Here is a 265,000-nt window from a genome sequence, read left to right as displayed (position 1 = left end):
TAGTACCAATGAGATGATATTGAGTACTGACAACTGCTTTAAGTAGTTTATACTAAGATACTGAAAGCAGATGTCAAATGTAATAGCAATTACTTCCTGTCTGGTCTAAATTTACGTGTTCTTGTCTGAAACTGATCACTAACAGGAAACATGCTCAGTGTAGGTTGTACAAGTTTACATCTGTGTTAAGTAGAGGAGTTTGTCTTAAAGCTGCCTTGTGATTACATAGAAAAATCCCCCCCCCCCCCCCCCCCCCCCCAATAAACAGCATACTATAACATTGGGGGGGTTGTTTTTGTTTGTTTGTTTTTTTGCACATGTACCAGCTGTGTTATCAAGTCCAGTATTGGAGCACATTTTCACATCATCCAATAAAACTATAATAAAACAAAAATGTAAGACTGTAACTCATCCTGTCCTGAATGGCACTGGGTGAAAGCCACCAAACATTCACCCAAAACATTACACAAAACTTTAAAAACTTACAGGAGTATAAAATGAACCCCATCAGTGATGTCTGCTTTTAGAAAATTGAATTCTTTAAATCAGATATAGCTTATTTTGCTATTACAACAGAGTATACAATGAAACACTTGCCATTGTACTGTCCACCCAGGTCATTGTAAAATAAAATAAATGGTCTTCTTTAAGTTTTTTTTCGCCTCTCATCCAAAATGTTCCTTCAGTTTTAGAACAGCTGGTGGAGACTCCAATATAATAAACCCCTGCTGGTGGCTATCCCAGCAAAGGTGGTCGTGAGGGTTGTTAGCCCACTACGGATCATGTCAGTCAAACAGAGTAATATACCTGAATGCAGTTTAATATGTTAATAGTGGGTTTCTCTAATATTGCGAGGCCTTCATCTTTGTGGAGGTGGCATATTTTGTGATTTTATGCTATAAAAATAAAAATGCACAGAACTGAATTATGACAGTACAGGAAGGTAAGTGTAAGAAATGCAACAAAGGTGTGAAAGTTTGTCAATGAAGTCTGAAGTAGCATTGTTATTATTCACCACCAGGGTGCCATCATTTGTAGAAAAGATTTTTTGAAAGTAGTGTTATTTCTAAAATGCTTAAGTTTTAAAATGAAACAATAAAAGGTCAAAATTAGCGTAGCTGCATTGTGTATTGTGTTAATGTTTTAGTGGAATATAAGAAAAAAGAAATAAAAACCTGATATTTAATTTTTGTAAACATTGACTGTTAAATATCCAAATTGAACTCTTGTCAAGCCGTTAAAGACTAATCTGACAGAGTTAATATTTCCAACAGTACAATTTCAAATTTTTTACATATTCTTCTGTAATCTGGAATCTTATGTAGAGGTTGAAAATGTATTATAATTATTATTAGTAGTAGTAGTTTTAGTATTAGTATTAGTGTTATTTGACTGTGAAGGGCAATGAAAAATCATTTATTTTATTAAATTTTGTCACCTAAACTTATTTCTGAAGTTGATCATTTCTTTTGATGAGTTTGAGGTTTAATAGCTGCTGACTGGATCAGCAGAGGCTGAATGGTGAGCATGCATAGATGCTGTAGATGGACTATTTATGTTTTTGTAGTCTCCCATGGTAGGCTGTTCAGCTCTCCTCACGGTGTTTCAACAATATGCTTTGAAGCTAGGTAGAAGCTGTACACCATACAGCCAAAAAACGAGTTTCATTATTCTTACTAAGAAGAAGCTCCAACTACTCTTCTTCTTTCAGCTTGGTCACCACAGCATCCATCTCACCCTATCCACAGCATCCTCTTCTGTCACACCTACCCTCTGCATGAATGTTCTCTGAGGTCTTCCTCTTTTCCTCCTGCATAAGGCTCTATATTTAAGACCCTTTGTCCATTAAAGCCACCATCTCTCCTCTGGCACTGAAACAGACAGAAGATAAGCAAAAAAGTACTATTTGAACACCTAAAATAATAATTTATGTTTTTTTACATTTGTTTTATTTGCAGGTGTGGAAACTCACTGTGATGGCAGACAGGATGGAGTTCAGTGTTATGGAGCTTTGGGAGGAACTGTGGACATCCAGCTGATGAACAGCACCTCAGAAATGTCGAGATACCAGTTGTTAAAGAATTCATTAAAAATACTAGATGTGAGAAATAATGAGGTGATTCCTAATATCACAGAAAGGAGCTCTGCCTTTAATTCCAGTTATAGAACATTTAGGATCAATAACCTGAGAAGAAATGACAGTGGTAATTATACCCTTCAAACCTTTGATTCAGATGGAAGAATATCAGACGTGTGGACTTTACAGTTGTTTATTCAAGGTAATGTTTTCCCTGTTGGAAAATGCTAACATTATAAGTTATAATTTCATCTATAAATTAAATTATAATTTTAATCTATAAAGCATATCTTATAAAATTTTGGATGCCTATATGTTATTCTTTATACTTTAGAATGATCAAGATTCTGATTTAACATATAAACTCATCTGTGTGTTTCTCTCAGCTCCTGTGTCCTCTGTCCTGCTGCTCTCTGAGTGTTTGTCCCAGAGAGAGATGAGGGTGTCCTGCTCATCTGAGGGAGGGGACAGTCCTCAGTACAGCTGGACTCTGGATGGACGCACACTGACAGATGCTCAGCTCCTTTCTGTAAATAATGAGACTAACATCATCACTCTGAAACAGCACGTCTCAGGACATCTGGTCTGCTCAGTCAGGAACAACGTCAGTGATGTCACCAAAGAAAAGAGGATATCTACCTGCGGTGAGTGAGAACACTGTGACAATGACAACTTTAATGATTCTGGTCATTCTGTTTTTCATCAAGTATATGTTTCTACCGATAGGCTTCATTTTCATTAACTGCACCTTAGTCAATGGGACACAGAAATCAGGGTGGGTGCGTGAAGACAATTACACTCTGTGTATTGAACCAACAACACAACCTACACGAGAACAAACAATAGAGTCTACACAAACCAGCATAGTGTCAAAGAAACACTCTACTAACAGCAGTGATGACCCATGGAACATTAGTAAGTGGAAAATAAAAACTCTGTAGATCTATGTGTGTAATTTTCCTCTTCCTTCTTGTCCTTTTCATTAAGAAAATACTGTATGTTTGCCAACTTGTGGTCTTGTTTGTTTTGAACAGGATATTTCCCACTGGTCGGTGTTGTTCTCTCAGCAGCTGTAATTTACTTAGTTGTGGGTGTAGCGCTCATCTGTGCTCAGAGGAAAACGCAAAACTACAGACCAACTAAACCAAAAAGTACAAAACTTATTTTTTCCTCAGTCACTTGCTCGGGTTAGTGTACCTTTTGGATTTTGTTTTGGTGTTAAATATACATCTTCATTTTACATTGTTTAATAACTGTTTTTGCTGTTTTAGGTTGAGTTTATTGATGCATTTGTTATATGTAAATGTAATTTTTGGCTGTTGCTGATCAGCTAACTTTAATACAATAACTACAAAGAAGGAGAAACAGCTCTCTCCAAAGATAAAACTACATTTCACTACTGGAACATTTTTGTGTGAACTTTGATCAGAGTCAGACAAACCATTTCACATCATCTCCAGTCTTTGTGCTAAAACAAAACAGCTGTTTCCACAGCAGACACAACAGTGAACATTTTTATTTCACTCCTATCAAAAAAGCAAAGAAGTTTCACAATTTCTCACATTTCTTGCTAATTTGCAGATGAAGAAGGTGAGCACGAAGTAACATATGCTAATCTAGAGGTCATGAAACAGCAGGAGAAGCGAGTGGAGCAAACAGCAGAGGTGGAGGCAGAGGTGGAGAATGGCCAAGTCCGGTTTTCAAAGCCGCCTCAGCACACTGAACCTACAGAAGACGACTGTTTGTATGCCAGAGTTCATAAAGTCAGGTGAATTAAGAGCTTCTATGCAAACTAACCACTGAAGAGCCACAGAGGGAGGACTTGTTGTCAAGATGTATGAATATCTCTCATTTATTGTGATTTTCAGTGTACAAGCTTTTCAACCACAGCTTTTATGAGTGGAGGTTTTTGTGTTCTTTTTTGTATCCTGTTAAAGATCTGAGATTTCCTCCTGTTATCATTTAAGTGAGTTTTTAACTTGTCTTGTTAGAAAAATAAGGCAACATTGAAAAACTGAATTTTTGGACAAATTTCACTGCAGCAACACAGAAAAAGAGAACATGGTGTTAAAAAAAATTCTTGAGAAACAATGGACAGTTAAAATTTATAGATTAAGCAATATCAAATTACTTCTTATAGACATAATACTATCAATACTGATCATTTTCTGGGAAGTTGTATTTTTAACATCTTGGCATCTTTTTTATACTAACAATTACCTAAGAGCTGCTTTAACACACATATCTGGAGTGCAAATTGTCAGTGTATTGACAATAAAGCAGCTCAGCCTCCTTCCAAACATACATAAACGCTACAGTTATGTTGAGACTGAAGACCAAAGACTAGACAAACACAAAGAAATCATCTGTGTGGAGAGAGAGCGGCTTATCTGCCTGTCATTAGAAGGTATTTGTGACAAATTAACATATTGGATAAAACTAATAAATTAATAACTCATTATTATTAATAGTAAATTAGCCTTTGAAGGTTCTCACTCATCCAGGTCATCGTAGTCTAAGGAGCTTGGAAAGAAAAGTGTCTGGACTTCTTTAAGTTGCTTAAAGACATTTCACCTCTCATCTGAGAAGCTTCTTCAGTTCTAAGGTCAAATGGTGGAGAGTCCCAGATATAAATCCAGTGGGAGTTTCCCCCCAAAGAGGAACAAAGGACCCCCTGATGATCCTCTACCTAATCACATGAGCCAAGGTGTGAAAACATGTGTGGGTCACAATGAGCCAGGGTTTCGGGTGAGCTCATTGTGAAACCTAGCCCCACCCTATCATGTGATTTCCTGAGGTCAGATGGCCCAGGGTGTGAGTGCATTAAGGCGTCTGGGAAGGGATCTCAAAACTGGATTATAGATGGCAGACAATTGGTGTCGTAAACCACCGCCTCTGTTCAAAGATTCTTTCCAAGCTCCCTAGACAAAGATAAATGTATATTTTACCCTTCCCTACCCTGTAGCAATGTATATTTTAACATATTTTTCATAGTGTCCATATATTCACAAACATTAATCATTGTTTATATCTGTTCCAGATATCCCAACCTGTTCCAATATAGATGACTCAGTTTGTTCTTTATTGTATTTTTAATTAGTTAAGCTAACAGTGTTGATGTAATGAAAGATTTGTTAGATGGTAGCTCTTATTTATGGCTTTTCTAAATGGCAGCAGGGAACTTCAGCAGCTTCTAACTTTTTCCTTAACCTCCTAGGACCTGGCGTCCACATATGTGGACATCACATTTTGGGTTATTTAGACATAAATACTCAATTGTACGAGGACATTATACTGCTACTGTTCTATCGAAATTTTAAACGAATATCCTTATATGTGGCTCTCATTTTTCTTAGAAACAAAATTTAGGTGAAAAAAAATCTGGTAATTCTTTGTTTTTACATTCATCAGGTCCCAATCAGCCCAAATATCAAAGAGAAATTAAAAATGCATGCAGTGGAAGAGTTCGAATCTTGGGAGGTTAAATATAAGTTATGGTTTAAAATTTGTACCCCCAAACGCTCAAAGCAGATGGCTGCCCCTGCCCGAGCCTGGTTCTGCTTGAGGTTTCTTCCTGTTAAATAGAAGTTTTTCCTTCCAAATGTCACCAAAGTGCTTGTTCATAGAGGGCTGTCTGATTGTTGAGGTTTTCTCTGTACATTATTGTATCCTCCAATAGGATGTAAAGCTCTTTTAGTTGTCTGTTTTTGGCACTTCATAAATAAAATTGAATTGAACGCTGAAAGGTCATATTTACATGTACAGAAAACTGAAGGGGAAGAAATTAAATAAAGATTCTTCATTTGTTTCAGTAAATATTAACTTTACTTATTTATTAATTGATTATTTGACTGAAGCTGTAACAATATTACTTATAGCAAAAATTTGTAATAAGCCCTTTGACAGATTAAATAGAGTTAGTCATTGATTCTTGTTAAGGCCTGTGATCTGCTCTCATACAAAATAAATGTATACATGTCCATTCCTTCATTGATTGTTGTTCTTCAGTCTGTGGAAAACATCATACATACATCATAGTTTGACTAGAATAAACTAGTTTTCTTGATATAACATTGTGACAACGGTAAAATGATGCCGGGGTTTCACTTCAACTCATACAGAACAATTCATACAACACCAGAAACTTTACACTAATCAAAATTTCTAAATTGTATTTACTTAGTATTCAATTGATAAGAAAATGTTACATACTGAACAGCAGTACTGTTGATGTTGGATCAGTGCAAGCTATCCACTATCTCCTTCCCTGACTAGGGGCATTTCAAGAGGAACAGTGCCATCTGGTGGCTTAAATAAAAATATTTCTCAAATATGGTATCCCAACATTTGTTTGCACATTTTAACAAATTGCTGCATGTATTTCCGATTTCTATTTCCAACACACAAATACACATTTCTGGATACATCTGTAAATACCATCATTTTTTCTATTGTAAAATTTAATAATGATGTAGTAACAATAATAATAATAATAATGTATACTTTATTGATCCCCGTGGGGAAATTCGTCTCTGCATTTAACCCATTCACTCAGTGAAGCAGCAATTTCTTTATCCTGTGTCAAAGTACGACACTGCTATAGGAGCCTGTTACTCAGAAAAACAAGATTAATATAATGATGCTCTTATTAGTCAAGTTTTTATGAATTCTCCTCTGACACTGATCTCTGACAGGACGGACTGCAGGCAGCTGTTGACTGGGTCACAAACACTGAAGAGAGAGGAGACATGAAAGCTGTGGTTGGACTGCTGGTGATGTTGGTAAGTTTCTTATGGTGAGCTGTTGACTTTTTTCATCTTTATTCACACGTTTTGCAGAAATCCGATCAAGTGCAGTCAATAAAAGTTTTACATTATTAGAGCAATATGTAAAGCATCCCGAATACAATAGTACTCAAAAAAAAGAAAAAGTATTTTTCACTATTCTTTTCCATATATTAAAAAATCAAATCAAATATTCTGGAATCATTTAGACTATTTCTGTTTCTGCTTCACAAAACCAAAATCCTGGCTGCACACTTTTTTGTTGTTTGTTTTTACTTGTGTCATGTAACTTTTTTAATTTATTAATTCTAAGATACTTTGGAGCAGTTGTCACATGTGATAATGATCACTTCCTGTCTAGTCTAAATTTACACGTTCTTTTCTGAAGCTCAACACTAACAGGAAACATGCTTAAAGTAGGTTGTACGAGTCTGAATCTGGCTGCTGAGCTGACACAGACATAGGATGCTATGTTTGGGCTGTCTGTTTCTTTTTCTTTTTTCTTTTTTTTTTCTTTTTTTTTTCTGCCTGTCCCATTTGGTTCTTTAGCCATCAGAATTGTTGTCTGAAGACCAACAAGGATACCCAATGGATTTACTTTGCCAAATGGATCATCGTGGCATTGCCGTATTGGTCCATTTGGTCGATCTTTGTTTTTATTATTTATTATATTTTATTTTCAGATGTTACAGACGGGACAGACATGAGTGAGGGATAGGAAAGGGAGAAAGAAAGAGGAAGGAAAAGAAAAACAGAAGGGGAGAGGGACAGTGAGAAAGGGGGGGAGAAAAAAAATAAAAATCTCCTGGATCACCTGTTGAGAGAAGAATAGAAAACAAGCAAAAAAAAAAACAAAAAACAAAAAAACAAAGCAACATACTAAACACAACACCATCGCATTAATCTAGCTAAGTGTAAACAGCAGTAAATACTAAATATTCAATGTTGTTGTGCAGCACGCAGGACAGATGTGCTTCGAAGTAGCAGCCAAGAAAGGTGTAATTTGGGTCTACGAGCAGTGAACACCCGTGTGCATACCTGTGTGGATCAGCGCGCTTGTATTCCAAAGGTTTCTCCATGTAACGATCTGCTAGGGAGTGTGGGGGGGCCACAGCCCCGTCCTCCAGGGTGTGAAGCAGGTATGGAGGAGATCAAAACTCCAGACATCCAGAGGCCCCCAGAACACAAGAGACCACGGAAGACCAACAGAGGGGCAGCCGCGCCACTGTTCCAGTAAGAGCTGAGGAGAGTCCCAGATGAGGGTTCACCCAGCAGCCGCGGAGCAGAAGCCAGGGGGAGTTGCAGTGACGCGCCCATGAGCTCCGCCGGCTGCCAGCTGTGCCTGAGTGACCGAGCCCCAGGCCGAGAGGCCGGGGGCACCCCACCTCCGAAGGGGCCCGAGCGAGCCCCAGCCTCCAGGCCCCGACAAGCGGCCGCCAAGGAGTGAGCCGGTGTGTACCTGGACACCCACCCCCAGACACAAAGAACCACCAACGCACCGACACCTGAGGGAGTCCGCCACCGGCAGGGGAAGTGGTGGTGGGTGGAGATAGGCCTCCAAACCTTGGAGGGCCTGAGGTGTCCCCAGAGAGGTGGCGTCTGATACCCAACCTGACATATTGACACAGACATACAGGCACACACAGACACAAACATCCATTCCCCCCCTCATGCTCTCATATGCACTCACTCCACACTCAACCAACGTGGAGACAGACATAAAGAGACGCTGTACACACGATCACACTCCCCAAGCGTACTCTACAAACCGGGTCTAGGTACCCTTGCCCCTGGAGGGGGGAACTGCACCCAGACCCAGGTGGTGTTACCCTTTTCCCTGCGGTGGGGAGAGGCAGACCGCCCCGACTCCGTAGCAGCAGGGAGGCCCCACACTCCAGACCGCAGTCGGACGGCCAACTCCTCCTAGCCCTCCCGCTCCAGCAGGCCGCAGAGAATGGGGGTGGGAGAAGACTCCAAACCTCCCTCCACCCGCTCATTGTAGTGTTGATGCATGTGTGTTCTAAGGTGCAATTAAAACCCAGGGGGGCATGGAGCTACCTGCCAAGGAGCAGCAGCTAAGCGCATAGTCCCTCCTGATAGCCCTCAATGTCTAAATGTATTTAAAATTGAGAGGTGGGCAACGACGCCAGGGGTGAGGTATACACCCTGATGGTAATTTGGACTCCGTGATTGTGCCCACCCCCAAGATCCTATATGTATGTGTAATGAGAGTGTGAATAATGTGAATGTCTAAGTTGTGGGATAAAATTGAGGCAGAGGCAGCCAGAAGGGGACAGAGGGGGGGGGTACCCTCCTCTGCACCCTGGTGACATACCCCTACTCCAAGACCCTGCATGTGTGGGTGGTTGTGGTGGAGTGGGAAGAGGGAGGCAGCTGGAGATGGGGAGGGAAGGAAGGGAGGGGCAGGTAACCCCTCCCTGGGGCCAGCTCCCCCGCTGACCCCAGTAGGCACTCCCACACTCCGCGACCCGCCAGGGGAAGGGGGCCCAGGCCCATCCAGACCGGGCCCCAGCGCAGCAGCGCCTCCCGGCCCCACAGAGCCCGGGACAGTCCACCCAACCCCACCACAGAGAAAACTGCACCCACCCCACCATCCACTCATCTTCCAGACTACATAAGACAGTAAACGCCCAGGCTGAGATCTTCCTCCACCTCTCCTGTATCTCCCCCTCCTGCAGAGAGAGTTCCTGAAGAGAGGAAAGCTCCTGCAAGATGTGACCATCTCCCCCACCAGTTGAAGAGCCCCCCAGGCGGCTCGACGCACCGGCGGCACCCTGCTCCAGGGCCGGGCCCCCATGCACCCACACGCCCACAACCCCGGCAACACACCAACCAGGACCCAAGCCCCCGAGGCCCGGCCCGGGCCCCAGCCCAGAGACGGAGCGCCCCCAGAACCTCACGCCCATCCCGGACCCACCCAGGGCCAGCCAGGCTACCAGGTCAGTAACCCACGTCCGTCAGCACAGACCCTCCCCTAGCCCCGCTGCACGCAGCCGCGAGGAAACAGTCACCTGAGAGCCAACAGAGCCCCCAACCGGACATGACCGCTACCCCGGGTTGAGCCCCCCAAGGAAGATGCCTCCGGGGAACCCCCCGACGCCCTAAGCCTGTCCCTACCCCCACACCAATCACAACAGTGAAGGCGGGACCAAACTATGACCCCCCACCCCCACTAGATGATGGAGCTGATAAAAGGAGCCCAGAGCAATTGATCTGATGTGGTGGCAGAGGCTGTATCAAGACTAATGTAATCTAATAGATAATTTCTATACTGGTTAGAATTAAGATTCTTTTTATTTTTCCAGTTCATGAGGACTGTTTTCTTGGCTATGCATAGGGCAGTGAAAATCATATGGGCTATATTCTTTTCTGAAGTGACATTATCTAAGCTGCCCAGTAAACACACTAAGGGGGAAGTTGGAATGTTACATTTCAGACACTTTGATAAGTCTTCACATATCTCGCGCCAAAACTTCTGAACTGGTGGAAAAAACCAAAGAGCGTGGATATAATTGTCTGGTGTATTGCCTTGACAGTGTGAGCAGTTGTTGGAAGATGTAAAGCCCATCTTGAACATCCGATGACCTGTATAGTGCACTCTATGTAGTATTTTGTATTGTATTAATTGCAGACTGGGATTTTTAATTAATTTAAAGGTTTTTAAGCAAATCTGAGACCAGAAGTTTTGGTCTAAGCTGACTGATAAATCTGCTTCCCACTTTGCAATAGGAAGGGATATTGATTCATCTAATTTAGAAAGTGTTCTGTATATTTTAGATAATAATTTGGGGGATTTAAGAGTAAGAAAATGTGTCGCACTTAGTGGTGTTTGTAATTCAACTTGACTGAGGTTAAATTTCTTTTTTACTATGGATTTAATTTGTTGATATTCTAAAAATCTTGTCTTGTTGATCCCATATTGTGCAACTAGTCTGTCAAATGGAATAAATTCTGTTCCCTCTAATATATGTTCTAAGTATTTAATTCCTTTACAACTCCATTCTGGGAAATTAATCATATTATTGTTTTGTAATATGTCAGGGTTATTCCAGATAGGTGTACGTTTGCATGGGATTAATGAAGACTCCGTTATTTTTAGAAACTCCCACCATGCTGTCAGAGAAAAGCTGATGTTGATACTTTTAAAGCATTCATGTCTTTTGATGTTTGAGCTAATAAATGGTAGGTCTGAAATCTCTAGATCCTTGCATAGTGCCTGTTCAACATCTAGCCAGGGCTCAACTAAGAAGGTATGTTTTAACCATTCTGAGATGAACTGAAGCCTGTTGGCTAAGAAGTATTGGTGAAAATTAGGCAGATCTAATCCTCCTCTATCCTTGGTTCTTTGTAGCGTTTTTAAGCTGATACGCGGGGGTTTATCTTTCCAAAGGAATTTGGAAATATATGAATCCAGAGATCTGAACCAATATTGTGATGGTTTGTTAGGGATCATCAAAAATAAGTAATTTATTTTTGGCAAGATCATCATTTTTATAGTGGCGACCCTTCCCATGAGTGATATGGGTAAAGATTTCCATCTAGTCAGATCGCCTTCTACTTTCTTTAGAAGTGGGATGTGGTTTAATTTAGTTAAGTCTGAAAGCTTAGGAGAGACATTAATACCTAAATATTTAATATTTCTGGATTGCAGTGGGGCAGAGGAAGAATTATGGAAGGAGCAGTTAATGGGGAGAACTGTAGATTTTGGCCAGTTAATTGAATAATCTGAAACTCTTGAAAACCAGTTTATTAGAGTAATTACCTCAGAGAGGTTGGTTTGTGTGTTTTGCAGAAAAAGCAACACATCATCCGCATAGAGACTGATTTTATGTTCTATGTTCTTACATTTTATGCCCTTAATTGTTGTAGCCTGTCTAAATGCTGCTGCTAGAGGTTCGATAAAAATTGCAAAAAGTGAAGGGGAGAGTGGGCATCCCTGTCTGGTGCCCCTCAGGAGACAGAAGCTGGAGGATGTCTGGTCATTTGTTCTGATACGAGCTGTTGGGGAATTGTATAATATTCTTATCCAGTTTATGAAAGAGTTTCCAAAACCAAATTTGTGTAAAGTTGCGAATAAAAATTTCCAGTTAACTCTGTCAAATGCTTTTTCTGCATCTAGAGATAATATTATGGTTTCGATGTTTTTATCGTATGAGTAGTCTATTAAATTAAGTAATCTACGAGTGTTTGTTGAGGAGTGCTGACCCTTTATGAAACCAGTTTGGTCAGGATGAATTAAGAGGGGGGTCATTTTCTCTAATCTCTTTGAGAGAGCTTTGCAGATTATTTTAAGGTCTACATTTAAAAGAGAAATTGGACGATAGCTTGAGGGAAATAAAGGGTCTTTGCCTGGTTTTAGCAGGAGACTAATGTTGGCAGAATTCATATTTGGTGGTAGTCTGCCATTTTCCTCGATTTCCTGCAACATGCCGTGGAATACTGGTGCCAAAATTGTCTAGAATTCTTTGTAGAATTCTGCAGGGAAGCCGTCTGGACCTGGAGCCTTATTATTGGGCATACTTATTAGGGCTTACTGGAGTTCACTTGGCGTCAGTGGCGAATCCAGTTCCATTGCTTGACTGTCTAGTAATTTTGGAAGAGTTACGTTGTCAAGAAACAGATCAATTTCATTTTTAGATGGGTTTATTTGTGGTGAGTATAAAGTTTCATAGAAATCCCTAAAAATGTTGTTTATTCTTCCAGGATCATATATTGTGTTCCCCGATAAATCTTTAGCAGCACATATAGTTGTTTTTTCTTTATTTATTTTTAGCTGGTTAGCTAGAAATCGACCTGATTTGTTACTGTGTTCAAAATTCTGCAAGTGTAGTCTTTGTATAAGGAATTTTGTTTTTTTATTAATAATTTCATTTAATTCTAGTTTTGTTTTGCATATTTTGTTCAATGTTTCCTGATCTTGGTCGCACGCGTAGGCTTCTTCTAGTGATTTGATGTTTTTTTCTAATTCCTGAGTATTTTTGTTTTCTTCTTTCTTTTTGTGTGATGAGAAAGAAATTATTTTACCTCTCATCACAGCTTTCCCTGCTTCCCACAGAACAGAAGCAGATATTCCGGGAGTGTCATTAAAGTCTAAATATGAAGTCCATTCCTTTTTAAAATATTTAATAAAGTCTTCATCTTTAAGTAGTGATATATTAAACCTCCAGTTTTTTCTTGGCGTAGTGTTATTCTTGTGCATTAGTGTTAAAGATACAGGAGCATGATCGCTGACAGCTATAGGATGAATCTCAGTGTCTGAAATGTCACTCAGCAGTGAGCTGCTGACCAAAAAATAATCCAGACGAGAGTAAGTGTGATGAACATGCGAGAAAAAAGTATATTCCTTACTGGTGGGGTGAAGAGAGCGCCATGCATCGCAAAGACCAAAGTCGCTCATATACTGTTTGATTATATTTGTGGACTGCCAATTACGCTGAGTTCCTGTTGTGTTGAGCCTATCCATGTCTTCATTTAGTCCAAGGTTGAGGTCACCGCCAAGAATGAGTGTGCAATCGAGGTGTTCAGAGAGTGCACTAAAAAATCCGTGGAAGAATGAGGGTTCATCAACATTTGGACCGTATATACTTACAATACATAGTTTTTTGTTCAATATTGATAGTTTAATAATTAGAAATCTACCCTCTGGATCTATAACTGTATCGAGTACTGTAAAATTAACATTTTTATGTATTAAAATTGCTACTCCCCGTTGTCTAGAATTATAACAGGCTGCAAACACGTTAGGAAACTCAGGTGTTTTAAGTTCGTTTAAACCTGTGACAGGTTTATGAGTTTCTTGTAATAAAACAACATCTGCCTGTAGTTTTTTAAGCTGGTTAAATATCTTTAACCTCTTTCCTCTGGTGCCAGCTCCATTTACATTCCATGTGACAAACCTCAGCATGCCCATAATTGTGTGTGTATGTCTAATGATGTACGCTGGGTGTTTCGTTTAGACAGGTGGAGAGAATGTGGAAACATCCCTTGTTTGTAAATAGAAAGAGAAAAAAAAGGTGTGGTGAGAGGCTCCATAAGTCTGACTATGTGTGTGAATATTCACTAATATGAACAAGCGTGGCTTGCTTATGTGTCCTGCAAGTCTGTGCGTGCTGTGAGGCTGTTGTGAATGTGCTGCCGTTGAGCTGATGTGTTTGCGTGATCGTGTTGTGAAAATATGGAGAAATAGAGGGTGTTGTTTGTAGGTGAGTGGGGAAGTAGGTGATCACAGCAGTGAAAGACAAGAGAAAGAAAGAAACCACATGAACTGTGAGCAACAACAACAAATAAGAAACGAAACGGAAACATTCCAATTAAAGCAATGACGGAGGGTGACGGTGTTATATCTGCTATGACATCATATTGATATTACTAGGTTAAACCCATGTTAAAAGAGAAAGTGTGAATGAATAAGAAAAGAGCGTAGCGGGTTCTTATCTGGAGTGCAGTCAATATAACCACGGTGTGGTGCCGGGGTCGCGGTAGAACTGTCCGTCCACGTAGAGCCGGTCCACGGCGATGACAGCACGGGAGCCTTTCTGGATGAAGCTATGTCGAACTGGGAACAGGACCATGCGTCGTTCCAGGATCTCTTTGGGGAACTGGTCGTTCACGCTGAAGTCCGTTCCTTTCAGCTCTCTGCCGCGACTCTTCACCTGTTCCTTCTGTTTGAATTGACCGAATTTGGCCACAATAGGCCGTGGTCTCCCGGTCCGCGACCTCACGCCCCCCAAGCGATGTACTCTATCGAAGTTGATGTTCTTTACGGTGTCCTCCGGCAGCTTCAGGTGGATTTTAATGAAGCTTTTCACCGTTGCCTCTGCGTCCTCTCCGGCAGTTTCTGGAATACCAGAAAACACAAGATTATCTCTCATGCTACGGGCTTGTAGATCGATAACGGACTCTTTTATTTTTTTATTTTCAATGTTTAGCTGGGTCACGTTATCGGTGAGAGATTTGACCGACTCCCGTAGCGTGGCATTTACAGCGGCAAGCGTTTCCACCTGCTGCTGGCTGAATTCCAGGGATTCTCTCAGAGATTTAAATTCCCGGTGTAAAATCTCCACCAGGGACAGCCTCGCATCGAAACTGGACAATCGCTTGTCGATTGACTCCAGGATGTCTGCGATGTCTTTGCCGGCAGGCGATGTTGTACCGGGGGAGTCTGCCGGGCGACATCTCTTCGATGACGGCGTCTCAATTTTGGCCGGGGAAGATGCACTCTGGGCCTTCTTCATTACTAAATCTTGAAAACAGCGGTCGATGTAATCTTGGAGAGCGTCTAAACTCTCCCCGTTGTCCTCCAGGGTGTTAGAGATGATAAAACAGATGTTGTTAGTTATATGACAATTGATTAGTATATTTGGTAATACTGAAGCTTGAAAAACCTTTGATAAACTCTATGCTACCATTTGCTTTTTCTCCGCCAAAATCTCCGGCGTCTGACGTCACCTACAACATGGGTCGCTTACCTTGTCCGTCTACTTACCTCACAGATCAATATTTTCAACAAGGCTGTCTGTTTCTGACTCATGCACATGCTGTGGTATCAAGTTTCTGAATACATTTTGAAATGATCCTTTACACAATAAAGCTAATAAACAGAACTTTACGACTGTAACTTGTCACAGTACTGGGTGTGGAGACCCAGTATTTGTGTTTTTGATTTAAGTTATATTCTTTGAATGATTGTTTTCTGTCTGTATTATATTTATAGTTCCTGGTTTCTAGGTTTTCTGTTCTGTTCCTGTGCCTCCCCTGCGTTCTTGGTATCATGTTTCTAGTAAAAGTTTAGTTCTGTATTTTTGTTTTTCCTATTTGTCTCCGTGTGTTGTATGCTTGAAAAATACGAGTGCTCTTTGTGAGCTTGTTCCCAGTTTGTAAGCAGCACTCTCTGTCATTAAGGGAGAGGATTGCTTAAAGGTCATAATGTGACTGATGCAAGACAGATCCTTTATTTAGCAAAATTGGTGTTAATAGTCAATTGTTATTACGACAAACACACACACACACACACATTAAAAAGACAAACAAAAAAATGTATGAAGAAAAGGGCACTTGGGGCACTGACGAGCAAAGGGGCAGGTGCCACTGACAAAACTGTTGTCCAAAACTGTATCATGGATATTTCTGACTTTATAAAAATCTAAATTACGGCGACTACACACTTCAAACGTATGCGTCCATTCTTGTCCACAGTCTTGTTACCTCCTGTACTGACTATTGTAATTCTCTCTTGCATGGTCTCCCCCAAAAATCCCTCCATAAGCTTCAACTGGTTCAAATCTCTGCTGCCCGCATTATTACCAGAACCCCCTCCTACCAGCACATCACCCCTGTTCTCCAGGAACTTCACTGGCTCCCTGTGAAATTCCAGATTAAATACAAACTTCTACTGCTCACCTTCAGAGCTTTCAGTTGCTCTGATCCCAGGCTGTGGAACTCTCTACCCCCAGATATAAGAAACATTGGTTCTCTCCCCCAGTTTAAAACTCAACTCAAAATCCATCTATTCAAATCTGCATATTCACTGTGAACCTATTGTTTGTTTATCTTACGTTGCGCTTTAGTTTTCTTATTGTTCCTTGTTGTCATTGTTCTATTATGTGTTTTATTCTATTGTCAAGTGTCCTTGGGTGTCTTGAAATGTGCTTTCAAATAAAATCTATCAATATTATTATTATCATCATATGCAGAAGAAATGTGGCCGTGGTTATAAATTTTTACCGTGCAACGATTAGCTCTGTGTTTGACTACTTATAAGGATTGTTTCCTTTTTTCAGCTCAGAAATGTCCAGTCGTGGGATGTTGAAAGCAGAAGAAAAATAAGACCTCCTTAGTTACACCTCAGAGGAAAAAAAAAAAAAAAGATGACTATAACAATGTTCTTATAGGTCAAAGCTTTCAACAGGATACATTGCAGGCTGTTTCTATCTGGGTCACACACACTGAACAGAGACGAGACATGAAAGCTGCGGTGGGACTGCTGGTGCTGCTGGTCGGAGTTTCATATAGTGAGCTTTTTTCATGTATTTCTACTAGCACTTTATTTTAAAAGACACTTAATAAAAGCTTTACATTATGCATTATTATGAGAGATAATTAAAAAGGATTTGAGCACTAAAGTACTAAAAAGCGTTTCCATATTCAGTAACAAATATATAAAGTCTGCACATCTCATACATCCATCTATTGGTGGGGTACATCCTGGACAGGTTGTGCATACGTTTTAGAATCTAATACTCTGGAATTATTTAGACTATTTCTATTTATTTCTGCTATACAAAACCAACTTCCTGTTTGCACACTTTTTTTTGTTTGTTTTCATGGTATGTGTCTCATATCACATTTCGATCCATTTTCATTTTTACTCGTTAAAATGTTTTTCATTTCAACTGTCTTAACATAGAATGAGTGTAAACAACTTGCAAATGGTTATTTCTTGTGCCATGATTTCAGAGTTGAGATGTAAAGCAATCTGTTATTTACTTAAAAATTCATGTTAATTATCCAATGTGAATATAACGCATATTGAATGTGAACAATTTTACTTTTTAAATAATTTGAAGAAGATAAAACAGTGACTTGAATGTAGAACAGGAATCAGTCAGATGATATTAAGTTGGACGAGGAGATTTTAGTATGAATAACTTGATATTGTCTCCTGGCAAGTGCTTTAAGTAGTTAATACTAAGATACTGAAAGCAAATGTAAGATGTGATACTAATCTCTTCCTGCCTGGTCTATATTTACATGTTCTTATCTGGAAATGATCACTAACAGGAAATAGCTGTATGTAGGTTGTACAAGTTTGCATCTGTGTTAAGTAGAGAAGTTTGTCTGAAAGCTGCCTGCTGAGTCAATACATGACCTCTCTGTTCCTCTCGGAATAGAGAGGAACAGGGAACATTTTCACATCATCCTAAATGCACAGAACTGAATTACGACAGTACAAAACTTCAAGTTTAAGAAAGGCAACAATGAAGTCTGAAGCAGTATTGTTATAATACTTAGTCTTGTATAACGCCAAGCACAACAAAATCCATGTGTAAGGCACTGAGTTTTAAGTGTTCCTAGAGTTAATCCACCCAGTGCTCAGGTTGGTCTGCCTAGTCTTTGAGTCCTGGTGGTGTTTTGACCCTCTTTTGTTTCCACTTCTGATCTTTAGCTTTCCGTAAAGAGAAAGAGAAAGGAGGGCACACAGCAAAGCCCTCTATGCTAGAATTCAGGCCACTGCATTAGGCAATCTGGGGATAAACTAACACCTATGACAGCTTTATTTTTTTTTTGCAGGTGTGAAAACTTACTGTGATGGCAGACAGGATGGAGCTCAGTGTTATGGAGCTTTGAGAGGAAGTGTGGATATCCAACTAATGAAAAGCACCTCAGAAATACCTAGATACCAATTATTAAAGAATTCTTTAAAAATATTAGATGTGAAAAATAATCAGGTTAATATGATAGGAAACAGGTCTACCATTATTCCCAGTAATGGAACATTTAGGCTCAATAACCTGAGCAGCAATGACAGTGGTAATTATAGCCTTAAGACCTTTGATTCAGATGGAAAATCATCAGGCCAGCGGACTTTACAGTTGTTTATTCAAGGTATTTTTTTCTCTGTTCATAACAGATGAATAGATATCAATGTAACATTGTAATATGCAAAAAAAAAAAAAGTCAAGACACATGTATTTTGTGCTTTTCATTTGAGACTTAAAAGAAGGTCGAAGATTCTGATTTAACATCTAAACTCATCTGTGTGTTTCTCTCAGCTCCTGTGTCCTCTGTCCTGCTGGTCTCTGAGTGTCTGTCCCAGGGAGAGATGAAGGTGTCCTGCTCCTCTGAGGGAGGGGACAGTCCTCAGTACAGCTGGACTCTGGATGGACGCACACTGACAGATGCTGAGCTTCTTTCTGTAAATAATGAGAGTAACATCATCACTCTGAAACAGCACGTCTCAGGACGTCTTGCCTGCTCAGTCAGAAACAACGTCTCCAAAGAGGAGAGAATATCTACCTGTTGTGAGTGAGAACATTCTGATAATAACATGTATCATCATTTTGGTTGCTTTGTCTTACATAAATAATCTGTTTTTGCTCATAGGCTGCATTTTCATTAACTGCACTTCAGTCAATGGGTCACAGATATCACGGTGGGTGTATAAAGCCAATAACACCCTGTGTATTAAAACAACAACAGATCATACACAAACTGGCATCGTGTCAAAAGAAAACTCCACTAACAGCAGTGATGATCCATGGTACATTAGTAAGTGGAAAATAAAAACCTGTAGTTCAATGTGTGTAATTTTCCTCTTCCTTCTTGTTCTTTTCTATAAAAACATGTTGTGTGTTTGCTGACTCAAACATCTGTGTTTGTGGCTTTCTTTGTTTTGAACAGGATATTTCCCAATGGTTAGTATTGTTCTCTCAGCAGCTGTAATTTACTTAGTTGTGGGTGTAGCACTCATCTGTGCTCAGAGGAAAAAGCAAAACAACAGACCAACAAAACAAAAAGGTACAAAAACTTGATTATCCCTGATCAGCTCACTTTAATACAATAACTGGAAAGAAGGAGAAACAGCTCCCCCCAACAATAAAACTACATTTCACTATTGAAACATTTTTTAAATCTTTTTGTTTGTGTGAACTTTGATCAGAGTCAGACAAATCATTTCACATCGTCTCCAGTCTTTGTGCTAAAACGAAACAGCTGTTTCCACAGCAGACATGACAGTGAATATTTTTATTTCACTCCTATCAAAAAAAAAAGCAAAGAAGTCTCACAATTTCTCACATTTCTTGCTAATTTGCAGATGAAGAAGGTGAGCACGAAGTAACATATGCTAATCTAGGGGTCATGAAACAGCAGGAGAAGCGAGTGGAGCAAACAGGACAGGTGGAAGCAGAGGTGGAGTATGGCCAAGTCCACTTTTCAAAGCCGCTTCAGCACACTGAACCTACAGAAGATGATTGCTTGTATGCCAGAGTTCATAAAGTCAGGTGAATTAAGAGCTTCTATGCAGAATAACCACTGAAGAGCCACAGAGGGAGGACTTGTTGTCAAGATGTGTGAATGTCTCTCATTTATTGTGATTTTCAGTGTATGAGCTTTTCACATCAAAGCTCATGCATATTGATTTTCTTCACTTTCACTGCACTTGTTGTTCATAAGGTGGCTCTCAATTACAAGCACCATGAGTTTATTATTTTATTTTTCATTTGTATTCTGTTAAAGATCTGAGATTTCCTCCTGTCATCATGTCAGCGTGACAAGTTTTTCACTTATCTCGTTAAAAGAATAAGGTAAAATTGAAAAACAGAATTGTTTGACAAATTTCACTGCAGCAACACTTTACAGTGATACAAATTTACATATTGAATAAAAACAATAATTTAATAACTCATTATTGTTAATAAATTATAATAATAATACATGTACTAAGTCAGACCTTCCCAAAGTGTGGGGCCCGCCCCCTAGGGGGGGCGCAGAGCCATCGCAGGGGGTGCTCGGTATGAAAAGGGAAAAAAAAAAAAAAAAACAATGCTTGGACACTGCTAGCACGGGGCTCCTACACAAACGCAAAGCAGGAGATGAAGCATCGCTGAATATGTTTCCAAACCAACCTTATTCTAAGACAAACACTAGAAAATATGGTGAAGCATATCTTCCCTTTGGTTTCACCTGCACAAGTGCCAAGGTAGGTCTCCCCTGCTTAATTGGTCTTTCCTTTGTCGGGAGCACCGTTGGGCTCTTCAAATTATGGACAAACAGTATCCCACATTCTTGATTTTTAGTTCACAAACACTTGTTGTAATGACTAACTACTCCTGACATTTTGGAGATGTTAGCTCTTTATACAGTAAAGTTACAGTGGGATACAAATAACATCAGGCTGACATTGCCACGATTTGTTCCCCCTGTCTAAATCACGGACAAACAGGATCCCACAGCTGTTTATGTTTTTAAACCCATTTTGCACAGAGAGGCATTTTTTTTAAAAATGTATTGATAGCAATTTTGAATATTATTACACAGGAAAAAAACAACTACACGTAAAATAATTACACCGTGACGCCTCTGCCTTTCTAAATAGTGGGACAGTAACTGCGTGTTTATATGTAAGCGTGTAAAAACTGAAGATAGAGACAAAATACTGTTAATCTGACTATCTGCCATTCTGCAATTCATCTCATGTAAACAATAACGTGGTGCATAGCGTGACGTGAAAAAAGCACATACCTTTGACGTTGCCTGATGAACTCTGTATTCCTTGTCCACACATAAACGCAAAAAAGGAGTTTTAAAAAATCTCAGTTTTCGGTGATTCCAAACGCCGTTTATGTGTGGACGAAACAGCTGCGTTTTCCAAAAATACCCGTATAGGTGTGGACGTAGCGTAAAAAAGTTAGCAGTTTATTTTCTTACTACCTGTAATTGATTGCAAATTACTTGTATTTGCTTAATTGCTTACTAAATGGTTGAGGTGTGAAATAAACACTGTACTAAGTATGTTTGGCTTCACCCTTTAGCTTTGTATTTAGAATGTAATTTTTTTAGTGTCCATAGATATTTACAAATTCACAAAATCTGTCCCAAATATCACAACCTGTTCCAGTATAGATGACTCAGTTTGTTCTTTATTGTATTTTTATTTAGTTAAGCTAACAGTGTCAATTTAATTGTGTCTTTTCTTAGTGTCTGCTTCTCACTTTTCCTTTAAATACAAGTTGTGGTTTAAAATTGGTATTCCGGTGTTTATACACCACTTTGTATTTAATGGCCATTTTCATAAATCTCTTGCTCTTAGCATCTATTTGGACCTGTCTTCCTCCTCTCACCCCCAACACTCACAGCAGATTGCTGCTCCACCCCTTAACTTATTTTCTAATTCAGTCTTTTAATCAAAATGTTTCTGCAGGTTTAACAGTATTGCTTATAGCATATAGTTAGTCACTGATTCTTATGAAGACCTGTATGCGAATTGCTCTCTCATAAAAAATAAATGTACATATGTTCATTCCTGTATTGATTGTTTTTCTTAAAGTTCATGATGATATGCAAATTTTGGAAAAAGAATTCTGAATATTCTAAACTTAGCTTTAAAATATAAATATTCTAACTCTCAAAAGCACATGACAAACCAACTGACACACCTGAGTCACTCACTTTCTTTATTCTACTCACGAGCGACTCAATCACACTGACTCTTTTTTACTAATCACTGTGCAACTGCTGTAAATTCACAGTAATTGCCATCTCCTTACAAATGTTTATTAAATTCACCACACCACACGACTGACGGACTGTGTTCAGGTAACCTGTCAGCAACATGTCACAGATGACATATTTAGTGTTTATTTGCTGGTTTGTCGGTAGCAGCTCCTGAAAAGCAAGTCACATATCTGTTCGACCAACGCCAGTTGATCTGCGACGCCAGTTAATCTGGAACACCGGGCCGGACTAAAGCTGCTGCTCTTGGTGGACGTGCATGGTGGAGACGAGGAAGCCCTGAATAAGCAGGTGTAGCACGCCAAATAGCCAAGGGAGTCCAGAGATCATCCTCTGTAACCGGAGGGCTAACTCCTCCTGGTATTCCTTACTAGATACACAGAGGGAGACACAGGAGCAAAGACACGGGGAAATCTAACAACCAAAAGCTAAACATAAGAACCAAGGGACTATTGACTAACCTTTAAACTAACAAGGTGGACTCAAACCATAATTCAAAATGGAAAAAAAAACACAAGAAACTGAAACTGCTGGGCCATAAGACCCATCATCGTAACACAGACTGCACCTCATCCAAGCATACTAGGACTAACACTGCTAACAAATGCCTGATGTTTAAGGGGGAAAATGCCTAATAACTTATCGTGTCTGTTTGTCTCCCAATTCCCATTAGTCTTTGAGCCAGGAATCATATTTCCGTACATCACAAATGAACAGTGGAGGGTAACATAATAAACAAACAGGAGGATTTTTCTTACAAAAACACACTTGTTTGAAATTGAATGATATGACACTGTGATGAGGTCTAGTGCTGAAGATAATACATTTCTTACCAGTGTGACATTCTCAGACCCAAAGTCAGAGCTGAAAACAGGCATCAAAGCTAATAATGGCCAACAATGGAGCAGTGTTATTATTATTTACCACTAGAGGGTGCCATTATATTTGGAAAAGAAATTGTGGTAGTTGTGATATGCCTTCAATGTTCAGCTTTGCAAAATGAAATGATAAAGCTGAAAATCAGCTTATTATTAATTTGATGATTGTAGTGTATTATTGAGCATAATGGTGGGCTGTAGCTCAGGAGGTAGAGCAGGTCATCTACTGATTGGAAGGTTGGGGGTTCGAGTTTTGGCTCCCCCAGTCTGCACGCTTACCCCAAGTTGCAATGCATCTATTGGAGTATGACTGTGTGTGAATGTTAGTTAGAAAGAACTTAAAAGTGCTGGTGTGATCTAGAAAACCTGTTTATAAGAATCAGTCCATTTAACATGTTATAAGACATTATCGTGAATAAAACGATTTTTCCCGCCAGCAACAACACTAGACATTCACCCTCATCTGTGAATTTTTTTTAACAATTTACAGATGAGGGTGTCCTGCTCCTCTGAGGGAGGGGACAGTCCTCAGTACAGCTGGACTCCGGATGGACGAACACTGACAGATGGTGAGCTCCTTTCTGGAAATAATGAGAGTAACGTAATCACTCTGAAACAGCACGTCTCAGGACATCTTGCCTGCTCAGTAAACAGCAACATCAATATGTGTGTCTCCAAAGAGGAGAGGATATCTATCTCCCTGTGACGAGTGAGAACAACAAAAAAAGCTGATAATCAGAGCTTTGATAATTATTGCGACTTAAAAAAAAACTTCAATTATTATTGAAGCGTATGACTTGCAGATACTGTTAAATGACTAGCTGATACAACAATGAATTTTGTTTCTTATCTAACTTGAATCTAACTTCCTTGCTAATAACCATTTAAAAGTCATCTTTAGTTTAGTTTAATTTAGTTGCCTTAATGTGTCATTTTCTTAAGTTAATAAGCCACCGTCACAATCAACCATGGGGTTCAATGAAGTTTGACATTACAGGCTTGTAACTATCAATCAAAGTGAAACCCTGCCTGTGACAGACCTAACATGACCTTTCATTTCTGCGTCACTGAATCGTTCACTCCTGGCTCAAATGTGCTGAAGCTCAGGAGTAATATAATTGAAAAGGAACAGCAACACCACCTGGTGGTTTACACCCCAGAAAATATTAGCCAATAACAACCCTTAATTATACTGGAAAATGACTGTGAGGCACAAAAACTCATTGCTGACAAAGTCAAGATCTGAAATCAAGTTAATTCCAATATTAGATCAAATAGTGGAATAGATCAAATAACAGGGCTGGACCCACTAGGGAAAGAAAAACAGGTTCAGAAGCAAAATTAAATTACAGTAAATGACAATAATTACAGTTAGTTTTACAAAAGCCTTAATAAGAAACCTAAACCAAAAACACTAAAAGCAGCAGCTTAACTTGATATAAAAATCAAACTAAAGGAATTAGCTGGAGGCCACTTGTGAACACTGTTTTCACTGAAGAAAGGCCAGAGGTGCTACAAACACGATACTTCACTGAATGTGGAAAAAAACAGATAAATATAGAAATAAATACTTCTTCTTTAAAAATAATATGGTGCAGGTATTGAACTATATTTCTAGCTCTGTTAAAGTGTAACCAGATATGAGAAATATAATAATATAATAAAATAATACTCCCTAACGTTTTATAGTCTTACTTTGGAAGGGAAAGAAAAATCTCTGGTTAAATATTAGCTACATTATGCTATATTACCTTTGTTTAAACACCCAACTTAAAGCTTTATTAACATTTCTCTCTTTATTTTTGAAGCAATATGTCTCCGTTTATCTAAGTTGGCTTTTGCTGACACTTTGCTCACAGACACATTGGCAACTTCTGCTGAGAAGTAAGCAACATGTCTTCAGATGGGGAAGCGTGAAGTTTCCATCTACTGGTTTACAGAGGTGTTACTGTTGCATATGCATGCTTCTGTATTTAGTGAAACTGTTAAAAACATACAAATATTTAATGAATGCTTGCAGAAGCAAAACAACGCAAAAGTTACATTCACAGCATTATGTTTCTTTAAATGATAAGTTTCCAGTGTTGGGTGACATAATGTCATCTAAAATCACAAACAACAGGACAGAAGAGGATCATTAGATGAAACCTACGAGGTTCAGAAGTGTGAATGTACACATTTTATCACCATGTGTACTTCTGCCATGCTGTTAATGCTTAAATGACAAAATGTTAAAAGCACCATTTTCACAAACAAAACATTAAAAAAATTCCCCAGAGTGATCACACAATCCATGATTACTTGTATGACAACCACTGCAAAGCCCAAATACAATTTAATATGACCAGCTGCTACTGGTAGGTTTACCTTATAGTGTGAGGCCTTTGGTGCTGAAGTCCTTTGAGATGGCATATTTTGTGATTGGGTGCTCTCATTCTTTCCATCTCTCTGTCTGTTTTCCTGATGAACTCCTTCTTTTCCTGCCTTCACCAACATCTACCACGGCCCTGCATGTATGAATATTGGTTGTGAGCTGCTGCTAAAGCTAACCTCTGTCTCAGCTATTTTAAAGTTAACTACAGTGTTTTCATGCTGAACTGGCTGAACATACAGTGACAATGTGCATAAAAGCTGGGATTTGATTTTAATGTTTTCCCCTGTCCCACCTGTTCAGTTCATTTGAGGGGAAGGGCACACTAGTGTACGGACCAGTGTTAAGCCGACTGTGTTACAGTTACAGTTATGAGATTTATCACAGTTATGTTATGTTGGTCTTGTTATTGTTAGTTCATGATGTGGACTCCAGTGTGTTCTTGTCTCCTTGTCTGAGGGTTCCTGCTGAGTGTGGCTAGCAATGAGCCTCCATGACTCCATGTCGGTATTAATGCTAATAATACTGAACACAGACGTTACAAAAAAGTGTGGAAGCTCTATCTTATGTTTTTTTTTTAATCCCACATGATAACTGACTTTGGAAGAAACTATCCTCAGACGTGTGGGTAGAAAGGGGGCAGGTAAAATACACACTACTGTATGCTGCCAATGATATCATTTTATTATGATAAATACATTTTTAATAGATGTATTGATAGTATATGGTTTCAAGATCTATCATTTAAGAGAATGCCAGCTCAGCATGGGTGTCTGAGGAATTTATGCTATGAGTCTCAAACGCTCTTTTACTAGAAATAAGGAATGTTTCTCTCTTTTCCTCTCAGTCAGTCACACATGAATTCTCCCTTTCTTGAAGACTAAAAGAGGCTCAATAAGCAGAGATCACTTGAAAGAATTTAACATGATTTATTGAGAGAGAGAGATAATTAATCTACTTGGTGGTGAGTCTAGATGTTAGTAGTAGTGATGAAGAGAACAGAAAAGCAGCCAGGAACCAGGCAGATTACTGATTACAGATCTTCCTTACTGAACTTATGGATAAGCTTCATAATAAAAGCTGTGTCTATTCCTTTCATGCACTCAGCAAATACAGTTCAGGACGACTTCAATAAAACCCGACAGCAACATTTTCACCTGTTGTCTGAGGCTGATCTATAACAGGACACACTGCAATATGTTCAGAGCAGCACACACATATATATTCAAATTTAAATTTTCTGTCTTTTACGTAATTTTATATTTTCTTTAGGATTTTGCTGCAAATAACAAAAGTGTGAAAACATTTTTTTTACAGTACCTGGGAGAATGAAGAGACACGTTTTTCTTTTTTTAAAAAACAATTTACAGGCTACATGTAGCATTTAAAATTACTGTTTTAAGTATCATAGTTGCCCATTACGAAGTAAGAAGAACAAGTACCATGCACAACAGTGAACTCAGAAGAATTTTTCGCTTCAGAAATGTTATTATGTTCTTCTTGAAAACACATCTCTGTGAAAAAAAAGCCTTAAATGTATTTTTGTCACAGATCTGTATAATCTGTGACTGCACAACAATGTATGGGGGGTTTTTTTTTTCATAGTTTGGATTCAAAGAGGCAAAGTAGCAACAAAACCATTGTTTTTGTTTTTGTAAATGTTGCCACAGTCATTCTTGTGGGACAAAACACTCAAAATTCTAAAAGTTTTGCTTATTTATTTTTGTTTATTTGCAGGTGTGGAAACTCACTGTGATGGCAGACAGGATGGAGCTCGGAGTTATGGAGCTTTGGGAGGAACTGTGGACATCCAGCTGATGGACAGCACTGCAGAAATATCTAGATACCAACTTTTGAAGAATTCATCACCAATACTATTTGTCAGAAATAATGTTATTTCTAAAAACGTAAAACACATATTTATGCTTTTTTCCTGTAATAGAACACTTAGGATCAAACAGGACAGACAGTGGTAATTATACCCTTCAAACCTTTGATTCAGATAGAAAGTCATCAGGCGAGCAGATTTTACAGTTGTTTATTCAAGGTATTTTTTCCTTTTTGAAATAGAAACATTGTTTTGATAACCTTATTAATATAGCACAAAATACACAAGATAAACATATTTTTTGCTTTTCCTGTTCTTCATTAGAGACTCTAAACAATGAAAAAGATTTAAATTTCAGATCTAAACTCATCTGTGTGTGTTTCTCTCAGCTCCTGTGTCCTCTGTCCTGCTGGACTCTGAGTGTCTGTCCCAGGGAGAGAGGAGGGTGTTCTCTCAGCACTGGTATTTTTCATTGTTGTGGGTGCATCAGTCATCTTTGCTCAGTGGAAAAAGCCAAACAACAAACCAACTAAAGAAAAAGGTACAAAACTAAATTTTTGCTAACTCAGTTTGCATATTTTTCTTTTTTGCAGGTTTTTTTTGTTTGTTTGGTTTTTTTGCTGTTGAGCAAAGTTTATTGATCACTGTGTCTCATGTGAGTGATATTTGCAAGTATCACTATTCCTCATAGCTTAAACTAGAAATGTGAGGAAACACGTCTGCCCAAAAGTAACAATATTACACTTCACCAACGGAAACTTTTAAAAGTGAACATTTTTTTTAAATTCTTATCAAGAAATCGAATAAGTACAATCATTCTACGTTTTTGCCACACCTGATTGTTATGCCTTATTGCAAATGAAGAAGATGACCAGAAAGTAACCTACGCTGATGTCAGGGTCAACAACAGGGGAACTGGATGGAACAAACAGCAAAGGCGGAGGCAGAGGTGGAGTACGGCCAAGTCAAGTTTTCAAAGCGACCTCGGCACACTGAACTAAGAGGAGATGACTGTATGTATGCCAAGATACAGAAAGTCAGGTGATATAAGTGGTCAGTGCTTTTACACGGACTGCACCAATAAAGGTTCACAGAGGGAGGAGGTGATATTGTGATCCTAAAGGTCATTTAATTTCTGTCTTTGTGTACAGTTGAATCTCTAACAGAACAAAGGTTATCCAAGTCACCACAGCTTCATCTTCATGTCTTCATGTTCAGCTCAAGAAACAGCTTACAGTAATAGATTTAAGCAACATCAAAGTGCTTGTTATAGACATATTACTCACAATACTGATAATATTCTGGATTTGTTTTCAACATCTTGGCATGTTATTTGTACTTAGTCATGTTATGTTTCCTGATTTTTGAGGGTTTTTTGGGATGTTTAGTTTTTCTCTAGTTTGGGATTCTTGATCATCTTTGTGTTTGTTTTGTGCTTCTGTTCCAAAGGTCTTGATGTTAATTCTGGGTTTTGAGATGAAATTTTTTCTTTGAGCTCCATAGCTTTCTGTCTATCGGGTGATGGTTATGTTCCTGTTATCTGTGTTATCGTTTGTATTTCCATTCTGTGTCTTCAGTCTTGTCTTCGTGTTTATCTCTTGTGTTTCTGTCAAGGTTGCATGTTTTGAGTCTGCCATCAACTTCCTGTTTTACTATAGTGGATTTAGTCTCTTGTTCTTTGAGTGTAGTTCCACTTCCTGTGTCTTACAATCTGTAATGTATGTATATATTGTCTCAGTCCTTGCTTGACCTCATGTCTGGAGTACAAACTTCTCAATGCATTGATTCAGCTCAGTCTTACCACACACATCCAAGGATATGTCTTCATGTTTAGTGAGCTACCCTTATAATCACAGATTGCACCTTTATTGTATGCTGAGCATCGGATGATCCAACACATAATTTGGCAATTTTAGATTTTTACATTGTTTCGAGGTTCAACAAATAAAACTTTCTGTAGGGTTTATTATACACTCATAGCTTCATGTTTGCATTTAGTAGATCTTCCTAAATGTTGATTTTACCAAATGTCTTTTAAATTCTGTCTTTAATTATTAAAAAACTTTCTGTATTTGTCTCATATGGGTCTAATTACAGATGTTGGTCCGTTGCTGTCATGATTAAAACAGCATTTATGTGAAAGTCTTGTGAGAGCTGAGAAATGAACAAAATCTGAAAGTCATTGAAGAGAAAATCTCCATCCCGGTTTCCCTCCAAGGCGTGAGCACCGATAAGCAGAGTTTTGTCCTTTCCTTATAAGATTCCTAATTATTCAAAGTAACGCTCAAGTATGCCGTTCAGCTGGGTTAGTTACAGCGCCGGGAGTAGCTTGGGAGAACAAGGAAACACAGACTGCTTCAGGTTGCCTTCCCAAACCAACTCAAAGGTTTATTTAGTACAAAACAGCTTATATAGAGGAAAAAAAGGTTCGTGTGTCAGCAGGTTCTCAGTTCAAACCGGTACAGACCAAATAAGGAAACGTCTTCCTGCCTTCTGAGCAAAGAAGTATCCTTCGTGTAGTTTATCAGTTCAGCTACAATTTATGATCATCCCAGCAAAATACACTCCTAGACATAGAATACAGAGTTCTTTCATTAGTGAATTCTGAAACAAACCACCTGGCTTTTTAACAAGCTCTTTTCTAAAAGATAAGGAAGGGAGGATGGGAGTAAGGAAGTGGTCTCGTCTCTGTGGTATTTTCGACCTTGGGGTACCAGCCTGTGATTCTTACACATCAATTCTTGGGTCAGAGAGAAAGAGAAAAACAACTAGTAAATGGGCCTTATTGAGTAACTCTTTTCTGTATAATATCACTACAAAACAATATCCTGTAAATGCTACCATGGTATCAAAATATCACAACAGTCATAGCTGTGAAGTTTCACTTCCTGCTTCACAGTGGTGTTACATACATATATTTACATATTCAGCTAAACACCTTCTTAAACATTTAGAAGTATTTTTAAGGAAAACTATTATCTAAACTTGTGCATGCAGGGGCAAAGCAGTGCAAAACATACATGCAAAGCATTATATCACAATAAATCACAAGTGTTGGACAAAACCATAAGAGAGAGAACATAAGAAGGTATAATAAATACAGTTTGACTTCAGAACAGGAAAAAATCATAAGCTAAAGGCCAGTGTGAAAATATGTGCATTGGCACAGTGTTAATGCACATGTTTTCACACCTTGTCAGTGCTTCCTTTAATGAGGAACTGAGGACTTCCTCTGACACTCAGCTAGCTGTTGGCAGCGGTGAACTCCCAAACTGTGTGTTTTACCCAAGCAGTCAGCAGTACCACCCAGGGCAGTGAACTAATGATGCTGTGAGTAATACATCAATGACTATTTCTCTGTGGTCTTCTATTCCCTGGCAGCTTATTCTTAAAAATCCTTTGTCCAATATATCAACTATCCCTCCTCTGCATATGCCTAAACCATCTCAACCCTGCAAAATGCAAAAAATAGATCAATAAAAAAATATAGTAGAACTTTTTAGACAATATTGGAATTTACTTAAGAAACCAATTATTTAGTAAGTTGCCATAAATAAATAATAATACTGAATAAATGTTTATTTTTCTTTAAACAGCTATGTCACTCTCAGACAGTATTATAGACTAGTCACCAGAGCTATCGCCTAGTAGCTATCATAAGATATCACTATGGCAAAGTAGTAAATATCAAATTATTTTTATTTTATTTTTACATTTTATTTATGTATTTCATAATAGGGGTGGGTTTTGATGATCGATTTATTGATTAAAATCAATTCTAGCTTGGATAACGTGATATCGATTCATTAAAATTCTGAATCGATTTTTTAATATAATTTTTTTTGCCCGAAACGCCAGAATCTCAGGTTAAACCTCACAAAATTTCAACAGTCACCAAACAGCTAAAACAGTAACTGAGAGCAGTGAATCTCACCCAACGTCACGGACACGGTCGGGGCTGAAAGCTGACAGCTCGCTGATTCTGATGTTTCGGCGGGTCTGCGCTTTGTTTTTACGCCCTTTTTGCACTGATTCTGAAGCTGCAGGTTTTATCTCTCTACAAACAATATTGACTAAACCAGCAGCAAAAGAAGATCCAAACTACGCTTCACATAAACATCATCATGAATTCCCTCTGACTTTTGCTGTTTTGCTTCCACCACGATAAAATCACACTTCATGCACAGCTCTCTCTCTCTCTCTCTCTCTCTCTCTGTATACTTCAAGAACAGTTTCGCGTCTAAAATCTGTTTTCTGCATTATTTGCTTGCTTGTTGCGCACAAGTCTGCCGTTGTTTACAGCGCTGTCGGCCGCTGTTGTTTTCCTTTTACTTACTTCCGAAAAGAAAACCTAATTTCTGCCTATTTTCAATTGGCTACTGAACAAATTTTAACTTTTTTACAATTATGCAAAATTACAAAACGCTTCGCTGTGTCTCTAGTAAAACCTCAGTAACTTTGCTCTGTTTCACTTCAGCAGCATCAGGTAATGTTCATATGTTGGTCAATGGGTTTCTTTCCTTTTTGATCTACTGCAGAATATTTTTATAAAATCCCAGGCCAGGAAAATCACCTTCATGTTTTTCTGTGTTTTATCCTCAGCTACTTTGACACAAAGGCATCTGCTGTGATGCTTACACCTTTGATAAAGTCTTGCAAGTGTCAGCTTTCTTTTTATAGATATAAAAATATGGAAATGTACTGATCTGAATTGTAATATATCTGACTTTCAAAATTTCCCAGATTCAAATCGAATTGAATCGAATCGTGGATCGAATCGATTCGGGACCTTGTGAATCGGAATCGAATCGATTCTAGAAATCAGTGACGATACCCAGCCCTAACCCTAACCTCTTCTGTCACATTAACCCTCTGCATGTACTCCATCACTAAATCCAGGGGTCTTCCCTCTTCTGCAAAATGCAAAAAAGCAGATGAATCATTACATGGGTTAAAACTTTTTAGACAATGTTGTTATTTATCTAAGACCTCACAGCCCATTGTTCCTTCAGTGGTGCGAGTTTCAGTCATTATGCAAATACACTGTTTATAAAATTGGGGAAACCTGCAGTCAGCTGAGACTAAAGAAGTCACTTGGATGAGTGACAAAATGTTTCTCCCACTGAAAACGTTATGTCCAAATGAACAGAATCAACTTTTGGAGATTTGCTTACCTGGATGATTGAACATGCATTAAGAAGTTTTAACCCACTTTGGCAAGGACTGCCTAAAGCTTGTACGTCAGTATGAGTAAACAGCACATAAGATGGCAGATTACAGGAACCACCTGAAATTCAGCCTCAGATGCAGGGTGAGGCATTTTACCATCGACATCCTAAAATCTCAAGAGGAGCGGACTCGACAGAGACTTACCATGCTTCTAGATGAGAATACTCTTAAAAGGGTGTTTGACTTCACTGAGAAGGCTCATCTAGCACAGCATAAGACGTCTAAGACCAGGCAACAAAGGAAGTTTGACTTACTTGTTGTACATCGGAAACCACAGCAAAATATGGAGAGTGTCTTCAGCGACCAGAAGAGAGAAGGATGCGACACCGAGGATGTGGACAAGTGGGTGAAGAATTTGTCTGACAGACAGCTCACCCAAACAGAGAAATACATCCTTGCTAAAGGGTTGAATTTTGCTGTCACGCTTAGTGACGAAAATACTTATGAGCCCCTGAAACGAGACCCAGGAAGTTGTTACAGGAAGAGAGTGATAGACTGTCTGAAGCAGTTAGAAGAAGAAAATGCTATTGACCAGACCTCATACCACAGGCTATACCCAGGCGAATCTACACCAAGTCTGTATGGTTTACCGAAGATACGTACACAAACAGGTTGCACCTTTAAGACCGATTGTCTGCATGATCAACTTGGTCACCTATAACATCTCCAAGTTTCTGGCTTCGATCCTCAACCCAGTGGTAGGCAGCTCTGAACACCACGTCCAGAACACTTTGGATTTTGGTAAATGGCCTGTATTTGTATAGCGCTTTTCTAGTCCCTAAGGACCTCAAAGCGCTTTACACAACCTGTCATCCACCCATTCACACACACATTCACACACTGGTGATGGCAAGCTACAATGTAGCCACAGCCACCCTGGGGCGCACTGACAGAGGCGAGGCTGCCGGACACTGGCGCCACCGGACCCTCTGACCACCACCAGTAGGCAACGGGTGAAGTGTCTTGCCCAAGGACACAACGACCGAGACTGTCCAAGCCGGGGCTCGAACCGGCAACCTTCCGATTACAAGGCGAACTCCCAATTCTTGAGCCACGATCGCCCCGATTTGTGATTTGTGCAGCTTCTCGCCGCTCAGTAAACACTGACTGTCACACTTTGTGAACTTGTTTTGATCTCATGATCTTCTTTGTTTTAAGGTATATATTTTTATATTTTGTTTTAAGGATTTTGTTGAGAAGGTGAGAGATGTCATTATGGAGACAGATGAAACTATGGTCTTGTACGATGTTACATCTCTCTTCACTTGCATCCCAGTCACAGAAGCGTTGAAAGTAGTTCGTAAGAGATTACAGGATGACCCCAACCTCAGCAACAGGACCACTCTCAGCATCAACCAAGTGTGTTTGCTTTTGGAGCCGTGTCTTCATTCCACCTACTTCACATACAAGGGTCAGTTCTACAGGCAGAAACATGGGTGTGCCATGGGTTCCCCAGTTTGACCCATCGTGGCCAATTTTTACATGGAAGAAGTGGAAAAGAGGGCTTTGTTATCCTACCCTGGAACACCACCAAGTATGTTCAGGTATGTGGATGACACCTGGGTGAAAATCAAATCTCAGGACGTACCACAAATCATGGATCACATTAACTCGATGGACCAACACATCAAATTCATCAGGGATGATATGAAAAGTTGCAGGTTAGCCCTCTTAGACTGTGAGATTTCCATCAGTAATGGGGGACATGTAAAAGCAGATGTGTACCGTAAACCTACGCATACGGATCAGTATTTAAGGTTTGACTCTCATCGTCCACTGGAGCATAAACTGGGTGTCATCAGGACACTAAGACATAGAGTGAACACCATCCACACTGACACAGTGGCCAGGAAAGCAGAAGAACATCACATCAAGGAGGCCCTGAGTAAATGTGGTTAAGGCACCAAAAGAAAGCTCCAGCTGATCCAGGAGAGAAAGACAACCGCTAAGTGATCCCTTATGTGTCAGGAGTATCGGAACAGCTGAGAAGCACTTTTTTCTAAACACTGGATCTCTGTGGCTTTTAAACCCCAAAGCACGCTGCGCCAAAACTTGGTCAACCCCAAGGATTAGAACCCCGACACAAACAGAGCTACTTGAGGCCGCATTTGTAGGCCGATTACGTCACAGCAACGCGATGAAGGCTGTCCAAATTTGTAGACTTCTCCAAATGCAGCCGACAAATGTGTCCTCCTTTTCCCCAAATTTGAAGAATGGTTCGGGTGTATCCTTCGTGGCCCACCATATCCCAGAATTCATACCGTGGCCTAGCCAATTCCAGTTTTAAACAATGGCGGCCGCTACTAAGTTTTTAATATTACTCTTTCTGGATCGCAAAATAAACTTTTAACATATTTTCAGGCGAGAATGTAGCTGTGTAAACTTCAAATATCTGCTCAGTTTATCAAGATATCACATATTTGCAAAAGTGCTCTGACGTTTTCGGAGACGTCTGTTACCCACCAGCTCAATAGCTAGCCGGGAGCTTGAGGGTCACTAGAGCCGCCGAGAACGGCAAACTCCCGGCACATCATTTTCAGATCACCGTGGTCTTTTACTACTCAGGTTAAACATAATATATAAGTCACTTAGACAACCTAAAATGTTATTGTTTGGCTTTTTTCAGTATTTTATTTGTTTGTGAGTAAATCGGTTTGGCTGAGATTAAAGTTATTAGATTAGATTAGATTAGATTAGATTAGATAAAACTTTATTAATCCCCCGGGTGGGTTCCTTCTTTGTTTTCATACAACTAAATAAACGTCAAACCGAAAACTGATTAAACAGAAGTGTGAGATGGTCCAGAATTTACACCAGTGTCCTGTTATATTTAGATAGCAAGGAGCAGACAGCTGAGTTTATTACACTCCACCGAGACAGCAGTGACACAAATCTGAAGGCTAGACTGTCCAATTTCACAGCTGTTTACTTCCGGCCTACCCGACCTTCTGAGGGCCCGGCCCACGTAGACTGCGAAGGCTGGGTCCTCAGGAGGATCCAGCCCATGAATTTGGACACAACCGTAGTGTACGCTGTTACGTGCCAGGAGGATTGCCAGGATTTATACATTGGGGAAACCAAACAACCTCTGGCGAAGCGGATGGCACAGCACAGAACAGCTACCTCGTCAGGCCAGGACTCTGCAGTCTATTTACACCTACAATGATGAGGATGTGCACATCTTTCGCCATCTTACAATGCTGTGATTGCAGCCATTCCTCAACTCTCTGTGAATGGTACTCATGGCCATTGATCAGTGGTCATGAGAATTTGCATAATTATGATGAAGGTGACCTCCCAGCCCATTGTTCCTTCAGTGGTGCTAGTTTCAGTCATTATGCAAATGTACTGTTTATAAGATTGGGGAAACCTGCAGTTGTTGTTGTTGTTATTGTTGTTGTTGTTGTTGGTGGTGGTGGTGGTGTTCTTGTTTAATAACTACCAGCTTATAAAAAGAGCACAACAGCAGATTTGCAGATTAAGGATTTTCATTCTCCTGTTATTAGAGACATCAAGGCCTCATCCAAGTGATCATTCTCCAACATGCAAGTAAAAACCTGGTTACATCTACCATGACACATAAGAGACACACAGAGCTACTGTTAATGTATATATTTTCAGACACTGAACTCTTTGGATATCAGTGGTAATGTGATAATGAGCTGCCACCAATCGGTTTAACATTGTCTGTAATTTACAATTACATAGATACATTTGGTGCAAAAAGGATTTTGATGAAGTTTTATGCTTTGCTAACTGGACCCAGTAAAATAATTTAAATATTTGGTTATGTTCTAGTGAGCTGTGCTCATAGGATTCCCCCTCCCCTCCCCCCCTCTCTCTTTATGTCACACGCACACAAACACACATTCGGACATTTGGCTAAGCTACCAGTTTTAATGATAGATTTCTTAAATGTTTAACTTGTATTTGCATACTTTCTGAGTGGCAGCAGGACACTGAAAGAGAGCCTTCTACTGCTAACCCTTCCTTAAATGTAAGTTATGGTTTTTGTTGGTATTTTCATGTTAAAATTATGAAACAATGAAAGGTTATATTTATAAGTAAACCAGAAGGTGAACCATGACGTCACATGTGTTTCAGTGAATATTAACTTTGTTCAATTGTTATTTTCATCAAGCTTTTATTACAACTTTAACCATGTTAATTGTTATCAGTAATTGTAATAAGCAAAAAGCCTGATCATTGCTGTGAGGGTTTAGAAAGATTTGTGTAACTGTGCTCCTCTTACAGAAGGTAAATGTAAAGATGCTGATTTTCTGTACTGACTGCTGATCTTCATCCAATGAAAAACACCTGTAGACTGGAAAAAACTAGTTTTCTTAAAATCACTTTAGTCGGGATGTTAATTATTCTTATATGGAAAGGAACACAAACCAGGAGCCTGCATGTTACTACTGACCTGCTCTAACCTCGAGTATCTGACTCAGTCAGGTTGTCATCCTGTTATTTCTGACTGCCCACCCGGACACAGCAAGCTCTTCCCTCAAAACACTTTTTTAAAAAGTTTCTTTTTTTTGGGGGGGGGGGGGGGGGGGGGGTGATAATGTGATGAGATTTACAACTGACAATATTAAATCTAAAAAGTATCTGTGAAGCTGCCAGAAACAAAGAAGTCAAATAAGCAACATGTGCATCCAGTAAATTCCGAGGCTGTATAATTCATTACCACTAGAGGGAGACATTGTGTAAAAAACAAACAAAAAACAACCCCGTGATCATTATTGTTCAGGTTTTAAAATCAAATAATAAAACCTCTACCTCTGTTTAGTATAACTGTAATCTGTTTTATTATATAAAACTGTCTTTCTTTATTAAAAGATATGCATACATTCTTAAGATTTGCACTTACATTTGTGCTGTCCACCCCACACACCCTTTTTTCAATTATCTAAGTTTAATCTAATGAGTTTTAAAATACTGAAGTCTTCTAGTATGCAGTGTGTGTAAAGAATCATTACTCATAATGTTGTTGTAACTTCTACCAGTTTGGTAAGGAAAGCTTAAGTGGTTTAGAACGCTGGATTATTATTATCATTGTTATAAGACATGATGTATTATTATTCTGCCACCTAAACATGTTTGTGTGATTGATTGTTTCCATGTTAATCTATAATATGTCTTAGTCAAAACGTCTTTTAGTATAAATGATAAACGTTTCCTTCTCTTCCTCTCAGTCTATCACACATGAATTTTCTTTTTCGTCAGGGCTAAAAGGGGAAGAAAAACTGATACCACTTCCTTTCATCCTCTCAGTGCATGAAAAGGTAACTTCAATACGACCTCACGTAAAGATTTTCACACATTCTCCTCTGAGGCTGATCACTAACAGGACACACTGCAGTCTGTTCAGAGCGGCACACACATATTTGTTTTTGAGAAAAAGGGTTTGGAAGCTGCTGACGATCAACAGAAGCTCAGCAGCTGACATGGAAGCTGTAGTTGGACTGCTACTGATGTGGCTCGGATACTCTCATGGTGAGCTTTTCATGTTGTAATTCATCATACTTCGTTTCTGTGCATAAATAGCATGTTTTGCAATTACAGGATCCAAGACTGTCAATGACAGACGTTTTAAAAAAGAAATTATTAAATAAATTCATTTCTTGACATGTCGAACATAATAACAGTGCTATTTTCTGAAGTCTTTAACTTTACAATAATGCTACATTCTAATATCATTTCAACATTTTAACATGAATGTGCACTCTAACAAATTTTTAGGGTTATTTTACTACAGTAAAATGTATTATACAGACAGTATGCTAACAAAAACTAAAAAATGAAAACATTCTAGCTTTAACATCAATCATTTTCATAAACAACACAATATCATAATTATAGGGTGAGTTAAATATATTTTTAAAATGCTAAAATTGAAAAATTCACTAAAGGATTTTTTTTTAGAAAAACACTGGGCGACTTGCAAAATTCAAAACTCAGACATACATCTGTACTGATATAACTGATTTAAGATGGTTTGTTAAATGTTCTTCTAAAACATTTAAACTTAAATGTCAGGTGGAGCTGTAAGCTGAATCATTACTGTTTTTTTAGTTTTTGCTTTTGTTTACTTATACATTTTCCATGCAGGTGTGGAAACTCACTGTGATGGCAGACAGGATGGAGCTCAGTGTTATGGAGCTTTGGGAGGAACTGTGGACATCCAGCTCATGGACAGCACCTCAGAAATACCTAGATACCAACTGTTCAAGAATTCATTAAAAATACTAGATGTCAGAAATAATACGGTTAATTCTAATACCATGGCACATAGATCTAGCTTTTTCCCCAGTAATGGAACATTTAGGATCAATAACCTGAGTAGGAATGACAGTGGTATTTATAGCCTTAAAATCTTTGGTTCAGATGGAACATCATCAGGCGAGCGGACTTTACAGTTGTTCATTCAAGGTATTTTTTTTCTCTGTTCGGAACAAATTATAGATATAAATTTAACATTGTTTTGATAACCTTAGTGATATAGCACAGAATACACAAGCTACATGTATTTTATGCTTTCCCTGTTAAATTTGAAATCTAAGTCATCTGTGTGTGTTTCTCTCAGCTCCTGTGTCCTCTGTCCTGCTGCTCTCTGAGTGTCTGTCCCAGAGAGAGATAAGGGTGTCCTGCTCCTCTAAGGGAGGGGACAGTCCTCAGTACAGCTGGACTCTGGATGGACGCACACTGACAGATGCTCAGCTCCTGTCTAGAAATAATGAGAGTAACATCATCACTCTGAAACAGCACATCTCAGGACGTCTGGTCTGCTCAGTGAGGAACAACGTCAGTGATGTCTCAGAAGAACAGAAGACCTGTCGTGAGTGACAACATTATGAATGAAAGTCAATAATAACAACTATTTCACTTCAAACATCTTTCTCAAATTATTTGTTTTTTTCTGCCAGGCTTCATTAACTGCACCTCAATCAATGGGACACAGATATTAGGGTGGGTGCATGTGGACAGTAACGGCCTGTGTATTGAACCAACAACAGAACCTACCCCAGTCACACCAACTTCTGTGGGTAAGGAGACTGGCACAGTGTCAATTACACAATTCAACAATGAAACTGTGACTTCCAACAGTGATGACCAATGGTACATTAGTAAGTGAAAACTAACTAGATCCACTGATGTCACTTTCTCTTTCTTTATGTTCCTTTACAAAAAAACATACATTTGATAACTGAAACATCTGTTTTTATGTATTTTACTTTTGAAACAGCCAATTTGCCACTGATCGGTGGTGTTCTCTCAGCACTGGTATTTTTCTTACTTGTGGGTGTGGCGGTGATCTGTGCTCAGAGGAAAAAACAAAACAACAAACCTACAAAACCAAAAGGTACAAAAATTCTTCTGTCACATATAAAATCTGTGGGTATTGTTAACTAATAAGCTTCAACACAAAAGCCGAGTAGACCGCTGTGTACAAAGGTAACAAAATCTGTCGACTATAAACTTAAAGCATTGCCAAAGAACTCATTTTAAAACCCATTTTTGTATCTGACTCATTTTCTCTAGTCTATGAGCTGAAGCTAACCAGGTCTTTCTGCAGCAGATATCACTGTGAAAATATTTTTGAAACTCTTATAACGAAAGCAAAAAAACTTCACAAAAATTAAAAACCTTTAGCTGTTAACCATCTGTAATACTGTGCTTGTAACAATCTTCTTGCTACTCTGCAGAGGATGAATGTGACCAAGATGTAACCTATGCTGATGTCAGGATCATGAAGCAACAGGGGAAGCCAGCGGTGCAAACAACAGAGGCGGAGGTGGAGGTGGAGTACGGCCAAGTCAAGTTTTCGAGGCGATCTCGGCACACTGAACCAACAGGAGATGATTGTATGTATGCAAAGGTCCAAAGATTCCGGTGATTTAGGTTATTGGTGTGTTCACACAGACTGAAGGTCCATGGAGAGAGGAGATGATGTCAAGATGCCAAAAGGTCTTTTATTTAATTCAATTTCCCATCAGAAAAATAAAAACCTTCAGATTTCATACGTATTGATTTTCTTTGCTTTCACTGTGATTCTGTTATATAAAAGAGCATCAGCACACTCAGACTTAGGTGACATCTGGGTTATCATTTCATATGACGCTACACAAGCTGCGGTAGTTTTGTAGCTATTTAACATTTCTAAACATAATTATTCATATTTTTCTATTAGCTTTTATATTTATAGGATGTTGTAATAGTTTTAATCGTAGTTATAATTTATGGATATTTTTTATCTTATTTATTGTCTAAACACTGATAAACTGCATTATTACTATAGTTTTAACAATACATGATGCACTCATTTATCCTAAAACGGCCAATTTCAATCTAGTGCCACAAAAAAAATTCCATTTAATTAAAGTGTGATTATTAAACACATGTGGTTAATGACTTGTGATTTACACAAACCTAATTACTAACAGTGTAGTTTGTAGGTGGAGGTTGTCTTCCTTTGGCTCTTCAGTCCAAAGATAAATTTACAGCGAAGTGTTTCAGGAAGTTCACAGTAAGCAGACGAGAGAGGGGATTTGTTTCCATGATGCAAATACTTCTGCTTTTTTCTCAGAAGTTGGTTTTCATTCTTTCTTCTTTTGTTTTCTGCTCAAACCGTTTGGATAAGATCAAAGTTCAATAACCACTTAGAGCAATAATACAGTGGAGTGGGCTGTGTAGGTTTAATCGTGACACTGGTTGTTAAAAAAAAAAGAATACGTTTTGTTTCAGTGTATCAAGACCAGCAATCTTATAAATACTGTCTCCTAATTGCCTTCAAATGTAAAATTGATTCAGAAATTCAATTTTAAAATGTAAAGACACCTCTACTTTTCATTTTTATACTGTACTTTAAATGTTTGTGTTGATGATTTGTGACTACACTAAAAGGAGTTCAGTGAACTAGCTGTAGTTTGAGGAAGAAAGTTGTTTTACTGCATGTGAGATTCTGAGCTGAAGCCACCCGTTTATCATTTAACAGCATCAACTTATGTTTTCTATATTTAGTTCAATTACACTTCCTACGTGTTTGCGGTTCGAGTTTAAGTTGTACCTGTCAAAAAAAACAGAGATGACATCATCAGTCTCTTCAAACAGTGCATGGTTTTTAATCAAATATAAGGTTCTAACTTGCAGGTTTGAAGAACTGCCGTTATCCATTCAAATGATTTTAAATTAATAAAAGGTCAGCTGAACAAAAATCAGCTGAAGCAGATGTTTTAGCGTTAATCAGGAGGTGGAGTGAGAGTCATGGATGGAAAATTATTTTGGCCTGTGTTAAAACTAAAACTAAGTAATTATGTTTAAGATGAATAGCTGTTAAAAGGAGAATCACCGTTGAAAACAGGATAATGCACATGTTTAGACCAAGTCATTAATCAGAGATTACAGAGATTCAAGATTCAAACGTTTCATTGCTGTTTGAGTCTCAGACAGATGCACGTGCAGAGCACTGCACGGTGAACCTTTTCTTACAGATGCAGAGTAATTCTAAATAGGGTCATTCACAGTCCCGGCATCCTTGGTGTGGGTGTGAACACGGTCAGGCCGACTATCGCGTCTATTTGAAGCACAGGAAGGCCGATAACACATTTGTATAAACCATATTTTAAATGAAATGGCGCCGAATGAGTTTGGTCCTGTTCGGTTTACTGTAATGTTTGCCCATTTCAGTTCCTCTTTTCTGCATTTAGACTGTTTTATAAAAAGAAGAAAATACCTTTCATGGTTGAGTGTTTGCTCCAAAATACTGGTAATATTTTTGTCACCTGACAAATGCAGAAGTTGCAACTGTTGGCACAAAACAGATGAAATACATTTGGTTAGATATGGGGTTAAAGATTGATAACCATGCACTGACTTTATGCTGATTTATACTGCCATAAAATTGGTGTTTATGGTCCATTACAGTTGTAGTTTCCTCAGAGTTTATTTTTTGATCATGTGATCAGTCAGCAAATGCTGCTTTGTACATCAGAGCGCGCCAGTATGAGCAACGTTGTTTTTACCTTTTAATGCGTGTGTGGCATAGGAAATGCAAACGAGTGAACTGTTGCACATTCACTATTGAGAAGCTGAAGCACATACACACCAGGGGATTTTATAATTGTCGTGACATGATCATGTGATGCTGCCTCGCAATGCCAAAGCTGTTAAACTATAAAACCAGACTGGCGCCAGTTCTCTGGTCTTTAGCACTTCAGTTTTTAAATTGATAAAAGCCTTGAACTATAAATACTTTTCAAACAGAATATCATTTATATTTTTAATGCAAGAGAATGAAAACATTTTTACATGTTTTTTTCTTTAGTATTGTACAGTACAGATTTTGTAGTTTAATTGGTACTTTTTTTTCTGTAAGACAAAGTGTGTATGTAAGACTTTGTTTTTCCACAGACAGTTATAGACACATGCACACAGACACTCAGCCATACATACAAACCGCATTCACGCATGCATGCACAAACAGCACAAAACAAACACACACACTATGCCTTAAAGTGGCAACTGCCTAATAAATAATGCAAATTACAAAACCGAAAACCAAAATAGTCCTGTGTCTTTCCTCTCTTTCTGTAACCTTTAATACACCTTGTACAAATTGAAAATTGTTTTCCTTTTTTCACACAATAAAAAAAGAAGAAAAAAGATTGTTAAGGAATGTAAATGTGTTTATTTATTGTTATTTTTTTTGTAATTTAAGGATATACAATTGAGGTCATCTTAGGCTTTATTGTGATGAATTTCATGTCAAGGTCAAGGTCATGTTTATTTATATAGCACCTTTAAAACAACCGGAGTTGACCAAAGTGCTTCACAGGCAGCCAATAATAAAACATAACAAAAAGGAAATGTCAAGGTTTAGATCGAATTAAAGGCCAGAGAGTAGAAATGAGGCTGGAGCAAAGACTCAAATGTAGAAACAGATTCTGCAGTTCTAGTGTGAAATCGTAAGTCACCTTTATTTTTAAGTCTAGTTTATGGAAGTCACATCTGATTGGAAGACCTCTGACAGGAGTGTGAACATAAAAAAAGATCTAACAAATAAAGCGTTGTAGGCTCATTTAGAGTCTTAAAAGTGATGACAGGAAGCCAATGTATTCGTTTTGCGCATTTATAGATAGAACTTCATACTAATGTTATATTTCTTCATCAAGAAGCCTTTTCCTGTAGAAACTGTGTTGTATGAAAAGCAAATTGATCCACATGAATGTGGCTAGAGCAAATTAACAGAAAATACAACTCTAAATCAATAAAACCTCAGTGCTGAGGAGAGGGTTTAAGCTGCAAAGCCAACATAAACTCCACTTGAAACGCACAAAAGCATGCACAAACACACTGAAATTCGGAAGAGCTAAATTAGAAAACAGTGACTTTCTTACACTCTAAACATTTGTGATTACACAACTGCACACACTGCACTGTTGATAAGTCAGTCATTTATTTAGAAATGGAAAAACCTTTAATCGTTAGGTGACTCATACCTACTAAATTTCCACATCTTTTGTTTCTCCTTCCTTTTCTTTAACATTACAGTGAAGAAGTATCAAAATGTGTCAGCATTTCTTGCTTGTACAGCACATCCTTTAACATTTCATATATACAGACATTGGGTTCTAAAAAAAATAGAGAAGTGTAGACATTTTTTAAAATAAAACGAATATATCCAGCTCCATGCCAGAGCTGAATGTCTGTGCCACAGCGACTGTAAATCACGAGTCATGCAGTTGAGCAATCTTCAGCAGTTTTTCAGGATGTGGCTAAACTCTCCTGTCTGAATGTCTAAAACCAGTGACACTTTTAATAATGCTGCCCTTGCTTTGCTGCAGCTAAAATGTAGAGTAAATGCATGTTTTCAGAAAAACAAAAAGAACAATTTAACCACCTTTCGAATTAGATATCTGCTTTCCCCATCTGATTTCCTGTAACTTCAAGTTGTCATAAAAAAGGCGTGTTAGTGTCACGGTACTGCCTTGGAAACAAGAAGAAGGGCTGTCAGTTTTTTTTCTTTTTTATATCTGCATTTGCATTATATTCCTGTTAATGGATACATATACAAGGAAAAGACAACACGAAAGACACTAATCCTCTTTCTTGGGCATGCACTGTTAAAACGCTATCTTGACGTTGATAATGATTAACACAAGCAAGTGGAATAAATGCCCACTCGACTCGATCCATGTGACAAACGTGTGGTGGTGACATTGTAAAATAGAGGTGATCTTCATGTGAATCTTTTTCATTCGTTCTGTGGTGAACTTGTACAACTATTAAAAACATTATTTACACACACAGATACAGTGCCAGTCTTTCACATAGACTTCACCTAGTACTCCTCCGATACTGCGTCTGACAAAATGTTCCTGCTGGGGCTCACGGGGTTGTGGGTGTCACTGTGTGCACACAGTACAGGTGGGGTGGGTGTGGTTGTTGAGGCCTGCTGGGAATGCTGCAACTTCTTCCTGTTGATCTTCCTCTCCTTGGCACGTCTGTTCTGAAACCAGATCTTCACCTGAGACATACATGCATGAGATATCAGCATCAAGAACGTTTCTCAGTTAGGGAGCATTATGGCTTGTTCCCTAAACAACATCAAAAGAAACAGCACATCATTATCGTTTTCATTTCTTCTATAAATCGCTTATTTGCTGCATTAAAAGGAAGTTGAAAACTGCAGCGACTTTGCTTTCTGTGGTAACGTTCCCTTGCCTTGCTTCATCTACTTGAAATTTAGTAATCTCTGACTTTCCCAGAATTACTCTGGGAGCTACAACAATTGCACTCAGCTGTGGTTTTAAGAAGCTGCAAGGGCAGGCAGAAGAAACAACAAGAACAGCATAATGACAGTAAGATTGAGGGTTTCACCATTAACACTACTTATGCGTTTGGCCACATATGTTAACATTACGGTTTGCAGAATTTGTTTTTTTCTCTGGAGCTCGTTTCTCCAGAGGGGATTGTTTGAGAACATTGTGCTCACATGTGCTGCATTAGTAGAAACCCTACACTTAACCATGGGAATAAGTAAAATACAGCACAGTGGTAATAGATGGCCTGCAGATGCAGGGTTTTTTTTCTAATGCACAATAACATCAACAAAATAAATCCAAGCTCCACCTTCCCTGTTATCTCACATAAGAAAAAAAAAGAAACCCACAAATGAGATAATAACCCTGTAACACAAAGTTAATGCCATATTTGAGATCTGTGCATCATCAGTGGTACACTGTTTACAATCAGATATCTGCAGTATATGCAGATTTATGCGGTGAGCATGAAATTCCACAAAAATGCCAAGATCATTTTTGTTATACCCCATGTGTGTTTATACACATGGGGTATAATAAGTATTGAACACATCACCAGTTTTCAAAGCAAAATATATTTCACATGGTATGAAATTCTGACCAGATGTCAGTAACAACCCAACCAGTCTGCACATGCAAAGACAAATTAAACTGCGGATGTCCATAAACTATGTGTAATAATAAGAAGTGACACAGGGAAAAAGTATTGAACACATTTACTGACATTTATTTAATACTTCGCACAAAAGCTTTTGTTGGTGATGACAGCTTCAAGATGCCTCCTGTGTGGAGAAACTAGTCGCACACAAACAGAAATTCAAATCCTGAAGGCTCTGTGGGCCTCTTCTATGAACTCTGGGGTTTAGTTCTTTCTATAGATTTTCAACTGGATTCGGGTCATGTGATTGGCTGGGCTATTTTTAGCAGCTTTATTTTCTGTTTCTGAAACCAGTCAAGAGTTTCCTTGGCTTTGTGTTTGGGATCATTGTCTTTCTGAAACGTCCACCCCTCGTTTCATCATCATCATCCTGGTAGATGGCAGAAGATTTTCATCAAAAAAGTCTTGGTACATTTTTCTATTCATCCTTCCCACCTCTTGGTGGTTGGTGTTTTGGGGTGATATGCATTGCCCTATTGACCTCCTAACATGGCGTGTATTTTGCCATCCAAAGAGTTTATTTCAGTCTTATCTGACCAGACTATATTCCCCCCAGTATTTCACAGGCATGTCTAAATATTGTTCAGCAAACTTTAAACATGCTTCAGCATTTTTGGCAGTTAAGTGGATTTCTTTGAGATAATGATAGAGATAAAGGTTAAACTCCGGTAACTAAAAAAAAAAGTCATTATTTTGTGGTTCTGGCTTTACAAGGTTAAAAAAAATTAGGGCATATTTTTTATACCCCTAACATAAACATGTTAAATTTGCAGTGACCTTCCTTATTATTGTCACTCACAAAAGGGGGTGACAAATATATACTTCTTGGCCTTGGCCTATAGATTTGTTCGGGCAAACCACGGGGGGTTTGCACGAACAAATCCCACATTCTGTTTCCTAACTGAGTTTCAACAGTAACGAAACACACTCTGTCTCATTGCTTCATGGGGTTTTTCTGCTGTGAGTTTAGTTTATCTCATTCGTTCCTCTTAAGGAGGAACCTAAAAAAAGAAAAACAGAACATGTGGTTGGCTACTTTAAAAGTGTTAGGCGTTTGTAATTCTTTGAATGTGAAGAGAGAACGCAAAAGTTACACAGTCTCACTGTCCTAGACAGTTTCTATATATTTTCTACATTGACCGTTTATTTACTCTAATCTTCTCACCTGCCTCTCGGAAAGGCTGAGTGCCATTGACAGCTCTGACTTCCTTCTCATTGTGATATAGCGGTTGAACTGAAACTCTTTCTCAAGCTCCATCCTTTGGTGGTCAGTGTACACCACCCTGTACTTGTCCTTAGTGCGAGTCTTCCCACCTAAATCAGACAAAAAAATTGCTTTTTAGTAAAAAATCAATAAATATTAAGAATAGTAAACATAAGCACAAAAATAAAGACAGTGAATGTAAGTAAATAGAGTCATTTTTTATTCATGTGTATGGCCCACATCTTTTTCAGGAATTAATAATTTTGTGTCAGTGAGTCACGAAATGTGTGTGTCGTGACCAAACAGTCTGGTGCCACGTTCAAGTTCAGGCGCCACTTAAAACCTCATCAATTCTACTAATCGTGCTCACACTATAACGAAGGCAAAGACTCCCCACTGCATTGCATCAGTGCTTCTCCTTATCACCGTGAGTGCTGTCTACACAGCTCTTTACATAGGCAGCTATTCATTGACACGCATGTTCACATACACACTCAAGAAACTAGGAGTCACAGTTATTGATCAGAAAACTAGCTCATGTGACAGCATTGATCCAGCCACACCCACACACACAGATACACACAAGAGGGTTAAGAGAGGGTTAGCCTCTAGAGGAGACTTCGTTTAACTTCTGCAGACTTCCTGCACTTCCAGTGTTATCTATCCAGTTTGTCACCATCTCACACCCACCCAGTGGACAGAGAGGGTGGGGTGTGAGACTTGTGTAGACTTCATGGCCTCCACTGTTAGCTTTGCATTGACATCTCACAGCATGATTGTCCAAAGAGAGGCGAACACCTTGATGAATGTGCGCCTGCTGAAGTTGGGTTTGTTTTTCACTTAAAACAGGTTTGCATGTGTTTCTCATGTGTTACCCATACTTGTACGTTTTTTTTTTTTAGGTTTAGTTAGTCATGCAACCACAGTGACAGCTACAAAGGTAACCCAGGAGGTTGTGTAATCTCCTTCCCCTATAGGATGTGTCTTATCAAGATGCTGCATTTCCTGTTTGTGTCACTTGTTAACATTTAAGACAGCTAATATGTGATCAGTCACGAGAATGAAGAAGAAGAAGAAGAAAAAACAGAGACAAGTGCGTTTGAAGTACTCCAGATAACAGATATTTGTATGCACGAAGCAACTTTAGATGAAGATGTTACAAATGTTCTTTATATCTGTATAATTCACTGAATACATTATGCAGACCAAAATAAGCCTATGATTAAGAATAAGTATGACAAAGTAAAGTCCCACCTGAAGTTGTTTGTTTAACGGGCTCCTGTGGTCTTTTCCTGGGAATGAGGGGATCCTGTCCAGAGATGAAATTGTAAGGGGTGAGCGATCCCCCTCCAGCGGCGGAAGGAACGTTGCTCAGATCCGGGTAGGTGAAGTTGACCTGCGCGGTGTTGGGGCTTGACCCCGGGAAGCTGTAGGGATACTCCTCCCGGGGCGCGTAAAGGGGGTTCCAGGTACTTGCCGACAAATCACCGACTCCCGTGACGTGATGGTGGTAGCTGGGGAAGTCATGCGGAGGCGGAATGTACTGACTGTTCAGTGACAGAGCCTGAGCCGTTTGTCTGATAGAAGCAGAGCTCGGGTACATCCCGGTATCCTCGCTCGACAGGTAGGGTGAATCTCTGGAAGACCTGGAAAAATCAAACCTCCAAGAGCATGTTAGGCCCCCGAGTTTATCTTCAGCAAGCTCTGTTTTCATTTCAGTCTAAGGTTCAGGCTACCTGTGCAGTAAGACTACACACCTTTATAGATTTACTGGCAAGGAGTTCGAAAGTATCATCCTGACGTCACGCTTTACCTGAGACTCACCTGCCTGCTGGTCTTTGCGACGTCAGGGCAATGACCCCGATTTACCAGGTTTGCCCTGATGAATCATTTTGATAAGGCGGTACAATGTGTGGAATGCGTGGGAAGTCCATGTGCCTCCGCGTGCATGTATATAGGGGGCTTAGATTCAGCGCAGAGACTACAGGCCAACACCAATAATAATAATAATAATAATAATAATAATAATAATAATAATAATAATAATACGGACAGAGGTGGAAGGAAACAAATACACAAACAAACAAGCAGGAAAACATACCACTATATGTTTGTTTGTTTTTTTCAAAGCAAGGAAAATTTTAAAATATAAAATTACATATGTTGAAAAATGATCAGGTCAGGATTTCCGGTTACCCATAAAGACCTCGTCTAGCCATGCCGAAGATTTAAAAAAATGCACATTCATTTATTAATTTATATTTTTATTTTGATATAGTTTAGCTTCTTATTTTAAAGCTTAAATGTTGTTTTTCTTCACTGTCAACTTAATCTTCATACACTAAAAAGAACTTAATTATTCAACCCCAATAAACATGCAAGTAAAACATTTGAGTAAGATACAACTTAAATATATAAAATTAAAGGTTTATTTACTCAAATAAGAAATCGTGAGGAAAAACGTGCATTGTATGAACTAAATGTAAACCAATCAAGCATATTACATTTGCATACTGTATTGAAAAAAACATGGAAAATGTATATGTAATTAAATTAGTTAAAGTCCATATTTTAATTCTATACATCACAGGAACATTAGAACATGTAGAAAACATAGCTGTAGAAATGGGCTGCTTCCCTTCAGTGGCAGCTATGGCTCTGACCAGATAATACACTTCAGTATCATCATTATGGCAAATATAAAGAATTTTTTATTCTCTTAAGCTGTTTAATATACATTTGTAGTCCTTCAGACTACATAGGTTTTTCTCCTATTTTGTCTTTTTCTTTTTTAGTTTCTCACAAAACAAAATCGAACATGGTTCTCCTTTGTAACTCTTTGTGTTGTGAGCTTGATTAACCAGAAAAACAAATGATAAAAATCCTGAAAAACCACTCCAGTGCTCTTTATCATTTATAGTCTGCTCTGATGTAAGACCAATAGTGACATAGGTCAAGCAAAAGCAAAGTTGCTTTGCTCCCCGCTATGTCATGGCTCAAAACGTCCATATGAGGGCAGCAAAAAGCTGAATAATAGCAGATAACTTTCCTGGTTTGGAGTCTTTCAAGTTCAGTCATACAACTGACCTGTCGTTAACAAGATGCACACAGTTTATTTGTCATCATCATTCTCACTGTTAGCTTTTTATTCTTTCCATCTTCTGTTGACACTGTGCCTTATGCTATATATTGCACTTATCAAGTCCGTGCATGAGGTCCTCTATATAAAACGATCATAAAAGATTCATGTCACTATCAAGATAATCATTCTCAGCTACAGTGCCTATCAGCTGTTAGCAGGAAGCTGGCTGAAGTTAATGGAAATGGCCTGATCATTAAGGAAATTGCAACATAAACATGAAAACATATCATCCAACGCTTGAAATACATTGATGGCGACCACAATGCAAGCCAGCTTGCCTGAAAATAAATAAATGTGGTAAAAGCACTTATGAGGGTATGTCTTAATGTACAAAGTAAAGTTTGACCTCGATAAACCCTAAACATTTCTATTACTGTATAGTTATAATTCCATATATAGAGATTTAGTTTAAATCTGTTTAACCTTAAGATGCCTGTTTCCTTTTTTAATCTATTCAAAAATCACCGCTCCAAAAAGAGAGCTGGTATAAGGAATGTTTTACCCTTTACAATCAGCATCGTGGTAAGTTATATATTTAGTTTAAATTTAAGCCAACCACACTCCCTAAATGCAAAATAGATAGCAATGCATTGTTGTTTTGTTGTCTGTCCCACTTTGTCTTCTCTTTTTTGACAATGTGTTAGACACCATGCAACTAAATTGCACTAAGATGTGAGTGTAGAGAGAGGGCGCGGATGCAGTTTCTGTCATTTCTCCTCCAGTAATCTCATTCATTCCCATAACTAGTTCTTGGAGTAACAGATCAAACAAATCGTTCCATTTGAACAGTAGCCCTAAACTAAATATCTGTAAATTGATCACAACATTTGGCTAAGACAAGCAGAAACTCTTTTGCACTGGAGAAGCCTGAACCATAGAAGGTTTTCTGTTTTTGGTTTAGTTTATAAACTAGTTGATTAACCATTAACCATTGTTAACAATATTGCTTCACGGAAGGAAACTCTGGGTTTGAATCCAGCACCCAGCTGGGGCCTTTCTTTGTGGTGTTTGTAGGTTTTCCTGTCGTTGCATCATGGGTTCTCTGTGGGTACACAGTTCCACAATCTAAAGTCATGCATCTTATGTTAACTGGTGATTCTAAACCGGCTTTAGGTGTGAATGTGAGCTGTCTGTTTCTGTGTCTTAGCGAGTGATAGCAGCTTCACCAAGTTGTATGTCGTCTTTTGGTGTATATTAGCTGGGATAGGCTCCAGGGCCCCTAAGACGCCAAACTGGATAAGGAGAAGAAAGTGGATGGATGTGTGTTTGCGGCGGGGTGTAGTTTGCAGATCAGCTGCAGTGGGGGTGGGGGGTGGAGTAAAGGGTTCAGGAAATGGCGTTAGGGGAGGTTGACCAACACAGCTAGCCTTCCCTATTTCAGTAGGTTGCTGAGACTTGACAGGAGTTGTTGTGTGTGGTGTGGAGCAACAAAGGCAACTGGAAGGCTGCGCTAATAAAAGCCCTGCAAATAAATATCAGCTGACTTGTAAGGCTGTGTTCTTCGGGTCCTTTTGTTATCGTGTTTTATTATCTCATATGTGATGATGCTGTTATGATGATGTTATATGTTGTATTGCTTCTTCTTGATTTTTGCTATCTCGTCTATCTCGAATGTCTATCTCGAATGTCTTATAACTGTGGTTCATTCTCAGATTTAGTCCCATCACATTGCCGAAATCAAGCTTTAAGGTGCCCCAAAGTCATATATCCTTTATCGGGACAACTTGAAATGGAGGCAGGCGTAGTTCAAACATTTCTGTCAGTCTTCATCTATCAGAGGTCCAGCAGGTTCAGCTCCAGGTCTAGAGTATATATGCTCCCTGCCTCTCCAGGTCTTTGTCTCAACTCTTGTACCTCTATAATGGCCTGTGCTTGACAAACACAGCGGTGTAACTTTTACCTTTTCCTGAAACCCAGCAGGAAAACAAGCGTATAGTGTGTTTGCACTGCTTTGCACTCAAGCTATAACACTAATTCAGATCAGCAGTGAGAGAAACTACTTGTTAGCTGCTGACAGGCTGAAGAGACTCAGTATTGTTGAGGCAGAATATTTTGGAATCCCACTTGTTAAGAGCTGCTCCACTCTGTGGGGGTAAACAAGGACTGCTGCCATATATAGAGCAGTAGACATCCCGTTGTGGACTCTCTCCAGCACTGCTTTGTAAAAAGATGCTAAAATTATACATCTCATGCTGATAAAGAATCGTGTGTTCATGAGTGTTTACATACGTGACTGACGAGCACGTTATTGCTGTATTACTGCCTTTTTATCTTTTGGGTCTACAGTTTTATTGACATTACAAGCAATGAAACGCCTACAAATAGATTCAAGAGTTCAAATAAGTGGATTTAGAGCAGGTTTATTGCAAGTAGGTGCTAATTACATAGGTAGAATTAGAAAGATGTAAAAGGAGGAACTGTCCCTGTGTGGTGTTGCTCCCCTCCTATCTAATAACTGGAGGGGGCTTGCTGGCACTCTAATTAGTGCGAGCAGGTCTTTTAGATTTGCCCTCTCAATTAAAGGAGAACATGTTAGTTTCCAATTTAGCTCCTGTTCCCCTCCCCTCCCCCCATCTGCCCCAACCTGCTTGTTAGATAGAACAGGTCTTTATTCAGCTGCAGTGTTGCGTAGCGAATCTCAGATCATCCTCTCATATCCTGGGAAAGGATTGAATTAGGAAGAAAGCTAGTATTGAGAGCAGACATATTTACATGGTTTTGCTTGTGTTTATAAAAGAGAGGATAAAAGGCCAAGGAAAAAAAAGGGAGAAAGAGGGAGTGGGGATGGTGGGAGTTGTTGAGTTATTTCATGCAGGGGAAAAAGAAAACACGTGAAAAAAATATGATATAAAAAGCGATGTAAAAAAAAAGTTGGTTCACTAAAGCTAAAGTCCCCACTTTTAACCACTTTTATACCTGTTTTTAAGAGTGTGATTATGTAAGGGAAGTTATTTTTCCTGAGAAACTGAGACTTCCATGTTTGTTTCCAAAGCAGGGTGCAATCAGCGCTGCCAAAACCTTTTTTTTTTCTCCTGGCTGGACCACTCACTCACTCTCTCACTCTTTCTCCTCCTTTTTATTGTGTTTGTTGTTTTATGGAGGGGGTTAGATGCGGTCCAGATTGCCGTTGCCAATAGAGACAGTCTCAGTTCACCTCCACTCCATTCATAAACAAATCGCTCCGGCTCAGACCTCTGAGCCTCTACCTTAGAACAACAAGCAGAACTGGATTTGTATTTTGAAGTTTCGTCGCCCTGCTAGAAACTTCTTGCTTTCTGCTTCAGCTCTGTTTCACTGCTCCCTCCCTCCTCTCCCTCGTCCTGCTCTCTCTCAGCTTCAGCAGGGGTGGACACTGGCGCTCTGCTTAGTGTGGATCTGTCAGGGGTGGAGTGTGCACAGTTTGTGTGTGCGTGTGTGTGCATGTTTCTGTTGGGAACTTTTTTTTTCTTAGAACACTCTTTCTGAGTGTGAGAGTGGAGAGAGAGAGAGAGAGAGAGACACCCGCGGTGATGTGATTTGACTAAACAAACAGCCGGGCTCACTGCAGTACCTCCTCCAACGGACTCCTGGGACAGGAGAGATTAACCTCAGAGTGAACATCAGAGGGATCTATACATTTGAAGCAGCAGCCCCTGTAGAGACATCTCACTGGAAGTCTCTCCAATTTCCTTCTGCTGGCCGGCAACCTTCTTGGTCAAAGAGGAAAGATTCTTCTGTGTTTCTGGGGTTCGTCTGAAGGTAAGAAGCATACTTCTCTGTCACCGTCAAGTATTTTAGTATAAGTTCCAGCTGCTCGACAGCTGCTGGCAGAAGTAAAAAAGGGCTGTGCAAAGTGTTGAAAATTCACTTATCCTGTACGGGAAGCCCACTGTGACAGATTGACTTTCACAGCCATCTGACATAGACGCACTTCATCCTGAACACTGGACCCAAGTTTCTTATAGCTTTTTTAAACAAAAAATCTGATTCGATTTGACAAGAGAACAACTGTATGTCTTTGTGATGTTGTTGCTGTCTCTTGGTGGTGTTCGTTACCCACATACTTGTGTGTGTGTGTGTGTGTGTGTGTCTGTGTATACACAACAGCCATTGCAACGCTGCGTGAAAGAGCGTAAGCAACCTGTTCAAACATCAGCAAAGTGATGGCTTGCATCTCTGTACACGGCAACTGTTTGACACTTTGACATTGGACAACTTTAACATTGTTTATTTTCCCACTAACAGAATGCATTTGACAAGGTGTCCCGGGGTCTAGCGTACACACAAACACAGTAGGGTTTATAGTACAAGCTGTTTGTACGCTCTCCACTTTGTGCTTCGCTGCTAAAGGGCTTGTTTGTACAGCCCTCTTCAGTCACCCAGAGTGAACCAGGGGTCCTCTACACCAAACCATTGGTCACTTTCCTCCCTTTTCAATCTTCTCTGCATTGATTCATGGAGAAGCTCATTGAAGAGCAATGGCTGTGAACTGATATCAGCATCTATCACTGTCAACAGCATCCTCTTTGGAGGAATTCCCTTTAAGTGTTAACACATACCACCCTAAATTTATAGTTGTGTTACTCAGTCTCCCTTTTGTAATGTAGATATGTCGTAAAACCAGCAACCTGGTCTCATCTCAAGAATGCCGAGTCCAGCCGGCATAATTAGTTGAATCATCGCTTCCTGTTCATCAGAAGATTTTAGTAGCTGGAACGAGTTATATTATAGCACTGTGAGCCATTTTAATGGCTGTGACACATGTGGCATACATGTCTTTTCAGTATATTCCAACACATGTTTTGCACCTGAAAGCCTTCCCGCCTGACTGTTGTGTATGGTGACTTTGGTATTTGTTGTTGGGTTTGTTAGCTGCACATTCATCTTCTGCATACAGGGGACCTTTTTGACATCTGCTGTAATCAAAATGTTGTTGGCATGTGTTTTGTGGATGCTCTTCTCCTCCTCTACAGACAGGAGTGTCCTTTTGAAGTTTTTGATCTTCTCTGGCGCTGTGGATGTTTCACTCCAGGCACTGTCTGGCATTGTTTTTGTAGATGAACCGCTGGAAGACTGCATGCATGTCATACTTTTACCATCAATGGTGCTAGACTGCATTGCATTCGTTTCATAGCTTTAAAGTCGGCTTCTACTTTCACGGCACCAACTTATAAAACACTTGATCAGCTGTGACAAATCTTTATTGTAAGATTTGCAAAACTTAGTTTAGTTTTGACTCTGACAAGTGGGGATTTTCCTGTCTTGCGTCAGGCTGCTGGTATGTACTCCAGCGGAGTGCTCCTCTCCGGCCCCGATGAAGTGCAGCCCAGCCGGCTCCATTCCCCCTGGCCCGGACCTAATCCGTCGACATCAGCTGTTTCCTGGCTCTCTAGGCCTTCTGCATGCCAGCAGCTTTGAGAAAATGTGCTTCACATTATGACCATGCAGAAAGCATGCCAGGAGTCTGATTTAACTCACATGTGCAGATATGTAACATTTTGAGCTCAACAACAAATTTTGAAAAATACTGATCCCATTCTGTCCTGTTTTCATTTATCCTCTGTGACTTCAACTCAAAGTTGAGCAACCCTCATCTAAAAAAACTTGTTTACAGAGGAAACACTGAGTTAAAATACTTACACACTCTCACATCATGTTGTCGTGACACGGATTGGTTCGTTTTTCAGATTCACAGAACAAACTCTGACTCATCCCCTGGTGGACACTCATTGGCTTACTCATTATCCACCACCAATATTTTTTGAATGAGCTGTTGCTTTTCTTAACACTATCAGTCTAGAGCCTCTTTTTACGTCGCTGGTTCTTTCATGCTGTACTTAGATTTTATACTTGAGTCACACAGCTTTAATGAAAAGCACCAAGTGGTGCTGCAGGAAAGCATCCTGTATGGCTGTCCATCTGGCCTCCCCCTCATTGTTTCCCTCCCACTCACACAGAGCTGTCAGGCAGCTGCATCTCATCTTAAGACAGGAAGTGAGTTTGTTCATTGAGAAAACATTCATTTGATTTATTATATATATACTCTTGTCGCACAATAACAAACTTTTGAAAGGGGATCAGCCTAAAATCGCAAAGAAAGGTGTCATAATCATGGAAAAAAAAAACATTGCACTGTGAATACAGTACAGAAAAATACTAGAAGACTATTAAGAGACTACTTCCTCCATAATGACTTATCTTGTTGTAAACACCCAGTCACGTTCCAGGTTTCCTCAGATCAAGATTTAGTAACATTTTAACTAAGATCTAATAACAGCTGCTGAGTTGTCGCTAAAGGGAAATAACAGCCTGACACAAATGAGCTTGTTGTATCTTTTGATGCATTTCTGAAATAAATATTTTTTATTTATTTATGTAACTAAATGCAGTTTGACATAAGGCCAGTATAGAGCATGGGACTGATGTGCTGCACACAGTTTATACCTATTGCTTATTTCCAACCCTTGTCTTTTGTTGGGCTTTTTGTGCAAAAAGAAAATTTATATCATTCATTTACATAAAACCACAATACACTTTGAATGCAAAACTACACTAAATCCACATATTACAAAAATATAGTGTAAAAAAAGATAAATAAAGCTTAAATAAGTGTAAAACCAAGAAACTGATGAGAAAGGTCCACTACATCTTTCCCTTGTTTTCAGTCTATGTGCTAAGCTAAGCTAATCAGTACCCCCAGAGTTGCATTAATGTTTTCACTGAACTCTTTGCAAAAGATGAAAAATATTTATTTCACAAAATATTGAGCTTTTATTTAAAGTGTAGGACTTTGACTTATAATGTGGTCTTTTTTTATTGATTTTCCTGCCTTTACTCAAGTAAATGACTTGACAGCTGTGTCCAACCTTGTATGAGTGTAACATTAGTAAGGTGTTATTATGAGTTCCTCTCTGGATTTATTGCATAAGGATTAATACAGGCTTACTTTCAACAGGAAGTTTTGGTCTCCATCAGATTCGTTTAAAGCACCAGGCTTTCTCCCTGGAGTTTGTTCTGTCCTCTTTCCAACAAAAACATGTTGGAAATGGTGATGCAGTGCAATGAGAAAGGAGGATAAAGGAAAACAGTCTTTTGTGAGATAAGAATATTTTGCACAGTTAAAAATGAAGGAGCATTTTGTTAAGTTAATCTGCACAGTTTAGCTTCACTGAAAGCAAGACACAAAAATGTGGGAAACTGCACAGCAGTTAAAATTACAGAATTTATGCACAAATAGCACAAGTTATCCACTAAAAAGAAATTCCCTGTGACTGTTATTCTTCCTTCTCCGTCTCCTTGGGTTTTTTTTTTTTTTTTAGGTAAACAGATGGAATTTAAAGTCAGTCAGTCCTAATTGTATTCAGCTGTTTCAATTTCTTTCTTTTTGGGAGGGAGTGCAGGGACTGGAAGTGTGTGTAGGCGTATTTCATTTCTCATGAGGCAGGGGGTCTCATATCGTGCAGCAAAAAAGGAGGGTACCACAATGAACATGGGTGGAGACGTTTTTGGAGGAAAATCTTTGAAGGATGTTGTGTCGCTTATGCTAGCAAATGTATCTGCATGAGCTGCATTATCTGTATACCCTATAAGCAATTTTATTGAGTTGACTGGCAGTGACAAAATCACATCCAGCTGATTTGAAAGAGGAAAACTGACTTCAATGACAGAGGCTGCTTAAGTTTGTAAATCGTAATCCCTTTTTCCTTCATTTTGGTTCCTGAAAAGTCATTAAATTGATCTCAAACGCTAGCCACATCTAAGGCTGTCATTCTACATCCATGGGTTTCACACAGAAGCTCTTTACATCTCCCCCGACTGCCACTACACACAGCATTTACAACTCTGTTTAAAAGGCACTGAACCAAAATCCGCAGTCTCCCAAACATGTGTTGCCTCAGCATGAGTATAGAGTTACTTTGGTTTCTGTGATAAGACCTCACAAGCACTGTGTCCAAATACCGAACAGAAGGAAACCTGTTACAGGAGTACTAGGCAGATTTTTCAGTGCTGATAATGCAAACTTGAGATGGTTTCAGTGCAGCTGTAGCTTTTTAAGTTTCAGCGTACAAGCACTTTTTGTCCAGCAGAGACTTTTCTAATAGTCTAACAGTTTTCTAATAGTGTCCTGCTGCATAATAGTGAAACCTACTTTGAGGTCAGAACAAGTGAGTCACACATCTGAAGAAACCTTTTTAGTCATGACCACAAAAACATAAAGAAAATGCCCTTTATACAAGTTGGCTGGCATGAAAATACATCATGACACCAAAGGCTCTGGAGTGGAAAGACATGTGGGGTATGACATGTGCATTATTGGCAAATGGCAACTGTTAGATCATCAGTGAGTGAGAGGTTAGAGATTAAATTTGTTTAGTTTGTTAAAGATGTTAAAATTAGATAGATGAGATCAACTGGAAGGACACTCAAAAAGTGCAGTTATATCTTTAAAGAAAGTGACCCTGATTCAGACCAACGTTTAAGAGCTGCTCCCTGTGTGCTCTAAGCTTTCTGCCGAGGCTGAGGAGGGTGTGCAAATTTTCCGGGCAGTAAAACTGCTTTATTCACACGTGGACTCAGTAGGAGATTATATGGACTTTAACCTGGGGAATGATAAGGTAAAGTCTTCTCGTGTCATTTTTATGCAGATGATCTGCATTTACATTTCAGTAAAAAGAAATGATATCAGGACATAAAAGCATCGATATGCTTAATTTTTTTTAATATTTCAGTGAAAGTAAAACTAAGGCTATTGTGTTCAGACCCAGTGGTGATTGTGCTGATCCTCTCTTGGACTTGGGCCATATGTAAAACCCACAATAACCAACCTTAAATGTCAAACCTGAGTCTGATCTTAAACTAGATAAGGAGATGAATTCTCTCACAGAGGCTTTTATCCAAGGTGAAATCTTATCAGTTTTACAACTCATTTGAAGAGTTACACTTCCTTAACAACATTTTATTTGCACAGTTGTCAAAATGCTGCTAATCTTTAATCAAATACTTATAAAGAGGAGCGACTTTTCCACTCAGCCTCCTTCCCCTGACTCCCCAGTCGTTTTAGGATTCTTTTAACATTTTTATTTATTTTAAATCAGCACCAAGATATATGGCTGAGCTATTGTCTACACATTTCACATCAAGGTCATTGAGATTTGTGGAGTCTCTAAGATTAAACTGAATACCAGTTGCAACTGTGCTTTTTTTCTCTGGAGTCATCTCTGCCCATATTAGGTTGAGAATTAGCTGTTTGATGTTTTGGTGTAATGTACAAAGTGCTGTATGAATAAAACTGGATTGGATTCAGACATCATTATTCTTAGTGGTCTTCCAATGTCTTGAGGAGTTCAGGGGTGCAGTGCATGAATGAAACACTTCTGGAATAACTGAGTAAACATCATGAGTCGCAGCCAGTATGTTTGATCAACGTGCACTGCAAAGTGCAGATCAGACAACTTGAAGCCTTTCAGTGAAGAGTCTTGGCAAAGAGAGTCTTGATAGAGAGACGGGTCCCCACATTTGAAGGGAATCACTGATTACAGGCCAAAGTATTAACTCTGTGTCATTCTAGTATGCCACTTTTAAGCATGTTATGGTATTTTTTCAAGTGCTTTCTGAGACATGAGGACTCTCCTCCCAGTTAAGAGCAGGTCATCTCACCAGATACCCTGGTGGTCAGTGTCCTCTGTGATCCCTGAAAGAAGAGTCTCGTTTCCTTTTTCGGTAATTTGACCCTGGATCTAATGCCTGTAGCATTACAATATCTTTCTTTTTCTTTTTTTCTTTTTCTTTTTTGCTAGAAGATGATCTCAGAGTTTAAAAATAACATTTTTCCTGCTACTTTGAACTTAAACATTTATTTTTGATAGCATAATGCAACCTCTGTAGACTTTGGTAATCTTTTATTTACAAATGTAGATATAAGATGCACATTTCACTAGAAATTAAGAAAAAAAAATTGTTGTATTTTTGTAGCATTTTAATTTGTGTCTTAAGATTAATTGCACTGCACTGATTTTCTTTTACGTAATCATCAAAGGACATCCTAGCTGCTTGTGTCTAGCTGCTTTTTTCTGCTGGTCCCTGGTTGCCAATAACATTAATTAATGTTACTTTAAATGCAATATATTGTTCCAAGATTATACTACAAATCAAAGAAAAGAACAATTTCCATTGCAGTTGTATTTGTAAATCTAAAAGTATTCAGTTTCACACAATCTCCAAAAGCAGTTCCTGCTAAAAATCAGTTGTATGAGATTGTAGCCGAACCTTTCATAGGGCTTCACTGTGCTATCATTTTTACAGCTCCTGTAATGTACAAAGTGTGCATTAGTAGAGTTATTGGAGTTGATGGACAATGAGGCCGCCTGGGGTGGGAATAGTGCATCATGGGTCTGCTACAGAGAGACCAGAAGGTTTTCCTCAGGGGGGATGATCAGTTCAAGATGAGTGATAAAAATGGAGGTTTATTTTAACAAAGAATCACTGGGTCAGTTTTTTCCCACAGAGCTTGCCAAGTCCTGCTGTTCAGAGATACGTCAGGAAAACGTCGCATCCTTCAAAAAACAAAAACTAAAAAAGACAAATGTGGCATGTGCATTTATTCTGCACTGTAGATAGTCTAATGATACACTGCATGCCCTATAAAAATCTTGATTGTCAGCAATAGTTCACATTCTGAGCTATAATTGTTTTCATTGGAAAGATTGTTTTTTTTGTATGGTGGCTTCCTGGGCACTTCAGCAGAGTAAACATCACAGTCTGTGATGCAAGTCTGCGTGTGTGCGCCTTCTGCTGGCTCACTCCGTTCTTTGATGTGGTTTTACCCATAAGGTATATTCCGTATGTTTGCGTGCTCCCTTTGCTGTTTATCCCACCGTCTGGTCTGGTGATGTGTGCAGTTTTTTTGTGGTGTGTTAATGGTTTGTCATGCTTTGTCACTGGTTTAATTGGTCTATTCTTGCCTGCCGTTGTTTTGTTTCTGTTTCTCTGTTGTTTTTCATATCTGGTGGTGAGTTTACATCTTTCGTCTGTGAAGCTGGTGAATCAAAGAATGTTTTTTTCCTCCTTGTAGAAGTCTTATTGCTGTTAGATTTCTACTGATTGTTGTTTCTGAGCCTATTTGGATTGGTGGTTGTGATGGTCTGCTGTGTCCATGACACACATTTGGTTAACACCCACACAGGACCGCAAAATTTCCCAGAAACAGGAAGTCGGAGCCTTCCAGCTGCACTTTGGGAGGCTTTTCGAAAATCCTTCTCTTTTGTTAGAGATTACACTTTCCCCCCCCTCCCTTTTTTCCAAGTGCAAGCTTACCCCCGCTCGGGAGACGCTCAAGCAAACAGTTTGCTACAAATGTGGTTCTGACAGTCGTTCCCACCTCATCGAGGACTGCTTTATCATTGCCAGATGTTTAACTGAAACATGGAGCTACAGTATATATAGATAATCCCTGGAGTGGGATTACGGGGTGCTGGGGACTGGCGTTTACACACTTAGCTGAATCCTGAGGCTGAGCGTGGGCTGCGTGCATCCCAAGGAGGTTGACTTTAGCATTCTTCCTCATTAGCTGGTGACACTTTGAGTGTAGTAGGATTGTTTATGAAAACTGGGAAGGGTCAATCAGCCACCAAATTCCCAAGCATCTGTGGGAAACCTCATGCAGAGTGATAAGAATTTATCCCCCATTGTGATTACTATGCCATCACTAACACAAATATCACTTGTGGTTTTTTGTTTGTTTTTTTTGTTGTTGTTGTTTTTTCCAGACCTCCAAGATTACTACAGGAATGCAGTATACCATTTCAAAGATTCAAAAGACACCAATAAACATCTGGGTTAGAAAAATGCTTTTGAGATCCTTTAAGATCCTCTACATGTTCTAATTCTCAGATTGAGAAGCCCTTCACTTAGTTTATGGACCTTTCTTACTGTAAATGACTCTTTTGCCTCTGTGGTGCAGACAAAGAGCTGTCCTGTGGTTCAGGGATCAAACTGTTACCAAGTGCTTTATTAACATCTCTGAAAGGTTGCCAAGCATTCTTGGCAGATTCACTAGTGGCCTGACCCTTTTAAGGCTTCATAACACTGTTTGTTCCCATCTCGCACAAAGATCTGACCAAGGCAAAGATGAGCATTAATCTCAGTGTTAAAAGTATCCCTCCTGTGGTAATGTTCACTCTCCTAACTCCTGTGTAAGTGGTCTTCTGACTCCTTTGGGCCATGATCCTTGACAGCACATCCCACTTTGAGGTCAGTGGCTCCACAGTGTAGTGCTTTACACGTTTGCTTAACAAGCAAAAGATAATTGGTTTGAACCTGGAAGAAAGCACAAAAGGGTTCAGGAAGAGGATCCAGCATAAGAACTTTAACCAATCAAACACCCACTGTAGTGACTCCTGTGAGTATGGGGGCAGCTGAAAGTAGCTTTTCCCTCTCAGTGTTCTCTGGTCATGTTGTCCCAATGCCCATCAACCAGTGTTGGAACAACCAAACATTGTTTTTCTGTCCCTTCTCAAGCCTAATGAAAACACCTCGACTCTTGTTAATCTCAGCATGATCTCTGTTGTTTGATTTTTAGATGTGAATTTACATCCTGTAGTAGCCCTTAATGTACCAGTTTGGCTTGTTTTAGCAAACATATCATCAGCAGCCAGTCACAGAGCTATTTGTTTTGTTTTCATACTGCCAAAAGACACATGCCTTTGGCATCTCTGCGTTTGGCTGTTGTCGCTATCGTTGACACTGAGGTTACTAGTACTTGTAGAGTGCTGATGTATGGCTTCCTCGGCGGACCGGACCTTGTCGCATGTTGGCGGGGTCCCCCGGGAATGAGGTGACCCCTCCTCTTCTGCCGTCATCACCAGCAGGGTCCCCAGTGTATCAGCAGCCCTGGGAAAGTTTCAGTTTTTCTGTGGGAACGTGAACTGTACACCCAAATCAGTGACAAAAAGGGGAAAAGGCAGGAGAGGTCTGGCGAGTGTTTCTGTGTGTGTGTGTAAGTTGTATGTATGACAGGACTCTTGTACAGCATGTGTCTGTGTGTACATTATATGCATCCAGTATCCATTATGTGCCACTAAGAATGTTTACGTGCACATGTGAATGAACTACGACACAATAAAAACATAACATCTCTTTCACTCGCTCTTGCTCTCTCTGTCTGTTTCTCCTTCACCCTTTTTTATTGGAAGCAAGAGGCAGGGGAGGAAATGGACCAGTCATGTTTTTGGAGCAACTCAAGAGCTGTGAGCTTTTCGTTTTGGGAGCGGAAGTGCCAGAGGCAGTTAATTTAGAGAGACAACATGTATCTGGTTTGAGTAAATGTCCTTGGGTTAGTCACAGAACTTTTTGTGCTTCACCACCACTATCAAACTAATCAGCTGTGTCGTCTTGTTTAAACCTCAAAACACCACCTTTAGTAACGTTGTGCAGCTCGATGGATACAGCAAAGGAGGTCTTGCCAAAGATATTTAGTTGATGAATGAAGCGTGAAGCCTTTTTGTTCGTGATTAGATGGAGAGATGTAATCTTCAAAACATGTGTTCTATTATGTAATGCAGGAAAATGGCCCAGTTTCTTAAAATAGAGGTGGTGCAATTGGTGTACATTATCTTATAAAAATGTTAAATTGGGGAGCGATTTCTAGAGATACATTTCACAATTTTTCCATTGGCTCACTCCCTCTCTTCCTTCTCCACCCTCGCTCTTCCCAAGAATCAGTCTTCCGCCCTCTCTTTTTCCCACCCTCGTATAGGCCTGTGATCCATCCTTAACTGTTTCCAGACGCCTCTGTGCTGCAGGCCTTAACCCCTATCCTAAACATAACAGCAAACCACCTCTCCCCACTTTCCTTTGGCCTCTCACTGTGCTGTACAATTAGAACTTCAAGGTCTTTGATAACAGTTTCGATGATGGTAAGCATGGGTCAACTTTGACCCCCCCAAGTGCTGAATCCATTGATGCTGACATTGCTTTGCTGTACAACTCGATACCCTATTAGTAATGCCAAACCATAGCAACCTTTCAAAGGTTGCTTTGTCAGCAGCTTTTGTGACTGCCCTCATTTTTACTTTTGTTTTTAGCAAAACCAATTAATGGCTCAGCATGGCTGTGGAATAGCTCGGACGCAGCATTGTTGCCAGCGAGCGCGTTGCAAAGCCGAACACAGTGACCCGTTTGTTAGCGGGCAGAATGCTGGTGAACCGGGAACAAAAAGAGCCAGACATTGTTGCTCTGTCCTGGTGCAGCGAGGCATCAAATACCTGATGAGTTGCATCGGTACCTCAGTTTCTCTGTGAGGGCCAGTCGCTATTAAAGAAAGCAGCCTGATAACAAACTCAATACTTTTTGTTTCTATTTAGTGGGAGAAAAGCATAGTTTGGTATCATTCTCTTTCATTTGACGCCGTTTGTTCTGACACACACGATTTATTTTCTCACTTAACCTGACTTTGTGGAGCCTGCGAGAGCAGAAACCAATCCATCATGATATGAAGCTCATCCTCACATGGACAGATATTAAGTCTGTTCAAGATTTGTCTTCATTGATTTGAATAGAAAACAGAATTTTGCTGTTGTGTTCATTTTCACTTAACTGTTGAGGCAAAATACTTCTGAAAAGGATCACTCTTGTTGTTTGTTTGTTTTTCTTTTTGCAGAACAAAGTGACTTGAAGGCCTCCGTGATGAGGAAGGTGACAGCATCCCCGCTCCACCTAACAGTCACATTTACAGGTGAGGCCTAAATTTTACTTCAGCAACAAAAAGTGAAACTGTGTAAGAAGAAGCAAAAGTCATTTGCAGGGAAGCAAGAAGCTTGAAGCTAAGTTTGGATGGAGTATTTTACAATTAGGGGAAATAGATACTGCAAGACTGGGACTCTTTTATAACAAATCACACTTAATATGATTTGGATATCTAATATAACAATTTAATATAAAAAATGGATATAATTCAATGGGTTATAACTTATATCTTATTAAATTTGCAAAACATGTGGTCAGGATTATGGGGACAGCATGTTTCAGGTTTTATTAAGTAAGTATGAAGTCATTCTGTTCAGAATGTTTAAAGAATACAGCGACTTCTTCTGTGATTCATTAGCTGTGGGATTTCACAACACAACTGATGCATTCACTCACCTCTTTCAATTTAAATGTATTTATCAGTGACAAGGCGTCGTCGCCCTCCCACTAAATTGCTGCAGACAACTCACATCCTTCATCATTTAAAGATAGCGCAGGACTAACACTGTTGATTTAACCTTTCACCTCCTGCTGCAGTCTCTGTGACCTCCATCCTGACCTTTTTTTGTCTTGCTGTGCAAACTGCAGCTCTGCTGTGTTTCTGCACTGAGCTGCGCTGCCTGGAGATCACGCCCGGTGACAAAGAGTTTGTTCTGGCCGAGGGCTCCTCTCTTACCCTTACCTGCAGCGGCTCAGGGGAGACCACGTGGAAGTTTAAGATGGACGACGTGCCGTACTTTCAGCTGGAACCATCTAAACCGGGTCACCAGAGTTACGAGATCGTGCAAAGCGGAGCCACATCCAGCGTTCTGACGTTGTTCAATGTGAGCTGGAAGCACACAGGCGTGTATCAGTGCATTGATCAGCGCACACGAGACACAGAGGAGGTGGCTGTGTTTGTCCCAGGTGGGGCCTGGTTTGCTTACCTTTGGTTTACCTTCCTGATTCAGAGTTTGCAAAGCTAACTGTACAGTACAATTGAACAAAAACTGTCTAAGTTCCATGCTGCATGTAAATAAAGAGCTTCTGAAAACACTGTGATTTTGAAAGCGCTCTGAAGAAGAGTAAGGTGAAAAACCTCCAGGAAGTTCTATGAGGAAGACGCAGTAAATCAATAGAAAAATATTTTTTGTCATAAAAAATGTGTCTGTCTGCAGATCCTGACGTGTGGTTCATAGAGAGCTCTCACGGCATGGTAACAAAGACCAGTGAAGAAAGCACCATCCCCTGTGTGGTCACCAATCCAAAAATCACTGTCACCTTGCACGAGAGGGACACTGACATACCCGTAAGTGGGGTGTATGTTCCTAGTGAGGGCTACAAGGCGCCGGTGGAGGACAGGAATTATGTGTGTCGGGGAAAGCTGAACGAGGAAGTGCGAGAGTCTCAGGCTTTCTATGTCTTCAGCATTGTGGGTAGGTGTTCAGGTTGAAGAGCTTGTTTTAGAAGTAGTTCTTTCCAACTTAATAACTTGATCAGCCTTAGTGCAGACATTATTGTTTAGTTACATTACATTACCACACCCTTTTCACTTCTCCCTTGTGTTTTCTCTTCTCGTCCCAGTCCCAGACGCCATTGACGCCTACATCAATGCCTCGAAGACGGTCCTGAAGCAGGGTGAACCACTGACAGTAAACTGCACAGTGCACGGAGTGGAGCTGGTGAATTTTTCTTGGGATATTCCCAATAGAGGGGTGAGTAGGAGTGGAGCAGAACAAGCGCTATTGTTCCGTTTTCCCTTTGTGATCACTCTAAGGCCTCTGGACCAAGCCCAAATTATATCAAGATGTGGAGACACACCTCATAGTTTTTATTCTGCTGTGAAACTTTACTCACAGCTCACATTAGGCTGGTATTGTAATAACTGGGTCTCTGTAGGTCCTTGTTTGGATAACAGCGAAGCTGAAATGTTTCCGTTTTATCTTTGATGATGAAGTTTTATTTTTATGGCTTTATTAGAACATGTTTTAAAACAAACTCACAGCTTTTCCTAATAAGTCTGACTGCAAAAATAAGAGCTCACTGAAAGTCTGATTTCAATAAATTCATATTAAAACATCACATCTTATTCTTGTACTTGTCTCTAAGCTTGACTTCTATGAGCCACTGACTGATGTCCTGTCCCCCACGAGCATGCGCTCCTGCCTGGTCTTCTCCCAGGCCACGGTGGACCACAGTGGAAAATATGTCTGCCACGTCCATGAGGGCATACAAGACCAGAGAGCCTCTGCCAGCGTCAACATCACTGTGCTTGGTAAGATAAAACCCCCCTTGCACACCCCCAACCTTTCTCCCACCTTCCTCCCACACACACACATAGACACAAAAGTAAAACAAACTGATGCTGTGCAGATTATTATTACCTTTTGCTGACATAGGAAAGACTGCTTATTATGTCAACCTCTGGATGTTACGGTGGGAGAGGAGTTACTTTTAAAGGAAATGAAGATCACTTCTATTTGTTTTTCTTCAAAGTGTGAAATAAACTTTTGACACGGTGTGGATCCCTCGAGTGATACATTGAGAAACAGAGCTGTAAATCAGTGGGTACAGCAACTTTATATTTAGACTCACAGTGTTTATGTAACTGGGGTTTGACTTCAAATGTTAACATACAGAAAGTCAGCATCTTAGCTGCTAAGGTAAGCGGGATTCATCATATGTACTCTTAATGCTCTGTCTCCTGACCGTCACTGCATGCCGTATAGGTCAGTTAATGCTTATTCCACCTGCACTGAGGTGTGTTATATTTATACAAGCTTGAAGCTCCATGTTTAGTAGAGACAGGAGGCCAGGACAGTTTAATGGTGGACACTGGACATCTCAGTGGAAAAGATGCATAGTGTCTGACCACAGAGGTTCAAGAATGTAGAGCAGCAGTACAGAAGCAGCTTAATAAATGGTTTTGTACAGAGAAATGGTCACATCAAAAAGCCTTAGACCAAGAAAAGCAGTCTGAATAGAAACAGGGGAAAGTAGTGCCCAGCTATGTGAAACTAGAAAGTATCTTTTAGGATTTTTCTTTTTATTCTCTGGCCTGCAGAGTTTTGGTTTTGGTTCAGTCTCACTGCTCTCCTGGACAAAATCTTTGGTTGCAAAAATATCAGTGGAGTGGAGAGTAGGTATTCTGCAAAAGTCTTGTGCCACCTCTTATGTCTTTATATTTTGCTTCCTAGGAGACAGACTTGCTTTGAATTTCTTTTAAAGTGGTCTTGAGTAATAGTTTTCCAGGCTTCCTTAAGATGAAAATTAAGATAATTAAGATTTTGATACTGGCTGCTTTTCCAACTCATTTTCTGTCCAATTTTAAATTGTATTTTGAAGCATCATCCTGTTGTTGTTGTTATTGTTGTTGTTGTTGTTGTTTTCTGGTTAAAGCTATGAAAAATTCCAAAGATAAGACAGTTTGACAGACATAAAATAGTATTTTTGCACTGACAAGGTGATTCCCAAAGAGGCTTTAGCCAAAAACTGGGAATACCTAAGCAGGATGTGCAGCATGTCCTTAAAAAAATTGAGGAAATCTGAATAAGAGAAGAATAAAAGAGAAGTCACAGGCCTAAAAAATAACCTAGAGCAGATGAACAGGACCTGAAAGTTATGTCTTTAAGAAATAGGAAAACAATCCAACAAAGACCTGAAGCAGGATCTGAGAGATGCATCTTTGCCTTTATTTGATCCATCTATTGTTCTCTGATGCCTCATCATAATGGTCTCAGTGGTAGAAGCCATTCTTTAGGAAAGGAAATAAGGAAAAGACTCAAGTATGCCAAATTACACACAAACTGGACTGAAAATCAGTGGCAACGGGACTTAAGCAGTAAGAGTCTACAGCCATCTGTAGAATACAGCTGATACTCTGTCATGAAACAAAAAGTGCCAACATCTAAAGAAGAACCTTGAATGTTCATTAAGTAGTCTGAGAGAACTATTCCTGAAGAATACTTGCTGTACCTCTTGGAATGTTTGCACGTGCATCAATAAGTCACTACATGTGTTTTCTATTTTCCTAGGAAAATGTAAAAAAATGAGCTTTGGCAACAGACTTTTTCACAGTACTGTAGTTAACCTTCCTGCCTTCTTGGGACCTTTTTGTGCCACTGCTATGTGTTAAATGGCTGCCATTTCCACTGTTTTCAGTGGAATATAACCAAACTTGCCACAGGATAGTTTTTACCTGTCAATGTTAATATTCCAGTGTGAATTCCTTAAATCAGCCTAAAATGGCTGAGCAGCAGAAATCCCCACACCCATCACCCTGGGGACCATTTTCTGCCCATTGACTTCCATTATAAATGCTATTTTTCAACCCCAAATTATCATCATATGATTTTATTTTTTCTTCTTTTCTTGGATGTCAATGAAGACTCAGGGCCTTGAAGTTTTAATTTTTAAATTGCAAAAAAAATGCAAAAAAATAATGGCAGGTCAAAATGTATGTTGGTGCCAATCTTTGGTCCATCTAAAGGCCTACTTATAATGACAATCACATATTACTTCAACTGGTTTTTTGTGGAAATATTTAGTTTCGTTGTTTGGTTTTTGGGGCTTATAACACAGGGCGCTCATGTAATAACACTGGGATTTGAAGGGTTAAAACAACGAAAATATAATTAAAACTTTACATGAATATTTCAGGGAGAAGTAGTTTTACAAGGTTGGCTAATTTAAAGTGGAATAAAATATGGATATATGGTCTTTTTATGGCGTGGCTGAGAATGGTCCCTAGGGTGATGGGTGTGAGTTTTTTAAAGGATGGCAGGAGGGTTAAGCTAAAGAGAAAAATAATTTACTACATTTAGTGCATTCCATATATACTTTGCTCTTTTTCTTGTTAGAAAACGGCTTTGTGGACATCAAACCGCCTCAGCAACGAAACATTTCCGTCAAGCTACAAGAGAACGTGGAGCTGAGAGTGGCGATGGAGGCGTACCCTCCCCCACAGGTTTACTGGACCAAGGATGGCGCCACCATCAAGGGAGACAAAATCATCAACACGAGACAAGAGCATGAAATAAGGTAGAACATCCAACCAGTATTTAGTTTCACGCACACCACAAAGCACCCAAACACGTCTACGGCCTTGATACATTTAAACAATTAGCACAGGACCTATGATAGGGCGACAGCCTCCACAGGTCAGTCTGCTCCTGTCAGTCATCGCCAGATAAGGGTCTCCACAGAGAGAAACACGATACCCTCTGGAGGGCTGGACGCCATCGTTCATCACACAGGAACCATAAACACCAAATGCTTGTCACAACTTACTGAGTTGTGTCTTTCAAACGGATGTCAAATAAAGCTTAAATTTGAAGGCTATGTTTTCACATTCCTGCCAACACACATTAAATATCTAAGTGAGATATCAACCACAGGGATGATGATAGGTAGCTAGAAAGAAACAACCCATGTTAACGAGTTCCATGAAGTCTCCGGCCGTAATAAATAAGAAAGAGAAACATCAAGATGTTTTTTTTCTAGTAGTTCACAAATAGAGAGAAAAAGTCACCACCTCCATGCTGACAGCTATGTACAACACATGAGACAAAACTGTCATGTCCCCTGATAATGAGGTACATCATAAACTTTATATCTTCTTTTGTGTTGTTTAAAATTTTAACCCGGGGTGCTTCTTAATATTTTCATATCTTACAAAGTCTCTTGAAGACTTTAGAAATGAGTTTGCTCTCATATCTAAAGAACAGTTCATTTAGTGTTCAGCCCCATTTCCACAAAAGCTGGAACACTGTATGAAATGTAAATGCAAACAGAATTCACTGATTTAGAAATTTTATATAACCACATTTTTTCACAACAGAACATGAAAAACATAATTAATATTTAAATTTACAATATTTTTACATAACAGTAAAATTAAAAAAATGATTTTACACATGGATCATTGCATTTTGTTTTTATTTACATTTTAAACAGTGTTGCTGCTTTTTGGTTTAAGAGTGTTGTGTCTCTTATTAAAGTAGGTCTGATTAAATTTGTAACTTTTTGCCAGTCAGCTTTGATTTCTCCAGACAAATAGTCAACATTTTCAGTACTGGAAGAAAAAGTGTATATTTTATTTTTTAAAAATGAATTTTTTGTACCTCAGGTATGTCAGTGTCCTCACCTTGGTGAGGGTGAGGACAGACCAGAAGGGCCTCTACACTGTCCTTGTTACCAATGGAGACGACTCAAAGGAAATGACCTTTGACCTGGAGGTCCAAGGTGAGCCTTTTTTTTAAGCTGAAATGTTCCCACGTGTTTTGTGTGCTGTGGGGTTTTGTGTGGTGTTTTATATTTTTTGACCGACTGTCTGAAAGTGGTGTTTGTGAATGGAAAAAAGCTGAGGACAGATTGTGTTTTTCTCCGAGTCAGCAATGATTAATGGCTGCTGCCACCCTGTGTTTAGTTCCCGCTCAGATTAAAGACCTGACCGACCACAGTCTCCCAGGGAAAAAACACTTGGTGACCTGTGTTGCAGAAGGGGTGCCAGCCCCAACCATACAATGGTACAGCTGTGGCAGCATGCTCAAGTGAGTCCCTACCACCCATTTCTCCATTGAACTGTCACAGAAGGAACACTAGGTGGCTGACCAAAACACGCTTTGCTTTCAGTGCGTCTGTATTTGACTGGAAATATTTCACCCTCCGATCTAATGTTCTTCTGCAGGTGTAGCAACCAGACAGAGGTGTGGAAGCCGCTGACACCAGAGCCAGAGGTGCTGAGCATCCATACGAACGTGAGCTACAATGAGACAAGAAAGGTCAGTCAGGTTCGCAGCCAGCTGACCTTCCAGACACCTCAGCAGGCCGCAGTTCGGTGTGAGACCAGCAATCAAGAGGGGCTCATCAGCAGGCGGGACATCAAACTGGTATTCAGCTGTAGGTGTCATGGGATTATTTATATATATATATATATATATATATATATATATATATATATATATATATATATATATATATATATATATATATATATATATATATATATATATATATATATATATATATTAGGATAGATGAAGGATATTATAGAACATTATACTTTAAGTTTGTCATTTTTTTATTATACAAATATAGACTATGCCACTTTACTATTAAATGGGTAAATGATAATATAGGATTAAATTAAATTGTATTTGGCTTAAACTGCACAAACACTATAGGAAAGTCTGATAAGTTTATAGAGACACAAAGCAAACTTTGTATCCTTTAGTAGACTGTATGTCTTAGACAAAACATAGCTTCATTTATACTTATAAATTAATTTCCAGCATGTGGAGATTCATGTTATTTATATTGTGTTTAATGTTCTGTGTACTCTTGCCTATTGCAGCCCTTTTCTCCCAGGTGGCAGTGTTGGCTGCTGTTTTAGCCTTAGTGGTCATTGTTATCATGTCTTTCATCATCCTCATTGCAATCTGGAGGAAGGTAAGAGAAACTCAAACATTTTTTAGTTTCCATTTTTCAATTTTCCTTTCTTCAAAAGCAATACTGTTTGTTCTCAGAAACCTCGCTATGAGATCAGATGGAAGGTGATAGAATCTGTGAGCCAGGATGGGCATGAGTATATCTACGTGGACCCCATCCACCTGCCCTATGACCTGGCCTGGGAAATGCGCCGTGACCACCTAGTGCTGGGTGAGTCCTCAGTTAAGAGAGATGATGAGCTAAGCTCAGCTAAAAAAAACTAGTCCTGATGGAAATCCTAATATCTTGCATGTGTGCAGTTTAACTTAAATCTGCTCCCGTTCATGCAAATTAGGGAAACCCAACTTAATGAAGATCAGAAATTGCAGTGTTACAAATGATGCTGAAAACAAAGGCAACAACAACATAAAAATATGAATCATATTTTTATGTTGTGAAGCATAATAACAAATTTAAATGGCATAACCAAATTAAATTAGATTAAACTATTAAAAAATAATTTAAAAAAAAAAAAGGGAAAAAAAGAAACAGAACAGAAAATGTCTTTGTAATTTTCTCCCACTACATTAAACCTTTTTAATAGAGGTTTTCCATAAATGGTAAAATATTATGTGTGGTTAAAAAAATATGAAAAAAATTATGTGGCACAAAAAACAGAGTTTTAAATCTATTAAAGCATCAACACACTGAGGATTGAACAAATATTTATTATCTTAGGCATTAAAATTAGCCTAGTCAACTGAGGACACTAATTCGTTGTTAGCTGCAGCTAAATTTTCAGCTTGTCACTTTTTATTTGTCTTAATAGACGCATTTGCTTCCAGACATTTTAAACTGGAGCTTTTGCCCGGTAGCTCTAGTGCTGTGGGTGGTTTGTGTTGTCTGGGCACAGTCGACACTGGAATACTAAACAAACCTTGTTAAACGTCTCTTATCAGCTCCAGTGGCACTTCATTTTTAAAGCCCTATTCACAGAGAGCTTTTAAACCTTCATGTCTAATGTTCATAGTCAGCTGCTCACCTACAAACAGGACACATCTCAACATCGAGAAAAACATCATATGCTCTTAATAAATACTATTTATCTGCAATAATCTTCCCTTCTTCAGAAAATAACATACATTTGCTGACACCAATATTTTAGTTAAAAATGGTCTCCGTTACTTTTGCAGGTCCAATGTGGGCCCCATTCAGACTCTGTCCTTCTGAGCTCCTCTTTGTGTTTCAGGTCGCACTCTTGGATCAGGAGCGTTTGGCAGGGTGGTCGAGGCAACTGCGTATGGTCTCACGCATTCGCAGTCCAGCACAAAGGTGGCAGTGAAAATGCTGAAATGTAAGCCCTACAATATAAAAACAAAGCAGAAAGCCATGTGCGTAATTTGTGTGAACAGTATATGAACCCCCGCATAGCTGTCAGATGTTGTGACACCAGTGCCATATTCCTTTGGGCTCATAGAGAGCAGCAGCCTGCTGAGCTTTAGTTTGCTTGCCAGCCTGATTCAAGTCATAGCTCACAGGTCATTGAGCAGTTTGGCAAAGGCACAGTGTGTCCTGCTCTCAGGGTATCTATTTCCAACTACCCTAAGTTTATGCATCTAATTTTTCCAGCTTTTTCTTCCCTTCTTTTTCCATCTTCTGACATCCAGCTACAGCCAGAAGGAGTGAAACTCAGGCCCTGATGTCAGAATTAAAGATCATGAGTCATCTGGGTCCTCACCTCAACATCGTAAACTTGCTAGGGGCTTGTACCAAACATGGTGAGCATGCATCACAATGACAAACTGTGGAAAACTGCTTTGATACACATGTCTGTCTGCTCATTTTAGCTTTGTTTAATGCAAAAGGTACCGGATAATAGTGGTGAAGATTTGTTTAAGTCAAAGGCGGGAAGTTCAGTGGCATTTGGTGCTGGATTGGCCTATATTTTTTTAACATTAAAGTCACAATACATTTACCATCAAAATAATCAGTACAAAAGGTTACAAGTAAGAAAATGTGACTAATAGAAAATTATTTTTTAAATATAGAAAAGTACAATTTATCATTTTGGAAGTTTGCTTTTCTTGCACAGAAACAAGTTTATTTCACTGGTCAAAGGAATAGAAAAGCATTCTTGGCTTTCTTACACATGATTAAAAACAAAACTACTGGAAACTGAAAGCATAATAAAATGGACAAAATTAGTCAACCAAGTAAAAATAAGGTTTTGAACCAGCCTGTTTGTTAGAAATTTGATGTAACCCATTTACCATAGCATGCTTTTTAAATGGACCTTTCTAAATGGCTCTTTATACTACCTCACCAGACTTCCTAAACCCTTGTCTAACTTCTTAAAACAGTGCTTTGATTTACCCTAAAATGGCATGCAATGCTTCTGAGTGTGACTCTACCATTCATAGCAAAAGGGTTCTCAGAATAATACCCTTGGAAATGTAAAAGTTTGCTACATCTAATAGTGAATATACTCACATCACTACTGACTACTGACTCTACTGACTCTACAACAGAAAAAAGTATCCATTATTCTACTCCCACCCCACTTTTTTTGGGTAACGATGTGAGAACTCCTGCTCTAGATTATATAATTCACATTACATTGCACTTTGGATAATGAGTTAATGAGTGTTGGCATGTCTTGCACTTTAAATAGCTGTGGAATTTCTTTAAAGAATGCTGAATGAAAGAAAACAGCCAAGTGCATTAACTGTAACACATCAGAGCTTACAAGTGGGGTTTTTTTTACATCTAGAACAGCTGGTTTTGCAAAGAGAAGCAGCAAAAGAGAGTCCCTCAGTTAAATATGCTCAAAGCATAGAGTCAGCCACACAGTGAAAAAAGTACTGTATAAAAGCTCTATATTTTTGAAAGTTATAGTTGATTTTATGAGGCATACATAATACATACAAGTATAAAGAACATATTGTATTAATATTGTTATTGTTTTACTTCTTGTTCCCTGATCACAGGCCCTTTGTACCTGGTGACTGAGTACTGTCGCTATGGCGACCTGGTGGACTACCTGCACAGGAACAAGCACACGTTCCTGCAGTACTATGCTGAGAAAAACCAGGACTACAGTTGTCTCATCTCCAGAGGAAGCACCCCTCTCAGCCAGAGGAAAGGGTGAGCGAAGCAGACTGGAGCTTTCAGAGCTGCACAAAGGGCGTTTTTGTATGATGTGGGAGGTTCTTTTTATTAAAACCTCCTCTTATGTACTTTGAAACATTAGGTAAATATACTTTATTGATTCCTAAGGGGATATTTTTCTGTTGTAAAGTTTCAGATGATGAAGGAGCATAAATAAACAAATATGCCTTTAAGGTCAGTTTAGTGCACTTTTCAGACACAATAAATATATATATATCTCCATCCCTCCAGCTATGTGTCTTTCGGAAGTGAGAGTGATGGAGGATACATGGACATGAGCAAAGATGAGCCCTCAGTCTACGTTCCCATGCAAGAGCAGATAGATTCCATCAAATATGCAGATATCCAGCCTTCTCCGTATGAGGCTCTCTACCAACACGGCTTCTACCAGGAACAAGGTTTGATTTGAGCCAGTTTACCACTGTTTTAAAATCACTTTAACCATGATGGATGATGAACTCTGCCACTATAAGCTGTACTTCTGGTTGAAAAGCACAGTGCTTTACATATAATAGACTAATGAATACGTGTTTTCTTAACTGATCAAATGCTGGAGATAATGTACAGACAAATGTGGCAACATATAAAGAGCCTGATCTCTTTTTACCCAGGCAGTCACAGGACAGCCAGAGTTCCCCCATCACAAAAGACAATGTCTTCATTCATGTTCATCACCTTCCTTTTTTTTTTCTCCTGCTGATCCTTTCACCTTGTCACTGTGTTCAGGAGTCAACAGATTAGACCTGGTGATCAGCGACTCTCCCAGTCTCACCTACGAAGATCTTTTAGGATTCAGCTACCAAGTGGCGAAGGGGATGGAGTTCCTTGCCTCTAAGAACGTATGATATTTTATAAAATACTCATCTCAACCTTCTAGATAACTGCCATTTTGTGCCCATTTAAACAAAGATGAAATTAGAAAATTAGTCTTAATTTTCCGATTATGTAGAGAAGAATTGGAAGCTTAGTTTAGCATAAAAAAATTTTGAAACAGAGAAAAGAAACTGGAGAAAGCAGGTAGCCTGACTGTGTCAAAAGAAGACAGAAGAAATAGAGATCAGCTAATCAGCATCCAAATTTGCAGCAATATGTAAAAGGAAAAATTGTGCTTATGTGGCAACCTCATGATGATTACAGCAGGTATATTCGTTTTCCTCCTCCGCAGTGTGTCCATCGTGACCTGGCTGCCAGGAACGTCCTGATCTGTGAGGGCAAGCTGGTGAAGATTTGTGACTTCGGCCTGGCCAGAGACATCATGCATGACTCCAACTACATCTCTAAAGGCAACGTAAGTATTAAAAAAAACCAGTGGTTTATGGAAAAACTTATGGAAAGTTATTCTATTCTGTTCTGACAAGTTTTCACCTGTTTTGGCTTTTTATCCGCGTATAACAGAAATTTAATAGCAGCAAATAAATTCTAGCTGGACTCTTTTAGCCCTCCTGACTGTTGCATGTTTCAAATTAGGAACAGTGGTTCTTTAATAAGATGTGTTTCTTCTTTCATTCAGACGTTCCTTCCCTTGAAGTGGATGGCACCTGAAAGCATTTTCCATAATTTGTATACCACCCTAAGCGATGTGTGGTCATATGGCATTCTGCTTTGGGAGATTTTCACACTGGGTCAGTTCAGGCACACTCACATCAACACACAAAAAGCTTTTAGTCCTACTACTGAAGTGCTGTATTCATATTGTAGAAGAGAATCACCTTATTTGTAAGTGATAATATAGGACACTTTGTTCCAATGTTCCCATTAAATTTTCATGTGTCTGAGCGAACACACAAACTCCCTGAGCGATCCCTTGGACAACTGTGAGCAACAGCAGACGTGTGCACTGTGGTCATGCCAGCATCCAAGTTACATGGTTTATTATTATATTTATTATTTATTATTAAAATAATCAAATTACAGCATTTACATTTTTGTTAGACTACTTTTAATTAACTGCTTTAACCCACTTACAATGAAAATTAAAAAAAATCTTGTTCATGTCCTGTGTAGTATGTTAACACTATTGGAAGTAAAAATAACTTGAACTCCAATTTTGAAAACAAAACTTTTTTTTTCTTTTTGTACAGTGTATAATGACCAATGTTGGGCAATTAATTATATAGTTACTTCTTCAAAAAAGTAACTGAGTTATGCAAACAGAAAAGTTTTTTGCAGCTATTTACTTAAAAATGCAGCCAAGGTGTTTTTTTAAATATACATTTCAAACTATTTACAGAACAATCAGCTCTTCTGCATGAAATTTGATGCCACACAAATTATTTGTGCCACTCCAAAAAATAATTTCTGTCCACTATGAGATAAAGGAGAACAACAGCCTGATACCTGCAGGCCTGACAACAGGAGCTGTATCACTCCTGTAACACCTGTAGCATTCAGTATTCGCCTCATTGTTCTGACACACAACAAAACTATTGACTACACTACACACTAACTACACAAGATTTGCGCTAAACATTGCAAATCTCTCACATCTCAAAACACCTCCGTCACTCCTAAAACTTCCCTCTTCCTAAACATCTAAATACCATGTTGCCATATCATTTTTTGATTTGTCGACATGGTACATTTTTCCACCAATAGGAAAGGGTGGGGTTTTTTGGTGTTGTTTTTGCTCACAGTGCTTTCGAGCGTTTTCCTAATAAAACGCTGTTTTTACCGTTTCTTCCTGCAGTAAATATAAACAATGATAATATTCAGGAAGAAAACCAAACATTGCAGATATTTTTATCATAACTCTGGTTTTACGTGGCCTATCGACACAATTTAAAAACTAGTATAAAGTCCACACTCTAGTATAAAGTCCAAAACTAGTATAAAGTCCACACAACGTGGCTTCACTCCACATCAGCCACGCCGCTTTGCTAGCTAAAACACAGGTGTCGGCACATAAGGACGCTGTCATAGCCTGTCAACGACGTTGATTAGCTGCGTATATACAAGTGTGAATTGCATTATAGGCTGGACTATGGGATAAGGGGGCATCGTTCTAATCCCATACGGGAGCAGCCAGTCACTTACTGACTAACACTGCAAAACAGAATTGTTAGTGTATTAATCTTAATTTCAATTCAGGTTAGAACTCTCCTGGACTCTTTACAAACTTCTCTATCCTAAAGTGTAACCAATAAAGAGACATACAATTTCCATGTGACAGTAAAGGAGAGTATAGGAGGCCATGGCAAATCTTCTGTTCTATGTCTAATTGCAAGTACGTACCAGTTTCTTTGAAGCTTCATATGAGGTCAGTCTTCCAATTAGGCACAGTCAAGCTTTGAAATCAGCATTTCCTTACTCAGAGTATTGTGAGTTTTTTGTTGTTTGTTTTTAAGCATCCTTTCACCATTTTTTTGAAAGTACCATAAAAACAAAGTTGACAGTTTGTAGGATATGCACTTGTAAGCAAGAGTGGTGAAAACATACAATCCACTTTTGTAAGCGAGACACTTACGAAATTCTCTGTATTTCCTTGTCTAAATGTGAAATTAACTGGACTTTATGGGTCAATTTTTCTCACAGATCTGGGTCAGAATAAATACTTTACTTTACTGAAGTTGAAATAATAAGTCAGTGTTCTGCTTCTTGGAAAACCCATTAAATTCACTCAATGTCTCAGTGTCTCATAGGCTGAAACAATGTAATTCTGTGTGCAAGGTTGCATTATGTTGGATACAGATCTCAATTAGATTCCTAGCCTTTGCTTCTGATTTCTAAGTCAGCTTTTGAATGATCTCAAATGTTCTCTGCAGGAGGGACCCCCTACCCTGATTTGCCCATGAATGAATTATTCTACAGTGCTTTGAAGAGAGGCTACCGAATGGCCAAACCCACCCATGCCTCCGATGACGTGTGAGTCTCACTTTCACCGTGACATTTTCTTGCCTTTTCAACAACTTTTGAAAAGAAACACACTTATTTCCTTATTTCATGTTGCTCATGTTGCAGTTATGAGATTATGAAGAAATGCTGGGATGAAAAGTATGAGAAAAGGCCCGAGTTCTCATTTCTGGTCCACAGTGTGGGGAATATGCTGACAGACAGCTATAAAAAGGTACATAATAACACTTCCTAGTAGCTGGATGAGATATTGGCAAGCATTCAAGTACTTTACATTGGTGCAATTTCACAGTAATTTCACTTTAACCTTAAAATTGAACTGTAAAAAATTTGTAAAAAAACAAAAACAACAGTTTTATGGTTATATTTTTATGCTTCTGCTTCAGCCAAACTCAGATGGAAATCTGGTGTTTTTTAAGTTCTTTTTCAGTCACCTTATGACATTAGCAATAATAGTTACTTGTTTTTTATTCTTTAAAATAAAGCAGTTCCACACTAAACCCTAACCCCTTCTTTTATTCAGTATTTGTATTACCTCCCACCAATACAGTGATTTAAATATATTTTTAAACTCTTTTACAGTCATTTACCATTAATACATATTTTATAAGTAACACATATTACATATGTTGCAAGTGTTTTCAGAAAGTGTTGGCAATATAACCTCAAAATGAAATCACAATATTTAAAAATCTTTCTAACAATTTTGATATTTTTGACAAACAGAAAACAGAATAGAAATACTGAATGATTTATTTAGTAATATTTTATTTATTCCAGTAAGTAATAATAAGTAAATGAATGACATTTTCCATGTTTTTATTGCACTCATTATTATAATGAGCTAATGTCACCAATGCCACACTACCTACCTTGAAGTGTGAAGCAAGGTGCCAAAAGCAGGAGCATCATAGCGCAGTAGTTGCACTCCATATGACAGCTCTTCCTGTTAAATGGAGTGCAACTAGTGACTTGGAGACTATTGATGTAGCTCTCTTTTGAATATATTAAATCATCATCAGAGGTTAAAGAAATTACCCCTTCCTGAGTTTAGGTTTGTCACAGTCAATAAAAAACACAAGTAATTTCACTAAAATGCTCATCATCATTCTTCTTACAAGCTCATCAGACTGCTCCTACGCTGTTAAGGTAATCAAACTCTCTCTCCTGACAACAGAGATACAACCAAGCCAACGAAAACTTCACGAAGAGTGACCACCCGGCAGTCGCCCGCACCAAACCTCGGCTGACCTCACCCTTTCCAATCACCAACCCAGCATTTGACACCCCATCTCCTGTCACACTCCAATCTCCACTGGATGCCTACAACCAAAACTCAAGGCCTAGACAAGACTTCAGACAAGAGGCACAGGAAGTCATACCGTCATACAACGAGTACATCATTCCCATTCCGGACCCGAAGCCAGAAGACGCTTTCACTGACGTGCCATCGGAAAGTCCTGGAAGGTACAGAGTCACTGAAAGGATGCTGCAAATGTGTGCCAAGAGCAGGGATTGAAACAAAGATGAATTCGTGTTTGCTTAACCCAAGCAGTTTTTTCATCCAAACACCCACTCATCCAGATGTTGAGCTGAAACAATAGCCGTATTATGGAGAAGTGTTTTTACTGCTTAGATAAACACACACTCAGCATTAATGAGAAAATGAATGTTTGAACCACCAAAGTTTTAGTTTTAGTCACATTTAACTTGAACATAGATTTTTTTTCCCAGTTTGGGAGTGATCCAAACCAGTGATGGAAATGTTTTTGTTTTACATTTGAAGTCTTACCTTGTAACCTTTGTCCAAGATCACTGACACAGATCACTGATTTTTTTTAGATCACATTTGGTAATAAAAACCAAATAAACATCCACCATTTAGCTGGCATATGAAAATAATATATACGGATATAATAAGACAGCTAGCACCTTGGGCTTTTATACCACCAATATATGTTTTGGTGGTTTTTATGAACCTTTTTATGAACAAGTTCATGTTGAAATACTTCATCTAGAACAACACCTCAAAAAGAGCCGTCTGTGTACGACTTTGTGATTAAATGCACTGTGTGAACTTGTGAATGGTTTTTTTCACCTTCAGCTCTGTAGTTGTGGGGGAGGAGACCGACTCCATGTCTCAGGACACTGCTGACACCCTTCCAGAGGAGGACCGGCTGGAAGAGACCAGCGAGAGAGACGCTCTGTTGGGCTCCTCCGGGACACCTGAGGTAGAAGACAGCTTCCTGTAGCCAGATGTAGGAGCCCAGAGGAAACAGATTTCCTTTCTGGGGCTGAAAAGGGAACGTGAATAAACTAAAATGTAGCATAGAGACTGAGATGGAAATCTCTGTATTTTCACTAAGCACACAGAAAGTTTCTTCTTTTGTTTTTTAACTACAAGTAGTTAACTACAAAATTGTCTTCTGTCATTCGGTTGTATTAGGAAATTTGCTACAAATTAATGCGGTACCCTCCTCACAATTTACACTTAGTTTACAACGTGTAGTGAGGCTTATGAGGCCTTATTAAATAAGTGCTTTATCTTTTAGATAACTAATCAACAACTGTTCCCCATATTCACTGTTCAAAAGTAGGCTGCATTTCCTTTTTTTAAAAAGTACGAAATCATTGACACAATATTGTGAGAAAACCTCGAATCCATTTTTCTGTGTAGAATTCGTCCACGTTGCAACAGGCTTAAGTGGCCGATTGAAGCCAACTAGACTTCTATTTAGGTTTCTGAAGACATTTCACCTCTCATCTGAAAGGCTCCTTGGAGGTAGTCCTAAGAGTTGCTCACCCACCCTGTTATCATGTGAGTTCTTAGGATCACCAGACCCAAGGCATGGGTCAAAGTGTGAGTTTCACCCATGTTTCCCTAATGACTCACATGATGAGGACCACCTACAGATGACAATCAGGCGTGAGGTTAAAGACCTGCTAGCCCACATCAGGGTTTTTAGAGCTAAAGAGGCTTTTCAGGTAAGAGGTTAAACATCCTCAAGAACCTGAAAAGAAGTTAATTTGCCTTTAAATGACAAGTTCGACAACATGACAACATTTTGTCCTAAAGCATGATCAGATGTGAAATGGCGATATATAAATGAAAACCTTACCTTGGGTACAGTCAAGAGGACTAATCGTAGTAAATACAAACAGGTTCCACATGCACTGTTTTAATGTGAGATATACTTTATTTTTTAGTTTAATATGCCACAGCGTCTGTGTTTTTATTTGTGTATTTTGAATATTATCTTGTATGTGATGTGTGTGTATGAAAACTTTTGGGAGTTTTTTTTGTCCTGTATGCTTAACTCATAGTTCTGTGCCAGATTTGCACTTTATGTAGAAAATGTGGATATTCATAACAAAAAAATAATTTCAATTATGTGAAAGTTACATCGCAGCAACTGGGGATCTAATGTTAGAGTGATTATGATATGCAGTTTCTGTGACTCTCAAGTGAAAACAATAAATACAGCATATCACTGCCTTAGCACAAGATGGCACAGATGAGTGCCTTTGTATAGACTGATTGTTGTCTCGGGCTGTTGTTGCTTGCATATGAAGGGCTGCTGCTCAAGAAATAGATAGCCATAAATATGTACACATGAAAAAAATCTAAAAAAAAAAAAATACCTGTAGTCTTCTGTTGCTTTGGATAACACTAACTGTGTTTCAACGTAATTCACCACTTAAAGGAAGAACACGTCTTTTTATGTCCTGTAGCCTTTCTTACTCTATGTAAAATGCACAAGATCACTGTTATCACAAGCTATGGTACCAAAGCTCTTCTTAACGTTTACAAATGTATTTTTTATATGTGTCATTTTCTATGTTGTAAATGTGACAATAAAGTGTATAATCGTAGTATTGCTTGGATAACTGGTGTTTTCTTTGGTGTCTCTCACTGTCATTTCTGCTGTTAATGAAACTCAAGCACATTAAAAAAAGGAAAACTTTCTGTAATATTTCTGTGATTTAATTTTCTCACTCTCCATTTTCACAGTTTATTACCGAGCTGCATTTCTAAGCCTGACGCATGTCCAAAGTTCAGCGGAAATGAAGATGATTGGTCTCACCTCTGCGGATGTTTCGATATTATTGTGCCTTTCAGAGGCCAATTGACACTGCCTCATTAATTTGTTGAGCATGATATGCTGACTGCCCCCCCACCCCCAACACGTCGCCTCTCTCTCACACACACACACACACACACATTGTTCCTCCACCCCTCTACCACTTGCTCTCAAGACAACTTTCTGTTTGCTGTGTGACTTGTGGCAAAAAGCCTGTAAACAAGAAAGAAGAAGGAGCGCGGAGACGCACAGAAAGGGAACGAGGAACTCAGCTGTGTCAGCTCTGGATGCTGGAAACTTCTGACTCAGGGAAGTTATTAGATCCAAGCTGAAGACATCTGCAGGTGAAAACACTGGAAAGAAATATGGGCTGCTTCTATAATTCATAATTCTGTGTTTCAAGTTAGAGTGACTCTTTACTTTTAATACATGCACCAATGAAATTCTTTCTCGGGGTATGTCATTCTTTAATTGTTTTTATGATCTCAAGTTTTAATATTTCAATTCTGGTTTTATTACACTGGTAATAATAATGGAAACAGTTTGTTCAGTGTTTTTCTTGATCATTCAGAAAGAAGTAAAAGATGAAATTCAGTGATAGCAACAGTTGCTTCTTTGGGGGGTTTTGTTTTTAAGCTCGCACCCATCACTACAAATCAGGTTTTTTCTTCCTGCGCTAATAAGTAACAATGTTTAAACTCCAGGTCTGAGTTGATCAAGGATGTTGTCCTACCTTATGCTGTGGCTTGTGGCCTCCACTGCTTCAGGTAAGCTCTGAAAAGCAACAATTTCAATTGCTGTGATTTTGCCCCCTTATATCAGATGTTTGCTTTTCATTTTTGTCTTGTTTTTGAAAACTAATGTGGACTTACATGTTAAAACCACAATTTGTTAGATGTGAAAGATGACTGGGTAAAGCACGTAACTGTCACATTCCCCGATAGACTTAAAGAATGAAAAGTACTGTGTGAGTAAAGTTTGTATAACACTAAAAGATTAAGTTAGTGAAATCAAATTAAATGTGCTTACAGAAAATAGCATTCATCTGTTTATGTTTTTAAATGTGAGATGTAAACATGTCAACAACATACTCATCATATTTGGAGTGATGCACTTGTACTCACAGCAGAGAAGAGCTGACAGCCTTCTCAGCTGTTGATTGTCTTCAGTTTTGGGGGTTTAGGGTTGTTCTTGTGATAATATTTAACATCACAAATATAAGTATCACCCGACAGCCATCCAATTGCAATTTCATTTATTTGCATTTTAATAGATAAAAGCATCTCTTGTTTCGCTGAGTTAGGTCTGAATGAATTAGCTTTGCTTTCTGGTTGATTATTGTATAACGTTTATAATGGGTCATATTGAGGTTGCATGAATAGCTCTTTTAAACAGCTGAAGGACTTTGGGGCAAAGGTAGCTGTTTACACTGCTGAGCAGGACATCAGAAATAAAATGCTGGCTTCACATGACATTTAATTTTCAGTGTCTTACATTGTGCTATGTGGCGAATACAAAATGCTGAACGTGGAATCTCAGTTCTGCTTCAAGATTCAACACGCACTGTAAGAAAGGCCGAATGGAAAATTTTATGACCTCTAACTGGAAAGACGTCTCAGCTTCTCCAGTGTCGGTAATTTGGCGTAATGCACTATCCAGTTTTTAAAAACGTCCAGATTCTCACCAAAGTAATCAAAGAAATCAGTGTTCTTTGTTGCAAAAAATATGCTTTATTAACCCCTCAGGGTTTGGCCCATTACACGAAATCCCTTCCTCAGAAATGGCTAATAAATATTTCTCCGCTCTCATGTGTTTAAAATTCTTAAATGTGTCTCTAGTTTTATTTTTGATGTCAAAGGCAAAGGGTCTAAGCAAAAATGACAGCAGTAATATTTGAAGTTTCCCATAGTAACTGTTTTTTTACCCCCACTGTTGAGATATAACAACAATGTGAAAAGCAGAAGTATCAAGTATAGATGGAGCCAAGAGTCTTCAATCTGTTTCCTGAATCATACTCTTAAAATAATTCTGAGTCACAGAGCAGATGAGATAATGAAATGGCGAGAACAAAAATAATATGCAACACAAAAAAAAATAAATAAATAAAAACCCTCAGAGACCATCAGGAACAAATTCAGTTCATTAAATCGTTTTACCCTATTTTTCTATGTCATTTTAATTTGTGCCATTTTCTTATTTTTAGCTGAGTGGAGGCGTCCAGTGATCAAGTTAAACTCCAAGGTGGTTAAGAGCGCTGAGGTGGTGGTCAGAGCTGGAAGACCTCTGGATCTGAGGTGTGAGGGTGAAGCACCTGTAATCTGGCAAACCAGACTACCCAAACACAGACGCTACATATCCAGGGGCAATGGGACTGTCCGTACTTTTAAAGTCGAACGTCCCACCGCAGAATTCACTGGAACGTACAAGTGTTATTACACCAGCGGGTCCCATCGTGACTCCTCGGTGTATGTGTATGTAAAAGGTGAGCTTCTGTTGTTCTGCTGCAAGCTTCCTGAAGTTTGTGCTTAGCTGGATGTTTATTAGTGTTCAGGCTAAGTTTCGCATTAGTTAATTGTTTGAAAATCCTTCTTCCAGATCCAAGTCATGTTTTCTGGACCAGCAGCACATCCCTGCAGGTGGTAGCGAAGGAGGGTGAGAGCTACCTGCTGCCCTGCCTACTGACCAACCCAGAAGCTACAGACATAAGCCTGCGCATGAACAATGGCACTTCTGTGCCACCAGGAATGAACTTTACCATCTTCAGAGACCGTGGCATTCTCATCCACAGCCTTCACCCCAGCTTTAATGCTGACTACATGTGCACGGCCAGGGTCAACGGAGTGGAGATGACTTCTAAGGCCTTTTCCATCAATGTCATTCAGAGTGAGAAAAATAATTTCCCAAAGCTTTTTTTTTTTTTTTTAGAATTCCTCTAAACTGAAACTTGTCTGGGGTGGCTGTAACTCAGGAGGTAGAGCAGGTGGTTCAGTCACTGGCTGCTTCTGTCTCTGGTCTGCATGCCTAAGTATCCTTGGGCAAGATGCTCAACCCAAGTTGCTCTCTGATGCGTTTATAGGATTTGAATATGTGTGAATATTAGATAGAAAGCACTTAGGTGTAGAAAAATGTGCTTTGAGTGCTCAAGTAGGCACTCAAAACACAAATATAAGAATCAGCCCATTACCACTTGTGTCTATTTTGACATTTGGGTATGATTTTTCTCTTTTTCTAGAGCTCCGTTTCCCTCCATACGTCTTCTTGGAGACAGAGGAATATGTACGCATAGTTGGGGAAGAACTCAAGATCCCATGCACAACACACAATCCCAACTTCTACTACAACGTCACCTGGAAATACACAACCAAATCAGTCAGTACAAGATATTTCTACGTTTTACAGTGATACTAATCAAAATTTTAATTTTTTCTTTTTCTTCTTTAAACATCTTTATGTATTTGTCTTCAGGTCCCAAAAATCACTGAGATAGTTCGCTCCAATGGTGAAAATCGCCTGGACATAGAGAGCACACTGACTATCGCTGCTGTGAACCTGGCAGACACAGGAAACATCTCCTGCATCGGTTCTAACGAAGCAGGGGTGAACACTTCGACCACATACCTGCTGGTTGTGGGTAAGCCACAAAAAAACACCCAACAGCTAAAACCTCTTGGAATTTATAAAGAAGAGCCTAAAGTATTCACTTTATAAACTGTTTAATGATTTCAATAAACTAAAATGTTTGTCTCTTCATTGTTTGAGCAGACAAGCCTTACATCAGACTATCACCCCAGCTGTCGCCTAAGCTGGCCCACAAGGGCCTCTCGGTCGAGGTGAACGAGGGAGACGATCTGGAGCTCAGCGTGCTCATCGAAGCATACCCCCACATCACAAAGCACAGATGGGACACGCCGACATCTCTCAACACAGCCACACAGGAGAACAAGCTCATCCGATACAACAACAGGTGGACTAAAATAGCTTCATGGGAAAGAAACGTGCAATACCCCTACTCATCATTCTGGTATCTCAGCAGTACAGTTAGAAAAGTGCGAAAATCAAGTGTACTACAGGAAGAGGAAGTTTTACTAAATTTGAGATTTGCTGTCCTTGCATTCTGTGTAAATCTGACCAGGTCATTATATTTCCTCAGGTCATGAAACTCAAAGAGGGAAGAGTGCTGTTCTCTTTTTATTTCACCAATGATGCATAGGAGCTGTCTGAATTCAAGACACCAAATTAGTCACTTCTGGTTCTGTAGATATTCCTCTTTTTCACCATTTATTTATTTTTGTTTTAGATACCATGCTATTCTGCAGCTGAAAAGAATGAATATACAGGAGCAGGGCCAGTACACCTTCTATGCTCAGAGTGAAATGACCAACGCATCCATCATATTTCAAGTCCAGATGTATCGTACGTGACAGAAACACAAACTAACATCGTTTAATTTTTTTCTTTGTCAACTGGTCGTATATCTCGATCATTCACTGTTGACTAATTATTGTTTTTCCCCCTCATTTCTTCCCACTGGCAGAGAGACCAATTGCTGTCGTGAAATGGGAAAATGTAACCACACTTACTTGCACTTCGCATGGCTATCCTCCTCCCAGAATCCTCTGGTATCAGTGTTTTGGAATCCGACCCACGTAAGTATAACTGCGCATAAAAGACCTCACCCAGTCTCTGACCCTGTGAATGAACACAAACTGTAGTGATTTTAGTGATTTCTCTCTGAGATAAGGTTAAGCACTGACGTTTCTGTCAGTTTATTGCCTTTCTCTATCTGTGCAGGTGCAATGAAAACAATACTGGACTGCAGCTGGCAATCCCTCTCCGAGCTCCTACAGTGGAGGTCCAGAGGGAGGAGTACGGGGCTGTGGAAGTGGAAAGCGTCCTCACTGTGGCGTTTTCCAACAGGAGGATGACGGTTGAGTGTGTGGCTTTCAACCTCGCTGGCGTCAGCAGTGACACTCTTGCTGTGAACGTTAACGGTGAGCACTCGATCATATGTCCATTTTAAGGCTGCTCTCTAAATTTCTAATTTCTCTAGAGTACCATTACTGGATGTGGTTCAGATCTAATCTAATGTTTCTTTCATGGAAAGAAAAAAAATGTTATTTCTCTTCTTTTCTGAGCATGTTTATTAATTATCCTCAATAAATATGCAAGTGCTAGATAAATTCTGTTTAAGGACATCAGCTTGTATGTCACACAGCCAGTCTTAATGAGGTTAACTCACATTGAAATCTCTCTCTATGAACAGACTGGCCCTTTACTTCCCTTCTGATTGGAGCGGCAGCGATTTTGACCATCCTTCTTGTGCTCCTCATTTTCCTGTTTTACAAATACAAGCAGGTAGGTTGAGTCAATTCTTAAAAAATAACATCGCAAAATAAACTGTAAGAAGCATCTCCAACATCCAAATATGACGCCCAAAAACATTTATGAAAGCAGTTACTCCATTCTTTACTGACTTTATTTTTAAGAAACCGAGGTATGAGATCCGCTGGAAGATCATTGAGGCGAGAGATGGGAACAATTACACCTTCATTGACCCCACGCAGCTGCCCTACAATGAAAAGTGGGAGTTCCCTAGAGACAAGCTCAAATTAGGTGTGCAACGTGTTTGTCAAATTGACTAAATTCTCATTATATTACATCAAAATAATAATAATTGAATATTTGATTGTAAATTGCAGACTAGGTTGAAGTCAAAATGCTCCTCTGTGTATTTTCTCTACAAACAGGGAAGATCCTGGGTGCAGGCGCATTTGGAAAAGTTGTTGAGGCCACTGCTTATGGAATGGGAAAGGAAGAAAATGTGATGCGCGTAGCTGTGAAAATGTTAAAAGGTTTGGATCCACTGTTGCACTGTGAGTTTTTTTGAGTTGAGCGTGACAGATCTTTCATGGAAAATAGGACCTAACTGAGAGGTTATTGTCCACATGAGCAAGTCAGACTGACTCTGTGTAAAAGACATTATATTTAGACCTCTGAAAAAAAACCTGTTTCTGCAGCCCGTGCCCATTCAGATGAGAGGGAGGCTCTAATGTCTGAACTGAAGATCTTGAGTCACCTGGGTCACCACCAGAACATCGTCAACCTACTTGGAGCCTGCACCTATGGAGGTCAGAGAACGCAGATGAAACGGAAATACTGCAAAAACTTGTGTTAAAATTAGAAGTCATCCATAACATGGAAAATCCTGTTTAACTAAGCATGCAAGCTCATTTCAACGGTCATCAGGTCCAGTGCTTGTGATCACTGAGTACTGCAGCCTCGGCGACCTCCTGAACTTCCTTCGCCAGAAGGCAGAGACATTTGTGAACTTTGTCATGAATATTCCCGACATCATGGAAAATTCTACCGACTACAAGAACATCTGCAATCAGAAGCAGTTCATTCGAAGGTACATCAGCAAACACACTTAATGAAAGAGGACATGTGAAATGTATCCAAGCACTGATATCTCTGTTTACTTTTAACAGCGATAGCGGGATCTCCAGTGAAACCTCGAGCACCTACTTGGAGATGAGACCCAGCCGCTTAGCAGAGTTGCCAACTGTGGAATCATCTGATGGTAAGCTCGTCATCAGCCTGAGGTTTAAATTGTTGAAAATGATCAGATCAGTGTGCTGATCGCAGGATTTTATTCCTATCTGATTCTTTTCTAGACCTTGTCTGTGAGGAGAGTGGTGACTGGCCGCTGGATATTGATGACCTGCTCAGATTTTCCTTCCAAGTAGCTCAGGGCCTCGACTTTTTGGCCAGGAAAAATGTGAGTTTAACACTCCATTAACAAATTAGAAATTTGACGCTTTCTGGTTTGTGAATAAGAACAGAATGTGATTCACAAATTGTTACAGCACCGCATTTAATTTGAAATAGTACAACACAACAATGCTGAAACTTTGTTGTTTTTTTATATGACAAATTATTTCATGATTTCAATTTCATACCAGAGACAAAAAAAATCATGCATTGGAAAGCAGGATGGATGTGAGGTTAACTGGTCAGAGGGCCCGGTGGCGCCAGTGTCCGGCAGCCTCGCCTCTGTCAGTGCGCCCCAGGGTCGCGCTGGCTACAATGTAGCTTGCCATCACCAGTGTGTGAATGTGTGTGTGAATGGGTGGATGACTGGATATGTAAAGCGCTTTGGGGTCCTTAGGGACTAGTAAAGCGCTATATAAATACAGGCCATTTAACTGACCGCAGGTGTAACATGATTTCATTAAGAAGCTTCCAGGAAAGGCTCAGACTTTTAGAAGTAACAATGTGGAGAGCGTCACCAAACAGTTTAGGATAATGTTTCTCTGTTTAATATTGCAGATGATGTAGATAGTAGATTATCTAAGATACATAATGTCATTATAAAAATCATACAAGGAGCAATGGCTGATCTTTAATCCGTAAGTGACATTCCAATAAAAATAGACAACGAAGAGGAACTGTGGTTTGGCTAATTTAAAAATCTTTATGGGAACAGGGGGAGCTTTAAATGGACATAAAAATGCAAACCCACATTATGCATGTATTGCTGGAGTGTGGCTCCATAGCAAGAATTATGAATATGAGGCATTATCTGATTTAAAAAAAAATGTGACAAAGAATGCATTTGAAATCTTTTATCTCATAAGGTGAGACAACCTGCTGTGACCAGTCCCCTTTCCATGTTTTTAAAGCTGATATCAAAATCATATATTTCTTTCAGTTTTAAAATCTTTTTTATTTCCTTTTTGCTGTTTAAAAAAAAAGGGGTCTTAATGTCTTACAAAAACATTGCTTTCAGCTTTCATTTGTTTTTACACAGCGTCCCTGTGTGTTAAACCACTCCTCTGGGCTTATGATGGGTATTTCCCATCACATATTTAGTCATAGTTTGACGTTGTACATTTCTTAATGGAGATCTTTCGTTCTAAATTAAGCCTTCCACTGATCTTATCGTCTTTCACTGGGCAAAGCTCTACAAGCAGAAACAAACTGTGTGAAATGCGTGTGTGCAGTGTATTCACAGAGATGTGGCTGCGAGGAATGTGCTCCTGACCAGTCGCAGAGAGGCAAAGATCTGTGACTTCGGTCTGGCACGGGACATCATGAATGACTCCAACTATGTGGTGAAAGGCAATGTAAGCATTTGATCTGATAAGAGCTAAATATTGCTTACATGGTATCCACTGCAAATCACTTAATTTGTTTGTGTGTTGTTTTGTGCAAAGGCACGTCTGCCAGTGAAGTGGATGGCTCCCGAGAGCATCTTTGACTGCGTGTACACCGTTCAGAGTGACGTCTGGTCCTATGGCATCCTCTTGTGGGAGATCTTCTCTTTAGGTAAGAATGCGTAAACATGTGATCTGTGCTTGTATTTATTTCATGGGTTGGTGCTGAAAATCACATGTTATTCACTACTAGGCAAAAGCCCCTACCCCAGCATGGCTGTGGACACTAGGTTCTACAAGATGGTGAAGCGTGGCTACCAGATGTCCCAACCAGACTTTGCTCCACCTGAAATGTAAGTTTGACACTTCAGCAGCATGGCTCATTCAGGGATGAGTCACTGCTTCCCCTTTTTCTCAAACACTTTATTTTGTCTGAGGCTCTTATCCTGCTAACCATCACCTGATTATCAGTTGAGTTTTACGGGCGTATCAAGTGACTATCAGCAGAGTTTTTACGACTGATACAATGACAAATAATCCAATTAAAGGCCTTCGTATCAGCTCCTGACACGTAGTTAAGCAATAGTAGGAGTAATACTATGGTTATGCTTACTAACCAGTGAGATCAGCTGATAACATGCGGTGACTTTTGACTAGTAATAGGTTAATTTAATATAACAGACTTATTAATGTAGCTGATTGTGAATAGGCGCTAGCCTCCCAAAGTTCAAACAGTCTGCTTTCTAAATGGTCTTTATGAATGAACAAAGATCCTATTTTTTCCCCTTCCTGCAGTCTCGCGGGCTATCTGACATCTGAAATAACCGACAAATGAGATAACCTCATAATGCACTTCCATTATTCATGAATTTCATTTGCTTTTGGGTTCTCCCTTGACCTCAAACCTAAAACTAAATAAGTCCAAACTCCAAACTTTGCAAGCCATCGAAATTTTAAAAAAAAAAGATTTTATTTTTTTGCGATACAGCCCTAACATCTGTGTGTGCTGATTTGCCATGGCATGTCACACTAGCCAGGAATAAATGTGCTGTGGAAATAGACTGAATCTGAGTCAGGGCCAATTCATTTCTTGTTCTGCTGTGAGTCAGGCCTCAGTTCTGCCTGTTAGCCACATGATCTCAAAGCTAGAGAACCATGTAACTGCTATTTCATGGCAACTAAATGGAACTGGAGGGGCAGGGGTCCTTATAAACAAGTCTGTCTTTTTTTTTTTAACTGCGTCACCGCCTCCATAAGCCTCTCCTTATTCATCTAACTCGGCTTTACACCACACAGTCTGAGGAGTGAAAATAAGAGTGCAAAACCCCTTTAATGTACACCATGAATTGTTTCTCTGAAAGAACTCTTTTTGATTTCAGCTACGGTATCATGAAGATGTGCTGGAATCTGGAGCCGACAGAGCGTCCCACCTTCAGCAAAATCTGTCACATGATTCAAAGGCTACTTGGGGACCAACCTGAGCAGGGACAGGTGAGTTAGTCTGCATGTGCAGTGTGGGAGAAAGCACCCAGGGAGAAAAACATGTGGCGGCCCGGCCAAGATGACCTCGGGAAACCCTGTTTCTTTTAATGCTCCTTAAGAGACAGCAAATTTAGTTGTGAAGTCCAAGACCAATTACACGATTTAGATTCTTTGCGATAATGTCTGTTTGGGTGTTGTTCCAACTGAAGATACTCACAATGCCACTATTTATGTCAGTCTAAAATATAAACTCTGTAATCATGTTTTGTATAACTCTCACCATCTTGATGATACCTCTTCCGCAGTTAATGTACCAGAATGTGCAGGAGCAGGTCACGGAGGGTGAAGGGTGTGACGAGTGCTTCGACAGCCCCTGTGACCAGTCTTGTGACCACCAAGAAGAAGAGCAGCCTCTGATGAAGACCAACAACTACCAGTTTTGTTGAAAGGCCTTACGCTCAAATCAATCAGCAAACCAATCACTCTTCAACAAGGATCAGAAAACTGGCATGATCTCTAGTTTGCAGCTTGTTTCAATTGCCGGAGAGTCGTCTTATCAGCTATTTTTTGCCTGTCGTGCCTGCTCTCCAGACAGACGAGCGGCTGCGGCAAGCATGTGACCTGCCTCTTTTGCATGCGATCCATGACTAGAAATTGCCACGTCTAAAATGAAAGGAGGAAACAATGTCAACAAGTCACACAAGGTATCAAAGGGTAGTTTATTCTAAAGATTGCTCCATGGCAGACTGTTTATTAGCCCTTCTTCTGTTCTCTATTTGAGGTCAAATCTGTCAGTTTTTCCAAGCAAGAATCCGCCTGATTCTTTTGTTTTATACTTGTGAGTGTGCTCTTAATTATCTATTGCACACCATGTTTATTATACTTTTTATTACCGCCAAAGGAGACTCAGAATTATGTGTTCTTCCATCAGGATCACTGTCTTTCATTATTTTGGGGGTACAACAGTCGGAAACACTGAATTAAAACAATGAGAGCCTTTCTTCTCTCCAGACAACTTGTGTTATATTAATTACAATCAAAAAATATAAAGCGCTCAAGTTTTTCCCTTGATTAAAACATGCTTAAGGAGCCAAAGAGGAGGCAGATAATGAGTGCAGTGTTTTCCTCGCTGGGCTTTGGTCACGGCTGTATTTCTTGTGACACACTTGCAGTAGCTGTTAGTGGGTTGCAGCATGTGATTGTTCGACTTCAATCTAATTAGTCAGCGTGATTTTAGAACAAGGAGTACGACTGAGCTGAGCAGGGAAATCGGTAGATGTCTTATGGAGCAAAAGAACAATGTTTGGTGTTTGGGGTTGATGGGGTTAGCAGGGTGCAGCTGAATCTTGTACTTTCCTGTAGCGTTACATGATAAGTTTCATGCACATGTGTATGTAGCAGTCAGCCTACACTGCCAAATGTATGAAGATTATATGATCATATAAATATATATATATATAAGCTATACGAGAGACAGAGACTGCCAATTTCTGTGACTTTGGCTACTTTAAATGTGCTTGTATCTGAATGAAACAGAAGTGAGATGTCGAATAATGTACATATAACACATGAATCAAGAATGATCTTTATTTTCACTTAGAAGAGAAACATGAATATTTCATAGATGTGTTATGTCTCGTTTTTTTCTTTTGTGCAAATGAGACAATCAACAAAAAAGCTGCAAATTAAGTTGTTGCATAACTGCAGAGGCGTTCATTAAAAGATTTATCACCGAAACTCTGTGTTTCAATGTAAAGTTTTATATTATCCAACTGAAATGTTGTATTTCACACCATTTTTTTCCTTTGTTGTTCCTAACTGTGCCGACAGAAACTGTTTCCTTCGTGTTCTTCTCTCCTCGCTTCCTGTTTTTATTGGATAACATCCAGTCCACATTTCCCACAGTGTCTGTCAACAATTGCGCAACTCTAAAATCTTTATAGGGAAGTAATAATCCGGCTTCAGTTTCTATGTCAGTCTGGACTCTTTTCCTTCTCCGTGTGGGTTCAGTTAGAAACCTATTTCATTCTCTATCAGTTTCAGACCCTTTTCAGGAACTATCTTGCTCTACTTTATCAGGTGCTGAAATTTGCTCTATCAAGAAGCTGAGATATTACTGATTTTGAGCAAAGCATGATCATCATCACTATCGTCACTGGGTTGTACTCTTTTTGTCAGCTGCTGTGTGTAAAACTTTAAAAGAATCTACTCTCATATATGTGACGTGCGTTCTTACTGTGGCTTGAAACATATGACAAACTGTAAAGTATCTGTTTTGTCCACTCAAATTGTTCCTACTTTATTTTAAATGAATATAAATGTTTTATCAAGAAGCTGGTTCAGATTTGAATCTTATTTCTCATGAAAAACGTGAAAGTCGTGGAGTAAATAACAATACTTCTGTTTACATTTTAGCTTTTAAGCATTTGCTGGGACTTCATAGATGCTTCTCTTCATGCCTTGATTACAAGAGGAAGTTCATGTGCGTAATGAGGTTCATAATTTGCTGGAAGAAATTGCGGCAATTTTTCTACACAGTCACCCATTTTCTCAGAATTAACTGGACAATTTATTGACAGGGTGTTATTTAAAAAAAAAAACGAAGCAGACTTAATATCTGTTGATTCCAAGTGTCAAATTTGAATTTTATAGTTTTTCATTGTAATTTTAAATGTGATACTCAAAGAGATCTCAGTGTGAAGAACAACATCATTATACTGGAAAAAAAAAATGAAGAGAAAGAGTAAAAGGTTTAGGAGTGTCCAAAGCAACAGGAATGAATGCAATGACCAGCTCAGCAACACCAACAGGCCTGAAAGACCTCAGAGGACAACTCAAGTATATGAAGATCTTCACAACATCTAACTAAAGGAAGTCCTGAGTCAGAAGAAGTCACATTGTTTTCAAGCTCTGCAATTATGAGTGGAAATAGAGGTTTTACACCAACATACAGTATACTTAAAAAAGTTTAAGGTCGAGATATATTTGTTCGTTCATTTTTTAATTGCACTTTCATGAACTTTAACGTCTAATGTGTTAACTGTGCCTGTAGAGTTTGACATGTCACGCTTTTTAATCTTGCAGTTTCTCTGACCTTGGGGTGAACTGACTCTTGGGAATACTGCCAACTGCTTCTTTTTTTTTTCATAATCTTTCTCACTGTAGAATGATGAACTTCAAATTGGTCCCAGATTACAATTATAATCATTCTCTGATGAATAGCAACAGCTGCTCCTTTAACATCATTGCTGAAGTCTAAAGCCTGATGTCCTTAATGGCACTTGAATGTGTCAACCAAGCCAATACTTTTATAGAAGTGCTCACACTAATGCTAATAAGGTGAATCAGGTGCATCTGATCATCAGCACCTTGCTGCTAAAAAATAAATAAATAAATAAATGAATAAAAAATAAATTAAATGAATGTAAATTTTTTAAAAAGACAATAATGGTCAGGTTATACCAGGGGTGTCAAACAGAAGTTCCTGGGGCCAGAATCGGCACGGCAAAGGCTCCGATCTAGCCCCCTGGATAACTTTGGAAAATGTGAGGGAAGGCGTTAATTTTGGACTTCTAACTACATTTATGTATATGTAATATCTTATACAGCTTTGGATATTTATTTAAAAAAAAAAAAACTTCCTCATGGCTTCCTCAAACTTCCTCATATTACATTAAAGTAATTTTGTAATAGATAAAAAAGGAAATCACAAAAAAGTTCATTTTTCCCCCAAAAAATCTACCGAAATGTGTGTTTTTTAATGAATCCATAATAATAATACTAAAAAATGAATTCACATTATCTGTGAATTAACAAAATCTTTCAATTTTATAGTTTCTGGGCATTCTTGAAAATAAGCCAGCACAACTTTTTTCTGTAATTTTATACATTTATTTCTTGCAATTTAACTCCAAAGAGTCATGCAGATGGAGTTCATTTACTTCAGCAGCATTTCTTTATCATGCAGGGGAAAAAAATATATGGTTGAACTTGCACTTCTTATTCTAATGTTAAAGAGGACATGAAACACTACACATATCGAGGCTAACACACATTGTGGAGCGCTGCTCTCAAAAACTGAAATAGTTGTAAGTAAGTAAGTAAGTAAGCTTTATTTATTAAGCGCTTTTCACAGACAGACAATCACAAAGCGCTGTACACAAATATTAAAGTATTAAAATAAACAATAAAATCAATAGACATTATATACAATGTAAAAGATCAAATGTAAATAATGTAAAAAATATAAAATATGTAGATCAACAAAAGGTTTGTTTGAACAGAAGAGTTTTTAACTGTTTTTTAAAAGAATCCACAGAGTCAAGCAAACGTAATTGTAGTGGTAAACTGTTCCACAGCCTTGGTGCAACAGACTGAAAGGCTCTGTCCCCTTTTGTCTTCAGTCGTGTACGGGGAACAACTAAGAGACTCTGAGTCTGTGAGCGGAGATGACGAGCAGCAGTGTATTTTATAAGACGCTTGGATAAGTAATCTGGAGCCTGGCCATTTAGTGCTCTGTATGTTAAAACAAGAATTTTAAAGCGAATTCTAAACTCTATTGGGAGCCAATGTAAAGAATATAAGATGGGAGTGATGTGAACACGCTTAGTAGAGCGAGTTAGTAATCTGGCTGCTGCGTTTTGTATTGTCTGGAGGCGGGAGAGAGATGATTTATCCAAGCTAGTAAACAGGGAATTACAGTAATCTAAGCGTGATGACACAAATGCATGAATGAGTTTTTCCAGTTCAGCTGAGGAAACCATATGTCGCAGTTTAGATATGTTTCTTAAATAATAGAAACAGGAACGAGACAAAGATTTTACATGAGAGTCAAGGCTCAGAGAAGAGTCAAATATTACTCCAAGATTTCGAATATTTGACTTGACAGATGGACAGAAAGATAAGATAAGATAAGATAAGATAAGATAAGATAAGATAAGATAAGATAAGATAAGATAAGATAAGATAAGATAACCTTTATTAGTCCCACACGTGGGAAATTTGTTTTGTCACAGCAGGAAGTGGACAGTGCAAAAGTTATGACGCAAAAATTAGAATACAATAAGAATAAATACAGTACACAGCTGTACAGAATAGAATAAAATAATATACTATATACAGTAGAATAAAATAGAATAAAAATATACAATAAGATAAAAATAGAATACGAATGCTATATACAACTGAGTAAAAATACAACGATGCCAGAAAAGATTATTGCACTTAGTGTTATTGCACATGTGTGGATGTGTGTGTTTGTTCAGTTAAAGTCTTTGTTGTGGAGTCTGACAGCAGTGGGGAGGAAAGACCTGCGAAATCTCTCCGTCCCACACCGTGGGTGCCGCAGTCTCCCACTGAAGGAGCTGCTCAGTGCTGTCACAGTCTGCTGCATGGGGTGGGAGACGTTGTCCAACAGGGATGACAGCTTAGCCGCCGTTCTCCTGTCACTCACCACCTCCACTGGGTCCAGAGGGCATCCTAGAACAGAGCTGGCCCTTCGGATCACCCTGTTCAGTCTCTTCCTGTCTCCAGCAGAGATGCTGCCGCCCCAGCAGACCACACCATAAAAGATAGCAGAAGCCACCACAGAGTCATAGAAGGTCTTCAGGAGTGGGCCCTCCACCCCAAACGACCTGAGTCTCCGCAGCAGGTACAGCCTGCTCTGCCCTTTCCTGTAGAGGGCGTCTGAGTTATGAGTCCAGTCCAGTCTGTTGTTCAGATGAACACCAAGGTACCTGTAGCTGTCCACAGCCTCAATGTCCATACCCTGGATGTTCAGTGGTTGCAGTGGAGAATGCTTGTGCCTGCGGAAGTCTACCACCAGCTCCTTGGTTTTACTGGCATTGATCTGGAGGTAGTTCAGCTGGCACCAGTCCACAAAGTCTTGAGTCAATCCTCTGTACTCCTTGTCGTCCCCATCAGTGATGAGGCCGACTATTGCAGAGTCATCAGAGAACTTCTGCAGGAAGCACTGGGTGGAATTGTGGGAGAAGTCTGCAGTGTAGATGGTGAAGAGGAACGGAGCCAGAACCGTTCCCTGTGAAAGAGGCAAGAACCTGACTGATTTTAGAATGTAGCTCAGGAGGAGCTATGATCATGGTCTCGGTCTTGTTAGTATTTAGAACGAGGTAGTTGCTTGAAAGCCAATCAGAAACCTGGGTTAAGCACTGGACTAGGGTGGACAGCCTATCCAGCTGATGAGGCTTAAAGGACATATGGAGCTGAATGTCATCAGCATAAAAATGATAAGACAGGTTGCTAAAAGATTGAATGATACCAGCTAAAGGAAGCATATAAAAAGTTGTAACACTGTCTGTGACACTGGATTGAAGAAATGTTTAAGTGGTTAAAGTGTAAGATTTGAGAGCATGTGTAGCACCTTCTTATGCCTGTATAAAACATTATGTCACTGGGATGGTCTGTTGGTTGTTGCCGCTAATACATTTAAATGAGTTTATTTTAGCTAATTAGTGACAGAATTGTTGTAATGTTTGGATTAGTACGGAGCATCTATTCAGTTACTGAAGGCAAATCATCTCAAGGTAGAAGACAGAATTTGTTGATGTCCATGGATTCTAGACTTAAGGTAGTTATTCACTACAAAGGATTTTCAAGTAAATTCACAACTTTTATAAACCCCTTCAATTAAAGCTGAATGCTTGCCGTCTAATTGTATACTTAATATTTGATTAAAAATCCAGTGTTGTAAAAAAACAACAGAAACTTGCTTTTTTTCCCTTCACATCTATTCTATTCTAATCATCTAATTATATATTAATTAATCATAATTATATATTAATTCATTAAATTCATTAATCCCCCAAAGTACACCCAACATTGACTGAATTAATAACTTAATTAGTAATTTGCTTACTTGTAAACCTCTCTTCATTTCCTCAAGCAATGAATGATGTCAGAAACTATATCCTGGAGCTGTTTCACTTCTTTTACCTTTGTGGGACTTCAAAAACCATCCTGATGTTTGCAGCCTCTTTCATGTGATGACTTCTTTGTAATTCTGAATGTCAGTGTTGCTTGTGGGTGGCTTTGATGTAGAACTAAGTAAGGAAACTTCACAGACAACAGATTTACAGTAGCAGACATTAAACCGTTACAAAGTTTTAGATTTCCTGTTGTCAAGTCTAAGTTTATCAGTTTATACACATGTTATTTATACACAGTGTTGGGGAGTAACGGAATACATGTACCGCCGTTACGTATTTAAAATACAAAATATGAGTAACTGTATTCCGTTACAGTTACCGTTTAAAAAGGTGGTATTCAGAATACAGTTACTTTGTTGAAATAAATGGATTACACTGCGGTACTTTCCTGTTTCATTTTGTCGCGGGTCAGGACTGTTTGGGTTTTGTTTGACAGCTACGTTCTGTTGTTCCAGGCGGCAGCGTTACGGTTGCCATGGTTACAGGGCGACGCTCTCTCTCCCTCTCTGCGACTGTGTTTCCTGGGTGAGAGAGCGCCTTTTCGTTGTTGTTGTTGTTGTTGTGCTAAGCTAACAGGCAGAATGCTACAAGCATAGCTCTAAAGAATGTAGCATCATGGGCAGTGTAGTCCGTGCTGCAGGGAGAATGGACTGCCATACACGTTATGGGTCTGTGAGCGCGAGGAGGGAGAAAAAGGGGAGTGGAAAGGTTGGAGTTGTCATCGAGGAAAAACGGGAGCTGGAAGCATGTAAATATAATAATAACCACTTCAGCCAAGAAGAGTGCCTGACGAGCCCAGTTGTAAGTAAGCTATTAAGACTCGACTGTACACCGTGTTCGTGTTTTCCTCCGAAAACAATAAGTTCCGTTGGAGCAGCCTTTCAACGCCTCTCTCTGTCTCTCGCAAGAAAAGTTGACTCACACATTTATTTGTGACAGAAGCAGTTTAATTTACAGACTACTTTTGCATATTACCACTATACACGGCTGCTTCGGTGCCACTTGATCAACAGGTGTCCCTACTAACAACTCTGCAGCCCCAATACTTCCATAGAGATTCTGTTCATCCATTGTTCATTTTAACTGCCAGGCAAAGTCTACGTTATCTTTATCAACACCAGAAAAAATGAAAAAAAAAAAAAACACGAATACTTCACATAGACAGATATATTACATATCTTTTATGCAGCTGTTTCTTTAAAGGTTGGCTACTTCACTTGAGTCAACCCAACTCATTCAGTGTGGCACAAATTAAAGCAAAAACTACCAACAAGGGTCTATCACCACATTATCATATATTACAATTAACATTTTATAATCGCTTCCCAAAATAAACATCAGTCCAAAAGGCAGCGGGTGGCAGTTGAGAGGTAAGAGTGTAAAAATGTAAAGCAGGAACGCCAAAGGGTTATAAATATACCAAATAATTCAAAGCTAAATATTTACTTTCATGTTTGAAGTCGTAGCTGAGTGAATAAAACCCTGCTTACATTCTTTCAGTCAGAGGAAAGCACTCATTTACGAGCAGGACTCAAGGTTACTTACATACATTACATATATGTTCTGTTCTTTTTTCAATCTTTATTTCCTGTTGCTAAAAAAACATATATATATACATAGGTTACATTCATTTAGTCAACTGAGAAGGACAGCTTTGACATTTCATTACCATCAATCTGATCTACTTGTTCTCACACTTAAACATCTCTAAAACTGTTTCAACAACTTGATACAAGATCACCATCTTAAAAATACTACTATTGTCAGGGTTAACCCTACAATCACTACAATCACTAGTAGAACTTGCATGTTTCTAAATTTTTGCAGCCATTATACATTCAGTCCACCTCCCTGCCTGCTTGCTCACATATCTCGCTTTCTAAGCCAAATTAGCTTATTCATCCAGAACAACCTCAAACGTCTCTATTACTTCCTCCTGTGCCTGTCCCTCCACCCCACTTCCTTCATCTTCCTCGCCATCCGTTTTTATCTGCGCCACTCCCAGTCGGTACAGAGAATCCCTGATCACGACCTCTCCAGGCTGGCAGGCCTTTACAACTTGACTGATCTGCTGGCTCACGATGTCTCTGCTGGTGAGAAAATCCACCAGACGGTTGTACAGGTAATAATAAGCAGTGTTGTTGAAAACAATAGGTTGTTTCAGCGCACGGCTCACAGAAGGAACGCTAGAAGAACTTTCTGTGGAGTCACTCTTCAGTGTATCTGACTGTTCTTTATCCGGAGCACTCTTGTCATCTTCCTCGCCCTTCTCCATCTCTATCTCAGCTACCAGGCTAACATAGGGCTCGAGGTCTTTGCAGACGACCATAGAATGATGTTCTGGAGCAGCAGGCTTCTGGGTTTCCTGTGGAGGATGAACCAGCCAGCAGGAAGAGGACTTGGTGATGGGGTGGACCTGCTGGTTCTCTGCTCCGGAGGACAGGTCAGCACTGTACAGCTGGTCCTGGAGCTCCGGACATGACACGAGCTAAAGAAGACAAAGGACAGTTTGTCTGAGGAAGGCACCACACAGAGTGTTTACCTCGTAACTTTTGAATGCAAACTACTATAATAACAGCTTATTTCGATCACACTAAACACTGGAATCACACACCACTGGTTTTTCAAAAGGGTCAGAGAAGCAGCCTTGATTTCTGCCCCACATTTGTTTCGCCAGCTGTGGGTACTGCAGGTCAGTGCAAAGGGCCACCTGACGAGCACTGTCACAAACATAGACTGGAGGCCAGTAGCGAGATGACAGCAGCAGATCAACATGGTCACGAGCCGTCTCTCCTTTCACCAAGTACTTAGACGCGCACATGACCTGGGCACAGGCATCACAGAGAAAACAATTATACTTTTTAAAGTGTGTAAAATCACTTTTGTTTGTTACTTCTTTAAAATACTTTGGTGTGTTTGCGCCAAATGACACTTGCAGATGGATGCATGTGATACAAGTTGATCCATTTAATTCATTTGTTTTGACACATCTGGATAACATCTGGCTGCTGTTTTTACCTTGTGGGGGCAGACTTTGGACAGCTTGCCAGCAGTGAGGTGTGCAGGGGGTTGTGTGGCAGTGGAGAGGCCGCTATGAACGACTGCGTATAAGGAGATCAGAGAGGCCAGCAGCTCATTCTAATTCATTCAAATGGAGACAGAAAGCAGGGTTTTATTATTACAAACTCTCACACAAATATGAGAAAATGAACGAATTAACAAAGCAAATTAATGATCAAGAAAACAGATTTTTGAAGATTTTGCTTCATAAGTAGTAAATTCAGTTCCAGTTATTTAGTAGGAAAAAAGTGACACACACACACACACACGTACCTTAGTGGAACCTGGGGCGATGTTTGCCCCACAGCAGTCCAGGACTTTTCTCAACTCGTCCTCAGTGTGATCTTCAATCTTGTCGAGTCTCAGCTGACTGTCGTGAATGAGGCGTACCAAAACTGATGGATCTCCTGAAGCACATGATGAACAATGCTGTCTTAAAAAATGGCTACATCCCTACTCCATCATCTTAAAGCAAGTTAACATATATTTCAGATCCACACTACTCCAACTTTTGCAAATGCTGCCTTCAGTTTTCATTAGAAATCTGTAGGTCTGTATTCAAGTCTGGCGAGACAAAACTGAGACTTTCCGAAATGATGATGCAGACAACCTTGATTTCTTCTCAGTCATATACAGTCACTAGTAACATTATTAGATACATTTTCCTAGTACTGGGTTGCACTTTATTGTCCAAATGGTGACAGATACAACAAAGTGCTGGAAACATTCCTCAGGGATTTTAGTCCATACTGACATGAATGATGTGACTCTCCGGTTCAACCACATCCCAGAGGTGCTCTATCACAATGAGATTTTTTACTGCTAAGGCCATTTGAGTGCAGTGAACTCACTGTCATGTTCAATAAAGATGTTTAAGATGATTTGAGCTTTGTGACATGGTGTATTATACATTAGAAGATGGGTACACTGGATGGATCCATGCTTCCATGTTGTTTATGCCAGATTCTCACCCTAAAATCTAAACGTGGCAGCAAAAGTCCAGACTCCTCAGACCAGTCTTCTGTGGTCTTATTGTAGCCTTGGTTTCCTGTTGTTAACTAACAGGCGTGAAAACCATGTGCTCTCCTACTAAAGTGGCCCATCTGCTCACATTCACTCCTGCATTCACACCTATGGGCAATTTGGATTAACCAATTAACCTATCCCCACTAACTGCATGTCTTTGGACTGTGGGAGGAAGCCGGAGTACCCGGAGGGAACCCACGCAAACACGGGGAGAACCTGCAAACTTCACACAGAAAGACCCCAGCCTGATGGTGGAATTGAACAGCACCTTCTTGCTGTGCGGCAAGATGCTGATGATGATGATGGATTTTTCCTCTTCTTCACATTATTCTCTGTAAACCATCTCTGTGAGATGCTGTTGTTTAGGAAAATTCCAGTACATTAGCAGTTTGCAAATTACCACCCCACGTGGCAACAATGCCCCAGTCAAAGTCATTTAAATCATAATTCTAATGATGTGTTTGATCTTCAGCAGGTTGTCTTGGCCACGTCTACATGCTTAAATGCATCGAGTTGCTGTCAGATGATTGGTTTACACATGTATTAATGACCTGTTGAACCAGTATATCTAATAAAGTGGCCAGTGAGGGTATATTAAGCTCAAATATTATGGCTAGGCTACCTGTGAGATTTCATAGTTTTGCTTTTTCATTGCAATGACTTCTTCTAGCAGTGGATACCGATCTAATACCCGTTACTAAATCACCATATTGGTGCAACAATCCCCTAATCTATGTTCTCCCGCCGCTCCTGTGGTTCTGTAACATTTCCATGTTATCGGCAGTCCGAGTAAAGAAATCCTTGATCTCACTTTTAGTATGTTTTTAATCCTCCGTTTCCTGTTTACAGCATCTTACGCACATACAGTGCACATGAATGGTCATGTGAGATGTGTTTACTAGGGGTGCAACGATACACAAAATTCACGGTTCGGTTCGGTTCGATACTTTGGTGTCACGGTTCGATATTTTTTCGATACAAAAAAATTTTCATGCCTTTTTAATTTGTCATTTATTAAAATTATAAATATATATTTTAACACAAAAGTACAGTTTTTAAATTTAACCCTAACCCTTGTGCGTGTTGTTTTTTAGCTCGTCATATTGCAGCCACAGAAATTCTTTTGTCCATGAAACCATAAAGCTGCACTTTCTTTTTGCCTTATAGTCTGATTTGTCATAACTTCTCCGTTTTGTGGTAAGCTTTTCTTTGGCTGTCACTTCTTCACCCTGACCTGTCTTATTTGGCTCAGCAGAACTAAAATATATATCTGTCTGTGAAGGTTCTCAGTCATCCAGGTCATCGTAGTGAAATATATATCCTGCCGCACTCACATAAGCTCAGCGATTCTCTGCGCGATCAACCTCTCACATGTTTAAGCTGCGGGAGATTTCACTTGTCATGTTTGCATAGTAAGCTAACAATTAATAAGACGATGTCAGAGGAATTGGTGCACAAATTATCATCACTCACAGATCAGTGCTGTCGCTCTCTATACACAGTTCGCGCGATTGCAAAGTGAAAGCAAAAAAACAAGCGCAAATTCAAACACGATTTCAATATGTCACATATTGACAGTGGCTCACCCAATGACATAATTACCCAGCTACATTTCTGAAAGAATGCAAAAGCATTGACATATATTTTTCCTTCCTACAATAGCCCGACAGGCAGGGCAGAGATAGCCCCGGGACATCGGGCTAGCGATATTGCGAGCCCTGTATCTGATTGAGGAATCACTCATCTTTGGAAAAGAGAGTTTATTACAGAGAAATGTCTCTTTCCAAAATAAAAGCTATACTATCCGCTTCTTCTGGGCTATATTCTCAGCAGCATATTAAACATATCAGGTCTCCATAAGGAGAATCCTGTGCTAACAGCTGTCTAAATGACTCGGCTAAAGTTTGTAGCATGCATGCTTGTTGTTTTTGTCTTTGCACTAGGATGATGTCGGTGTAAATGTGCAGTCATATTCGTTGTGTTCCCACTAGTGCTTTCAGGTTAATCTCGTTGAAATAACCTTAACGCCACAACACGGCAAATCTCCGTTAACGAGCTACCCTATACAGAGGGGCTAGACGGCCAACACGTTAACGAGCTAACTGCGCTAACACACTAGCTCCCACCCATGTAATTGAGCATTGCATGGCACATCCAACATACTGTTTTACTTTAGTCCATGACTCGCTTACCTTCAGGGTCATACGTCACATGAAAACCAAAATAATTCCAAACGCCAGATCTGAATGAGGGTGGGGAGGTCCACTTCTGTCTCGCTAGCTTGCCCTGCGCTCTTCCTTCTGACCATCCTGTCTGTGTTGAGTGCTCAGTGAATCTGCGTTCGACTACTCCGCCTAGGCTGCACTCTCGAGCCTAGGCGGAGTAGTCAAATGCAGATTCACTGAGCGCTCAACACAGACAGCATCGTCAGAAGGAAAGTTGATAAAATAAATTACAAATTTTGTATTGTTCTTTTTTTTTCTCCCCTTTGGTTTTCTTTCTTTCTCTCCCCCTCTTTCTTTCATTCTTTCCCCCTGTCCTATCCCACAGTCATGTCTGTCCCGTTTGCAACTGAAAATAAAATAAATTCATAATTATAATAAAGGTCAATCAAATGGACCAATATGATGATCCACTTAAAATAAATCCTCTTGGCATCTTTCTTGGCCTCAAGACAACAATTCTGATGGCTATAGATCCAAACGGGACACAAAAAAAAAAAAATTGAAAAAAAAAAAATTGAAAAAAATTGTATTGTTCGATACATATGCGTACCGAACCGAAAGCACTGTATCGAACGGTTCAATATCGATACGAATATCGTTGCACCCCTAGTGTTTACTACAAAACTGTTTTTTTTAAACACTATTACGCATTTATGTTCTTTTAGCCTTAAAAATCTCCATTATATTTGCTTGAATATAGTACTTATTGCACTAGAATTTAATCACTGGAACATCGGACACCCCTTAATAAAAATGATTTATGCATGTGGAGATTAAAATCAGCAGTAATTTACAGGAAGAACATACCCGAGGACTGCTCAGGGTGTGGCAAGACCTTGTCCTTCTCTGTGTTGATAACAGTGGGGCTCCTCATCAAAGGTGGAATGAAGGGAGCAATTATGGAAGCATCTACCCGTGTGATAGGGATGTCTGTGGGGAAAGCTGCTTGCTCAATAGCCTCACTCTCCATGGTCAGCCAGAAGTCATCCACATGTACCTCATCTGACACTGAAAACTCAGGCCAGGTAAACTGCAGAAAGGTCACAAGAGGACACAACAAAAGAGCACACAGTCAAACACATATCTAAACAAAGCAGCCATTGCCAAAACAAAAGTTATGTGGCATTAATTACAGTTGTTATCACCAAACTCTCACTTCTACATTCTTGAGCTCCAGGACATTGTTTGTGTGTCTCTGTGCAATTTCTATCTTTGGAGCAACGCCGCAAATGCCACAGATCATATCGTTGTAATCTCGGATGGTGAGGCACTCAAAGGCCCAGTAGCCACTCAGGAGAAGCTCTTGAATTTGAGATGATTCATCTGGATTAAGAGAATGGACTGGGGGCCAAAACCAAAGGAGAAAACAGACTGTCAAAGCCATTTTTAAAAATGTAGACCCTTACAAAGTAGAAGCAATAAATGCTGAGTGTAATAGAGGATTTTACCAGGATGACTGGGGACGTGGTCCACTATAGTCTTGGCTGCCTGATAGGGTGACTGGCCTAGTTTGATGCTGGCCCTGATCTTCAGAAAGAGGTCAATGCTCACCAGCAGTCTGTTCCCAATGTTGAACAGACCTGTTAGAATAAAGAAAGATTCATCCACTCGACGCCAGAGAATATGGCTACAGGCTAAACCACACCTTATAAAAAAGCTTCCTCAGTAAGAGCTGTTTATATCCACTCAATGCTTTTGGTATGAATACACAAGGAAAATATTGTTTCTCCATGGTCAGCCAAAAGTCATCAACATCATCAACAACCCCATCTGATACTTTGACCATATTGAGGCAGGTTGAAACGTTAACCTGTCCTTATATTATTAAAGGTTAGTATGGAGTTGAAAGACGATGACAACAGTTTTTGAAAATACTGATAGATTTGCATTCACTGGAGTCTTATATGCTAGGCTTTTAACCAATCAGTGAAATAATTACTGCAACTGGTAAATGCAACATTTTACTGCAGAAGCTGACCTTTAAGGGCACTTTTTGAAGAAGAGCTATCCCAGGGCAGGTACTAATGGAGTTAACATTTGAACAAGCACCAATTTCTTTTTTGAAAAAGGAGCGACTGATGAGTAGCAAGGCTAAAAGTAGTGGACTGCTGTCTTTTCTAACATTTTAAGCAAACAGAATTGCAGCACCCTTCTTAGTTTTACTGTTTTGGTCTCACAGAGCCACCGTTACTCATAATAGCATTGCTGTTTTGGTAACACTGGAATTTCCATCACGACTGAAGACTTTGCCAACTTCTTTTCTGTCCAGTGGATCACAGAAGCACAGTGTACTAAAAACTGGATAAGTCAAATTGGGAGCATGGGCCTATAAATGTACAGATGTTGTCAGAAGTTTACATACAGCATAAATGTCGTGGTATTTTGGGGTATTGTTGATTTTTTAGCTGTTTTTCAGGGTGTAATGATTGTGAAGCATACATCTTTAACAACTTTAGAAAACAAGAACTGGTGCATAGGATTGAATTTATTTTAAATTTTCTCTAATCCACATAGAGTCAAAGGTTTTATGCATTTTAAGCATAAGGTTAGTTCATTCATTTTTAAAAACGTTTAAGCTGGGGCTTTAGGAAGACCATTCCAGAAGTCTAATGTCAGCTTGTTTTATCCTTTCAAAACCAGTTTTGATGTTGTTTGGGATCACCAGCGAGAATTTAATAGGCTTTGGCCTCATCACGTTAAAAAACACAGTAGAACCTCAGCACCACTTATTGAAAGATTTAGATGAGTCTGTGTATGTTTTTGACCCTGTCTGGATTAGAGAAAATCCAGAATAAATTCAGAACCAATACTTCTTTGAAAAAGAACAGTTCAAATAAATAATTAAAATTACCATGGCATTCATGCCTATGATAACTGAATGTAAATTTCTGGTCATTACTACATATGTGCCAGCTTGTGCCTACTGAGAGCTTCTGCAGACAAAAGGTAGCCAGTCTCCTGAAGAATCTTTATTTAATTCAAACAAATCCCATAATTATATGTGCAATATACCTTCAATTGGCTCTGCTTACCTGGATGAAGGTCAGTGAAGCTGTGCAGGGCCAGACACTGAACATTGAGACAAACCTTGAGCTGCAGAGAGACTGTCTGCATTAGAGTTTCAGTGAGCAGCCAGCAGTTCTCCTGTCCTGCAACAGTGCTAAAATGTACAGATACAGATAATGTAAGATACCAGATATTACAATAATAACTTTTTTAGCATTTTTCAAAACACAGAGTTACAAAGTGCTTAACAGTTTGAATAAAAGCCACAGAGTGATGATAACCACACAGAAACAAAATCAACCATATACGGTCAGACACTCATTCCAACATACAAGCAAATAGTTGCAAATTACGGTCAAAGTCAAGGGGGAAAATATTAAGGGAAAGCTAACCTATAAAAATGACTTTTCAGCAGTTAAAACCAGTAACAGTGAAGTTGACCTGATGAGTGTGGAAGGCTAATCCACAGTTTAGGTGCAACAACCTCAACTGCACAATCACCTCTATTTTTAAAACCCTGGTTTAAGGATCGGAGAGGCCGGCTGCAGTGACGAGGTTTCAGAAGCTCTGCTATTTAAGCAGAGGTCAGAATTTTAAAGTGGATTCTCAAATTCACTGAAAGCCAGTGAAGGAATCAGAGAATAGGTGTAATATGTGACTGCTGACTAGTTTTTGTAAGCAGCCTTGCTGCTGTCCTGCTGTAACTGGGGGTTAGATATGGAGGACTGGGAGACACGTGAAAAGTGAACTACAATAATCAAGGTGGGAGAATACTAAAGATATTAAAACTAATCTTGTCATGCATCTTCTTACCTCTGATCACCTTTGAAGAGAGGGTAGTTACACAGGCCACAGTGAGTAGCTGCTGACTCGTAGTACTGAGGCCACCTAGACTGAAGCATGGTCTCTGCCTCGGCGCTGTTTTCCTGCTCCTGATCAGCCACTTGAACAAAGACAACCTGGAAAGTGTTGAGCTCCTGGATGAGGGTTAATGTTTCCTGAAGCTCAGTCTCATTCTCAGGAATCTGCAAAGAGCTGCGCAGCAGCTGCACCGTATTTTGACGCTGGATGTCTTTTTGGGCAGGACTAAGGGGATTGTATGGACACAGCAGAGTCTCAGACTGAAAAGGGGAAATTAAGAAATCAATGGAGACAAATGGATCCGTATTGAAAAATACAAAAATGTTGGTTTTAAAGTAAAAGTAAAGCATTTAATACATTTGTGTTCAGAAGTTGCTAAAGGTTTCTGCAATAATTATAGTGAAGACAAGTAAACGAAAGTGTTACAGCTGTAACAGCACCTTACAGCACCTGCACTTTGGAGAAAAATTGGAGGAAGGAAGGTTTTGTGTACCTTTGTTGCCTTGGCATTCTTCTGGGTCAGCTCGCAGCCACATTTCGGGCACACTGCAGGTTTGTGCCTGTTCTTATAAATATAGTCGCAAGATGGGTTCTTACACCGACCCCTGCCTCGTGCTGTGGACAGTCCCAAATCCTTAAAGAATAAAGAAGTAAATTACCTAAATATCAACAAACAAGCAATATAGAGGGACAAAAGTACAGGTTTGTACACAATTACAGCAAAATAAACTGCAAAGAAGATACTCACAAAACTGGAAACTGTTTGCTGTTTGAAAGGCACAACTGACAGGATATTCACTCTCCTGTCAGTCAGAGAAGACGTGGGCTGGCCTCTGTCAGCTGCGCCCGGAAAATCCTATGCAAATGCATGCAGACAGTTAGAAAGAAGAATTAACTCTGCTGTTTTGCAGTTCTGTGTGAGGTTTTTCTCTGTGTGTGTAACCATATGTATGTGTTAACCTGGTTAGCTGTGGTTGTTGGGACAGCGTGGCCGAGCTGCTTTAAAGTGCTGGGTTTGAGACCTGAGAAACTCTCTGGTGGCACTGTGGTTAAAAAAGAACCAGATCAACTGAGAGCTAAAACCTCAGAAAATACAGTCACATCGAGACACTTCATGATAAAATTGGTCTGCATGTGTCAAGAACAAGTACAGAGCAGACATGTAATAAAACCAGACAGAAGCCACAAATGTGGAAATTGCACAGAATGAAGAATAATTAGAAATACAGTCAAATGATCATTACCATTCGGTGAATTATTGTTGTGTGAATACTGACATTTCTCTTTGTCAGGTGGAACAGTTATGATCTGAAACACAGCACGACCTAAAACACAAACACATATGTTGACGCTGTAAGAGCCCAATTAAGCACATGCACCAAAACATTACTGCTGGCTCTGTTTCATTTCACCTGTGTTGTAGCAGGCAGGAAGGATGGGCCTCACAGGCCTCTTCTGCACAGTGGTACTGCTCTTTTCCTGGCCTTGGATTGAGGCACTTTTAGGATTGTCTTTCACTTGTCTAGAAATAAAAGAGTAAGTATGTCAAGTCAGATACAGTCTAGTGTCAAAACACAGAGGGCAGCAGGCAGCTGTTTTAACAGCACAAAGAGGAAATGAGTATAATTCAACTTCATCCACATTTTCAAAATGGCCCTTTTTTCCACACATTTTTGGCAGTTCTTGTTATTAAGGAAGGTACAGTAAGTTAAAAGAGAAAAAACAAGATAAGTGTGCATTTTTAAAAATAAACAAATCCACTAATGCACATACAGTGCTGTGAAAAAGCATTGAGCCACCTCAAATTTCTTGACATTTGGTAGGAAAATGACAAATACGGGCATACAGATACAAATCTACAAATACAGGTACATGCCATTGATTTTAGTGCCTTTTTATGCTTCAGTTATTCTGATATTATTGTTACATGGCTTAACAAATATTAAAAAAAATTCAAGTACGAGATTAAAATGAGTTAACGAAAAATGTTGATAGTCCTTCAGAAAGCCCTGAGAATTAATACTCAAAATGACTTTGAACATTAAAAGAAAGTATTGAAGAAAAATGTAAATATAAATGACAGACTACAAGAAGCAATCTTGAGACTTTTGCATTGTACTTTTCATACTGCATGCCTTCTGCAGCTAAAGCATAAAAGCCATAATCCAGCGGTCCCCAACCCCCGGGCCTCGGACCGGTACCGGCCCGTGAGTCGTTTGGTACCGGGCCGCAAGAGTTGAGGCTCAGTGTGAAATGTATGGTTTTCAGGGTTTTTATCGTTTTTCAGCGTTATTTTGTTATAGTTTTTATCGTTAACTCGGTTTTCCTGCGTCTTTTCACATGTGTTATGAATAAGTCTTCTTTTTTCGGTACCGGTACTAGTTTTATTTTGTTGTATTTTTCCACGACACCTTAAAGGCCGGCCCGTGAAAATATTGTCGGGCATAAACTGGTCCATGGCGCAAAAAAGGTTGGGGACCGCTGATGTAATCAACTTGCTTCTTTAAAAGAACGAACACACTTAATATCTGATTTAATGGCCTTGTGAACTCTCAGACAGTAATAATCTGCAGAAATGACACGCACCTTGTTTGAGCCGGTTGTTTGGTGCTGCTGCCCTCTTGTGGCAATCCAGCTGAACGAACAGGCTGCTTTCTGGCGCGCCTCACAACTTGTCCTTCTTTGTTGACTCCAGTAGTATTTATTTTGCTGACAGCAGCACCTGCCTTCTGAGTTGTTGGTTGTGTGGTTTGACAGCTTTTATTAGCTTTTTTTTTAGCTTTTTGCCTTGAAGCAGCTTGCTTCTCGTGTGACTTTTTTGCCTATTAAGAAAATGGCAGCCAAAACTAACTGATTAGAATCACAAGTAAATAGTGAATATTTTTTTCTTAGGTTTCATTAACACTTACAGCGGGTATCCATTTACCACCCAAGTGGCTCCCACACTCGGGGCATGTTGGTGGCTTGTGGCGGGTAACGTAGACAAATGAACAGCCAGGATTCAGACACCTCCCTCGACCTCTCCGAGTGTATGTCTTCACAGACTGATGAGAAGAAGAAAATATGTAACTTCAGGTCTTTCAAGTCCTAAAAATTAAATGTGTACTCTTCCAGATACAAGATTTTTCTTTATTTGACTAATATGCATGCTTACCATTTTATATGAAGGTTTGACACTTTGCTCTATGCTTGCTCTAACAGGGACCATCACCACCGGGCCCACAGAGCTCACAGTTGCCAAAGACTTGGGCTCCAGTAGGTTCTAGGGTAAGGCAAGAAGTAAGCAAAATACATGTGCTGTTATTAAAATTAGGTGATTATATAAGTTAATGAATATCAGTCTACAACCTGGCAGAAGATGGAGGACATTTAGGTTGTACCTGGGTGGGTATGATGGCCACCACCTGTGTGGTTTCCCCCTGTGTTTGCTGCACCATCGATGCACTGTAACTACTACTGCCAGCTTTTGCCTCATTTCCTTTCAGTATGACCCGATTTGCCATACAGTCACCAGAGCTCTGTGAGACACTGGAGTCTCCAGAAGCTGTTGCTTTCGGTGAGACAGAGGAGGAGGAAGAGGTGGGTGGAATTCCTTGGAGGGCAGGTGACACTACTGCTGTTTCCCCTGTTATTTCATCAACAACAATGGGGTGTTCAGAGAGTTCAACCTTACCAGCCAACCCTAAAGGTGTCAACCGGGGTTCCTGAATAAGGGAGACTGAGGGCAAGCCATTTTCAGGTGGATTCTCCGTAGACTCAATGCTGAGCTCTGATTGAGAGCTTCCCGGCTGGAGACTTGAAGAGCAGCCTTTGGACAATACAAAGTAACTGGTTCTTGGTAGGATTTTGCGGAAGCCTGGCAGATCTTTGGAGAGACTAACAGATGACTGAGGAAAAAGCACAATCGAGACATTTTTTATGGCCAAAAGAATTCATGATAAAGGAAATAAATGAATCTCACTGGAGGAAGGGCTTTTTAATCAGCTGTCTACCAGTGGCAATGTTTTTAAAAAGACAGGTTGACTTTGTGGAATAATGATTAATTTACTACTAGAGTGTCTACTAGTACAGTATTTATTATAATAAAAATACTTTTTACTGTTAAGTTTTTACTGAACTTTTTTAACTCAGATGAGGGAAAATCTGGATGTTTTGTTCAGAAAACAGGAGTAATTTAAAATCTGAATCAGTTACCATAGTAACAAATTCTGACTCTTCACGTCCAGCTAAACACGGTTACATGGTTTCTTTTGTTGATTCATAGCTGATATTTCAAAGAAGATATCCATCCATCCATCCATTGGCTTCCGCTTATCCTTTTCAGGGTCGCAGGGGGCGCTGGAGCCTATCCCAGCTGTCATAGGGCGAGAGGCAGGGTACACCCTGGACAGGTCGCCAGTCTGTCGCAGGGCTAACACACAAGGACAGACAACCATTCACACTCACATTCACTCGCACATTCACACCTAGTGGCAATTTGGATTATTCAATTAACCTATCCCCACAAGCTGCATGTCTTTGGACGGTGGGAGGAAGCCGGAGTACCCGGAGAGAACCCACGAAGAAGATAATGGAATGCATTTATTTGCTAAAGTTTAGGTATTCAATTCATATTTACCTGGGACTTTGATGTTCCAGGTAAATATGAATTGATGCTGCTGCCCTCTTGTGGCACTCCAGCCAACTAATAAATATTAGTTGACGACTGCCTTAACAAGCTGTTATCCTTGTAAGAGAAAGAGATCTAGCATATCTGTGGACATGCTAGATTTATTCTCAGATCTTCACTGAAAATGTTAACATCACTCACTGTTTAGAAGTTATAAAAAGTGATTGTTTTTCATGATGTGATTGGCTGCAGTGATGGGGCCCTCCTATTATATTTATAAAATCATATTCTACGATCATAGTAAGTCGTCCCTTGGAAATGACTTGTGTTGAATTCTCCCAATTCTTTGAATCTTTGGGCTGAAGGAGGGACAATACTCGGTGTATCAATGCTCAATCAACAATCATTTATTTCCATACAATTCAACAGTCAGAGCATTACAACGTCCGGACGGGAGAGATGCTACCAGAGGGTCAGGCACATGTCTCAAAATGGTGACGGGTTGCTCAGCTTTTTATAGTCTCTAGTGGCCCCCAGCTAGTCGTAAAAGCCAAAACATCACATTTTTTCTCTGTTACAGCGCCTAAGTTATGACCTCGGCAGTTGTTTCTCTGCTTTCTGTACGGTGGGGGTGTGGAATGTGGTCTATCTATCTCCCCTGTCTTTAGACACAGAGTCTCCTGCTTACAACCTTCTCTTCATGATTCAACAATTAAGCATGTCAAGAAAACAGTGTAACACATTCCCAGCAGATCAAGGATACAGAGTGATGCACATTTATCTAATGAACTAATATGTGAATATGTTCTGTTAACTCAAAAGTATAATGAGAACTAAACTACATACAGCTCACACACTCTATATTAAAGGGTATAATGTGATCTACAGCAGTATTCTAATTCAACTACTTTGATTACATATATAAGGTAACATATAATAACAGAATAATCTAATAATTGTATACTTCAAAGGATGACTGCATGTTCACATATAGCAAAAGTAAGGTTATGTACCTGCGTTTATGAAGGCTGCAGACATTTTTCAACGTTCTGACACTATTGTTCACTATGTAGGAATATATACATATTTTGAAAGATAGTCAAACACTATTGAGGAAGGTCTTAAATGTAAATTAAATCTTTTTTCCCATATATTGAACTAAGTATTTTTCTAATTTATTTGTAACAGACTCATATTGCCAGGTGAAAGTGCGCCAGTTTTGAATTCTAGCATAAGTGTTTAAGAAGGTTTAATCTACAGATTAATGGATTTAAATAATATGGTCTTCTCAGCTAATCCGATACGCTGGTTTGTTTACATTTAAAAAAAAAAAAGTTGAGACTGCAGCTTACTGTATCTATGCCCTCCTTCTCCAACTTGGCTTTTTCCAGGTAGTAGCTTTTCTCAGCTACGCTGAGTCGTTTCCAGCTCTCACTGATACGCTTGTTGATCTCAGACTGTGGCATATTAGAGACTCCGAGTTGCATAATCTGGTGAACATCAAAGTAGTATAGCAGATAGGCAGACCTAAGGCAGACAACACATTCCAAGTCTACAATTAGAACATGACATTTTTAAGACATTTTTAATGCCTTTGAAGCTCAGCCAGTGATGAGAGAAGGGTTGAAAACCATTTTATTCATGTTACCTAGGCTTCTTAGGTTTCTCCACACTGTCATCTTGAGGTTTGCTCTTCCTCTTTTTAAAGGATGTCACCTCCATTTGGCTGTAGGCACTCTCCACCTCTTCTGTCACTTTAACAACCTCAAAAAGCTCCACTTTGTCCATGTTTCCAAAGATCTAGGACAAAAATGACACACAGCAGGGGATCCATGTTTGAACTGTCAAGAAGATGGAATTTATTGCAGGGGTGTTGTGTCAAAGCGTACCCATCTCCACTTCACTTCAAAAAGGGAAGCACCAAAAATAGAAGCATTTAGGCTTTATTTAACCAAGTAAAAGTCTCAGGGAGAATAAAGATCTCTTATTCGGCAGTTAACTTGCCAAGAGAGCAGTAAAATAGTTGTAAATAAAAACACAAACGATAAGAACAGACAAAAACACACATTAGACGAGTGAATACAATATCTCGTTCACATGCAGTAAATTCTAAAGCTCAAATTGGAAACAACTTGCAAATTTGTTTTTATGAAATTCCATGTTTGCACATCTTAGCTATTTTATGCCTAATAACACAATAACATGCAACTAAGGCACAAATCATTAGCGGCCACAATGTTTGAACAGTATGACAAGGGTGATTTTACATAGTAACTGCAGTGCTGTTGACATAAAGTTTATTTCACCTCCTTTCCTCGGGTGATGAGAGGCAAGCAGAGGTGCTCATAAAGGCTATAACTAATGAAAAATAATACTAATAAAAGTACTGGAGTGTGACTAAAGGTTATTATTTGAATATATCGCTGCAAAAATGCCATGCACTTTTATCCACATTGCTCAGGGAGAGAGATACTAAACCAAACAAACATGTAAAAACCACCGCTCCTTCCTCGTTTTAAAGGTAGGTTTAATGGCGTGTGTTAATACTGCCCGCACGGTCAGTCAGTTATCCAATGAAATGCCTTCTTATTGAAGTCTTACCTACGACGGCCCAAGGTACTACAAACTACTCTGAACAACGTTTAGAAGTCGCCGAAAATGTCCATGCATTGTGTTATTATGCTAAGTAATGCTACGTGTTGCCTGTTCTTTACATTAGATAAAGAATTTCACGACGCTAGTAAAGGTGTAAAGTAGCCTCGTTGCTAGTCGTCTCATGAAAAAAGATGGCGGTTTGTTGCCATTGTCATTAACCAATCACATGCCAGAATGTATACATTAAACCAATCACGTAAGACGTTTTTGCCACGTGAAAGTGCAGTGTGCGTCCTACGGAGTAGTGCTTGTGGACACAAGCAAGCGCAATTGTTTTCCGGTTAAATGCCTCTAGAGGGGCTACAGTAGAGTAACAGGGTAGAGAGTGGCTTTGAGTGGGATACATAAATCGGACGCATTTAAAAATTAAATATTCCCCATAAATCCCAAAGCCAAAGAAATGCATTTGAAAAGTTTAAATGACGTGCATCCTGACAATGATTTTCATAACTTTGCACGACAGCGATATGGAAGGGAAACTCCAAACTTTTTCTAACCGTACTTTCTCATACGCCTGCCAACAGCACCAAATTTCCATTTGTATAACTAACGTATTGCAAAGCATTGATTTCCAGGCTATACCAATCGAGCGGACAAACAGCTGCAGCACAGACTTATGAGCCGAATGCCGATTAACGCACCGAGCAAAAATGGCGGATGACAAGGTTAGTGAGAGTGTGGTCAGGCTTAAAATGTTTATGTTGTGCGCTTCATCGTATGTTAGCGACTGCTAGAACAATAAAATATATTTTTCTGTTAACAGCGTTTATTTTGGCGTTTATTTTAACAGGGTAGGGATCACTTTTACATGAAATTGTTCGGCTTTAGTATTACCGCTTGTAGCTGTGATAACTTCGACAGAAGTGTGGAGTTTGTTGGAAAAAAACAAATGTGCTCTTCGTAAAACCGCTGGAGACAAGTTTAGGCTGACACCTGTCCTCGGGTAGATTAATTTCGAACTATCATATCATTTCTAATGGGAATTTGATTAACTGCTTTTATTACAGGATCCTCTGAAACAGTTAAGAGATCTAACACAGCTCAAAAATCAGCTGGATGAGATCCAGAGGCGAGTAGAGCACGAAGTATCTGCAGGAATTCCCCAGGTAAGTTATTACAAGTGTCCCAGATAAGTGGTCAGTACCTTGAAGCACGTTCTCCTTGTCTAATCTTGCTGTAGGAATATACAGTCGGTGGCCACTTTATAAGGTATATGATGCTATTACCGAGTTGGATCTTTTCTGTCTCCATTCTTTATGGCACAGATTAAACAAGCTACTGGAAACATTACTGACAGCTTTTTTTTCCCCCCCATCTTGACATGTAAGCATCAGATTTGTTGATCAAATGTCACACCACGTCCCAAAGGTGCTCTATTCCATTGAGATCAGCTGACATTTAAGTGGCATGAACTCATTGTGGCTTTCAAGAAACCAGTTTGACATGATTTGAGCTTTGTGACATCAGGTTTGAGATACTTTGTCTACCTGTAGGTAGATTTTGTCTGTAATAAGTCATCCATTCCCCACATTTTCATCAGAGACACAACAGATAAGTATAGTTCAAAATACCGAAAACAAAACTGACAATAATTTTGAGAACAAACAGCTTGTCGGACTGGGGAAACCTAAATAGGTGAGAACCGAAAGGAGCGTGTATAGAGGCGTGGTCCCGCTTCTGAAATTCCGATACTTAATCTCCAAGACAAGCTCACCTAGCACCAACAATCATGCCACATTCAAAGTCACTTAAAATCACCTTTCTTCCTTACCCTGATGCTTTGTTTGAACTTCAGCGTCTTGTCTTCACGACGTCTATATGGCTAAATGCACTGAGTTGCTGCCATGTGACTGGCTGACTGGATATTTGTGTTCATGAGCAGTTGAGTGGGTATACCTAATAAAGTGACCGGAGAGTGTATATCATTGTAAATGTAAAGCATTTCCGTTAGCAGTTGTATTACAACTGATGAATAAAAGTGAATACTGGTCACTCATTCAGACTAACGGAAGCTAAATTGTGATTGTGGTCTATGCAGAATATATATTTACCCTTAATGAAATATCTTCATTTGTGTATATTGTTTTGCCTTGTAGGGTGGTTCAGTGTTGGGATCGCCATTTTTGAAAGGCTTTTTGGCCGGTTATGTGGTGGCCAGACTACGTTCATCTGCCTTCCTGGGAGTACTGCTGGGAACAGTCACTGGCATGTATGCAGCGCAGAATTATCAAGTGCCCAACATTGAAAGGACCTTTAAGGAGTACATGAACAACTTGAAGAAAGGACCAAAGTAATCTGGGATGACTGTTTGTCTTTCCAGTGACTTTACAGAAGTACTACTCTTGGAGTTCCCGGCTCGTGATAGATCAGGACTTTTGCGTAGACTGAATTATGGATGTAAACATTTAACTCAAATTTTACTGGGGACTGAATTCTTGCTTCTTCTTTTTTTTCTTGCATTTTTGTTGTGAGGGAAGTTACATGCTACTGTTCCACTTGCATCTGTCCAATGTTAACCCTGACCTTGAGCCTTTATATTTCATGACCTGTCTTAGTTTTGGTCCAGCTGTTTACACCTGTCAGATTTTGAAGTAGTCATATAAAAACAATTGAAAATATTTCCTACATCTTTATTGTTCAGCTAAAACATGCTACATAGAGAAATATCTATCTATTGTGCAATTACCATTTAAATGGCTGTAATTTGCTGCTTGTCATTTCAAAGTAACCTTAAGTGGGGGGGTTGATGCACTTTAGCAAAGCTTGAGGTTCAGATTGTTGGAAAATAAGTATTTATTGTGTGTCATCGATTATGATTGTGATTGATAATGTGGGGCCCAGTCCCCCAGCAAGGATTAAGAGGCAGTTGGTGAAAAGAATTAGGTGGGGGTTTCTCCTGGGGCTTATGGTTCTCATCTATGGTTCTCATGCACCACTCATCACTCTCACTAAGGTAGATGGTAAAGTCCCTTTTAACCCTTCCTCGTGTGTTGTAATGATTGAGTTAGCTAAACTGCTCATCTCTCTGATGACTCTTGTTCTCACTGGTGGTACATCAAACTTGTGTGCTTTTCCACGCCTTGCCTTCGTGGCACCCTATGCAGTCCCTGCTATACTTTACGCCCTCAACAACAACCTGGTTGTTCTGATGCAGGCCTACATGGACCCAAGTTCATTCCAGGTACTGTCAAATCTTAAAATTGCCTCCACTGCCCTGCTTTACTCCCTCTGTTTGGGCAAGAGCTTCCGGCCTGCTCAGTGGTTAGGCCTGGGGCTCCTCATGTTTGCAGGCGTGTTCCACAGTTACAGTAACCTGGATTTGGAGGAACCTGAAAAGGGTGAAGCTGAGGAAGTTGAAAGGCTTCATATCACAGCCTGGGGGCTTTTCCTTGTGCTGGTGTACTGCTGTGTTTCAGGGCTGGCAGCAGTTTACACAGAGGGGATACTGAAGAGCCAGCAGCTTCCCCTGAGCCTACAGAACCTCTACCTCTATATATTTGGTGTGGTAATCAATGGACTGTCATCTTTTTCCTCTGCGGCAAGTGACAAAGGCTTTCTGGAAGGCTACTCGTGGGTGGTTTGGGTTATCATTGCAGGACAAGCAGCAAATGGACTCCTGATGTCTGTGGTTCTCAAACATGGCAGTGGGATCACCAGACTGTTTGTCATTTCCTGCTCCATGCTGGTTAATGCTCTGTTGTCTTGGTCCACCTTAGGTTTGCAGCTGACTGCTTTATTCCCAGTACCTGTTGCTATGATTGGATTGGCAGCTTACCTTTACTACAGATAGTGCAGTCTTTAATAAAAGAACCACCAGCACAGTTTGACCCCACAAAAGCTCTCAGTGGAGGCTACCTAAACTTTTGTTTTTTAGGGTTTTTTAATGCCTTATCTTCCATCTGAAACTTGAAACTCTTCTTTTTTTTTTTTTATTTGGATTCAACACGTGTTTGTGACCATATTGCTCATACCTGTTAAGTCATGTTGCCTAATTTGACTTTCCGATTGTGTTACACTGCAGTAAATTCAGATCAGACAGTAAACAAATGTTATATGGAGTGAATTATTTCCGATGACTGCTGCTATTTTTTTTTTTCTCATTTTTTATCACCTTCTCTGCCAAGAACAACATCAGAGATAAAGTGTTATGCAGTGTTTTAATAACCAATAAACTGTCAAAAAATAGTTTTTTTATTTGACATTTATTTCTCATGATTTACAGTCCGCACACTGCTGCGTAAAGACATTCAAGTCACACATTCAGTGTTGACGGGGGATCAGCCATGGGATCACCTTGTGCAGCTAGCATATCCTTCAGTTCTGCTGCTGCTGTTTAAATAAAAAAAACATTTTTTTAAGCATTTAGTTATACAACCACACATCTAGCAAAGGTTACATAATTTCAAACTGACATTTACGGAGTTGCTTATTCTCTGCCTGCAGCTGCTGGTTCTGTGCAGACAAGTAGATGGCATCCTGCACCGCTTCCAGCAGCACACTTCTGTATCTGCCCTCTGAAATCTTTCTCTGCTCTTCGCCTACCTGACGAAACACTCTGAACACCTAGGGAGATAACAGCAGGGGGGCAATGTAGAAAGGATATCATTTAGTAAAGCTTTATACAAGTATTTTTATGAAGCAGCTAACAAAGTCATTTTATATAGAGCATAGTCTTCTCTTTAAAGTCAAAACTGGTATTTGCTTACTATGATCAATATCAAACTGTGGTCTTGTAAGCTGCCTTACAAGCTGTTAACTTCAAAAACTCATCTTCTGAGTATGTGTGGCTTTCTTTCTGTGGATTTCTCTGTAGGAATAACCTACTCTTTTAAATGTCACGATGGTCTGTCTCGCTTGCATTCTTAATTGCCATGTTTATAGCAACACACAGCAACACTAGGCGAAATGCTTAATAATTTTAATGTAAGTCTGAAGTACTAAGAGCAGGAAAAGATGCAAAATATGAACTTTATATACGTGACTCCTCCCTCCTCATACAGCTGAATCAGCAAATATCATCACTCGGGGGGGATGTGTCAGCGCTGCATTATCCATCATCAGAGTATTACGGTCTATGGCAGTGCTTCCAAATATAAATATGTGATGTTTACTGTACATAAATCCTAACGGATACAGGAATATAGTAATCAACCATACAAAGATACATATTTTTAATAAAGTTATACAGTAAATTTAATTGCTGTTAATTTGATTAACTTTCCATAAAACATTTACAGGCAAGTTCATACGCATGTTTACAATAACTTGTCATCACTATGTGTTGTCATGCCCTGTGATGACCTGGCTGCCTGTCCTGAGTGTATCCCCCACCTTTCATCAAAAGTTAGCTAACAGGCGCTAGGATATAGATACTGTCTTTTGAGGGAAATCTTGTATTTGATAGCTCAGCTACTATAAAACTTGTTGCACATTTTTAAATCAAAGAGTTAAATGTCAGCTTGTGTTTTACGCAATTGTAGTTATCGAGAAGAACAATATTTACATGCATAGCTACGACCTCTCTTAAATAATCTGGAAATCCAGACGAATTGATGACAGCTAAAAATTTACACATGGTATTGATTTCCAAGACTGAGTCACAAATTCTGATCGTCCTTATGAAGATAGAAATGTAACTTTGGTGTTTTTAATTTCAGAGGCAGTTCAGGCAGACATGAGTTTGCTGAAAGTAACAAACTGATTAAATGTGAATAAGTCCTGTTATTTGAATCATGGTTATTTCTCCCACCTGCAGGCTCTCCTCCCTGAGACAGTGCAGCTCTGCTCGGTGTCTGTCATATTGATCCTGTAGGTCTTTTTCAGCTTGCTGGGCCTCGGCACGCAAGGCCTCTATCTGCAGTACTAGGACCTGTCTCTCTCTGGTCAGTACCAGCAAGTCCCTCTGAGGACCTTCTTTCTAATACAGGAATGCACAAACCATAAAATTATTCAAGAAAATAACATAATTATACAGTGAATTCCACTGCCTGCCATAAATCCAGCCTTGCATTAATTCAAACTGACTCAGCAACCTCAGTTAAGATGGATCACAAACAGAATAGTGTTAGTGTATCTCATTATCTCACCGGTAGGTTTTCCTGTGCCAAGTCTCTCTCCATCTTCTCCACCTCCTGCTGAATTAATCTCCCATGATCCTCCTTAAGTTGCCTCCTCCGTTCCTCTGCTTTGTTGTATTCCAACTGAGACTAATCATTAAATTGGCAAAACAAATGCCGTTGTGTGGGCTGCCCACTCTTGTGCACATAAATAATTTTTAGATGGTGAAAAGATTATTGATTCAGCCTTGTTACTGCATTATCCAACCACATGCATGGTTTTGGAAAATGCCCAAACCCCTTTTGTTCTTGCACATTTTAACATGTTGTCGGAAAACCAAATCTGGACGTCAGGTTAAAACCTAGAAGTCCAAGAAATTCGCTGTAGACTTGCGTCGATCAGGGCAGGAGTGTTGAACATCTTCCAACATTTCAACTGTTACCAGGAGCCAAATTGAAGTGGAAGCTTAAAACTTTGATGAGTTGGTGTTTCAACCGAAGTGAGCTGAAGGTCAGCATTACTCCAACATCATGCCTATAGAGAGGCTAGATGGAAGCTGGTCGTGCATAAAAGACAAACACCTACTTGCTTGGAGCTCACTGAAAGGACTAAGTTCAGATGTTTCAAAAAAAAGAGTAACACTGCTCATCTCATCCCCAAGGAAAAGCATTTCAGTGGCAGAATCGTGCTATGCATATGCTTCACTGCAGCATATGTGGGACTATATTCCCCATCTACATCATAGGGTATTCAAGTAGTGAAGGGGTCTGAGTATTTTCTAAATGATCTGTAATAAATTAGAGTTTGTAATGCCAGATGATGTGCTTTACTTGTTGACAGGCAGGGGAATTCCCAGTAGCAGCTCCACTCTTGAGTGTCTCCTCCCTGAGAGCCTCCTTCAGCTGCTGGATTCTCGCTACTCTCTCCTGGACCTTTTCTGCATTCTCTTTACCTTCTGGGAATATGAGAAACAAACAGAATACGCCGGCTGTGGTTAGCCATATGGAACCGTGACTTTTGAATCTGAGTATTTTACCTGTAATATGTTCTTCCATTTCCTGCCTCAGCTGGTCCTGTAGACATTTCATTGTATCTGTACCCTGCCTGCTGTTGGGGTGATGATCTCCAGAAAACAGCAGATTGCTATTTGAGGTCTTGCAAGTCTGCCAAGTAATATAAAACATGGAGCTCATTTTATTGTGTTGAAGACACTTTGTGTTCTAGTTTTTGCTACACTTGTGAATAAATGTAATAATTCGGATATAAACCTTTATTTTGACTTTTATCTTTTCTGATTCTTCCCGTCTCTTCTCCCATGATTGATTTTTCACCATCTGTTGTGGTGATCACAGCACAGACTCAAACTCATTATTTGGGAAGCATTATTTTCCATGAGGCTGATTTTATGAATTACCTGCAGGTTTTGCGTGAGCTCGGCCAGCTCGTAGATGCTGTGAACTTCACTGTCCCCCTGTGACATTATCACGCTTCTTAGATCAGTGATGCTGTCACGAATCTTTTGCTCAGTTGCCCTTGGACTCCAGCAACCAGTGGTGGGCTTAGTTGCAAAACCTCTCACTTTCTGGGCCAGATTTAAAGCAGAAGGTGTCTCGTTATCTAGAAGACCTGAAAGAAGGAGGGTTATTTTTGTTTTGTAAATCACACATGCATATTTATTTCTTTGTATGTTGATGTGGTGTAGCTCAGTACCTTGAGGGTTAATGCAGTAAATGAGGACAGTCCTGCTATTTCCTTTTAAGGCATCATTAAGCAAATGAGGCAGGAGGCTCACACTGATATTAGCAGCAGGATTTGGGATTTGGTCCAGGACCTTCAGCAGTGGGTTCACTCTGAAAATATATATCAAATATCACAAAGTGGATATGCTATCCAACCATCCAGTTATTTATATATATATATTTTTTTGCCGTTAATCTGGGTTCAGGTCCCAAAGATGCCCAGACCTCCCTCTCCCCATCCACTTCCTCCACTTCCTTCAGGGGAACACCAATACATTCCCAAGCCAGCTGAGACACATAATGGGCCTGGATCTGGGTCTTCTCCTGGTAGGACATGCCTGAAACACCTCATTCAGAAGGGATCCTAGTCAGAAACCTAAACAACCTTAGCTGGCTCTTTTTGATATGAAGGATTAGCAGCTCTACTCGGAGCTCTTCACCCTGTCTCTAAGATATCAGGACATAATATAATATAGTAATAGCATATAATATCATATCAGAAATTAACCTGGGTATAAAATCAATACATAAAGATATCTAGGCCTTTACAGGTCTTTTAAAATGAGGTAAAAACAACTTGAGCTGAATTACAACACATGACAAATTACATCGTATTATTATTATTTTATCAAAAAACTAAGGCAAAATGCAAAGGAAGTATCTGAAAAACTAAGTACACCATCCACCCATCTTCATGTTGCAGGGGGAGAAGACTTAGCAGAGAAGCCCACACCTCCCTCTCCCCAGCTTATCTGAAAGAACACTGAGCCAACAGAGAGACATCATCTCTCTGGCATGTCCTGGTCTGCCCCGGGGCCTTCCCCTGGTAGGACATGCCTGAAGCATCTCACCTGGGAGGCATCCAGGAGGCCTCTTAGTCAGATACCTGACTAACCTCAGCCAGCTCTCTTTGATGTGGAGGAGTAGCGGCTCTACTCTGAGCCCCTCCCAAATGACTGAACTCTGCACCTTACCTCTAAGGGAGAGAGCAGCCATGCTAAAAGCCAATTCCAAATGACCTGCTGAGATTGAAAAGGCGGTTTGTGTTGTGTTCATGCTCTAGCACACCGACATAAGAAACTATGCTGTAAAATGTAGAATTAATAATTTTTAGCTTGAATAAAGCTTCTACTCATAAAGAGAACTGATATCAAAAAATTACATTTCTGAGGCAAATGCTGTCCTCCCTGTTGATCTGACCTAATTAACAGGACCATATAACTGCAGACATTTTTGACTCATCGCAGCCAGAAAAGTACAGGTTTTACTAATGAGGTGAAGGCTGCAAGATACTTCAGGCAATCACTCTAGTGTACTGCGGCACTCGCATTGGCATACTCCCCTCACATACCCAACACCCTTTTAATCATGCTGGTATAAGCTGTCAGTTCCCTGCTCATTCTTTCACTGCCTGCCTGTGAACACTGCTTTCCCCAAAAGCTATGCTGCTACTTCCTTCCATTGTTACTGAACATATTTCAAAAGGCCATCCCCCACCCCAGCATCTACCTGTAGGCTCTGAGTCAAATTCACTCCCTGTTGAGTTGGATATGTTTTCTTGTAGAGATGAAGATCTGAAGCTGGTTTGCTGAGTGAAATAACATTAGTGTCATATAGATTTTTGTTTGCAATGATGATGGACAGGCTGACAGATGAGGTCAGGCAGGAGTGTCCTTGGACTATAGTGTTTGTAGGCAACATTGTGGTCTTTAGTGAGAGTAGAGAGCACGCTGGATGAGGTAGGGTTAGAAGCAAGACAGAATACATGTGTGTGAATAAGAGGGACACCGGTGGAAAGGTGAAGCTGTAAGGAGCAGAGGTGGTGAAAGCAGATGAGTTAAAAAAAAAAAAAAAAACTTGGTTTGTTTCAACCATCCAAAGAGGTGAAGAAGAGGCAAGTGGAGTGAGCGGAGACAAGGTTCAGGGGTGGTAAAGAAGTGAAAGGGAAGGTTTACAAGATGGTAATGAGACCTGCTGTGATGTATGGTTTGGAGGTGCTGACACTGACATAAAAAAGACAGGAAGCAGAGGTGGAGAGTCTCAGATTTTCAATAGAAGTGACCAGAACGGACAGGATTAGAAATGAGAACATCAGAGGGACAGCTCAGGTTGAGTGGTTTGGAGACAAAGTTAATGAGGCAAGGCTGAGAGGGTTTCAATATGTGCAGAGGAGGGATTCTGCATAAATTGGACAAAGGATGTTGAACATTGAGCTCCCAGATGGGAGGGAAAGAGGAAGACCTTAGATAAGATTACAATCCAAGGGATAGTGTGAGACGGGGGGCAGATGATACACTTTGGCTACCTTAAAGTTGTTTATAGGACAGATATAGAATCACTTTTGACTGGTGTAGATTTGGCCCCAACATCACTCTATTACAAAAACACCTACTCAGAAAGTCACAAGAGGTACATTCCTCAACTACAAGAATCCATCAAGAAAAGCAGTTGTTCCTACAAGAGGATTTTGTTCAGGAATAGCAATATATACTACTTATCTCCTATAATCTATGCCTACAGCCAGAGGTAAAATAAATAAATAAATATAGCACATCTCCCTCCAGATGATGACCACAATCAGAATAATGCTTTATCAGTTTGTGGTAGATCATTTCAAGTTCCACTTGCCCATGTAATAGAGATCTCACTGGCTATGTCACTGACCCTCTGAGGTCAGTCCTACTGGCTCCTCCTGCCAGGCTGAACAGCTGAAATCTGCTGCGGCAGACATCTGACTCCACCTCCTCTGGATGGAGTTTCCACTCAACAGTCACCATGAACAGGGAGCTACATCTGAGAGAAACACAGCATAAACATTTGACAAGTTCATATGGAAATTTATGAAAAAAAAGGGCAAGCTGACTGACACCGTGCAGAACAACTCAATCATAAAAGCCAGAAGTAAATTTTTTATCGCTCAGGCACTTGGATTTATTGCAATTAACCAATTTAATGAATGGATCCAAAGTGATTTTGTAAATGGATTAGAGTTCATAAAAGTTGTGCTTTGTATGACCTACCGGCTGGAAATGGAGCCTGTGTTCGCCTTCAGTGTTTCCCTGCATGTTTCGTACAGGTTATAAGCGTCTTCAGCTGAACGCACACACACCTCACATAATCCTCCTATGAGACTGAGAGAGAAAAGCAGGCATGAGCATATATAATACAGCTTCAGTGTGTATATGTTTTATATGAGGTCTTTGTTTATCATTAAAATGCAAAATTGTGACACACCTTCCAAGCGCTGGATGTGTTACAGGTTGTAGAGTCTGTCTGTTGAGGCTCAAGAGATCCACTGCACTGCCGTCTGGATAAAACTGACATTGAAAAACATTAGCTGTCATCATGTGTTTTATTGCATCTATTATCCTTTGGGGCTCTGCTACTGAATACAAGGACAAACCTGAAGGGATGACACAGAGATGAATAACTCGCCTTTCACTCTTGACTCCATACAGCTGAACAGGTTAGCCACGACCTACAAGCAAATCAAGGGTATGATTGAAAATATAAACACATAAAATCTGCAAATATTAAATGCAGTTTTGTTTAGAGCTCCACCTGTCTGATGACACTGCTGTCAATAAGAGCTCTCGTCGTCTCTGTGGAGGCTCCACATATCAGCAGTGCTGCGTTACACCCACTGGACATGTACTCGGTGAGAGGCTGCAGGAGCTCAGGGTGAAAACTCTGCAGATTTACACTCAAGTCTTTCAGTTTCCAGCCATCAAAATATCAGGTAGTGAAAATATGTGCAGTGGAGCAGAAAAAGGTTAAAATAAGAGGTCAGGAGCTGTTTTGTACCTTTATGCTGTCAACAGTCACGACTTGGTCGAAAGAGAAGGCCTTGGCTGCCTGTTTGAAAGAATGTAAGAAAGCTTGAAAGCAAATTAACAGATACTTTCTGAAGCATGTGTGTGAAGTCAAATGACTTACCTCATTATTTGATGATTTGTAGTAAACACTATGTCCTTCTTCATCAATAACAACAGATTCTTTACTCTCTGTGCATTCAAAACCGAGTTACAGTCATTCTCCAGTGACAGTATAGCAAATATACAGGTATACTGTCACTGTCCCAGCCTTACCTGGTTTTGTTGTAAGTACAACTCCCACTCTCACTGCGTCAGCTCCCTAAAACATTAAAGATCAATGACAGAGACTCCAACAAGAGTGCCTTTAAATTCTGCATTATTCTGATGTAAATATACCCCTGCTTTAAAAAGATGCTATTTATATACTGTGTAGAATATGAATACTCACAGGTGCATCCATGTTAACAGTGGCCATCCTGCGTCTGACAGCCACTGGCGCACCTGGATTTCATTTCAGATGGATGAATTATTAATGATCCAGAGGCTACTTCCACTGGTGAAAGTGAGCAGGGTTCTGTTACCAAGACGGACAGAGCGGTCAGAAATGGGGTCACTGATCAGCAGTACTATCTTTTTAGGCAGGGAAAAATAAAATAGGATTTATGAAGACTCGCTCCATGATCACATATACAGTTTGTACACACTAGAGAAATACAACAGCTGTGACAGTATAATTAAAAACTCATTTGTCTTCTATTGCCCTTTTTATGAGAAGGCACACTTTATACAAGGGTTGTAAGTTAAATAATGGCTATACAATGGTTATACCATGGTTAATTATTAATTGCAAGAACATGCTGCTTGTGTTCTACTGACTTAACCTTGTAGGAAACATAAGGGTGATAGCCATTATTTATTTGAAAAATTGGCCATATATATAATATCCATTGGACCCAGTATTTTGAGTTTATTATATTTCGGTTTAATTCTGCTTCATGGATTGTTTTCTTTTTCTCGTAGTGATGATGATTATTATTAGTTTCTTGTTTCTGTTTATCCGTGCTTAAGGATTTGTTCTCGGTTATATCTCACGTTTAGTTTAGTTCAGGTTCCATGTGTCATTCTCTGTCTGTCTGTCTCTCAGTGTAAAGTCTGCGTGCTTGTTTAGTAATTCATGTTTCCTGTTTTATTGTGAAAGTCTTGTCTTATGTTAGTGTGTGCAGCTTGGTTCCCCCCGTCTCGTTAACCCTGATCTCTCCCAGCTGTGTCTCCCTCCTGTTGGCCATTTCCTGATTACCACCCTGTGTATATTAGCCCTGTGTTTTCCTGTGCTCAGTGTTGTGTCGTACCCTCAGACCCTGCCTGTGTGTTCCTGCTTGGTTTCATGGTTGGTTTGGTTTGGTTTTTGTTTCATGCCAGCAATAAAAGCTGTGGTTTTAGTTACATTTCGTCTCGGAGTCCTGCATTTGGATCCACATTTCCACCTGCCTGCACACAGAGCCCTGACAATAGCAAGAAGGCTCCTGGTCTGGACTCCATCTGGGAGTCCAGACCATGAGTTTCCCCGTGCCTTTGAGGGTTTCTTCCAGGTATTCTGGCTTTCTCCCAAAGACGTTCACTTAATAATTTAAGACTCAATTGGGAGAGCAAAAAAGATCCACAAACTCTTTTAATAAATAGTTAATAAGTTGTCAATAGACTTCTCCTCTACTCTGGATGGATTCAAAAGACTTCCTCACAGCCCTGAAACTTTTTGTTATAGATTATTATTATTATGAAACCTCTAATTAGACCCTTTATAAAAGTTGAAAGTAGAACCCAACAAAGATGGATGCTGTAAATGTGGGCAAAAATAAATAGTGTCAAAAATCAAGTGTGATGTTGCATCCCGCTGCTCGGCTTCACATGCTTCAAGACACAAATTCATTATCAGAGTCTCCCGCTGGGCTGCTGGTGTGTCGCATACAAGTTCTCAGGCAAGTCCTCCACTACACACTTGTCTGTGTTATCCAGGAAGATGATGGCATCCCACTAATGGGGCTACTGCTGGCATAAAGAATATCATTCTGCTCCAGTTTGCGCAAAGCTGAAAAGCCTGGTAATAAATACACTTTGTGGGTTTCACGACTAAACTTAAAGCAAATCTTATCCTTGCTTAAAAAGCAAACTGAAGTGGCTGCTCTTAAAGTGGTAATAAGCCTCAAATGAAACGGATGACTCAGTGAGTCAGCAGAAGATAAAAAGTATCAGATCTAGAGAAGATAATATGTCATGGTTTCAGCGTTTAAATTTACGGCTTCAAATACAACAAAAAATGTTTTAATAAAGGAAAAGAATTCCTGTTAATATTAAAAAAGGAACTGGAACTAAGAGAAACTTTAATCTCAGAGAATCCACATAAAATTTCATTATAATACGTGTTTGCTTTATTTGACAGTTTGAAATGGTTCTTTAAGTACACATTTTTGTTTTTTATTCATATTTTTTAAGGGTTTCCTTGTCGTACAGTGAAGCCAAGCAGAGTTATAAACTCTTAACATCCACTTTTTACAGCTTGAGACCTTTTGGTTGCCAGAAGAATATCTCTGTAATAGACTGGCGCCGTGTCCGGGTATATCCTGCGTCTCACTGCATGCCAGCTGGGACAGGCTCCAGCCAGTGGTTAAGATAGTGGATGGATGGATATGGGAGAACAAATCTGTAGCTAAATGTGGATCTTATGTGTTTTCATGTCCAGCCAGTTTAGACATGGATGAGTATTTTTTGTGTGAGCTGTTCACCAAGTTGGAGCAGGTATGTGCAACTGGCTTAATCCATCAGTTATTTTCCTTTTCTTCACATCTTTTTTTTTTTTTTTAAAAAAAGAGGACTCACTGAGAAAAAACCTAATGTTTTGTACATCTTCACCACTAATGACGAAGAAAATAAATTCACACTTTTGCACCCGTCGTCCCAGATATGCGAGCCTCAAGTGGGCAAATTTGCACTCTTAACATGATCTTGGGTAACTGTCAAAACAGAAGGGACAGAAGCGAGCACCGTGGTTTTCACCTTTGCCTGTTAGATCGTGTTAATTTGATGACTGATAGTGAGAGTGGTGCTTAAAAAAAGATGGGGGCACTCTTTTTTTTTAAGAAAATGTGAGAGAACTCAATTTCTAAAAGAACTAAAAGGATGAGTCGGTGCACTCATGCACATTTCAGGTTCTTTAACGGCAAATGTATTGAGTGTCAAAGTGTCTAATTTTTAAAAAAATGCCACAAAATCCAGGACTGAGTGAGCAGCGTCACTGCATCTAATCAGGTTAAAGTTTATTCAGACCTTATTTTGATTACAGCTTAAGCAATGATTTCTCTTAACTGTAGATAATGTGAAAGATGTAATGCAAGCGGTGTTAATAGGAAAACTTTATTCATCAACCTTATTAAAACAAACATGTCATAAAAGAGTAACTTTATCATATTCACATCCTGTGAAGGATAGGTTAGCCCACAGTTTATGGTATGTATTTATGGTATGTAGATTTATACTAGCTAGATTTCTAGTTGGAAATGCAAATTATTCATTTATTTATATGTAAAATAGCAACATCTCTTTCCAGATTGTTCCTAGTTGCTTTGGGTTTTTTTCCTGACACTACTTTCTAGCAAAATATTAGAACCTATTTAAACTGCCCTCTGTGAGGTTTGGATTATCAGACCAGCACGGGAAGAAATTAGGATGGTTTACATTAATAAATGCAATTTTTCAATGTTCAGAGCATCACAACCAAGCTTCCATTTTCCTGCATTGAGTTTAAGAGAAGGAGATGCGGTAAACCTACCCTTTAAGCATTCATCAGAACCAAACATATTAAACACTCACATAGTTTAATGTACTTATTGTAGATTATACAAATTTACCCCAAAACAAATCTGACGTAAAGGCAATTTTTTTTTCAAAATTAAATGCACTAAGGTGTAACAGGCCTCTATTGATCCGATTACAAGCAGCCACAAAAAAATGGTTAAAATCACGAGATTCCACGCAAAACGAGCTCATCAGGGATAGAAGCGTTAATAATTGAAGTGCGGCATGACGTCTGTCATTTGCAGAGATTGCTGGATGAAATCTTTCTTCAAGATTTGCTTCACTTTTGTTTTTCATCTGGAAAAAGAGATGAAAACAGCAAACAACAAAGTGATCATGATGATGATGCCAGTGAAAAATCTCACAAATGAAAAATCATCAAAAACAAAGAAACTAATCTGAAGCGCTCACCATCCATGTCGTATGTCTTCTGCATCAGCCTGGGTGCAACCATCATGCGACGAGGAAATGCAGCTAAAGTTAACAGGAAAAAAACCCATCTGGTGTCATTCACAACAGCCTCACCAAAACTACACATGTAAGAAAAGATCCTTTAATCCGTGTCCTCTACCTCTCTGGCACTCGGGACGGCCACGCATGGTGGTTCCCTCGATGGGATGGCCCTCGCTATCCACGCACCAGCAGTAGCCGGTGGCGTGCCAGCACTGCATTGGCTTGTAGCGGCCCTGCTCGTCACACTGGGGCTTGTATGAACCAATCTTGCTGGGTCCGGGTGCTGCCTCCACCTGGCATTTGGTCTTGATGGTAGTGGCTGAGCGGAGAATATTCAGACATTCATTTTGGTTTTATTTACCAGTTAAAAATTAAAAAGTCGTTAATAAAGACTGTAAAAAAAAGACATTTTGTTGAGAGTTTAATGGGAATACAGATCTCAGATAGCTTAGCACAGCTCACAAACATGAAACACGCATGAACAACATCCAATAATTTTTCAACATTTTGTATTTCTTTCTTTTTTTATATATAAATCTCTAAAAAAAAATGACTTAAATGCCAAACTAGTGCATACTAGTAAAACAGGAAAATCTGTATTTGCTGTTATAGCAACTATTTGGGTAATAAAACACTTAAAAGTGAAGGAAAGAAAAGTTGAGCTAACCTGACTGAGGTGTGGGGGTTGCAGGCTGCTGCTGGGCCATGTTGAAGATAAGCCAGTAGCGCATCCAGGTCTCAAAGCTCTACAATACAGAAAGTGTTAGATAAGCATGGCTAAAAGGACAGTCGCCATTTTTCATTTCTATTTTAGCTACGTTAGCAATGTGATCACTGCGTGTGACGCTTCACCTTCCACTCGCTATCGTTCATCTGCTGCTTCAGGGTTTGCAGGTTGGCCAGGAAGGTCTCGTTGAACTGAGGCAGCTCGGAGTCCTGTTCAGAGCACGTTCGAGAGCTTACCGTCAGCAACACATCAACACGCAGGTAAGGAATGTGAGGCTAGACAGTGTTTGCAACCTACCTGCATGAGATCCATCAGCTGTTTCTCCACACTGACAATGGCAGTGTTCTGCAGTTTCTGGAGGAAGGGAGCATTCAAGTTGAAATTAATTATTCAACTTTTAAATCCAAGCATTAGCAATTAATTTGAAGCCTTAAATGAATCCCAGCTGCACACAAATATGAACTTTTTCCCAGAAGATGGTGTGCACTTACAGTCAAGGGGGTCTTGGGTGCTGTGGAGTCCTCGGTGAAGTCCATGAGGAGGGGCAGGCTGTTCATGGGCATGGCCATCCTCACTGGAGCCACAGCTGAAAAAAAAAATTAAAAAGAAGAAAAAAAATCAGCGACAACAACAAAAAACTTAAATAAATGCAAGTACAAGAAAAAGTAGCTCTTTTTATGTCTAAATTATTAATGCTCAGCAGAAACAAATTGAAAAGTTGGACTACATAATAAATAGAGAATTAAAAAAGGAATGTGTTTTTGTTTCTTTGTTTAACAGTATCTCTCGAGACGCCTCTGTTTGAAATCTTGTTTTAATGCTATTAACATAAAAATATCACACAGTTAACCTTTTTCTCCCCATGAGTCACAATAAACTTTCCATTTCTCCATCCACCTTCAAACTCAGCTTCTGTAAAGTAAACTCTCACTTCCCTCCTCAGCGTTCCAGCCCGCGTCTGCCTGTCTAATTAAAACTATCACTCAAAATGACACATCCCCTTAGGGCTCTGTGTGGCCATTAAGGTTTTAGCGCTCGACTTTACCGTGAGATGAGCGGGTCAGCTGTTTGTTAATTCTGTCCGAGTTCTTCTGTAGAGTGTGGATCTGCTGCTTTTGGCTAAACACCGTGTAGGCAGTGAAGACCTGGCTGGCCACCAGCAGGCAAGCCAAGGTTGTCAGACCCGCAATTTTCAAGGCACGACTGTTGGAGCCTCTGTGAGAAATAGAAAAGTATGTGTCACTAAAAGGTTGGAGGTAAATCAGGAGGTTTGGTGGAAGAAATGAAGGACATAAAAAACGGTAAAACAAAACATGGGATTCCAATAAAAAAATTCTTGGTATGAAAGTGACGTGAGGGGATTTCTATAAGTGTGTGACATTTTTAAGGCCTGGGTGAGTCATTTGGATTTTGGACAGTCCACACACAAAAATACAATAACAAAAAAAAGGAAAGCCACAGTTTCCTTTAGTCAAACCTGTAGATGATGAAAAATGATCATGATTAGTGTGTAAAATGTTAATTTACCGCACATTACGTGATGTAAAGGAAGGGACAAATCTGTGAAGAAAACAAGGAGGGGGAGGGGGGTTGGCCTTTGTCTCTCCTTTGTTTGCCTTTGAATTTCCTTTAAAATTTATTTTCTTTTGTTCCTTTTTTTAATTTGAATCTTTAAAGATATTTGTTTGGTTTTTCAGTGTGGGGGGCAGGAGTTGAAAATGGGTAGGATATGTTGGGGAGGAGAGATATAACACACAGCTGCGATCCAGCTGTCTGGGAATCAAATCAGTAAACCATAAAAAAACAATTATTTTCCATCATGTAAAGAGCAGCAAATCTGGAAAATATATAATTTAAAAAAAAAATTAGATTAGATAAAAAAGAGTGATCTCAGATCTAATTACTGCTCCTTCTTTTATTTCAGCCAATAGAATGTGAGTATCACTAGTTACTAGGCAGATACATTCTTCTGGCTTCAGCAGGAAGTCATATTCAACTATGATTCAAGTTCAACTTGCAAATTAAACAAAGGTAGATAGGTGTAAAATGATTTTTCTCAAATCCAAACGTATAAGGACAATGTTACTTTTTCATTATTGCTGGAAAACATTAAAAGTGAAAGTCAGAAAGTCATATGTTTACATATCCGCTTTTTAAATTGCGACATTAGTCTGTTCGATGCAATTTATTTTTTTATTTGTTTATCATAAATTCATGTATACCGCCAATATAATCTGTGTCGTAAAGGAAAATATAAAGTTTGTTTATCTATTATTTCCAATCAACAGTCCACACAAAACGTTTATTCATAAATCAGATTCTAATCGATTATTAAGTTGTAATTCTTGTAGACTGTATTTATTTCTAACTTGAATTGTTCCCAAAAAAAAGGCATTTTCTTTTCTCTATTAGCCAATAACAACTGCTGCGTCACCAGTTACTAGGCAGACGCCTTGTCCTGGCTGAAAGGGGAAGTGCGGTTCAGTGAAATTAAGAAGTAAAACGAAATGTTTTAAAAGCATTATTTGTTGTAAACATGAATACATACATAAATAATATTATAATATATAATTATAAAAGATAAAAACGAAATAATTTTACTGCTCTTTTAACTAAAAAGGAATAAGTGCAAATCTGAAACAGATAGGCCTACCTTCAAAGTTAAATGTCATAAAATGTATCTTTGCTATTGCTAAATGAAATTAAAGGAAATGTGATACTGCTGCATGTAAGCAACTAACCTTTGGTGAAAAACTTCAGTTTTTTAAATTTATTCTGCTCTATCTGTGTGAGCCAATTTAAAAAGGTGCACTTTATTGAAAATAATAATAATTTTTAAAGATACAGCACAAACAGCTGCTATGGATAAAGTACACTCTTCTCACCCTCTTGGTGCTGCAAGGGGAAGAAGCGTCTCCTCACTGTCTGCCAGGTTTCCCCTGGCCAGGGGTGCATCGTCTGGAGAGTGGGCCATCTGTGTTAGGAGTTCTTTCCGTTCCTTCAAGCAACAAACTGAACAAAGAGCAACACGTCTAGAGCATAAATTGCCTACAAAATGAGGAAAAGAAAACCAGACGGGTTCCACAGAAAGCCTCTCTATTTAAAAAAAAAAAAGAACAAGAAGTTGTGGGACGGATCACTAGCGCCACTCTGATTGGCTGATTTAATAGCATCATCTGTTGACAGAGGCAGACAGCAGCGACATGAGCGACGGTTTAAGATCTAGAATTTACCATTATTGTTTGATAGTATAGTATTTTCAGTTGCCTCTGCTAATTCTAGCAAGTAAACATTAATTATTTGTAAATATAGATAATGCTGCTAGTAATAATACTACAGTAGTTTATTAGATGACTGAATTACTACATCAGTGAAAATACATACTTTAGGTTTCATTACTAAATACTGCATATTATGACATTTAGGTAGTTGTATTAGTAGATAAAGTACATGTTATATAATTGAAAATAATATAATAATATTCCCATAATTACAAATAAAGGCTAATATTACTATTATAGCTTAAAGAATAAAGAAACAGTGAATCAAATCATAGTAATATGCAGTGTTCTTTTAAAACAAAGTTTTAGACATTACAATTACAACAATGTTAAGGGAAATGTGGTGAGTACATTTGTCTACTTTTTATGTTGGCCTTTTTAGGAATAAGATGAGACTTCTTTGTACACTTTAAGGTGTTTTCCCCAATGAGGAAACGAAAAGAAGAAATATGAATTACTTGTAAATCTGGTGGACTTTAGAGTAAAAGACTTATGTAAGTAAGTAAAAGTTTTTACTTAATAAAAGTTAGTGCTGAATGTGCTATCAAGGGATTTGGTTTGTCTGCTTCACGTCTCCATAAAGTGAAACAAAAAGAAAAACAGTTTGTTTTTCAATCCAAACCAGGAGACTGGGAAGCTTCTAGAAATCTCTGCATAATGGTCATCATCACGTTGAATGCTTTTAATTTACAGCTACCCCTAAAATAATAGTTCATACAAACTCCCACCTGTGGACTGTAATATATTTAAGGACTTATTTAGGACTGCAAAATTTACTACCACACGTTAACATTTTTACAGTCACATGACCTTGGTGCTTATAAGGCTGGGTCAAAATTAGGAGGTCTTTAAGCCAACTAATTATAACCAAAATATTTTTAGGCTTCTTATACCCATAATGATATTTTCAGGGCTGAAAAACATATTTACGCTCTGTTAAAAACTGCATGCACTTCGTGTCACAATTTAATACTCAAGTCTTTATAATTCACTGGAAAAAAATACTTTCAAATGTACATTTTGGTTAAGAAAGAGTTAGTGGAGTGGAAGTAGAGTGGAAGTGAGTGGCTAGTTAAAACAAGCCAGCATCAGAAAGGTGTCCTTTTATAGTAATGCAAAAAAGAAAGTACAGAGTACAGGCCACCTTTGGTAGCACTAACCGTCCGTTGATGTTTGCAGGTGTTAGTTTATGCACAGCTCTCTTGAGGTCCCACCCCAGCAATTCAATCAGATTGAGATCTGAACTTTGATTAGGACATTTCTTTTTTGCCATTCTGTTGTAGATTTGCTGCTGTGCTTGGGATCACTGCGATGTTGCATGACCTAGTTTTGTCCGAGCTTTAGCTGCCGGACAGATGGCCTCTCATTTGACTGGAATACTTCAGTATACAGAGGAGTTTATGGTTGACTCAGTAACTGTAGGTGACCAGGTATTGTGGCTCCAAACCAAGCCCAAATCCTCTTGCCAACTATGCTTGACAGCTGCTATGAGGTGTTTGTGCTAATATGCTACGTTTGCTTTTCACCAAATGTGACTCTGGTGAACCATTTCTACTTTGTCCTTTAGACAGACAAGACCGTTCAAAACAATCTTGTGGTTTGTTCAACTTTCCAAACTTAAGCTGTGGTGACATGTTCATTTTAGAGAGAAGAGGCTTTTGGCTGGCAAAACCTTAAACAAGCCATACTTGTTCAGTCTTTTTCCAATTATACCGTCATGAACATTTAACATGCTAACAGAGGCCTGAAGAGTCTGACATGTAGCTGTTGGCCTTTTGTTGTGTGCAGTATCTGAGCATTGTACTGACTGACCTTTAGGGTGTCTTTGACGGGACTTTCACACCTGGGAAATTTGTAGTATTGTGTTACAAGACACAAACGAATGCTATAAAACCATCAAACCACCAAAACTGCTGTTCTAGAGGTGATCAGACTGTTTTCAAGCAATTAGCTTTTAGCTAGCAGCAACACAAAGTTGCTTACACTCCTTAATTCCTATGGATGGACTTCACAGGACTGCATCCAACCCTGGAAGAAACTTCCCTTTTCACAAGACTCTGTGAGCATTTTGACACTAGGCTCATCTTCTAATCTCAGGGGTGGATCTACAGGGAGGCAAAGGGGGGCAACTGACCCAATGCTGTAGATCCGTGCTCCCCCCACCCCAATTTTCTGTCCCCAACTAATTTTCTCAACCTAATTGTCTTTGTTTTCTTAGAAGAGATCATGCACTTAATAATTTAAAGTGTTTTGTGGATATTTTGTTGACATATTCATATAAATAATTTCCCCCAGGGATCAATAAAGTATTCTGATTCTGATAAGGGATTTTCACAACCTTCACTGAAGAGGTATGTGCCACCCTGCCTAGACCTCTTGCCCCCACCCAAATGTAGAGTTTTCTAGATCCGCCACTGTTTAATCTTGTTTCCATATTCTTATATAATCATAGCATGAGGTAGGCTTTTGCATGACTTTATTAAATGAAAGAGCTGTTTATGTAAAACAAACAAACAAAAACAGCTGGAAGCCAAACAGCAGAGAAAGGAGAGGAAAAAAGATCCAACTACTGAAAAATACAGTGGTGTTTTATTTGCAAATTAAAAAGCACCGACAATATTAGTTACACTGTAAAAATTATTGACAACAATTACAAATCTTTATCATACAGTCCAGGAGATTAGTACCATCGTTGCTGTTATGTGTTATCATTTAATACTTTATATGGAGAGACTCAGTACCTTTGTACAACAGTTGGCAGTGAGAGGACATGAGAGGAAAGAATCTCAGCGACACACCTCTGCACAGTGAGGAGAAAAATAAAATAAAATAAAATAAAAATTTCCACACTCCCCCTCAGTAGAGCACTGACATTTCACACAATGGGCTGATGGAGAGTGTAAACCCAAACACATTCAATAATTTAGGTCTACAGAGGGTTTTCGCATTATTTACATTATAAAGTCACCGTCATGTGCATTGTTATAACATCAGAACATCGTACAAAACTATTGCAAGAAGAGCAGCTTTTTGTTACCTACGTTTGACATCTAGTTGCAGTGGTAACACCTTGACCGACAACCAAAATGTCTGAGCGGTCTCTCTGGGCGAACTGTTGGTTTGCCGGGTGACTTTAAGTGTTTGTTCTGTTTTTAAATAAGCAGAGTCAGCTTTTAATCTCCCAAACGAAACCTTTTCTATCGAGTGACATGAAACAGAACATAAGAAAACATAAACAGCTGTGATTAAAAAACAAAACAAAACAAACAAACAAAAAACAACAACAATGCTGACACCAGATTTTGAGATGCACAATCTTCTGAATCTTGTGGGACCAGAGTGTGGCGTTAACATACAGTAGCTAGCTTATGATCTTCTTCTTCACAGATTGTAGTAGGAACAATTTCGTGAGTGTGCTTTCCAGTAACCTTTTATCTTCAAACAATGTGCTTTCATCACCCGTCCTATGTTCCTGCTGTAGCCAATCAAATGGTTGTAAAACTGGCTACAGAGCATGCTAAGCTGAAAACAGTGTACGCAACTGTACTGTACATCTGGCCCATATGAAACCAATGGCGCTAAAGTGTTTAATTTTGGTACATTCTACAGCAATGCATTGCCATCCGCATTACAGAGACGTTAAAATCAAAGTAAAGGAAAAAAAACACTTTAAAAAAAAGAGCCATGAAAAGTCCATGTGGTAATAGTTTAAGGAAGATTCTTGTCCTGGCACTTGTAACGTGATAACTAGATTCTACCAAGGCCTATCAAATAAGGCTACAACATGCAGCCTAAGTCAAGACTTCAGACGTCCCATTCTCCCTTCATACAAACACGTGCATCAAAGGCATTTGGAACCAATGTCTCTCAGGCGATCGGGATATCATCCATTAAGCCTGCTTTAATGTGCTCCTTACGTGAAAATTCATTGGCGGGGACACAGGTGATGCTCTCCATCACCTGTGTCCCACAACTGAAATTTCAGACTTTATTCCCTTCCTCTGATTTCCAGGAAGAAGTTCAAGTGATGATAAGTTTGATTGAGGAGAACGGCCATGTGATTATCAAACACCGACAATTCCTCGTGTGCGTCCTCTTGAGTCTTCCCCGGTCTCTTCTTCAGTGCACACCGTTAAGGCTTCCATGTTCCTGGTTTGCTCACTGTTGCCCTATTTAGGAAGATCACAGTTGAGTCTTGAGTTGTATGCGGATGTCTCATCCTCAAATCTCAGTCAAAACAAATTGGGATCTTCAACATTTCAGGCCATGAGGCCAGTGAGCCCCAGCAGGGAATATTAGTGGTTCAGTATGAGGAGGTGTGGTTTTCCCCTGTGGTGCTGCTACCTGGTGTGGACCAGCTCTTCTCGGAGCCAGCTTGGTAGAGGCTGTCCCATCCTGTAGAGCAGCTTAGACAGCTCAATGTTATGATCCCTATAGTACTCCCTGAGGAACGCCTGGGACTGGAGAACGCAAAAATAGAGCAAATATTAAACTAAAATATAGCAATTAAAAAAAGATCATACTATAATGTGATAATTCGTCCTACCTCAGGGTCCATATCAGGGTACCTGCGTCCTTTACTCTTTCCTAAACACTTTGTCTTCCCCCCCTCCAGCAGCTGACACCAAAAACCTTTTTTAGGGTCGAACCTGGACGTAAAAAACACAAGAATACACTGAGAAATAAGAAACGACTATTTAGAATTTCAATTCTAATATTGAAAATCTAAAATCTCCCCCCAGTTACTGTGTTTCCGTCATATTTTCTTTGCTCATATGTCCACGTGCTGTTTTCTAGCGCGTGGACATATGAGCATGTTTGACGGCTCCACAAATAATCCCATTCCAATAAGCAACTTAAAGAAGTGTGATGTTCACACTTAGAACTTTCAGCATGTATTTTAGGAGGGTGGGAGAAATCTTTTTTTGAGCTGACAAATCTTCAAATTAACCATGAGACAAACACATTTTTAAAAGCCAAGTGATTTAGATTTTTTTTAATGTAATGATTTTTTAAATGTCTTAATTCTTTACTAGCGGGAGCTGTTGATAGCTAAGGTTTTTTAATAAGCTAATGACTCAAATCCCATCTTTGTATTTACATTTGAAGGCAGGAAAGCTATTAATGCAGCTGCAAGTTCATTTGTAAACTTGGCAGCTGAAAGCAACATGCTGGGATGAAGATACTTACGCTAAGATCTTGTGATAGTTGATAATGTTAGTGAGGCCAAGAAACTTCTGGATTTTGTCCATGACTGAAGCAGGCTCGGTTTTCAGCATCTGTCCATCCAAAACTAACACCTGGGAAACAGTATGTGAACAGGAAGAGGATAGTTGAGTATGCAGAAAGCTATAAGACACTCTCAAATTAATAATGAGCAGAGCTGATAAAGGAGTTTTAAGACTGATACCAGTTTATTTGCTCATTTAAGAATCAAGTTTATCGGCCGATATTTCCTTTCATATGACGCATAAACAGATTTCCATAAAGTTTGATATGCGTAGTTAATTATGAGTCTTTACTAGGATAATATGGCAATGAAATAAAAAACATATCTTATTTAAACTTCACATGAAATTGTGCTTTACGATCTGCCCAACTCTGCTTGGACCAGCTGGTTGTTTGGCGTGTGGAAACGTGTCACGGACAGGAAAGTTGTGTAGTTCCCTCTAGTGAGCAAACTATGAACACGAACACTATAAACATGGTTGAAGAGAGATCCTCCAGCCACTTCTTTATTTTTTAAATTCTAATTTCTCAATAGGACTAACATATTGGCCAATATATTAGTCAAGCTTTAGAAGTATTATTTATTATAAATGATCATATTTTAGACCTGCAAGTCTGAATATAATGATCTGTTAGCCAGAATCCACCAGAGCTGACTCTTATGGACGTTCTTGTTCAGTAATGACGCTCACAGTTAATCCCGACTCATTGTGCAGCTTAGAGATTTTGAGCAACAAGTGTTCACTTTGCTGTTGAGTGTCCCCAAAGAGCAGCTCTCTTTCTTCAAGGTCACCCGCATTTGAAATACTGACTATGAGGAATACCAAAGAGAGAACAAGCCACCCTTACCACAAGTGATTTACCATACCTACATTTATACAACCTGAGTGTTAAATTCATTTAAATTCAACTATTAAATTAGTTGTATACTTTGTAATTAGTTTAGCATTTTTATTCTTTGATTTTATTTCAGTTTAGTTTAAGTGTGTTTGCTTGTTTTAGTTTAAAGTTTTGCCAAATTAATAAATAATAGAAGGACAGAAATATTCAATTCTTCTGTATTCTTATTTTATTTTTGTTAGTGTTCAAAGTCCACAAAACCTTTTCAGGTAGTTATCTTTATTTTTTCATAGTAGTGGTAAAGTTTTTTCACATCTAGCATTGTTTTAGTTTGTTATAATGACTTTGGGTGCATCTGCACATTTCCCCCCCACTAAACAAAGCATCCTCCCCTCGGTACCTGGCTGGAGTGGTAGAAATTAAGCCAGCGCTCCAGATGGATGGCATACCAGCCTGGCACCAGACAGCGATTCTGGAGGACCCGTAGTTTGACAGGAGCATCACGCCCTGCAGTGATGACGTTGTGGAAAGAATATTTCAATGCCACTGGGTCATCGTGGGCTCTTTGGTGCTGCATACAGACACAAAAGGTGAAGAGAGTATTTTAATTGGGATGAAATAATTCTCTAACTATAATACAGCAGCGTTTATTCAAAAGTTTGGAGATTAGTGGAGTAGCAGGTCACCAACCTGGTACCACGAGTAAGCTCTGTCTGCTGGGCTGATGAGGATGGTGATGATCTTGGCTTTGGGTAGGAGAGTTGCAGCCCTCTGAGCTGCCACCTCAGAGTCAAAGTAGTTAGCACTCTTCTCAAAGTAGTAGTCTGAGCTAGTATTGGAAGGCAGAGGGAAGTATTCCATATACCTAATGCATTAAAAAAACACACAAAAACACAGCAAAAAAATTACAAGCAGCCAGAGTTGATCTGGTCCAATTTGCAACCTGCAGATAAGGATTATTTCTCTGTTCACTGTGTGGGTGATTGACCATGCACAACAGCTTGGCACCCCGAGTACAAAAAAACCATCTAACACTCTATAGTGTTATACAATGTTAATATTTGGGCAGCCCACTCATAGAAATTTCCAGCCTGCCAAGTAAATTTTGTGTTGGATTGTTTTCAGATTGTCTGCAGTGGCGCGTGAAGCTTCACTTTAATGCTGCTCGAAGTCAATTAAACCTGCAGGAAACTCAAAACAGTGACTTTTTTTTAGATGAATGGGTGTTAATTGCGTTGCTGGTCTTGCTCTCGGCAATGTCACAAATGAGTGGATTTGTTGTTGTGAGGTGGCGTCATTTGCTTTTTTTTTTTTTTTTGCTTTTTACTAACAAAGTGAAAATAAATTGTTCACTGCCGTTGCCACTTTGTGTTTTTTTTTCTTTTGATTTAACTGCAAATGATCTAACCTGTGCTCCTACCTACACATATGGGAGAACGTAACTCCAGATGCAGGTGCAGCAAAGTTGTGAAGCAACTGTGACTATAATTACAAGTGAAAACTGCCTTTTTCCACTCACAGTCCGGCGTATATGCCAACACGCCGAAGAGGGATGTTAAATTAAGAGCACTGTGAACAGTTGCTGTCAGTTGCTTCGATGCTGCAGCATCACACCAGACAAGGGGGGGTGGGGTGAAAAAATGTGAACATTAATTATATTATGGGGATATTTCTGACTCGTGAAGTGTTACTTCCCACTGCACAAAAAAGAGGCGAGTGTAAAAATACATACCAGTCAATGCCTCTGTGGTAGTTATGCCCATTGAAGAACTGGATCTCCTCAAAAGTCTCCTTGCTGGGGTAGTTACTGGTCAGATCAGGGTGCATGCCAAGAAACAGGTAGAGTGCTGTTGTCCCTGAGTGAAGAACAGCACAGCAAGCGTCACTGACATGATGAAGATGGTGAGAGGAAGAAAGAGGAAGTCTCTAACAATATAATTAGAAAGCAGATTTAAGTGTAATGTAACAGACATCTACAGTCAACCACGGTGACAACCTCTCATAAGATAACTTCTGCTTTTGAACTGAATGGCTGAATGTACTGAGTAAAGCTAAACATGTATATATTGTTTTTTCTGTATATGTCTGAAATAAAGATACAATAACAATGGCAATCGTCACATTTAATCACTTCTAGCTATGTCCTGTAGAGGGTGTTGAAGTACTGCTTCTCACCTGTCTTCTGAGGACCAATGACGAGCAGTTTGGGGAAGCGGTCACATGTTTTCTCTTTGGACCAGATGTCCTTGTGCCTTTTGTCCTCGCAAGGATCCTGTAGCCAACAGAAAACACATTGAAAAAACATCCAGTGTTACAAATTTTTAACAGATATGAGAGCAACCAAATGGTGAAGTGGCCATCATTAAGGTATTACGCACAGGCTTTGCTTGATTTATGACACGGCCTAACTTGGGAAAATCTAACTACACGTTGCAGTGTTGCAAATCTCAACAATTGCGATAGGCCTGTGCGGTGGTGATATATGGTGTATACTGACTACAGCAAGGATGATACCCCCGTAATGGGCTGTAATTGTATCTAGCCTGCTCATTAAGCTATGCAATAGCTGCCACTGTGAACATATGCTGTTTTTCTCATTTTCATAGCTCTAAGAATACGTGCGCAGACTTGGAGCAGGTTCTGGAATCGTCCCTCCTTTGTGAGTTTCAGTAAAATATAAAAAATAAGGAATATTACACTCAGTATGTTCTTTTCACCTGCCAGAGGGGATCTCTCTCAGATGGGAACAGGCTGAAGTACTTCTGAGCCAGCTGGACAGGCGGCAGGGTCTGCATTTTCAGGTTGGTCCATGTTTTGACAAACATGACCAGGCTTTTGAAGGTGTATAGGCCGAGGCGGTCGTTCCCATAGTTGGACAAATGGGTCATGAAGATGCTGATCTGCGAACGGAGAGGGAAACGTGGAGAGAGAGTTATAAAAGGGGAAGAAGACAAACAAAATATGGTCTGAACTGAAAACGTGGTAAACTGTGTACATTATGTAACTGTCTGTGATTATGTGAATTTGACAGGAAATAAAACAATTAGTTGATTAATTGATTAGTTCATGAACAGAAAATGACAAACATTTAGTGAGTCCAGCTTTTCAAGTGAGAAATGTCTGCCTATGTCAAACAAAAGCAAATCCTAACTCTGGTACATTATTATGAGCACACTTTGCCAACAGTACTACAGTACTGTGAAAAAGTCTTGAGCCACCTGTCTTTTAGAAAAATATTTTGCTTCCAAGTAGCCAGATTTCATTGCAAGGTTTTATGAAGGTCTTTCACTTTTTCTTACCATTATCAGAGGAATGTTCTCAGAGGAATGACACTAAACACTGACCTATGAATCATTCAAGCACAAAAAGGCCCCGAACTCAGTCGAGCCTACACATAACATAAGGCAACTTAGCAGTTTTGAAGTGCATCTTCAGGCACTTTGTTACTTTGTGCAAAAATGTGCAAGATAAAAGAGTTTTACACATGTAAAATAGTATTCTTGCAACACAAATGTGATTTCCAAAGAGCTATCGGCATACCTCACCACAGTGTACAGTGTGTTCTTTGAAAACCCCAAAGCAAAACATAACAAAACAGTTTAAGGAAACTAGATAACTGAAAGACAAAAGAAGAAGTGGTAAGCAAAAATGGTAAGCAAAATTACCCAAGAACTGAACTGAAAAAAGGTGACAAAAGGTCTTACAGGGTGATGAACTGAAACATAATTTTTTTTAATTTCAAATCACTCTTGAGACGTACGGAGGGGGTCAGGAGCCCAACACAATGGAGACTCTGTCATGGTTCGAGGGGCTGGGCTCTTGTCAAAAGTGAACTATGAACACAGAAATGTATCGACAGATTTGGATTCACCATGTGATAGCATTCAGAAAGCATCTGATTGGCAACAGCTTCCCTTTTCAGCATGACAAGAAACGCAAACGAATGGACCAATGCAGTAAACGGTCAGAAAAACAAAAACAAAAAATGCAGCACTATCAGTCATGGATTGGTCCAGACCTCAATATTATTGAAACAGTGTGGGAACATCTTAACAAAGGACATAGCAAAACACAGCCAACACCCCAAAATGAGCTTTGAATGTCTTTCGAGAAGCCTGGAGAGCTTTTCCTGAAAACTACATAAAAAAAGATGACAACAGAGCTTGCCTAACAATGTTTTGCCTGATGTGGTCAGTCTAAAATTTGACCTCCGCATGTTTTCAAATTGTACAAACTGTGGTTTTGCCCCGGATACTATTTTCCATTTATGCTTTACTGCATTTTCCTAGCAAAATATAAAGAAATGAGGGGTGGTTCGAGACTTTTGCACTACATTATTAAAAAAATAAAAATAAACATATTAATCACAGATGAATGACTCTGACATTCATTACTATCACTATACAGTATAATAGACTTTAAATATTAGAGCATGCTGCCCCAGTTCTCAATAAGCCACTAAAACCTTCAGATGAACTTTTCCTGGATCACAGTTAATTATACGCAGTATGAGGGAAAAGGTTTCGAGCAAAAGAGGAAGTGGCAGTTTAAAAAAAGAAAAAAAAACTGTTGAATCAACACTTTATAATTATGTGACACAAACAAGTCTCACTTAAAAAGTAAAGCCTTGCAAAAATTATCTTCAGACCAGACTAACCCATTTATATCATCTCAAACAAAACATGCTGACAAACACAACGAATTCTCAACACTGTTTTTGCTAAAGTAAAAAAAAAAGAGTGCGCTTGATGCAGACATCCCTGTGTGACTCACCGACTAGTCATTGTCCCGTCCCTCGTTTAAATTTCAATTTACACCATCAGTAAAACGGTTTTTCCAAGCTCGCAAGACTATCGAGGTGCTGTGCGGATGTGTAATTGACTCACGGGGTTCAGAAGAACAGTGAGGAAGAGCTCTCCACCATTGATGAGCTTGTCCAGCTCATTCGGACTGCCCGGGTAATCTTTGTAGAAGATAGTGTGCGTGAAAAGACCACAGGTCTGTCTGGGCAGCACCTGCGACACGAACAAAAACACAAAGTCACCAAACCAAGAGCGAGGAAACAAAAAGGGAATGAAGTTACACACTCACGTTAAAAAAAAAAAAAGGATCATGAGAAGTGCATTGTCACAAATAAATACACACCATCAGCCCTCCGCTGAGAGCAGAGCGAAGCTGTCAGTACTCCAAGCAGTTACCCCACACATTGTTTGCTTCCAATAACATTCATATTATGCAGCTCATCTAGCCAAGGCAAACCTCTTATTCACTCCGAGTCTATATGGAAATTCATGGAAATGCGTTTACAGTTTGGAGTGTCAGGGGGAACTGAATATCAATCATCAGTAAGCAGTGGAGACTGTCCATTCAGACTGCTCTATCTCAAGGACAGGAACAGAACTGTGGGACCACACAGGCTGACTGAATGCCAGCACTACAAAGCAACTGGACTGAGGCTGCACTGCCTCTTATCAGCAGTGAAGGTCAACCTGGGAAAGAAATGGATAAGATCCCCCCTTCACCCACCCACCTTTTAAAACCTCCTGAATGTATTCTATTCATCTTTAATTTTGCTCTCTTCAGCACCAACTCGGATCCGAAGCTGAATAAAGTCAAGTGTATTTTTCTTTCTGGTTTTTTTTTTTGAGGAGGGAGTGCTGACATTTCAATGATTGCTGTATGCAGACACTTGCTATGCTGTTGCCAAGGATGTCAGTCTCCATTATGCTGCTGAGGCCTCCTAGGCAGCGCAACCTAGACAGGTGTCTCATGCAAGACTGGTTCACTTGACTACATTATCATTTGGCACTCGATAGGAAATACAACCAAGCAGGACTGGCCTTTTGCAGGACTCCTGATTCCAAAGATGGAAAATAATAACACTGTCATCACAATTATCATCTAGGAAAAGCGGGCACGCTGAGAGCAGTAGATGAGGGGCAAAAGAACAGGTTGAAAAGAGAGTTGGTCATAAGAGAGGAATAAATATAAAAGAACTGAAGGAGGAGGGGGGAGTGATAAAATATGTAAATAGTAGAAGATAAATAGTAGAAGAGCCCCCTGAAAGGGATTATTGGCTCAGAAGGTAATGGATGTTGAGAAGCCAAGTGGAGAGAAAGCTAACAAGCCAGAGGTAAGAAGATAACGAGGCTTTTTCGAATGCCTGGGTGTATGAAAAGTTGCCTTACACTGATGCCGCTATGGATGAAACCTCGCCGGAAGCGAGCAGGCTTTAGATGTGGGTACTCTTCTGTGCTGGTCACCTTGATGCCCCACACCTTCTTCCAGGCGTCGTACAGCTGTATGTGCACAGGGTAAACGCCCGAGTGGTGAGGAGCCACCGCGTAGCCCATGTTAGTGGGGATCCCCTGCTCCTGGGGATGAAAAAGAAAACGAGGCGAGGTTTAACGACACCCGTCAAGCTCTGGGGATATTGAGAATTGTCTGAATTTGAAAAGGGTGTCTGCGTTTTCTTTGCTGTATTCACACTGACTGTATAAGCAGAAGGAATTCACAGGAAAACAATGCAGCGTGTGCAAATTTATGCAACTAATAACGGGCTCGCTGTTCTGTTGCTCATATTACACCATTTAAGAGCTCTACCAAACCTATAATTTCCCGTTGCTGCTGTGCAGTTAAATCTTAGACTTGTTTTTTAACTGTTAAAGGGGTCATAGAAGATGCGTCGCACGTGCTAACATTGTTAGTGGAGATGGAAATCATTCTTTTTGAACAAGTTCATTTTTATGCGTCTCTGTTTGAGGAGTGAGTGAGCGAGCAGTGAGGAAGGAAAGAGCAGCCACAGCGAGATATTAGATAAGAGCCGAACGACGCCTCAGCAAGCCTACTTCCACAGCGTCTTCTTGCACAGAAGACATGCAGGTCCGAATCTTCACATCTGATTAAAATTAGCACTAGTTTTGCATTCTTAATCAAAACAACGCAAGACTTTTTTTTGGCTACAGGCACAGATGCACCAGATGCCCTTTTGTATTACAGACAAAACAGCTGCTCGAGGCACGTGTGCCGCTAACTGAAGTGAGCTTCAATCTTTATTGTTTTTGGGTTTTTTTACTTGCAAAAACGTCACCAGCTCGTCCGAGACTGCCTATTTAAATCAAAACAGCAGGATATGCAAAAGATAAGGCCGATCACTGTGTTTACTCAAAACAGCGATGTGACCTTTACCCCCAAGCTGACTCACCATGGCAAATTTCTTGTTGAGCAACATCTGCTCGGCCAGCACGGACTGGTTATGAAATAGATGGGGCTGCATGTGGCTCCACATGTGAGGAAACCACCAGAAATCCTTCACATAGGAAAGCAGCAGGTCATCTCCCAGGTCCTCCTCATCAGATCCTGGACGTAAGAGAGAATAGCATGGGAAAGGAAGAGGGGGAGATGGAGGGAGATGAACGGGGTTAGCGCAAAAATGAGGGGCGGTGGGTTATGAGGAAATTGAAGATATAAAAATGGGAGATGACAAAGAAGAGGCAAAGGTAAAATGGAGCGAGTGATGACAGGGAGAGGAAATGAAAGTCAGCAAGGCAAAGGGAGAGACAGAGTTCAAATATTAGAAGGAAGCATTTGAGAAATGAGAAGCAGGAAATGGACAAAGTCAGGGCATGACAGAGAGGACAGAGAGGAGAAGCAAAATTAAAGAATATGAATCACGACTTCACCAGCTTGAAGTTTTATTTATTTTAGTTTATCTCAGCAACTGGCAAAAGTTCTCGTCGGGTTGCATCTCACCAGCGTGAAAGAATTTCCCTGAGAAGCCCAGATTGAAGGTGAAGTTGGGCACATGGGTGCGCAGCTCCCTCTGTGTCTCCAGCAGGGCCTGAAACAGTAGGAGGAGAGGAGGGTGAGTCAATACACGATGCGCTGAAACCGGTGCACGAGCACATTAATGAGAAAGCGCGAACACCCGTTCGGTCTTGTGCCCACATGCATATTTTATTCTGAAAGTTTCTTTCGGTAAACATCCAGCATCCACTCCCAGTTGCCTCACTCCTCTCCTCCATTCTGTTTGATATTTTGCTCTCCTCTGATTCGGGTGTTTGTTTCATTTGATCTCCGTGCTGGATGAGGCTCCCAGTGCACACCCCCTCTCTCTCGCTCAGATTTCTCCATCATGTCAGGGTGTGATGCGTCTCTAAAAGCTAGCTGCTGCGCTGCCAGTGAGGGGGGCCTTGATGCCTCTTCCTTAACTTTTTCTCATACCCTCTGCCTCCACATGTGAGGCGAGCCTGTTCTGCTCTGAGGGGACGCAAGCAAGGAGCTTTTCAACATTCTTTGTATGTCTCTGGGCCCCTGAAATATTCATTGCTGTGGAGCTTCTGTGACAGTGTGAGCAGTGGGGCCTGTCAGCTTTGAGCAGCCTACTGGGACGAATGCATTCAAAAGGAGTAGAGGAGTGAGAAGAAGGGGTTTCTGTATGACTGGCAGAGGGTAGAACATGCTATGTGTGAGGCAATTTTTTATTTTCCAGCAAAGGGCTGTTGAAAAACAGCGGCTGATGAATAGATAAGTGGGTTCAGTTACTATTCTGAGAAGATGTTTTTCTTTTTTTTAGCACTTTGAAACACAAACTCACCTTTACGTCAGGCACCTTCATGCGGGTACCCTCTCTGCCCACAAAGATGTCATCTATATCCACAAGGATGTAGCGCTCCAGAGAAAGCGAGAGTCGCTTCCCTGTCAAAAAGGCCACAGCGTCCACAAACACCAGCTTGTGCAGCCAGAAAGCCAGATTGTTGCCGAACAAGACCCTCTGGATGCCGTCGTGAAGCCCCAGGTCCTGCACCACTGATGGCAACAGAGCAGCATTCTGCCCCATCGACGCGACGCTCTCAGCTGATTGGGTCTTGGCCAGTAACACGGGTTCGTATGTCGAGTGGTTGGACTGAAAGACGGTCCAGTCATCTCCGGGGAGAGGACCTGGCAGCGGCTGCCCAGATCGAGTGATAAAGAGAAGCGGGGACTTGGGGTTGACCGTGCAGTCCTTCAGACCCAGGTTAGAGTGAAGAAAGAGGGGGAAGCCTTTCAGCTGTGCACTGAGCAGGCTGTTTTCATTGGCCTGATCAACACAGAGAGACAGAGACGAGAGAGAAATCACACAGATTCATCATACACTGGAGTGATGAAGACAGAAATGCATTGGAAATAACTCCCCAATTTCTCCAGTCATGTGTGAAATAAGGAATGTCAGGCCTGCTCAAACGTGAAGGCATGAGGCAGCTTCTACCTGCTATGCTCAATCTGCTATGCCCTGAGATTGCAGTCAAAATGAATAACCTCCTGCTGTGTTCTCAAAGACTCTGAGACTGAGACTTCAGCAAAGGCTTAATGAAATTTCCCCGCCAAAACTTGCCATTCCCTGATTCTCTCTTACTTCATCTTGCACTTCAACATAACTCTTCCTTAGAATTTCAACACAGTGTTTGGGTGTTAGTTAGAAACATTAACACTAATATACACTGTGCAGTGTCCACATGATGGTGATTATATCTAAAGAAACATTCATTTGTTACACTCATTTACCTCGAGGCTGTGGATGTAAATAAAGTGATTACCCATGTCATCTAATTGATTTTTCTTTTCATCACATCTTATCAGAAACTAATATGAAGAAAGTGATACAAATACTAATTACAAATTAGGCCTGCTCTGTGAGGTAGACTGCATTTAGAGCCTTTCATTTCATTGAAAAGGAGCATTTTATTCTCCGCAGACTACACGTGACAAAAAGTGTATTCGCTTGATTTGCTGTATGATTACTTACAGTCACTTCATGTTGCACAACTTAAGTCTTCCTTTAGAAATACAAAACAGCGCGTGGGTGTTAGCGAGAAAAGTTGACACTAACACAAACTGCGTGGTGTCACGTCACCGTTTTTCCCATTCATGTGTGCAAACTATACGTTACATCTCTGATCATATTTAGTAGTTTTAAAAATCTAATAAAAAACAAATCAGCTGATTTTCTTTAACCATTCGTTCATTCTGGCTTCTTTTGCCCCGCATCATTTGGAGTTAAATTACCCCGAGGCTGTAGATAACAACTATTGCAATGCTTAACTATCTAATTGTATTTATTTTTCTTTGTATTTTATCTTATCAGCACCTAATATGTAGAAAAATAAACAAGCACACATGCAACATCAATTTCCTTTTCCATATATCAGGCGTGCTTTATGAAGGAGATGAAGCCTCACTAATACACAGAATTTTTATGATTTCCCTAACAGTTGTTAGATGTAGTTATTTATGAGTCTTTATTAATATGAGAAAACAATATCGATATATTGGCAAATGGCTAATATCAGCCACTATATCAGTCGAAATATTTTATTTCATTTAAAAAAACAACTATTTTATTCTGCACAGACTACACATGACCAAAAACATACCATATCATGTTTGCTATACGGGAAATTCTACAGTGTGCAAAACTCTGGAGACATGCTATTCGTGTTCACGGTCATGTGAACCCTGTAGAGTTTTAACTGTAAACAACACAGAGTTGTAAATCACAAATAATCCAAATAAACTTTGTAGGGCTACATGAAAAAAGTAGCCAAAGCTAATTACAGATGCAGAGCAGATGCAAGTCCACTGTTGTACAGCTGGAGTCTAATTAGAAGCAATGCATCTGCGTCTGTAGTGGACTTCATGTGTATGTAACAAACTCGCTGATATCCATCAAGGAAAGGCCAAAACGGGACAACGACATCAATCATGCAGATGTGTAAGTGTACTGGTTGCTTTCTCTTTCTCCTTGTGGTAAATTCTGCCAGGAAACCATGACCTGCCTAAAATTTCTTCTACATCTCTAGATCTTCTGTACATGGCTCAGAAATGGTGATTAAAACCATAACACCTTAGAAGAAAGAAAAAAAAAGCTGGCCTTGGGCAAACATAAGCATCTACGGATTTACTGATCTAGAGGAAAAAGGAGAGAGCATGAGAGAAACACAGAGGGAGAAGGAGGCTGGGGAATGCATGTGTAGGTTAAAACAAAGCAGAGAAATAAGACACTGAGGAAGAAAAGAGAAGAAGGCCAGATTGCAGAATAAAGAAAAACATTGATACAGAGAACATAAGAGAGACAGAAGACACTGCCGTGGGACAGAGTGATATTGAACCAGGCAGGTCTTTCCAACTCTGTGAATCCCATCTCCTTAGAGACGGTGGAGCCAGATGGACAGGGCAGAAGGTGTGAGTGAGAGAGGGGAGAGAAAGGGGGAGGCAGAAGGAGTGTGGTGTTGTCCTAACCTTGAAGAAGCCAATGATGCCTACTCCATATTCCACACAGTATTTGTCCAGCAGCTCTCGGTTCCAGGCGTCCAAGTTGACATACTTGAGAATGTTCTCATAAATAACAAGTGTAAAACGCCCCTTTTCTTTGTCCGTCAATGTGGGCATGTCCCCTTTGCCAGGAGAGATTTCAGTCCGGTACCTGAATCGGCCAGACTCCAAAATGGCCACAATCTCCTGCCCCAGTTGAGAATATTGGCTTTCCACAAACACCAGGACAACAGGTTCTGTCCTTGTCCCTCCGGGATCTGCCCCAGGGCCCCCTGAGACAGGCCGCAAAGGCAGCAGTCGGGATGGAGTGACCCTTGGGTCATCGGTGTCGGCGGATGCTCCCTCGGCTCCGGATACACCCCCTCCTGATGGCTCCAGCTCCCGCTTGACGCCATATAGGAAGTAGGCTGAGATGAAGACGCTGACGGTGCAGAAGAGGAAGAGAAGTATCAGCGAGGTCTGCAGGGGGAGGAGACGGACCTGCCGACGGAGGCGGGTCACACATCCCAGCATCGTCTCACGCCACACCGCTCTGCCGCGCCGGCTCAGCAGCACACCTTGGGGGACAGTCTCTCTCTCGGTGTGGATAGAGGACAGCGAGCAGGGGATTCTCAGAGCAAGGTCAGCCTTGTTATGGAGCTAAATATAAGAAGCATTAAGATAGCAGCTGCAGGAGCTACTGGAGAAAGAAATGAGGCGGTTTTGGTTCTCCCTCATATTGCAGCACTGCTTATGTCACCATGGCAAACAAATAAGGGGCCTTGGACTGCTGGTACACACTTATGCCTCGCGGGGAGAGCTGGCAGGCCGAGTCACTGGTGGAGAAAGATGATGGAAGACTCCATCACCTGTCCATCATGTAAACCTGTCAAGCATGTCCTGGCTCGATTTTGCTCCACTCTTTTGATTGGAGAATAATCTCTTGAGGAAACAAAGGCCACGCAGGTCATCTCAACAGCATTCCCCCAGGATTAAATCTCCTGACCTAGAAAAACGGCAAGACAGAAGGAAATAGCGTTAAAATCTAACAGCACAAGCATCAGCTCCTATAGAACAAACAGCATATCACGTTCTTTTGTTGAGTGGGATTAGCCGTGTGTGGGAGATGTTGCATACTGGCAGTGCCAGCACTCCAAAAGTTCGCTCCAAAGTAGTCCTTGCATTCACCTACACAAAGTAAGAGCTGCCAGTTTTCCCCTACACACACACACACGCCTAACCCCTGTGTGTGCAAACATAACACACACACACACACACACACACAAATCACCCGCTCACGCAGCCTCCACACAATCAATAGGCAAAATTTGAGTGACAAAGCTTCAGGGTGAGCCAATTCCCAGTTCAGCTCAGAATTGTGTGACTGCGTGCAAGTGAAGCCATCACCCATGGGGACATTCGCCTTCTATTTCTCTCAAATCCGCACAGTATCGGAACCAAAACGGAGAGAAGAAAGGAAAAACAAGCCGATGGAAGGGAAGCGATCCAAGAGCAGAGGAGTGGATGGGAGTGACAGACAGACCTGGCAACAAAAGGATCCTTTACTCTTGGAAAAAATCCCTTATCACACTCTATATACATTTCCATACCCTCAGCAGACCTAACATAATATACCAGCCCTTTAGGCAACCTCCATCAAGCCAAGTGTGAAAAGTAAAGCATCCAGCATGAGAATGGTATGAGCGAGTCACTTACAAAAACATCATTTCTCCATTAAGTCTCCTGGTGGAGAAATGAGATGGAGCATCATTACCTTTGCATGGAAAATGGTCTGACCATTAAGCGGGAAGAGCTATTGCACCGTGCACACATCCCTGTGTAAAAACCATAGATGCTGCATTAGAGACACATACCCCTCAACCCGAAGACATTAAACAGTGACCACGAAACCCAGCAAGACACATAGGGGACATAAAGTAGATGTAATAATGCCATTAAAGGGTTTATTGGTAACCCGATAAACCTAGGTTTAATTAAAAGTAAGCAGTAACGTCAAAAATACACAAGTGGCCGCGCTGAGCTCGGCTCAAACGGAATTCCAAAGTGGAGAAAATCAAGTGCATCCGGTGTCCTTTTAATGAGAATCAAGGTCTGGCAAGTGTCTCTGCCCCGGCTATCCTTCCAGCTAAGCTTAACAGGATGCCTTAAATCTGCCTCCTGCAAGATCTGTGGAAGAAATTGCACGTCTTTTTTCTCTGAGTCGTGTCCAACTTCTCCCTTCATGGGGATGCAGAGACTAATGTAAAGAGAGGCCGTGAAAAAAAACAGTGGGTGTTCAGAGAATATATCACAGCGGTGCAGACAAAAACCAACAGAGCTGGTTGCTTGAAGATCCCCGGGTACCTTGTTTGTTCCTTTCTTATGGAGCCAGGGTTCGTGCCACAGCATATCAAAGTATGATTAGCCACAGGAAGTGACTCCTGATGGAAACAGTGAAGCAGAGGACATGACCAGGGTGACAACTATTACCACTGTAAAGAAGCACAGTTTTCTTTTTAGATTTCTCAGCGTCAAGATCCTTCAGAAATCTACATGGCTCCAATAATGAGGACCAGAATATTAATCAACAAACCTTATTCACTTGATCTTAAAATTGTATCACGATGATGTGTTATGGTTTTATGGTCATGGGTTTGTTTTCCCAGCATTTGAGTTTTTGGACTTTCTAGTTTTGTTTATTTACTCGATATATATTGAGATCTCAGGGTTGTGTGAGGTTTAGATTATGTCTTGTATTCCTTCTCCTAGCGAATTTAGTCTAGTTCTCTTTTCCTCCCTCCCGTGTCAAGCCTCTTGCATTTAGTTTATTCATGTCTCGTGTATGATGTTTTCCTCATTAAGTCATCAGTTCCTGTTTTACTTTGAGAGTTTGTAGTCCTGGTGCTTTGTTTTTACTTTTGCTTCCTTTGTCTTGTTCACTGTGATTTGGTTTAACGGTGTCTCATTCTCCGCAGCTGTTTCCACTCCCCCCATCACCCTCCTGTGTAGATATACTTGCTGTCCCCCCTTGTCCTCTGTTGTAGTATCTTTTCACCTCACCACAGTGAGTTCCTAGTTTTAAATTATAGTAAGTTTATAGTTTTCCTCCTTTTAAATATGTGAGCATATGCCTTTTGGCATATGCTCACCTTATTTAGTTTAATGTACTATTGGACATTAAACTAAATAAGCAGCTAGCTCTAAGTTGTTTTGTTCAATGAGCATAGAGGCATGATTGCGAATACCGGCTGAAGTTCAAACTTACTATTGAAATGGAGAAGAAAGGTGATTTAAGTTACTTTAAATGTGGTATGGTTGTTGGTGCCAGATGGGCTGGTCTGAGTATTTCAGAAACTGCTGATCTACTGGAAATTTCCCGCACAACCATCGCTAGAGTTTACAGAGAATATATCCAGTGAGTGGCAGCTCTCTGGGAGAAAAATGCCATGATGCCAGAGGTCAGAGGAGAATGGCCAGGCTGCTGTGAGCTGATAAGATGGGAACAGCAACTTAAATAACTGCTTGTTACAACAAAGGTATGCAGAGGAAGATCGATGAATACACAACACATCCAACCTGGAAGCAGATGGGCGACAGCAGCAGAAGACCACAACGGGTATCAATCATATCAGACAAGAACAGAAAAAAATGAGTCTTGATTTCTGCAGCAGCATTCAGATTGTGGGGTCAGAATTTGGCATAAACAACATAAAAGCACGGATATATGCCTTGTATTGGTTCAGGCTGCTGATTGCAGTAAAAGTGTGGGATTATTTTCTTGGCAGTATTGTTGCCAACCATGTCCATCCCTTTATGCATAGTGAAGCAGTCTACTTATGGCTGCTTTAAGCAAGATAAGACACCATTTCACAAAGTTCAAATCATCTCAAACTGCTTTCTTGAACATGACAATGAGTTCACTGTACTCAAATGACCCCTACAATCACCAGATTGTCAATCCAATAAAGCACCTCTGGGATGTGGAGGAATCTACATTACAAGATTTATATCGCGGACGTGCAGCTGACAATTCAGCAGCAGCTGTGTGATGCTGTCATGTCAATATGGACCAAAATCTCTGAGGAGTGCTTCCAGTTTTAAAGGCAAAAGGGGGTCCAACGTGTACCTAATGAACTGGCCGGTGAGCGTATGTCAGCAGATATGCAGGAAGAAACATTGAAATACACAAGAATATTTGTGATAAGAGAAACAACAATGTAGATTTAACAACAAAGTAACACATTTATAGTGGTCTATTAAGAACATGGACACTAAAGATTTATTTTGTTCTGACGAATAGTCAAATGCCAAAAGATTTGTTTTTAAAACAGGAAGAAACAAAAAAGAGAAACAAATTAATCCTAACCGGTTTGGTTGAACGCTAATTAGTAAAATGTTTCCTCCCCAAATGATAAACCTTCTAATGATGTATATATTTTCAGATTTCTCCATTTCCAGCCATAGTGGCCTGCCCCGATCAGAGCTATATTAAAGTCAATTCCTGTTAATGTGTAATCAGACTGAAGACATGCTATCTTTGGCCGTGTCTGCAGGGAGACAATAAGCACTGCTGTGACTTTAATGACACTGTTAACATGGCTTGGAAGCAGATCTAATGGCAGCGCGGAAAGACTGAGCAGACTCACAGGAAACCACATTTCTTGCCCAAATCACAGTAGAGATGACCGCCTCCCAATGTTGACCTTCACACTGCGATGCAGTGAGCTACAGCTGAAGAAAGGAAGAAGGCAGAGAGAAAGAGAAGGCCTGAGAGGCGGAGTGAGAGAAGCAGACACAAATAAAGGGAAATCTCAAGGCCTTGAGTGCGAAGCAGTGAGGTCAGACCCGTTAAATAGAGAGTACAATACATTAGACCATGATGGGGCTGAAGATAAAGCACCTAAACCGAATAATGGCTAATGGATCTCAAAATGTCTGCATGCCCATCTCACCTAATGTGCTACGTATACCTTGGAAGAGGCCGAGATAGAGCTGGAAACGTGCCTGTGCTCCTTTCTTCAAAATAACAGATTCAAAAATGCAGAGGGAGAAAGCAAGGGGGACATGAATATTTCATGCTTTGCAGAAGCTGATGAGAGGTATAGCCAGCAGACATATTGGGTAAGGTGAAGAGAAGCCAAAAGGGTTCACAGACACCACGGTGTTCCAGTCTGCCAGAGTCCTAACTCATGCATAAAGGAGCGGCAGTAGGAGACTAACGCAGATCCCATAGCCAACCTTTTCATTCTTGGTGATGGAAAGAGCTCAGACCAAATATGAACTCTGTAATTGCACATGTGGACTAAAGCCTCCCTAAATAGAGGTGGCAGACCAGAGTAGTAAGAAAGGAAAAAATGAAAGACAATAGCAAATGAAAGGACAAGTTGATCAACTCGTACAAGACAAGAGAAATTAGCGAGAGATTCATCCCAAAGTATAACCATCAATCCCAACGCTTCGAAAACTACAATTAAAGCACTTTGCTCATTATTTTAGAGCGGCTGATAGACACGAGGCGACAGAGTGAAATGTAGGCAGAAACACTAGCAGGTGACACCGGGGGCAGACTGATGCTTTTCCTCAGGGTGGGTGGTCACTTAAACCTGCTCGCTCTACATCGCTGGAAACAAGCCAGAGCCATAGTGCTAGATTAATGAGAGACAAAGAGGAGCAGGGGGATGGAGGCTAGTCCTCAGCTGTAACAACTCTCTGGAAAAACAACGCTACGGTCGACCATATGCGGCTTCACACGTCTCCCCCCCTTTTTTGCCCCCTCCCCTCCCTCCCCGACACTGCTGCTGCACTTCTTTTAAAGTGTGAATACGACTAAGTGTCTGAGGGATTTGCGAGGACAGTCGGTACATTAACACCAACAAACCAGTGTCAGACTCCGCCGTAGGCGATCCCTTGGACAAATAAACTTTTAAAGGAGATTTAGGCCCTCCACATCCCCTCAGGACCCAACAGTTCCCCCTCTTCTCCCCCCCTGCTGTCCCCTCTCCAATCTGCCCCCTTTGCTCCTGTCAGACAGAAATAAACGATGACCCTCAGCGCTCAATCGCCACAGGACTTGGCAACTGCACGTTTCCCATGGAAACGCTGGAGTTGGGTTGCGTTCAAAGGCATGGAAGCTGTGGCGAAGGAAAAACAGTGAGGGCGCTAATCCATAGGACCCTCATCGAAGGGCTGCTGGTGTGACCACATACGCAAACACACACAAGACACTCCAATAGTAGATAGGCTTGTTTGCGTTCAGTCCTGGACAACACTGCCAAGTATCGTGTTCAAACACTAACACTGAACTTGGTCTTGTGTTTGCAAAGGCCTGAAATTTTTCAGCGGGGCATGCGTCAAGGTTAAATGGGTAAGAATGACGCTAGTGTAATCCATAATCTGTAATCCTGTTAATCTGCAAACAGCACCAAATGTGCTTATGGCAGCTCTGTTACTGTGTGAGATACCTTGAAGGGATTAAGAAATGAGACACAATAGAGCCACTATGGTGAAGTTTTGACAGTACATTGGGAGGGAGGCTGGGATGGCAGCCATGTTTTTGATTTGAGAACTGAGATGTCCACGACGCTCGCTCAGAAGGCTCACTCAAAAGCCTGACATTTTCGAAATGCTGACTGTCCGCGGCTACAAGATGCCCAAGTCTCAAGCAGTAAATAGCAAAGCCGGAGCAAATTTCCACATTTGCATTCTGCCTCCTACCCTTTCTTAAGAGAGATTAAACTTCAAAAAGCAAGAATTTTTCATATTTCTTTTGAAGCACATCTAAAAGCAACAAACGGGCACATGAGAGCAGCAAGGACTCGCCTTCTTAAAGAGGTTACGTTTAAAAAAAGCCACAGTCACAGTTCTTTTTCCCCTTAAACCAGCCTTGGCATTCATCAATATAAAATCAATCAATCTGAAATTTGAATTCCATTTTATGCATTCATTGTAGCTGCTGCGATTAAAGGCTTAGGCCGTGAAATAGTGTGGAGCGGAGTACCGTATCCTCGCTCGGGCTACCGCCTCTCACCCTTCAGCCAATCTGAATGCGCGAGCAGGCAGCTTCATTTTAGCTGCAAACATTTACACCGACACTTCCCTCTCCCTCCGTCTCATCAATTCATTTCATGCCACTGCGTGAAGGACAGAGGACTCGGGAGGGAAATGTAGTTTTGCCTTCTAATTCTCCAGAAAGTGCCTTTCAGACAATTTCCCCTTACCAAACCATGTGGCTGAATTATCACATCATTTTTCAGCACCTCAATTTACTGTCCCCAAGACTGAGGCAATTTCGCAGAAGAAAAATGCCTTTCCTCGGTTTGCCCATGCCCTTCCAATTACTTCTCAAGGCCCCACTCGATGACCTCGATCCCAGCGCTGTCATAATTGAAATGATTGCAATGCTATTCTTTGACATAGTAACGGGACAAGGAGGGAATTATCTTCAAATGCGCACGAGGTAGTGGAATCTTTACCTAGGAGCAATTATCGAGAGAATGGGAAGACGGTAACCCTGCCCTCAGACTTCTATATTTAAGAGATCACATCAGATCCCATCAACACAAACATCATCGTCAAGGGAGACAACCTAAGTAGGCGTTGGCATAATGGCATGATTACACATTTATAATATGTGAGAATGATTAAGACCGAAATGAATAAGAAACAGGAGGAGCAGGGAATAAATTATACATGGCACTCGTGAGTCATTTTCATCTTGGAGGCTCACAAACCTGGCTGCCACCTTCCTTTAGTTTTCCAGTGGGTATCTGAGAGCAGAGGGAAGTGTAAAATGGATCACCTCACAGTGGGAAAAGCAGTGCGGAGTTGGGAGCCATGGGAAAACTGTGGCTGAGCGGAGAAGGATCATTAGGGAAGGGTCTAAGTGAGATGTGAAATGGTATTGCACCCCTGGGCAGCAGGATGGAGGGGCCGAGAGTGGAACCGGCATCCTCATCAATGGCCTCGATCACTTCCACGGAACATGTGAAAAGCAGTACACACACGCGCACACACCAGCAACTCGGTGCCACAGTATATCTATTTATAGACGCTCCGTGTCCCATTTACAGGCATAGGGGGACACTGGATCAGAAAAAGAATATGTATAAAAAGCTGAACGTGTATTAAGATGGACAGTCGAACCACAAACTCGATCGTGCGATTTACACAGGGGACAAATTAACCAGATAATAATTACATAATGAGACGACGGTCTGATTAAGCCAAAGAGAAGAAAATAATTGACATCATTTTGGAAACTGTGCATATGATTACTTCTTTAAGTGACACAGCAGACTATCAGAGGCATTAGCCGCAGGGTAAAGCGATCCTACGGCGTCTGCCATTGAAAATGCATATTAATTTCCTTCATTTGTCTTCCTTAATGCTCTGACATCACAGATATGGGCGTCCTGCAGGGTTGAAATTATACCCAGTGACATGTTTATGTGTGGAAATTACTGCAAAGGTGGTGAACAACCCGCACACCGGCAAAAACTACACTTCAGAGAAAGGGGAAAAAAGGCAAGCACACTCTATTGGATTTCTGAGGGTAGAAAATAGGTTTGTAGAGCCTCGGACAGCCAACGTGAGGCAGAGGGAGGTGGCGGAAGAGGGAGGAAGGGGTTGGTCATTTATCATTTTTGTCAGTCCTGGTAGAAAAGGGAGGTGGGCTGGGAGGGGGGGGGGGGGGGGCTTTCATATAAATTGAGTGTAGGTGGAATCAATGTGGCGTTGTTGGTGAAAGCAGGGAGGGGTGAGCCAGCCAGATCAATGCTGGTGGGAGTGCCTGTTTGTTCCCATTGTTTATCTACTGTCATCTCAGGATGCTAGTGAAGGACAAGAGAGCATGGCGGGCAGCCTGATGTCTCCATCGGGAACTGAAGATCCCTGACGGGTCTCTCTTTATGCAGACAATACACATCACTCAGAGGTGAAAGTCGCACTGTTCGCGAATAACGCACGTCTCCGTGAATGTGAGTGTGGGAGTCGGGGGTTCCTGAGTGGAAGGGGAACGTAGAGACAACAGCACTTAAGTGTCAGCGTGGTTTGATGCTGCAGGGTCTGCTGATCAAATGCCCATTCAGCTGAGAAAACCCTACGTAGTGCCCCGCAGAATGTCTGACTGAAGCACAACGGTTTTATTAGGACCTCCCCACCTGCAGCAGAACAGCAATAAGAGATCTGCTGACCTGACATGAACCAGAGATGCTATCAAACGGCAACAACGCGCATGATGGCCGCAGACGAATAGAAAAGAAAGCGATCAAACTAATAACAAAATCTCCAGGCAGGCTGTTACACGAGTCGTGGCACTCGCATAAACAATATAACTGTCTAATCTGCTCAATCTGAGGGGAAACAGAGGGAACGCAGCCGAGGTGAGCTTGCATCCCGGCCTGCAAAAAAAAGGGGGGCAAGTAAAATACCTGCTTATGAAATGATGATGGGCTAGATTCAAGAGCCGCCGCCCTCCCACCCAAATTTCAGGTATTATGATTCCCAGAGGATCTCTTCCTCTCTCTCGTCTCCTTTCCTCTCCCTCACTTTTACACCTTCCCTCTTCCATCTTCCCGTCCTTCATGTCCAGATAAGAACCGGCCCGCACTGATCTGTCTGTGATTCGCGCAGCAGAAACGCGTTCCCATGAGAATATCGCAGCGCGGAAGAATAGCTGACACAAGAGATGAGATTCTGTTGTGCTGCCCATATTTTTGCCTGCGAGATCAAACAGATATGATCCCACCCACACCCCCGTAAGTAAACACACTCATAATCATCAGCTTGCTTTCAGCGCACAATCAAGAACAGCAGATAAATGGAAGGAAGTGGAAATTTGTCTACAGTATGTTTTACATAAACAAACAGCGCACACTTGACACATCCAACTGCAGAGAAACACTCAGCCTCGTGATTGGCTTATCGCAGTAACAATAACTACACACCGGATTGTAGGCCCAGTCGTGAATCTTATTACAAATCCTATGTGTTGCTTGAAACTGAGCCTGAGACTTTTTTTTCCTCTCCTCTCTCTTTCTCTCTAATTCTTTCTTCCACAGCCGCGGTTTGAAAAAACACGACCGCAGTCAAGCTCAGCGATACTTCCAGCTTTTCCAACGTGGCAGCACGAGTGTCTCTGCTTGTTTCTTAATTGAAAGAAGAAGAAAAAAGGACCAAATGTGAGCAGTTCATTTGAATGCAATTCCAAGACCTTTTTTTTGCATTAGCTCCATATGTCAATATTAATGTAAAAGCTCTCACAATGGTTACATGTTTTGGACCGGGGAGAAAAAATCCCGGCAGTGTTACATACTAAATGGTAAGCAGCAGTGGAAATAATAAACACGTCTATATAAGCCATCCAGTGATTGAAAAACTTTAATTCATGGCCATCTTCAAAAACTGAGCATCTCTGCATTGGAGGACACCACTTTGAAGCCAAGCGAGAGGTCTGCAGCAACTTTGAAGAACCTACAAGCCTCCATGGCTGAGAGATGAGAGACAATGTACAGTTGCCCGGGTGATTTACCAGCTAGTTTTCTGGTAGACTGAAAAAGAGAGAAATCACTGTTAAAAAAACTGATGCCATCTCAGCTAGCGTTTGCCAGAAGGCATGTGGGAGAATTTGGAACAAAGCTGAAATAGTTTTTGGAATAAGGAGAAAAATGAGCTTTGCTTCCCCCCCCCCCCTTCTATCACACTAAATGCTATGTTTGGTGTAAACCAAACAGTGTGATGTCATCATAACTCATCCTTCATCCACAAAGCCTGGTTCCTGCAGAATCATGCTTGGAGGGGCTTCCTTGCAGCATAATTTGGTAAAGGTAAAATAAATTCAACAACAAAAGAAGGGGAAAAACGAACTATGGGAATCTCTGTTATGAAACTATAAAGAGAAGGTTTTGATTTCAGCAAGACATAAATCCCAAACACAGGCCAACAGCTACACAGGAGTGGCTTTAACACAGCTATGTTATTTTATTAAAGTGGCTAAGCCAGCTTCCAGACCTCTGTGCAACGCAGAATTAGTTGCAGGACTCCAAACTTGCGGTAGCTGTGCAACTTACTGTTCACAGCTATATGTGCAGTCCCAACATTAGCTTGTAACCGCTGACTGCAGACTTAAGCTAAAAATATTTAGCACTCATGTAGTTAAACCCTTCTTATTTTTGTGAATCTGTTGATCTGTGTGAACAAAAGGGAGCAAGAATTTACGCAGCGCGTACCACACCTCTGCCGTGGCTTTACGGCTCTACCTGCACCCTGTCACGCTTCCTTTCCCTTGCTCTGGTCTCATCCCAGAGGAGAGCCTGAGCCATGTGTGGGTGTCACAGAGCTGACAGGTCTATCTGGGCTCTGTCTACTGTGCTGGCTATTCCCATTTCCCCTCTTCACCGCCTCCTCCACAGCTGCTGTGTATCCGACTGTGACACCACGCCTGCACGCGCACGCACACATGAGGTATATCAGTTTACAAAAGGGGGAGGCTTGAGGCTACGCACGAGGTCAATCCCAGAACACCTTTAAAAATCCAAACTATATTTTAGCATCTGTTAGATAAAAGAAGAGAATCAGAGAAAAGTAGACATATGTAAGTGGGAAGAGAGACACTGCCAGACCTGTGGATAAACAGCATCCTATATAGACATGCATATCTACTGTTTGACCATTTAATGGAGTGTATATTGCTGTTGTTGTTTATGGGTGTAAAAGTGTGCACGTTTCTGCACGAGTGCGTGGATGTTAATCGGCAGTGGGTTATGGGTTCTAGCACTCAATCGGAAAAGCAGACTGTCATATAGTGTGTTAGCCCTGTAAAAATCTAAAATCTGTCTCCTGCCACGGATCCATAATAAGGCCCAGCAGCTGCTCAAGTCAATGCGGTTCAAGCACACGCCGCCACCATAAACCCTATGTAACACATTTCTCATTTAATACGCCTCTCAGACGTGTGCTCTCCTGAGCACACAAGCAGCCTCTTGCACTGACACACGAGGATTTGCACGCGCAGATGGGCCGTTTGTGTGTGTTCTTGCTAGCTGTGGCAGGTGTGGTGACGGAAGTGGGGGTAAGAAGGAGTAAACTGATCCATCCACTTGTAGTCCCACTGCTATACTATAGCTCCTAAAGGAAAACTTCCAATCAGCTGGGCAGATCAATACACCCAAGCTTCAAGATATGGTGCTCAAAAGCTAAGTAGAAGCACTTAAGGTGAGAGGAATCGTATTGATTACAAAGGGTTAACGTGACCATATGTTCTTAATACTTTCTCTTTCTGAATTAGAAACGTATGACTTGGTCAGCTGATTGATAAAAATCGGTAATGCTTTACTTTTCACTCCGTGGCCTTGTTTTGAAACCTAAAAGTACATCCATCCATCTACAGCCAGCCATGCATTCAGCTGTCATAGGTCGAGAGGCAGGGTACACTTGTGGTAGGTATATATATATATTAGGGGTGCAACGATATTCGTATCGATATTGAACCGTACAGTGCTTTCGGTTCGGTACGCATATGTATCGAACAATACAACATTTGTAATTTATTTTATCAATTTTCCTTCTGACGATGCTGTCTGTGTTGAGCGCTCAGTGAATCTGTGTTCGACTACTCCGCCTAGGCTGCACTGTCCAGCGCAGATCCACTGAGCGCTCAACACAGACAGCATAGTCAGAAGGAAGAGCGCAGGGCAAGCTAGCGAGACAGAAGTTAAGCTCTCCTTGCAACAGGCAAATTGAACCTCATTCAGATCTGGTGTTTGGAATTATTTTGGTTTTCATGTGACGTATGACCCTGAAGGTAAGCGAGTCATGGACTAAAGTAAAACAGTATGTTGGATGTGCCATGCAATGCTCAATTACATTGGTGTGAACTAGTGTGTTAGCGCAGTTAGCTCGTTAACGTGTTGGCCGTCTAGCCCCATGCACGGAGCGATCGGCGGTAGCTCGTTAACGGAGATTTGCCGTGTTGTGGCGTTAAGGTCATTTCAACGAGATTAACCTGAAAGCACTAGTGGGAACACAACGAATATGACTGCACATTTACGCCGACATCATCCTAGTGCAAAGACAAGTGGAAGCAGACAAAAAAAAGCAAGCATGCTACTAACTTTAGCCGAGTCATTTAGACAGCTGTTAGCACATGATTCTCCTTATGCTGCTGAGAATATAGCCCAGAAGAAGCGGATAGTATAGCTTTTATTTTGGAAAGAGCCATTTCTCTGTAATAAACTCTCTTTTCCAAAGATGAGTGATTCCTCAATCAGATACAGGGCTTGCAATATCGCTAGCCCGACGTCCCGAAGCTAGCGATTTTTTCAGTCGGGCTACCAAAATCTATCTCTTCCCTGCCCGTCGGGCTATTGTAGGAAAAATATATGTCAATGCTTTTGCATTATTTCAGAAATGTAGCTGGGTAATTATGTCATTGGCATCGGTGAGCCACTGTCAATATGTGACATATTGAAGTCGCGTTTGAATTTGGGCTTGTTTTTTTGCTTTCACTTTGCAATTGTGCGAACTGTGTATAGAGAGCGACAGCACTGATCTGTGAGTGATGATAATTTGTGCACCAATTCCTCTGACATCGTCTTATTAATCGTTAGCTTACTATGCAAACATGACAAGTGAAATCTCCCGCAGCAAGCTTAAACATGTGAGAGGTTGATCGTGCAGAGAATCGCTGAGCTTATGTGAGTGAGTGTGTAAAAGCATTTCAGTTCTGCTGAGCCAAATAAGACAGGTCAGGGTGAAGAAGTGACAGCCAAAGAAAAGCTTACCACAAAACGGAGAAGTTATGACAAATCAGACTATAAGGCAAAAAGAAAGTGCAGCTTTATGGTTTCATGGACAAAAGAATTTCTGTGGCTGCAATATGACGAGCTAAATAACCAGGGCTGCACATAAGTGGTCCGCAGGTGCGCATTCGCTGTCAAAATAAAAAACACGCACAAGGGTTAGGGTTAAATTTAAAAACTGTACTTTTGAGTTAAAATATATATTTATAATTTTAATAAATGACAAATTAAAAATGCATGAACATTTTTTTGTATCGAAAAAATATCGAACCGTGACACCAAAGTATCGAACCGAACCGTGAATTTTGTGTATCGTTGCACCCCTAATATATATATATATATATATATATATATATATATATATATATATATATATATATATATATATATATATATATATATATATATATATATATATATATATATATATATAGCTCCTCAGTCACAGTGTAGCATTGACCACAATGAAACACTGCTAGCTGAAGTAGATGACCAGAAAGCAAACTGGTAAATCTTTTATCTGCACTGCAAGTTAAAACACTGAGCACAATGAGGTTCAGGATGCCACGACATCTTTGCTCCAATATCAATTATTCAGCATTGCCTTTTCTAACCCTTTAATTATACATCAATGTTAAGATAACTAAGGCTAAGGACGCTCACTGTGTTTCTGCTTACAAAGACACTGCCAATGAAACCCGGATGGGGAAACTTTAGCCTTCAGTTAAGGGCTGAAGGAAGACAGAAGCAAAACGGCCTCCAGGATGCTTTTCCCTGCTGTCGAGCTGTCATTTACGATGTGTCCACCTCACCCACTGTGTGATCAGAGATCAAAGGGTTAAATGAAACTCTGGCCTATAGCCCTGTGCTTACATTATTCAACAGCTTGTTACAACAGCCTGTTCACTGATCTCACACACAGGGAGATAGAGCTGGAAACTCCAGGGAGGGGAACACTGGGGACGAACAGCCAGATTTAACAAAAAAGGGATGACAGAGAGACTGCGAGGCTGGAGAGAAGAAAGAATAGAAAGAGGGGTGGACCTCAGGGATGTTTTTTTTAAAGGGTGAGCTGCGGTGAAAAAAGGAGGACTTACTAGGATGAAAAGAGGTATTGAGAAAAGGGGAAGGATGAGAAAGTGGTGAAAGATTGTGAGCACAGGTGGATGACCTGCCAGTGCTCACAAGGTTGCCAGGGGGAGAACTCCTGAATATGGATTTTTAACCTTTGCCCAGAATTTGTTAGCTTTGTGCTCAATGTCCATTTATGCACGTCTCAAATACGGTGAAACATAATGGTGATGAAGGCATTCCGGGTTTTCCTGACAAAAAAAACAAAAACGTTCCAAATTCTTCCCCATCTTTCACTTCTCATTCTCAATAATAGACAGCAGAGTTTTGTCTGGCTGGCAGTGTGTTCAAACAGATAACAGTATCCATTTGCTTTGGACTGCTCTGAAATAGTCCTCTCAGACGCGCACTTACACACGCGCAAAGCAACAAAGCAAAACAACATCCATCAGTTGAGCACTGAACTGACAGTGACCATGTTTTGGGAGCGCCCTGTTTATAGTCCCAGACTTGCGCTGCTGCTCAGTGAGCGGTCTCCTTTGTTCATTAATTGATTGGCCTCCCCTGCTGGGCCCTCAGTAACTAGGTTACACAGATCCATGAAAAGAAGAGGACTGCCCCCCCCCCTCGGTGAAAGGCGGAGGATAGACAGACAACTCCGGGGCAGGAATCCGAGTGTTAATATAACTAATGGAGTGAGGACGACGGTAACTTTATTGAAATCACCCTCATCTAATTAGAGCGAGCAGCTGATGAGAGTGAAGAGGGACTGGAAGGAAGACTGGATTCCATTATGCAAAGGGTGATCTCACCATCAATCGAAAGGGTGAGGCTGGGGGAAAGGTAAAGTGATGGCTGGGAGAGAGACGGAGAAAGCACTGACAGGACCTCTAACATCCTATCACTTTGCTCACTGGCACTTCTGCTCCCGACAAAAAGGAAGAGCGGCTTTCTCTAAAACAATAGAAGGGTTTTTGGGAAGAACGCATTGGGTGATGTTTTGAACTTTCCTCCCACATCATTAGCTCTGACTAAAGCACCAGATCTTTGGTGGTGCTATTTGAAAGCGAGTGACCTCTGTGGCAAGATGAAAATCTGCGCACGGTGTACTGGCTTTGGGCAGGAAAGGCAGCTAAATGTTAACATTTTGCTTCTCTGTCCTGAGGTCAATGAATTAAAAAGGCACTGGAGAAGCATTCCTCTTTGGAAGTCCTTCGAATATTCACAGACTTTAAAAAGAAAAGGATGCAGTGCCAATAAGTCGCAGATTGCATTCCTGTAACTCACTCTGTATACTTTATACTGTCACACAGAGGACGAAATGTATCAGTGTGATCTCTACTCATAAGGGGCTCATTCTGTGTAATATCTGCGTTAAAAATATATTCTTGGTATTTTGGTCAAAATATAAGCAAGTCTACAGTTTAAGGTAGTTAAAAAAAATAAAAAAAGATGAAGGAAAAACTGTCACCCTGCCGTCAGCAGCACAAGCAGGCTGACCTCAGACCAGCCGCTATAGCCATCAACTAACCACTAACAAATGTTTTTTGAAAAAACTCAGTCATAAGACACTAAAGCCTGGGCTGCTTAGCGCTAGCAGATTTCTTTTTAATTTTTTAACAGGGGAATAAAAGACAACTTAACTTGGACATTTCTTTGCATAAAAACAATGCAAATGAAATAATGCACAGTTAATAAAAACGCCCCTGCACAAAAAAAGGGAAAAAAAGGACCGCCATGACCCGAATTTAGATTTAAAGAGGCGTGAAAACCTTCTCGCAAACAGTAAATGTCTCGCCCAGCCCCGTAACTCCTCCAATAACAGAGACGGAGGCCTGCTGTGCCTTCCCCGCCTGTACGAGGCACGACAGCTGAACCAAATGAGGGTCTGCATCTACCCCGCATACCTCAGAGGATACAAGTTTCCACCACACAGTTTATCCCTCAGGTGACAGGCCTGAGCCCTCTCCACAAACGAAGAGGAGCGCAGACAGATGGGGTGGTGGGGAATGTGGCAAACACTGCCGCTATCAGCCTGATGAATATGGGCGCTGTGTGCGCTAGTGGCGGTCAATAACTGGGGGAGGGGGGGATGAGTGGTGTGGATGACACTGGCAAAAGGTTGGAAGCTAAAATCAAATCAAACCGGGCCTAAGGCAGCCTTTGAAATGAGGGCTCATCAGAGCATGACTCTACAGAAATTTTTTTGCCAGCGTAGCGCTTCTCAACCTAAGTGTGGCGTGACAACTCGCAACATAATATTAATATAATATTTGATCCGCCCACCCCCGAGCGATGCAGTCATAATGCATTATGAGCTTCAGAGGTTCAAGACCCTGAGCAGCAGAACAGTTGACCGCTTCTCACGAGAGACGACTTCCAGGTCACATGATTCCCATGCAGCGGAGAGGAGGTTAATATTACTGTCACTAGTAGTTGGAGGGAGAAAGACAGGGGGAAGAAGCAGAGAAAGGGAAATACAAAGCATGCTGCTGGTATTTCTTCAGACTTCAAATTACCTGCTTGGCAAATTGAAAGGAGAGGGAAAAAATGTCCAATTTCTCCTCAGAGCTCCTCTAACGGTGTTGTCTTTAAAACCTTTATCACTAATTCATTGCTTCTGATTTCCCAGCAGCAATGGTTGAAGCTTTGTCTTCTGTCTAATTGAGAGCCAGAGGCTTCAGGCTCTAATCAGTCAAAGGTACTAACAGCTTTTCTTGGGCGAGGATGAAGTCAAACACGGAATTATCGTACCAGTGTGTGCAACTTCAAATTACTTTAGTTTCAAGCTCTCCAAAATGGTGATGTGGCAAGAGGTAAAAGTGTCAAGCTGTAACGAATGTTGGGGTTTGCTGCTTGTCAGGATGTGAATTCTATCACCGAGCGGCATTCAAAGAATGTGCCACACATTCAAGACATGAGTTTGGAGCAACTTTAAGCACACGTAATGAATAAAAACTTCCAAAACCAACCCTCCCCGCCCCTCTGTTTTTGCTAGATCTCACTACACCCCCACCTTTCCCCTCACTTATGGAAGAGTACACTAGTCTAATTAGCTGAGCCGTATCCCTTGATGACTCCGCCATTTCCTCTCACTGGGAAGATTAACCACCACAGCACTCCTATCAGCCTCCACATCAACACAATTAGGTGAAGAGTGAAATGTGAGGCATGTCGTCACATTTCCCCAGCTTCATTAGGGCACACGAAAGACAGCTTGACGACAGACAGACTGCTGCATCTGCAGACCAGGGAGGCTCTCGAGCAGGTATACTTAGCAACCATATCGGCATGGGATGCGGTTAGAACTTGTCCTACATTTGACTGGCCAGATTTATTGTTGATAGCAGAGATTATAACAGGAGCTCAAAGGCCACTTAACATTATAGTCAGCTGCTTTAAGTTTTCACCTGTGTTGCAGCTGATTAGAGCTCAGCAGTACCAGGATGTCAGCCCATTATTAAAATCTACCCATGGGCTTAAAAAGGTATTATTTCCTCAAGAGGTCTATCGGATGACCGGCCAGGGACAGGAGTCTCGTGGTCGGCTGGGAAGCCTCACATATGTCCAATTACAAGCCGGTCCATTTCATGTGTGCGGCGGCACAGGCAAACAGTCATGTACACAATCAGAGCCACACACTAGCATGTGGTTAGCATGGGAGCTCCTCGCTGTGAGTGAAGGCACAAAGTTCGCCAAAGTAAATAACTGGGAGACCACCATGCATCGTTAATAACAACAAACCTGGACAGACACTTAAATCACCCTCACCAAGCTGAAAATGCCCATTTTACAGAAGCTGACAAAGGTGAAGCTACTGAGAGCTAGCCAGCCACAATCCAGCAGCCTCGGTATGAGCAAATGATCATACCGAGCCATCGTAGTAGATGGCTGTCCCTACCCAAGCCTGGCTCAGCAGGCTTCTTCCTGTTAAGAGTTTTTCCTCCACACTGTCTCCAAGTACTCGTTCATGGTTATTGGGGATTTCTTTCTAATACTGTGATATCTTTGCCCTATAATAAAGAGCCTTGAGGTAACTGTTATTATGAACTGGCAGTATATAAATAAACTGAATTGAACTGCACTGAAAATCAGAATGTCTCTCTCTCTCTCGAGGAGAGTTCACATAAATGCATATTTTCAAATCAACTTCTGGTACTTCCTGATAACCTTCACAGGGGTGTCTCAATCTGGGATGCACCTATATTATATATATCTGAAGCTTTGTAGATGCTGAAGTAGTTTTTAGTAGTTTGCCAGATCATTTAAACGCACAATTTAAACGCACGCTTAAATAGCACAAGGCTGGAAAGTGCATCTGGTTTTACGCTGTCAGGTTTGGGTAAAATCTGGAAAGATTCCTATCTGTCAAACCACCAAAACTATTCCGGCATGCATGAGGATGATGATTTTTGCGATGAATATAAAATCGAAGCATAATAAATCAATCACTGGCATCAACTAAGATAGTTGTCTGAAGAGGCCTAAAGTCAGGAAAGAGAAGCATTTATTCAGTCTGACAAGGAGCCTCCTAAAGACAATCCATTGTTTCAAACTGCTTCCAGATGCTCTCTTACTTTAAACTGTTGCATTTTCAGGCTATGATTTGTCATTCTTCCAGTCAATGCTGGGGCTTCCTGTTAGCCAAGCCACCACCCAAAGCATCCGCAGAGAGCAAGTGAACTTCAGGAACACTTGGGTGCGTTTGTATTCGCTTTTGTAACGAGACATGTTTCAATTAAATGCAACGAACACAACAACGCGAGTCTGAAACAGGAGGAGAGGAATGCCCCGTTCCCCACAGTCGACATGCTGTTAAACAGACAGCTTTATCAACACCAAGAAAACATTTTTAGGAGGAAACTGACTATTTTATCATTTCATGGAAGGTTCACTGTCAAAACAACATGAGGTTTAGAAACAAAAGTCTGCAAATCAAAAATAAACTTAACCTTTGTAATATTACTCCACAGCCAGCACGCTATACTACAAAATGCAGCCAGTTCTACTAATGATACCATTAATTAAAGGCTCCATTTGTCATCCGAATGTAAACCAAGCCCATCATTAAAGCTCAAAACACTGAACGGGAGCCTACCATAATTCATTAACTAACAAGACACACAAAAATATCCAAGGCAGCAATTCAATCTCACAACGTTCAGTGTGTACTAAAAGATTTGCTTTTCTTTGTCACGTGGTAGATGTTTGGGACACAATGAAAAGAGCTCTGAACTGTGAGGCTGCAGTGCAACACCACGTTTCAGATGTACTGACTTCATAATTGCAAGGTTAAGTATTTTGTGAATACCGATCCACACCAGGTGGCCAACACACACTGACCTTTTAGTAAAGAAAAGACCATCTGGATAAGAAGCTGGCCGTGAAGAACTGCACTAATAAATCACACAGAATCAGAATCTGAATTTCATACAGGGTGAAGATTGTTTAGTACTCTTCAAAGTTAATGCAATTACTCTAACTACCACAATTATTTCACAATTTGACGATGGCTTCAAGTTATCCTCAAACACCTTTCACTGCTTTTTTTGTTAAAGCAAAAATCCTCAGTTGTAGCTCAGTGGGCAAAGGATAGGAGTCAGTGGTTTGGCAAAGAATGAACAGCCCGCGGTAGACGCCAAAATAAAAATGCCACCCCTTCTTTCAGTGAATCAAAATTTGTTTTGAAATAAGAATAAATTCTGAATTGGAGTCAAATCGGTAGACTGCCAATGATTACCATCCTTATGTAACAGGCATTTGTGACTCTTTTGTAATGCTTTATGCACCAAGTAAGAAAAAAGCAGAAAGATGAAACGAAAATAACAGTTACTCACTGCTGTGATATTATCCTTTGAGTCACAAACAGTCTTTTGTTTTATTGAGGGCTCTAAAGTCAAGACGATTTATGAAGAGGTTGATTTTATGCTGGATTTTCTTTTTTTTTTTTTCACATTTCAAAATGACCCAGGCACATGGTATAATGGCAATATACAGTGACCAGCCACTTTGTTAGGTACACCTGCTCAACTGCTACCAGCAGTAATCAGTGGATAGACTGCTGATGCTGGTCTATAAAGCTCTGAATGGTTTAGGACCAAAATACATCAGTGACCTCCTGACCTGAACCTTCCAGATCCCTCAGGTCTAGGGATGGGTACCGGTAATGGCATCGGTTCCGACATAAACGGTAGTAACCAGACCGAAAAGCAGCGCACATTTCGGTGCTTTATTTCGGTGCTTTTTTTTCCTGAGATGTCATACACTTTGGATTCTAGCCAATCATTTCACCTTTGCAAGCGTAGTAGGCGGGCCCAGGTACGTACGTTCTATTAGAGCAGAGCTACAGATTAAAAATGCCCAAGGCGAAGCGGTCAAAAGTCTGGCTGTACTTCACAGCAAAAGATGCAAACTCAGCAGCAACAAGTGCTTTAAGCTGATACTGTGCAAAGGAGGTAACACCTCGAATCTGATGAAACACCTGGCGACGCATAGCATTTTGTTAAAAGCCGAAAAATGCACGGTATTTGATAGCTTGCTGCGAGCCCTCACACCATGCACATCTACTGCGGGTGGGTTGCCTGTTATTGGACGCGGAGTTAGCAACATCCCCCAAGAACCCGAGGAGTACAGTCCTGGCTGTTCTTCTCTGAGTGAGTGGCTTAATGTTGTTCGTGTGTAATTTACGTTGAGTAGGCTAACCACGTTATTAAATTAATGCACGTAAGGTGAACTAGCAAACACCGTCGTAGTTACATGCAGCTGTCTTCTTGTTTGACGGCAGATACTCCCTTCACCCTGGCCAAAAAGCCTAAAATGACCAAAGAAAAAGTGGAAAACAGCTAAACATGAGAGGTTTTTGGACAAAGTTTGTGTTTTTTCCATTGTTTAAGCACTGCTTCCAGCCAAGAGTGATACCATATATGCCCTATAGCTGCAGAAAAGGCTAGCATTGTTATCTTTTTTACAAAAAAACAGCTAAACATGAGAGGTTTTTGGACAAATTGTGTGTTCTCCATTCTTTAAGCACCGGTTCGAGCACCGTTTAAGCACCAGCACCATTTCAAAAGTACCGGTTTGGTACTGGTGTCGGATAAAACCTAAACGATACCCATCCCTACTCAGGTCATCTGGATCTGTTTTTTTTTTTTTAATCAGTTCCCAGAGTCAGAACCAGACACGGAGAAGCTGAATTCATTTATTTGAATAAAGCACCAAATTTGCAATGTTTCATTTTTAAGTTTAAATTCTAAAACTTACATTTTAACTACTGATTTTATCCATCTATTTTAAATCATCCTTTTTATACGTTTTTATTTTTTAATGTCTTTATAAAGCACTTTGAATCACCTTGTTGTTGAATTGTGCTATATAAATAAACTTGCCTTGCCTAATCAGAAAGTCACATGACAGCAGCTCAGTACATTTAGGCAAGTAGACGTGGTCAAGACGACTTGCTGAAGATCAAGCTCAGCATTAGAATAGATATGAAACGTGATTTAAGCGACTACGGACACACGACCTGGCACCAACAACCATGCCATTTCACAAGCATTTCAGAAACCTCTGATGTACGAGGGTTAGGGAAACACCCCCAAAACAAATCGAAAGAAAAATTGGTGCAACATAGCATCATGATATTTTGCGTGTTGATGTTGTATTGATACACCAAACATCAATGTTTTATTAAATAAATAAAAATACTTATCTCCTGCACCACCATCCTGAGAGAATATCAGCAGAGCAAACTGATTAATTACATTAAATTAAAATCCATCCAACACAATTAAGCTGCCTCTTAATTCAGAGCAAGTGAATGGCTCAGTCGCATGAGGGGTAAATGGGACAGCAACCTGCTTGCACTAAAAAAAAATAATTAAAAAAATATAAAAAGTGGATGTCTGGTGATTATATTGATTGTTTCCCCACATTCTCCGACTGATTGCAAATTGTGGTGATTGAACGGTTACCCAGACCTTAAGGGTGCTGCACAATTACAGCCACGTTTAATCGCAAAATGATTGCAGAGGTCGCCTGATAAGAGGCAACCTTTCTGCAAAAAGTTGCATATTGCAGATTGCCAACATGTTGCAATCGGTCTGAATGAGCCTTTGTCAATGACCACAAATCGAGAGGACTCAACACAATTGGTTGTAACGTATAAAACAGGAAGTTTGCTGAGCGCAAATATAACCAATCTTCAAATAACTGCTTCCAGCAGTATAACGCACCACTTTACAAATCTCAAATCATGTCAAACTGGTTTCTTGAACACAATAACGGATTCACTGTACTCAAACAGCGTTATAGTCACTAGATCTCAATCCAATAGAGCACCTTTGGGACGTGGCAGAACAGGAGATTAGCATCAAGGATGTGCAGCCAATAGTGATGGGATTTCCGGCTCTTTTTAGAGAACTGGCTCTTTTGGCTCGGCTCACTAAAAAGAGCCGGCTCTTTCGGCTCCGAACCGGCTCTTCAGGTTGTTTTGTTGCTTTAATTAACTTATTATTAACAATAATATAAAATTATGCACAAAAGGAATTACTAATGTAAAAAAAAAGTGGTTTTATATGTGGTGGCCCCTAGAGACAAAGCACGTACAAACTCCAAAACACATTCCTAGAGTTAACTGAACTTCCAAATCAGAGCTACCTAGATCACTTAAATTACACAATTGAAAGCATATGTGTATGGTTTGTGTATTTATACACAAGCACTCATATATATTCAAATAATTTAAAAAAATGTTCATTTACCTGTTACTACCACACACCAAATCCGGTCGTTGGTACTTCCTGGCTTGTGTAGCCACTAGGTAACAAAAGCTCAACACTGCCCATAGCATCCTGGAGCATTTCTGTTGTGTTTTGTATGTGCTTCAGAGTTTGTACGTGCTTCTGGAGTATTTACGTGTTTTGGAGTTTTTACAAGTTTTGGAGTTTTTACGTGTTTTGGAGTTTTTACGTGCTTCAGAGTTCGTACGTGATTTGAAGTTTGTATGTGCTTTGTCTGTAGGGGCCACCGTAAATATACTTTTATTTATTCACTCCACATAAAATGTAATAAATAAATCATATAATACAAAAACCAACAAGTCACAGTTCAACTTTTAACTATATAAATGTTCCGCTTTTTCCTTTTAAACCAATTTGGAAAATCTATGAGGAAAGTTCCAGCACCTTGTTGAATCTGTGTCATGAAGAACTGAAGCAATTCTAAAAGAAAAAAAGGGGTCCCGACCTGGTAATAAAGGGGCCAGTGAGCATAAATAAGCAAAAATATCCTTGCACAATGTTTTTTATGAAACATTTGGACCTTCTGAAAAACTTTTTCCCTGCATGGAAAACAGTCAAGGACAAAAAGACTGAGGCATCCTCATGATCAGACATGCTTCCAACTGACATAAGAGTACACAGAACACATGTCGGGCTTTTTGAAAACATCTGTAGGCTCAGAGAAGTCTGTCAGGCAGGCAGGGTAAACAACATGGTTACTAGCATCTCACTCCCCCATGCTAGCCAGGCCTGTCAATCACATGAATCAAGCTAGTGGCTGCAATTCAAGTGGTTAAAGGAAGCCCGAGACACGGAAGACACGAGCTACACCGCATGAACAAAAACATGGCAATTTATTTAAAAAGGAAAACAGACACAGAAAGACAAATTTGAGTTTAAGGCTCAATGAAACAAAACACAACAAATGTGTAGCTAATTGAGATGTTCAGCTCAAAGAACTGCTGTGGTGACAACTTGAGCAGCAGGTTCAAAAATATGTAACAGAAGAAGAAAGAAAATGCGAAATCTGCCACTGAACAGGATGGGACAGAAAAGAGCAGAGAAGCGAAAACATGCAAAGGGAGGAAGACGAGCGCATCGGAACAGAGGAAATCTAACAAAAGACAACAGAACTCAGTCGGAACACAGCGAAGCCGAGCACAACACACCAGAACAGGCTGTAATTGTGTTGTGCGGGACTGACCCCAGCGCATCCCAGCAGGCACTGCATGATGAATGGGCCTGGCGATGACTACATCCCACTCCCCTCCTCCTCCTCCTTCTCACATGCTCTCTTCTCTCCCTCTCTTCTCTGTCGCCACTGTTAGCCCTTCTTCTGTCCCTCCCTTCCCCAAAACCGCACTCTATTCAGCTGCTGCCATCCCACAAGATTAATTTGCATTCAGTGCACTTAGTCCTCGTATTGTGCTCTGACACAATGACATATTACAGTGCACAGCACACCTATTAAACATATAGTCTAGCTTGAGGGACGATGCTTTTTTTTTTTTTTGCTCGATGGTTATGATAAAGTACAAATGTGTGCAAGCAAGAACCGTGAGGGTAGAGCTTGATTGGTTACAAACACAGAGAGGCTCTGACACGCGAGTCCAGGCGGAATCATTACAGGAACAGTTAGATAACCTCGATTAATGATTTACTAGACCCAAACTAATAAACTGGGTCAGATTGTGTTAGCGGCGGTAGCGAGAGCAGAGAGACCTTCAGGTTAGGCCGCATGAGAGCGAACACCAGCAGTAAGAGCGAACTAAAAAAGGAAAATTAAAGAGAGAGAAAGAAAAAAAGTGATAGAGGTGTTGGTGTTACTCCATCCTTGACCCTAAGGACAGAGACAGTAATGCATGGGAAATGGGCTTTTTCCTCTAGCTTTTTAAGCTGTTGTTTCTCTTTCTGCTGTTCCATCCTAACAATGTCCTGGGAGAAAAAAAAATAGGGATACAAAATTTAATTTGCTACACTTTCTCTAGCCATCACCCACTGTGCCCGGGGGCAAAAGAAATGGATTCTGGAATTTATAAAGATGAGTGAAATAAAGAAATAAAACAGGGCACTCAGGAGAAGGCACCAGAAACAATGGCACAGAGGGTGGCAGGGAGAAACGAGAGCAGAGTTGGAGGAAAGTGGAGGGGCGGGCAAGAAACTGGGAGACTGTTATGTAGGCCAGACATGAACTCTATGGTTATCATAAACCAGCGCTGGGGCGCGGCCAACTAAAGACCAAGGGGTTACTCAAACAATCAGATGAGGGTGATGATAGCTGCCACTCCTGACGCTATCACGGCTAAACACGGAGGTGACTGAGGGGTTAACAAGTCATTACCTCACCCTGTTGCACTCCCAGGGGAGACACAGCATAGAGTTGTGGCAGCAGTGTATATGTGTGTGTGTGTTTTCCTCAAAGCCTGAACTGCACCTTTGGGCTAGCACTCAACAAAGGGAAGCTCAGCAAAGTGACGTCAGTACGGGGATGAAGCCAGCGTGCGGGAAGAAAATGGGAAACAAGGGTGTGGAAGATGGCGAATGGGGAGGTTTTGGACCGTATAGTGGAGTCACATTACTCCCCTGCAGCTCTGCTCTACCTGTCACATAAGCACTTTGAGGACTCGACACAAAAGCCTGAGCCTTCACAACTTCAAATGCCTGCTTTGCTGGGGCAGATCAGAGGCATTGGAGGGATAAAGGAAAGAATAAAGGTGAAAAAAAAAGTGCCAGGCTTGCTCAATGTATATTCACAGGATCCCCGTCATGAATATCATTATCAGATTCTTGACTCTATTTCATCCACTACTCAGTCCTACAGTTTAGGGGGGGAAAAAGGGAAGGGGGGAGGTTCCATCTCGGCCCACTGAGAGCCAATGAGCTCGGTCAAGCTGCAGCAGAGAGTTGGAGGCCATTACTAAGAGAAAACAAACACAGACCTCTGGCCAGGCACATACAGCCCGGCCCAGACACCTGTGTCCCATTCACCAAACATATCCGGGCACTTAACACTCCACAGAGGGGGTAGGGTTGTGTTTGTGTTTTCAGGCTCGCACACCCCACTAAAGTTCCTTCAGTTTGGTTTCTTTACCCAAACAAGCCTCCCAGCCTCTCTGCAAGGACCGAACGCTCGCTGCCGTACGCTTTCCGCTGAGAGCGGCCAGCCGTTATGCCGCCTGACTGTCACAACTGACCCCTCTCGAAGCTGCGCCCTTTGAATAAAAACTGGCCAAAAACCTGGCAAAACAAAGCTCATTCATCCTGCTGTCATTTGCAGTCTCCAGCCGTCCTTCTGTCTAGGTACCCCAGCTGTGTCTGGACCAACCTCCGCCAACACCTGTCCTGCACAGACAGGGACAGCTACACACACACAGGCAGAGGCATATCTCTCTGCCACACAGGATGAATGAGAGACAGCAGGCTAGGCAGACGTGGCACCGCCTCGGATCAGTGGAGGGGTACGCGCGGAGCTGCCAGAAGCTAAACCTGGGGTCGGCACCGTCACAATTCTTTCCACCTCAGCAATTCAAAATGGAAAAGAGGCGTGTCATCAGCTGCGGTCACTTTGTAGCGCTGTATTCTCAGTGTCTCGGTATGATTTTATGAACTGATATGGAGATGACCCATAACCCTGAGGATGACTCACAGTTTCCAAACAAAGATGAAGGGGGAGGAAGAAAGCGGGACCGAGCTGTTTAGATGTATTAGCGGCCGTTTGCATGCTAGAATGTTTTGTTTGCTCTGAAGTCAAATACACTCGCAGATGGGAGCCGACTGGACACCAGATGACTTGCTGTGATGTGGTAAAATCGTCTGCTTTGGGGCCAAGAGATGGGAGAGAGGGAAAGAGAAGAGAACAGGGGCACTGGGCACCAGATGCCCTACAAAAGTCAATGCAGTCCTGGTGGGATGCCACCACTCTGGCGCGGTCGACTCTCAAGCAACTGGACGGAGAACAGAAAAGAGCGTGCCACAGATCTGCCTGCTCTTATGTTGTATTGCCGTCCCAACGAACAACAACTATCATGACAGGCTAACAAAGGAAAACTAAAACCTCTACCTGACTTTGCGTAGGTGTTCACTGCCTGCTTTTTTTTTTTTTTTTTTCACAGTATCACGGCTCATCGTGACAGCGCTGTAAACATAAACTCGAGTTGGCAAACAGAGAACATGGGTTGCCTGACAGCGTGAGGTCAAAGCTGTGATCTTGTTTAGGCTCGAGGAAGAGCCGTCAAACAGCATGAACACAGGCCTGAGCACTGCAAAATACAGTACAGACACTGATTACACTGTCAGTTATCTGTAAATTGGTACACTTAAGTACATCTAATGCAACCTGCTACACCTCCTTTTGTGAAGGTCACAATTTGTGCGCATGTTAGCAGCTGTAGTCCGTAGTGCTCCCGAATTTGGAAAGGTTATTCTAAATTTATTCTCACTTCATGATTAAGAAAAAAATGATGGAGCTTGTACTTGTGTGACACGTGTGGTCTTTGCTTTTTGTGAAAGCTACTTCATTGAGTCCGTTTCACACTTGGTGGGTGGATTACTGGGACCCAAAACAATGCAGTGCAGAGACTGAAGTAGTTTCCATGGCCTGTAGTCAGACAAACATAAAAGGGAAGTACTTTATAATGACAGCATGAGACTACATTAGGGGTGGTGCAAGTAATCAACGCAATCAAAGCCCGGACAATGCATTCCAGTGGAGAACAAGCTGCAGCTTAAACTCACCCATGATCACTTATAGTGAGTACTAAGACAGAGACCCAACAACGTGACGCTCTACAAGCACTGCAAATTGAAAATGGCTTATCACAAGTACGACTGCTACGCGCAGGCACTTGAAGAAAAAGCATCCAAGAGTGCTTTGTCAAGACTGCAGCAAGCGCAAGACACAGTATTGTTTACTTTGTGTCCTCATCCAAGCACGGTACATTACGATTATAAACACGAGAAACCCTTCTGTTAGTAGCAGACGCGTTAAAATTGATTTCGAGAAAATGGCCTGAATGAACGACTGTTGGTAGAGGATGTAAATCATTTCTGTTATTTCCCTTGCCCACAGATTATTTTAACTGCACATTACTCCGACTAATGAAATTAATCTATGTCATAACAATTTGGTTATGACAACAATCATCCGAGTAAAATTTTTTTTAAATATAAATCAAGGAGAGGGCTGCTGTAACGTAAAGTAATTCAATTAATCAATGTGTCACAGCAATACTTTTGAATTTCAGGACCAGTACTTTTCTAATTAGGCGTCCTATTTATTAGGGCTAATATAATAGTATTATTATTAATGTGCTAACAGGGCAGGTAGTGAAATTAGGTGAAGATTAAATAACTGACATGCAGTATTCAGGTGGGGAAATACATATTAACCTTTGGAACAACTGTTATATTAATTGACTTATTAAAAAATAATCATTAGATTAATTTTAAAAAAGTGTAATTATTAAGTGGTGCCCCATATTATATTCACATGCATGAAAAGCAGTGGTCAAATGTATATTTGGTATATGGCACTGCTTAACAATTTACTAGTTATTAGTTATGCAATTTTGCAAATCTTGCAAAATTCCACTTAAACCTTAAATTCTCCTACTGCCTGTTCCTCAGTGACATTCATGCAAATAGATGAACTTTTCTATTTAGAGTAAGGGATGGATGCTATTTGCAACTAAACTGTATACAGACTGAGACATGCATGCGTGAGAGCGTGCACACATGCCAGTTCGACAGTAGGTGAGAGTATGTTTGTGGTATGCGTAGTGCAGTCACACACGGCCGGGGCCACGGCAACTGAATAAACACAACCACCCTCATCCCCGCCTCCACCACCACGCCAACTACCGTTACCTATCTTCCCTCAAAGTTCATGTAAATGAGCTTTAAGCACCAAACCTATAGTTTAAAATATAATCATCATTGATTTCTAGTGTAATATGTAAGACGGGCTTAAAATTTAAAATACCTGGATGCGTTAAAAGCATTTCTTAAAGCAACACCGAGACAAATCACTGACAGATCTCTAACTCAGTTGGAAAAAAAAAAAGAGCAAACCAAACATCTAAATGGACAAAGGAGGGAAAAAAATCTAATCATATCCGATGACTGATAGCACTTATGATGAGGATGGGGGGGTTAAAATATCCGGCGGTGAAGTGGTGCGTTCCCATTACGGCATCTCTCCATCTCTGAAAATGGCTTCATTAACAGGCCTGTGCCGAGAGCTCCCTTGCCGAGCGTACGAACGCGCAGTACCCCGAGGGTCCACCGGAAAGGCTGAGGTGAAGTCCATTAACACCCGACAGCTTGTTTTTTGACCACTAAATAAAACAAGATACTTTTTCTCTGTCTGCAGTATAAATAGCCTTTAGCTTAGGGGCTGGAGAGCACGAAAACTCTCCACTCGAAGTAGAAAATTAAACCCATTGATTTAGTGCTGTTGATCTGGAGGAAAGTGAAGATGTAAAAACCCGTACGAAGAGCAAGGTCACGCAATATTCAGAAGCCCGTGGACCTGAGAAACAGCTTCTTATCAAAATTTATACAGAGGGTAGCCAAACGAGGCTCTTTTGTTATTCATTAGAAGCAATTTAACAGCCAATCTTTGTTCAGTGTAACTCCCGCTGTGGGCCTAATCAGAGCACAACTGATGTTTTTCCTACTACGTCATTCATTCATTGTATCTTTTTCTGGATGAGCATGTCAACTAAAGAGATGTAAAGGTCTCTATCTTAGCAGTGGTAAGGGGAAATGGGTGTGATAAAAAAAAAAAAAACCCTGTTCCCTGCCATATCTCATGACCTGTCTTGCTTTTCTGGCATTCATTCTGACCCCTCAGGCAACTAGAGCCGGCTACCTCGAAGCCCATGACATAGGTCTTAATTTCCCAGCACTTACACTCCAGTCATGTGTCATTTGATGAAACACAACACCCCAGTTACCATTATTTGTCTGGATACAGGATCCTCTGGAATGTATCGGATTCCTGCCTCAGGGGGTATGCACCTCGGAAACATGGTCCTACCTCCACCAGCGACTCTCTTCCACCCTCCTCCCCCAACCCCCTCCGCTTTCCATTCAGTAAAATTCCACTAGAGGCCTGCTTGATTCGCACTGCCTCATCGCCGATCAGCCTAGCACGCATCACAATAGAGGAACAGTTTATTGTATTGAGGGCAGTTTTCCTCCTTTGCGTCACACTGCCAGCTAAAGAGTAAACATCACGCTGAACTCTACCTTTTGTGCAACCAAAGTTGAAGCCAGGTCACACTGCCATCTGTGCATGAAAGCAGGTCCCGGAGCTCTTAATGAAATTCAAATAGAAAAAAAACGATTTTGTGCTCTGGTGCAACAAGGGTCACAACATATCTCCCCCTCCCCAGAGAGCAACAGTTATACCATGCGGTACTTGGGCTGGTAGTACGGAGTATCTCTGAGTCACTGGCCGGCGTAATTCAGTCTAGGGAATTATGACAGTGGAAAATCATTTCCCCGGGCCGGGGATGGGAGGCCATGGCTAATCGTTCAGTAATCTGATCTGCCTGCATACTGTAGCATTCAGCTAGCCTCGCCAGCCACTCGCACATGTGGACACCCCTACCGCCTGCCAACTGTCTGGATGGACGCTAGCGCCATTCAAAGACAACTCTCCAGGTTTTCCCGAGGATTACAGATGATATCGGATCATTTGCTAATACTCGGTTGTGCTGCGCTGTCTGAAATGTATTTACTTTTCTCCTGCTCTCCAATACGCCTCATGGTAGCCCAGCCTAAGCCCAAAAATGCCACCTCCACATTCCGGGACAGAAAAGACACTTAAACGCAATCTACTTTTTAGAGGCTACAGTGGCGCAATCTGCCTCTCGAACTCTGGCTTATTAATCCAAAAGCTTCATTTTAATGAGGGAACATCTGACTTTGTCTGTCAGACAGCAGGCTCTAGCTGGGTTTACGTCGAATTGCAGATTCCAGTATCTTGTGGAGCTAGTGGTGTTGTAGTAATATGTGAATAAAAACCATAGGGAGCAGCTCTGTGGCACAAAGCAGTGCTTATAACCAGCAGAGAAGGTTGAGGGTTGTTGGGGGGGGAGTTGAGTTTGGAAAGATGCCTGGCTTCGGCCTCACACTAAAGAGAGGTCTGCCCCCCACACACAGAGTGGAGCTACAAGGAGCAGTGACATGGAAAAATACAAGCGCTGGCAAGTTGTTGGGCCCTGCAGCTCCCAACAATTACTGCACATAGCTTTAAATGTGATGATAGTTACTGCTTACAATTAAATTTACATCCACCTCTACAAGGAGATAAGCAACGACGAAGGGCTGGAGCCTCTGATCGACAGCCGATCTCCCTCTGTTCCCTGTTAAAACCTTAAAATCTACAATGACATACTGCCTGTGATCATGCCTCATTCTGATAAACGCTCAAGACGCGCCTCGGTGACGCGATCTGTCATACAGCATCATACCCGCGCTATTTTATCAACCTGCGTGTATGTGTGTGTGTGTGCGCGCGTGTAGGCATTGTAGCCCTGCTGCGCTGTTTCACAGGTATATCTAAGTGAAAAGATGTTGATATATGATCAAATGGATGCGGCAGCAGTGGCAGCCTTCATCAGTTGAAAGCGCTAGATCACAGCATGGTTGGCAGCCAGTGGGAGCAGTCAGATGGAGGGTTAGAACAACCAGACAAACAGTTGGCACGGATAAATAGAACACAACTTAGGATCTGGCTTTCCACAAAATTTTGACAAACAAATGACAGCAACCTCACTCCTTAAAAAAATATAATCTGAAAATGGAATAAGCCCCACTTTTTTTCTCTCTCTCTCTCTCCACAGATGCAGGGTGGGACATTTGATAAACAACACATGGCTTGGGAATAGCAAAAAAGGAAAAGAAAAAAAAAGTTAAGCAATGGTCAAATGAATCTCTTGATACATAAAATCAGCAGGGCACTGCTTTTCACTTGCAAAAATTTGCTCTGCAGCTGAGGCAAAATGCAGGGAAAGTCCTTGTGACTTTGCCAAATACATTCTGAGCGTGAGTCACTGTTCTTTAGTAATCTCTTAGTCACTTGAGGTGCACACTTCCATGCTCCAACGCCCCAAGGCAACAGATTTCAGGCAGGTCTGGACTGCCTACCCCCCTTTTTTCTCTCTTTTCTTTTTTTTTTTTAAGTGTTTATAGTTTTTAACGGATGCGGTGCTTGGTGGAGGCATGCATTTGCTCTATTTTACGCCAGACAAGAGCAACAAAGCAGGCTCACAGAGAGAAGACACAAATCGTATCTTAGCCTTCCTTCTGTGCATGGCTGGAGCCCTTTTACAACAACCACCAAGCCACATGTAAACATATCAGAACCGGGTGCCTTTCTCGTGCATTTGAAAATGTCCCACTTTCTCAGAATACAAAAACCCCCTCATCTGGTTAATAATTTGACCTAATCAGCTTCACATTATTAGTTGTAAACAGTTAGTAAATTAGAAAAATCAATAAACAAACACCAGCATTTAGATGACTCCTACAGGTATCTGATAAATCCCATAATAACAGCTTTGAACAAGCAAGTTTCAAGAAAAAAATATGATCACCTAAATCAAATGAAGTCATATTAAAGCACTAGTTACACTCCCGTGCTAATCTTTTGTCCACCTCTGCCACGCGCAGCAGACACTCGCATAAATCTGTTATTTTACGCACACTATCATTCGCCTTTTTAACCACAGCACTGTAACAGGTCTGCTGTTAACACTGCGGCCGGATAGCGCAAACTTATGGGAGGGCGATAATTTCCTAACACCGTGCACACTGAGCCACAAAGTTGTAGAAAGCAGTTCTGCTCGGTGCCGAGCTGTGCCGTCTGGTCCCCTCGATAAAGGAATTCCCGTGAAAATCACGGAGCGGTTCTATCCTGAGCACAAACTTCCACCCGACGCGCTCCACGACAATAACGTTAGCCCCTCGATCACCGCTGCTACGTGGACGAGCGTGAAATCTGTGCCGAGGGGCCGCCACCATAATAACAACGCCGGGGCTTTATGTTCCCAGCTAGTGGGCAGAGAGAGAAAGAGAGGGAGATCAGGCCGAAAAAAAACTGGCCTCATCTCCGTCTGCGCCAGACAACTAGCCTGGCCTGGGGAGACCGAGCGACGAGGCTTTCGGTCGCCTACCAAATAGCAAAAACACCGCGACGCTCCGTGCGGTCGTGTCGATTTTCACTCACCTTGTCCGTATGTGACGACGCACGAATGTTGTGCACAGGAGGCCGGCCGGGTTGAATGTGGTGATTTAAGCGCGCCGGGCTCACGTCGTCTCGGTTTGCTGTCGGCCGTGATGTGGAAGCGGGCAGAGCGGACTCGGCTGGGAGAAATCGGGAAATGTGAGAAAGACCCTGTCTCCTGCAGCTCTGTGCACAGGCAGTAGCCCATAACTGTCGTCAGGAGGCGCCAGCGCGGCGCATTTTTCCTCCTTCTGATATGCGCATGCATGCATGCAAGCTACAGAACTCCTCAAAGAAATCACTGTGCGATCTTGTTCCTGCAGGAGATTACTGCGGGAGCGTCCCTGATCGACAATGCGGAGATTATTTGTCTTCTTGTGCTTCCACATTTGTCGAAAACTATTACAATTGCACTTAAAAGTTTTTGATATATTTTTTTAGGAAAAGGGGTAGTTGAGGGAAAGGAATGCTATGCGCACAAGGAGCCAACATTTAGGTCATTTAACCGGTTTTGCATCAGTCTCTGTTTCCTTATAAGAAGCACTTACACAGTGTTGAGTCATAGTGGCTTTATCACTGCATTACTACAGTTATCCTTTCACACTACGGTATTTTCATTATCTTGTGAAGGATATGTCTAATGGAATACTTGTATTTGCAACCATAGTCTTGGTGATGCTTAATAATACAAAACATTTCACAGCAAACATCAATATCTTTGAATCATCTGCAATAAAACTGGTGACGACGGTCCATAATAGCCTAAATAACAACCAACTGTCTGTCGTGTCATGTGCCAAACAGATTCACACAGTATCAAGGCGATGACTTCTTGAAGCAGCTCTGTAACACGAAGCATCTGAGATGCGGCAGCACACCTACACGTCCTCTGACCTTGTGACTCTTGCAGTTGGTGATTTTAATTACAGGCCGGTTAATCCGAGACAAAGCCGTTCTTCAAAACAACTGGCTCACATGATCAAGGAGAAAGGGTCAGAAAACTCATTAGGACAAAAGGGCTGTGCCCAAAAGGTTTGCTTTGTTGTGCTATAGGGCAAGAGACTGTCTGTTCACCCCATTTGAAGAAAAACAACAGGACAAGGCCAGTGGAAATTTCTGCTCCCCTATTATGTAAATATGATTACTCAAACCCTCAATCATTAACAAATGGAGCCACCTATCTGATAGAATTCAACCAGTTTACACTTGAAATCCTAAATCTAGGTAAGAGATCAAAAGAAAAAGGACAACATGGGGATTTTCCACTTGGAGGTGATCATAAAGAATCCCAGACGCTTCATCTTGACTTGCTAAAGGGCAGCTGCATGCTGCCAGTGCTCCAGACCTCCATCTAATCCCTGCCCTCTGACTCCACAACCTCTCTGACCTTAAATAAACATTAGGGACTTAGTTGCCATCTGTAATCTTCAACATCCTTTGGCCCACTAATTGGAGTTTCACACCGCAAAGACACCCTGACCTGAATCAGAGCAGGTGGATAGACAAACTGTGTGTGTGTGTGTGTGTGTGTGTGTGTGTGTGTGTGTGTGTGTGTGTGTGTGTGTGTGTGTGTGTGTGTGTGTGTGTGTGTGTGTGTGTGTGTCGAGGACACAATTGGCCTACACGAGCTCTCACACATCAACCAAGCAGTCTGTCTGTCTTCTGTTTTTCCCTGTCTCCGGAAATAGCGCTTTACAGCCTTTGTTTACAACAAATATCTCTGTATCAGCACCTCAGTTAAGCAAATAAAGCATTAAAGTCATTTTAAACCTCCCCACAGGCTGTAAGCCATATCATATTAGGTCACTGATTTTTTTTAAGACATACTCAAAAAACACCAGTTGCGTTTTCTGTTTTTGGGGTAAATTAATATTATACACCTTCACAATTAACAGTTCGTGTCATAGAGCCAAAGGGAAAAGCACACAACAAAAACACACTCAGGTTTACACCCAAGGTGCAGATGGACGAGTCGGGGTTAGTATTTCTACTATACTGACAGTTATTCTCTGATATTTACGTTCCCATTTTATTTTATCGTAAACCTGATAGTTTCTTGAAATAGAGCGACATCCTTAGGTGAAACGTGGCTATCTGGCCCGCGGTGCATTGTGGGCTTTTGTAGTCTCGCAGACTACACAAGATTCCCACATCCCGCTAAACGAAACACATCCTCAAACTGACTCCTGATAGAACACATCCTAGACTTAAAAGTAAAAACAATAGTCAATTTAAAAATGTGTCGCCTTTCGCCCAGTGTAGAGCGAGGTCTGCAGGGTTGCCAGTTCTGCAGTTTTCCCGGAACTGGGCTACAGTTAAAATGCTGCAGGGTAAAAATTATTGGTTAAGTAGACACATTTCGAAGGAACTTACATGTACATCTATAAATACAAATTCATTTTTGAAATGAAACAATGCATACATGACTAAGCAGTTATATACATGTTTACATATCCCAGCAAACTGGTTCTAGTTCACATGTCATCCACTTACAGGTACTCTCTGCCAGCCGCTGCCTGTACCGCTACCAGCGTTGGCTGATGTGGGCGCCAGTTTTGATTGGCTATTGGGGTGGTTTTTCACGCACAGACCTGGCAACCCGTTCCGGTTGATCCACAGTCTGCAAAATGGCGACTTCCCTAGGCTCCAACACTTACAACAGACAGAACTGGGAAGACGCGGTACGTTTTATTGGGGTTATATGTTGCCGAGTGGTTTCAATGATTGAAGCACATTATGTTACGTTTCATTTCACGAGTTAATATAATCGCGAAACACGCTAGCTTTTTATTAAACTAGTCAGTTTTCTCGATAGTTAGCCTTCCGCTAGCTAGCGGTAGCTAGTTGTAGAAGCGTGGCTGCTAGCTTCATTAGCTCACCTGTGTACATTATTGCTTTCGATATTTTACATTAGTTCATGGAACATACCTTTTTCCACTGGATCCAACGAGACCATATTATAGAGTGTAGTAAAAACGACAGTGACTGAGCTTACAGCTATCATTGCTAACGTAACCTAACCCTGCGCTGTGTGATAGTTAACTGGCTGCACCTATAAAGGCCAGCACTAGCAGGCTAACAATGCTAAAACGATGGTAGGCGGGTGAAAATTTGCTTATATAAATGAATATGAGGAAACGAAAAAAGCCACATCATCCTGGGTGGAACCGCTCTAAGTGACACTGAAAAAACGAACCTTCTTGTTAGGCAGGTTTGACAGCGGCGAAAATATTAGAGAAAATTTAGTCTAAAAATAAAGTCTTTACACTACTGGGTAAATTCAACAGCGACTGATTGTTATATAAGGTCACAAACAGACCAGTCCTTAGTTGGAAACAAAAAACGTGTTTGTGACCTACCTAAACATTACTTACCCTATAAGGCAACAAATCAGTTTCCCTTATTGAGCTATGACACCACAGGGCATTTATCCAATGTTGGTTTTGTTAAGATGCTAGTCTATAAACTTTGCAACCCTAGATTATGTAGATGTCGCTTCAGCCATAAGATCTGCCTATATTTAGATGTTTGGCTGATGCTGTCTGTGAGACGGATTAGGGCAAGGCCGTTTTCAGCACCCAGCACTTGGACTGAAACAGCATCCTTTAACAGATGGCAAAATAGGTCCCATAGCACGTCTTGTATTCAGTCTTACCTGTACGTGTGCCAAGGTGCTCACAGCAGAAGGTGAAGCAGAGATGGGGAGCCAAGTCGATCTGTTGAATAACTTAATTCAAGGAATTGTTGGATAAACCGAAGATTACAGTGCTTGATTTTCACGGTTCTTCTTTCTCCTCAGGATTTTCCAATTTTGTGTCAGACATGTTTAGGAGAAAATCCTTACATTCGTATGGTGAGTGAGCATCCCTGTGCTTTCATAGCAAATTCAAAACTATTTGCTTGTAGTGTTAATACCAGCAAATGTGCAAGTCCAAATATGGTCATGCTTTGTTTTACAGACCAAGGAAAAATATGGGAAAGAATGCAAGGTATGTTTTTTTTGTTTTTGTTTGGGGGGGGTGCCTTAACTGTTTAAATTGTACATATTTAGCCCACATTGTACAGGCCTTTTTGATGCATGACAATAAAGGGCTATTCTATTCTAATACGTCGCTCTCCGCCTATCAGATCTGTGCTCGGCCCTTTACAGTGTTCCGATGGTGTCCAGGAACACGGATGCGTTTCAAAAAGACAGAAGTCTGTCAGACCTGCAGTAAAATGAAAAATGTTTGTCAGACATGTCTGCTGGACCTGGAGTATGGTGAGTCTCCTCTGGGTTTTGTCGCTGTGCAGATTTCATGAGCTCCTCATTTATATAGTTCTGAGCGTAACCCTCCTGTCATATCTTGTGTTTGACAGGTTTGCCTATCCAAGTCCGAGACACTGGACTCTCCGTTAAAGATGAGGTTCCTCGGTCAGATGTGAATAAAGAGTACTACACACAGAACATGGAGAGAGAGGTAAGCTCCTTTCTCATGACTGCAGTATGATTTTTTTGTTTGTTTGTTTTGGTTTGGGTTTGTTTATTTTTTAAGTTGTTATGCTTGCACAGTGATAACAGTCTTTACTGGTCCAATGTCTGATCCAGTGGTTTTTTTTCAAGCAAACATAAGAGAGATTTTCCATCCATCATGCCTCTCTGGACTTCTTTGTTTACAGATAGCCAATTCCGATGGCACTCGGCCAGTGGGCCAGCTTGGTAAGGCTCCAAGTTCTAGTGATATGTTGCTGAAGTTGGCTCGGACCACACCATATTACAAGAGGAACCGGCCACACATCTGCTCCTTCTGGGTCAAGGGAGAGTGTAAGAGAGGGGAGGAATGTCCCTACAGGTGAGTGCCATGATGCTAGTCTCCATGGAGCTGATTCTTTCTTTTGATATCAGCTCACATATATTAAGACATCGCTATGGGTTAGTTGAAGTTTCATATCATATTTATTGTTTTTCTGTTGCCCTCTTTACACAGGCATGAGAAGCCCACAGATCCTGATGACCCTCTAGCAGACCAAAACATAAAGGATCGTTACTATGGCATCAATGACCCAGTGGCTGACAAATTACTAAAGCGGGCTTCAACTATGCCCCGACTGGACCCACCAGAGGACAAATCCATCACCACTCTCTACATTGGGGGGTTGGGAGACACTGTTACAGATGGAGACCTCAAGTAAGCATTTCTGTTTCATAATGACCTCTTTTACAGCTTGCTGTGATAATTTATTGTTATGCCTCGATGCCCGGGACAGCTGTGGCTGGAGGCATTGTGTTTTTGGCTGTCTATTCATCCATCTGTTCCATTCCTATCTTATCTCTCTCATCACTATTTAAATCAGGCACAAACAAAGATGAGCTGGTTAGAATAATACAAAATACAAATGTCTAATTATACTAAAATGATCATAGCGTATGTATCTTTGCATGCTCCTTATCGCCTCCAACACAAGTGCACTAATCTTGATGAAACTTTGTATAAACATTGCCTAGGGCCCTGTGAGTGCCGACATTTATATGGCCTATAGGAATATTTTATAGAAATCCCACAGTCGTTTATTGTTGTACATTTGACAGTTCAATTGAGCGGTGCAGTGTCAGAATAGAATGTTGCCACAATATAATGTATCATAGCATTACACTGTAATGATCGTAGCATATGTATATTTGTTCCTTCTCCGCGATGCATAGCAAGGGCGTTTGGCAGTAATACAAAATGCTGATGGGATGTTCTACGAGAGCAATTTGCTGACTTTTACTCAAAGAAATAAGTCAGGAAAAGAAGAAGAGATTGTGGTCATATGTCACGTTTGGTCAGATTCTAAATTGGTAACACTTATCTTTCGTGCCTGCTTAATAAACTCTTCTAAAGCTTCCGCTACATGTATTATTAGGCTAGACAGCTGTTGTTGCCGGCTAGAGGGTTACAGCCACAAGCGGATATTGTTATTTCTACTTACTGCAACACAGCAAAATTTACAAAGTATTTTTATTTCACTATTTTGTGTCATTGCAGGAGTCACTTCTACCAGTTTGGTGAAATCCGAACCATTACCATAGTCCAAAGGCAGCAGTGCGCTTTCATCCAGTTTGCCACGCGGCAGTCAGCTGAAACGGCTGCTGAAAAGTCCTTCAACAAACTCATTATTAACGGACGAAGACTCACTGTCAAGTGGGGAAGGTAAGAATCCGATCAAAAGTTAAACATTGTCCAGCTTTGTGAATATTAAGAGCAACACCAGAAGGTACTGAATCCATTAAAGGGGGCTCATAACAATGTAAATTACAAAACATCATTTTGCAATCTGATTTATAAGCTTAACTCCCATAAACCCCCACCAAGGAGAGCCATTTAGGTAAAGATGTCAATTTTAAAAGTGATAATTTGCCATGTTTAAAGGTAATGCCCTGACATAATGCTTGACTCAAAGTGGAAATGTAGAAAGAGTTGAATCAAATTATGTCAGGCAGGAGGCTTAAAATTGATTTTGTCCTGGATGGTGAATGTTGCAGTGTCATTAGTCATTGTTTGACTTGTGCTGTGTGCCCATTTAGGTCCCAGGCAGCAAGAGGAAAGGAGGGAATCAAAGATGGTGTCAGTGAGATGGGTACCAGACTTGATCCTGTGCCTGGACTGCCTGGAGGTGAGTCTCGAAGAGTGTGAGGATGTGTGTGTGTGTGTGCATGAAGAACATTTAGAGTTGTTCTTGCGGCGCTGAGCATTTGTGGTAGGTGTGTATGGGCAGGATTTCAGCTGTGCTTGATTTAGGGTTGAAAATGTTCCTTATTTATCTTATACTGAGCTATTCAGTTCATCATCTGTCCCACACCAGTCATTTTAGCTTTTCTCCCTTAAACCTTCAGTTCTGTACTGACACTGGTGGGGAATAGAGTCACTGCAGAGGGGAAAAAAAGCTGAGTGAATGTGACTTTTGGAGTAAAGCAAAGAGTCTGCCGTTCCTTTTTTTCAGTGTTTCAAGGTAGTTGCACTTTAGAGCACAAATAAGATTGTGTGCAGCTCCACACAACCTTGGAGGAAGTTGCCACATTTGCAGATTTCATGTGAATCCAAGTGGAACGGACACTTCATCTGCTGTGACTGCGTATGTACTGCAGCTCAGGTTCAGCTGTCAGACACAGCGAGCAGAGGAGAAAGCGAGCTGTTGCATGCTGTTTGATGTCTGCATCTAATTCTTATTTGTTGTTTTACAAACTCTCAATTAACTCATTCACTGCCAGCCATTGGCAGTGAATGAGTTAAACCCATTGACTCATTCACTGCAATTGACGGCTATAGACGTCAATGGCAGTGAATGAGTTAATATGAAATCTGTGCGTGTAGAATTGGGCTAATTTGGCAAAATCGGACATAAAAACATCTTGCTGGCCTGTTGCCATTTCCTGTTTAGTTTCTAAAACTTTGCTCTTCTTTGCACTAGCTCTGCCTCCACCGCCAGCTCTAGATGAAGAGCCTCCTGCCAACTACTTCAACCTTGACCCCAGCTCCTCTCCTGCTGTCATGAACATTGCATTACCCCCACCTCCAGGCATCAATCCACCTCCTCCAGGTAAAATTATGACTTATTAATGTGTATTTTATAGTATAGTTTATGAATTTTTTTTTTTTTTTAAAGGCATCAGTCTTGGTTTAGTCACTTACATGGGTGTACACAGTTTGTAATTGTAGATACTTAGCATGTTTATTTCCTTTGCTCCCTTAGGCTTTGGCCCTCCAATGTTTCACCACATGGGTCCCATGGCCCCGCCTATGCCCCCTCCAATGAGCATGAGACCTCCAGGTCAAATCCACTACCCCTCTCAGGATCCTCAGCGCATGGGTGCCCATGCTGCACATGGAGCACGTCATGGCGATTAGCAGTCAGAGGGAAGTCGTGCTGTTATTAGATGTCGCTCTTCTCCTTGTATTCAACCTGGTCAGGACACATTGCAAACTGGCAGTGAACCCAAAGGCAACGTCTGGGAGCAGGACATCGCATAGAAAACAGTCGGGTTTTTTTGTTATGTTTTTTTTTAAATACTCCACCTGCAGAGCAGTGAATGATGTGAAGAAGCACCATCTGTGTCTGGAAAGACGACAACCAGGATCTTGCAAGTTGTCAAAAAGTAGCCAAAACGGCATCTGAACACCGGAGCCTAACGTTTTAAAAGACTTTAAAAACAAGAGCGGGTTTCAAAGCCTCCTGTGGTAGGAACCATTGTGTGTGTATATATAAAATGTTTTTCCTTAGGTTAAACTTGTATTTGTCACATTGTGTGTAGTATAACGTGCAGTTAGATTCTGTTAATTTCAGTTGACTTTTTTATCTGACATCATCTGACTTACTTTATTGTAAGGCTTTCTTTGAATATTGTTTTCATTTGTCATTAAAACGGCTAACTTTTTCCATCCATCGTCTCTGTGTGCATTATTCATCATTACTTGTATAACGGCGTCTGGCAGCTTCTGATTAATAGAGAAGATGTAAAGCTGCAGAGTGAAGGGAAAGGAGAGGGCAGGCAGACATTGAGACATTGATGGGATCAGATACTGCTCGAGGTGACAAACAGGAACAATAGGTAGGACTGATCAGCCTGTGGCAGCATTGTCCTGGACTTGACTGAGTGTGTAATGAACTTGGGAGTTCGCCTCAGCTCATCAATCCACTCGGCAGTAGAAAACCACTTTGTATATCATGCAGGAGTACTTTTTTTCTTCTTCTTCTCCCCTGCGGTGCTTTAGGATTAACAGAGGGTTCGTCTTTGTAGGAGGAGAAGAGCGATCATAGGCCAGAGTTTCAGTCTTTAGCTTCTTTTAGTCTGTCAGCTTCTCTTCATAGTTCATTAGATTCAGGGCAGTAATCGGGTCCCCATCCCCTGGGTGCTCTGTTGAAGTTGGGGCGACGGCACATGCGGTCCAGAGCGATGCCAGGAAGTTGCTGGGATTCTACAGCCTCAAAGCTGATCACCGGGATCACCCGTTTGCTTGCCACAGCGCCCCCAAATGGCATTGGAGATCTGAGAAACAAAGAAGAGTCTTTTGTGGTTAAGTAAACACTTTATGGTGGAACATTACCTAGAAGTGTTAGCTTACACTCCTTCCCTTAAAGCAGGTGTCTTTCACATGATACCTAATATGAATTTGGAAGTCCCTGCTCTAAACAGAAGGCTCTTTTAACGGTTAAAAAAAAAAAACCCTAACAGGCATTGGGGGTGAACTTGACCTCCTTTACTAACACTGCTGCTCTCACTGTTAGAGTTCAGATTTAATTAAGCCTTCATAATAACTGTAAGTGTGTAAAAAGATCCTTCCACATTGGCTTCAGTTTCAACCTGGCTGTCAGAATTTATTTATCTGACAGCTTCAAGTGAGTAAAGCCAGTTGGTCTTTCATATATTCTCCGTTTATCCGTCTGCCCAAGCGTAACCTTTGTCCTGCCCTCGCTTGTGTGATGCAATTCCTTGTGTGCCATGAGAGACGTGATTCTCTTTCGTGTGCTGGTTTGTCCTGTGGGGCCATTTAAAAGCTTGCAACCCCTCAGTAGATCGTTTTTCAAGAGCCAGTGTTCAAAATAGCCATCACAGATACGTCACTCCTAAGGAAGTGCAAGCCAGACACTGGATTAATTTTCAAACCATGGAAACATGGAGCGGAGCCGACGGGAAGATATGATAGTGATGGATAAGGTGGTGAAGTCATCTGTGGGACTATTTGTAGAACTGTGGGCTTCTAACAGACTAAGATTTACCACTTTTTGATTTATTTGGGGTGAAAGGGCAGATTTACCTGTTGAAGCACCTGTAGTTGGAAGCCTGTAGTCTTTGTGGGGGCTGGGGCAGCTGAGTATTGAGGGTGTTCAGGAGCTCCTCATTGTCTCCCAAAGCTTCCATCCATGGTGAGCAGTAGGATTTGGGGATTACCGTCATGTTGAACTTCTCACGAGGAATTTCCTTCAGAGGGCCGGAATACCCTGACATGAGCAAAAATGTAGTATCAGCGGCTAAAAATAGCACACCGCTTTGGGCAAAGAGAAAAGTTTGACTTCAGTTGTGAGTGTGTGCTAAATTCTATGTAAATGAGCTCAACTAAAAAAAACTCAAAACCCACTAGATAAAAATCATAAAAGCTCTCCTTATTAAAGCAGACACAGATCTAATATGAATATGTTTGATATCACCCCTGTCAATAGGAAATAGGAACTACAGTAATTAGATCTCAGTGTGAATCCCTGATAATAAACACTGTCAGTCAGAGTGTAAGCGGTGCCTTCTGTTGGGGCAAATACACAACAGCACTCGGCAAAGATGCTCACACTTAATTGCTTTCTACAAACTGCCAACTCTCCTGGCACCAATAACCATCAAACAAATCCATGTGCCCGATGCATTTCCAAAACAAAGGTGAGCACTTGCAAACCAGAGTGTGCTACAATGACCATGCATTGCTCAAGCGTTTCCTCTATCCAGGCACTGGCATTGCAACGAGCAAGTCTCATGGCTTGTGCTTTTGGCAGTCCTTGGCAATCCTTTCATTGTCGTGTATTACCTGGAGCCAGGACATCAGGACTGCCCTTCTTTGCTACAGTCTTCTGAAGGTTCATGACCAGGCTATGCTTACCAGGGATGGAGAAAGCCTGGTTCTCTTTTCCTGCCTGCACCTCTTGGATGACTTGCTGGGTAGGAATGGGCTCCGCATAAACCTAGGAAAGATACTGGGTTAATTTACTTATTACTTTCCTAACAAGTTTCCTTGTTGTGATGCTGATATGGCAGTAATTCTTCATGATGTGAGGTAAAGTGGCCTCTTGCTGTACTACAAATTGCACAAGGGCTAAGAAAATGCTTTTTTGCTATTAATCGTAACTGTTCGATCCATGTAGCACACTAAGCTGTTACAAGAGAGTATACACATGAGAAACAGTTTCCTAATCTCTCACTTTCTTACATTACTGGTGTTGGCAGCACTCTCTACTGTGAATCTCTCAGCCCTCTTCTGTCTCTCCTGAAACATGCGAGAACCCCGATTAGAGAGAAGGTTGAGCTCCTCCATCATCACGTCTTTTGGAACGCTAATCTTCTTCCCCAGGTTCAAACCTTGTGCAAAACAGAATACACAAAGAGATACTCATGTTTTAAAAACTGATTACACGTGGCATTTTTTTAAGTTACAGCTCATACTACAGAAAATAATTTGCTTCAAGATTTTGTGCAGTGAGGCAGCGTGGATGTGACCCTCCATAAATACTTTTAGCTGTTGGTGCTAATTAATGATGGCAGCAACTTGCAGACGTTTGGAAGGAGAAGGGCAGTAACAACAGGCTATTAAGGACCTTTGGCAAATCATAAAGTTCCCTCTGGTCCTCTTATTTCTGTCAACATTAAACAGCTGAGAGGGACTTATATATAAAAGTAAAAGCATGGGAAGCCTCACTTAGTTGGTATCCTCAGAGCTTTTGCTCAGGGTCTCTTCTTGTGTGATATCCCGGCACTGTGGAGGGTCTCAAATAACCTCAAGGTGATGTCAAGAGGTGTGTAATGTCTGTTGTGGTCCAAGGTTGCATGGGTAACCGGCATATAAATAGGCTCTTTGGATGAAAGACTTGTGTAAGAGCGGCTCTCTTACTTGCACATGATAAGTGTTCGGGGAGGTTTGGGCATGTGCCATCCTGGAGGAGCTGTCTTTGATCAGCTTGTGTAAAATTCAGTGGTGGGAGTCACATTTTGCTGAGTTTAGGAGACTTAGTTTCAAAGTGTAGCTGGCGGCCAAAACTGGAAAACAAACAGTGCAAATGGGATGGTCCCCACTGGAATGTGCAGAGAATTTCAACAGCACTTTGGCCTTCCGGGGATTTCAGTATACTACAGTTCATTTCTCTCCAGGCAGTGGGCCAGCATATGCTGATGTTTGGCTCAGTTCAATCTGTTGGTCCCAGATATGCTATATGTCACATGGGACATGGGCTCATATCCACACGTTATTTTATGGAATATGAGGAACTGTGATCCTGCATGAGGAAGTTAAGAGTAGAAGGTATGTGAGGGTGATACAAGACCTGCATGAGAACAGTGAGAGATTGGTGAAGTGTGTGGTAGGAGTGACAGAAGGGTTCAAGGTGGGAGTGGGATTACTTTCAGCCCCTTCCTTTTTGCAATGATTGATGGAAAAAAAAAATGGCGCTGGCAAAGGTCGGCAGCCTTAACCCAATTTCCTTCGGGGTCAACCTTCAGGATCAATAGAGTTTTATTGAATTGAATTGAATGGACGGGCTGACAAATGAGATCGGACACAAGTTTTTGTGGACTATGATGTTTGCAGAAGATATCTGTAGTGAGAATAGCAAACAGATGGGAGAGAGCCTGGAGATGCGGAGGTATGCTCTGGAGAGAAGAGGAATGAAAGTCAGTAGAAGCAAGACAGAAATCATGAGTGTGAATGAGAGGGACAGAGGTGGAAAGGTGAAGATGCAAGGAGTGTATGCAGTAAAGGTGGATGAGTTTAAATATCTGGGGTGATCCAAAGCAATGGACAGTGCACAAGAGAGGTGAAGAAGAGAGTGCAGACAGGGTGGAGTGGGTGGAGATGAGTGTTAGGGGTGGATTTGTGACAGAAGGGAAAGGGAAGGTTTTTAAGATGGTAGTGAGACCTGCTATGAGGTATGGTTTGGAGATGGTGTCTCTGACAAAAAGACAGAAGGTGGTGCTGAAGATGTTAAGACTTTCATTGGGAGTGACCAGGATGTACAAGATTCGAATGAGTCGTATAGAAGAGGGATAATGGAGAAATGATGCTGAATATAGAGGCACGAGAAAAAAAAACACAGAGAAGATGGATGTAGTGAAGGAGGACATGCAGAGAGCCTCTGTGAGAGATAATGGGATAAAGGTAGATGATCTAAAGGGACCAACTAAAAGAAGAAGTAGACCAACGTGCATAAAAGCATTGAAACTAATATGCAAATGTTTTGTACACATATGTCAGTTCTATTTCCTGATGCCCTGACATAGGCAGTAATAAAACAAAGCATCTAAAATACACTTACCTCCCCTGACTTCCTTAGACAGACCCATAGTCTGCAACAACCTCTGCTTAGTCATGTGATTCACGTCTGACTGCATCATCATTCACAGCTTCCTCTAAGGAACACATACATTTTCATCATCAGTATAAGGGCTAATGTGTAATTTCTCCCATATAACATAAACATAGAATCTTTCTAATCTGTCTTTCTTTCTTTCTGATTTAGTGACATTTTATAATTAGATATTTTTATATCACTGATGTTGATAAAACTTAGCTATGCCACCCCTCACCCATATGCCACAAATCCTTAGTAATGTAACCCAGTACTTAAAGAAAAATGTTTGGATTCTGTGTAAAATGTAAGAAATACAGATTACAAAAAATTACAAAAGATCGAAAACCAATTTCTTAAACGAGAAACTGAATTTTTTTTTCATACTGAATATGTTAAGTAGAGAATTATCTTTTGGTCAGATGGATTATAAACAACTTCTTGCACAAATTCTCTGCATCCTGTGGGTTAAAAAAGAAAGGGACTATCCAGCTTAGAGGTGGAAAGCACCTACCTGCAAATTGCAGAGACTATCCATATTATGCAAATCTGGAGAGGCATTATTGATGCTGAACGTTATACACAGGCATCGGAACATACAGTTGGGTTCATAAATATTTGGACAATCACACAACGCTTGTAGCTGTGTCTCTGTACACCAAAATAGATTTGAAATCACACAGTCAGATTGAAGTGCAACTTTAATTCAAGGGGTTCTATAAAAGTATGGCATTAACTTTCAAGGAATCGCAGCCAATTTTATAAACAGTCCTCAAAAATAATTGGGCAAAGTAACATACATACAAATATAAGGATTGTCTATTTTAAGAAAATACCAATTGTACTAATTTGGCTACTTCAGATCTTTAATATTTAATTTGCCACAGAATAACAACAGAGATAGGCCTCACCTGGTCAAGAACCTGCTTGTAAATCAAAATCCAATTACTTATGATCCTCTGAAAATGCGGGACTGTGTTTAAAAACGCCTGTGATTCCCAAAGAGTTCATGTATTTTTTTAAACCCCTCAAATTAAAGCCTAAAGGCTACACTATAGTCACATGACTGTCTGATCATAAATCCACTGTGGTGGTGCACAGAGGCAAAATTACGAAAAGAGAAGGTCTTAATTATTTTACTAAAACTAAACCATATTCATAAGATCATGACTGTAAAGTTAAAGACTCTGGGCTCTAAACTTGGGTGCCTGCAGTCCGGGCCTGTCAGTCACTGAGAGCGTTTGGTGCACCATGAAACCCAAATTATGACAAGGGAGACCGCAAACCGTTAAGTAGCTGAAATCGTATATCAAGTGAGTACAAGAAAATAATAAACTTGGTCAATAAAGTCCTCAAACCCTTACAGGCTGTCTGTCGCCTGTAGAAAAGTTAAAAAAAAAACCCCAACCAACCAAAAAAACAAAAAACTGTATAAAAACAGTATAAAAAACAGTTTTTGTCAAAACAAAGTTAAAAATTAATAAAATCATGTCAGTGTTTACATTTAATCTGCACTCATTTCACATACATATAGTCAATGATGATTTGCACTGCATCACCATACTCTTTTTTAAAAGGTGGCCCAGCTTTCTTTGAAAAAAATGTATATTCTGCAGATTTTTTTTGGTACACACGTACTCCGGTCATGGGTCTAAACAAAACGGGCAGATTACTTCTTTACAATGAAAATAAAAATATTCACTTAGCTGTTCAGTCATGCTTCTGATAAACAGTCATTTATGAATCCTGTGTCTTATGTCACTCCTTATTTGGATGATACAAAGGTTTGCACTCCCCTTATTTTAGTCCTTACCTGCTTCTCTTGCTTCTGCTGCCTGCCTGTTTGCCGGGTGTTGGAGCTGGTTGGGGTGTTTGTGTGGTTTGTTCTTTTACTGTTGCTGGGATGCTTCCACGCTCCACTCTGACACTCCTCAGCACAGAGGGAGCAGTCTGTATAAAACTCATCCCAAGATGCCTCCAGTGCTTACCTCACTGAGTTTATTTTAGCAGAGGGGTAAGAGGGCGAGGATGGATCGAGGGAGTATTTGAGGAGGAGGGGTGGCACTAGCGATTTAGGGAAAGGGACGAGCACAAAGATTTACATCCTGACCTCAAGCTTCTGTGATGATAAAAATCGGATCCCTTCAGCGTGTGTGTTTGATGACAGCAGCTGTCCAGACACTTGCGCACTGAGGCCAAGCCCCCAGCCTCCCCCGTTGCAAACTTGGACACTAGAACGCGGTTTTGGAGAAAGAGCTTCAGGACTGATCCGAGGTTGTGGCTCTGAATCTAGTTTGGTTGTTCTTTGAGTTTCTAGAGGTGGGAGATCTTTAGCTGAGTTATTCGGCTGTGTAAATGATCACAGTAAGCAACCATGCAATACTTTTACTATCTGGATTTAATTTATTTGTTGGTTTACCAACTGCAGAGAAACTCCAATAGTGACTTCTGCATAAATACTTTTTGCCTTGCACAATGCGTAATGACCTTTAACTTTATTTTTGGATGCCCTTTTTGAACTAAAGTTAATTTTATCATGCAGTTTTTCTTCCCCCCCCAAATTGATTCATTGAGCTCAGCAGGAGTCTGGAGGGGGGGAAAACCATTTTCTTTATCTCTGCTGAGATTGGATATCGATTTTGCACCTGCCCTGCTCCACAATACCACTATCTCCCAGTGGGAAGCCTCCCAGCCTGAACGAAAATGTGAAGTCATCCCGAGTCACAGAAAATCAGCTGCAAACAAACAATAAAAGCTGAAGAGTTTCTGCCCATTAAAGGTTTATTTAAGAGTGTTTGTTTAGTAGAAAAAGCAATTTTGCTTTTTTTTAAAAGAAAAACCCCCTCATAAAGGTTTAAACATTAAAAGAAAAAATAAATCTGCTTTGTGTGGTTCAGTCACATGTCGGGAACAGTGAAAACAGTTCATAACTCAAGTCTACTCTGAGCTAGATAAAGTAATAAATAAATAACACACACATACACATTCAGATTTTGTGCATTGATAATTTTATTGCAAACAAGAGGATGATAAAATGAAGGCAGAAGTTTCTCAAATTGGTCTCATCTGTGTTCGAGAGGCGTCTTCCGCAGGGAGTTTGTGTCACATCGAGAGGTGCACAGCCACCAGGCACTGACAGCTGACACAAGAACAAAAGAGTCCCATTCAGACTCAAGGGTTTTGTGCAATTAGGGCGCCTTTAAAATCGTTTGCCCCGCTGGCCTTCAGATGAATCCTTATTGGCAGAGTGAAGAGCTGGAGAAAGCAAAAGCAGCAGTATAAGTACACGTCTTTTTATAGCTTCCCGCTAAAAGCTAAATGCATTAATATTCAGCTTGCAGCCCTGAAAAAGTCATCATTCTGAACTTTTCTTATCGCTTGCAGGTGCCTTGGGGAGGACTGTTGCAAGTCAGTCAGCTGGGGAGGCGTCTTGCTATATAGTGCTAGTCAGTCTGAGCTTCAATCCAGTGAGAAATAATGTATGGGCTTCTGTGTGAGAGTCATGACTTCATCAAGGAGTCTTACGGAGACGATGTGTGGAAGCTGGTCAGAGAGAGCAGATGTCAGGTGGGTACACTGGCATGGCTTTATGCTTTATAGTCATCCATGGACTAATAATATATTTTAGGTCTGTAGTGTGTGACTGCATCCAAGTCAACATGATAGCACTTTTATTCATTGCTCTGTCACTTTTGTCTGAAAGGTCATAGTCAACAGGCCAGAACAGCTTCTTCACCTAAGTCAGAGCGTTTGCATTTGCAGGTCTATATTGAGAGTTTCATTCCCCGGATTGCAAAGGCAGCATGTAGAGTGACAGCAACACCCCACAAGAGGCTGATGAACTCCTGGGGTGTCTGCTTCCTGGGTTTTGTTGAGAAATATGGTTATGACAGGATCCTTGAGGTGAGAAAAGATACAGATGACAAAACTGTCACGGCTGTTGTTCTGCTAGTGGGTGTTACATGAGTGTAATACCATGCAGCTTCTTCCATATCCAGAAGATATCGGTGGGTTTGGAATAGCTTGTGTAACTGCAATAAAGGACTAATAACACTTAGATATAGCTGGCGGACTAAAACATGGACTGTAAATGAAAGATATTCAGAGATAAGATGAAATAACATCAGATTGGATTATTTTTAAAATGGATGAAATATTCTGCATTAAACATCTTAAATGACTTTGTCCCTGTATGATTACTTTATTAAAAAAGTCAGAGTAACATGTGACTAAAGGTGTAATTTCTCTGTAGTTAAATTGCATTTCACTGTATTTTATCAGCTCTTTAGATTGTTCCCCACCTTATGGTAGAGATGTAGTAGGGATTCAGAACAGTGATGGTGAAAGGAAGAAAAAAAAGTTAGGCTTTGTTTCATCATTTTACGATTATTTAGGGATGCAACTTTGATGATTTGTTTTTTCTTGTAAGGCGGTGAGGGAGAACAATCCTCAGAGGGTTTATATTCATATGATAAAGGGACAATCCATCATGCACATCAACATAGTCAGGATTAAATAAAGCTAAAAAAATAAAGATGTAAAAAGGCTAAATTAATCCAGTCCATAATACGGCCTGTGCTCTGAGAATTACAGCTTACTTATGATGTACGATGAGGAAATCTTGTTTTTCAGCAAAATTACCATGAAATTATGCCTCACTTAAAACAACCTAGAATGTACTTAAATGTAATTACACTCTAATTTGTTTCCAGAAAAACCTGACTTGTCACCCCCTTATTCTAGTGTACCTACCTTAAAGTATTTGTAGGTAAATATAATTACATTAAAATTCAAATAAAATACAATGAATTTCCAGTTACTTACAAAGGGATTACACGCTTTGTTGCAGGGCACATTACAAAGGGTTTCCAAAGTCATTCTCTCTCCATCCAAGTGCTGTGCCGACACATACGTGACTTTGTCAATGGCCTTGATAACTTTCACGAATACCTGCTACCCCAAGGTGCAGCCGCCGACCTTCTTCTGCCAGGAGGAGGAGTGACCCTCCACTACAGGTCTGCTACAGCAGGGGTGGGGAGGTGGTTGGGGACTGACTGCAGCGTTGGGCTGGGGCAGACAGGAGACATAACAGACATAAAAGCTGGAGTAGAGACAAGGAAATGCTGCGTGGTTAATCTCTTTAGAAAGACATTAGATTTTCTTTGTCTGTCCCCTGCAGGAGTAAGCGATAGGACACTTTGCTAGGGGTCAGCTGAGGCAGATGTGGAAACAATTTTATGACACTGACATCCATGTGGAGGTGCTCTGTGAGCAGATGACTGGGGACTACTCCCATGTTACCATGAGGTGTGGAAACAGAGAAAAACATAGAAGATCAAGTGGTGGGAAGAACTCTTTATTTCCATTTATTGCAACTGGATACTTTTTTTTTTCTGCATGTATTTTGGAAGTGACAGTTAAGATATAATATAAAAACATGAAATCAGTGGTTACCAAATCCTCATGCCCCGCTGCCTTTTTCTAAAGTTAAGATCTTCATGCTTCTTTCAACACAGTTTTTTGAAAACTTAACTTTAAACTTTTAAAAGAAGCACTCATCTGCTTCACTACACAGGCTGAACTTTGATAACTCAGCCTACCGGCACATCATGAAAGAGGATGAGGAAAAGCAGAAAACCTTTCCCATTACTTCTGACTTCTTCTTTGAGGTCTTCCCCTTTAACAGACAGGTAATTATTTTAAATTGCCCCCTCTTTATATAACCGCTGGCAGTCTGGAATGAAATGAAGACACACTCACTGATCCTTTAAATGATTTAGGACATGGTGGTGCAAAATGTTGGCTCGAGCCTGGCTACAGTCTTCCCTGATCTGGATGGAAAGAAGTTCAATGAAACCTTCTTGGTGGCTCGCCCCCTTGTGGAGTTCACCTGGAACATGGTGAGAAATTTCAGACGGCAACAATGTTCTTGTTAACAGCAAATAAAGTTCAGACTAGACACTAGTTAGATTACAATGTAGTCTTTAAAATATGAGCTATTCAGAATACTGATCTAGTATTGTGTAAACAGATAATCTCCAATCCCAAAAATCTGTTTCAGATCATATTCAAGCAGCTAGCTAAGCGAGAGGAACCATCAAACCAAGACCGAAGCTTGTAAACAGTCACAGGGGTGTGTGTCTGATTTAGAGGACTTGTGGTTTAATCAGATATACTGTAGTCAGACACAAAGTAGTGCCTGGCTATTTAAATTTCATTCTTTTAAAGAAGTGTGCAGTTAAACTGTTAAACTGTCTGTTCTTGTGCAAGGGAATGAATATTTCACCTAGAGTGGAATCAAATTTTTGAGGTCCTGCAGTTGCAGAAATTCAACTCTTTGATGTTTTCAATTGACTGAATTTATTTGACCTGATCCAAGCCCGGGTAAAACACGTTCATGAGTCTCAGTGCTTCAGCTTGTTTATCCGCAGATTCTGACTATGAAAATGTCAGCTGCTCTGCTGATGTACATGTGGAGATCATGGCCTACCAGTCTGTCATCGGAGATGATTATAAAGGTCAAGTCCTCTCTGTTATTCGCAAAAATGTATGGCGAGACTCGTTGGGTTCTTCAAAATATTTATATATATTTTCAATACCTCTTTCTTTTCTTTTCAACATGAAACTGGAGCCAGTAGAAAGTTTCTGAAGTCCAAAGGCAGCCCAGAACAAAAGCTGAGACAGAGTCAGGCAAGCTTTCTCTCAGTTAGCGCTTCCTATGCCAAGCTGTTGTATCCAGCTTCACTCTGAACACACAGATATGAGGGTATTATCTGTTTTCATCAAACTGCCATCAAGAAAATGAATAAAACTACTTCCCCAAATGTCAAACTACTCTTTTAAAAAATGCTAAGTCCATTAAATTAAGATGACATTGTTATCACAGTGTGCAAACCATTATCCCCCGCTGAAGTGTACTGCTGAGTATCTACAGTTAAAATCTAACCTAAAACACCTCTCTGAATGTTTGCTTTCTCACCGTTTGATTACCCCTCTTTTAGGCGGTAACAGTGCTAATGCAATGGAGAGCTGGAGTGATGGGAGCTGCTGCCTCAAACTAAAAGGACAAATGAGATACATGCCAGAGTGGGAGTCCATCATCTTCCTGGGAACCCCTGTATAAAGCCTCACGTTCACCTCCAAAGACACAAACACGCACACACACACACACACACACACACACACACACACACACACACACACACACACACACACACACACACACACACACACACACACACACACACAGAAAGAGAACTTTATTAAAAGGCTGCAGTTGAAAAGTAAAACATTCTAAAAAGCAGCAAGAGCTAAAGTGAATTACGAGTGAGAAATAAAAGCCTGGGCAGTGAATCAAATCAGAGGCCCATTCTAACAGCACTTACCATGCATGAAATGAGCTGCTAATTAGCTTGTAATCAGACAGTGCAGCTCTTGTGAGCCTAATGGGAACCCATTTGCAATTGAGAGTGTTTTCCACTGAGTACATTACAAAAACACCCCCCTCCTCTTCTAAAACATTTTGTTTTCCAAGCAAAATGCCCTTATCCCTGTATTGACAAAGCTAGTGAAATATCAAATGCCACACCACACTGCTTACATTATTAATGTTGCAGGAAACTGAAAAAAATAAAAATAATAATGCATCCCATGATCACAGTTTTTATAATTTTATAAGTAATGATAGTATAATTTGATTTTATTACACATAACTACCACTATCATTGTTAATTAATGTATTTTTCCACCTCCACTGTCTTTCACTGCATGTGGAGGTTGGAGAGCCTCAATGTGATGTTTAAGACCGGCTTGTACATCAACGACCTGAGGCTGCACGACTCGAGCAGAGACCTGGTGCTGGAGGGAACGCAACAACAGTGAGAGGAGCTAAAGAGAGCTCTCATACAGGTACTTGGTGCTAAAGTGCAGCTGTATTCTGTATGAGTGATCGGCTCGCTTGTCAACCTGTATTATGCAAAGTTGCTCTAAAGCCCAGCTTTCAGTCTAGCAGAACCAGTTTACCAACCTTTTGCACAAACTAATACTTTTTCTCTCTTTCTTCTCACTGGGGAAAACCAGGAGCAAAGGCAGTCGAGTAAGCTGGAGGAGAGCGTGAAGTTGCTGGACTATGAGATGAAGAAGACTGAAGACCTTCTTTACAGGATGATGCAGAAAGGAGAGCTGGCTGTGAACACTTCGGCTGTTAGAAAATGCTGTTTTTCTACTGTCTGTACCAAGCTAAGCTAACTATTATTGCACACAGGTGGTACTGTCTTTGTACAACATGCTGGGAAAGAAACCTTGAAGGTAATAAAAGGTCATTTGTTTACAAATGTTCTGGTGAAAAATGTGGCTCCATGTCAAAGAAATGTTTCTTCTTCTTCCACAGAAAAAGGCAAGTGAATATATATTACCAGCATAACTTTGATAAATTTTACAATGTCTTCAGCGGACTCAGTTTGCCTCATCAATATTAGGATACAGACGCTGCCCTTAAATACTTGCCTTTAATTGGCTCTAATTAACTCTAAAAGAAATTGAGATGAAAGAAAATGGTCCATCTATGATGAAGAGGGGAGTACTGAGGGTAGCTGTCATAACAGCATGATTTGCTGTGGCTGCGCTAGGGAGTGAAGAAGGCCCCGAGACATGTGTGCTCTGTGCACTTACTCTAACTCACACGCATGTATGAAGCACTTAAAAAAGTCAAATTTTTTTTTCATTACATCTCCAATCTAGCATTTACTAAAGCATAAACTGAGCTGTTTATATTGTGAAGAGTTCCCAGACACTTTGTGTCTTTTCTCCCAGGTTTTCCGTGATGTGACCTTCCTCTTCAGTGATGCAGGGATTTACTCGCATTTGTAGCCACATCACACTGAGGCAGGTGGTCTCCATGCTCAACACCATGTACACCCTATTTGACACGCTCAGTGTGACTTTTTTCTTTCTTATTGTAAAGCACTTTATACCCAAGTGTGTTTGGGTAAGAACACTTGTCCTTTATTATGCAGGTTGAGTACAGTGGAGATGCAGACACGGTAGTTGCTGTGACATGGCCTTAGACATGATGCACTCCATAGATCACCTCAAAGACCAATCTAACAGCAAAAACATACCATTTTTTCTTGGTGGGTAGAAGCTGCGTAAACTCCGGTGACAACAATCAAATACAATTTAATACAAGTTATGCTAACTTAAAATAAAGAAATTCTGTAATATTAATTATGGTAGTAGACATATTTATTTATTAATTTTAGGAAGCTTAGGGTAGTTAAAGGAAATATTATTGGAAAATTAAGGGAGAGGCGATAGAATCCCTCTTACATACACCGCACAGCTTTCTAAAGAATGCTTTAATGAATGTATGACAAGCAACTGGAAATGGGTCATTGGCTAGAAGCTATTCATCACTGCAGGTGTCTCAGTCATGGTGGATTGTTGCTAGCCAACTCTTGCAAAAAAAAGATCCACAAAAATAAAAGTCTGTGCATGATAATAATAACTGAAAAAAATACACAAATCAGGTTTAGACTGTACCAGTCCCACAACTTGTCAGTGTGGAAATGTTCCTTGCTCAGTATGTATGTATAGTCAGAATGTCTTTATTTAGTTATTGTTGGTAATTTGGGGGATTTTCTGGGGACTGATGACTCTGTCAATCAGGAGCTGCACATTCAGCGAAGCAGTGCCTCCTACAAGCACCTGAAAGGAAGCCACCTCATGTCTGAAAGGAGGGGCATCGTTAGCATCAAGGTCAGCGATCAAAACTCTCCCCATAGCAACGACACCTACTTCATTTGTTGCGCATAACGAGCCATTACAGAAACATGTAATCAATTATCTATTGCTGTGGAACAAATACGCATCATAGTTTAAATCAATTCAATACAATTTACCTCAAGAAATTGTTTAAAGTAGCAAATGACAGAAATAAGAACACAGGTCTCAAAAAACAGAGGATGAGGCAACGACGTAACAGTATTAAATAGTCTGAATGTTTAGAAAAGTATAACGGGCATGCCTGGATATTGTGGACAGGCCTTATGAGACCCAAAGACAGAGGGTTTCATTTGTGTTAATGGATGCCTACCAGCAAACAGAAAGGATAAACATTTATGAACCTCAGAAACACATGAAATAATAATAACTGACAATGTTTTGGCTCTGGGGAGTCAGCACACTCAGTATTCACAGCTGGTAATTGCAGTTTGCTTCTTGATTTACTGCTTTATCAGTGAGCCCGACTTTGAGGCTGTACATTCAGCGATAATACCGGCAAAGTGACTCCCAGAGGTTTCTGAGGCACCTGATTACACACACCAATCTCAAGAAAGCAACAGCAATTCATTTTTCATCAGGGAACTAAGAATCTGGCAGCTGCCATTTCACTTCCAAAGCAGAAATTGTGCCTGTGAATCTCTGTCTTTGAATATAAGTTTGTATGTTAGGTACATTTATGGTAGAAACCCCCCCAAAAAACAACAAAAACCATCAAATTTCTCTTCTTTTTTCTTCCCTTTGTACATTTACAAGGCAATGTTGAAATAGAAACATAGTGGCTGAAAGGCAAAATGGACAAGCATTGTAATGCTCAGGCAGCGTGTCCTCAGTTTGAGACAAGGACCATCAGTAAAGCCATCAGCAAGGCCACCATATTGGACCCTGAGGCCACAGGGGATGAGCAGGGACCGGTAAAGGTTCGGCTGAGACACGCTTGAATGGTGCGCACTCTCATTTGCTTTATTGCCACAGTCATTATCTCTGATTCCTCGAGGCTCTTTCTGTCTCTGCGCTCAGGTTTTCCCACTGGTACCAGGGGAAGACAAGGATGATGTCAAGTATGTTCGCTCTCATCGTATGAAAATGGAGATTTCAGGCCATTTTCTGGGGACTCGTTGAAGGAAAGCAGGATGGAGGAGATAACTGTTCATGAGTTGAGAGAAAAACTGTGGTGCAGGAATTTTTAAATTGCTGAATTAAATAAAAAGATTTTTTTCTTTTGCTTTTCATATATACACAGTTGAGTCAACCTTGCTGTTTTGTTATTAGGATGATTAAATAACGTCTTCCTTCTCCAGTCTTACTATAATGATGGTCTCCAGGACTCTCACCTTGATTGGGACTCGCGTGGGTCAGAGGACAGAGACGACACTGTGGTTCCCGCTGCTCCAAAAGTGCCATGTGCTCTTTATCATGAATCATAAGATAGTAATGCAATCGAAGCTAAAATGCAGTCACGTAGAATTCAGAATGCTGAATATTAGCCTATAAATGACAGATAATGAAGATCATCTTGTGTTGATGTCTGTATATAAGCTGTAATGCTCAGAATTACTAGTGACCTCATGTGGTGTTGAATTTCCAATATGGAAATAATTCATTAAGCTCCAAAAGTGCACAAATTGATTTTATTATTAGTGTTAATTTGCTTCACGACTGAACAGACAAGTCTCAGTTTCAGCCACTAAAGCTCTGTAAGCTTGTGTCTTCCAGCCAGACACAAGCTCAGTAATTTCCTGCACTCCTTGTTTTTGCTGCATCCAAATGTGATGTCTTGATTCACCCTTTAAACAACCTCTCTCCCCCCACCCTGTCCCTTCTCCTTTCTCTCTTTCATTTGTTAGAAACACACAGCAGTGGCACAATAAAATCACCTGTCACCTCAGTGAAAATAAAGCACGATGGCTGCTGGGATGGGTGCCAATGCATTTATTATTGTTTTTCTTGTGATTCAGTGGCATTCAGACTCATGTGCACATATATTATACATATATTCAACAGATTTTTATTGGACACAATAGCTATGGATCTATGACATTTAAGTGCATTTGGATTCGTCTTACCTAAACTCATGTGAGCTTAGGAGGAATCCTACTAACAATACTGTTTTGGAATTATGCTTTCATTGCACTGCTACTGCAGGAAATTCCCAAGAAAGCTTAATCACAACCACATGACAATTATCTTGGTCTGGCATCACAGTCAGACAACATTCCCTACTGACTGGTTATCAGATGAGCTGCACTTATATGTGGCGTCCTCATGATCTAGGCTGCATCCGTTATCTGCATGCGAGTCTTTAAGCGACGTACTGATGGAGCAATGGAAGCAGAAGGCGTAGAAAAAGGCTGAAAGGAGCAGGACAAAGACCACGCAAAAAATGACCACAATCAGGAGGGTGGATCCTTCTATGTGAAAGCGCTCATGTGGCAGAAGTGCTGTGGTGGTCAGGAGGCTGAAAGCTGTCGGGCTCGCGTCAAACCTGGGATGGGGAGTGAGTGTTGGGAAGGGCGGCTTCATGGAAGACAGGTAGGCGTCTTCTGGCATGATGGATATGTTCCGTCAGTGGGTTTTGGAAGGTTTTGTTGTGGCCTTAAACAAACCAACCAACAAACAAACAACAAAACATTTTAACTAGCGTAAAATGAATCCAAGTGGAGTTTAAAAGCAAGATAAGCATACAGTATATGCAGTGATAAGCCAACCTGTTGAAAAGACAACATTTGGCAATAGAAACAGTTATTTTGAATCTCTATTAATGTAATGACATTTTGTAAATTGTTAACCCTTTCAAATGTAAACATTAGCTTTCTGTTCTGTATTTTTAAACTGGCAGGTTAATGAACACACAGACAACCAAACACAGAAAAAGTTTTTTGATTCCTACCTGCAGTGTGTAGTTGCAGTGTTGTGGTCCAGTTTCTGTGCAGGATTCAGGATTTCCTTGGTAAAGGAGGTAAGGCGAGCTTTGGGGAAATGAAAGAAATGAAGGAAGGGAGAGAGAGAAAGGGCTATACCGAGGAAGAGCGGCAGCTGCTTCTGGACCAGGGATAACAGGGATGGTTGCTATGGCAACACTTGCCAAGGGGCTACTTGCATGAGAGTGACATCATGTCTCTTTAAGATTAAAACACGTTTTATTGTATAGAAATTAGGAGATTTTTACATTTTAAACAATCCAGAGGTAAAGCCACTAAATTGTTGCCCAGTAACCTGAATGAAATACATAATTTATTTTGTATTTACAGAAAGCAATAAAAGCATATGCTCAATCACACTTGACCTTTCAAACAGCAAACAAAATCAGAGGAATTAGAGAGTGTCAGATCACTTATGTGCAAATAGAGGACTCCCCGTCTGCCACAAGAGTGATCCGACCCTCTAATGCTGCCACCTGTGGGCGAAAGAAGCAGCACTGAAAAGTCCATTGCAAACCTCATTTCTCCACCAAAGACTGTACATGAAAAGAACTCAACGCCCTCCCAGCCCCTGCACTGTCTGGTCCCTTTCAGACTGCCATAAGGTTCTTTAGTACAACTTGTAATTGGTCCCACACACCCCTGCTGTGCTCCCTCAAAAGACATTGAATGTTTTAAGGCTTGCTCCAGTATTAGTCACCATGGAGATGACTCACTTAATCAGCCAACATCTAGCGTTTTGTTAACACTTACCAAGTAAACAAACATACATTTAATTTTTCAGAACTACTCAAAAATGTCAGACTAAAAAAAACAAAACAAAAAAAAAGGGGTGGGTGGGGGATATTAATTTGCATAATTTAATGCAGAGCAGAACACACGGAGTAAAGCCTGCCAGCTGATGTGATTTTAGAGTGCTTTCAGATGGCTAATTGCAGCTCCAAACAATAGAAACAAAAGATCCATTAAATCCAACTGCAGCAAAAGCAGGGCCAAAATGGCTGAATAGAGGACTTAGCTTACACCAAGGTCAGCGTAAAGGACAAATATGTGGAGAATGACCACAGGGGTAACTGCTCGAGTACCAGGACAGATTAACTGATTCAGGAAGTACCTTTTTTTTTTTAACACATCTCAAGACAGAACTTGAATAGTAGATGAGACTATATGCATTTCTGCTTGAATGCTGTGCATTCACAGCTGGATGTGAGATGTGTCATATGACCAACCACCACCGTTAGAGCAGCTAGACAGGTCGCACGCTAATACAAAAGTCTTGGAATTAACATAGAAAACATCTGAAGAAAAAGAATCCCTGTCGAAAATGTAGACAACCCCTCTCTGTGTAATTTCCTTCTCTCTGTTGTTCCGCTGTGACTCAAAGATTTGATATCTTCTTCTGCCACGCAATGTGAGTGTGTAATTGTAAACCCTCTTCCCTCCAACTTCTCGCTTTTCAATGAGCCCCTCGCTCACTGTACGGTGTAAGTGCTTGTCATCGTAGAGTGGAAATAAAAGCAAGATGACAGCTGAGCAGGGGCAGATCAGCTCGTTATTGTTCCTCTTGTCACTCAGGAGATGATTTACAGTCACATTTGTGTGTTTCTGTCACTGACAGCTATTATCTGACCCGTAAATGCCTTTATTGTCTGTGCATGCATGCATTCGTGCTTGGACAATCTGATTACTGATGGCTACATTTGATTTGAAAACAAGGAAACACAATGGCAGAAATGACTAATTGTTTTATTTGTTAAAAATCTCATGACACATACATTACACTCACACTGAGCTGGTGTTTGTGTAACTGACAGACCACTACATAACTACACACTCAGCTTTTCCTTCCCCCAAGAAAGCACACAGTTTGAAGAGACGAGGATAAAAGAGGGAACAAAAATATATTTTTTAAGGACGGAAGAATGACCAATGTATGCCTAATTGACTTACTGGGGCTAAAATGTGTCTTTATATTGGCTAATTTTGCATAAAAATGTCAGAAATTGTAAAAATTAAACTTGCTTTTTAAATCTGTAAGGGGAGCTGAATCTGTTATAAGTGAAGTCTGGAGATATTACATGAAACATATATTTTTTTTTAAAATTCCCTTATGTGATCTCTGCACTGTTTCACTCCGATCGGTTTTGCTTGGGATGATGATTCACTTCTTCTTATTCACAATGTTGTTACAAATCCAGTCCATCCCATCCTAATGGAGAAATGAAGACAAAAGAAAATGATCCAAACGATCCAAGCATGGAAAACAACACAAAACCATCAAATTAATCACGTTAAAGACTTCACTGAAAGAAACAGGGTCTCTGTTTCAATTGATTGTGGGCCCAGTGAATAAAGGAGGGACATGCAAAGCATTTGTTGCCAATTAGATTCCATATGAGGGAGAAATCAATAAATCAAAGTCAGGTCTGACCTGAACTCCCTCGCCAGAAACAGCAGAGCAGGCCTGAATCTGCCACTCGCGGTCCCGATACGTGTGCAGGTTGAGCCCCTCGGCGATCTCGCTGGCCGGTGATGCTGTGGCCAGATCCTGCTTATTGGCAAAGATGAGCAGCGGAACGCCCTTCAAATTCTCCTCGTCAGTCAGCTCGGACAGCTCCTGCACATACACACATAGGTGCAACTTTTGATTCTATTTTGTGCACAATAGCATTACCGTTAGTAATAAGGCTGTTAGTAAAAGGGTTTAGACACTCACCAGCCCCGTCTCTTCAAAACGCTTCTTGTCCGCACTGTCAATAACATAAATCTAAAAGAAGAGACATGTTACAGTGTTATCACATCCACATTTTCTGAAAGTTTACATTTTATTATCTGCAAGAAATTATTGTTAAAAAATACTAGAGAAGAATGTGGTCACATCATGTCCAAAACATCCTTAAAGAAGTGTTTAATCTCTGCTTATATGTGGGATAGTGTCCTGAGGGTTAAAAATATATTAAAATAACATAAAACTTCTCTACTTTACTGTGTTATTGATTTAAAATGGCTTAAAGTGACCTACTCACCAACAAGTCTGTGTTTTCCAGATACTTTTTCCAGAAGGGCCTGATCTTTCTTTGTCCTCCGATGTCCCAAACGTTAAGTTTCATCCCATGGGAGGCAACACTCTTTATGTTGAAGCCCTTAAGAAAAAACACAGCACCTAGAGTCACTGCCCTGCCTTCAATTTAAAAGCTGTTTCCACCTGATAAGGTAATTCATGAAGTGTCACTGTACTTGATCAGTGGTTACACTCAGTTGTTTATAAGGATATGGTTGCTCTTCATAACACAACACCTCTGTTTCAGTTGGCAAAGTTGTATAACAACTTTATCCCGAGGGCCATCCGAGGAGCAAATCTGAGGATAAGACTCGAAGGATCAAGGTAAGTGTATGTGTTCATGTGTCACGTCTGATTTAGCTTTGTGTCGACTATTGCCATACTGGACTGCGTCCTCCCTCCCTGGTGTCTGATGAGCTTTCACACTTGCCCAGTACCGGACCTGGCAGTACATCAACTCAGTGTTGGCTTGTCTCGGTAGAGTAATACAAGGTCATTAGATAACGACATTAGAGCTTAGATAAATACATCAGAGGGAGATGAGAGAAAAAAAAGAGAAAAGGAGAGAGAGAAGCAGTCATAACGCCAACCAGGATGTTCTCAGAAAATGTGTGGAGAGCATGCAAATCAACAAGGTCATGTCGGGCTACAGTTTATCTCGCGATGAAGGGTTATTTAACAGTGTAACAGCGTGATCTGACAAATCTGGTTAAAGCATGTGTGGTGTGAGGCCAATGATTGCATTTTACTGTGTGGGTCAGGAAAACAAGGGTCATCTGAGTCTCATTACTTCAAATGTGCTCTGATTTAGCAGATATTGCAAGGTTAGACACGATCCTCTCACCTGTTATGATGCTTGGCTACAGTATCATGAAAATACAAACCATCTTCCAATGTTTTGTATTTTTAATTACATTTTATTACATTTATTACATTATATTTAGTATTCAGAAGAGCTTTAATGGTAAACTGCTTATTAACAAAGTATTGATGGAAAACTGCTCACAGACGGACCTTTTTTCACTTGATATACATATAATAATGAGCATCGACTGTTTATGTTAAAATTGAATTGATTTAAACAAGGAGATGAAAACACAATGATCAGCATGTGTTCTAATGTTATAGAGCGGATGCACACTGCTTTTTGAACACATAACTTCCTCTCACCTGCGTTGGCGTGATAGTGTTCACATCCTCAGAGGCGAGGCTTTTCAGCAGGGTGGTCTTGCCAGCGTTGTCCAATCCTAGAAGCACTATCCTGACCTCCTGCTCTGTGGATCCCTTCAGTTTCTCTATGACAGAGAGTAAGCCCTGTGGAGAGGCATGGGGGCAGGAGGGGCAGGCAGAGCAATAAGGCAAAGAAACTGTCAAGCATCGACTCCCTCAGAACTGAATAATAATTAAATTAAAGCATAAAGCCAGCCAACTTTGTATGTAAATGTGAGTAATTAATACAGTCAGGTTATTGAGAACTAAACACAATCTGAGAGTGCATCTTTAGCCTGGGCCAATGAACTGCTTTGTAATTTAAAAGAAAGTAATCCAGACTAAAGTCTAATGGCTTATTCCTTTTATCCTTTTTCTTCTTTTTTTTTACGAAGTTTGTGAAAATTCAGCTCTGTAGTCTTTACATAATCCTTCTGAAAAACAGGAACCAAATGGCAGCCGTCACATTATTTTGTCCCAGCCCTAACCTTTGGAGGCAAACAGAAAATACTTATGTACAATGCATCCTTTTTTCTTGGGTGCATTGTTTCTCTCATAAAAAACAACAACACTAATCACACTATTACTATCCAAAAAACAAAATTACATGAATAGACAAAAATAGCTTTAGCCTCTCAAAACAAAATCCCACTGACCTCTTTCTGATTTGAGGTCAAAGCTCCCCTCACAGAGGCCTACTTGTTTTTCTTCCTCAGTTTTTGAAAAGACTGTATTGCTACCACAGACACCCTGTGAGGATCACTGTGTTGCTTTATTTAGAGAAGCACTGGTGTAAAAAATAGCTCCATTCATATAGCTGTACATTAATGTGATTAGTCTGCAGGGTTGCACAACTGCAGACAGTGCAGCAAGGCTGCCATATTGTTGACTACAGGCACCATAGTTTTCAACATTTCATTTGCATTTCTGGTTAACTGTACAATAAAGAGATTCCATTCCATTCCAAGAGATTCAGGAGTAAAATCTTAGTTACTGTTCTGTATTAACACAAGGAGTTCAGATAATCCATCGTGTCTGTGAGCTGCAAAGACACACAACACAACCGCAAAATACTTTATGTCTCATGGCCCACTGTTCAGGTCACAGCTACTTGTAAAACCTCTTTTTTATGCAGACTCATAAGGTTATCATTTGAGTTTGTAAGTCTTGCTGCTCCAAATCAGGTCACCTACCTTTTGAGCTTCTCCCATGTTGGTGTGTTTCCTGTGGCGTGGCTGGAGGGCTACAGCTCCATTCTCCAGTGAAGCTCACACACAGGTGTGTTAGCTATCCAGTCACCCAGCTATCCAGGAAAGGGACCAGCAGCCTCTGTCTTTTTCCCTTCCTTCTCAGTAAACCTGGGTGGGTTACGTGATGCGTTTATGTGATAGTAATGTCTACCTGGACATGAACTGCTCCTCAATATAACTGTAGAGTTACAAGAAGGAAGAGAGGCAGGGCGTATGGGACTGGGATTAAGAGGCCAGAATTAGCCCTAGGCATCCATGCAAAGGCAACCCCATCCCCCTCCTCCCCCTTCCTCTGTCCATCCCTCCGTCTCCACTTTGCAGTGGCTTTACCTGGATTATCCCTTAGCCACCTGTTATAGAAGGAAACTGAATAAACAGTCCTTCCTGACCCACTCATACATGCGGATAAATAAGTTTTTGCCATATGGCCGGGAGGGGAACCCCCCCAAAACACTGCTAATGCCAGGCACTCTGGCAGCATGAAGACCGAGCTTAACACTTAAACTTCAAATCATTGCATCCTGACATTGAATCGAGGCACCTAACGCTATTACTATGTTCATAAGTCAATCTTCAAATCCCACATTCATCCCTCTCATGGATAGGAGTAGACAGCATTACACTCCCATATATCCATTACATGCAAGCCACTGTAAAGCTGAGCAGTGTGTGCCACTGTGAGTGGAGCATTCAGCAGGATTAGTGCGAGCGTGCCAATCCTGTGTGTGGATTAAAACATTTCTAGGTTCTTTTTTTTTTAAACTGAGCAAACTAACAGAAATGCAACGCTACATTGTGGAAAAGTGTGACTTTAACTGATTAAACACGCACACATGCACTCAAAAACAGAGATTAAAGAGTATTTATTCAATTTGTGAGCATTCAAAAGTCTGAAATATCAAAAAGATAAATATATATTATGTTGCATAAGATCAGAATTTATTATATCAAAATATGATAGAATGTTTTCTTTTTAGGACTCTCTGGGTGTGACAGGATATGGCCCACCAGCAGCCTGTCCAGCCTGTCTCTGTCTCACCCTCTCCCTGTGTTTATCTGCAGAGAGAGAGCATTCAAATCAGTCAGATGTGTCATTCTGAGTTCTGATGTGTAGATAGATTCAAGATCATCAACGATATTGTTCAAAGTTGTAACTGAAGGCACCAGCCTGTTAGCTTAGCCTCGCACAATTACTTGTAATGCGGCAAAAACAGCCTGTTTTCACCCAGACATTCATAATAAGCATCAAAATTTGTTGTATTTTATTGATAGTCATATCATGATAGTTAAGTTAGTTAAAACTAGAAAAACTTCTTTCTTTCTTTCTTTCTTTCTTTCTTTCTTTCTTTCTTTCTTTCTTTCTTTCTTTCTTTCTTTCCTTCTTATTGTTGTCTAATACCACAGACATCTTAAAATGAGCTCTTACCACTGTCTCTTTTCAGCTTACACTTCATAATCAGTCCCATAATCAAAACAAGGGCCAAAGCTGCAACACCACAGACCACCAAGATGATCACAGTGTTGTCTGGACAATGACACACACATAGACAAATACACAGGAAGTGAAGACACATGGTATCAAGGGCTGTTGATAGCATGCCATTATACACATTTCTAAAATCATAACATATAACAGAAGTATACAGATGGATGGACTTACTTTTTACAGACAGTGTGTATGGTTTAGAATCACAACAGTAACGGGAGCAGTTTACTGAGCAGATGTATATGTCAGAAATTGAAAGGGCACTTTGGATAAGAAAGGTCTTATTATTTTCTTTTTGTTCGACCGCATTTTTCTTCCACTGAAAAGTCACAGTTGAATTTTCACATTTTTCATTGCATGTGAGAGTGACGTCGTCACCCTCATTTGGGCTGGATGGCTCGCTGCTGATGAACACTTCATCTGATGGGCAGAGTAAACATGAAAAGCGAGGAAAGCAACAATAAATAATGTTAGGTAATTAGAGTGTGCTCTGTTATAATCCATTGCTTCAGACAAAGGTATTCTCAAATGTTACATTCAGTGCATTGTTTAAATGTTGCTCCTAAAGAGAAAAAAAATGAAGAAGAATGAACACTGTCACATTCAGCATTATTAAAAAAAAGAAATTTAAACGTAATCTGGTCGACTTTCTTTACTCTTAAAGATTTAATTTTAGAGATACACAATTATCAAAGAAAAAAAAGCTTATCAATATTTAATTTATATTTCATTTTAGTGTCAGACACAACCTTAGGCTGTTATCACACCTCTCTACCAGTTGCAGTCTATTCAAGTTCACAGGATTTATAAAAAACAAACAAACAAAACAAATAAAAACAAAGTGAGGACTAACCATTACACAAAGTGCTGTTTTCACATTTCGCATAAGTATCTATGAGAAAAACAGATGAAAAAAAATAACGTCAGGAACATTTTTCCAATGCATCTCATTTTGCATTTTATTGGCAGGCAATGTTCAGGCACATTAGCTGCGACATGACATTTCCAGATGTACAATTTTCCTTTTCCCCCATCTGCCATAGTTTACCCTGTGATGGTACATTTCAAAAACTCAACAGTAACACAGGCAGTCAGTACCAGCTACGATATCAGAATATAGAGCGAATTATTTAGAGCTAAACTGGCACATATACAAACAGAGAACAAGAAAATATAGACATATATACATAAATGTAGGTGAGTGCTTACCAGAGAGGAGATAACCAAGCATGAGATAAATGATAACCATTCTCTACTAGAACAGACTGGATTCACAACCGTTAAGAACAGTCTGAGAAATTAATGTCATTAATATCTAAAAAAAAAGAGCATATAGAAAAATAGGAAGAACAAGTTTCATAGCAATGAAATACTTTAAAACTTTTAGACAAAGCATTAAATATATTTTTAAAGTTATACATATAATACGTAATGCTCTTACCTGGATTGCCTCTGACACACAGACCAGAGTGATGACCCGCTCTGCTTTGCTTAACTGAATAGTCTTTGCATCAGAAGAGGCACGGCAAAACTGATTCTAAACACTGATAGCAATGCAAATATATTCATCCCTGGAATATTATAGCATGAACAAAGCAGCTGTTTGTTGTGAAGGTGCATGTGACGACAACGATGACGGTAAAGCCGCCGCTGCTGCTTTCATGTAACATTGAGTGACGTTTAGGTCAAAATGATGAGATTTCTTCAGCTCTGATCAAAACACCCAAAACATAAGGACACATGCTGAGAGATGGAGCTGTGCTCTAATATAGCCTGTTATCAGGGAAACATTGGTTTACTTAGGCAAACTACCCTCTGCCTCTGTGCACACAGTTTATTATGACACATACTAAGATGAACTTTTCTAAGAATTTGGAAGAATAAATCCAAAATGATTTAGTTTAAAAGGCACCTCAAAAATACATTACTGCCTTTTACTGAAATCATGCATTACTTTAAACAGTGACTTATTCAAACAGTGGCCACTAGAGAGTGCTGCTCATCACAAAATCGTATTCATTTTTTTCTGAAGGGCTCCCGTGCAGCTAAATGGTCTACCATTGCCAAAACATGTTACACACTGCTAAAGCTAAATGCTTTACAGCACATTCAGAGACTGAATTGAATAAAACCTCTGTTTTGGAAAATGCATGCATACAAACCCACACACACACACACGCTGGACATGCAAACTCCACACAGAAATAGAATGACTGGCTTTGCATTCAAATTCTCTCTGGGCCACCTTAACCAAAGTGACCAGACGGTAAATAAGATGAATATGGTTGAGTAATGTGGCCCGTTGCTGTTTACATTCAATTTGTTTAGTCAGCTTAACGTTAATCAAAAATTTCCCTTACTGTGGCCAGTCTCGATAGATACCTAAACTCATCAAACACAACAACAGAAAACAATAGTTCACGGAATGATGACACAAGGCTACAATTTTGCTATTCCATTTGCCATCAAGCTCTTTATAGTTGCTGATAAGAAATAACAATGAAACGGATTAAGCCACACTCTAATTTTCTTGGCCTTGTACCAAGTGATTAAAGAGAAAACTGACTTGTTAAAAGGAAGCGATGTAGGAGAATGTGAGCAAACTGGTATTTTCCCAGATGTGCTCAGGCTGCTATTTGTGCAAAGTGAGTCCATTCTACATGGACCTCAACAACCTTTCAAATCAAACAGCTTTGGAAATAGTTTTAAATGAATTTACAACTGTTTTTGAGGCAAATATCAGCCTGCAATCTGTGCTCATTAAAGCACTTAAGCAGCTCTAGTTAAAGTCATAACTTTCTGTTTTTGAGTGTAAATTCAGGAAGCGTTACAAACTAACCTTTGTTTCCTCTGCTTATAAATTGCATAGTGAGACCACATGGCTTTAGAAATGTGTACGTTTCCTTTCAGTTTTAATTCTTCCACCAATCAGTTTCACTTAATACATCTCTACTGAAGTTGATCCTTTGCTTTTTATATACTACACATTCACTTAACATGCTTAACGTGATCAAGCTACTGTATAATCCTCAACATTAACATGGTACTTCGGGAAAATTATCTATCTATCTATCTATCTATCTATCTATCTATCTATCTATCTATCTATCTATCTATCTATCTATCTATCTATCTATCTATCTATCTATCTATCACTGGCTGCCTAATGATTCATACACTGACGGCCTACGACATCCTGTAGCGTTTCACAAAAATGCCCTGTGGGACCAGGAGGTGCCAAATGCATGAAATATGCATGAAATTCTCGTGCTAGTTAGTGTAGCATGTTTTTTTGGTATCAATATTGTCTCTTTTATTATATAGCATATATGCTAACATGTTGAGTTGTTTTTCGATAAACCACTCTCATGAGTTTTGCAAAACACTTAAGTGAAGAGTTTTTTTCATGTTATTGTAGCATTTAATGTGTTAATTTAACAGCACTACTAAAACATTACAACTCAAATGTACTATTAGCTACTAAGTACTAATAATTAGTATAGCTAAGTACTATCAATTAGTATGGCTAATGTGATATCATAGCTAAGTAATATAAATTCCAAGCTGCCAAAAAACTATCCCGGGGTAGAGGGCCGCTGATTGACCAGGGCTGCTTGTGAGCATGTCAGGGCTTAATTAGTTGTTAAGTAGCACCCAATTGGCTGTAGAAAACATTTATACAGTCACGGTAGCGCCTGGCTAATGTTGTCTACACTGTGTTCTGTTCTGTATTTTCTAGTATCGTGAACCATGGTTACTTTCAGCGGAGTGTATAACAGGTTTTCTCGCCTGGCAAAAGTTGCAGCCCAAAAGCAGCAACGGAAATATAACAAACTGTGCGCCATAGCCAGCAACATCTTGGGCAACAACAAGAAGGTATGCCACATACAGTGTGAGCTTTCGGTGCATGTGTGACTGTGCAGTTTTAGCCTGAGCGTTATCTTGAGTCATCTGTTTGCAATAGCGAGAGAGTGGTACTGTGATGATTTTTATCTCTTATCATTTCATTTGAATCTGCGCAAAGCCATGTAACGAGTTTTGCTTTCAGATGATCCAGAAACGTGTTAAATGATACCCTATAGCAAAATTGGGCTTCTTTCACGAGGCCCGTTTGAAGGGTAAGACTTGAAATGTGTGTGCTTTAGGCCGCAATGAGTTAAAAGTAAAACCGACAGATTCTGAAACTAAGGTCTAACACTAAATCTGCAAAATTGTCATGTTTATTTAGAAAGATAGAAAGCCAAAATAACCAAGCGTTTCATTGACTGCGCATAAAAAAAGCAGAATGACAGTCTGGCTGCCTGTGTACCCACATCACAGTGTTTCTCAAGATGTAGGCTGAGAGCAGTTTGATCATAGTAACCATACTTCCTCTTTTGTGGCTTGTTGCTATGGTAAGACTTCCCTTCCAGGCAGGAAGTGACAGGAAGACCCAAGTGATGAGTTTTGTGTGTGAGTGTGTAAGGAGTGTGCATCAAGTTTGGGTGGAGCACTCTGCTGCGTCCCCTGACAGTGTGCACATCGTAGGACTTCAGCTCTGAAACTGGTGTCTGGGCCATCATGGCGAAGAACAGCAATTCTTTAGAGATCCCTATTGGCCACATGGTGAGTTGGCACCATTCTTGTTAGGTCTTACTTGGTTCTGTGGCCGTCCTTTGGGTAGTAGTTCTTTGATACGCTTGTTACATATACGATAGGAGGCTTTGACCGGCCTTCCACAGTGACTAGTCAAGGCATTTTAGTGTTGAGTGTGTTGACTACGCTTCTTGTAGCTGTGCAGGCACTCTAAATCTCCCTGTATGCTGTTTTGATCTGCTTTTAACGGTGCTGTTACTATTAAGCTGACTTCCAATCCAGAGTATCAAGAGTACGGTTTGAGCAGTTGTCTCGTGCTGGCTTGTGTTTTGCCTCCAGTCTTTGATAGTGCCAGAATCAGCCTGTGTGGCTACACTTGGTTGCTACTGAGAACAGGCTGGGCCATTCTGAGCCAGAAGGAGAAACTGAGCCATGCCTGTTGTCCAATCTGTCATGTGTAGGCTGAGTTGGCTTCAGTGTTCTCGGTGTGAGACCATTGCATTTCTTGAAATGGTTCAGTTCTGCCAAAAAAAGGTGTGAAAATGTATCAACGGATATTAAGTCACAAGAGCAGGATGTTGCCGTAGTCTTAAAAAAAGGGGCTTTCTGTGGCTTGCGTTTGATGTCTGCATTTTGATATCGCTCCTTTAATAGATTTTTCAGAGAGTTAAAAGTGCATTTTACGAGAATGCAAGGTTTACAGCTAAGACAGTGACGAATCGATTGTTTTCATTAGTGTTTAGAAAATGTACTATTGACTATGAAAGCAGTATTTGCATAGCAGAGCAAATAACTGAAGAGGTGGAGTCAGAGAGACTCACACCTGCAGAGATAGACAGCCCATTTCAACCGTATATGGTCAAAATGTAACAATAGACAGGGGCTGTTGTCAAGATCAGTTATTTTTGGTTACAACAACGCACTCTCTGCTTAGAGTGCGTCGATTTATAGATACATCTATATAGATGTATAGATTTATCTCAAATGTAAGCTTGTAGCAAATGTCAAGCATAAAAGGATACAGTGACGTATTAGGAAAAATAAAATGTTAATTTTTTATTGTATCGACACATGAGGAGCTCTACAGCGAAACCCATTGATTCTGTTTTGGGAATTGAGCAAACTGACCTTTGATTAGTGGATGATTTTCTCCACTTCCTCAGCCTGTGTTGCCTTGGTTATGTATCTGAATTTCACTTTAACTATACAATGTAGATGACCAGTTTGGTTTGTGTTGCACTAATGTAGCTGGGTTACTTTGCAAATTGTGCCTTGCAGGACTTCCTAATCAGAGCTAGTTTTAGGATGACAGATAACTTTATCTAGTTATCTATATCCAGTTATATAGATTATAAGTAATGTAACTTCATGATTTAACATTTGACTAAAATTCTGAACTGAAATCAAGATTAACTGGCCATGTTGTCAAAACCTTGATGTTTACATGGCCTTCATTAACAAAATAAACAAATAATTAAGAAGCTTGCCTCAATGACTTAAAAAGCTAGAATATCAAGTACAGATCAGGTCACAAAGGTAATATTAAACACAGAATGAAAATGAAAGTAATCTATTCATAAAAAGTTAAATGCTCTACTTTAAAAGCAACAGTTACTGTGCAGGGTTGTGAAGATATTTGCCTCTTTCTGTAATGTAAAGGATTCTGTTACATTAGTATTATCAGTTAAAAACAACGTGTACTGTTGCTTAATAGTACACTTAATAGTACATTGATTAAAATGGCACTCACAGCTGTCAGTTCTGAAAATGGTACTTTATTTATAAGACCTATATCCTCCACACACTCTGGGCAAGTTGCTACCACACAGACTATACAGACATGTAGACACACACACATTCACACCTTTGGGCAATTTTAGAATCAGAGCCCACACGTCTGTGAACTGTGGGAGGAAACCAGAGCATGAAGAGGAAACCTTGACAAAGCTCATAAATGTATCCATCGACGGTCTCCTATGGATTAAAACCAAAAATTCTGCTGTGAGCTAATTTGCTGCTGTTTAAACAATATTTCCATAAGCTGAAGCTTTTCTGTGTATACGTCAGATCAGTATCTTGGTGACTTGAAAACATGTTTGTGATCACAGCTTGTAGGTTACAGGTGTTTAAATAGTCTGCAGATTTCATTTAGTTTCTGTAAAAAAAAAAATGTGTCGGTTGAAGCGAACATTTACAAGATGTGCATTTTGTGTGCTCTGAAAGCTGAATGAGGCTTATTGTCACCAGTTTTGCAACCACTTCCTGTAAAAACAGCCTTGGCTGATTGCGCTACAGAGTTACAGGTTGGAAAAAAAAAAACAAGAAGAGAAAAATAATGTGCAGCTGCTGTTCGTGTTTCCCTTCCTAAAGGCTTTTATCGTAGTGCTGTATAGTTGTTGCAGTAATATTGAGTTGTAGTGAGAATCTCCACAATCCTGTGTAAATGGGGCCAAAGTAAACTTTCTTCTTTCCTTTTGACTGTGCAGCCTGAAGAAAATATATGTAGGATAAATTTGAATAATATTATCAGTATTATACAGACAATAACAAAGAGTATTCAGTATTAGGCTTTTTCTCAGTTTTAGTTTTAACTGTTGAAGTAAAGTTCTTTGACAGATTGCTCTCTCTGTTCACAGAGCCAGGCAGTGTCAGATGGAGGTAAGCATGAGCAGCCAACTTGCATGCTGCTAATCCTGTACATATCTCAGTTCTACAACGTGAACATGTCTGTGCATGAAAATATCTGATTCAGTCTCACTCTTGGTCATGCTTTTCTGTGCTGATAAATGGGTGTGTTTGTGCCTGGATATGCTTTAGATTTGAACATGTCCGCACGCGGCTGTGGCGGCAGCAGCACCAGCCTTCCTGGGACTCCAGCCGGAGAGCATGGCCCAGCCAACAGTGTCATGAGCTGGGCCGTGTCATTTGAGAAACTGCTGGAGGACCCCTTTGGGGTCCGTTACTTTACGGTGAGGCAAACTAATGTTGGAATTTTTCAGTTAGGAAAAAGTTCAGGCAGAGTTCAAGTGTTGACATTAACTAATCATTACCCATACCTAATAATGCTGTGTGTGTGTTTGTCTGCAGGACTTCTTAAAGTCTGAGGTGAGTGCGGAGAACATTTTATTCTGGCAGGCTTGTGAAAAGTTCAAGAAGATTCCGGCCACTTCCTTGGATGAGGTACAAACTCTCTCTAAACTTTTCTTTTATGTATTTATCTTTAATTAATACTTTATTGCAGTAGTTCTTGTACTATGGGAGACAGAACTACTGCAGGACCAGATGTAAAGTATACATAAAATTAACAAGAGTTTGATCATGAAGTTGTGATGGCCTTCAACTTGGATCATATTTGATGGGTGTGGAGTGTGAATTTTCCTGCCTTCTGAAGTGGGATATGGCAGGAAAAATATTTGTAAACCACTACCCTGATAGCACACATTTGTTAAAACACATGTTTTGTAGAAAAGAAGTGGACTGTTTAGTGGGAATAGGGTTGCCTTGTTGCTGTAACTATGGGTGTCTCCAGCAATCGGAGGATGGCAGTGCGTCAGTAATTCAGTAATATTTTAGTTGCTTTTCAAGTAACATAAGCATTTTTCTGTTGTAATTTTGAGATGATCCCTCCAATAAGTCATTTGGTGCACTTTAACTGCTGACACTAACTTTTAATTGCATCAACCACAGTCAAACAGCCAGAAGCTGTGCATTGTTGGCAAAAAATAGATCTGCCATATGATAATTTTTATGGCTGTTTTTGGAGATTTACTTTGTGAAACAATGTGCAGAAATTGTAAGTATTCAGTTATTAAAAATGAAGAACAGGTTTGGTGGGAACTACTTAATTTTCCATTTTACAGAATGGTTGTTACAGTTACCAGCTGTTGCAGTTTGCTCTATAAACTTCTTTTGGCAAATATATTGGAAAGCAAAGTTATGTAATGCAAGCAAATGCATCATAATTTGGAGGACATTTGTATTCCTCTATAACAGTTTATATTTAGTGGTTACAATGAAAACCTGTGTAAACCCCATCACCAGGACCAATGTGTTAATATCCACAGTAGCTCATAATTTAGAGTATTCAATGGGATATAGTATTGTGTTACACAAGTAAACTAACTTTTACCATTTGACTGTGGCTGACCTGAATCTTTCTTTCACCTCCTGTGGAGATTATTTCCATTGGAGATTGACTGAGGAAATTAAAAAAAAAAAAAGTATTGAAAGGATCCAAATAGATCATACATCAGCCATAATTATGTAGGTGAAAGGTTTACCTTATCCTTTAGAAATCTGTATGATTTACATCAGAGAGCCACAGAAAGGTTTCCTTTAATTTATGCTACATAGAGTGTGCTTAACGCTTAAAGTAATACCACCATGTAATTTGGGAGCTTTGCAAACAATAAGTGACTTACTAGAGGATTTAAGAAGGTGAACATTCAAATGAAATCCACAGGGAAATTAACAGAGTGTCTGATCTTACTTGTGCCTCAGCACTTCATGAACTGTAATTAAGAAACAAAGTTTAGCTGATTGCTGACCTTCAGAATAGTTCAATCTGACAGAGCTCTTGCTGTTTTTTCCAGCTGAAAGCAGAAGCTCGCTCAATCTACAGCACCTACCTGTCTGAGAGTGCTCCCTACTCGGTGAACATTGATGACACAGCAAAGACGGAGGAGAAGGACCTTCAGCAGCCTACACCTGACATGTTTAACAAAGCTCAAGCGCAGGTTGGTATGAATCAACCCTACTACTTCTGCTTAGTAATTATGACTCATTTTTGACACACAGATGACTGGGTGCCCCCTCTTGTTGCTTTGCTTCAGATATTTAAGCTGATGAAAATGGACAGCTACAGGCGCTTTGTACGGTCCCCTCTTTATCAGAGCTGCACTTTGGCAACAGTAGAAGGCAAAGGCCTACCTCGGCTCTCCAATGAGTCTCCGCGCATGGGATCCTGGGAGGATATGGCCTCCAAAGTCCCCTTAAGGGAAAAGAAGGTACCGTATTTTCCACACTATAAGGCGCACCTAAAATCCTTTAATTTTCTCAAAAATTGACAGTGTGCCTTATAATCATGGTGTGCCTTATGTATGAATTCTGGTTGTGTTTACTGACCTAGAACCGAATTTACCGAACCGAAGTTAGCAGGAAGTTAGCTTGCTAGTTTCCACCTAAACATGATATAGCATGTTCTGACTGAGAGATTTCTGAAAAAATAAAATGTACAGCTCTGCTATCACTTCTAACATAAATGAAAACACAAAACTAAACAGCAGTGACTTTTATAGGGTTGCTGAAGTTGGGCTAGCTGGTATATAATGCTGTGCTACATGATCGCTAGCGACACAGCTATGTTAGCATAACATAAACACAGTGAAGCTGGAGGATGAACGCTAACTGTTTTCCACTTGATAAAAGTTAATGTGAGGGTTCTCGGTGGTTGGGGACAAATGCAATCGCATGGCAGGACGGACCAAACTTCAGTCAGGAGAACAACTCAGATAATCCATCCACAATACGAGGTTAGTCATTAGTATACTGCAACAACATGGGGATAGAGGAGCTGCAAGAGAATTCAACATTAATGAATCAATGGTACGGAAGTGGAGGATCAAGAAGGATGAGTTGAGTAAAGTTTGACTTATCGGACTGTTTTGTTTCGCTTAATGCGCCTTATAATCCAGTGTGCCTTATGTATGAAAACAGACCCATTCATTGACAGTGCACCTTATAATCCGGTGTTCCTTATGGTCCGAAAAATACGGTAGATGGACTGAAGGTCGAGATGAAGAATACCTGTTTTATTATTCGTTTGACATTTATTTCATCGCTGCCTCCAACAGAGCAAGAAGTCAGACCCTAACAGCTTTCTAGGTGGTAAGAGTGCCTCAGAGAAACAGCGACAGAAACGAGGATCCTGGGGAGGTAATGTGTGCCAAATGACACATCTCATGCTTCTGTGATATCTTATGTACATCTTCTGACTTTATTTATTTATTTTTAAATCTCATCAATAACAATGATTCCAACTCCTATGGCGTGGTTTCCTGGAAAGAGTCCCATTTGTCCATCAAGTCGACCAGTAGTGTGGAGCTTGGCTCCATCTGCAGGCATATGGAGGTCAGTACATTTATAAAGCATTTAGAGTTGGTTGGAATTATGGGAAATGAATGTTAATTTACAATTTATATGATTGGAGGTATACAGTTAACAAAACTAATATTTGAGGTGACAAGTATTAGTATAGAGGAAAATGTGTGATTGGGATTACACTTTTCTCATTTCTCTGTCTGTGATGTAGAATGGTGGCTCGAGTCCCCGCTCCCCTGAGCTGGGGGGTGGAGGTGGGAGTCGTGTAGGGTTGGAGGGGGGATACTGCTGTGTCTACTTGCCTGATGGCAGTGCCTCCTTGGCACCCACGCCTAATGGCCAGCCAATCAAAGACTTGCTGACTAGCCTTTGTGAGAAAAGAGGCTTCCCGCTGAAAGATGTTATCATTTACCTTCATGGCAAGGACAAGGTGAGCACTTTTGCTGTGCTTCAGCTGCAACTTTAAATCAGGAGGCATTTTTGAGGAACTTGAGCCACACTGTAAAGTTGTTTACAACAGTGAGCATGACCGACGACTGCCTCCTTCCTGTTCTGACATTTTCGTGCTGTGTTATCTCACCCCCTCAAAGTAACCCATGTTGATGTTCACATCTATAGAAATCCCTCTTGTTTCTTTCTGTTTGAAACATAATTTCTCTCTCTACAGCAACCATTATCGCTGGACCAAGACTGCTCCGTACTGAGAAATCAGCAGGTCTCTTTAGAGCTCAGAGTGACGTTTGCGTGAGTCAACTGAATGACTTCCTTCACTTCCTATTTTCTCCTGTCTTTGACACCATAGCAGGCTTGCACACCCCCACTACATGTCCCTTCTTACCATATTAGAGGGAAGTCCTTGTGGTAATATGCACACAAAGTCTAGCTCTCTGAGCATTAATCTTTGTACTCTTCCTTCACATTGACTAAATAAAATTCAAAATGTAATCAGAAATGGGTTTCCTGCTAAGATATCCCTTGCCAGCTGCCCTCGTGACTACAGACATTGTCTGACAGTAATTCTGTACTTCTGTTCCATTGCATTTGATTCAGTGTGAGTCACAGTGTGAGAGGAAAGTTATAGAAATAAGTGTGTGTTTCAGGGTGGAGATTGCCTTCACTGGTAAAACTGTGGGGATCATGGTGAAGTCTAGTAAGACACTGCAGGAAGCTCTCTCTGTGGTGCTGCAGAAGCACAATATTAAGCCACAAGAGGCCTTGGTCACCATGGTGAGTGTTGCATATGAGTAGGATTATAATATGTTACCTTTTCTTTGAGTCATTTCCATATAAAGATTAACAATATTGTCACTTTTAAATGAATGATTGATTTTCTGTGGTTGAATTCTACCGACAAAAATATGTGAAATGCCTTTTAACCTTTAATCTATTAGGAAAAATCAATGTGCATGTTTACCTATGTAAACATGTAATTTCAAAGTGTTACACCAGTGAGTCTTTTCAATATTATAATATCAATATCTATTTTACATATTTTTCAGCCATGTATAGTCTAGGATTATTTTGAACTATAGGTCTTGCAAAGATACTCAGTAGAGCAAAAAAGCTGGAAATGAGCGTCACTTTTAAGGATGGATTTCAAAATCTGTCACTAAATGAATGGCACACCCTTGTTGGCATTGTCATTGTAGCTGCATTGAAATGAGTCACACACTTGAATGTTTCTCACGTTTCAAAGTTTCACATTACATTTTTTGAAAACTTGCTTTACTTAAAACCTTTATCTTTCTCAGTAATGGGAAGCCAGCTGCACAGAAAACATTTTCCAGCCACGGTTTCTTTCATTTCTTATTACAGGAAAGAAGGCCTCTGTTTGCAAAGCTGCTACATTTTAATGAGTCATCTTCTTTATTTGTCAACTTTCACAGACACAAGTTTAGCTTATTGTTTTAATGAAATTGCTTTAGTAAAATTACTCATTTTAGAAATAATGCATGGTTCAGATTATTAAGATATCATTTTGAAACTAATGTAAGCAGCTTCTGTGTGTCCTTAAGATGCTGGTTCTACTTTTAATAAATGTTACACTAGTTTGTAGTGAGTAATGAGATTATTTTAGTAATGCATTGTCTTTTCTAAGTTATGCACAACCCATTTACTGCAGAGATGATTGATTCTCATAGTACTGTTCAGCTAAGTATGTCTGCATGTGTGTATGCTTTGTGTTTCAGGTTGGAAGTGATGAGCCTCTGAATGTGAGCACCAATGTGTTTAGTCTGGCCAATAAGACGCTCCGACTTGACAAAATCAAAGGTTAATATACTTGACCTTTTTAGAAACCCATAAATTTACCTCAATATGAAACAGGCTGATTAATGTTTATAACATTAATTGTAATACAGCATGCAGCTACCAGAGGAGCACAATAAGCCACAGGATGAAAACAAACCTACTTAGCTGATAAGTAAATGAAAACAGTCTTCAGTGAAATCAGATAACAGCACATTTCATCTCTCCATCAGCTGATTATGTTGACGATACATTGGCCATTATTGTGTGTTCTCTGGTGCTGTCTGTGGCTCCTTATTGATTTAATCGTTTCTTAATGGCTCGTACAAAGTGTTTTTCAGCTCGTGGTGCTCTCTCCCTTGAGGCTGTCTGAAGAGTCTTTTCACTGTCCATTTTGCGGTCATGTTTTTTCTGCATCACTGTTTGCATGTTTCTTTCTTTACTTTGCTTTCCTCTTTGTGCATTTCTCTTTTAGCCGCTTTTTTTTTTTTTCTTTTAAATTGAAGTTAAAATGTCTGAGTCCATTTGGTTTGTTGAATGCTGTGCCACTTTCAGTTCACTCACCTCTTTTCCTGACTGCTGAGGCTAGATCTGACTTCAGTTTGGATCAGTGCTCTCGGCCTCAGATTCTTTTTATTTTGTTCAGGAGGAACTAAGTAGATTCAATTAGAGTGGTTGTATCCCAGGAGGACCATTTTAATACTTAAGATGTTTTATCTGCCTAATGTCAGTGTTTAACGTAATGGGTATGCTAAAGTTCTGTAGCATCGTCAGCTTTTTGTTGACTACTTGTACACTGAAAATAAGAGTTCTGTTAGAAACTCATTTCAATCTTTGTGTGTATACAGGCAAAGAGCAGACCAGCATTTCCAGAGGCGGCAGTTCTGCAGCCAACCAGGTGAGGCAGTGTTTATTGAAGCGTCAATAAAACGGCAACAAAAATAATTTTACCATCATGAAGAAACTTTGAATTGCTGCTTTGTGATTCTTAGGCATAAATATTCTTTTGTGACTTTTGGGTAACTTATTTTGGAAAAATAACAACTCAAATGAGAATTTTTGTATGAAGCCAAGGCTGAACATGAATAGTGTTAAACAACCTTCATTACCTTCTTAGACAAGTCCCTATGTTGCCCTTTTTTGTCTATTTTATGGGACCAGTCATTTCCCTTTAACAGTATCTATATAAACATGCATTATATAAATCTATGAAAAGTGGTATGTTGCAGTGTGTAAATGGGCCTCATTCACAAACTACATTATGTCAAATCTGTATAATCTTTCTGTACAAATGTTTAATGGACTAGTGTAAGCATATACATGCTGGTACTCTGCAAAGAAGACTTAAAACCTCCTGATCACCAGATGGTTTTGGGTAATTTTAACGGACATCTTTGTATTCAAGGTAAAATAAGAATATTGTCAGAAATGATTGTTTATAGTTTTCCAACTTGGTATCACAAAATGTTTACAAAATTAAATGACTATAAGGAATATGTTAGCTAAAATGATTTAGGCCTTAGCCTACATTTTTATCCTTTCAATATGAGGTCTCACCAGTTCAAAAACAATACAGAAGGCAAAGTCTGAGACATTTCAGGCTATATTGCTTTAATGATTTATTTATTCTTATAACTTTTATCCAGCGCACTCCTTCTGGGAAGGCTTTCTACAAGTTTTAGGAGTGTGTTTATTGGAATTTTTGATCATTCTTCCAGAAGCGCGTTTGTGAGGTCAGACGGTAATATTGGACGAGAAAGCCTGGCTCACAGTCTCTGCTCTAATTCATCCCAAAGGTGTTCTATCAGGTTGAGGTCAGGACTCTGTGCAGGCCAGTCAAGTTCTTCCACACCAAACACGCTCAACCGCTGTCTTTATAGACCTTGATTTGTGTACTGGTGCGCAAGTCATGTTGGAACAAGAAGGGGCCGTCCCCAAACTGTTCCTACAAAGTTGGGAGCATGAAATAGTCCAAAATGTCTTGGTATGCTGGAGCATAAAGAGTTCCTTTTACTGGAACTAAGGGGCTGAGCCCAAGTCCTGTAAAGCAATATGCCAAAACCCCCTCCCCCAGACTGTACAATGCAGTCAGACTACCACTCCTCTGGCAACCAGCAAACCCAGACTTGTTCAACAGATTGCCAGATGGAGAAGTGCGATTTGTCATGTTTCCACTTCTCTAGTCCAGTGGCAGCGTGCTTTAAGACTCTGGCGTTTGAATTGCACTTGTTGATGTAAGGGTTGAATGCAGCTACTTTGCCATGGGAACCACTCCATGAAGCTCTTTACACACTCACTCTTGAGCTACTCTAAAGGGTACAAAAGTTAGAAGGGGTGTGTGACCTCTATGCGCTATGCTGCTGAGGTCTCAATAAACAAAAAACATGTCTTTTTATTTGCCATTCTGCCCTTCAGGTGTTGGTCTTGTGCACTTTTGAATTATTTTTGGCACTGCTGCAATTTTAAATTGCTCCCTAGATGTCTTTTTCTAGCCACCTGTATGCTTCAAATATGCCATAAATATACCTCAAACTCCAGCTGATCTAATCCTTATGTTGAGGAGCATCCCTAGTAATAAGAGTTGGGTCTCTGACTGTGAGCCACACACCTTTTCTTCAAGATAAAATGTAAGTTGAAGTGAGACACACTAAAGGAGGTTCGTTTGTACTGCAAGGAGGAGCGATCTCAAACTAAGTCTGGAAATGGTATATGGCTGCACAAGACGCTGTCAGATTCAATGATTAAAACTAGAAATGAAAACTTACTAAGTGTTACTGAGATTTAAACCTTGTGAGCTGAGAAATGGTTTGTTGATGATGCTGAAATCTGTTTTAGTCCCAGGGAGGAGCAGCAAGTACAGGTCCAGAAGCCAGATCACTGAGCCAAGACAGAGCTAAGGCTCAGCCAAGGTCTACCAAGAACCGCGAGATGGACGGTAGGATGACTTGGCAATATCTAGTGTGGTTTGGTTTAAGGTTATTGAATTAGCTGAGTTGTTTTCAATGTGGGGAAATAATTTTGTTATATCAGTCTTTATCTGCATGCCAAAATATATACATGTAGGTAATACTTCATTAGAATATACATGATTGTTGCATCGTGAAGTTGTATGACTATCTTTATTAGCCAACCCATCTAAAAAGGATGGGCATTTTGAGGCGTATGCGTTTTAGCTTTTTACCCCTCAGCTTTAAAAGGCTGATGGGGTATTGTGGTCACTTGCTGGATGGGTGGCATGGACACAGGTTTGGGTATCTGATATCTTGAAAACAATGCCTTGTAGAATTTTTTATAACTGATACCATAGATGCATCCCCTAAAAGTCTTGGATGAGTTTGAATCGGTGACCTCGACCAATGGAATGCAATGGGTACTTCTGCCAGGAGGCTTGGGCGGGGTAGGTAGCACCACTGGCAGGTGACAGTATTGAGGTTTTTTTTTTTTTTTTTTCTTTTTTTTCTCAGATGTTTTATATTATTATTGAAATTCTGTTCAATATCAAGATTATTGTCAATATATCAACTATTTAGATTACAAATTAGATTGGATGAAACTTTATTAATCCCTTGGGTTGGTTCCTCTGGGAAATTCAGATTATATTACATTTATCTGATTATCAGAACAAGAGGGCAACAATAACAATGATTTGTCCATGCCAGGGTTCCTGGACATGCTGACGAGGGCTCAGAACTCCAGGGTGGATGATCAGCGAGGTCTTCTCACCAAAGAGCAGCTGGAGGTTCCTTCCTTCCTCCAGCTGCCCACAGAGCAGGTGCAGGAACCAGAGGATCCCAGTATAGCCAGCTCTTCCACTACTGACTCCAAAGCAAAATCTGAGGATAAGAATTCAGCTGAAAATTCAGCCGAAGCAGCGAAGGAAGCCCCCGACTCTGCTAAATCGAAATCCCCAGACATGAGGGAAACAACAGTTTGAAAGACAATCATGTGTTGGATGAACGAAGATGTGATCAAAAAAACTACGACGAACATTTCACAAAACTGTGATATGATTAATTTAAGAAAATTAATGCAAGAAAAAATTAGTCCTATAGCACTTTTTTCTAATTGTTCGCAGTATAAGCTCTGAGAAAGCGGTGTGCTACTACACGCTGCTCTATACTTTTGAATGACCTTCTTTTAAGCCAATTTGTAAATAAGGCAGATCATGGCAAGCATTTATGGTGTCGTTCTAAAACACTACACATCCTTATGGGGAAAATGTTTGCTATGAAATGATTAATTCAACCTTATATGAAAAAGTTATAGGTCAGAATGTCACCCTGAAACTTTAAATGTTTTAGTATACATTTTATTCATCCCCTGATTTGTAATACTGTACAGATTTTGATATATCGTTCACATTTCTTCTGTTTTTTCACAGCCGTACTTTGCAGTAATGTTTTCTTTAAACTAAGCACAGGAAGGAGTGACTGTCCAAAATGGGTTTCAATGTTTTTGCACGGTTTCTTTGCTTCAACATGCATGGAATATTTGATGCAGATTTATTATTTAATATATTCTTTTTAAATTTGTGTGTTGCATGCTTTAGGTGTGTTGTGTTTTCTTTTTTTTGTGTTTTTGTGTGTTGTGTTGTGTTTTTTTTTTTTTTTTTTTTTTTCTCTTCCCTTTTTTTTATTTTTTTTATTTTTATTTTTTTAAATTATCCCTATGTTTGCTGTGACTGCACTTTGCAAAGCCCTGGTCATGTCCTGTATTCCTGTTCTCTACATCTCAGACTACAGATCTAGTTCATTAAATGAGTAATGTGATAATAAAAATGAAATGGTTGCAATGATTCTAACGATAATCCACAGGGTGTATTGAAAAAAAATTAAAGTGTTTTATAAGAAATTGTTATCCTGTCTGTCTGCATTTATTTATTTATTTATTTATTTATTTATTTATTTATGGGGGGGGGTGATGAATCACTGAGGTCAGTTTCTGGCTTGAGAAATGCTACGTGATTGGGTTTTATATGCAGTGCAGTCAGACCCCACAACCCCTGTGGACCAACTGTGTGATTCATACAGGGTAAAGCAAGTCTTTACACATGTAACTAGCATTGATTACATTATTCATTCTTGAGTCTTCTGGTGTATCTTGGTTAAAGGAAAGCTCTTCGAAAATGCTGTCACATAATGATGTCCTTTTTCTTTTTCTTTTTTTTTTCTTTTTTTTTTTTTTTTTTTAAAAAGAACCAATCACAGCACTGCAATGCTATGATTGGCTCTTTAAGTTGGTTCTGTGGCCAATGACCAGCTTAATCTGTCTGCAGACTTGTTGCTGGAAGGTGGCTTCCTGTTGTATTTGGCTATTGTATGGGTTACAAAACAATCTGGATGAGTCATAGATGGTCTCATCAACATGAATGATGTCAGCATTATGCATATTTCAGAGTACATGTTTTGAAAGTATCTCAGTCAAGCCATCTTACATGCATCATCATCTGGTATAATGTGATTGTCATTGAAATAACCTAAAGTAATGATGAGAGCTGTGGACGTCAGCATTGATGTGCAGTGTACAATACCTGTCTGTCACACCCACAGCTTCCCACTGCCAGCCTGGAGACATTAGCACACAGAGCTTTGAGTGACACACCTGGTGGTAGTCTTGGATGTGCGTGTGTGAGGGGGGAGGGGGGGGGAGCTGGCTGGCTGGCTACTGACTCCATCCGTGAGTGGTGCGTCGGCGGAGCTATGAATGGGCAGAGAGGGGTGTACTCTCACAGACACCATAGCAGCAGTGAGATGAGGAGTGTCATTTACTCCACTGCACGCCTACTGTACTGAGAGGAGAAAAGAGAGGGAAGGAGGTGAGTGTATGAATTAACCCCAGGCATTTCATTTGTCTCATTTGCGATGATTGCAGGGCTCGTTCAGTCAGTAGATGTGGGTGCCTTTTTTTCTCCTCTTTCCATCACCCGCATCATTCATCCTCCACTCCCTTCTGTCACTCAGTGCTTTACTGTGCTTGATGAAAAGTACTGTGCCTCCTTCATTTCCTCATTCATGGAAAAGCACGTTTTCATTCAGACTGTGCTAGCGCTCTGTCTTGTCTCGGTTTTGTTGTTTACAGCTTTCAGTTTGAGCTAAGCTTCATGTCCATTGTACATCTGGATGAATAACAAGCAGGTTCTGGATTTCTAAAATAGTTCTAATGGGAGCTCACACCGCCTTAGAGAGTCCTGCAAAATATGTGTAAGTGCTGTAAAACAAAACCTGTCCAGCCGATCGATGCAGGCACATTAATGTGGATTGAAAGATTGTGCACAGTTGAAGGGCAGTCTTCAATCAGTCTTCAGTGGGTTAAGAATGAAAAGATTATGGAGTCATAACCATGACTCGGGTATCAGGTGAGATACACATGGCTCAGCTGTGATTCCGACAGAGGGCAGTTGTGCTGGTCAGCTACTGACTTAATACATCCAGCTGGGTGTAGTTGGGATGTGTGCATGTCCCACCTGAGTGTGACAAAACAGACAGCACATCATCATCAATTACACGGCATAATGTCCTTGACACTGAGCCATTTTCATGTGCTCTCTTCCATCACTGCTCACATGCTGACCTTGGTGCTCCAGCCATCTCGCTGTGTGTTGTCTGTGGTAAAACAGCCCATTTTATTACACAAATCCTGGCCACGTGAAGATTTGCGATCAGCATGTTTGCAGACACTTGTGTGGTGGCTGAGAAATGTCAGACACTGATTTTTAACTCCTGGTTTGAATTCCTCCCAAAAGACTTGAAACCATCAACACATGGCTGAAGCGATACAGGCATCCAGTGTCATCACTGTTTGACTAAATCAGCGAATGAAACTAATGACTTCTTATTGTGTTTCCAGGAGGGAGTGATTTGGCAGACCTTTAGGTTGAGCAGGAAGAAGGCAGGAGTGACAGTGCAGAGGCAGAACACACATCCACAGGAAACTTATGCTTAAGGAGCTCTTGTCATGTTCTGTTTCTCAGTTAGGGAGTTAATTAGTGTTGACCCGGACGCAAAGATAGGCTCTGTGTGAGGTTCTTTCAGGGTTATGGATTCAAACCTCCGGAATAGATTTGCTTCTTACGTAACGCAGATGTGAACAGCAGCGTTTATTAAGGATCGTAAAGGCTACGTAGTCATTAAACTTTTCTGCCTTATCTTTTTCCTTCTGCTGCATCTCAAATTGAGTCTGTTTGTTCATCCCTGCAGAACAAAACTTATTCAGTAGCTTTAAATGGTAAAGATTGCTTTGCATGTGTATGCTCCCGTCTGTAGGGGCATGTAAAAGCTTTATGCATGTACATTTCTTTTTATCTATATCAAAAAAAGAGACGTGATGATTTCGATGTGCCACCTTGATTGTTGCTCATGTGGACTAATCGTTGGCGAAGTGTTTCTAAAAGCCACAGGGGTTTTTATCTCTGCTACAAAGGAGCTGGACTTCCACCCGCCTCAGTCTAACCTATACGATCCTCCACTTCTTGGCTTCGTCTGCAGTGGAAGAATTTCTCTTCTACACAAAGATGAAAAGACGGTAACAGAGGAAAGCAGGGGTTGACAGAGTGAGGCAAGCAAGCAAATCATTCACATTTAGGTCATTTCCTTCAGCGAGTTGGTCAGAAAGAGCACTCAGGACTCTTTGAATGCCTGCCCTGCCATCAAGCCTCAGATTATCCTCAGCTGTCCCTCAAAGGACTATAATGCACATTTTAAAGTAAGTGCAGAGAGTTCATCATCCCTCCTGGCTGTACCTACCGAACAAACATACATGTTCTGCGGTAATGGAACTTGTATAAAAGAAAGCAGAAACTCCACTGGTACTGACCAAGTGGAGTATTTCTGGCCTCACTGAATATCACATATATTCCACTTCAGGTAGGACTTTGTACCAGAGTTCCCTGCAGCATCAAAAGTGATGCCACCATGATGTCAGCCATCATGTGTGTGTGTGTTTGGCATTCTAGCCTCATCAGTAAGTAATAAGTAAATTGTAATTCCATGCATCTTGGAAAGAGATAAGCTGTCTGTTAGATGTGCTACATTTTGAAAACTCAGCAATGATTGACGCTTTAAAGGCTCTGAAAAAAAACACAGCTTTTTGTGAAATGACTCAGTTGCCTCAGTTACATAATGGTAATGTTGCATATGTCTCTGCACCAATCAGGATTTAGAAACAGGTATTTTTTTAATGTAGAAACATCAAGGATATGAAGTTATTTCTGTTACTATCACATCATTTTTCATATTTATTAGGTTGCAATATGCCAAATTACATTATTAATTCAATTTACAGTTATTTTTATACTATTCATTCACAACAGCAGTCACCTCAAGTTCATTTATATTATAAGGTAAAGACTCTACAATATTAAAGAAACCCCAAGAATTACACAACCTCCTCCGAGCAAGCACCTGGTGACAGTGGGAAGGAAAAACTCCCTATTAACAGGAACAGACCTTCAGCAGAACCAGGCTCAGGGTGGGACACCCATCTGCGGTGACTGGTTGGGGGGGAGGGGAAAGAGAATAGAGGACAGAGAGACAGAACAAATGGCAAATCATAGGAAAAAGAGCCAGAAAAAAAAAATACTGGCAAAAGTGATAGATCCACTTAGATGGTGTTTCTGCTATTCTCTGCAGGATGTAGACAAAAGCATCAGAAAACTACAATAACTTCCTAATTTTAAAGTTTCCGCTTTCAATAATGTTGGTTCCCATGTTCAACCAAGAGCTTTTAAGCTCAAGTCTTTTGTTTGAAATACCTATGACATATTTTATTTCTTCTTTTTGAACAGCAGCACTGAACCACCCCTTCACACCATTAGAATCTCATCGGTGTGCCTGACAGAGAGAAGCAGACATCAAAAGGGAGGCTGATGGACTGTTAAAAAAAGAAAGGGAAAAAAAGTCTCTTGTTCACTGAACCAGACCCAGTGGTGTTTTGTCCCTCAGCCAACAGGGCTCATGACTCCAGCTGTGGCCCTGGCTGTGACTGTTGCCTAGTGTTCTCTGTGGTCTTTCAGTTCTCGAGGAATCACTGTTTGAGTAACTGTGTGTGTCCTTGTTCAGAGCAGTCCTTTTCACGATTTTATTTGCTGTGACTTGCTGTTTTGCTTTCATCCTCTGAGCTAAAGTTGAGCTTCTGTTATGTCAACCGTTAGGGCTCCAACAAGCAATGTTTATATACTGAAATACAATTTTTAAAAAAATATTTGGTGGATTTATGTATAATCAAACAAGGTCAGAAGAATTACCACCCCTTCTTCCCCCCCACCGCTCCTTTTTTTTTTAAAAGTATGCCTGTTTTGCCAGTAGAGAAAATTGAGCCAAGCTAACCTGTAATCAGTCATAATTTTTGCTTCTAGTGAATCCCAAAGCTAAAAACAAACAACAGGACACTGAAATCTGCAGTAGTGTATCTCTGAGTCAGAGACACCCTCTAGTGAGAAGAGCTCATAACTGCACACTCTCTTGCTCCACTTGGATCTCTTGCAGTGGATCAGACCGCTTAGGGCAAGATTAATTGTTTGCATTTTACTGGATATATTAATGACTTTCCCTTGTCTGTTGTTGTTGCGTGCAGTCACGCTTTTTGAAAGTTTCTCTCGTTTTTTCTCCTAACCTTTTAGTTGCACAGCCAAAGTTTGCAAGAAAAACAGAGTGATCCATCCTAAGTCCCCACAGCCCCGAACTTCTGAGGAAAAACTTTCAAGTCAGCCATGGAGCAGAAGACAAATGAGGTACTTAAGAACCCGATACTCTGATACACTAAATTTTAATCATTTGCCGTCTAATGCGACCCTTCCCTCTGCCTAGTGTCCCACCAGCACCTCTCCTCAGAAACACATGAAAAATAGGTCTAAGTCCACAGAGGAGGTACAGCAGTCAAAGAAGGTGAGCCTGCAGCAGCCTGATGTTCACCCTAGCACACTATTTCTTCCCTCACCCTATGAGTCAACCTAACTGTCTTTCCTCACAGGCCTTTTCCTCACAAAAATCACTCCCAGGCAGACCAGAGCTGGAGAGAGTGAAGGTGAGATGTATCACTGTTCTACTGTATTGGCATTAAAGCCTAAAGCTATGTTTAAAACCAGAGTTTTATTTTTATTTGTTGCAGGAATGTTCTGATGGCTCTGAGACACCGTCATCCTCCAGCGAAGAACTGAAATGATGAACAAAGACAAAAAAAGATGCCATAAAGCTACATCATCATAAACCTGAGACATAAAATGTGCAGATGTACACAGCGGAACATGCAGAATAGTATATGAAAAAAATGCAAGCCGTGAATTGATTAAAAGGAGAGAATTGGACTAAAACACACACACACACACACACACACACACACACACACACACACACACACACACACACACACACACACACACACACACACACACACACACACAAATTCACCCTACCGCTGAAACAACATGTATGTGAACAAAAGGACACCTGTGATGATATTGTTTCATTGTACTGTGAGTGGTGTATACATGCCACCTGAATGTGTAGTAACAATAAAGTGATGTTGCTGAGTGAATCTGTGTTTACTAACCTCCACTAAGCCAACTGCCAAATAATAAGGCTGTCGGAAACAATACAGATAGATGATGGTGTGCAGCAGAGGATGAAAGAAGCACAGCTTAAAATCGAAATCTTTATGAAATCACCCAATAATATGTAAGATTATCCCATCGATGCATTCAATGGCAGTCTCAGTGTATTTTTAAATAAAAATAAATAAAGGTGCTGATGTTTAAGGACGGAAGAGCTGCTTCATCACACATAAATATATGTATCATTAGTTTCAAATGTTCTTTTCACCCTGCAACGTCTCCTGCAGTTTTTTTTTTTTTTGTTTTTTTTACAAACTTGCAAGGTCCGAAGCCCAATTTGAAATCTGGCAACCTTCTGCCACCCACGCAATCCTTTAATCATAACTCTGATTACTGCATGAAACTACGATGGAGTGTTTTCTTCTCGGTGATTTATTTTGATTTGCTTGTTGAAGTTCTGTTGATTGATTTGCTCGTTAAAGCCGATTCTCTCTTATGAGCTTTACGTCTGCCACCTACGATAAGAAGTCATTTAAATTCCATGGGTTTTATTTTAATAGTTGTGATTGCTTTTTGTTTTTAATTGTAAAATGCGCCTCCTTGGCCAGCAAGCCTGCAGGCCTAACTTCAGCACCCACTAGGGGGCTGCAGCAACCACTTTGGGAATCGCATAATCTGAAACGGAGGCCGTACATGTGGCAGGATTGACGCTTGTTCCTAAACCAGCAGCTTAGGTGCTCAAATCCTGAAATCGAGTTGATTATTTGAGTCTGATTGTTTCAGTTCTGTGAATGTGAAGCTCCAGTTAAGATTTTAGCTCTTGTGTTAACAACAGACATGAAAAACACACAGATCTATATAAAATATCAGAGTGCTTTTTCTTTTTCTCAAAGCGTCATTACTCCCTTCGTGTAGATGACAACAGTGATCAAGGTAAAAGAGATTAGTATTAATCTGAATGACTTGTGCTGATTAGTGTCACCTAGCCAGTCAAAACAAGAACAGAGTCTTTAGAATAAGACACACACCTGTGTAGAGATAATTAACTGACGTTTTGTTCATAGTGTTATGGGCCCCTTTGTTAAAAACCCAGAGGCTTTGCTTTATTTATTTTTTAATATTAGATAAACCAAGCAGGACGCCTTGCGTGGCAGAATTTAGCCCCCGTCTGGTTCGGCATGCTGTGCAGTAGCAGCAGCCACCCTGTGACTCGCACATCTGGAGATGGGATTAACTGCAACGTGGAGTGTTTTTTAACCAAAGAGCTCTAGAGCTGCTCAGTGTGTGTTTACGTGATTACATGTGTGTGTGCGCGCGCGCGCGCGTCCATGTGCGCTGGTACATCTGTGCTTCGTTTTTTTTTCTCTCTCTGTATAATTCTGCTCCAAATCTCAAGGATTTCTCCTCCAGTTGCCACCTACAGCAGCAAACCCAGCTCCCTGAAAAACAAGAAGGCTGTTATTTCTCTCAGGCTCCCAGATCTCATAACAGATTGGAAAGCAACAACTTAGTCTAAAGGGTTTATTAAGTTCATAGATGCAAGTCTGGCGTCAGCAGGCTTGGGAGATTTGGTTGAGAGCACTGCTGATATGACAGAACCGCGGCTGCACTAATCATTAACAATTACCCCCACAACAACACAGGCGGGCGCTGCGTGTGGATAGTGGTGCATGCGTGTCAAGAGGCTCTCAGAAAATCTCCTTGATAGTCTATTTCCAATCAAAACAGGCTTGATGCTGAGTGCTGGCAAAGTACCTAAGTACCTGAACATTCTGTACAAGTCAAACAGATTACGCTTTGCGTGTCTGAAATACTTCCACTGACTTATCTCGTGAAAGAAGTGATCATTTAATACCCCGGCTTTAATCTTTGCCAAGACTACGAAATGTGATGGAAACAGCCGCATGAGAATGTGAGCGGACTTACAGTTTTTTCTGATTGCTTAAGCACATTTTTTGTAACTATTGGCTAATTTTGCAAAACTCTTCACACAAATAAGAAAACCTGTCACCCAATAATCAAAACATTGTAGTTCTCTTGCAAAAGCAAACACAGCTAGATTAACTCTTCACACCTTCGTAAAAATGGTGTTTCCGTATCAAACAGTACACACAAGCCATCATCTACTAAGCACACAATGCGCCAACTGCACACTGATGGTATGAATACAAAACACATCTGGCTTTTGCTTTCTCTGTGCACAAGGTAGGCTATGTCAGTTTGAGCTCATACTTCTGTCATAGATCCATAAGCATAGAGGGATCCAAACTTCAAGTACTGGTGTTTATTCAAACACATCAAAACAAACACAAGTGTTTATTTCCAAGTATAGGATTATTTGCAATCGCCATAATGACTATATGGGTTACTTGGTCTGCAGTGAACATGCTTCCTCTGCCCCAGCATCTGGTCATCTAGCAATTCTGTAAAGTAACAATTTCAGTATTTTTACATCAATGGTATTGGTGTGTTTCTCATTGGCATATGGCAGTGCTACAAATCTTTGTGCAAAGTGACTGTACTCACCGATTCTCATTTCAAGATGTCCTTATGGTACTTGCTACAGTGTAGCGGCTCAGTTTAGGCTGGACCCGTTGGCCAGCTACCCTCAGGGTCATTCCACGGTTGATGACATGGTCCACTATTGTAGCTCTGATGTCATCAGCAATTCTATTTCTTACTCTTCCTACCCTTCCTCTCCCCCCTCCTCATCTTCCTCTCCCCCCTCCTCGTCTTCCTCTTGCTCCTCCTTGTCCTTGTCGTCCTCTTCATCCTATTTCTTCACCTCCACGTCCTCTTCCTCGGCCTCCTCTACTTCTCACTCTTTCTGCTCCCTCCATTGTACTCCGCACACACAGCTTACCTGTATTATAGTGCTTAGGCTGATTGCAAAGTGAACTAATTATCTAAAAAAGTTTTCACATGTGAAAGTGTGCCAGACAGTTGGCAAATTAGTGTTAATGATAGCCATACATGTGTATACTTTTGCTAGGAGTGTGTTGGAAATTTGGTAATTGAGTGTTGTGCAGTGAATTGTGCCTACAGTTTTGCAAAGTGTGTGTTACAAAATTGCAAACTGAGTGCAAAGCAGTTTTTGTGCTTTTAGTTTTGCAAACTCAGTGAGTGGTTTTGCTATAAGTCTGAATAGTTTTAGAGATTGTGCTACAGGAATCACAGTTAGGGTTTAAGCATTCAGAAAAAACTGTAAGAAAACAGGAGCAATCTCCCAGGTTTATCTAAAACACGCCACTAGATGTCAGGTTTCTCCTGCATTGCTACCTAAAAACCTCAAGTGAGAAGGGCTGATAAATCACATCAAACAGGCCACTTCATCTTGCAATCTTTATCTGGGGCCCAAATCAGGTGAAAATAGCTGGCTGAACAAACATCATTTATTACCTAATACACAACAGGCATTTAAGACCTATGCATCATTAACTTAAGACATTGTGTAACTGATTAACAATGCTGTCTCTGATGAGAGAGCAAGTTAATAACCGAGAGATCACGTAGATGTTTCCCCCCTGATACCTCCACACTCGGTCTATTTAAAGATGTTTTAGTCTTCAGTTTGATACCTTCCTTTAGCGGGGTCATGAGCAACACCTAAGCCTTTGGACAAGGTAAGAGGCAACACTATTTTACTATATACACTTTTTTTTTTTTTTAAATTCCAGCTTTTATTTCGATGTCTCATACATACTTTTAGAAAATCTTGCCAAGTAAGCTGACTCACACTGACAACATTGGCTAAATGCTTGAGAAAAGCCTGCATTTTTCTACAAAGCAAAACAAAATTGCAGCAACACTAATTGAGAAATTATCCATGTGAGTCACAGAGACAGCCTTAAACACAAACTTGCACGTAACGGCACAAGAGCTGAGACGGGAACGGTAGCAGACTGACAAACAGACGAACGGGGCAGTTAGATTAGAGGATAACATTCAGTACACACGCTCACAAAATCAGCTCAGATACATTCAGAGTTTATCCTGCTGCAGTGGGCTGTTTCTCCCACATACAGACAGATGTACATATGTTAACGCAGGCCTCCGCGCGCATCTGAAACCTGCAGCAGGATGACACGCGCGGTGAGGATGATGCAGTGACTGTAATTACTGTAATTTCGGCTGCTGTAATTACTTCCATCCTCTTTGCTTTTAAGAGACATTGGTACTCCCTCCTCTACTGGAGTCCCCGAAGTGGAAGACAGAAAAAAAAGAAGGGTGGGATGGGGGTGGGGGTTTGGGGGTGGGGGGTGGGAGGGGGGATCTCTTCAAATCAAGAGCATGAAACCCTTTGAAGAGACTTGCTCTATAGATGCTGGAGAGTCCCTTGAAGAGCTGGCTCGCAGCTGTAGGAAATGGAAGACAGGATAAGCTACACGGATCCTAATGTGTTCTTCATGATCTGATGAGGTTGTTTAGTTGTTTGGGAGGTGAGACGCCTGACCTCACATCACGGATGGCTGCCAATTACATAACCACGTGGGCTGCCTTCGCTCTCTTCTAATTGCTTGTCTGTTGATCCCTGTACCTCTGTGAGAGATGGGCTCATATACACACTTGTTGGTCTCTGTTGGCTTCTTTTTCTTACTGCTGCAGGTGGCTGATAAATACATCCACTATCAGATCTGTTCCCTCCACGGTGGTAACATCCTGCGATTTTAATTGCTTGCATATCTCCACACAGCACTCACAGCGCCATGTCCTCTCGATCTATAACCATAGTGTCCTCTGGACGGAGCACGGAGCTCGGCTTCAGTGGTAACTCATTAGTTTAAATTCCCACCATTCTTGTTTTATGTCTTTGAATTGCCTGACTCCTCTTCTGCTACCAGGGGTGAGAATACACTCGGCTCAGCTCCCCTCACATCCCAAACTCCCACTGGCAGAGGAGGACAGGGAGTCTGGCATCGGCTCCACCCTTGACCTCACTGGCAGCTTTGAGGGCTGTAACCAACATACCAATCACCACTCCGACAAACCCTCACTGATGGAGGCAGGCACATTCCCCGGGGAGAAAGGTACAAGAGAGGCATAAAGAGGAGAGTGACACATACATCTCCCACGCTGGCAGCAGGTTTAACCTCTTTGAGGCGGTAAATTACAACAGCAGAAGCGAGCCACAGGCTCATTAGATAAGGACATGCTCAGGAGACACACAGTGCCAGTGGGATCATGTGGCCTCTCACTCAGCAGTGTTTGGCTGCATATGGGTTATGAATGTACTTTGTCAGATGGCTTCTATCTCTACATGTGAGAGGACACAGCTATCAGAGAGTCGAGCAGTGGCCAAAAACATGCTGCCGTTTTGTTTCATCAGATAAAATCCCTTAAAAAAAGATTTCAGTCTAACTGTCTCTTTGCTGTTTTCTCCAGACAGATCTCCTCAGACCTCAGCAGCGAGTCCAAACAAGATCAAGAAGGTCCTTATCAATCTATCCAAGATCCCTCTCCTCTTCCTCCTCCTCTTCCTCTTTGTTTGCTCCTTGGACACTCTGAGCTCTGCCTTCCAGTTAGCAGGGGGTAAGCGCTCTGACCCTCACTGCCCCATCAGCAGGTTCATAGTGACTCAGTCTGTTGATATTTGACAAATAAGTGAGTCACCGAGCACCAGTTCACACCATCCTACTGGGCCCTGCTGCTGTATAATTTACTGCCGAGTTTGATCTGTGACCTTCTTGAAATTGGGGAAACAAACAGTTTGATTTTTGTTTAACATTGCTCTTGGCAACCTTGTGATTCCTAAGACTGGTATTTTTTTATGTGTGTGTTTCTGTGTATGTGGGTGGCATATCTAACCAGGTAAAGTGGCAGGGGACATTTTCCAGGACAATGCAGTGCTGTCTAACCCCGTGGCAGGGCTCGTGGTGGGGATCTTGGTTACTGTGCTGGTTCAGAGCTCATCAACCTCCACCTCCATTGTAGTCAGTCTGGTGGCCTCCGGACGTGAGTAGGCACATAAACGCATGTGCAAATGTGTGAGTGCCAGAATTCAGGTGTGTGCGCGTGTGTGTTTATTGTACTGTCTGCACAGTAGGCTTATGTCTCTGCAGGTTATTATTTTGCATATATAGATAAGTTAATAAACAGAAAACAAAATCCATTACCGTAGCAATAAAACCAGAGAAAATAACACCCCCATGGCGCCTTATTGGCAGCAAAATCAATTTGCAGTCTATAGTTCAAATCGAAATTTTCTGCCTCAAAGTCCTATAACAACCCGTATTCCCTGTGGAGGGTTGAATCCATTATGATCGGTTTGTTATTTGGCATTAAGGATTAAATTAGCAAATAAAGTTTGGGTTACATTAACAAACTATACCAGAGGATTGTTCTTCAGAGAACAGGAAGATTTGCTTGCACACATTTCTCCACTAACTAAACTAGCAGATGAACAGCTAAGAGTGATGTTTCCTGTCATCTAGCATCTAAACAACCCCTTGAAAAATATTAAAACGAGCATTGTGCCAACTTTTCGCTCCATAACTCACATTCACGGGTTTATTAATCTCCTGAAAGTGCTAGGAAAGTCTATTGTAAATGATTTATTTGTTGCGTGCTACTTTTGGCTGCAGATTAATGCACCGTTGTTGCTTTTATTTTATTTTATTTTTAGCTTTCCACTATTTAGATGTTTATGTCAGTTTTCAAACTTGTATAATGAAAGAATGATTAATGTATAGTACTGTACACAAGTCTTGAGTTGCCCCTCATTTCATTACATTTTGATTCCAAAGATCTACATGTGGTCTTGAGCAATAGTTCTCCAGGCTTTCTGAAGGTCTCTCAAAGCATTTCATTGACTTTTCACTTACTTTCAGGTCAGTCCCCATACCTGACTGTTCTCAAAAGGACATTTTTTTGAACCACTGAACACTGACCTATGAATCATTCAAGTTTAAAAAACACCACCTAACTGAAGGGGTGAACCAGTGTTATGTCTACGCAAATAGAAAGAAACAAATTGCACTTTGTTACAGACTGTCGCAAAAACATTTGTTCTTTTCATTTTTGAATCCACAAAAAACAAAAAATGCCAAAGATAATACAGCTGGACAGGATAAAATAGTAGTTTTCTGCCAACAAAGTAGTTTCCAAAGAGCTGTTAGCTGAAAACTCAGTGTGTCCTTAAAAATTGAGTAACCTGGACACGTGAAGGACAAAAGAAGAAGGCAGACCTAAAAAAAAAAACCCTATATACAGCAGACAAACAGTATCTGAAAATCATGGCCTTAAGAAATAGGAATGTAATCAATCAAAGATCTGACACAGGACCCGAGAGATGCATCTGGCCCTTCACCTGATCCAGCTACTGTTCAATGATGCCTCATCAGTAATGGTCTCAGTGGAAGGGTGGCTGTCAAGAAGCCATTTCAGAAGAAAGGAAAACAAGCAGAAAAGGCTGAGGTATGCAAGATTACACAAGAACTGGACTAAAAATGAGTGGCAACAGCTCGTACGGAGTAATTAATCCAAATTTGACATTTTTGGTTCAAATCCTCATCATTATATCCAGATGAGGTCAGGAGAGAAGCACAAAGATAGAGATTAAAACACAGTAAATGCTATGTGATGGTTTGGGGCTGATGGAGATCTTTTTTTAAAACTGATGCAATAATAAACAAAGTATTGTTGATTTTGATCCAACTCAACATTATTGAAGCAGTCTGAGAACATCATGACAGACCAACATCCAAAGAAGAGCTTAAATGTCCTGCAAGAGCCCAGAGAACTATTCCTGAAGACTGCTTAAAGAAAGAAACTCTGTTTTTGCCTTATATGTGTATATTTGCATGTTTCAATTAAACACTGCACCCATTTTCTATTTTCCATGCAAAATATAAATAAATGAGAGGTGGCTCAAGACGCTAACTGAGACCCATTTCGAGATTCCAGTACTGCAGTTGCAATTTGTAAAAATGATGTAAAATAAGTGTAGTCTGACAGGGTGAAGCAAGATTAGAGGGGCAATCAAATCCAACCTTTCTTACTCTGGGTAATGTCTCATCATCTCAGTCAGCCTTGTGTAAGACCATTATGTGGTAAGGTTACAAGAAAATGTCCAGGCTTTTGCATGTAGGTCTTCCACTTTTGCTCTGGGTAGTTAAAGTGAATTACATCAGTATGCAGGAGTTGCTGCTCTGCTTCCAAAGATTTGTTTTAAATAAGAGAGCCATGAGGATGATTAGAGGTAATTATTGGAGACTGAAAGATATGGAAAGGCATAAATGTTTGTCTTCCTGACGTCTGCCCTCTGGGTCATCGCCATTAAAGGCGTATTCAAAAATAACCCATCTCCAAAGCCGTCTCACTTAGCCTAGAATTACAATCACCTCTCATTTCCATTAAAACACATGTTGCATCAAAAAAGTACAAGGCCATTTTCTGTAATTATGTATATATATATATATATATATATATATATATATATATATATATATATATATATATATATATATATATATATATATATATATGATGCATTACCATTTGCAATGGTGTTTATGCATTTACAATGTTTAGTTTTTTTTGTAACATGCTTCTTCATTTTTGCCTCATCTCATAGTTTTAGAAGTCAGGTCGGCTGTTCCAGTCATCATGGGGACCAATATTGGGACTTCGGTTACAAACACCATAGTGGCCATGATGCAAGCGGCAGAACGAACCGAGTTTCAACGGTGAGTGACAAAACACAGCAAGACCGAGGAGGAGAGTGGAGGTAGAATAGGGTGGGGGTTGAGGCAAGAAGACACTGAAATGGAAAAGTGAAGTGGATAAGTGGTTAGATGGAGGGAAGAGGGAAAAAGTGTTAAGAGAGCAGAGGAGAAAGTAGAGGAGGATGATGAGAAAGCATCAGCAGCTGTAGCTGCAGCTTCACACTATAATAATGGCACCAGTCCACACTAATCCTATACCAGTAACCAGTGCCCCATTACATCACTGCCAAAGACCAAAAAAGCAAAAGTTGAGCTGTGAAAAGGAGATTAACAAGCAATCACTCTGAGTAGTTTATGATGCTCCTGGATAGCTAACACAGAAAATGACTGTGATCCACGATAGTGCTTTTGCCGGAGCAACAATCCATGACTGCTTCAACTGGCTGTCAGTCCTGGTTCTGTTGCCCCTGGAGGTGGCGAGCGGGTTCATGACTCGGCTGTCTCACCTGCTGGTCACCACTCTGAGGCTCGAGCCAGGGGAGGAAGCACCCGAGCTACTCAAGGTCATCACGGAGCCAGTCACCAAGCTTATCATACAGGTAAAACCATCAGACGCCATTTTTTCTAATTTACTGTTTACTAAGCCCCTTCATTGGACTGCAGCCCTCTATGATCTCAGCTTAGTAACTGTGATGTTACTCACAGCAGGTCAGCAATGTTGTGATTTATTTGTAATTTATATTTATTTTCTTTTTCTGTCCAAAACCAAACATCACAGAAACCAAAATGTAAGAAATAGATTAAACACAACATGGTAGAAGGCAATTCTGAGCACATAATTGATGGGTGTCTCTGTCGAAACACCATAACTCAAAAATCTTCAAATAAATTCTGATTAAGCTTTGTAGGGGTGTAGAGTCGGGTCATCAGCAACCCGTTAAAATTTGGCTTATCACAATTTTTCTTCTACTTATAATGCCTGAACTTGACACTACACAGCAAAACAATGGTAAGGTTATTTCAACATCATGAAAAAGTAAAGTATAAAATAAATGATGCACGTCATATTTAGAAATATCTGGAACATGTTTTCAAGTAAATAGTGAAAAATGTCACCTCAAAACCATCTCATGTATCATCTAACTCGTTAGCTGAGGTCACTGCTGAAAACTGATAAACTCGATCAGCATTTCAGCTGCCAAGCAAAAAAAACAAAACAAAACAAAAAAATTGTGGTGAAAAATGAATGTACATCTTCTTTCACCCTCAGCTGGACAAGTGTGTGATCACAGGGATCGCCATGGGGAAGGAGGGCATGAGGAACAGGAGCTTGGTGAAAGAATGGTGCCAGACCAACCTTGTTATGGTAATGTCTCATCTCTAGCCCTGTCTCCTTCACATTGTGGGGCGATCGTGGCTCAAGAGTTGGGAGTTCGCCTTGTAATCGGAAGGTTGCCGGTTCGAGCCCCTGCTTGGACAGTCTCGGTCGTTGTGTCCTTGGGCAAGACACTTCTTTGCCTACTGGTGGTGTCAGAGGGCCCGGTGGCGCCAGGCAGCCTCGCCTCTATCAGTGCGCCCTAGGGTGGCTATGGCTACATTGTAGCCATAGCCACCAGTGTGTGAATGGGTGGATGACTGGTTGTGTAAAGCGCTTTGGGGTCCTTAGGGACTAGTAAAGCACTATACAAATACAGGCCATTTACCATACTGTGTCACTGTGTACTGGCACCAAATGGAGCTTGTCACTGATGCCAGTAAAAATGGCCTGGCTAATGTCTTTCTTTCTTTCTTTCTTTTATCTATCCATAAATCCATAGTCTCATCACAACGTGAGCACTGAAAGCTGTGACTCCAGCCATGACTTGCAAACACACGTGAAGTGTAAGTTAACCTAAAGTCCTATCTGAATCTGAATCAATCATATAGTAAGCCAGAACCAATCTGTACAACCTCATATCCAAAGAAGTTAACATAATGCCATAATGTTGGAATACAAGCAGTGTGTTCTGGATAAAAGGCTTCCCTTATTTCAACAAGAGAAGGCCAAAACTGAACTGGTCTTCTCAAGAAATTTTTATTTACATAGCAAAACAGTCGATACAAGTATAACTAAACAGTAAGAGAACATTATCAAAAAATATGGCAAACTAAATGGTGGTAAATTGAACTTCAAGTTTTGTCACTTTGCATAGTGTCTCAACTCATTTGGTAAGGTATAAATGCAGTCAAATATCCTGTTATTGTGGCTTTCTTTGTAGGTAGACATTTGTTTGCATCTGCTGAGATGTCAGACCTCACAGTGGGCCTCATCCTACTCGCCACCTCGCTGGCTGTCCTGTGCACATGTTTGCTGCTTCTAGTCAAACTGCTCAACTCTCTTCTTAAAGGCCAAGTAGCAAAGGCCATCCATAAAGTCATCAACACAGGTTAGTCTAAATTTGAGCTACCAAATGAATAAATAAAAAATGAATATCTTGACTTGTTAGGAAACAAATAATGGATTGCATTTATATAGCGCTTTTCAAGATCCTCAAAGCACTTTACGATTCCACTATTCATTCACACACTGGTGGAAGGCAAACCACAGTTGTAGCCACAGCTGCCCTGAGGCAGACTGACAGAAGCAAGGCTGCCATATTGCGCCATCGGCCCCTCTGGCCATCACCAGCAGGCGGTAGGTGAAGCGTCTTGCCCAAGGACACAACGACCGAGACTGTCCGAGCCGGGGCTCGAACCGGCAACCTTCCGATCACAAGATGAACTGCCAACTCTTGAGCCAGGATAAACCCATCAACCCATCAGCACTAAGTAATACAGATAACCCATCGTGTGTGATTTGTATTACTTAGTGCTATGTGTAGCTCCAGGAAGTCACTGTACTGAACAAACAGCAAAACATCAACCAGTGTTGCTAAAGTTCTCAAAAAAGTAATGTATTACACAATACTTGTTATTTTTTAAACTAATGCATTATGTTATTTGGAGAAAGTACTTCTCTATCCTACTCAGGAGATGAGATCTTTCTTTTAGTGTTTAAATTTGAATCAAAAGAAAGGTGAAAACTTGGCCACAGAGGACCTCACCACTGAGACTGTACTGCAAAAGCATTTACAGGTTGAAATGGAAGCTAAAAAGCTAGAAGAAAAATAAAATTACATCTATATTTCCTAGTGACAAAGGTTGCAGGTGCAACACCATTTCCCCCACACAGCAGAAAAGCTGACTGTAGTTGAAAAAAAGAAAAAGCTTTAATGCTCTTTTCTCTCTTTCCACCCACCTCTTTATAAAGTGAGAACCAACATAACTGTTACTGCAATGTTATTACTGAAATTAACACACTAATACATTCCATTATTGCATCACATAAAAATGTAATGTGATTGCATGAAGATGTACTTTCCAACACTCATAATAACCCAGGTTAAACTGCTACAGTTACTAAAGGAGAAAAGGCCAGTGTAACTAAGCTGGAAGAAACTGGTGTGAGAAGGCACTTGGAAAAGGTGCAATGGGAGTGGAAACCTCTGCAGGGATATACTAACAATGGGCAAATTTACATATGCACATGGATCGTGTTCAATTCAGTAATGACCAAAATCTCTATCAAGAGAAGTGCAGATTGGAAGTGCAAATTTTCGCCCAGATTGCTGATGAATTTTTGAGAAACACCATCAGCAATCTGGGCAAGCATTGTGAGCTGTCCATGGTACTGAAATGCTAAACACAATGGTGAATTTAAGCTTTTTTTTATTTTATTTTTTTTAAATTCTTATTATGTGTCAGTATATTATAATTATTTGTTTTATATGTGTGAGGGATGTTGTGAAGCCTTACAAAATTCACACAAAAATCATTTGAGAGTTTATTGAAGCCCTGCCTGACTTCTTGATTTGAAAAGCTTCAGAGCTCAAGTGAAACTTCCAGCTCATATTGGCCAGCTCCAAATATGCATGTTTCCTTGCCTTGTTAACCCATAAGAGGGAGTTCTCAGAATAAGCTTTCAGGGTCCTGGTAGGTGTTTATGACTGCCTTTGATCAGCAATTCTTCTTAGTTTTAGCATCAACGGGCAGATGAGTGTAGAACTGACATTTTAGTTTTTAACATAGATTTTTAACTGAAGGGGGTTACATGGAAAATGTAAGCACTTTATTCTTTAAAGTTAAAAATGATTCAAGTTTCTCTTGTGCATCACTGCAGACCTTCCCTATCCATTTGGGTGGCTGGCAGGATACATTGCCATGTTTGTGGGTGCAGGTGTGACATTTGTGGTGCAGAGTAGCTCTGTCTTTACTTCAGCCATGACTCCTCTTATAGGTGAGTGATGTATGTTTTTGCTCTTTTGAATGTCAAAGTCTGCACACCATGTGCACAAATCTTTGCCAAGCTTCGTGGATTTTATCTGTTTATTCTTTTTTAACTTTAGTCGCCTCAATCAATTCGGGCTGCATGATTATAGGCAAAAATCACAATTAATTTGTTCAATATTGGTATCTATCTATCTATCTATCTATCTATCTATCTATCTATCTATCTATCTATCTATCTATCTATCTATCTATCTATCTATCTATCTATCTATCTATCTATCTATCTATCTATCTATCTATCTATCTATCTATCTATCTATCTATCTATCTATCTATCTATCTATCTGTCTGTCTGTCTGTCTGTCTGTCTTTGAGAACAGAGTTTACAAAATGCTTTAGCAGATAGTTAAAGGTCATTCAAGGGTCAAAATCCATGCATATTTACAGGCCATATTCTATTGAAAAAGCTTCCTTTACTCTGCCAGCTAATGGAGAGGGCCAGCAGTGCCCACAAATCCTCTTACAAAGCTCCTATAATAAGAGGCTTGGCCTATGAAACTCTAAACTTCCATTTGATTTGTTGGAACAGGCCACTCTTAAATTGTCTCCTTCTACAGAGATTGTTTAGGTTTATCTCACTCATGCTGACCTACAATGAGCCACTTGTTTGGTTTAATTGGATGATATAATTGTATTTGGTCATACTTTATAAATAGAGTATACTTAAAATATATAAAAAATGCTTTATTGTTGGTGATCAGCTTTAACCTTGTAGGAGCAGCTTGCTAAATTAAGTGCTGAGGAACGGCATGACTAACGCTATAAAGAAAATGATCAATCCTAGAATGGGGACATGAATGTTTTCCAGTGATCATCACTAAATTTCCTATAGATGGCACATAAAATAATCCTCACCTCACTAACTTGACACAAAAAACCTTGAGTCACCATGAAGCAACTGAAGGACAGATTATGACAATAAAAACACGTGTTTTCAGTAAGTGGCTGTTGCATTGGTGTCAGTTTCATTTTCAAGTGAATCCTGCCTAAGTCAGTGTCACCCTAACCCTGGCGCAATAACTGTCTCTGGCTCAAAAATATATCAGGAAGGTTACGTAATGTCCCTTTGTCCACTCTTTGCTCAGAGATTCGCAGATCATACAAAAGGAGATGTAACAGTCTGAAGACATTCTTTGAGGCTTTGATGCAGGAAAAAACGGATTTGTTTGCCTCCAGTTTTGACTTGACGCCTCATATGCAGCAATAATGTGGAAGTTTTGTCTGGGTGGCAACATGCTATTTATTATAAACAATTAATGTTTCATAGTACTCAGACATTTTTTCCCCATGAGAAGATATTAACATTTTCCAGAACAATCAATAATTTCCTGTAAGTTAGTGCTGCTGCAACCCACACAAACAGTTATACAGGATACTTACACATGGCAAATCACTCCAAAAGCCAAGCCACCCACATGAACAGACCTGCAATTAACCCATGCAATATAATAGAAACTTTAAAGTTGTCCCTCCTGCTAAATTACATTCCTGGCTATCGACCTTTCCCACATATTAAAGCACATACACATAATATATAGCTTGGGTATCATGGAGATACAGTGTTAGACAACAGGAGAGCAATACAGGCAACCTTACTGGTCTTAAATGTCTTCAGGAGGCAACAGATCGCCCTTCCTAACAGTGGAATAACTAACTGTCTTCATTGCCACTGACTCTAAACAGCAGTGGATACTACCATCCCTCCGGACCACACAGCACAGCCTTTAACTCCCCAATGACCCACTTTTAACTCTTTTTAGTGTCTCCCCCTCACCCTCAATTGCCCACACCTGTCCCCCCATCAGATTGTCTTTCTCATGAAACCAATCACCTCGATATCTGTCATGTTTTAGCCTTCAATTACATCACAGAGCTTATGCCATACTGTGAATAGATTAAAGTGTATAGAAGGAAATCTAAAACATTTTATAAAAATACCAGCATTTCATGGCAGACCTATTACTTTAACTTCCGTCATTTTGACCATTTGGAGGTCAGGAACAAGCAGCTTGTTAATTGCTGACTTTTTACATACCTTTCCTTTTAAGTGGGTGTGGAGGAATAAAATCACAGTTCAGAGGTTTTTGAAAGTGGCCAAAGCTTTTTGAATGGCCAGAATAGTGAAAAAGCAGAACATTGTCCATACAACTGAGAAAAAACCCTTTAAAAATAAACCTTCTAACAGTGGTGTTAATAGACGACACATTTGTGGTATTTCCTCCAAGTGGAACTCCCATCAGTGGAGCTTGAATTAGATGCAACCAAAGACACTCTAACCACTGAAACTTACTGAAACAAACTTTCCAATAAACAAATAAAGGTATGCATGAAATACATGTTGCAAGAGAGGTTTAGGAGAGGTTAAAACTGAGCAGTGTTTGTTTTTTTACGATTGAGGAACTGCTGAAAATTACTTTTTATCCACAAATATGCCAGAACAGTGTACCAGTGTAAAGTTTTTACACAACTTTGTTTTTCAGTTGTCACAACAGGGGACACATACAGAGAGAACTCCACTGATAACAACACATAAGAATTACTGTTGTGTTCTTGCCATAAACTGCACTCTCCCCCCCAAGGCCAGTGGTTTCTCTACAATATAAATTCTAACACCGCAACCTCTATCCACATGTTTATGGTTATCCTGATAAACTATTAATAAAGGAACGAAAGGTTTGCTGTATTGCTGTTTAATTTGTTTAATTTTGTTTAATTAGCCATGTTATTACCTCTGTGGCTGCTTAAATTCATTTATCTTCTACTTGTCTTTCCTGTGGTATGCCACAAGGTTTCAGTTATATCTATCTACCTATCTATCTATATACATATATATAGCCCCAAGATATTTCCTAGTTACCTAGTTGCGCATCTTGTTTTCGTCCATAGACTGTTAAAAGTTGGACAGCAGACTGTTTCCTTCAATTTTATGAGACAACAGAAGCCCTAACAGATTTGTGGTCAGGGTAAGGGTAATTCTAGGTTCTTTTCCCTTTTTGCTAAGTCTTCTGTGAGAAGCTTTGGTAACCCTTGAGTCGCATTAAATCTCTGGTTTGCTCTTGTTTTTTCAGATAAGAAATGTTGTGAAGTTGAGTTCTATTGTCTCATGCACTAAATTCCAAATTCTTATTCATACCTTCTGGATTATTTTAATTTATTATTTGCTTGCTTTAACAAAGCTTTTTTGCATTCTTGGCAGATTGTTCAGAATGCCACTATGAGACTTACATATCAGTCTGATGCTCATTCATTTCCGGCTTTCAAGTAAATTCAGTGTCCACTGACTACCAAGATTTTGTTTTTGACTTTTAGAGCTCTACATGAACAAGCGACAGCATAGATCACTGAACATTTACATCCATACATCTTGGGGGTCCTTGAGGACCTGCTGGCTGTCCATCATACTAGACAGAGAACTATAAAAAAAAGCCCATATGGAAAAGATATATATAAATCTTATAAAGTTTTTATCTGTCTTGTATGAAACTTGTATGAAAAGCATACAAGAGTGAAAACACATATAAGATCCCTTGAAAAATTATATAATGAAACTTGTATGTTTTGTATACTTACTAAAAAAATATATGAAAGTAATGAGAAAGTGGCTACTTTCATGAGTAAATCATGTAAGCCTTATATGATTTATATATGATTTACTCATGAAAGTGGCCACTTTCTTGAGTAAATCATATATGTTTTTACTATTTCTTTTCCATATGGGAGAGTTCACGGCAATGGCCTCCATAGACTCTGGAACGCTTTCCTCTTAGCCTGACAACTGGTTTCTTTCTAAAGGCAGCTAAAGCTTTTTGTCTTTATATTTTTAACATTTTTGTTGTGGAATTTTGGTGCTTTATGAGTACAATTTTTATTTACTTGCTTTACTTATATAAATGTCTTCAGCTTTCAGTTGTGACCTTCTTTTGGCAGTCACTAATCATCCTATCAGCCAAAGATGTAGTTTAACCTTTATGAGAAGGATTTCTTTAAAAAATTAAAATACTATCTGGTGTTCTCAAATGGCACGTACAAAAATATCTTTCTTTCTTTATATCCGCGATGTTTCCCTTCGACTATCTCAATAAGTATTACGCCACCTGGAGAACAATTTTCATAACTTATTGGGTTATTACTGCTAGTATATAAACAGGGCTAATTTCTGAGATCTATCATAGATGGCATTTGTATTTGTCACAAAACATCTTAAGAACTCTCCGTATAGCTTAGTGGTGCTCTATAAATATTTCAACAGGAACAAAACACTAATTATATTTTCTGGTAAACCAATACGATATGCTTTACAGCATTTGGCTTTGTCATCTTCATCAGGTATTGGTGTAATCAGTTTGGAGCGAGCCTATCCTCTCACTCTTGGGTCCAACATTGGCACAACTGCCACAGCCCTGCTGGCAGCTTTGGCCAGTCCTGGGAACAAACTTGCTGCTGCCATACAGGTAGGTTTTGTTTGTTTTTCTGGATACAAAGGACATATAATAATAATAATGATGATGATAATGATAATGAAAATGATAATGATAATGATAATGATAATGATAATGATAATAATAATAATAATAATAATAATAATAACAACAAAAATTTCCAGAGGGTTGCTGTGGAAAATGTAATTTAAAACAAAACAAACATCACATGTTTAAACTGAAAACTTTGATTTTGCTTTGTATTTGCTGTGTTTTGACTTCATGGCCATAACCTGCTGAATCTGAGCTTTGTATAAGTAATCAAAATCAGCCATATACTGCCAAAATAACCCTCTTTTTGCCTAACATATGGTAGCCGTTTGAAACATGTAACCAAAACATAGCAAGCTATAGCTAGGCTGTAGACTCCGCAGTGTGAGGTATTTTGTAATGTAGTGTTACAATAAGCTACTCATGAAAGCTGCGTTGCATAATTGGAATATATTTATGATATCAGTGTGACATTATAAGAAATCAGTAGACGCTTTCTACTGGTATGACTTTGAGTTGACATCAATACACATTAAGCATTTGAATTCTTAATTATTAGGTCTCTTGTCTTCTAGATTGCTCTGTGTCACCTTTTCTTCAATGTTTTTGGCATTCTGTTGTGGTATCCTTTCCCATTCATGCGTCTACCGATAAGGATGGCTCGTGTTCTCGGTGAGCGCACTGCCAAGTACCGCTGGTTTGCAATCTTGTACCTACTCCTCTGCTTCCTGTTGCTTCCATCACTGGTGCTGGGCCTCTCACTGGCTGGTTGGCAGGTGATGGCTGGAGTTGGGGCTCCTTTCTTGGGTGTAACCATCTTCATTACCATGGTGAATGTAATGCAGTCCCGCAGCCCCCATCACCTGCCAAACAAGCTCAAGAACTGGGACTTCCTGCCCAAATGGATGCACTCTCTCAAACCACTGGACCACCTAATTGCCAAAACAGTTCTCTGCTGCAGCTTCTCTTGTGAAGACAGACAAGAGGAAGAAGAAGCACCAATATCTCCAAGTACAACCTCTTGCAACAAACACACGGAGTTTGCTCAGCTTGCTTACAACAACCCAGTCATGGATTACCTGCATGAGAGAAGACCAGATGTACCAGTTCTTAAATTAAAAGGTTTAGAGAGGTGCAACAGCACTCCTCTGTAATTCATCCAATAATGAGGGTTTTTGACAAAATGGAAGAAAAATTCCATTTTGTCAAAAGAGTAGGTTTTAGAAAAGTAACTTTTAATTTTTTGGAAATAAACTGATTTGTGATTCCTGACTGACTGACTTCGTTTGAAATGGAAAGCAATTTTAGGATGAGATGTGAGTTCAGACAACACCAACTAAGAATCAATGAGGAGAACAATTTTTTTTTGTTTTTTGTTTTTGCCAATTTTTAACCAACGATTCCCTCATAATGAATGTCTATACTGACCTTTTAAATACAAATCTATACAAAATGTATGACTAGCCTAACTGACGTTAATAAATGGATGATTAATCCTTAAAAAAGGTTTCATAGAAGAGATAGTGTTTTTTTTTAAATTTTACACTCATTTCTTGTAAATTAGTGTTTGTAAAATCTACATTATGATGCAATGCCATGGCCTCTCTTACCTATTAAAACATAATGATTTAAATATAAATTATTTGAGGTAAAACTGGGAAAAACATTGTGAAAGTGTTGGTATTTATTATGTAATCATGCATAACTATTTAGACAGACACTTTCATCATAAAAATCAACCTTATAATAAGATTGCATAATTATCCATATCTAGATTATTATAACAAAGCACAAAACTTAAAAAAAATGCTTACTGCAAACTAGTTACTGCATTCAAAGCAGTGGTAGGAAACTCCTACAATCCCTCTTTTGATCTCTGTTTTAATTGGAGTTTTAAAAAAAATGATTCGTATTTCATTATTTTGAGAATTTCCTACATTTCTATGACATGTTCCTGGTCTTGTTGACCACAAAAATCACTTTTTTACTACAAGTAACATTGTCTGTGTCTCAGTCATCCAAGTCATGGTCATTTTAGGAGCGACCTGACTTCTTCATGTCATGAAGACATTTCACCCAAGAGGCTTCTTCATTTCCTGAAGAAATTAGGTGGAAATACAGACAGTCTCAAGGTCCCTCTTCAACTCTGTCACTACTGTCCCACAAAAAATACACACAGATATGATATGTACAGTTTCACAGTTTGAAGATTCCCTAAAACTAAGATTTTTCTTGTGCATCTAAAATCCAGCCTCCATGTAGCACCTGTACCTGTTTTCTTTTTTTGGGTCATATTTACTGCTGTCAAATGTCAACCTGTGTTAAATTTGACCCAAACAGTGAGGATTTACACACAAACATCAAGGATTCCACAAAGAAACCAAATAATTTTATCCAGTTTAAGAATATTTAATAAATTCATTAAAAATAAACACCACCATGTGTAGGAATGCCAGAATGAGTACATAACAATAACAATTATTAGGCCTTATTTCCCACAGAATGCAGAAATGGTTGAGGAAGATATTTATTTTATCTTCTAGTTTTTGTAGAAAAATCAAGAAAAAGAAATGAGCGCTGTTTAGTCCAGAGTTTAATAAAACAATCAT

General features: G+C 40.3%; 17 protein-coding genes, 1 long non-coding RNA gene and 2 pseudogenes across 32 annotated transcripts in view; 11 read left to right on the top strand and 9 right to left on the bottom strand.

Annotated features, from left to right (window-relative positions):
- The window catches only part of LOC146677576 (T-cell surface antigen CD2-like), a 27,060-nt gene extending 7,173 nt beyond the window's left edge, over positions 1-19,887 (top strand). The window contains exons 1-6 of one of the 6 annotated variants that reach the window (XM_085424123.1): positions 16,844-16,892; positions 18,172-18,486; positions 18,654-18,899; positions 18,985-19,149; positions 19,282-19,398; positions 19,697-19,887. In XM_085424123.1, the coding sequence (XP_085280249.1) occupies positions 16,844-16,892; positions 18,172-18,486; positions 18,654-18,899; positions 18,985-19,149; positions 19,282-19,398; positions 19,697-19,887 (1,083 nt within the window). Of the gene's footprint in view, positions 1-1,958; positions 2,280-2,463; positions 2,722-2,803; positions 2,993-3,111; positions 3,229-3,658; positions 5,968-16,843; positions 16,893-18,171; positions 18,487-18,653; positions 18,911-18,984; positions 19,150-19,281; positions 19,399-19,696 lie in introns of those variants that run through there. The other 5 variants (XM_085424133.1, XM_085424129.1, XM_085424117.1 and 2 more) reach the window with 5 other exon arrangements.
- A 12,398-nt stretch (positions 19,888-32,285) lies between these two features.
- On the top strand, positions 32,286-35,585 carry LOC146677575 (uncharacterized; annotated as a pseudogene).
- Positions 35,586-37,706: 2,121 nt separating this feature from the next.
- LOC146677574 (uncharacterized) lies at positions 37,707-43,025 on the top strand. 2 transcript variants are annotated; one of them, XM_085424139.1, is made up of 6 exons: positions 37,707-37,918; positions 38,534-38,854; positions 39,009-39,260; positions 39,349-39,468; positions 39,669-39,785; positions 40,129-43,025. In XM_085424139.1, exons 1-6 carry the CDS (start codon positions 37,870-37,872, stop codon positions 40,317-40,319), a joined length of 1,050 nt encoding a protein of 349 aa, XP_085280265.1. In that variant the 5' UTR covers positions 37,707-37,869; the 3' UTR covers positions 40,320-43,025. The 2 variants fall into 2 exon arrangements, with proteins under 2 accessions (XP_085280265.1, XP_085280263.1); XM_085424137.1 differs by having other exon boundaries at positions 39,349-39,549.
- Positions 43,026-43,795: 770 nt separating this feature from the next.
- Positions 43,796-48,905, bottom strand: cdx1a (caudal type homeobox 1a). Its single transcript, XM_085382346.1, has 3 exons — positions 48,360-48,905; positions 47,067-47,215; positions 43,796-44,948 (listed from the first exon to the last, which is right to left on the bottom strand). Exons 1-3 carry the CDS (start codon positions 48,817-48,819, stop codon positions 44,763-44,765), a joined length of 795 nt encoding a protein of 264 aa, XP_085238472.1. The 5' UTR covers positions 48,820-48,905; the 3' UTR covers positions 43,796-44,762.
- Positions 48,906-53,472: 4,567 nt separating this feature from the next.
- Positions 53,473-83,286, top strand: pdgfrb (platelet-derived growth factor receptor, beta polypeptide). The gene is made up of 23 exons (XM_085424036.1): positions 53,473-53,985; positions 64,883-64,957; positions 65,557-65,874; positions 66,126-66,383; positions 66,532-66,662; positions 67,057-67,222; positions 69,807-69,987; positions 71,075-71,190; positions 71,375-71,498; positions 71,636-71,847; positions 72,302-72,396; positions 72,474-72,606; positions 73,625-73,729; positions 74,043-74,153; positions 75,363-75,519; positions 75,775-75,941; positions 76,270-76,382; positions 76,709-76,831; positions 77,054-77,165; positions 79,305-79,404; positions 79,501-79,606; positions 80,570-80,859; positions 81,497-83,286. Exons 2-23 carry the CDS (start codon positions 64,909-64,911, stop codon positions 81,642-81,644), a joined length of 3,315 nt encoding a protein of 1,104 aa, XP_085280162.1. The 5' UTR covers positions 53,473-53,985; positions 64,883-64,908; the 3' UTR covers positions 81,645-83,286.
- Positions 83,287-83,621: 335 nt separating this feature from the next.
- csf1ra (colony stimulating factor 1 receptor, a) lies at positions 83,622-95,445 on the top strand. Of its 2 annotated transcripts, none has more exons than XM_085424015.1 (22): positions 83,622-83,818; positions 84,179-84,241; positions 85,678-85,956; positions 86,070-86,357; positions 86,707-86,843; positions 86,940-87,105; positions 87,237-87,438; positions 87,772-87,887; positions 88,009-88,120; positions 88,266-88,465; positions 88,738-88,829; positions 88,961-89,087; positions 89,222-89,347; positions 89,492-89,602; positions 89,721-89,883; positions 89,963-90,054; positions 90,149-90,252; positions 91,478-91,600; positions 91,691-91,802; positions 91,884-91,983; positions 93,010-93,121; positions 93,418-95,445. In XM_085424015.1, the coding sequence occupies exons 2-22, from the start codon at positions 84,196-84,198 to the stop codon at positions 93,556-93,558; spliced, it is 2,949 nt and encodes a 982-aa protein (XP_085280141.1). In that variant the 5' UTR covers positions 83,622-83,818; positions 84,179-84,195; the 3' UTR covers positions 93,559-95,445. The 2 variants fall into 2 exon arrangements, with proteins under 2 accessions (XP_085280141.1, XP_085280150.1); XM_085424024.1 differs by having other exon boundaries at positions 83,623-83,818; positions 89,222-89,326.
- Positions 95,446-101,602: 6,157 nt separating this feature from the next.
- Positions 101,603-117,628, bottom strand: hmgxb3 (HMG box domain containing 3). Of its 5 annotated transcripts, XM_085423969.1 has the most exons (22): positions 117,445-117,628; positions 116,733-116,842; positions 116,492-116,643; positions 116,196-116,370; positions 113,615-114,121; positions 113,389-113,496; positions 113,144-113,278; positions 112,821-113,056; positions 111,647-111,756; positions 111,479-111,559; positions 111,195-111,277; positions 110,983-111,090; positions 110,728-110,868; positions 110,187-110,494; positions 109,400-109,527; positions 107,816-107,947; positions 107,524-107,708; positions 107,175-107,397; positions 103,390-103,523; positions 103,075-103,194; positions 102,671-102,880; positions 101,603-102,544 (listed from the first exon to the last, which is right to left on the bottom strand). In XM_085423969.1, the coding sequence occupies exons 3-22, from the start codon at positions 116,629-116,631 to the stop codon at positions 101,951-101,953; spliced, it is 3,858 nt and encodes a 1,285-aa protein (XP_085280095.1). In that variant the 5' UTR covers positions 116,632-116,643; positions 116,733-116,842; positions 117,445-117,628; the 3' UTR covers positions 101,603-101,950. The 5 variants fall into 5 exon arrangements, with proteins under 5 accessions (XP_085280095.1, XP_085280086.1, XP_085280071.1 ...); XM_085423960.1 differs by lacking the exon at positions 116,733-116,842; XM_085423945.1 differs by lacking the exons at positions 116,733-116,842; positions 117,445-117,628 and adding an exon at positions 117,150-117,422.
- Positions 117,629-117,770: 142 nt separating this feature from the next.
- Positions 117,771-119,796, top strand: LOC146677569 (SLC35A4 upstream open reading frame protein-like). The gene is made up of 3 exons (XM_085424002.1): positions 117,771-118,163; positions 118,506-118,604; positions 119,595-119,796. Exons 1-3 carry the CDS (start codon positions 118,149-118,151, stop codon positions 119,790-119,792), a joined length of 312 nt encoding a protein of 103 aa, XP_085280128.1. The 5' UTR covers positions 117,771-118,148; the 3' UTR covers positions 119,793-119,796.
- A 514-nt stretch (positions 119,797-120,310) lies between these two features.
- On the top strand, positions 120,311-121,683 carry LOC146677568 (putative UDP-sugar transporter protein SLC35A4). Its single transcript, XM_085423989.1, has one exon. The coding sequence runs from the start codon at positions 120,311-120,313 to the stop codon at positions 121,286-121,288; it is 978 nt and encodes a 325-aa protein (XP_085280115.1). The 3' UTR covers positions 121,289-121,683.
- On the bottom strand, positions 121,677-123,617 carry LOC146677567 (uncharacterized). The gene is made up of 4 exons (XM_085379713.1): positions 123,585-123,617; positions 123,248-123,415; positions 121,911-122,061; positions 121,677-121,827 (listed from the first exon to the last, which is right to left on the bottom strand). Exons 1-4 carry the CDS (start codon positions 123,615-123,617, stop codon positions 121,751-121,753), a joined length of 429 nt encoding a protein of 142 aa, XP_085235839.1. The 3' UTR covers positions 121,677-121,750.
- On the bottom strand, positions 123,616-129,584 carry LOC146677566 (kinesin-like protein KIF17; annotated as a pseudogene).
- Positions 129,585-132,422: 2,838 nt separating this feature from the next.
- Positions 132,423-137,210, bottom strand: cd74a (CD74 molecule, major histocompatibility complex, class II invariant chain a). Its single transcript, XM_085423911.1, has 9 exons — positions 137,024-137,210; positions 135,184-135,353; positions 134,630-134,724; positions 134,436-134,492; positions 134,264-134,347; positions 134,079-134,157; positions 133,530-133,730; positions 133,370-133,432; positions 132,423-133,255 (listed from the first exon to the last, which is right to left on the bottom strand). Exons 1-9 carry the CDS (start codon positions 137,110-137,112, stop codon positions 133,239-133,241), a joined length of 855 nt encoding a protein of 284 aa, XP_085280037.1. The 5' UTR covers positions 137,113-137,210; the 3' UTR covers positions 132,423-133,238.
- A 4,116-nt stretch (positions 137,211-141,326) lies between these two features.
- On the bottom strand, positions 141,327-191,170 carry ndst1b (N-deacetylase/N-sulfotransferase (heparan glucosaminyl) 1b). Of its 2 annotated transcripts, none has more exons than XM_085423887.1 (15): positions 191,149-191,170; positions 154,766-155,783; positions 152,085-152,567; positions 151,241-151,328; positions 150,693-150,847; positions 149,677-149,862; positions 148,375-148,503; positions 146,206-146,388; positions 145,664-145,760; positions 145,221-145,344; positions 144,179-144,353; positions 143,889-144,059; positions 142,610-142,719; positions 141,966-142,068; positions 141,327-141,879 (listed from the first exon to the last, which is right to left on the bottom strand). In XM_085423887.1, exons 2-15 carry the CDS (start codon positions 155,309-155,311, stop codon positions 141,760-141,762), a joined length of 2,670 nt encoding a protein of 889 aa, XP_085280013.1. In that variant the 5' UTR covers positions 155,312-155,783; positions 191,149-191,170; the 3' UTR covers positions 141,327-141,759. The 2 variants fall into 2 exon arrangements, with proteins under 2 accessions (XP_085280013.1, XP_085280005.1); XM_085423879.1 differs by lacking the exon at positions 191,149-191,170 and adding an exon at positions 188,659-188,837.
- Positions 191,171-191,258: 88 nt separating this feature from the next.
- On the top strand, positions 191,259-197,056 carry rbm22 (RNA binding motif protein 22). Its single transcript, XM_085423899.1, has 11 exons — positions 191,259-191,336; positions 192,455-192,508; positions 192,615-192,644; positions 192,784-192,916; positions 193,015-193,115; positions 193,315-193,487; positions 193,623-193,823; positions 194,664-194,828; positions 195,203-195,291; positions 196,087-196,215; positions 196,369-197,056. Exons 1-11 carry the CDS (start codon positions 191,283-191,285, stop codon positions 196,521-196,523), a joined length of 1,284 nt encoding a protein of 427 aa, XP_085280025.1. The 5' UTR covers positions 191,259-191,282; the 3' UTR covers positions 196,524-197,056.
- Positions 197,050-203,637, bottom strand: LOC146677562 (myozenin-2-like). Of its 2 annotated transcripts, none has more exons than XM_085423923.1 (6): positions 203,531-203,637; positions 201,685-201,778; positions 199,590-199,738; positions 199,191-199,344; positions 198,432-198,615; positions 197,050-197,662 (listed from the first exon to the last, which is right to left on the bottom strand). In XM_085423923.1, the coding sequence occupies exons 2-6, from the start codon at positions 201,764-201,766 to the stop codon at positions 197,479-197,481; spliced, it is 753 nt and encodes a 250-aa protein (XP_085280049.1). In that variant the 5' UTR covers positions 201,767-201,778; positions 203,531-203,637; the 3' UTR covers positions 197,050-197,478. The 2 variants fall into 2 exon arrangements, with proteins under 2 accessions (XP_085280049.1, XP_085280059.1); XM_085423933.1 differs by having other exon boundaries at positions 199,263-199,344.
- Positions 203,638-215,956: 12,319 nt separating this feature from the next.
- On the bottom strand, positions 215,957-220,105 carry arl3l1 (ADP ribosylation factor like GTPase 3, like 1). Its single transcript, XM_085382335.1, has 6 exons — positions 219,882-220,105; positions 218,650-218,793; positions 217,445-217,561; positions 217,135-217,185; positions 216,850-217,035; positions 215,957-216,627 (listed from the first exon to the last, which is right to left on the bottom strand). Exons 1-6 carry the CDS (start codon positions 219,897-219,899, stop codon positions 216,580-216,582), a joined length of 564 nt encoding a protein of 187 aa, XP_085238461.1. The 5' UTR covers positions 219,900-220,105; the 3' UTR covers positions 215,957-216,579.
- Positions 220,106-220,858: 753 nt separating this feature from the next.
- LOC146677560 (uncharacterized) lies at positions 220,859-222,673 on the bottom strand. Its single transcript, XM_085379694.1, has 5 exons — positions 222,634-222,673; positions 222,278-222,316; positions 221,599-221,844; positions 221,365-221,463; positions 220,859-220,994 (listed from the first exon to the last, which is right to left on the bottom strand). The coding sequence occupies exons 1-5, from the start codon at positions 222,671-222,673 to the stop codon at positions 220,912-220,914; spliced, it is 507 nt and encodes a 168-aa protein (XP_085235820.1). The 3' UTR covers positions 220,859-220,911.
- Positions 222,674-225,165: 2,492 nt separating this feature from the next.
- rgs14b (regulator of G protein signaling 14b) lies at positions 225,166-239,171 on the top strand. Of its 2 annotated transcripts, none has more exons than XM_085423860.1 (15): positions 225,166-225,300; positions 228,636-228,657; positions 228,817-228,968; positions 229,087-229,179; positions 230,592-230,735; positions 230,832-231,005; positions 231,852-231,933; positions 232,064-232,128; positions 232,310-232,528; positions 232,766-232,842; positions 233,199-233,325; positions 234,288-234,369; positions 235,194-235,243; positions 237,181-237,280; positions 238,005-239,171. In XM_085423860.1, exons 1-15 carry the CDS (start codon positions 225,175-225,177, stop codon positions 238,277-238,279), a joined length of 1,788 nt encoding a protein of 595 aa, XP_085279986.1. In that variant the 5' UTR covers positions 225,166-225,174; the 3' UTR covers positions 238,280-239,171. The 2 variants fall into 2 exon arrangements, with proteins under 2 accessions (XP_085279986.1, XP_085279993.1); XM_085423867.1 differs by lacking the exon at positions 225,166-225,300 and adding an exon at positions 225,911-226,029.
- An 898-nt stretch (positions 239,172-240,069) lies between these two features.
- LOC146677558 (uncharacterized) lies at positions 240,070-244,863 on the top strand. Its single transcript, XR_014907603.1, has 5 exons — positions 240,070-240,160; positions 243,962-244,072; positions 244,149-244,226; positions 244,312-244,365; positions 244,450-244,863. It is a non-coding gene; the product is annotated as an uncharacterized LOC146677558 (long non-coding RNA).
- A 4,734-nt stretch (positions 244,864-249,597) lies between these two features.
- slc34a1b (solute carrier family 34 member 1b) lies at positions 249,598-263,545 on the top strand. Its single transcript, XM_085382317.1, has 12 exons — positions 249,598-249,658; positions 249,733-249,918; positions 250,274-250,420; positions 250,700-250,843; positions 253,464-253,575; positions 253,958-254,153; positions 254,825-254,920; positions 255,372-255,435; positions 255,813-255,980; positions 257,753-257,869; positions 262,249-262,373; positions 262,967-263,545. Exons 1-12 carry the CDS (start codon positions 249,598-249,600, stop codon positions 263,543-263,545), a joined length of 1,995 nt encoding a protein of 664 aa, XP_085238443.1.
- The last annotated feature ends 1,455 nt before the right edge of the window (positions 263,546-265,000 follow it).

The sequence above is a fragment of the Rhamphochromis longiceps genome, linkage group LG2 (genome assembly GCF_057381845.1).
Source record: "Rhamphochromis longiceps isolate RC_006_pf linkage group LG2, R_longiceps_female_GT1.1, whole genome shotgun sequence".
NCBI lineage: Eukaryota > Metazoa > Chordata > Actinopteri > Cichliformes > Cichlidae > Rhamphochromis > Rhamphochromis longiceps.
The sequence above is the reverse complement of the archived record's forward strand: the minus strand, read 5'-3'. Positions and strand labels throughout refer to the sequence as shown.

Coding starts and splice junctions, on each gene's coding strand:
- LOC146677574 (XM_085424137.1), top strand. CDS start 37,870: ATGGAAGCTGTAGTTGGACTGCTACTGATGTGGCTCGGATACTCTCAT. Junction 37,919..38,533: donor GTGGCTCGGATACTCTCATG/GTGAGCTTTTCA, acceptor TTTTCCATGCAG/GTGTGGAAACTCACTGTGAT. Junction 38,855..39,008: donor TTTACAGTTGTTCATTCAAG/GTATTTTTTTTC, acceptor TGTTTCTCTCAG/CTCCTGTGTCCTCTGTCCTG.
- cdx1a (XM_085382346.1), bottom strand. CDS start 48,819: ATGAAAACAGAGCTTGCTGAAGATAAACTCGGGGGCCTAACATGCTCT. Junction 47,216..48,359: donor CGTTAAACAAACAACTTCAG/GTGGGACTTTAC, acceptor TGTCTGATTTAG/GTGGGAAGACTCGCACTAAG. Junction 44,949..47,066: donor TCAGCCTTTCCGAGAGGCAG/GTGAGAAGATTA, acceptor TGTATGTCTCAG/GTGAAGATCTGGTTTCAGAA.
- pdgfrb (XM_085424036.1), top strand. CDS start 64,909: ATGAGGAAGGTGACAGCATCCCCGCTCCACCTAACAGTCACATTTACA. Junction 66,384..66,531: donor CTATGTCTTCAGCATTGTGG/GTAGGTGTTCAG, acceptor TTCTCGTCCCAG/TCCCAGACGCCATTGACGCC. Junction 80,860..81,496: donor CCATCGGAAAGTCCTGGAAG/GTACAGAGTCAC, acceptor TTTCACCTTCAG/CTCTGTAGTTGTGGGGGAGG.
- csf1ra (XM_085424015.1), top strand. CDS start 84,196: ATGTTGTCCTACCTTATGCTGTGGCTTGTGGCCTCCACTGCTTCAG. Junction 87,106..87,236: donor CACATACCTGCTGGTTGTGG/GTAAGCCACAAA, acceptor TTGTTTGAGCAG/ACAAGCCTTACATCAGACTA. Junction 90,055..90,148: donor AACTGTGGAATCATCTGATG/GTAAGCTCGTCA, acceptor ATTCTTTTCTAG/ACCTTGTCTGTGAGGAGAGT.
- hmgxb3 (XM_085423945.1), bottom strand. CDS start 117,281: ATGGCATTTTTGCAGCGATATATTCAAATAATAACCTTTAGTCACACT. Junction 116,644..117,149: donor TCATCACCCGAGGAAAGGAG/GTGAAATAAACT, acceptor TTTTTGTCCTAG/ATCTTTGGAAACATGGACAA. Junction 102,545..102,670: donor ACCCTTTTGAAAAACCAGTG/GTGTGTGATTCC, acceptor TGTCTTCTTTAG/CTCGTGTCATGTCCGGAGCT.
- LOC146677569 (XM_085424002.1), top strand. Junction 118,605..119,594: donor TATCTGCAGGAATTCCCCAG/GTAAGTTATTAC, acceptor TTTGCCTTGTAG/GGTGGTTCAGTGTTGGGATC.
- LOC146677568 (XM_085423989.1), top strand. CDS start 120,311: ATGATTGTGATTGATAATGTGGGGCCCAGTCCCCCAGCAAGGATTAAG.
- LOC146677567 (XM_085379713.1), bottom strand. CDS start 123,617: ATGGAGAGAGACTTGGCACAGGAAAACCTACCG. Junction 123,416..123,584: donor TGGCACAGGAAAACCTACCG/GTGAGATAATGA, acceptor TTCCTGTATTAG/AAAGAAGGTCCTCAGAGGGA. Junction 121,828..121,910: donor GAATAAGCAACTCCGTAAAT/GTCAGTTTGAAA, acceptor TTATTTAAACAG/CAGCAGCAGAACTGAAGGAT.
- cd74a (XM_085423911.1), bottom strand. CDS start 137,112: ATGGCCCACTCTCCAGACGATGCACCCCTGGCCAGGGGAAACCTGGCA. Junction 134,348..134,435: donor AGCTGATGGATCTCATGCAG/GTAGGTTGCAAA, acceptor TGCTCTGAACAG/GACTCCGAGCTGCCTCAGTT. Junction 133,433..133,529: donor CCGTCCCGAGTGCCAGAGAG/GTAGAGGACACG, acceptor TGTTAACTTTAG/CTGCATTTCCTCGTCGCATG.
- ndst1b (XM_085423887.1), bottom strand. CDS start 155,311: ATGCTGGGATGTGTGACCCGCCTCCGTCGGCAGGTCCGTCTCCTCCCC. Junction 150,848..151,240: donor AGGGAAATTCTTTCACGCTG/GTGAGATGCAAC, acceptor TCTTACGTCCAG/GATCTGATGAGGAGGACCTG. Junction 145,345..145,663: donor CATTGGTCCTCAGAAGACAG/GTGAGAAGCAGT, acceptor TTCTTCACTCAG/GGACAACAGCACTCTACCTG.
- rbm22 (XM_085423899.1), top strand. CDS start 191,283: ATGGCGACTTCCCTAGGCTCCAACACTTACAACAGACAGAACTGGGAA. Junction 191,337..192,454: donor GACAGAACTGGGAAGACGCG/GTACGTTTTATT, acceptor CTTTCTCCTCAG/GATTTTCCAATTTTGTGTCA. Junction 193,824..194,663: donor GTTACAGATGGAGACCTCAA/GTAAGCATTTCT, acceptor GTGTCATTGCAG/GAGTCACTTCTACCAGTTTG.
- LOC146677562 (XM_085423923.1), bottom strand. CDS start 201,766: ATGATGATGCAGTCAGACGTGAATCACATGACTAAGCAGAGGTTGTTG. Junction 199,345..199,589: donor GTGCTGCCAACACCAGTAAT/GTAAGAAAGTGA, acceptor TATCTTTCCTAG/GTTTATGCGGAGCCCATTCC. Junction 197,663..198,431: donor AACTACAGGTGCTTCAACAG/GTAAATCTGCCC, acceptor TTTGTTTCTCAG/ATCTCCAATGCCATTTGGGG.
- arl3l1 (XM_085382335.1), bottom strand. Junction 217,186..217,444: donor TGGAAAACACAGACTTGTTG/GTGAGTAGGTCA, acceptor CTCTTCTTTTAG/ATTTATGTTATTGACAGTGC. Junction 216,628..216,849: donor TTTCTGGCGAGGGAGTTCAG/GTCAGACCTGAC, acceptor TTTCTCCATTAG/GATGGGATGGACTGGATTTG.
- LOC146677560 (XM_085379694.1), bottom strand. CDS start 222,673: ATGGTTATCATTTATCTCATGCTTGGTTATCTCCTCTCTG. Junction 221,845..222,277: donor AAACAGCACTTTGTGTAATG/GTTAGTCCTCAC, acceptor TCTGCCCATCAG/ATGAAGTGTTCATCAGCAGC. Junction 221,464..221,598: donor ATACACACTGTCTGTAAAAA/GTAAGTCCATCC, acceptor GTCATTGTCCAG/ACAACACTGTGATCATCTTG.
- rgs14b (XM_085423860.1), top strand. CDS start 225,175: ATGGTTACTTTCAGCGGAGTGTATAACAGGTTTTCTCGCCTGGCAAAA. Junction 228,658..228,816: donor CCAGGCAGTGTCAGATGGAG/GTAAGCATGAGC, acceptor GATATGCTTTAG/ATTTGAACATGTCCGCACGC. Junction 229,180..230,591: donor CGGCCACTTCCTTGGATGAG/GTACAAACTCTC, acceptor TGTTTTTTCCAG/CTGAAAGCAGAAGCTCGCTC.
- slc34a1b (XM_085382317.1), top strand. CDS start 249,598: ATGTCCTCTCGATCTATAACCATAGTGTCCTCTGGACGGAGCACGGAG. Junction 249,919..250,273: donor CACATTCCCCGGGGAGAAAG/GTACAAGAGAGG, acceptor TGTTTTCTCCAG/ACAGATCTCCTCAGACCTCA. Junction 255,981..257,752: donor CCATAAAGTCATCAACACAG/GTTAGTCTAAAT, acceptor GCATCACTGCAG/ACCTTCCCTATCCATTTGGG.